Consider the following 288,358-nt stretch of genomic DNA (forward strand, 5'->3'; position numbering starts at 1 on the left):
GGACTCTAAATTACTAAAAATCAGGGCTTGCATGTAATTCCATATTTATCCAGTATCATCAAAGAATGAGATGGTCATGAAGTAAGTCTTAGGTAATAGAAATTTATGGACAAAATTATTTGCCTTTTATCAAACAGTGCAGTTACATGATTCTATAACATATGTTTGTTTTGTAAACTGACCTAACAAGGCCATGAATGAAGTAAATCCTAGGCTTTTTGAATAAGTATGAACCATCTCTGGCAGCTAGGGTAGAAGGCTAAATGTTTTTTCCCTCACAACTGTCCTATCAGTTGTTATATCACAATAGAAGGATATCTGGGATGCCTGGGTAGCTCAGTGGTTGAGCATCTCTCTTTGGCTCAGGGCATGATCCTGGGGTCCTGAGATCAAGTGCCGCATCGGGCTCCCCTCAGGGAGTCTGCTTCTCCCTCTGCCCGTGTCTCTGCCTCTCTCTCTCTGTGTCTCTCATGAATAAATAAATAAAATTAAAAAAAAACAATAGAAGCATCTATGCCAAACAGATAGATGTTATTAGCAAACTAGTATAAAGCAAATAGCCAGTTATTAAAGCTGCTCTGAGGACAATCTAATTCTGCTCAGATACTTCAACCTTGTATGGCAGACTTACTCTGAGGTGAACACAGTTGTATCCTGGCAGTAGGACTCGTCGGCTTTGTACTAGATCAGGAGACAAGGAACTCTGTGAAGCAGGAGAATATAGGTCCCATGGGGTCTAGTCAAGACTGCACTCTGCACCAGATATTCAACTGATGACTTTGCTGAATTCTTATACCTCATTCATTCAAGAAGGGAGTCTGAGCAGTATTTCCTACCAACCACATATATATAGGACACTATTCATGTCACTAATGAAAAATAATTTCTAGTATTGCTTATACAAAGTAACAAAATCTTCATGTGTATATTTGGATAAAGATATGTGGGCATCAAGCATTCAAATTATGTAATGCTGATTTCTGAGACAGATTGTTTTTACAAATGCTAACCAACTATTGCTTTGGTTTAAATTGGAGTTAAAACTTATATACACATACATGTATGTACAATGTTAATGTTTGATTTTTAAAAGTAAATTTCCATTATATTGGCAATGTAAAACTTTACCATATTAAATAGAATATAGCCAAATGAGTTTAAATGTATTTATAATAATTAAGCACCATTATTCTATTTCTTAATTCATGGAACATCCCATTGATATGTAGGAGCTCCAAAGAGATAAATCAGGATGTTTGCAAGCATATTCAATAACCACAAACTCCATACTGAATTTTACATTCTTTTGTTTGTACATCTTTAAAAAATCCCCTCTCATTCCCAATTTTACCATATTAATCTTCATGTTCCACCCTCCAGTCTGCTGCTTAATAGAGAAACCTCGTATTTGATCCAATTAAAATTATATACAGGGGCTCCTGGGTGGCTCAGTAGATTGAGCATCTGCCTTAAGCTCAGGTCATGATCTCAGGGTCCTGAGATCAAGTCCCATGTCAGGCTCCCTTCTCAGTGGGGAGTCTGCTTCTCCCTCTACCCTTCTCCCCCACTTGTGCTCTCTCTCTCTCAAATAAATAAAACCTTTTAAAATGTTTAAAATTATGTACAAAGTAAGACCAAGCTAGCTCTGAATTAGGCCCTAAATCTTTCCCACAAAGTGAAGTACACAGACTTTCCAGAATGATTTTAGGAATACCTAGTTTGGCTTTTCAGAGACTGCCTCTCAGTTTTATTATAGTGGCTTCAAGTTGCTGAATAACTTATTTTCAAAACAACGTGAAAAATAAGTTTTTTTTTTTTTTTAAGATTTTATTTATTTATTCTTGAGAGATAGAAGGAGAGACAGAGCCAGAGACACAGGCAGAGACACAGGCAGAGGGAGAAGCAGGCTCCATGCACCGGGAGCCCGACGTGGGATTCGATCCCGGGTCTCCAGGATCGCGCCCTGGGGCAAAGGCAGGCGCCAAACCGCTGCGCCACCCAGGGATCCCTGAAAAATAAGTTACACCAGATTTTATTAGCCTTAATGTTTTCATATTTTCTGCAGTTATGTTTGGCTTCCAAAGTGAATTCAACAACTTTTCAAGCCTAGTAAAATTAATATTGTCCTAGAAAAAATGATTATACCAACTTTAATGAATTAGAGAAATATATATGCATGGTCATCACACTATTCAAGATGTTGGTCAAATTAATACAATTCATTTGCATATGTTTTATTCTTAATGTAACACCAACCTGGATATGCCTTAGGACCATATTAAGAATGCTGCTGTGTTTCATGGGGGTCTAGACACACTCCTAATAAGAAAAACATTTGAAAATGACCTGAAATAGAACTATTAAAAATTCCCAGCTTGTGCTGCATATGATAGGATTATTGTTCAAAAACTAAATAATCTTGAGGGAGATATAACCACAAGAGTACAACATCCTACAGTTGGGGAAAAAACTTCTAAGGCCTTTCAAAACTTCTCCTTAGTGAAATAACTTTATTTTTAATGTTCCTGTTGTTTACACAGACCCCACATTAATGCTTTTAGTAAATTAAACAACTACTTCTCTCCTAAGATATAATAATTCACTCTATTTTTAGACAGGTCAAATTAGTTTTTGTTTTGTTTTGTTTTTGGTTTTGGTTTTTTTTTTGCATTTTTTAAACATGCTATTAATTGGAATGTCCCTAGTTCTACAAAGCAGGGATTATTTATTTATTCTTCCATATAATAGGTCTTCAAGTACATACAGATAATCTCTGTGTCTCTCTGCACCCTTCACCTCTACCCCTGCTCTCCCTCCATTCCTATTCTCACACTTTTATCTTCATAATCATTAGGACAGGGTCCCTGCACAAATACTTTGCTATTCCTGTGGCTTCATCCGTCCTTATGCACATTAGTTTTTCTACATTTATATATGGTGCACAGGCAGATTTTAAAGCCAAGTCGTTTAAGGAACTATAAATTGGACAGATTTTTTAATTTGCCTTTGTTCCCTTGAAATGACCTGCTTCTTTCCTATGGTCTCCCACATCCTTTCTTTGTCACACTTTTATCATCCTTGACCTTGTCCAGCCCATTGGTGAGATTGCATCTCATTGATTTGCTGCATTAAGTCAACAAGATTGCTGATTCCTTCGAACTCTCCTCAGAGGTCTGGAGTTTCACCTCAGCCAACTCTGAAACAGAAAGGGCCAATAAAACACTTGAACTACTGGTGGCTTTTCATAGCTTTCACAGTAGCCTCGGCTCAAAGGTGAAAAATGCAATCGTGAAACACGTCATTGCCTTACAAAGATGCGACATTCGGTTATACTTCAGGGTCATTTCAGGATTCTTTAGTTAATCAGAATAAAATATTGAAAAAAATATTTGTAAAATTATGCTGATAAGTGATAGTGAATAGTGTCAAAACATGGTCAAAACAGTCTCACCTTGGTTGAAGTTTAAAGTTTTCAAATGAGGGACTCTTCATGGCTTTACTCAGGAAACAACTTCCTTGTGGTCTCCAAAGGAAAAAAAAATCAGAGAGAAAAATCAGAATCAGTGCCTCATGATTTATTTCCACCACAGGTTAACTTATTAAAAGTAAGCTGTAGGGGTGCTTGGGTGGCTCACTCAGTAAGTGCCAAACTTTTGATTTTGTCTCAGGTCATGATCTCAGGGTCCTGGGATCTCTTGAGCATGGAGTCCACCTGAGATTCTCTTTCTCTCTGTGTCCTTGCCCTGCTCACATGCTTTCTCTCTCTCAAAATAAATAATAATAATAATAATAATAATGAATAAACTTTTTAATTCATTTTATGCAACACTTTCAGTACTTTTTTCTCTTCCATAGTGCAATGTTGCTTTCTTTAATAGAAAAGATATAACGAGGGATGTCAAAAAAGATAACCAAGATTTTAGAACGCAAAAGATGGCCTCGGCCTCAAATCCTCAAAAGCAACTCCCTAATAGAGGGGAATCACACATCCACATGGTGAAATTAGTTGGCTAAGAAAAGGTGATCATTATTAAGGGTTAAATATTCATTCAGGTTTTAAATACTGTCATTAATAAATTCAAAATGGGCTCAAAGGAAAAGAATAAATGTACAATATGGAATCCCAAGGGACATAAATATGGGGAAATACTTTCTTGATTGAACTAAAATTCTCACTCAAGGAAAGGGACCTGAATACCAATTTTTTGCTCAAGCAATGGCAAGGTATGAGAAGAACTCAAAATATGACAGTTCACTGGATATAAGCCCACCTTATAAAGAGAAAAGTGCAGCATTCTAAAGGAGACTGGCAGACATCCCAGATCAATTACATAAGTATTTCTGCAAAATATGCAACATACTCATCTTGGAAACCTTAAATTTAGACAATGCAGCTCAGGAATAGAAAAATGGAAATAAAACATATAACTAAGCTCAAGAAAAATTATAGATGTAGGGATTCTTTTCCATGATAGTCATATAACTCAATGACTCACTCTATTAAGCTGAATCACTGGTTAATTCAATGAAGTAAAAGAAAACTAATGCTTGACAGAACAAAATACTTGATTGACTTGGATCTGTTCATTGTCAAAAAGTCAAGCTGATAGTCTCACCACAACCAGTTCTTAAAGATCAAATCTGGAAGTTAGTGTTCAAAATATGTCAGGACATAGCTGGATAAATTGTATCTGACATTGCTATGTAGGAATCTAGACAATACTTGCTGATTGTCTATACATGTTATGGGGGGATCCCTGGGTGGCTCAGCGGTTGAGCGCTTGCCTTTGGCCCAGGGCAGGATGCTGGAGTCCTGGGATCGAGTCACGAGTCGGGCTCCCTGCAGGGGGCCTGCTTCTCTTTCTGCCTGTGTCTCTGTGTCTCTGCCTCTCTCTCTCTCTCTCTCTCCCTGTGTCTATCATGAATAAATAAATAAAATCTTAAAAAAAAAACATAAACATAATACATGTTATGGACAGAGTAGAGTATAGTGTAAATTGAACACACCAGGGCTTATGATTTTATTACTACATATTATAATTTTCTTCAGGTTAGGACCCAGAAAATAGAAATAGGCTTGGATATGAGCCTGTCACGTAGATATCAAGTAAAACCTATCAACTGTATTGTGCTTTTTTGCTATACATCTAATATGTGCCATTGCAAGTATAATTTTAAAGAAAAGTGCTTAACAAGAAGGGATTTAGTGCCATGCATGGTCTGTTGAGGAAGGGCAATGCTCAGCATGGGCTCCCTCACCAATAATTAAAAAGAGGAATAAATAATAGTATTTTGAAAGACACTAAATAAATCAGTAAGTTTTAGCCCTCCTAACAGCCATAATTTCAGTCATTTCCTCTCTTCTTAAACACAGAGAATATAACACTTTTAGGAAAAGGTGCTTAAAAAGGCTTTCTACATTATTTTTTACTGGTAATAATAATAATGGAGACATAAGGATAAAATATGATACATGTAGCAAATGAGTCAGTTAAAAACATGATAATTTAATAAATGGAAAATTTAATTGTTAAAAAGACAGTAATTCAATGGGTTAAAAAATGATGTGCTTCTTGTCGATGAGTCAACATAATTTAATGACATATTTTGCACATCCTTGATATAAAATATTCTGTAAACATGTCGGTATTCTAGGTCTTTCAAATCATTTGGAACTATTTAAAAAATTCACCATGGTTTGTCATCTTATGAATATTTAATTTCATTTTTTGGCACCAAATATTCAAACATTATCTTTCATTCAATTACAAAAATCAACAGAGTTTAATCCAGTTTTTCTGAGCCAAATTATAGGTCAAAATCATGTTGCTGTTTTAAAGCACTGGAGTTTATTTTGTCTCCTTTCTGAATGTGTCATAATATTAATCAACTGTAGTTCATTTCCTCAGTTATCCCCATCACTAAAACATATTCCTGCTCTCTATGTTTTTATACATTAGAATCACTGATCTCCTTAAAGAAAATATAATTCTGAAAACAAAAGTAACTATTAATATTAGATGATAAGCCAAACTTTGAGTTAGTTTGTTACAGTAGTTATTCCTCGTTATCCACAAGGGATACGTGCCAAGAACCCCAGCGGGTGCCTGGAGCTACAGACAGCCCTAAACCCTATGAATACCATGTTCTTCCTATACGTACATATCTACCATAAAGTTTAATTATAAATGAGGCACAGTGAGAGATTAACGACAATGATAATAAAATAGAAGTATCATAATCATATACTGTAATAAAAGTTATGAGAATGTAGTCTCTCTCTCTCTTTCTCTCTCTCTCTCTCAAAGTATCTTACTGGACTCACCTTTCTTCTTGTGAGTATATGAGATGCTAAAGTACCTACGTGATGAGGTCATGGGAGGTGAGGTGCATGAGTGACGCAGGAACTGTGATGTAAAACTAGGGATACTACTGGCCTTCCAAAGAGTCATCAGAATAACCACTTGTAGGCTTCAGACCTTGGTTGTCCACTGGTAACTGAAAAAGCCAATGGTGAAATCACAGTTAAGCATGGGAATACTGCATATGTTAGTTATCAAAATTTCAAATATCAGCTCATTAAAGTTTGTAGAAAACTTTTATTTGTGTATATACTCAAAATTTCTAACAACTATTTAAAATGCATTTGACCTTGATAAAGCTATATATATAGACCAGGGTTAAGAGAGAGAGAGGGAGGGAAGGAGGGAGATAGCGAGATTTTACAAATCAAACAAAATAGATTTCCAAAAGAAATCTTGAAGGTCATCTAGTGTAACACTCCCATTTTACAGAAACAGATCTATGTCCCATAGAAGTGCAATACTTCCAAAGATCAGTAGTCCATCAGCAGAGCAAAATTAGGATTTTATGTCAGAGTGTTCTGCTTTTTCTGAGATCAGTGAGTTGAAGATGACTAATCCAGGGATGTCCTCTTTGAAGAGAGCAGGCTTCATAATCTAAATACTATACTCAAGAGAGAGTTCCTGCACTGAGTTAGAAGTTAAAACTGGTAGAAGTCTAGTTTAAAAAAATAAAATTGGTATGAGCCACTTGCAGAAATGAGACATGCCCTGTTTCATTTCTTTTCCACTGTGGCTTTTATGAGTTTGTGAAAGAAGCCAAGCATATTTGAAAATGTAGTGGAAAACACCATTCTTGTGTTCTATTTATGTAAGGAAGAGAGTATATGAAAAAAATGGTGTCACATCCTAACCTACCCTTTCAGCAAATCATCACTGCTAAGAATATGTGTTTGAGATAAATGCCACTTTGCATGGATCTATTATAAATTACTCTCATATTTAAATTTTTTTCTAAACAGTAGAAATATCAATTATATGAATGTCACGGAACAATGGCTAAATATAGAATAGTTAATTTATTTTATCCTGAATATTAATAAATATTTATAAATCTGATTCATTGTGTTGGCTCATGTTCTTTTAACTGGCTTATCAGCATTTAAAAACATAGTGTCAAATTCTATGTTTTGCTAAGTTAGTTTAAGATACAGGTAAAAAGTAAATTGAATCATCTTTTCTTTTATCTTGATACCAGACCTTTCTCAGACTCTCAATATACCTTTATTAAGGGCCTATTCTGTGTAAAATGATACATTAGTTGGTGTAACCAACTTAATTTGTAAGAATTAATTATTAAGTAATACTGAAAACCAGATTCGGAAGAGTTGATGAGGCACAGCACCCTAGTTTTTTGGTTTTATCGTTGATTTTGGTATTTACTGACATTAAAAATCAAGAAAATGCAGATTCCATGTGACATCCTTTACTATTCTCAGCTAAAATTTTGGCATTATGAATTTACAATGCCTTTACACAGTATACAGTGTTAGTATCTTGGGCAACACTATTCTGACTGCTTTAAATTCAATATTTTATATATTGAGATAAATAATCCTCTTTAGCATTTTGATGCTGGTCACAACATACACCACTTGTACACTTTTTTTTTCATTTTTTCATATATCCTCATTTCAGGAGCTAGGTCTGAAATTTAATAAGCGTTTTCAACCACTTTTTTAAAATGGTATATTTTAATTAGTAACTCATTCCTACCTCATCAGTTTCTGACTCTTTTCTCATATACAACATATATCTACATATACGTTATCTATCTATTCATCAGTGTATCCTTACTTGTTTATGATCTCCTTTTCATCAGAATGTAAGCTCCAAGGGATTAGATACCTTTCTCTCATGTTCAGTATATTATCCCCTGGGGTTTTAGACTAGGGCATGGCAAAGGGAAAATCTATTGCTTAATTAAAACCTGTTGAACAAGTAAATGATTGAATGCAAACCCAAGTTTTACGCCTCTCCTTCATGCCTCTTAAAGGGATTGATTATATTTTGAGACAAGGCGATCAGCCTTTTGGGACACCTAGGTGGCTCAGCAGTTGAGCCTGAGCCTTTGGCTCAGGGCATGATCCCAGAGTGCTGGGATAGAGTCCCACATTGGGCTCTCTGCATGGAGCCTGCTTCTCCCTCTGTCTGTGTCTCTGCCTCTCTGTGTCTCTCATGAATAAATATTAAATTCTTTAGAAAAAAAAAAAAAGGTGATCAGCCTTCTTTCTAGTGACTTTCAAACTTTTTTGATCATGCTCCATAGAAATATCTTTTATGTCCCTACGGATGTGTGTTTAAAACAAAATATTTATAAAACAATGTTAGTATCTGCCATGAACTTTGATAGTTAAATCTCAAAGCTAGTGTATTCCATTCTATTTATGGAAAAAATAAAGCTGGAGAAACAGGATTTTTAGAGCAGTAAAAGTCCATATGACATCATACTGATGAATATGTGTGATTACATATTTTTCCAAACCATAGAATGTACAACACTAAGAATGAACCATAATGCAGTCCTTACGTGTAACATATGTAACCAACTGTGTACCATAATGTAAGCTTTGGGTGATTATGATGTGTCACTGTATGTTCATCAATTATAACAAATACACCACTGTAGTAGGCCCTGGTTGATAATGGTAGAGGCTGTGTTGGGGCAAGTGCAAATGGGAAATCTTTGTACTTTCCACTCAATTTTGCTGTGAAACTAAAACTTCTCTGAAAAAAATAAAGTCTTAATAGAAAAGGTGATCATGCTGGTCTTGAAATTTGCAGTTTGTGAGACCGTATTTCAGACAGAATATCAGGAGATGAACCACATGAATCTCGGCATATGTGGAAAGAACCCAGTTACCCTAGTCGGTGTTGGAGGTCTCCCTCCCTGAACTTCCTACTCTTCTCAGCTGCTTCCAGCTCTCTTCAGGATATCACTTACTTCTCACACCCCAGACTTTCAGGGGGGTGGAAAGGCCTAAAGGAGACCAGTAAACGCCTCTTCTAGGTCTCATCAATGAGCCGCTGAGAGATTGTGTAAATTTGGATTTTAATTCAGCTACAAAGTTAAATACTAAAATTATTTCATATAATTCTCTCCACAACCATACAAACTAAATATGCGGCCCCCCCCCCCCCCTTTTCTAAGTAAAGACACTGAGGTTCTAGAGGTCAGGTGCTTAACTCAAGGTGACAAGGCTAGTAAGCAACAGAGCCCGAGGCCTACTCCTGTTCCAAATATAGTTCTTACCGGGGCAGACAGATGCATGACGCAGAACTTCCTAGAATCCAGTCAGTTCCTCTGGACCTCTGAGCTCCCAGATATAGAGAGAAGGGAGGCCCGAGGACCTGGTGCCCTGTCTCCTGCTACGGACCTTGAAGTGACAGAGTGTAACGTGTGCTCCTGTCCAACCTCACCCTGACCTCTAGCCCCCTCTACTGTGCAGGGCTGGGTGGGCATTCAGGAGCACCCTCGACCATTTCTAGCGCACTTCACCACACGGGGGCTCTGGAAGGAGGACCTGCTGTTCCCCCCTCCCCCCATCCCCGGGAAATAACCTTGACTTGGCTAAGGTCACACTCACCGGAGCTCCCGTGCAGCTCAGAGTCCAGCACTGCCTGGCTTGCTCACCTGGTGACATCCTGTGAAAGCAGAATCGGATCGTGGTTCCTGCTAACTTCCAACTCCAGGCCCCATCCCTAACCGCCCCCCAACCACGGCGGGAGCTCTGCCCGCCACTTGGGGAAAAGTGCTGGGATTCCAGCTTCCCGGTTTCCTGGTTCCCCCGCTGGGGACCGAGCAGGGCTGACCCCGGGGCAGGTGGGGAGGGCCAGGTGCCCCTCCCCGCGCCCGCCCTGCACCCACACCCCGGGCCTGCGCACCCGCACCCCTCACCCCCCCGCCCCCCCGCACACACCCCCACCCCCGGGCCTGCACCCCCCGCCCCCCCCGCCCTGCACCCACACCCCGGGCCTGCGCACCCGCACCCCTCACCCCCCGCCCCCCCCCGCACACACCCCCACCCCCGGGCCTGCGCGGGGCGGGGCCGAGCGCGCCTTCTCCGCTGGGGGACCCGGGGTCGGGCCGGGAGCGCGGCCGCTCGGCTCCCCCCACCGCGGTCGGCGCGCCGCCCCCGCCTCCTGAGCGGCCGGTGTAGCCGCGGGAGGGACGGACCGCGTGGACCCGGCCCGTCCCGCCGCTGCTCGCCCCCGCCGCACCGGGGAGGCGGCGCCCACACGGCCCGGCCGTCGGGCAGGAAGTGCGGCCCCCCCTCCGCTGGGCACAGGCGGCGTCCGGCCGCGGCCCCTGCTCTTCCCGCGCAGACCCTGGGGTCCCCGGGTCGCCGACCCAATGCGCCCGCTCGGCCTCGTCTACACTCTGGTCTGCGCCAACTTTTGCAGCTATCGGGGCTCCGCCGCGGCCCCGCAGAGCGCATCCGTCAGAGCCCTGCGCAACGCCAACCTCCGGCGAGATGGTGAGACACGGACGCGCGTGCTTCGGCTAGAAGTCGGGGGTTGTTTGCTGTCATCTCGGCTTCTGTCTGTTAGAAAACTTTTTCATAGGGACCCGGTGAAGGGGGGACGGGGACGGGGGTGTCGTGCCGGCCCCACTCCAGGTCCGGGCTGCGGGCGGCGGGAGCAGGTGGCGGGTGGCCGAGGGCGGCCCCGCCAGGTCACCCCGCCAGGTCACCCCGCCAGGTCACCCGCGTGTCCCCTGCAGGTCCGGGGCTCCCAGAGGTGCCGCCCGCGCGCCCCGCGGGGGCTCTCGACCTGCAGGGCTGCGAGCTCGGGTAGGGGGGCGCTGATGGGAGGCGGAGAGCCTCGAGACTGGCTCTCCCTGGTGATCTGTAGCCTTGTGTCAGCGGGGGTCAGGGAAGGATGCCCTGCAGCGTGTCTGGAATGCACGGAGAACTTCGTAATATGTCGCGGAGATGGCGGTGCGGGGTCTGCCCTCACGGCCCACAAAAGGGATTTCCCACGGGGGCGGGGGCGGGGGCGGGAGCGGGGGCTCGCGGGGTCAGAGCCCGGAGCCTGGGACACGGGGGTTCCTGGGCTCCCAGTTCCGATGCGCAGGGCGCAGGAGGCTTCCCAGCTGTTGAAGCGACGGAGCCGTTTGGACCTAAGCAACTTCCCAGGCAGGCTTGCTTGTTTTCCTTGACTCGGGAGGACACCTGGGCCAGCGGGCCCAGAGACTTAAATGGAGCTTATCTACTTTCCGGGCTTCGGTCAAGGTCTGAAGTTGGGGATCCCTGGGTGGCGCAGCGGTTTGGCGCCTGCCTTTGGCCCGGGGCGCGATCCTGGAGACCCGGGATCGAATCCCACGTCGGGCTCCCGGTGCATGGAGCCTGCTTCTCCCTCTGCCTGTGCCTCTGCCTCTCTCTCTCTCTCTCTCTCTCTACCATAAATAAATAAAAAAATTTAAAAAAATATTTTAAAGATCTGAAGTTGATCCCCTTTATTCTCCACGACAACGAATATTGCCAGTCGTGGGAAGCTGTTTCTGCCATCTGCTTGGGCTGACCCATAGATTTCTGTTTTTTCCTTCATTAGTGATGTCTTTCTGTCTTTCTGTCTTTCTGTCTGCTGAAAGTTCTAATACAGCCTCTAAGGAGTTCGCCAAGCTCTTCCTAATGGCTTCACTGTTTGAGTTGGCAATCCGTGTTCTCCCATAAATTCATACTGTACATTTTATTCCCTTATCAGTTTCTCTCTTGGTTTGCCCTTTATTCAGACTTTACTGAAAGACTTTTGAACTATGAAACAACAACAAAAAACTGTATTTTCTGGTGTCAAGGACACTACAGATCTCAGTGTGTTCCAGTCATAGGAAGAGGTGTGGTTGTGTGGAGGGGACACGGAGAAGCCTTAGAGTTACCTCCTGGCCAAAAGATGCCCCTACATTTCCAGAATTACTCTTTCACAGTGTTTTTATGTAAAATATTCCAGCAGTGGATTGCCCTACATCTTAGTTAAAACATAGAATTTCCTTACTAAAGCTTAAAAAAAGGTGTAGGCTCAAGACCAAACTTTTATAGTTTTGCTTCCCTCATTAATGTTTCTACCAGAGACCATCTTCTCCTGGTTGAGTTTTTACATTTGTTAACGTTTGCACTTTATATGCCCTCTTAGCTATGTAGAGTAAAATGCCATGTGTAATTTGCATGACTTCATAGCCATAATTTTGTAATCCTTAGCCTCCCAAGTATCAGTTACAAGATGTCAAGGACAGAAAACGAAAAGTATGTAACCATTGCCTGGTAACCCAAGATTCCAACTAAAACCAAGTCATGCAGCTCATTTTTTTTTTTTTTTTAAAAAGGACACTCTCCTTTTAGTTTTCATTGTTAAAACTCTATACATCTATCTAGTCTATATGATAAATGCTTTATTTTATCAAAATTTTGAAAACTACCCTGGATCAATTTATACATATTTTAGTTAAAGCTGTTTTGCAATTACTAACAGCACACACATGCACACACATTTTGATTAATTTGGATTGCTCAACACTTTCCTAAATGTCAGTCTCATTTTGCAAACAAAAATAGAAGGGGTAAAGGTTAGACTAAGAAAAATTGTTATATACAGAGTAAAGAAAGTTAATGCTCATAGTGGATTATTAGTTTGGGAAATTTTCAAAAGGCATCTTATTCTCAAGTGTGACATAGCATTCATTCTCAAAGAGAGACAAAATTGCCCCAAAGCAGCAAAATCAGATCTTAGAGGGTGAAAAGGATCTTAAATACTACAATGGTTTGTGGTTGTCCAAAGGGTCAGTATATATAAAGAGATAGATAGTGTATCTGCAGTGTTAACATTTCATAGGGTGGGGATATGATTAGGAAAGAAAGTCTAGGGATGCCTGGGTGGCTCAGCCATTGATCCTGGGGTTCCAGGATCAAGTCCCACATCAGGCTCCCTACATGGAGCCTGCTTCTCCCTCTGCCTGTATCTCTGCCACACTCTCTCTCTCTGTCTGTCACGAATAAATAACTAAAATCTTTTTTTTTTTTTAAAGGAGGGGCAGCCTGGGTGGCTCAGCGGTTTATTACCACCTTCATTCAGCCCAGGGCCTGATCCTGGAGACCCAGGATCGAGTCCCACATCAGGCTCCCTGCATGGAGCCTGCTTCTCCCTCTGCCTGTGTCTCTGCCTCTTTTGCTCTCTCTGTGTCTCTCATGAATAAATAAATAAAATCTTTTTTTAAAAAAAAAAAAAGGAAAGAAAGTCTAAACAGGCTCTTGAAGGGAGGATTGATGACAATGAAAAGAAAAAAGGTGAGAAATACTGCCATAGAGTTTTGGTGAGGAAGTAAGAATAAAGGATCTTTGAAAAAGTCTAAACATCATTTGGAAAATCTTAATCACAACAGTTGGGCTGATGAGAGAAAGTAATAACAAATTAAAATCCTTGTTCTGATTCCAGACATTTTGAACTGTTCCCCCAAAGTTCCTTTGTTAAGGAAGATAATAGTCTTGCTCTTTTGACTATCAGGGTAAGACTGCAAGTAAGTCTGGGGAGGACCTGGGCATGGAATGTACTAAGGGGAAATAGAGAAGGGGAAAGTTTCCAAACATTAATTTAGGGGCCTTCAAAGACCTGGCCCTCAGATTACAAGTGGTAGGAAGTCACAACAAAGAATTAGCCATGACCCTTGAATGGTGGTTTTAGAAACAGATATCTAATGATGGAACTGTCTTCATTCACAGATGAGGGCCAGCGACGTGTTCCCGCTAATGCAGTTAGCTGCTACCTAATGCTGGAGTCAGGATGGGAACAGACAGGGCAGGCATCCTTTCTTGGGCATGAGATGTGTTGGATCTTGTCCAGCCTGACACACACAGAAGCTTTCTATTTGTACCTGATAGCTCCAGATAGCTGGAGTACTAGACAGGATATGGAAGTGTTAGAGTTGATAAATGATAACCTCCTTCTACTCAGTGTGGGAGGCTGGTCTGCCACTGTCTCCTGGCCTTTCAGAACTCTCCATCACAACGTGTTCTCATTGTAAAGGGGGTACGTGCAGACCCCATCCCAGCAGAATGGCTAAAGGTCATCCAGTGAATGGTAGAATTTGGTCCCTGTCTGTAGGAGGAAACCAGAGTCTACAGCTAATAAGGGATTAAAGTATAATAGTTTGCAAAACTTAATTGAATATTTACACTTCCTTATATCATATTTGTTATCCTTAAACTGATTTCCTTTTGATGCCCATTCCTGATCTGCCTCTTAGCACAGAGAAAGTCTTAATTTAGCAGCAGAGTCAACATATTCTTATTTTAGTGCCTGCAAAGTTGGTGCTTTTGTAATAAATGGTCACAACTGGTGTTGCTCAGAGTGTGGATCAAGAAGTAGAAAGGTACCAATTAACTGACAGTATTCCTTACTTATTTTAGAATATAACTAGATAGAACTTCCCATTGGAGGGAGTGGTTAAGGATAGAGATGCACTCTTCACTGCCTTGACCTTTTGTTGTTTTTTCTGTTGCTTTCAGGTGCTGTTGGGAAATGATTCTGAATTTAATGGAGTTTGTTTGTTTAACATGCCAAACTTGAATTGTCTGTTACATCATCACTCTCTAGTGATAGAACAGCAGTTTTACTAATTGTGGTCTTAGATCTTTAAGGAGTCTACTTGTTTCTTAGACCCTGGGTTTCTGTTGTCATCAATGATGGCAGCATATTGGGCAGCCCGGGTGACTCAGCGGTTTAGTACTGCCTTCAGCCCAGGGCCTTATCCTGGAGTCCCGGGATCGAGTCCCACATCAGGCTCCCTGCGTGGAGCCTGCTTCTCCCTCTGCCTGTGTCTCTGCCTCTCTCTCTCTCTCTCTCTCTCTCTGTGTGTGTATCTCTCATGAATAAATAAATAAAATCTTTTAAAAAAATGATAGCAGCATATTGATTTCAATACAAAGATTAGATCTTTTAGGGAAGGCAACAAAACAGAAGACAATGTAAACAAATTACTAGGTTTTATTTACTTTTTTGTTGTTTTTTTAATACTTTTTTAAAGATTTTATTTATTTATTCATGAGAGGCACAGAGAGAGAAAGGTAGAGACAAGCAGAGGGAGAAGCAGGCTCCCTGTGGGGAGCCTCATAGGGGACTCAGTCCCAGGACCCCGGGATCACACCCTGAGCTGAGGGCAGAGGCTCAACCACTGAGCCATCCAGGTGCCCCATTTGCTTTTTTTTTTTCTTAAGATTTTATTTATTTATTCATGAGAGACACAGAGAGAGAGAGAGGCAGAGGGAGAAGCAGGCTCCATGCAGGAAGTCAGATGTGGGACCCGATCCTGGGACTCCTGGATCATCCCTACCTTTTTTTGAAGTAGCACTGACATACGATATCCTTTATATGCACTTATATATATTGGATATATATTCTCTAAATTGCAGCATTATTTGCAATAAATAAATAATTTTTAAAGTGTCTGAAAGCTAAGAATCAGTTTAGTGTCAGATCTTATTTTCTGTGTTTATATTTTCTGTTCGACTCAAAGGATATTAAAGTTTCATAATCTCATAGAGCATAGTGATGACTAAATATTTTAAACGTAACGTGGCTTTGACTTGTTGCCATAGGTTATAGTATTTTATATAGGTTCTTCTAGAGAGGCGAGTTTACACAGGTGGACATACTCTCTAGGAGGAAATGCCACTAGATTGTGAGTTACAATAATGACATTGATTTTTTGTCTATGGGATTTTCCCTTTCAGGGGATGAGAGCAAAACTTTATTGTTTGGGAATGATAGGGTCAACCAGTGGGGCAGCGTCCCCAGAGTCACAGATCTCTAATGAGCAGTGATAAGTATGCTGTCACACAGGTCTCAGCCCATCATTCTGAGTCTGGACGGATGTGTATATTTATCTCCCTGTCCTTGAGAGCTGAGTCATAATGCACATCGTCTCCTTCTGGAACTACTCTTCAATTTTCCTGGCTGAATTGATCTGATTAGCCTAAAAAGATACTTCCTGAGCATCTTAATAAAATTCTTCCTTCTATTAAAATAAGAACATCTTTTAGGCGAGACATGTGGCTGCGTCTAGCTCATCCATGCCATGTCGTTCGGGTCCTGATTTGGTCTCTCACAAACGAGTCTGATGGCTGCAGGTGGAAGGGAATCACGTCAGTGCTCCCACTTCTTTTTAACATCTCATTTAATTTGCCCCTCACCTGATGTGGACTGTTCTCTAAACATGAAAGGTTGAAGACGAATGTACAAATAGTCCTTTGTCCTGAGCTCTGCTGCTGCCCCCACTGTAACTTATTCATTTTTTGGCAATTATTGTCTCTCTAATCTTTGCCAGTTATCTATCTTTGCTATGCTGTGTTCAGTTATCTAGCACATCATGAATAAGACGTGCACGGTTCCTGCCTTCTTACAGCCTGTCATCTCCTGGACAATATGGACAAATACATATCAGTGCCAGTGTATTACAGCTGTCTTTCAGAGGTAGTCCAGTAAGTCCCAGGATGCACCAGAAGGACCATCGTGGTCATAACACATGGAACGGGGAAGCCAAATACACTTTACCCAGGCCCTCCATCCCTTCCTCAGCAGAATAACTGTTCCATGTTCATCTCTACATTTCTACTTCACATATTTGAATCCATCAGAAGATGTCTATTTAAAAAGGATTATTTTGTGGTTAGAAAAGTGTGAAGGCACAGTGCCATGAGATTGTTGCTTTCATGGAGGAAATGCACAGGGGTGTGGGAATTCACAGGGGGCACATAATCTCAATTTGAAGGATTGGGGAAGGCTTCCTGGAGAAGGTGATGTCTAACCTTGGGAAAGAAGGATGAGTAGGAGTTAGAAGCTGTGCACAATGAGGAAAGAGGGTAGAGTTTGCCAGTGGGAGACAGCCCTTGCCAAGGTTAGGAGATGAGAACATAGCCATCACATGTCCACTAATTAAAGCTCTGGGAAGGAATGTTAGGGAGTCTGGCCATTATTCATAGGACAGTGAGAAGCCACTGAAAGAATTAGTTTGGAGAAAGACGGGGCCTGTGCTGTGTTTGAATACTGGGTGCCAGTGTTCCTGAGCAGTCAGCTAGGCCAGTGCTGTGATCAGGAGCCTGTGGGACAAACACTGGACCATTTGGTTTTCAAATTGATGGTGGCGGATGTGACTGATTTTCCTAGCTCGAAATCTCCAGATGTAAGGGGCCAGTGCCCTGGGACCTCACTGAAATCCCCTCTCCCTGGCTGAACCCCTGTAGCTCCGCACCCCAGATACTAGATTGTGCTCACTGAACCTGACGTCACATTAAGATCATGTAACTAGGGATAGCAACCTGTTTGGTGTGTTTACAACATTTTAAGGTATTTTAAACTTCTCTATTTCAGAATTAAAGCGATTTAAAAGGGAACATTTTTACAATAACTTCTATGTGAAGAACAGTTTTGGCAAAAAGGTACAGGGGGATAATACATAATAGCAAAAAAGAAAGAATCCAAGACAAATACTGCGGCAAAAAATGTTCTCTCTCCTCACACAGTTTTCCAGAACCAAACGTAAGTCATAAATAAAGGAATAAGCCCACGAGACACTAAAGTGCACAAGTGCAGGTACAGGAAGAAATATTTTCTTCCAATGATTTTTTCAACATAAAAATGAAGTATGCCTTATTTATACAAGCACTGATGATGCATATAATAATGTATCTTTGCTCTGCACCATGGATGGTATGCAGACATCAATATATTAGCTTTAATATTGATGGATTAATACTGTGCTTTTTTTGTGTTTTGTGCTGTGTGCAGGTTAGTGGTTTTTGTATAATTGGGAGATGGGGTGTCTGTGGAAGCACACGGTACAAGCAGAAGAGTCTTTCATACGAGGAATGATGAGTAATGCTTTTAGATTTTTTATTTGAGCACTGTTTTTTGTAGAGTGTTTATGAAGACAGGTTTTTAGCACTTTGCCTGTACACGTGAGCCAGGAATGATTTAGAATCTTGTATCTTAGGATTCCTGATTTCTGGAATTTGGAGGCCAGCATGCCTTCTTGGGGCTGAAGGAGCTTCATGAAAGCTGCTGGGCCTGCTGAATCACACACTGTTAGTTTCAAACAAGTCATTTCAGACCCAATAAGTTCCTCATCTCACTGAGACATTCAGTAAGCGATGTAGCCACAGCCCACTTTGAGTTTTTAATGATTAATTTCTTTATTTTAGAGAGAGAATTCATGAGTGGGGTGGGGGAGAGAAAAGAGGGAGAGAGGAAATCTCAAACCAGATCTCCACTGAGTGTGGAGCCGACGTAGGGACCCTGAGATCATGACCTGAGCAGAAATCAAGAGTTGGAGGCTCAACTTACTGAGCCCCCAGGCGCCCCAGCAACAGTCCGCTTTTACAGACGTTAACTATTCAACCTCTGCTGTGTAAAATGCAACTGAATGAACCAGTAAGTATGCAAGAAGCCCACTTCAAAGCCAAAGTCATTGTTGCAGAGTTTATAAATGAGTTCATAAGTTCATGGGATAGAACTGAAAGACCATTTACTTCTATATTCCATGTAAGTTCCAGCCCCTGTTTGTGTGGTTTTCACACCCACAGCGGAATAGGAGTATGATAGTAGAATAGAGAACAGGATGGGTTAGAACTATGCATGCTGTTGGTACAGAGATCTGACAGCTAATAGTTTTTCTGCCTCTTTGTCTTCCTGTGCCTTGGAAAGCATCCATAAGACCTAAGCAAGTGTCGCTGGCTTGGGCTTCTTATTGAATAAGACCAGAATGTTCCAACCTGCAAAGGACTGTGTGCCCCCAGAGTTCATACATTGAAATCCTACCTCCCAATGAGATGCTATTATAGGTGGAGCCTTTGGGAGGTTGCTAATGGCATTAGCGCCCTTATACAAAGGACACCACGGCTGTCCATCACCCTTTCTGCCACATGAGGACACAGCAGAAAGATACTGGATCTGCTGAGGCCTTGATCTTGGACTTCTCAGCCTCTAGAACTGTGAGGAATAAACCTCTGTTGTGTAAAAGCCATTCAGTCTATGGTATTTGGTAACATATCATTAGGAGATTACTATACTAGCCCAGTAACATTGCTGATTCTTAAAATTATGTCCTCAATAAAGGCACCTGAGTGGCTCAGTCGGTTGGGTATCCGGATCTCAATTTCTGCTCAGGTCATGATCTCAGGATCATGAAGTCGAGCCCTGAAACAGGCTCCATGCCCAGCAGGGAGTCTACTTGGGATTCTCTCTCTCCCTCTCCCTCTGCCTCTCCCACCACTTCCTCTCTCAAGCACGCTACCTCGCTCTCTCTTTCTTTCTTTCTAAGAAATAAATAAATGGAATAAAAGTATGTCCTTGAATCATAAAGGAAAGTTTAGATTATGTGTTTAGTGGGTCTGTCGGTACCCTAAACTGAAAGTGGTACGACCTTAAGTATATATGAATCTTAACCAGAAAATTGGCATTTCTATGAAAAAAACCTTGTGGAACACAATGTTTATAGCCTGTATAATAATAAACATGTTGTCATTATTTTGGTGGTAACTAATAGATTTGTGTTTGTCAAGAGGGAGGTGAAGAGGGATTTTGTGGACACTTTGGATTAGACCATATTGGGGTCAGGATTCTTAGGTGGAAATGATGGGCTGATCCTAGTGCAAAATCTAGTTCATTTGCAAGAAAATAAAAGCAACTACATAATTACAGAATTGGAATTACTTAGATTAACATCAGTTCATGCCATGTTGGATAGATGGATGGATAGATGGACAGATGGGTGGGTGGATGGGTAGGTGGGTGGGTGGATGAATCTGTAGGTGGATGGATAGATATAGATGGATAGGTAGATGGATGGATGGATAGGTAAATGGATGTATATGTCTATATCTGTGTCTGCATCATCTAACTGGTTTAAATGAACACAGCTTATGCTCTAATAAGTGGTGTAGTTGCTAAACAACAGTCACTGTTTAAACCTGCTATCAGGACCAGGGAAGCGACAGTGCTCTTACAAGTCAGATTCTGTTCCGGTCCATCGTGTTTGTGGTCAGGGTATCTCTCCTGTGCACTAATCCACGACTCCTTCAGTGCCATGACCTAAACCCACAGTTTACTACTCTTTTGTCCTTAAATATTCCCTTTTTATTGGTTCTACCTTCTCAGCCAACATGGTCAGGTTTCCTTGAACCCTCCCACAATGTACACAGGCCATTTTACTATTTTTCTATTTTATCATCGTATAAGCATGTGTGATCTCACCACAGCTCACTGCCTTATCCACTGTGACATGAAGTCACTCCAAGCCTCCACTAAACTGCTCTGGGTGACGTCATTGTGCTTCCTCACCTTCTCTGAGATGGGCTAGTCTTGTCTTCCCTCTGCTTGACCCCGCCTCTCCTGTGCCTTAACTGCTCCTAAATGCCAGGTTTGAAATGGTGATAGAAATAAAACCAGAACTACCACAGTACTTGTTTTAGGTTCTTTGGAGAAGCAAGATTAGAGAAGGCCTTAAAAGTGTATTTTATGTGCTATTCCCCCTGTAGCCACTATGAATAATGAAAGAAGCAGCAAAGATATTAGAATGTAGTAGATTTTGATAATACAGAAAGAGCATCCAAAGATAAAAAATATAAAAAATATATTATGACCTAGTAAGTTCTACAATTACAATATTTTGGGGAAGATATGTATAAATACATTATATATATATATATATACATATATATATAAACTTAAAATGTTTTAAATAGAAGGGTATATATGGCTATGGAAATATGACATTGAACACAGACATAGATTTTTTTTTTTTTTTAATCATTGAGCACTCATATCTTTCTTTTTGTCTCCTTGGCTAGGTCTTCACTCTACTATCTGCCCTGTAAATACAGGTATATTTTTTAAGACTCTGACTTCAGCCTTATTGTCTCACGTTTCTCACTGTTAATCTCTGGAAGATCTTAGCTTTGTCCATACTGTCAACTGCTACTTACGTATTGAAGACCTATAAAATATACGTTTACCTTTTCACTGAACCCTGAGGTCTCCATTGGCCGATCCCACTGGTGCTTAAAGTACAGTCTCCAGTTTAGAGGCCTGAGAGTGAAATAATTAGTTTTTTAAAAAATATTAGCTTATTCATCCTGTGATGAATGCCTTGAGTATTAATCCTTGTTAATTCATTTGGATGCAGTGCAGTTGTGTTCCCATGGAAGGTGGGTGAGTTCTGTCCTATAAAATATACATTTACCTCTTCACTGAACCCTGAGGTCTCCATTGGCCGATCCCACTGGTGCTTAAAGTACAGCCTCCAATTTAGAGGCCTGAGAGTGAAATAATTAGTTTTTTAAAAAATATTAGCTTATTCATCCTGTGGTGAATGCCTTGAGTCTTAATCCTTGTTAATTCATTTGGATGCAGTGCAGTTGTGTTCCCATGGAAGGTGGGTGAGTTCTGTCAGGGGGCCTGCATCACTCTTTGCAGACTTTCCTGACTCCAACCCTCCCTGGGGAGAATTGGCTACTCCTTTATTTATATCACATTTCCATCACAAAGCCTGTAATGGTACTCATTTATTTACATATCTGAAATTGTCTGATATGAGCATACTTGCTGTATTTAATACAGCCAAGCATCCTCATTGTCTGGCACATAGGAGAAGCTCAGTAAAGTTTGAGGAATCAGGGCAGCCTGGATGGCTCAGCAGTTTAGCGCTGCCTTCAGCCCAGGGCGTGATCCTGGAGACATAGGATGGAGTCCCACGTCAGGCTCCTTGCATGGAGCCTGCTTCTCCCTCTGCCTGTCTCTCTGCCTCTCTCCCTCTCTGTGTCTCTTATGAATAAATAAATAAATAAATAAATAAATAAATAATAAATAAATAAATAATCTTTAAAAAAAAAGTTTGAGGAATCAGTAAATCAACCACAAAAGTGTCTCTTTGTGCCCCTCATTGAACCACATGGGCCCTCCCATAGCACACTGTGAAGGGATGGGGGAAAGGGTATTTAAATTCGGAATCAAGGTGACAGGTTTCTGTTCATTTTCTGGGGGGCTCTTATATCATAGAACAGGATAGGCAATAGAAGGAGGGAAGGCCATGGAGAATGAGCCTGTGCAGCACCCACGCAGATGGAATCTAGATGCCGGAAGGTGGGAGAGACACACTATTCACATGAAATACATACACAGTGAACATGATGAGTCAACATTATATTATCATCCTTTTCAAGTACATGATTTCAGGGTTGCGGGTGTATGATAATAAAACCTGGTATTTCTGGAGTACTGGCCACATGGCAAAGAGCTCTCCAAACCTCAACGACAGTGGTTGGTGTGAAGAGTTACGTTTCAGTAAGACTTTGTGGATAATGCCAAGATTACACAGATTTTTAGACTGCTGCCTAGCCATAAGCATGACATTTGGGAGTTCACTTTGGACCAAGATCAATGAAGTGTGTGAATTTATCTCCCGCCCCAAAAAAACCTCAACATATATGCTTGACTACAGTGACTCCTTTTAGGGATACATTTCTTTTCCAGTATTAATATTTGAGTACTTTTGCATGAAATTCCTACTACTTAATAAAAGTTCAAAAGAAAGAGGTAAAAACAAATTAAGGATCAGGAAACAAGTCTTCAGGTTCAATGTGGATGATTAACGAACATTAAGAAAGATTAATCCATCTCTATTCTGTGTATAGAGAGAGAGCATGTGTAACCCACATGTTATTTTACTGAGGATTAAACAAGACAGTTGCCATCAAATGGAATAAAAAATATATGTATTTCCTATAAAAACAAAAGGTTCATGGATGAATAAGTATGGAATTAAAGGATTTTTATAGAGTTGTTAATTAAAAAAAAAAAGAATGAAGCAAGAGCTATTTGGAATTCACTTTGAATACAGCATATGGGGGATTATTTAAATACCCTGAGAAGAACTACTGTGGCTTTGTATTGTTTTGATTCAATTCTGTAGATTAATGCTTTTCACCAAACCCAATTCTAATAAACATGAACACTACTCATTCACTCAGCAGATGTTTGAGAGCTGCCTGCATGCAACGCTCTGGATGACCTACTGAGGTAGAAACAGGTGAGCTCCAGGCACAGTCTCTACTCTCTCAAAGCTTATACTTTGGCTAAACAGATACAGTATGTCTGTGAATAAGCACAAGACAAGGCAGTGTCCATCTGAGTGCCACCGTTATGTGTCCTAGGCTTTTTGTCTGAAGACTCAGTCCTGTTGACCAAATTGTAACCATAAATCATCTCCTATATTTAGTTCAGAAAAAATGATACTGGTAAAGCTGTAATGGAGCACAGTATTCTTCAAAGGTTGAAAAACAACTCCCTCATTGGTTATCACTATTCTATTAATTAAAATTCAAGCAGAAAAGTAACTTTTCATTGTAGAACTGGGAGTCATACGTTATTGATTTTCTCTTTTACGTATTTAGATGTTAGCCTAAATATTCCTGAACCACAAAAGCAAAAAGTGTGGGCTCATTTAGCATTAACTTTTTAATGCTTAATTAACTTTTTACTATGTAATATGTAATGTGATTACTTGACCACTGGATGGCAGTAGAAAAAAGACAGCTTTCTGTGTCATATTTTTTTTACTCCCTCTCCTGGGAATGTGGGTTAAACTAAGGAAATTTCATATTTTTCAAACACAGTGAAAAAAAAAAAAGGACAATAATGGTAATCTGTCATTAATATACAACCATTCTAGTCTATGTGATATCAATTAATTGTGGATATAATTAAAATAGTTGAATCAGTTATATGGCTGTTGTATTGCTCTGTGCTATTTACATATCCAGTTTGCATGCATGCCTAAAATTCATGAAAATAGAATTTAGAAACATTGATTAGTTGAAAATTATTTTCTGAATGACATTTGTATGTGCACAGCCGTTAGCTGACCAGTTTCTTTTGAGCACAAAACCAGCTAGTTGGCCACTTCAGACTTGCAGAAAGTCCCTGGAGACTCCTCATCACTTGCCAGGTGTTTATCAAAAGTAAGATATTTAGGGGGACAAAGTATTAGTATCGCATTGGAAGTGAAAAGTCATCCTCTCGGGTTACTATTGTTTATGGGACCTTGAGGAGACACAGGAAGAGCGGTGAGCCTGTGGAAGCACAGAGACATGAAACCTGCAGCTTGCTCCCAAGGTGAGGGCAGTAGGTGGTTAAGGGTGTGTAATAGTACAGAATTGCTGTATAAAAACTTTTGGTTACATCCATCCAGCTTTAATAAAGATTGCAGAGTGGCATATGAAAATGACCATTTTTAGTGAATGCATTAGGGCAGATTGGAAAACTATGTGTTGGAGTTTGTCTTCTGCTGATGACTTGCAACCTCAATTAGGTTGCATGTCCTAAATCTGGCATCTCTAAATGATGCTTTCTATGGCAAAGACTTTGTAGGTGTGATTTAGCTAAGGATTTTGAGATGCAGGGATCATCCTGGATTTCCTGAGTGGGCCCTAATGCGATTGCAAGTGTCTTTATAGGAGAGAGACTGAGGGAGTTGTGACATAGGCAGAGAAGGGCATTGTGACCACAGAGGCAGAGAGCAGAATCATGTGGCCAGGAACCGCCAGAAGACAGGAGAGACAGACGATGGATTCTTCCGTAGAGCATCCAGAGAGGGAGCATGACCCTGCCAACACCTTGATTTTGGGTTGTGGCACTGATCTCAGATGTCTGGCCTCTAGAACTGTAAGAGAATAAATGTGTGTTGTTTTAGGCCAGCCAGCCTGCGGCAATTTGTTACAGTACCTACGGGAAACTAGTAGAGAGTATGACAGAGCTTTCAATGTGAAAGATGAATAGTTGAACTATTTGTTGAGCTCAGTTTTCTAATCACTTATACATTTCACTAGCCAGGAAATCTGTATTGTCAATTTAATGGTGCATTTAGATCTCTGCCTATGGGAATTCTCTAGTACAACAAGCCTTACTTTTGCCCTTGTTCCATATCAATATTTTAGAAAATCCTGGCTTCAACTCTCATCTGTTTTTCCAGCTCAAGATTAAGCCCTGACATGATCAAAAGGACAATGTTCCTCGTTCATTATAGTTTCATTAATTCTTAAAATTCTGCCTTAACCCATATTGTGTCATTCGTAGTTTTGTTGGCTCATGTGTATTTGTTTGTACATTCCTCAAACATTTGTTGTGAGCTCAGTGTATGTTAGTTTCTAGGTTAGATTCTAGGGCAACAGCATTGAAATGATAAGATGATAATTACTTTATTAATTAGCTATGTGATAATGGTTGTCATCCATGGAGTACTTGCTTGTACGAAGATTATGTTGATGTGACATACTTTGTGTTAGTGCAGTGGCGATATTTTATGATAGGTGGTGGAACATTGAAGAGATATATCTCGATGAGATATTTGCAGATGTTAAGGTTCTTGGGAATTTGGAACTTAAGAGAGAATGAGAGAATTCTTGTTGAATTTCTGAGCCCAGTTCCATTAGCTTAAATTGAACCCAGCCCTTGCCAATCTAGAGCATCATTGTCCAACAGAAATCTAATGCAGGCCTATGTCACAAAGAGTTTTTTGCAGCCAGGTAAAAAAGTTAAAAAGAAATACATGAAACTGATTTTAATAATGTATTTTATTTAACCCAATCTATATCCAGATATTGTCATTCAGTGTTCAATGCATATTTTAAAATACTGACATATCTCTTCATATTCTTTTTATCATGAATATTGAGCCCTCAAAATAGGATATGCATTTTACACATTACAACAACATCCTATTTCAGATTAGACACATTTCAGATACTCAGTACTAATATGTGGCTAGTCATTAATAGTTTTAACAGCACCATTCTGAGACCTTAATATCATTTATCATTTATTTTATCATTGGTCTTTTTCCAATATAAAAGTTAATTTATGAAAGCTCTTTATCTAGCTCTTTTTTGCAATGTGTTAAAATTGACTTAATCACTTTTTAGGGGAACTAATAATCTAATATAGGCAAGTTTTATGCGGTTTCTATTTTGCTTTCTTATAATATCAACGTGGATGCATTTAATGTTTCTGATTGCTTTTATATATTTTTTAAAAAGACACAAAAAACCTTATAGTCATCTAATAGATATGCAGTCAGCCAGGCTACTGAGTTTTTCTGCCAGGTGCAAAGTTTTCTGCTATTTGAGAAGCTTCTTATGCAAACAGCAGCTGGCACTTCATTTCTCTGTCATGGATGAAAAAATCTGTGTTTAACCAGCTTTGGCATTCTTTTCATTTACAACTTAATTTGACATAGGTACTGATAACATTCTTTTTTATCACTTGATCGTTTTTGAAAATTGCTCTTTCTGGCTGATCAGTAAAAGATTTGTGAAAAACAAAGGCTTGCCATGTGTTGAGGGAGGCTTTAATCTATTAGAAATTTGAAATGGCTTTTTATTAAATAACCTATATCTCCCTAGATTTAGAGGCCTTGAGCAGCATATGTTTGGAGCATGCCCTTTTAAAGGAAAATTAAATGTTAGGAGTGCAGATGTTTTGTATTTACAAAATATCAGATCTACCAGTTACTCTATGGGCTGTGATGAAGAGATGATCAATAAAAATTATTACAGAAATATAATCATTCTTCCTTTTCGTTCAGTGACACATTTTTTTAAAAGATTTCATTTATTTATTTGTTATTTATTCATTCATTCATGAGAGACACAAAGAGGAGAGACACAGGCAGAGGGAGAAGGAGACTCCCTCCAGGGAGCCCAATGTGGGACTCGATTCCAGGACCTCAGGATCACACCCTGAGCCAAAGGCAGATGCTCAACACTAAGCCACCCAGGCGCCCACAGTGACACATTTCTATCAAACTTTTTGTTGGGTATTTGTCAGCATGGTCTTTTAATTTGTTAATAATTTGGGCAAGCAAAAGCATTCTGTCAAACAAATGCGGCTCGTAAGAGTGTCCTGTTTTTCTGTAGCTGACTCTCAAACCATGTCCCCCGATTACATTCCTGTGAGAAGCTCATCTGTAGTGAGTGGGTAACACATAACGACGCCTGATTTCCATTGCTGCTAGATGTGTTCCATCTTTGGGTGGCAGGCTGAAGCTGCACTGCCCGAGGTCTCAGGTGGAGGGCCCATGAAGGACCTCAGTACGGTGCCCTTACCATTGGGGACAAACACCCAGGATGGCAAAGGTTTACTCTAAGAAAGGAACTCCTTCATGAGCTGAGAATTTCTTCAACAGCTCTGTACGTGTTAGGATACAGCATGACTCGACTTCTGGGAACATATTTTGTTCATCAGACACTTTTCAGAGAAGTGGTTTTAAAAGCAATTCTGTCTTTACTCTGCCTGCTGTGCACCATCCTCACTCACCTCTACCTGAAGTTATATCTCTATATCTGTCCTGTCTTCTCCCAAGACTCTGAGATGTTAGGATGGAGACTTGGTCTCTTTGATTCCCTACTATATCCCTGACTCTTGGAATAGTACCTGGTGTGTCAGAGGTGCTCAGTAAATATTAGCTGAATGACTGCATGAACATCAGCAGAGTGAACAGTCCAGGTGAAGCTCAGACTTGCAGCAGGAGGAAAGTCTATGTAGGCAGCAGCCGTGGACTGACTTTGAAACTAAGGAAGCTTAGGCTGCAGGTCTCTCCCTCACTGGTCCCTTCCAAGACACTGTTACATAAATTGATATCTATCATTTGTTTTTCCTTTTTCTTAAAGACAGCATCTCAAATTGTTTAAGCATCACACTCCACAAAATCTGGGTCATTCTCTGGCATTAAAGTATATTTATCTTGTCATAGGAGATTTGCTCTGCAGAAGTATGAAAATATCCTCCATCAGGTGAGCAAATTAATACAGCAGGAGGTTGTTTACCTCAAGAGGTGGATTAACCAAGTCATCTCCTGCTAATGTAAAACATTTGACTGCCTGATCCTCACTGTTGGAGTGCACCTGTCACTTCCCTGACTGCATTTCTGCTTCCACCATGGAGATGTGCATACCCCAAGGGTCTATTGAATGTGTTCCCAAACTTGTGTCTATAATTACACAATTCAGTTAAATATTGTGTGGAACAATGAAACCTGAGTGTCGTAAAGAGGGTGTGTTATTTATTACAATGAATATTTAATCGAAAATCCAAACTTTAATGGTGAATTGCTTTAAAAAATGTTAAGTGAGACAACTCAACTATTTTACAAAGAGTAAATATAAATAAATCTAAAAAGCCTGAAGGGTTCCATGTATAAATTGCTTCACATGTGTCTTTAAGTGTTTCTGACTTTTGAGACAGAGAAATTGGAAATTATGGATAAGATATGGACAAGAAAGATCACAGAATTTTATCAGTACCAGACACACTCAAAAGTAAAGATTTTGTACTTCATCTGGACTTGGTCACAGGGATGCACGTTTATATTGTAAGCTAAAATAAAATGTGAAACTCCCCATTTTAACACACATTTTACATTGGTCAGTCTAGTGCTGTTTCAGCTGTGTTGGGTAGGGTGGTTTCCAACATGTGCACAGAAAAGAGCCATGTCTGAAAGGGACACATGTATAACTGAGCATCCAGTTTATGCCAACAGAGGTTAATGAATTTATGTTAATGATGAAAATAAGGAAATCTGCTTATGGGAGGCTATGTAGAAAAATGATTAAGAGTAACAGGACCTCAGCTGAAATCCTGCTTTGACCACTTGCTAGCTGAGTAGTCTTGGGAAAGTACTCAATCCCTCTGGAGCCTCAGAGATTAAAAGCAAAATGCAACAAACAGTAGAAAAACACTCTATAATAGGGTGAATGTGAAAAGTAGATAATTACCTTATGTAAAGCTCTTAACATAATGTAGGGGAAACACAACCTAATGAAAAATGGGACATTTAGTTATCTGCATTCAGTTGTTTTTCAGAGTTTTTTTTTCGGGGTTTTTTTTCAGGTTTTTATCTTGCAGGGTTCAACATTTGCTTCAGAGGTTACCTCCAATGATAAAAGTTGTACCTCATACTAGTCATACTCATAATGGCTACATCTGCAGTACATTTCTATGATGACTTTGAAGACTCACAAAATTTTAGTGCCAGAGGCTTCTTTAGTCTAGGCCCTCTTCTTGCCATACAGTTGAGGAAACCATGGCAGAGAGGTGTGGCAACCTGCCTAAAGTCACACAGTGGATCCTGCCAGGGTCAAGATTCAAGTACACGTCTTCTGACTACTCATCTGTTGTTTTCTGCAGCAGTGCAGATGCCTCCTGTCCTTAGGTATGGCAAGTGCCAGTCTCAGTAAGATGATGGCAAAATGAGAGGACTCCATCAACACCTCACTGGTTGTATCATCAATATGCCTACGTTTTACTCCTCCATAAGTGTCTTCAGTCTGGGCTTCTTTATGGCAAATATAATGGCTGTATTTAATGTTTTGAACTAAGGAGTAGTGATAAGAATTGAGAACTTGTGACTCTATCTTTTTCATTGTTGATTTTATTTATAATCTTAACCTTCAGCGTTCAGTTTACTGGGATGTATTCAAAGACAAAGCTGTAGATCAAGCCAGTATGCAACCTCTTTAAGAGAGGCTTGACTTTTTAGCAATCTGCTTTGTATATAGAAGAATGTGAATCTAAATAATTTCATCCTGTAAGTCAGGATGAAATCTGTTTCTCAGTACATTTTCTTTAACGTCTCAAAGCAATATGTATGCAAATACAAGCTGGTCTTAAGGGAAAGGACAGAAATTTAAGCTGCTTTTAAATAATCTTCACTGGATTTGAAAAGTAGACAAATCAGTTCTATAATGTAGCCAAGGAAAATAATGTAAATCCAACGCTTTGGGTGTTGATTTTGTTTGATTCAGTAGTCATTTGATGAGTACCTACTCTGTGCCGAGCACTGAGCTGCTACGGATATCATAGGAAAAGAAATATGCTCCGCACCTATGTAGCCTGTTTGGTGAGGAGACTCTTGAGGCCAGTAGATTCCTATACCAGAGTAAAGGCTGTGAGCTCAGCATGCCGAAGAGTTACCGAGGAGGCAGCTCTATTCTAGAACCACGGCAAGGGTGGTCCCCCAAGATCTCTTCCCTAGAGAGCCTTGAGTTTCCATAAAATATAAATGATGCCTCCAAGGGTAAAACTAGATGGGTTCAACTAAACCTGTACCATCCAATCAGTTGCCAGATTTTGTGTTTTTATGGCAGCTGGAACCAATAATAATTCCAAGAACATAGAGTTTCTCCTCTATTCAACAAGCATTGATCCAAGAATTCTTTCTAACCCATGTTTGCTCCTCTCTAGCATGTTCAGAAATGTGGAGGCTACACACAGATATTGGTTTTAGTATAAATCTTCTTATCTAATCAATAGCTTTCTAAAATAGCCCCAGTGAACGCTCTTACACTGTTGGTGGGAATGTGAAATGGTGCAGCCACTCTGGAAAACTGTGTGGAGGTTCCTCAAAGAGTTAAAAATAGACCTGCCCTACGACCCAGCAATTGCACTGCTGGGGATTTACTCCAAAGATGCAGATGCAATGAAATGCCGGGACACCTGCACCCCGATGTTTCTAGCAGCAATGTCCACAATAGCCAAACTGTGGAAGGAGCCTCGGTGTCCATTGAAAGATGAATGGATAAAGAAGATGTGGTTTATGTATACAATGGAATATTACTCAGCCATTAGAAACGACAAATACCCACCATTTGCTTCAATGTGGATGGAACTGGAGGGTATTATGCTGAGTGAAATGAGTCAATCGGAGAAGGACAAACATTATATGTTCTCATTCATTTGGGGAATATAAATAATAGTGAAAGGGAATAGAAGGGAAGGGAGAAGAAATGGGTAGGAAATATCAGAAAGGGAGTCAGAACATGAAGACTCCTAACTCTGGGAAACGAAGTAGGGGTGGTGGAAGGGGAGGAGGGTGGGGGGTGGGGGTGAATGGGTGACGGGCACTGAGGGGGGGCACTTGACGGGATGAGCACTGGGTGTTATTCTGTATGTTGGCAAATTGAACACCAATAAAAATAAATTTATTATTTAAAAAAATAAAAATAAATAAAATAAAAAATAAATAAAATAGCCCCAGCAAACAATTCCTGATCGGTGGTGTTCCTCATACCAAAGAGGAAGTTACAATTTTCTATTTTATATATATATATATATATATATATATATATATATATATATAATTATATATACATGTATAATATATATGTATATGTATATAATATATATCTGATATATATGTATATGTATATAATATATATGATATATGTGTGTATATATCTGATATATATATTATATATATATAATATATATATATCAGACTTTTGGGGACACCCAGATGCCTAAGTCAGTGAAGTGTCTGCCTTGGGCTCAGGTCATGATCTCAGGGTCCTGGGATGGAGCCCCATGTTGGGCTCCCTGCTCAGTGGAGCATCTGCTTCTCCCATTCCCTCTGTCCCTTCCCCTGCTCATGCTTTCTCTCTCTCTCTCTCTCTCTCTCCTCTCAAATAAATAAGATATTTAAAGATATATAGCAGAACTTTAAAAACTGTACATTTAACAAAGAAAACTTCATTTTCCTTATAAAATATTACTCATGATAAAACCCTATGAAACCCTATTTTTGAAATGAGCTTGATAAGGAAAATGTCCACAGCTCCCTAAAAACAAAGTCATCAACTTTCAGGAGCTGTGAGAGCAGTGTGAGCTCTGTGCCACAGAGGAAGCCCGAGGCATACACTTTCACAGAACAGCTGTCTTTCCTGGAACATTTGCTGTAGTTCTAGGAGCGACCTCCTGGCCTCACTCAGGGCACCCTGAGAACAGGTGGTTTGAAGCCAATGTGGACATGCAGTAGCAAGGCTCATATTGCTGCTCCTTGACACATCGTAATGTTGAATCCCACAGACGGCACTGGCCAAGACAGGGTGACTTATGAACAGTCTGCATTTTCTGGAGGATTTTAGCAGAACTGTCACCTCTTCCTAACCATGACCAGTCATATTGCAAACTCTCATGTAACTATGTCAAAAATTTGGAGACTTCTCTCTTTAAAAAAAAAAAAAAAGATTTTGGACATCCGGGGTGGCTCAGTGGTTTAGCGCCTGCCTTCAACCCAGGGCATGATCCTGGAGACCTGGAATCAAGTCCCATGTTGGGCTCCCTGGATGGAGCCTGCTTCTCCCTCTGCCTGTGTCTCTGCCTTTCTCTGTGTGTGTGTGTCTCATGAATAAATAAATAAAAACTTTAAAAAAGATTTTAATTATTTATTTGAGGGAGACAGAGATAGTGACAGAGATAGCAAGAAACAGGAGAGAAGAGGAAGAAGTAGACTCCACACTGAGCAGGGAGGCTGATGCAGAACTCAATCCCAGGACCCTGAGATCATGACCTGAGCCGAAGGCAGATGCTTAACAAACTAAGCCACCCTGGAGACTTTTCTTTTTAGAAAAGCCACAGGAGACTTGAAAACTCATTGATTTATTTGTGAATGTGTACTGGGCATCTGTGGTCAGTAAAATACTATGCTAGGTAAATAAGTTGGAGATTTAAAAATTGACTTTCTTATGTTTCATACAATAATTATACATACCCATATATCCAGAGGCATGATAATGTTTTACATATATGTATGTACGTATAGGCGTGGTGGCTTAAAACAACAGAAATGTATTTTTTTTTTAGTATCCAAAATTTATTTATTTATTTATAAATTTATTTTTTATTGGTGTTCAATTTGCCAACATATAGAATAACACCCAATGCTCATCCCATCAAGTGCCCCCCTCAGTGCTCATCACCCAGTCACCCCCACCCCCCGCCCACCTCCCCGCCCACCACCCCTAGTTCATTTCCCAGAGTTAGGAGTCTCTCCTGTTCTGTCTCCCTTTCTGATACAGAAATGTATTGTTTCACAGTTCTGGAGATCAGAAGTCCAAAATGAGGTGTTAGCAGGGTTATATCCACTACACAGGCTCCAGGGGAAAATCTGTCCCTCACCTTATTTCAGCTGTTGGCTTTCCTTAGCTTTGGCCTTGTCACTCCTGTCTCTCCTCCTTTTCTGTGTGTCCGCTGTCCCTTGGCTTAAGGTTACTTGAAATTGTGTATTATTGAGGACTCACATGCATTATTAAGGAAAGCTCTTCTCAAGATTCTGAAGTTACATCTTTTGCCATGTAAAGTAATATTCACAGTTTTTGGAAATAAGAGTGTAAACATGTCTTTTGGGGCGTCCCTTTCAACCCACTATAGGTGAGAACATTTTCAAAAGCTGAATTTGGGCAGAGTACTACAGATGGGGAAACTAGACCAAGCAAAGATGTAGGGGCATCTCTTCTTTGGGGGGAGAGCATGTCGAGTAACAAAGCGGAGCATCAGGGAGCAGCAGTGTCAATGGAGACAATGGAGAGAAGCGAGCGAGGTTCAGGTGGGGCCAAGCCATGGAAGCCCTTTGCTTCTGGGCAGCCACGTTCAAATGTATGTGGGAAAAAGAATGAGGACCAGATAGGAAGCTATTAACGTAGCCCAGGTGAGACATCGCCAAAGCCTGCAAGTAGCTATTAGCTATGGAAATAGAAAGGAAAGGAAGTATTTCTGCAGTACCATCAGTGGATATAGTTTAGAACAGATTGGGTTCAGTTCCACAAAAGAGAATTCCAAATGCTTGGATAACCAGGAAAAGGCGAGGATGAACAACAGTAGGGAAATTAGAGGCTAGGGATGATTGAGTTTGGATGTGTTTTGTCAGTGGTCAGCACCATATGCAGAGGGGAATGCAGTTAGAAATTGTGGAGTTGGTCTCCAGAGAACATCCAGCATTGGAGTTCTCTGCACCCAAGGGCAAGGCTCCCATGGGAAGAAAGAGAAGGAGAAGAGAATGTGTCCAAGGTTACAATTTTGGAGGACTCCTTTTATAGAGGTTAGGAAAGAAAAAGAGGACTAACTTTCTGGTGTTTCCTTGCGTTTCGACAGGGAATTATTGAGTTTAGGTATGCTCACTGGTTGTAAATGAGCTCAATCTCTTTATGTCATCTCTACTGAAATACTGACATACGAATCTTGCTGTGAGTCTTTGCATTTTTTGCTAGTGTAATTTAGCCTAATTATGACCTTATTGAAATAACATGGTTATATTTGCTCTTTGTTTTATGGTAATGACTGATAAACAAAATGCTAATTGGCATTACAACTTGGTGCTATATTTGTTCCGATATTCAGATGGTTTAATTAGGATCTAACTTGCACACTAGCCTGAGCAGTTGTCTATGCTGGTATTCCTTTTGTTTTTTTGGTTCAGGGACTGTTATTTATTAAGACATGGCAAGGGCCCAAGGCTTCATCACTGTGTGCAGTGCTAATGCTGGTTTTCAGGCAAGAGAGTTTTCTTTAGGAACCAAAGTTCATAGTTGATTCTAATTATGTTATTGTATGTGAAGTTGTCTCAGGTGGAGACCACCTGATTATCCTTTGTCCATGTGAAAGGAGTGGCTTCTCCACATAGCTTTGCTGTCAGTGTTGAGTCCCTGGTGTCTGTGATTGGATTGTTGTCTCAGCAGCTTACTTCTGTGTCAGGTCAGACCATACGTGTTTGTTCTGTTTCAGCTTAGCAGGTAGTAATTTCTCCTGAGGCATCTGATGCTCCCTTCTCCCCTTTACTGCCCCATTTTACTTCTTAGCTACTTGCATCTCCAGTTATCTTTCTTGTGTTCTCACTGTATGCCGAGCTCCGAGGATGGGATGGGGTACATCAGATCCCTGCATTAGGAAGTAGCGCTCACACGCTTCATCACCAGTTCTGGGTCCTCTGCCTCATGGGAAGAATATGATCCTCCAGTGTTGTTAAAACAGGTAATGGAGGAATGAATGGGGACTCTGTGTCTTCTGAAAAACTTCAAAGTGCTATAAAATACATGGTGTAATGTACTGTATGTTTCATACTATAGCTATTTAGTTATTTTATTTCAAAGCAATGCACCCAGAGCCAGACAAAAAAAGGCACATGAGCCAAAGTCGTGCTTCTCAGAGTGGATTGTGCATATGAATACCTGTGGATCATGCTGACATGCAGATGCTACAGATTCAGGGTGTCTGTGGTGAGCCTGCGATCTGCTTCTGACCCTGTGTTTTGTAGCAGGAACTAACGGACTTAAGCTTCGCTAGTGCCGGTTGTGCTCTAATCAAATAGTAGAAGAATTTAAAAGTACATAAATGTAAGTTTATATCCTTCATAGACCAAGATGCATTCTTGATAATACACATGGGGCTGAGAGAAAACCTAAAAACTTTTCTAACCTAATGATAGAATCAATGCATTTTAAAAATTGCAAAACAAAATTAGTTTAACCAGGGGTTTTGCTTCTTAGAAGAGCTTTAACACGATACTTCATGTCATGCAAATCTGTATCTAAAATAACTGTTGTAAATGTGGATTTCCTCATTGAGTTTTCTTAAAAGTAGATTTATTTTTAATGAAAAAAGAGGTAAGGTATAAACTGGATCTATTGTCAGATTTTTCCTGATTCTGTAAATAGCATTTTTGGGGTAATGTACAGCATTTCACTGTTTTCCTTTAACACATAAAATTATTATAGAACATTAGCTATCACACTTAGGGATTTGAACAATTCATTTTCAATAAGAAAAAGTTCACCTCCATAATGTAGGCCAGCTTGTGGGATGCCTACAGTCTAGGAAGAATTGGCTAAATGTAGAGGATGCGAGATGAGAGGGCATGGCTTCTACTTTCAGGAGCTCAGTTTCTTCTGGGGAAATAGGCTTATGATAAGCAGTGGCAAAACTCCAGGATTTGCAGAGGGGAAGCTCTGGGCTCTGGATGGAGTAGGTGTGGAGAGGGAGGCTGGGGTTTGACAGAGGCAGTAGAAGGCAGCAGGAGCCCCCGGGTAAGGGCAGAATTGCAGACAGAATTCCAGACATACGGTAAGTGAGAAGGCACAAAGAGGTGATGTTCATCGCTAGCAGAATAATTTTAGGCGCAATGGAGGTTCACGATCTTTCATCAGGGAATCTGTGATGTGAAGTCAGCCAGCACCGTCTGTGAGTGACCCCACCAGCCAGCCAAGGTGTCTCCAGCAACAAAGTGACATATCCCAAATGGACTGTAACTTTATAAAGCTACGGAATACTCAGAGGGTTCGGTACTTCTGGGAGCATGGTAACTTTGTCTTGTACTAATGATAAAATTTACCAAGTAAGCTCTACTTTGACTCTATAGAAAGAATGCTGTAGACTCTGCATCTGTAGGCATATTTGTGATTTGAGGGTTTTGCAGAATGTTCGAGTTCCCATGGAGTGTTTTTCGTGCCCATCACCATACTTTATTACACTTTTTATCTAACTCCCCCTTCTCCTGCTACAGTGGATGTGGACAAGCTGCAGGGGGCAAGAGTCGAATCTTCCTTATTCATGGCTGTGTCATAAGGAGAGTTCTGGAGCATTCCGTGCATTGAGGATGTGATTCTGTGTTGGTCCCGTGTTCAAAGATCCCTTTTAGTTACTGAAATTCTGAGCAACAGACAAACTTTAAAATAAACTTAGTATTGATAGTAGTGTTACTATGTTGTGCAGACCATTTGGTATGTTGAGCCTAGGGTTCAGTAGACCAGAGCTTCAGAAAGTCAGTGGAATGCAGAATGGAAAGGCGGGGCTCTGGATCCTTGTCTTGAGTGCAGCCACCACGGAGCTATCTGTCCTCTAGCAGATCCTCTCGTGCGGCTACTTCTCCAGATGCAAAATCAGGACGTTGGTTGGCTCCACTCAAAGCCCCTTCTAGTTCTAAAATTGTATGATGTTTGTAAGTGAAATATGAGTATAAAGTCTTTTAGGGAGTTAACCCGAATGCTTTTGAGTGTTTCTTAAAAGTACTTAGTCTGACAGGCAGGATAATTTTATTTTATCTGCAATAAAGTATAGAAGTGATGATAGATAAGCATTGGTGTGGGGTGAATGCACCTGGCAGAGAACAGGTTGACGTAGATTTAGTAAGGCATGAGCACACTTTTCATGTTATTTATTGCTGGGAAAGGTGTATTTGTGAAAAGTTACATGCAACCTGAATCTCATTCTCACATTATTGATGTTGTAATTCATAAAATGTTTATTTTTGCCAGAGTAGTATGTATCTGTAGTTGAAAAACCAAAAAGACATCTCTCTGGGTTTATAATAATGAATGAACTGGGGTCCTTCCAGCCCTAATTCCCAGAGGACTCCACTGTTTTTGCCTTACTTGCCATTTGTTTTGTTATTTCTTTGCATATACTTCTATTTCTGGATCTGTCGATTTCAGGCATTACTTACTTTTTACACTGGAAGTGATGTTTCATGGGCTTTTTGAGGAGGGGAAGGTAACCTGCTTATTCAGTCTGTCATGCTTACCTAGTAGCCTGCAAACGTGATTTTAGAGATGTTCTACTTCTGTTTGTATAGAATAGTTGTAGGACAGTAGCTCGATCACTAAGTCATGTATAACCTTAGCTCTCTTGGTTATCCATTCTCTAAAGACTGAGTCATGGAGAAAATTGTAGGTCTTGCCCTATGTATGGAGGAGCTCAGTGGTGCCTGATATCTTCTTTTCTCAGATTCCAAAGACGAGGCTCACATGTACCTCATCTTGGGGTAGATTCCTCTGCATTTACACTCCCCTTCTTGTGGATGCTCCTCTTTCTCTCCACACCCCATTGCCGAGGGCTGCCTAGAGACCCCCCCTTCTGCTCCTTCCAACTCAAATCCAGTGTTACTTGACTTTCTGCTGAGAAGCCTTCCCAGTTCCCAAGAGCACATGCTTCTCATCTGTGATTTGCCACAATTCTTGGTGCATGGAGTTTCAATGTTTTCTCATTGCCCTCCACCCACTTCCTAGACCTCTCTCTTGAGCACTGACCCTTACTTTCATTTCCCTATAGACACCTCAGAACTGTCTTTCAGGTGCCTCAAATTCATGGAGCCCAGACCTGTACTCATCCCAGCCTTTTCCAAAGTCACTCTCTCTTGGGTTTTCTGTATGAATGGTTGGCTGAGATCCCCACTTCCACCCTTGGCTCAACTAACCCTCAGTCCTCACACTGCACAGAGCAGGTGGATTCTTTAGTGCCTTCTGAGTCAGACTCGATTTCTGGCTTCAGAACTCATTTCACCCTGCCTTTACACGCACATGTGCTTGGGGCTTTTGGCATACTAGACCCCTGGGAATTTCTGGACAAGAGTGTGTGGTCTCTCTGGGATTTTATATATGCTGTAGTATTCTTGGGTATGCCTGTCCCTGGCGTGTGACACACACTCTGTCACTAGCTGTGTGAGTCCTCTTCCTTCTCCAGCTCAGCTCACAAGCCCTTGTGGGGTCCTCACAGCTGAGGTGGGAGGAGCTCCACTGGGCTGCCCCAGGTCCCCCCAACACTATGAGACACAAAAACACAGAAAAGTGTCACTGCTGTTTAGTTAGAACATATTTGTTCCAGGGATTACGCTAAGTGTTTTATGGATATTATGCCACATAAGTGTGATTGTCTAATTATTAATATGAGGTATAATGGTTAGTTTTCATCTTTACTCATGGCTCTTCTCTGAGAGATTAGCCACAGTCCCTGCCCTGTCCTGCCTCACTGGCCTCAGGACATCGGGCATGGACAGACGCTTGATTCAGCTTGGGTCAACCAGACTCCCCCTTGCAGAAAGCTTGAATTTGGGCTCAGAGACTATAAAGAGATAGGAGGTCATTGAATGCTTAGCTGGGGCATGACTGCTGCCATTCTGCATGTAAAGGAGCACAGAAAGCTAATCGTTAACAGAGGAAGGGGCTGTGGAGGAGTGAACAGGCTGTTTCTGACTTGACTTACAGGGTTCAGCCCCTCCCCTGAGGCCTGGGTAAACATGCTGCTTTGGGTTGCAGGAGACTTTTTGTGTCTCCTCCAAGTTCTTTTTTACCCAAGGTGAGTTGCTACTTAAAACCAAAGGACTCCTAATTAAGCTACTGGTCTTAATCAAAATCCTGACTGTGAGCTTCTTAAAGACACAGAGCGAGAGTTCTTGGGACTTGGCATATGGCCTAGTGCCCCGGGTGCTTCCTAAATGGATAGACCAGTCTGTCCTGGGGGCTGGCTGCCCTCAGGTCAAGGCCTTGGCGTGACTCCATAGCCAGGGTTCGGAGTTGTATCACTTGAATTAATTGGGCTTTTTACGAGGCTTATTACCCAGTTTAAAATTCCATTTCATGTGTGTGATAAATTTTCTAATCCAACATAGTAATTTAATAATATACTTAAGATGTTCTAACTATGGGCAGCCCGGGTGGCTCAGCGGTTTAGCACCGGCTTCAGCCCAGGGCGTGATCCTGGAGACCCGGGATCAAGTCCCACATCGGGCTCCCTGCATGGAGCCTGCTTCTCCCTCTGCCTGTGTCTCTGCCTCTGTGTGTGTGTGTCTCTCTCATGAATAAAAAAATAAAATCTTTAAAGGAAAAAAAATTTTAAAAAAAGATGTTCTAACTATGATAAATGGGATGTATTTCCTTAGATATACTTAGCATCTGAAAACAAAACTAAGGGGGCACCTGGGTGGCTCAGTGTTGAGTGTCTGACTTCAGCTCAAGTTGTGATCTCGGAGTCCTGGGATCAAGCCCCATGTCTGGCTCCCCACTCAGTGCAGAGTCCGCTAGGGATTCTCTCTCTTCCTCTGCCCCTCCCCATGCTTGTACTCGCTTACGCTCTCTCTCTCTCTCTCAAATAAATATTTTTTAAAAAAGAAAACTAAACTAAGGCTAGTGTTTAATGTCTGTAATCATTGTGGATTTGGCAGCAGTTACCTGGTATGTAGTACTCCAAAGACAACACTGCATGCATAGGAATTCTGCATAATTCCTCTGAACAACCATTCAGATACACACAGCTGGGTTTGTATTTGCAAAGCGTCAGGAAAACAAAACTCTGAAGAAATGTAATTGCTTCTTAGATATTTCCTGTATATTTCATTTGTGGGTGATAGGAATGATGAATGTCACAGAAATGCCTGTGGTTGTCAGAGATTTATTAGGTGAAACAAGGAGTAAGCATGGGAGTGATCTTTGCAGATCCTATCCTAACATGGGGCCATATTAGTAGGAGGTACCATTCTGGTGTCTCCTAAGTATCTTCAGTTTGACCACATCATGTCTCTAAAGGTGATATGCTTAGACAGGGGATGCAGGATACACCAAAGCTTTGCACTCCGCCACACAAGAGGTCACACAGTCTCTTTGAGCCTCAGTTTTCCTGTTGTTTTGGTTTGTTTTTTAATTAATAGAATGTAACTCCCAAGCCCGATCTTGCATTTATGCTTTGTAGGACGAGTTTATATAGTGTCTTATCTAGTGCATTATATTACATAGTAGATCCCAGTAGATATTAGTGATTATTATTACTACTTATCTCAAAGAGAAATACTTAGTTCCTATGAATTAAAAATAGGATGCCCATAGTGAAACATGTTGGTAGGGTCCTAAATGAAGATAGACTTTGCAGAGAGCTAGAGCAGATAACACCACCACACTTGAATATGCTAGAGCATCTCCATCCATTATACTAGAAAGCACCAACTGTGTACATATGTTTGGGCATCTTTGCTGTATTCTTTTCAGCATGGAAGCTGGAAGTGTAACAGGAACTTTGAAACTTCACTTATCATTATGACTTTTAAGAAACAGCTCCAAAGAAGTTCCATTACAGAAGTTTCTACTGCTTTTAGAAACTCCCTTAGTTTTAAAATCCTGCTAAAATCTTGTTCCAATTATTTAAAATTCCTATTTCATTATTCATGATTTAGAGGATCCAGCATATTAGTCAAAACAAAGACAAAGTTATCTTTGGTGCCATTTTGTTGGATTCTGACAACCACTAAATCTTTCATCTGTTCAACAAACATTATTGAGTGCTTACCATAGTGCCAGGCTCCGTTCCAGGTCTGGGTGTACAGTAATGGCCAGGGAAGGCAAAGTCCCTATTCTGATGGAACTAGCTTCCTAGGGTCGGGGGTGGGATGCAGAGAGATAAAGGACACTAATAAATAATCAGAATGGTCTCCAAAAATAAGTGAAATAAAACAGAGAGCTGTAAAAGCGAGTCGGGTGGATAGGTAGTGATATTAGGTGGGATTGTAGGGAAATAAACTCTCAGGGCATTTGAAGTGAGACCTGAATGAGAGCAAGGAATAGACTTTGTGAAGGTTGGGAGAAGGAGCTTCCCAGGCAGTGGGAACAAAATGCAAACACCTGTGGACAGGAGAACAGAAAGATAAGCCGATGTCCACCAAAGGTACCAGGTCTTAACCTGGAAGGTTTTTGCAGATGTGATTATGTTATGGAACTTGAGCTAAGGAGATTATTTTGGACTGTCAGAGTGGAATCTCAATGCTGTCACAGGTGTTCTTATAAGAGAGAGGCAGATAGAGAGGAGACACAGACAGAAGAGAGGAAGTAGTGTGAAGAAGGAGCTGGAGACGAAGAGTAAGAGTGATGGGGAGAATAAATACCTCCTCAGGGAGATGTTGAGGAAGTGTGTTAGAGAATAGTGCAGAATGTACCAATCTGTATGCTCCTCCCTGGAAATTTTAGCACAACTCCTCATTTTGAGGTTCTTGAAAAGTCTATAGCCAAGCATGACACCAAGTATGTGTATTACAGACTTTACAAAGACAGTTAAAGTAAAATTTCATTTTCACATTTCATCTGTATTTGATGGTAGCTCGAGCATTGCGATGAAAATGACTAATAAAAAAATGTTCTTTATAAGCACTTTTTCCCTGGTGTAATTCACTAATAAATGGTAAAGCTGGAGAACTTACATGTTTTGTTCATTATTCAATTATGGCATGTTCTTGATTTCAAGAAAATTCCTGTGTATGTTACTCAAGTTTTTATCATGGGAAAATATGAAATGACCAGAATTCAAAAATTAATCCATGATGATAGTAATAATAATTGAGATGGTGATAAAAGTAATCACATGCTAGTATTTAGATATTCTGTTACTATAATAACAGTGAATCAAAACGGGTCACATTTAGATATAATAATAATATAGTAATGAAACCTCCCTGAGTGTTACTACTATAAGGGAGGCATTGCATTATGAGCTCTTTCTTTACTGAGTATTCAGAACTAATTCCAGTTTGTGGGCAGTAGTGAAGTGACTTTTATACATTCTGGGTGGAGGCAGAAGCATCTGTGTGTTTTCCATCACGTTCTTCCCCTATTACAATGACCTTGGAGTTACAAATGGTGGAGCTACAAGAGGGTCACTCAGACTGCTTTGGGTTTTATGTGAATGAGAAACAGACTTTGAGTTAGGCTGCTGAGATATCAAGGTGGTTGTGTTATGGTAGCAACAGTCTTACCTTGACTAGTATACTTGCTGTGTGATATAGTTTATGCACTTGCATTGTTCACTTGGTTTATTTTCAGGTCATCTTGTAAAGGTGGCTTTTGTATTTAGGGAAGTATGTTTTATTTTGACACATCAGCTAATTTTTCTCTTCTAAATCTCTGTGTACAAGAAGACAGTGGCCTCAAAGCATGCATGCTCAGCATAAAGAATTATTTAATGCTTGCAGGAGTATATAATCTGTAGTAACTAGCTCAATAGACTCCTTTTCTTATAGGATGGTTGTATGAGGCTGCCTTACTCATGTTAGAGTATAAGGGGACAGGAGAATTGAAAAGATGGCACAGCTGGGCACTTGACAGGATGAGCACTGGGTGTTACACTATATGTTGGCAAATCAAACTCCAAGAAAAAAATATACAAAAAAATTAAAAAGTTAAAAAATTTTTTAAAAAGATAGCACAGCTAGTAGATGCCAGGGAGAAATCACCATAGGAGAGGGGCCCCCTGTGAAAAGAGGTTTCAGAAGAGGCTACAGGGAACCTAAACTGTGCACAGTGAACATTTTTTGTTCAGCTGGAAGAAAATAGCTCAGAATATTGTTTCATCTTTGTACAAAGTAGAGAAAAAGAAACAGGACATTCTTACAGCAACACCTTAGGTTCATCTGGGTATGCCATGTCCAGATTATGTTACTTGTGCAGAATTTTTGAAAAAGAGGTGCATGTTTTTTATTGAATCTTATTAGAGCCCTGATCTGTTCGGCTGAGCAAACTACAAAGAGAGAAAATCAAGGAAATAAGGAGAAGTTGACATAAGAATAAGTGATTTGGGGGCACTGGGGTGGCTTAGTGGTTGAGCGTCCGCCTTTGGGTCAGGCCGTGATCCCAGGATCCTGGGATTGAGTCCTGCATCGAACTCCCTGCAGGGAGCCTGCTTTTCCCTCTGCTTATGTCTCTGCCTCTCTTTCTGTGTCTCTCATGAATAAATTAGTAAAATCTTTAAAAAAAAAAGAAGTGATGTGAATTAAATCATGCAATTGGATAAAAGGATGAGAGTTTTATTGAACCCTGCCCTGATGTTTGATACTTTCCTGTCCTTTTGCATGCTTGCCGTGGCAGGTGATATTTAAATCTCTAGATTTCTTGAACCTGAAGGTGATGGTATGTTTTTAAAGGGGCCTCAGTGGTATGTATATCCAGAGACTCATCCTGGTACCACTACTTACAAGTTTCATCTCTGGTTTTCCTGGCTTCTGCAAAGGAGAATTTCAACCTAGAGGTTACCTCATCAGAGAGTCAATCAAGATGTTTTTACTGTTCATTGCCCTCTAGGACACTTAGAGGAAAACACTATGACAGCGTCCCTGTCTCAGGAGATTAGATGGCATTTCTTCTCACTGGTGGCAGCAAATGTTTAAGGCACAATTACTAAACCAGACCCCAAATTCTGGTTGTTGTGAAGTTGACAGAGAAATTGCATTTATAGCTATTACCACACATGGTATCATCATTCTGGATGGTAAAGTGTTAGCTTGGAGAGAGAACACATCTCATTATTTGAATTAATTTGTTATTTGTTTTGAGTGCCTCCCGTGTTCTAGGCTGTGGGGATATATAGGCAAGATTCTTGCTCTTATAGATGTTATGCTTTCAAGATGATACATAACCAGTGAGCTTATTGTGCTAATTCTAAGATACACATTCTGTTTCACATCTTAGCAATTTTAAAGTCACGTGTGTTTAAAGGTGTGTTTCCTACCTCAGACCAGACAGCAGTCTGATGGAGCTCTCATTTCCTGCTTATGCCCAAACTTGTTAAAAATGGCTGGATTCTGGCAGTTGAGTTGCATGATGGATCCACACATTGAGTTTAGTTGCCATTTAAAAAGCTTTTTGAGAAGATCACAGTATAATTTGATATTAGAGCAAAAGTTATTATTGCTGCAGGAAGGCCAGAAACAGAGCACAGAAATTGATAATAATGAAGCTAACATTCATTTTTGGCAGAATGACTATAACTTATAATTAACCTCAAAACAATGAACAGCCTATCTCATTTATATCTTCCTATTTATGTTTGTAAAAGACTGATATATGATAAGAATCAGTGTCTCAGTAGTTCAAATATATCATCAGAGTTCAAAATGTTAAGAAAAATCTGTGTCTTAGTGTAGTTGGGTACATTTTGCTTTGTTAGGAAAACATCGAATAATAGTACATCTTGTCATTGATGGTCTCTTGGATTCAAGGAAATGTAGTTAATAAACCATATCAGGTGGTTTTAAGGTCTATGAAAATTAAGAAAACAGGATGAAGTGGTTGAAAATGGCTGGATTCAAGGCAGGGAAGGTGCTTTAGAGACGTCTGAGGACACGTGAGTCCAACTGAGATTCGATGACAAAAATGAGCCACTGTCCAGGAAGAACATTCCAGGGAGAGGGACCCACCCAGGGTCAGAGGCCCTGAAGGTGAACCACTGGCTTATCCAGCCAGCAGCACGGCCAATGGCAGGTGAATGTCAGGAAGGCTGGATATTTTCATCTCCTGTTACTTGTTTCAGCAGCCAGCGATGCTAATAACTTAGGTAGGTCAGACACTGCTCTTCCTCTAGAAGCTGAGCTCACCTCTCTGGGCATTTGGAGAGAAGTGGCCTGATCTCATACCCACCTTGAGTCTGTTCTGCTGCCTCTGAGTGCTCCTCCCAGTACAGCTGTGGCGTTTATTCCTCCCTTTGAGGCAGGTCACCACCTAGAGACCCAAACAGAGGCCCATCCTCAACAGCTGCAGCAGCTGTTTGTTGGGAAAGCTGTCTTCCATCCAGCCCCAGCTTGCAGGGATGCACAGTTGCCTTAGATCTCACTCAGAGTTTGGGTAGAGAAGGGGGAGGGAATTGAGGAAGCCCTTAGAATATTGAGGTCTTTCTGCCTCCTCCTACTCCCTCCATGAGCCTCCGTGCACATGAATTTCTGCAGACCACAGCATCCGTTGTGCTGTTCAGGCCCGCCCCGTTCTGTCTTCTGTGCCATGGCCTCACCAGCAACCCCCTGCTATGTTCTATGGCAAGCACATTAGCTGTTTCTTCCGTTTATTGGTTTATTGTCTCCTTTCAACTCCTGCCTTCATGTCTCACTTTCCACCTTTGAGAAACTGATCAAGATTAACTTGAAGTTTCTTCTCCAAGGGGAATTCCACGGTGCCAACTCCTAAAATGGTAAATTTCCTTGTGGCTTCAAGGAAGCATCTGATGCAAGGCTCCCTGCAACCATGATAGCAAGTATTTATTCTACTCTTTTTCCCCCTCTCTCCTCTTTGTTAGTAAGTAAAAAAGAAAAATAACATGTTCCTAGAGACATGACTGGAAAGGCATGCACTGATTTCCATGAGTCTGCTCATGATTCAGGAAGATCGCAGGAGGAAATGCTGCAGGTTAAGGGAATGCCATCAAATCTCCCTGCCACATTGTTTTCAGGGATTGGAAGGGACATGTCCTCTTTATTAAACCACTCCCAAGGGTGCCCAGATCACCACCAGGCAGTGCTACCTGGGAAGGTTTGAAAAACAAGAATCTTTTTTGATGTTGCTAAAGGAGAAAGGAAAAAACAACAGCAACAAAAGGAACTGGCAGGCACAGAGAGACCTTCATTGTTGGAAAAATTGGGAACTCAGATTGGAGATGCTCTCTGCGTGTGGTCCACCCGGTTCCTTGCCATTGGCTGTATCTTTTATGTTTTTAAGATTCACGCAGATTTCCAGTTTATTCCAGAACTTTCAAGATATACCTGCAGAACATTTGTGGTGTTAGTGGTAAAATGTGGGTGGCCACAGCATTTATTTGGAGACTGCCGAATCATGGGATGTTCAGACGTTGCATTTCTAGGACACCTTGAGGATAATTTCTGAATGCAGTATTATAGTTAAGAATCATGAGGAACTGTACTAGCAACAGTAAAAGGAACAATCAGCAGCATTCATTGAGCATATCTCAGCGTGCTGGCAAAATGCCAAGAGCTTCGTGCACCTTATCTGTGTGCAGTATCTCATTTGATCCTCACTGGAAACCTCCCAAGCACATATGATTTTTGCTCTCATTTTATAGTTCAATAAATTAGATTTCTTAAGCCAAAATTGCAGAACACATTTTTCTCATTGCAAAACAATTCTATACTGCCCCTTCTGAATCAGCACTTTTTTTGTAGTAAATGACTCTTATTTATTCTTTATGGCAGGCTTACAAAAGAAAAAAGAAACACATTATTGCGCATGGAGTCATGCATTTGTGCCAGCCTTTTCACATACCCAGTGGGTGTCAACTGCAGGTGTCAGTGCTGCCCTCGAGGTGTTTAGAAACACCAGGGTGTTTTGGTGGCCATGGTGAGTGGAGGGTACCACCGGTGTTTAGTGGACATGTGCCAAGGAGAAGGGTATCTGCTCTCTGCGTTAGAGCTGCGCTTGGGTGCTTGAGAATTCCTGGGATGGTGGTTATTGTCTCTGCAGGAAATCACTCAGAAATCACACGGTCCCAACACCACTGGCCAGCTAAGGGAGAAGCAAACCATGAATCAGGCTTTGTTCATTAGAGGGAGGGTAGATGCTGAAGGGACCATTGCATGATACTGGGGTGCACACAAATTTTTAAATTACATTCTGCAGCACTTTTTGATAGATTAATCCATTTATTTGTAGACCACCATTTATCTCTCTCTCTCCCCTGTACTCAGAATGTCACAGCCACTACCGAGGTGTGATCAACCTAGACCAGGGCTTATCCCTAGGACACAGTCCCACATCTCCTACCCTCTCCTCCGCTTCTCACGTGCAGCGGTGTAGACCACACACCCCACACATGGGGGAGGTCAGAACCTGGAGGTGTTGGGAGACTGGAGGGCGGGGTCCAAGCATCATGTGTTCCAGAGATGCCCAGGCAGTTCCAGCATGCAGAGAGATTGAACGGCCCTCACCCACAGGACAGCAGGCCGCCTTGTCTAGTTTCCACCTCCTGCCCCAACCTCCACACCTGCCACCTCTTATCTCACATGGAAATTCTGACATTCTTCAGCCGTTTTCATTTTCAGAGGAACTACTTCATGAAATCACAGAAAATGGGAAAAAGCTGAGCAAGTGTGGTGGTGGGCCTGGGGTGCGTGCTGCTAGAGGCCCAGGGCTACTGATGGTCTGTAACAATCGCCCCCACCCTGAGCACCACCACCAAGCCCACAGGGAGCAGAGTTGAAGCTCTACTGCTGTAGCACTCTCATTGGCTTCCTGTGCAGTCGGAGAATTGATGTAGTCTTTACTCCAGGGGTACTAGAATTTGCAAATCATCTTCAGAGTTAGAGTTCTTTCATAGATATCACTGCTCCTTTCATTGCATGGTAGCATGCGTTGCTGTGGGGGGGGGGGGGGGTGGACGAGGGCTAGAGTTGTCTCTGACCCTGTGCATGAGCTTCTCTCACAGCCTCTGTCAGCTGGGATCTGCACACGTGATTGATGTGAGTATCACATGTAGAGCACTTGCCACGTTGCCGTGCCATGTCTATGTCCCTCTCTTACCAGACCTTAATCCTCTAAAGTGCAGGCATTACATTTTAATTATTTCTTCCTTGTTTAGCATAATGCCTGGCACATAGCAGGTGCTCAACCAAAGTTGTTTTTCTCCTTAGAAATCAACTGAATAACATTGGACTTGCTTGAGTTTAAAGAGACCTGATGAGTAGTATGTGCCTTCCCCACCTGGTTTTTGAAACCACTGTGAAGTAAGCAAGAGGACAGGGCAGATGATTCTAGGAAAAGTGGGATTGGAGAATTTCATTTTAAGTGTGCATCTTCTAACTGCTGATGGAATCCCAGCCTTAGATCCCAGGACTGTTGGGCTGGGAGAGGACTTCCCAATGTCCTACTGTACAAAATTAAGGCAGGACAGTGAGGATTATGCATCTTCCGGTTTTCATTCCAAACTCACTATGTGTCAACCTGGTTATTATTCTTGAAGAATAAGTGAGGATGTGGTGAGAGACTAGAGACATGTTCATGGAGCTTTCGCCACATGGAAGGAACCACCAGGAGTTGTGGGAATGGATTCTCCCCTGAACCCCCTCCCACTATAGTGAGCATACCTTGGTCACTCTGTGCTGCTGTGCCCTCAGAGTTTGAGTTTTGGTCTTCATCATATGATGTGTATGAGATTATGAACATCTGCTCTGTGTGATGGTGCCACTGTTATTCTGGGTCCTGAAATGAACACCCTGCACCTTGTCACTCTTAGTCATAGTATGAACAACTTTACTAGCAACATCACTTCAGCATGGGGAGTACTCATGCCGTCCAATTGCTCAAAGAATTATAGGCAGCTTTATATTTTTGCAAATGAAATATGAGAATTTTTCATGCTCTCATGAAAAGAGACATTGATAAATATGCAATAATATAATAACACACACTTGCATTTTTAACGTTCGTAAGAGTGGGATATTTTTCAAAATCTATAAGCAGGAAACATTTCATGTGGGATAATTTCATGTGGCTTTATTCACCTTAGTTCTGAAAATTTATACGTCTATCATGAGGTGTATTTTGGGCCCTATTATCAGATAAGGAAATTTAGAGAGGTTAATTAACTTGGTCAAGGTCAAATATCTGGTAAGCAGGAAATGCAGACTCCGGATCACATGCTTCTTGACTTCTAAGTCATTCTGTGAAAGAAGCATGTTTTCTGACCATCCCTGAGGCTCCTAGCTCACCCACCATGTTTATAGCTATCGTTCTCCCCCATTACTACCTGCAACTTCTGGTTCTTCCTGAAACTGAGCAGAGCTGCCCATAGATGAAGCTGGAATTGTTCAGTCAAGACAAAGAGCTTGGTAATGAAGATGAGCATTATTGGAGAACTTCTTTGTTGTAGCAATTTTAATAGTAAAAGGCAATGATAAGTCTAAAAATTAGCATTTCTGACTTATCTGATTTAAAAGAGATGCTACTGAATGGGATGAGCTCTGGGTGTTATTCTATATGTTGGCAAATTGAACACCAATAAAAAATAAATTTATAAAAAAATAAAATAAAAAATAAAAATGCCAGTTATGTGATTGTTTAAAAACATTGCTACTTGAAGATGTATAAAAAATTACTGATTCATCTGGATTCTTTAAGATCCTTTATTTTAAATTCTTAAACAGTTTATGTGAACAAAAAAGCCCAAATGTAGAGTGCAGCTTTTCTGGGGAAGGGAAGTTTTATTTTCATAGGGCTTTTGGGAAAGGGTATGGTTTGGACTGGTACCAATATGGAGAAAGATTCAATCATCATTAAAACACTTACATTTGCTTTTCAAAACTTTGCTCCACTATAAACTGGTAAAAGTCATCTAAACTTTTTCTAGCCACTTTGATAAAATGAATTTTATGTGTCTATTCTGAATGAATGAGAAACAAATGAATGCGAATGAACAGAGCCGATTTAATGGGCATAAGCATTTATAATAATTATCCATAGCAAGGATGAGGGCCTTACAAATTGTCTGCTGTTCTTCTTCTCACAGACATCTCCCCTGTGATGTTGTTACAGGGCTTCTGGTGAAGGGGACTCACCACTGTACCAGACAGCCCCCTCACAGCTGTAGTCAGAAAGTTCTTTCATGCCTTAAAGTGGAATCTGCCTCCTAGAAATGTCCACATGTTACATTGACTTAACAGATGAATGTGCAAAATGACCCTTTCCTCCGTTCTGAGAGTTCTTTACATATTTTGGTATTTATTTTGTTCTTTGCCCTTTATACTTTCTGTGTTTGTGCTGGAGGAGATGGACTGGCACAGAGGGTCTCTGTTGCTGAGATGGGAGGAGAGGAGGACGGGGAGGATGTTGGTTGGCTCAAACCTACAAACAACATGCCTGGGTGCACGCAGAATTTGGAGCCTGGCATAGTCCACTTGAGAAAGGTTTGATAAGTGCAATGTCAGTGTCATCCAGGATTCTGTTTGAGTCCTGTTCTCTCCCCACTCTTCAATTTCCTTAGGAGTGATCTCATTCATGCTCATCCCAGTAGTCGCCATGTTTGCTGCTGATTCATAGGTGTTCTTCCTTGGCCCGACTTTTACATCTAACTGTTCACTGGGCATCTCTTCTTGCATATTTTGCCAATACTATGGAAATGTTACCATGTTATATCAATTCCACAGGACAAAAAAGCAATCATTTTTTTTACTGTCAAATATATTCTTTCTCCTATGTTTTTATATCTTATTGAGCAACCCTCCCATTTAACTACTAGAGCCAGATACTTGAGAGCCCTGCTGGATTCTTCCTTCTCTGTATCTTGAATAACTTTAAGCTCTGTTTCTCCTCCTTAATGGCTTCCCTAGTTTCTATCTCCACCCCTATTCAACCATTTTGTCTGTGCCCCTATGACATGTGACTTGCAGGACAGTGGGTCCTGCAGCATCCAGCTCCAGGCTATGTTCTTTGGTACCTTCATACCAATTTCTGATGAGGGCTTCCAACTCCATGAATATCCCCTCTTCATTTCTGACTTAGATCTTTCATGCACACTTCCTTCTGCAGGAGACCTCTGTCTTGCATTGGCTGTCTTTATAGGAGACTCTTAACCCCTTCCAGAATTGTAGTTGCTTCTTAGAAATCAAACAAACAAACAAAACTGTCAATTCCATGAGTAAAGGACAACCTTTTCACCATTGTTTCCCCAGCAAGGAGCTTGATATAGAGGAGACAGACCATCAGTGACTCTTGGTGATCAACCTCTGAACTAAGCCTCGCTGCATTGGGTTGGTCTTATCCACACAAAGGGGAAAAGACCACAAAGCCTGGTACAGTGATTAGCTATAGAAGGACTTGAGAAGTGTGGGCTTGTGGGGCCTTTGCTAATTAGAGGCAAATTTTTAATTGATTTTTATCAACTTTTCTTGCTTGTCTGGAGTGAGCACCCAAAGACCATAGTAGATACTAAAACAGATAGAAGAGAAGGAACAGTCATATTAGAGAAATACCAAAACCCTAGGAAGGACGAGATCACACAGGCATACAGGTGTGTACAAAACAAAGGGCATTTGAAAAATCTTTCAGAGTCTGCATTAAAATTGCAAGCTTTGCTAACAAGTTATTTATTTTTCCTTTGAATTCATGAATTCAAAATAAAGACAAATGAATGCCACTTTAAACATATTTAATTAGTTGAATTCATGGCTTCAGGATATTATTGACTCATAGTTTACTAGGTTTAAAAATTGATAGAATGCTTATTAATAATAAATGCTTGTACTCATTATTTAACATTCACTAAGCAATGCTAGTTTTCTTCTTCACAGGCAAATAAAGCAGTGGTTTGAGGCCATTGACTAGACATTTCAAGAACTTTTTACTTGAATTGTCTAGATAATTGCCCCGGTGCCCTGTTTGCTTTTCATATTCAGACAAAGAAGTAGAATGTAAAGTTTTCTTTCTTTATTAAAGGCCATTTTACAGAAGAGAAAGAGCGCCTTGTACGAGAGCACCTGGGCTGATCATTAAAATCTGGGCATGACTTCACAGGGATCAAGTAATCACTTTTATGGTCAAAAGTTTTAAAAATGCAATGCTGCTAGTATTTTACTTGTTTTATGTCTGTATTTGTTTATGTTTCTGGTTTTTTGGAAGAAATAGTGAATTATTTCCCAAATAGTATACCATATTTAATAGGTAAGATACTCACTACTATGGGAAGTTCCCAGGAAAACATTCTTTAGAAAAAAGAGAAAAATAGCAAAACTCCCTAAACTCCCCAGTGTTTTAATTTGTTGGGATTAACATTAGTAGGGAAAAAAATGTAAACACAGCTGTTTACAGTGTGTAGGAGATCCAGGGTCCTGTGTCAACAACTGTTGTCATTACGTACCTAGGCTTGAACTAATAGTTCTTCATTTTCCTATCAGGTTTTTCTCCACCTAATATTTTGTTCCATGTCTGCTTATACACACAAAATCAGCAAGATCAAGGTACAATTGCAAGCTGTAAAAATTCCAACATTGGCACTCTAAAAATGGAAATGAAGGACACACATTTCATTTCATGAGTTTTTGATTTGCTGAAGAAAGGAACAAGAATTTAAGGAAGATTGTGTTTCAAGTATTAGGTAGGACCAGGAGAAAGATACTTAGCTGTCCCTGGGTTTGGAACTATGTTTTCAGATGTGTCATATTTATGTACATCAGCTTTTTCAAGTGTAAAATGAGTGTACAGTCTGTCAAAAAGAATTTTTTGAAGATTAAATAAAATAGATGATGTGATGAATCTAGAGCAATGCTTGGCACATAACTAGTGCTCAGGAAAACTAGAAGTTATCATGATTCTCACACTGCTTTTCTATAAACTAAGAAGACTTTATCAGAGCCACTCCAAGTGTGGTTTGGGAACCAGTAATGACCAATGAATCCACTCATGTATTGTGAGATAAGTACAGAAATTGAAAGTATGTATACAGATTATACATGATTTGCCAGAATTTTACATCTGCTGAATTTATAATTAATCAAATGTAAATTTTTCCTTTTTCTTATTTTATTTTCTAATAATTCATTTTATTTGTGTTTTACAAAATCATTAGTCAAAGACAGATTGAACATTAAAAAATTAAACAAAGCTGTCCTTCAGCACAGGTGGTTTGAGTAGCACTAGACCAAATGATCTCCGACATACTCTTTCTCTCAGTTTCTGTAATTCTAGATAAACTATACACTTTTCTTCAGAGAACTGTGAAATGTACTCACACCAGATACAGATGTTTTAAAAACATTTCATTTAGTGAAAATTGCTTCACTAAATTAAAATTCCAAATATGTATCCTGTATCCCGTAATATTTATTCACATTGTCACCTGCATTAAAACGGGTGTTGTAGGTGCCTGAAGAAAAGAATGATGGGTCTGCATTGTTGATGGTCCAATTAAACATCCTATTTGTCCTTTAAAATCTAATCTATTTAGATTCAGAGTTCTGTTTTTAATGAAAAGCAGCAGGAGATTACAAAAGATGGTGATGTGTGCTGTAACTTTGTATCATCAATTGTTTTTTTAGATTAAAAAGGAAATCTTTCACTTCTCACAAATACTGCTTCCTAGAATTTAAATACTCTGCTTTGGGAGGTATTAAGCTAGTTTGGAATTAAGGTTGCTAATTGGCTGTCTTTGAGACAGAGGGAGATTTTTCTGGAGAACCTGATGGCCCCAGTGTGATTGTATGGGTCCTCAGCAGTGGAGGAGGAGTCAGAAGGGTGAGAACCAGAGACATAACAGCATAGGGGGAATCCAGCCTCACGTCCAAGTTGCAGGAAGGGGACCAGGACCCAGGGAACCTAGGCAGCATCCAGGAGTTGGAAGAGGTTCCTCCACAGTCTCCTAAAGAATGTAACTTGGCAACACCCTGATCTTAGCCCAGTGAGGCTCATTTTGGACTTCTAACCTCTACAACTGTGAGATAATAAACCTAAATTAACTTAAGGCTCGGGGCAGTTTGTTGTAGCAGTCATGGAAACTGATGGAGACAGGTGTGTGCTGTGGCTTCGTCCTCCCTGGCCCCCAGCATGGCCACACCAGACCAGCACCACCTGGAGACAGACCCCCAACCCCAGGTTCAGAAATGATGCTGTCTTCCCAGAGTGTTCCTTACTGATCTGTCATGGAACGGAGAGCATCAGAAAGGTGCCAAACTCTCCGTCTCACACTCCTCTACATCTATGTAGGAATTAAAATTTTTTCTTTAAATTACCTGTCAGATTTTTTTCATATGAAGTCATCGAGAGAGATGGACCATGAATTGACCTGAGGGCAAGGAATCATCTAAGTTTTGTATGGGTTTAATCTTATACAACTTTTGGGAAATGGGAAAATAGAAATTCAGGTATGACAGTGCAAATATAGTTAGAATGAGAAGAATGAATAACAGCAGATTACATACAAAAAATGCTAATAAGTACCACTGAGATCCAAAAACTAGAAAAGTTTGTATATATATATATATATACATATACATATTGTATGTATATATATAATATTTAATATTAAATTATGGCTGACATTGCTTTATAATGCTCTTCTGTATTTTTTGACCATGTACTCTTGGACTATTTCTTCATATGACCATGACTGTTGTCATTTCATTTTCTGTAATGAGAATATAAAATTCATGCAAGCTTTCTTCTAGCATGGCTAATCAGTTTTTTTCTTTCTTTTGTTAGTAGTTTGGAAAAGTTTCTCTCAGCATCACAACTTGTTACTAGTGATTCCAGTATTTTCCTGAGATTGTCGCAAATCTTCAAGTGTCTTTTATATATGAGCTAGAGGATTTATTTATTTTTATTTTATTTTTTTAAAGATTTTATTTATTTATTCATGATAGACACAGAGAGAGAGAGAGAGAGGCAGAGACACAGGCAGAGGGAGAAACAGGCTCCATGCAGGGAGCCTGATATGGGACTCCATCCCAGGTCTCCAGGATCACGCCCCCGGTCAAAGGCAGGTGCCAAACTGCTGCGCCACCCAGGGATCCCCTGCGCTAGAGGATTTAAAAGGTTTTTCCATAGTCACTGACTACATACATTTCAAACCTTGCTCCTCCTCCACTACTTCTGTTCTTCTGGTAGCAGGCTCCAGAGGACCTACTCTGGTCTCTAACAGAATCTTTACCTTTACAATTCCATGTCCTGACAACAGGGGCATGGGGAATCAGCACGGGAGGTGGTAGGATGTTTCTGGAAGCCATTTGTACACTAAGACAGTATCAAATTGCCTATACAAGGACATGGCCACGGACTGTATAAATGTAGCCCATTAAATGCAAACTAAACTCAGCTTTCCTTAGCAGGACTTGCAGTACCTCCTCCACACACTCCATCATCACCTAACACTGAGGAGGACCTGATGGAGCATATAAAGAATGGAAGGAGGCAGCGGTCTTAGTTGATTGCATTCACAGTATCTTTTGCAAAATTTACTAAAACATATGATATGGTAACCACATTGCTAGGGCCTCTCCCAGAACCTTGCAAGGAGGAACCTTAAAGCTTAGTCAGTTTCTCAATAAAAACATCTCTGATAGGACATTATTTCATACGCTGGCAGGATTTTGTAATTCTTTTGTTTTTGCAGTTTTCCAACCCATGATTTTGAAATTCCAAATATGGAAGTCACCGAAAAACATGGATCATATGCTATGGTCAAAACATTTATTCCCATAGGCTGCCCTCCTTGACCTTGAAAGCCCTAGCTTTTTAGTAGGATAAAGTTTGCAGACCTGTTTTGTTCTGCTTTGCTTGTTTTTTTCTGAAGAAGCTCTCTTGCACACTCTCTCTGGATTTGACCAAGATAGAACTCCTTAAAGCATGTGTCTTTCTTTGCTTTTTGGGGTGGGTTTTTTTTTGATCCATTTTATTGTAGTCATGGTTTGTTTAAAAAAGGGTTATTTTGCACATCTGCCATTTAGCTAAACTTAAGCATCAGAACTTTCTTCAAATATGTAGAGAACATTGTTATCTGGAATGGAAAGCAAAATCATGCAGCTGTATTACCAGTGAAAGCAGAAGGAATGGGTCAGAGCCTTCTTTTAGCCACAGGTGGAAAGTTTCATGGAACGGGTGACTCACTTAGCTGGGTGGTATGTTCAAGAACACCAGAAATGGCCCCTGCCTCACCGCTAAGGAGGATGAGGCCCAGAGAAAGAAAATGTTCCATCATTTCCAAATGGGTATTTTTCTTCTGGGTTTATATAGAGCTTTATTCAGTATTTGTACTGAATAAATATCAGATATATTTATCTGTTTATAGTATGTATAAGCCATTAATGAATTGTAGTTTTAATTCTTGCAGATAGGATTTCCCAAATTTGGTGACAAACCTTGGAAAGTTTTTTACTGGTGGAAGGGTGATGTGGGGCATAGGGAAACCGCAGGAACATTTGGCAGTCTTTAGGGTACAAAATGTTGGAAACCTCAATATGTTGAGTTATCACTTAGAAATGATTTTTCTAAACTGTGTGTTGTAGCTTCATTGCAAAACAGATTGGTTCTGTTCATGTCAAAGATTCACCTGTCCTCCTTCAGTGGACAAAGTAGCATGTGTTCTGAAATATGCTTTGTGAGGAACATGTCTTAAATATGTATGTGATACCACATTGAGTTGAGAACTTATTGTGCCTTGGTAGACTCGTGAGAGAACCAGGAGCGTCTCTGGGTTAGAGTTCTCAACCTCAATCTCAGGTGACACAGGTGGCCCTGAAGGCCTCCATGGCACATTCTCCCCGTCTGCATATACGATGGTCTCTTCACTCATAGCCGACTACTGGCTCCTTCTTGGGTGGGAGCTGCTCTTTCTTTTCTCTGTCCTTTGAAACATCTGTTGTTTTGTGTGTAATTCCTGTTAAAGTCAAAATTGCTTGGTCAACAAGTGTCTTTGATGTAGCCTTTGTCATTCCTCCAAACTTTTCTAGTTCCACAGCCTACAGAAACGTTACTTCCTTCTCAAAGTCATTCCTCTTTTCCTCATTGGAATCAATCCATGGCTCTTCTTTGTTCCCTCTCTCTTCCTTTCTCACTGTGCTTGCAAAGAACTATTCTTACTGTGTTCTGCCATGTTTTATAAATGCTCAGCTTCTCCTGATTGGAGAAGCTGTTACTTATACAGGGATGGAAGGGATGGTTTCCTGTACTTTTTTTTTTTTTTGCCTTATCCTTGGTGCTTTTTATAAATAGGGGATATTCAGGTTTTTTTGTGTGTGTTGTGTTCATTCAATAAATATTCAACTAATATGGAACCCCTGCTTACTGGGCATGGTTCTAAGCACTGGGGACATAGTAGTGACCCAAACAGACAAAAACTTCTGCTCTAATAAAATGTATATTAATTGAGTTGAATTGTACTTCTATATTCTTCTTTTCAAGAAACTATTTGTTTATTTTAGAAAGAGAGAGAGAGATTGAGGGGGAGGCGGGGACTGGCAGTTGGGGAGAAACTTAAGGAAACTTTGCACTGAACGTGGAGCTCAATCTTGCAACCCTGAGATCATGACCTGAGCTGAAACCAAGACTTGAAAGCTTGCTCAATAGACTGCACCCCCCAAGGGACCCACTTTTATTTTATTCTTAAATCTCTGGTTTACACCACGATTTATAAAGAGTTAGTTTAAAATCAGTTTTATCCTCTGGTCTGACAACCTGTCACATTGTTGTTGATTATTGCCAACTAACATTAATAGGTCTAGTACTGCAAGATTCACCTTAACCAGTTTGGCAAAATAATTTTGTAGAATCATTTTGTTTTTTACTTATTAATTTATTAATTTTTTAAATATTTTATTTATATATTCATGAGAGACACAGAGAAAGAGGCAGAGACATAGGCAGAGGGAGAAGCAGGCTCCTTGCAGGGAGCCAGATATAGGACTCAATCCCAGACCCTGGGATTGCTAGGCAGACACTCAAGCACGGAGTCACCCAGGAACCCCTGTAGAATCATTTTAAATTACACTCAAAATTAAATCACGTGCTGGTTTAGTTGACTGATCAGTAAGATTGTTTAATATCTCCTTGGGCAGGTCTTGCCCAACCACTGTTTTCCTTTTCAGCTCCTTCCCGGTCACCCTTCACAACTCAAACTCAGATCTGGTGTATTTTCCCATATTACATAACTTAATATATTATCAGGACTCCTAGTAAAGTGAGGCTTCATGTGGGCAGAAGCTTGGCTTGGACATGGCTGCATCCCCAGTGCCCGTTACAGTATCAAACAAAAAAGAGGTGTTCCGTCAATGTTTTTTAAATGATTGAAAATGAATCAATAATACCTTCTTGATTTCTGAGGAACTTATAACCTTTGATGTAGACAGTTCCCCTCCTACAAAATTAATTTTTAAAGTTGCTCTTACTAAACAATGATGGCAAGGCCAGCCACACATTCCCACTGAGTAGAGACCTCTTTTAATTACGTCTGATTCTTAATTTTTAAAAATGCGTCATGGGTTCTCATCTTACTAATTCTGCTTTATAGTTTCTTTCATCATTTGAAATAGTTATAAAATGTAATAAACAACTTTGCATTTCTGATTTTTGAAATGACAGACATCATGGAGATCCAAAAATTGGAAAGTCACATTGGTCTTACATTCTTATTTGAGATTGATGTGTAAGTAGAATATGAATGAAATTCTTAACCTGAAGACCTAAAATTTATGGAAGCATATTTCTGTAACATGTTGTACAGGTTACAAGCTACCTCTTGGAGTAGGTTTAGATGTAGTAATAATAGATGTTTAAACTTCTGAGTTATTTTGCATGACTTATAACCATACTTAATTTTTAAATTCCCAGTTAATTATGGGTCTTAGAGTTTCAGATCCATATTGGATCTGTATATTTTACGAGGTTACTTACTATTTACTCTTCTTCTCTGTGTCTCCTAAAATGGATAATCCATCTAAACTGTAGAGTAGAAGTTGTCTAAAATTTTCCCTGCACTCTCCATTATCAGCATTTCTTAGATTTTCCCAGCCTTAGTTTCTTTCAATAGAATATTGCCAGAGATATCCAGAACCAAGAATGGTGGAGAGTGGGAGTGAATTGTTCGAGAAGAAATAATCAATAAATAGGTCCTATTAAAGGATGGTTTTGTTACGAATGCTGTTTGTGTATATAATTTTCGTTTTCCTGAGTGGGAATTTTAAGACCTGGAGAATAGTAGGAAATAAACATTCAATCTATTAGGAATCATGTTGTTTATGTGGTTATAGCCATTGTTTTTGTTATATTAATAAATACCTCAAATTCTTGTACTTTTAGTAATAAACACCCTGGGAACATTTCCTCCTGTAGAATTTCACTCAAAAAACATAAGTGTTATTTTTCTTGAGTTAAAACTCTTTGCACTAGGATAAAAAAGCATTTTTTGGTGATAGACATAATGGTTGCCACCCCTCAGCCATGATCAGAGTTTTGTTACATCACTGCAGTGAATTCTATTTTATTTTTTCAGCTTTTTTGTTATATATTTGACATAAAGCATTGTGTAAATTTAAGGTATACAATGTGTTGATTTGATAAATATATACACTGTAAAATGATTGCCACCATAGCATTCACTTACATTTCTGTCACATCACATATTTACTGTTTCTTTTTTGGGATGAGAATATTTAAGATTTATTGTTTTAGCAAGTATTATGTGAATATATGATACATACTTTTCAAGTATGTAATACAGTATTATTAATTATAATCATCATGAAGTATTTTGGAGCCTCAGAATTTATTCATCTTATAGATAGAAGTCTGTACTCTTTGACCAACATCTCCTTACATCCCCTACACCCCAGCCTCTGGCAACCACCATTCTCTGAGTTTGACTATTTCAGATCCTACATATAGATGATATGTGCAGTATTGTCTTTCTCTGACTTATTTCACTTAGTATTAATTCCCCCAAGGACCATGTTGTTACAAATGCTAGGATTTTCTTCTTTCTCATGGCTGAATATTTATATATATATAATATATTTAATTTATTAAAAGTAAATATATTTAAATATATATAATGTGTATGTCCATTGACAGATGAATGAATAAAGAAACTGTGATATATATACATATATATGTGTGTATATATATTTATATATGATGTATGTTTGTATATGTACATATGTGTGCACATATGTGTGTATACATATGTATATATATATATATCGCTTTCTTTATTCATCTGTCAATGCTCTTAGGTTGTTTCCATATCTTGGCTATTCTGAATAATGCTGAGTGCATTATGAGAAACATGAGAGTGCAGATATCTTCTTGAGGTCCTGTTTTCACTCCCTTTGGATGTAGATCCAGAGGTGGGATTGCTGGATCATATGGTGGTTGTATTTTTAATTTTTAGAGAAGCCTCCATATTATTTCCATAGTGACTGTACTAGTTTTCATTTCCACCAACAGTGCACAAGAATCCCTTTATCTCCACATGCTTACCAGTACTTGTTACCTCTTACCTTTTTTTGTCAAAAAAAGATCTGCTGATAGTCTTATTGTGGGGGGAGGGGGAGGTGTTTCCCTTGTATGTAACAGGCTTTTTTTCTCTTGTTACTCTTTATATTCTCTCCTTTTCTTTAATTTTTGTCAGTCTAATTACAATGTGTCTACGTGTGAGTTTCCTTGGATTCATTTTACTTGGAATTCTGAGTTTCCTCTAGATATCAGTTTCTTTACCCAGGTTAAAGTTTTCAAACACTATTTCCTTGAATAAGCTTTCTGCTCCTTTCTCTCTCTCTTTTCCTTCTGGGACCCCTATAGTGTGTATATTGGTCCACTTTATTGTGTTCCATAAGGTGATATTCACTTATTTTTTCTTTTTGCCCCTCATATAAATTCCGTTGCCCCATCTTATACTTCACTCCTTTTTTTAATCTGTTTGATCTAGTCTGCTATTAAACCCTTCTGCTGACTTATTTTGGTTTAATTATTATATTCTTTGGTTCTTGATTTGTTTGGTACTTTTAAAATATTCTCTTTGTTGAAATTCTCACTTGGCTTATGCATGTTTTTCTGACTTCAGTGAGCATTACTTTATGAGCATCTTTATGAGCATTACTTTGAGCTTGCTATCAGATACATCACTTAACCTCTGTTTTGCTGGGTTCTTTGTCTAGAGTTTTATCTCTTTCTCATGTTTGAAACATATTCCTGTTTCTTCAGTTTCCTTGACTTTCATGTCAGTTTCTGTGCATTAGATAAATATGCACAACCACCTCTCCCAGTCTTGACAGAGTGGACTTGGGTGAAAGATAGACCTTATCAGTTAACCCAGCCTGTGTTCCAAGCTGTCCCTTATACTTTGTGTTGTCCAAACTCACTTCTTTGTTCCTAGTGGCTCCTGGTAGTTGAGTGTGTGCCAAGACCCAGCAGTGTACTAAATGCAAGAGGGGATTGCATTTAGTACCTTGATGCAGCCTGATTGGATGCTGAACCCTCAGGCCACAGTAGGGAAGGTATGCAGTTAGGCCCCATCTAGGGCGATGATCATTTTTGCATTCTCCTCCCCAGTTTTGTCTACCCTAGGCCCAGGTGTATAGCTGTGCAAGAGTGCTCTTTAGACTGTTGAGAACTTCTTTGTTTGCTCCAGTCCTGTGGGCCTCCTGAATATAAGCCTTGTTCACAGAGCCAGGAGACTGAGGGTTCATTGCTCAGGTAGCAGCTGCACAAGCTGGGGCACCAGACACATGTACAATCTCCTTCCAAGGAGATCCAGATGACTTGGACTGGGCTAGGGTGAGGGCAAGGGAGTGTTGTCCAGCTTCCCTGGTCCCTCGGTAGGATCACAGTCACCCCTAAATTCATGCTGAGAAGCCTGACCTTCACACATCAGCTTTTCAAGTAACACAGAGACTTTAGGGAGCAGCACCTTAGGGCTTGCAGAAGAGACGTGGCAGGGGCCTGTGGTTCATGGTTTCCTGTGCCCATTGAAACCATGACCCAGCTGTTGCAGAGTCCTCACAAACCATCACAGGCTTTCTTAGGCTTCCTGTCTCAGCCTAGTCTCTAATTCCAGTGCCATGTGTGTTTCATCTCAAGCACTGACAGTTCTCCCTGAGTAGTATTTGCCCTGGGCACTGTGATGAAAATGATTCAGAAAGGCTAAATAATTTTGTTTCAATGAATAAATGATTAAAACATATTGCTGTCAAATTCACAGTCATCTGCAGTTGCCATGGAGCCCTTCCAGAATTCACTCATATATTCATCCATTCATACTTTTCAGCATGGGCTAGGCATCAGATGTGTAGTGGATGACCAAGACATGTTTGCTATAATCACATTGATAATGCTGGTGATAATAATTATAGCAGTAACAGTAGAAATCATAGTACTTTATGGAGAGCTTACTATTTGACAGGAGCTGGGTTTAGAATTAGACATGTGACATTAGACATCTCTTACTGAACCCTCAAAAACTCTGTGTATTATCACCATTTTCTAGGTGAAGAAACTAGAGATATAGAGGTTGAATAACTTGCCAGAGGTCATATAGCTATTTAGTGACTCCAGAGTGCCTGACTGTAAGTCTAGTGAATTTTATGATTGGGTGTTTTTTCATTCTGAAATTCATAAGACTTTATCTTTTCTAGGGCATTTTTAATTTATACTGATTTACATATTCATTTTGTATCTCTGCAGAATAACCTCCAATTTAGCAAGGTTAAAGCAACACATATTAGTAATCCAAAAGCATTGGTAGCTCAAGAATCTGAACATGTTTTAGCTGGGTCCTCTGCTCAAATGAAGATTAAGATGTCAGCTAGAGCTACAATCTCCTCTGAGATCTGGGGTTCTCTTCCAGGCTCACTGGTAGTCAGCAGAATTTGTTCTGTGGTTGTCAGATTCAGGTCTTCAGCAATCAGAGGCCACCCACCATTGTAGCCATATGACCTTCTCCTTAAAATAGCAGTTTGCTTCTTCAAGACCAATAAGGAAATGCCCCTGCTGCTTCTCATCTCTTAACTTTTTTTTATAAAGGGCTCACTTGATTTCGTCTTTTTAGGGATAATCTAAAGTCAACTGGTTAAGGACCTTCATTACATCTGTAAAATTATTTAGCTTTTATCATATTTTGTAGCCTAATCATGGGAGTCATATCCCCTCATCTTTACTAGCCCTGCCTCCACTCAAGGGAGAGGGTCATACTAAGGCATGGGTCCTAAGGAGTCACCTTTGAATTCTGGCTACCCCAAATTATAACGAGGAGGAGTTGTTTCATCTCTACCATTATATCTTAAACTTGAGAAAGACCTAGAACTAATAGTCTTTGGGCTTTTTTTCTTTTTTTTAAGTTTTAGTAATCTACATGGGGCTTTTAGTAAGCCCACATGGGGCTTGAACTCATGATCCTAGGATCAAGAGTTGCATGCTGTACCAAGTGAGGCAGCTAGGCACCCCAGTACCCTCTTCGTTTTACCTTGCAGCATGCAACAAAATCCCTTGCAAAGAATAGCCAATCAATATTAGCTGAATGGCTGAGTATGTGGGATTTTTATCTTTTGTGTGTCAATTCCAGCATTTCACCCAGACTCCTCTTTAGCATGTGCTCTACATTAATATAAATTATGCCTATTTTTAGAAACAAAAACAGTGGTCTCTGCTATCATGGTTTGGAACATATGCTAATGTGGAGATAGTGATTTTGTCCCTCAAACAAAAAAAAAAGAAACAGCGTGTGCTATGATATATAAGTCTGGCTGTGTTCCTTGGTGGTATGATAACATTCCTCAGAGATGAAAAATTAAAGCATATGCTATCAATTAGTGGGTTCATGAAGAACTTTGCGAACAAACAGTGCCAAAGTGTTGAAAAATTGGAATTACTTCATCTTGTTTACAACTGGACTGCATGGAAATTTGAGATTACACAGTTTACTAAGGCATTACTAAGCTGCTCTCAAGTCAGCTCACAAGGATTTTTCTGCTCCTCAGTACAAAAATGTACATTTCTGATGTATATGTGATTTATAATACCCTGTGGTCTTGGTTTGATTTTTTAAATGGAGACTGAATAATACTTCTAAAGTTCCCGTGTTATGAATATTATATTTTTTCCCTCCCACCATCACTGTATCAGGAATTTCTGGCCACCATACTTACCATTCTGGACTTTGGTGTAGTCCAGTCTCAAATTTAAGTTCTTTTCCCTAATTCCTGATACCACAAACATGTCACAGGTAACACACTTAGAAATTTCACTTTTCTTCAAAGAAGTTTGAATTCTCCATCAAAACACAGCAAGAATTTCCAGGAATACTTTTACATGACAACTCTGTACTTCATCCACTCATACTGTCCCTCAGCTTTATTTCCTTGTGACATTAGGGTTGTTTGCAAGCAATGTGCTTGTGCAGTTGAATTCTATGAGCCATCACCTCTCTCTAGACGATTGCTGAGTGCACATACAGAAAATGGCCTGCAAAGCTGAATGAGCATTTGGAAAGTATGAGAACATTTACAAGACAGTTTGAATAATTGGAGATGCAAACAACATGTTTCTTTTACAACAATAGTCTTATGTGGGTTAGTGAAATAACTGACCAAATACTTTCATTTACCCATATAAACATGGTAGATGTTTTCTTCTCCTCATGGTTTGTTCTGAACTCCGAACTCCTAGTCTTAAGCGGAGCAACTTTATCCAGCAGTCATTTTGTCAATGCCTGTAATTTGGTAGTTAGCTCAGGTAACTTGAGAAAACTAGTTGCTAACAAACATACTATAATGGACAGTGGGTCATAATGAGAACTAAAGTTTATAAGCATAGGTTCTGCTTTTCTTTCTTGTTGTAGTTTCCCTGTCTTACAAGATGATCACCATGGAGTCCCCTTGTGGGCTTGCTGTATGGCTTACCTGAGTGACACACATTAAGTGCTTACTTAACACACAAACAGGCACATAATACATACATCTCATTACAAGTTAACTCCTTTAAAAAAAAAATATTTTATTTATTTATTTATGAAAGACACAGAGAGAGGCAGAGACATAGGCAGAGTGAGAAACAGGCTCCCTGTGGGGAACCTGATGCGGGACTTGATCCTAGGACCCCAGGATCATGACCTGAGCCAAAGGCAGACGCTCAACCACTGAGCCACCCAGGTGCCCCTACATATTAACTCTTACTGTGATTAAATTTTACCTTTTGTGATACTGATGTATATGGCGAAAAACAAGAAGGAAGTCCTTACTAGTGAAAAATAAGTTTCTCTGTGTAATGTTCCTGTAGATATATGTAAATTTGCATCTGGTATAAGTGTTTGAGGTAACAAACAGCTGTTTTACATGTTCCTTTTGAATATGACCATCTGTTTCCAATGATGCATAGCATTTAGAGACTAAGCGTACTTCTTTGGGGAAGTTCTATGGAGATGTGTGGTAAATAATGAAATATTTTCATTATATTGGATAGATTCTTTCATATAGAGACACAATTTTCTATTTTTATTTGGAGATTTTGCTTATTGAGAAAGGGAGAGAAATCTGTTCAGGTGAAAGGTTTTATTTTTTTTTTTAAGATTTTATTTATTTGAGAGAGAGAGAGAGAAGGAGATAAAGAGAGAAGTAGGCTCCTTGTTGAGCCAGGAGCCCAACATGCAGCTCCAACCCAGGACCTTGAGATCATAACCTGACCCCAAGGCAGATACTTAATCTACTGAGCCACCCAGGTGCCCCTAGGTGAAAGGTTTAAATACAAATGGATTCTTACAAATAGGACTTAATCAGATTTACAGATCAGACTTAAAATTTTATGAAGTAAAAGGGATAACATTTATACAGCCATTAAAATCTGCCCGTGCTCATATGAGCACCTCCCATGTATTTGTTCATTTATTCTTCATCAAACAGCTCTGGGAGGTGGACACTATTCATATTGCCATTTTACAAACAAGGAGACTAAGGCACAGAATACATTGAATTGTTTGTGGTCATATGACCAGTAAGTGGAGACCTGGGATTTGAAGTCCTGTCGTGTGGCTCCAGAACTTTGCTTTTAACCAGTATGTTAGTTCAAAATAAAAGGTCATTTCATAGAAATCATGATAGTACGTACAACCTGAAATCCAAGCCAGAGAAACCCCTACCCTAGTACCTGTGTGTCAGTGGGTTCTGCTATCAAACACACATATACATGGAGAAAAGCATGAGAAGCAGAACAGGAGCACCATCCTTCAGGATGCTCTGCTCCGTGCTGCCCTATGACTGCTTCTGGGCATTTCTTGTCCTGAGTCCCCAGCAAGGCGTCTGCATCTGAATGTCACCAACGTGAGGGCCACAGGTGGTGGAGAGACTCTGTTCTGAGGTTTAAGGGGTGGAAGTCCTTAAGGGAGGGAGACGATTAATTCACCTGTCAAATCCTTCTGCTCAGGCAGCATACATGGGCTAGATTTTTTTTTTGTATATTTTTTTTATTGGAGTTCGATTTGCCAACATATAGCATATCACCTAGTGCTCATCTGGTCAAGTGCCCCCCTCAGTGCCCATCACCCAGTCATCCTAACCCCCCCCCCCCACCTCCCCTTCTACCACCCCTTGTTCATTTCCCAGAGTTAGGAGTCTCTCATGCTCTGTCTCCCTCTCTGATATTTCCTACTCATCTTCTTTCCTTTTCCCTTTAATCCCTTTCACTATTTTTTATATTCCCCAAATGAATGAGACCATATAATGTTTGTCCTTCTCCGATTGAGTTACTTCACTCAGCATAATACCCTCCAGTTCTATCCACGTTGAAGCAAATGGTGGGTATTCGTTGTTTCTAATGGCTGAGTAAATATCCCATTTATCCCAAAGATACAGATAAAGTGAAGAATTGAGACACCTGCACCCTAGTGTTTATAGCAGCAATGTCCACAATAGCCAAATGGTGGAAGGAGCCTTGGTGTCCATCGAAAGATGCATGCAGTAGATTTTTGCATTGATAAAATGTTTGCTCTCTACTTGTGAGCATCCATTTTCTTGATTCCCTTCATGCTCCCAACTTGTGGTTTGAAAGATATTAACAGTCTAGTGTGGTATTCAACACACGCTAACTAGCATTTTGCAAACTAACACAGTTCATGTCATTCTTAAAAATGTATGTGCAAGTGCAGGTATGACATATGTGAGGCAGGACATGTACCTGGACAGCTAGATGGACACAAGATACTAGATTTATAAATAGTTTGTTTTTATAATAATTATGAAGATTTAATGAGTCAATTAATTTTTCAAAATATCAATAAAGCAATTTAAGCTGTGTTTTCAAGTTAGATTTTTTTTTTAATTTTTATTTATTTATGATAGTCACAGAGAGAGAGAGAGAGAGAGAGAGAGAGAGAGAGAGGCAGAGACATAGGCAGAGGGAGAAGCAGGCTCCATGCACCGGGAGCCTGATGTGGGTTTCGATCCCGGGTCTCCAGGATCGCGCCCTGGGCCAAAGGCAAGCGCCAAACCACTGCGCCACCCAGGGATCCCCATGTGTTTTCAAGTTAGAAAGATAGGTTTCATTAAACAATGCATTTGCTTAATATAGAACTTAAATATTTAGACATACTGTGTGTCAACCTCCATTTATAGTCTTGCTGTGGGCTAAGGATGGGGCTGTTTCAGGTTTCTAAATATTTGACAGAGGTTGATTGAGCTTGAGCATCCACATGATTTTCCTATTTTGTCCTTTTTTTTTTCTTTTTGGTAATTTGTTTCTTTATGACAGAACTTGGAAAGAACATTCAAAAGGAAAATTTGAGACCTTATAAAATCCATATTTCACTTTCTCTCCCCAGATGGTACCAATAGTTATATATATTTTTTGTCTGTATGGTTATTTATTCGTGTTTTTCAAGATTATGTAGGTTAAGAAGCAAGATGTCATTCAGCAGCTCGGCCAAGAATGCAGGTAGGGATTGCCTGAGCAGCCTTGCGGTATGGTGCCCATCTGTATAGCCAAGCGCCTCTGGGTTTGTTCTGCGCCATACCCATGCTCACGCATCCATCTCCTGGCATTATTGGGAGAAATAGCTCAGAGAAAGCCCCCGATGGAAGTTAGGTGCTATTATTTTACTTAATTTTCAGTGTCTTCAGCTGCTTTTATTAAGAATATTATTTTAAGAAATCACTCCGTAATTTATATGAGGGATTTCACCTGCTCTCTCAAAACTAAGACAAAGATCTCCTACACATTTTCTAATTTTTTTGTGTGGCTTGCCCTTATCTGTGTCACATCCTACTTTTCCCTTCTTTTTCATATTTGGTGGATAAAATGAAGAAAAATAGAAGAAAAGACTTTCCCCTTAACATATATGTTTTGCAGCCCTTTAGACTGCTTGGAATTGGAAAATACTTCTGGGAGAAGGTAAAAGTATAAACTAAAGAGAACAGCCTCCTCTACCATGGCCTCTCTCCACCCCCACCTCTTCTGGAAGGTCCAGATTCCTTGGCATCTCAGAGAGCTCAAGCCTGGCAAAGAGGCAGACAGTTAAACAGGAATAGCCACCATGTCTAAATCTTTGCTTTTCTCTCACCAAACAAAAGCCTTGCCCAAAGCCAGCTGTGTAGTAGACACCAGTTGGGTTTTGTATAGTGACAAGTTCAAACAAATCACCTATTTTCAAGTCTAAGCTGGTGACCAATCTCCATGATGATGAAAATAGGTTCATGCAAAGTAGATTTGTGGTGGCATTTTAACAGGCAGATTCTCTTTTCTTATGTGATTTTTATGTAGGAAGAAGGTGTTTCGGCTTTCAGAGTGCAAGATTGGAGTTCTCAGGCGATGAATCCACTGTTAAGTATCTGAAACTTGCTGTAGACTTTCAGGTCTTTCTAAATTTATGATTAAGTTTTATAGTAAGAACAAGGGAGTCTGACCTGGGGTAGGTGAGAGGCCAGTTGCTTGTCTCTTGAGAGATTGTTTGGTGTCCAAAGCTTCAGTTTCTTCATTTGTCAAAGAAGGAGAATGACAGTAATCCACAGAGAGTTGGCGAGGCTGTTCTTAGAAAAATCAGCCTCAGGCACTTAGTGCAATGGAGGGACACTGAGTACTCTACTTGTAGTCATCAGTGTTAATGTTGTTACCAAAGTGTCAAAGCAGTTTCTCTATAGTCTAACATTAACTTCTATGGGATCCCAGCCATTTGCTAATTACCTCGTATGTACCATGCATTGTTCCAGATGCTTCATGTTCTTCTCCCAGCAACACTGACTGGTACATGTTGTATCCTTGTCACAGGAGAGCTAGAGGAGGAGAAGAACTTAGCCTTTTAGTTTCTCATTAGTATGAAAATGTTCCCGGGGATCCCTGGGTGGCGCAGGGGTTTAGCGCCTGGCCCAGGGCACAATCCTGGAGACCCGGGATCGAATCCTACGTTGGGCTCCCGGTGCATAGAGCCTGCTTCTCCCTCTGCCTATGTCTCTGCCTCTCTCTCTCTCTGACTATCATAAATAAAATTTTTAAAAAAATGTTCCCATATGACTGCTGTATTTTAAAGGTTTGGAAATGCCTGTAGAAATGACAGATTATGTTTCTTGCAAGAATACAATACAGTTTTCTTTGCAATTGCTCTGACACAAACACTTTGCTGTACTAACACCCTGATAAATGCCTTGATATACATGGCGTATCTGGTGGAGGTACACAGCCGGGTGTCCTCACCACCGGTCCGGAACTGTGTGAGTTCATCACATCAACATTGCACAAAGAACAACAGCTCCCTTCAGCGTGCCTCTCTTGCTGAGGTCTGGGGAAAACGTCCTGACTTCATTTACCTTTTCCTTCAAAGAGCAGAGGCGCAATGCTTTCCAGAAGTATTGTAGGGTCTGACATACTGAGGAACAAAACTCTTTAGTAGGAAAAGCAGTGGTAAGATAAGAGGACATAAATAGTGCCTTCACTTAAGTCAATTTGTGGTTATTCAAGACCTAATCACCTAATTCCTCTCCTTTTAGCCAGTCCCATCACAGCCACCCCTTAGAGCAACTGGGGTTTTACACCTGTTGGAAAAGGAGCTTTAAACCGCTGGACATAATTGTACCATGAGCGCCTCCTCTCATCTTTACATCCTGTCCTCGTCCCATGTACAGGTGAGCCTAGTGGGCCTAGTTTCTGACACTGGTCTGAACTGTTGTCCAGGTTGTTAAATATTGGCCATGTGTGGATGAGACAACTTAGTGATCCCAGAAACCTCTACATAAGATAGTTGGAAGAAAGGGGATTTTACCCACTTCTCTCTTTTTTTAACTAAAGTAGAGTTGATACACAATGTTAGAGTAGCTTCAGGTGTACAATATAGAGATTCAGCATCTCTACACGTCATTCTGTGCCCACCACAAGCGTCTCTGCCATGTGTCCTCATGGAGCGCGATTACACTGACACTGACCATGATTCCTGTGCTGTATCTTTCATCCTTGTGACGTACTCATCCCACAGCTGGAAGCCTGGACCTCCCAGAGATGCTTTTTGAATGTCTGCATGCATGATGAGTATTGAATGAAAGGATCTGTGTATCTTCTATTCAAATTTTCTCACTACAAGCAGAGTAGAATCTAAAAATAATTGCTGAATGAAAAAATGGAGCCTGGGGACTCCTGGTGACTGTCATTTGTCCATTACTTCTTCTTCCCCTCATTCTAGGATGAAATAAAGAGTTGAATAGATACACTATTCACATCTCTTACTCGTCACTAACATTTGACTTTAAATTGCACAGTAAATGCAGTGCTCTCCAAGGCTGTTGATATTCCTGATATTTTGAACAATACCCATATTACAATAACTATAGATAAGAGAGCTTTTTTTCCTTTGGCTTTTTTATATATATATAGGAAAAAGACAATTATTAGACATCTGAATTCCTGAACAAGTGCTTAGAGAAATTTCAAACTGTGGCTCCTTTTATAAACTTCAATTTGTATTTTTAGATTGAAATTATTAGCTTTTCAGGGAATTTAACTGTAATAACAGGAAACAGAATTTAATGTCACATTCTCCAAGTGCCTAGGTGATTCTCTTGGGAATATGTGTAGGCAGATCTGCAGATTGTATTAATTCTTTCATGCCACTAGGGGAGTATTGAATGAATTATTATTTCAAAGTACGGGCTGTGAAATAGTCTGCTCCAGAACTAATAGAGCTAACTCATGTGTTTATTTCCTGGTGTATCAGTAAGAGGGATTTCATTTCCAGTGTGAAAGATATGAAGAGATAAATATGATATTAGAATTTGTAGGATGCTCCCTTCTAAAGATGGAAGCTGTATATTTGGCCTTTCCAAATGTTAGCAGTAATGGGTATTGCATGTGCAAGTGTTCATTACAGAGATGATAGGCTATTCTGTGGAGCATGTTTTATAGACCAAATCTGATAGGAAAATGGTGAGAATATTTCTTACATATCCATATTTTGCTTCAACTGCAAAACTCAAATCTTTTCCTCCTTCTCTCTTTCTCCTGTTCTCTGATTTGTTTTTTGTCTTTTTAAACTTTATCTCTGATGCAGTTAGTGATGCAGCAACAGGAAATAGATGTTGTAATGGGGATTTCAGGCATGGATGGCAGAGCATGACTGTAGATGGAAACAGGAGCTTATCAGCTGCCTCCCCACCCCGACCTCATACTTCTAGGGCCCGTAGTAGGATGGAGTGGGCGGCTTTGTTCAATGGGAGGAATGGTTTTTAATAGCCAAAATATTTTTTAAAGATTTTATTTATTATTCATGAGAGACACAGAGAGAAAGAGGCAGAGACATAGGCAGAGAGAGAGGCAGGCTCCATGCAGGAAGCCCAATGTGGGACTCCATCCTGGGACTCCGGGATCACACCCTGCCCAAAGGCAGATGCTCAACTGCTAATGCCACTGAGGCGTCCCTCAAAATATTTTCTGGTTATTAGTTGACACATAATCCTTGAGCACCTCCTGTGTGCACTGTTAGGAGAAATAAAGATTTCATTCTTGCCATCATGGAAATTATGAGTGCGTGCTCACAGTCTGCTGCTCCAGTAGATCTGGAGCCTTAGAACTTTGTCGCAGGGAGCTGTAGGTCTTGGAACAGGTCAAAATCAAGGTGAGTTATATAATGGCCGTCATTATTTGTTACATCAACAGCGATAGCTCTGCTCTGTGCGCATAAAACCTCACCCCTAAGGGTAAGTCTGAGCTTGCTCCTTCTTGGAGGGCCTGGTCGGGGAGCCCTGAAAATGAACTGAGTGGAGCAAGCTTCTCCTCCTTACACGTGAACTGAGGACCATATGATATTTGTCCTGTAGAATCAAAGGCTGTTTCATAGTTGGTTCTGCAGTACTAAGCATTTCTTTATAAGAAAGGAAAAATAAATGATCACCATGATTTTCATACTTAAATATGTTCAATTTAAAAAGTACTTATAAAATTGTTTCTACTGCTCATAGGCACATAAGCAAATGTGGTTTTGGCTGGAGACGGTCAGAGACCCTAACTTGTGATGCTCTTAAGACATTGGCTGCAAATCTGTGTAAATCTCCCTGTTCTGCTTGGCCTAAGATCCCAGGGAGTGTTTGGGATTTAAGTTTTGACCCTTGTTTGCCTCAGGGGCTTCTGCAAGAGGAGTTACTGGCCCGGTACTACATGTGTTCTCATACAAACCGCATCCTGGGCAGAGTGAGGGCTACAGCTCCCGAGAGAGCCGCTCCGGAGACAGACCCAGGAGATGGATAGTGCAGCCAGATCGGTTCAGCAGAGTCGGGGGAAGCACGTTCTTAGCTGCTGGTCCAGCCTGAGACCTGGGACGAAAACAGAAAACCTGAGTCATTTATTCCATTTTGCTGTCTTTCTCCATCACAGGCAAATGCTTCTTAAGAAACAACTTTCGTAAAAATAGTGTTGTGAATGTTTTTTCTTTTCCGTGAATGCAGATTTTCCCACAGTGCCTTGCTCAGCGGGACCTGGGTTCTTCCCATTGACCAAGCACAGAGATTGATCCCAGAGATGCAGAATTGCACTGGGAAATTTTGTGCAGACGTGGAAGCCACAAACCTAAATGTTAAAAATGGCAAATCGATTTCTCTAAGATTCATAGCTTTTAATTCCTGTTGATGTCATTTTATGGTTCTAAGCAAGTGTTTTGAGCGAAAAAAGAGAAGAAATATAATTAAAATTTCTTCTTTTCCTTCTGCCTTCCACTGCTGTCTTCGAAGGAAGAGATGACACTCCAATCAGTGTTTCATTTATTTTCTTTAGGATTTAAAGAAACATGACAGACACAGAGAGAGAGGCAGAGACATATGCGGAAGGAGAAGCAGGCTCCCTGTGGGGAGCCCGATGCAGGACTCAATTCCAGGACCCCGGGATCACGACCTAAGCTGAAGGCAGACACTCCACTGTTGAGCCACCCAGGCAGCCCCAATCAGTGTTTAAAAACCATATTAGAGATTTGATCGATAGGGACATTGATAGTTTTTCATTGTGGATCTTAGTTAACTTGGGGGTGAGGAGTTAGATGCTCTGTTCTCTGCTATCTGGGTCTGAAGCAGGCCAACCAAGTCCTCAATCTCTGCCTCTAGACAGAGTGGGCAACTCCAGGAGAATCTACAATCTCTGCCTCCTTGGCTAGATTATGATAGGTATGTGACTGGTAAGTTCATTTTACTATGACAAATGGATGGTCCCTCACATGGATCAGGGAGGCTTTTATTTAAAGTATTCTTTGAAAAAAATTTTAAAAAGTATTCTTTGGTCATGTCTTTCTTAAAGTCAAGAAGTCTGCATCTTGGGGCAGCCCGGGTGGCTCAGTGGTTTAGCACTGCCTCCAGCCCAGGGCCTGATCCCGGAGACCCGGGATGGAGTCCCACATCGGGCTCCCTGCATGGAGCCTGCTTCTCCCTCTGCCTGTGTCTCTGCACCTCTCTCTCTCTCTCTCTCTCTCTCTCATGAATAAATAAATAAAAATCTTAAAAAAGAAAAAGAAGTCTGCATCTTAGGAGAGACTGCAAATTCAAGTCTCAGTGCTCTCCTTGGCTGGCCAACCACACACTTCCTAACCTTGCCAACACCCATTTCCTCACCTATCAAGTAGAGGTGATCATTTACCATGAGGGTTGATGAAAATTGATGTCATTCTTGTAGTAGTACTTAGTAATCTCTAAAGTCTGAGCGATGTGATTAAAGTTCCGTGTGATATGATTTTATTCTTAGAGTTGAATTTTTACTTTCTGCAAACTAGGGATTTTCAATATAAAACCCATATAGAAAGGGCATCATCCTCTGTACCTAGAAAATAAAAAATATTGGAGTCACCTGTTATTTATTGCTTTACAGTATTGCTTTTAATCATCCTGGCTTTGGCATTTGTCATGCCTGCCTCCTAGGGGCTCAAGCTCTGTGTGCCCCTTGGTGGAGAGAAAATGCTCTCTAGATTCTTTTTCCTAATTCCTATGCTTCCAAATCCAGTGTGAATTAATTTCATGACCCCCACATGAGCCCTAATTTTTATCCTCTATTCACCTGTTCCTATTGTGCAGGGTCCTTTTCCAAACCTCATGTCTCATGAAATATTCTCTGATGACTCCACAGCCTATTTCCTATGTCTTGTTTGAAGATAGTCTTTGATTCTCAGTTTACCAGTTTGCCATTTATAGACTTGTATATTTAGGGCTTTCAGATGGCCTGATTTGTTCTTTCCTTTCTGACTTGAGCTCTTGGACCTCCTTAAAGACAGAGGTATCTTATCATTCTTTTGTTTCTCTTCCCGACGGATTTTTTTCTCTATAGTTTTTATTCCCCTTTGATGCTCATACTTATATGAAGGAACCAATAGACAGTTGCACCCTTTCAACTTTTCTGGATGCAGAGGGGAGAATCTGGGATCAGTGAGTTTGAAGAGTGCGTACCCAGCTGAGAGAGGCCGCTGGATGCTGTGGTACTTTCCAGCCCCACTTACCCTCTTGAGACTGACCCGCCTGCCTGGCCATTGGTCCAGGGAGGTCTCACTGCTCCCCATCCCTGCTTCTCACGAGCCCTTCCCAACATTTCATGCCTTGTTGGAGAAGTCGGGCTCTCCTTCTCCCAGAGAAGAGGTGTCTGTTATTCAGGCAGAGCTTCTCCCACGTTGTAGCATCCCAACAAGGAATCCAGGCTCAACCATTTTCATTTTCAAGTGTCATATTTAAAAACCATGGTGTCCCTTATATTTCAGAAATCTTTTATGTAGTGCTTCTGTATATCCATGCATTTGCCCTTTGTGGTGTTCTATGTAACAAAGTTTCTCAGGATGAAGAAATGAATTGAGGGCTTAGAAGCAAATTATGAAGCAGTCAATAAATAAGTGAGATACTGAACCCCATGGGGTATGTGTAGACATGGTTTCTGTGATTCTTACTTTTGAAGAACATTCAATAAAGGCAGAATAAACAGATAAACTTGTAATATTTAACTGTAACTGAAGCTCTGCAAAATTTCCTCTGTGTGTGCGTGTTTTAGTTGAAAATGTCCTGAGTACCCATCATGCACAAGAGCTTGTGTTGGCAGCAGGTGGCACAGAGATAATAGACACAGGGCCAGCCAGGGAGGAATTTGCTCTACTCACCATACTCAGTACAGTCAAGAGACAGTAATTAGTATGATGCCATGAGAGCACAGAAAAAAAAAACAAGGTTAATTCTATGGAGACATCTTCACAAGGAATGTGAAGCTTCAGTTTCCTTTAGATGGACAGATAAGATTTCATCAAGCAGGTGCATGGTGTGATTTTCAGCATGATTGGACCATTGAATGGAAAGAACTTTGTTGTACATTATCCAGGTCTCTCTACCCATTACTCCAAATTAAAACAGTGTAGGTCGGAAAAAAAAAAACAAAAAAAAAAAAAAACAAAAAACAGTGTAGGTCGGGATCCCTGTGTGGCGCAGCAGTTTGGCGCCTGTCTTTGGCCCAGGGCGCGATCCTGGAGACCCAGGATTGAGTCCCACATCGGGCTCCCAGTGCATGGAGCCTGCTTCTCCCTCTGCCTGTGTCTCTGCCTCTCTCTGTGTGTCTCTCATGAATAAATAAATAAAATCTTTAAAAAATAAAAAATAAAAAAATAAATAAAACAGTGTAGGTCTTTTTCTCCAGAGGCTATTAATACCTGCCTGCCTGGGGCACAGCACTAATGTATGACCCAAACCCTGAGTGGAAGCCAGGTTTCTTTGTGTTGGGGGTAAAATGTTTCAGAAGTTGCCCTTGGGTGCTCTGACCCTAAGATTGTATGGAACAGTTGTTCAGGAGGAGACAGGAAGCCGTGTGCAGTGAGTCATCTGTGGGCAGGTGGCTTGCCTTTGGAGTCTCTGTGACTATAAGATAACTGAGGAAAAGACCTTTTCTTTTTCAATGGTATGTGTTAGTGACAGTGAAAAGATGAGGGCAGAAAAGGAACTGTAAGGGCTGAGAAACAAGAGGAGCTTCTCTCTCTGTCTGAATCAACAACATATGGGTGCTGCATTATAAACTAAAGACCACTAATTCTAACCTTGTATTTATCATTTATTCCTGAAGGATTTCAACACTTCTTCTCCCGTGACTTGGAATCTTTTATAAGAAAATTACTTGGCACAGAGGGGACACTCTCATTATCTGTTGCTGGTACTGAGGAATCTCTATTTACATTTGAGTCTAAACATATGCCTCAGTTTTCACTTGAATAGAATAATTTTGTTTATAGTGTATCCTCTAAAATCATTGAGCAAGATGAGTATCTGGGGAAAAAAAGTGAGTATTATTACAGTGTTTGGGTGATATGTTTGCCTCACGTTAATATCCTCTGCTCTGAACTCTGCTATATTTATTTCTTTTTTGTTGTTGTTTTGTTTTGTTTTGTTTTTGCTGTGTTTACTTCTAATTAAGGTTCTAACAACAGGGAGAGGCAAATGGAATCATTAAACATTTGTGCATTCTTAGTTATAAAAGTTGTTATAGAACTGCCTGTAAAATCTCTACTGAGTTCTAATCTGTGTTTAGACAATAGTGGAATATAGAACTATAGTCCTTTAAATATAAGATGTCACTGATTATAAGATGCACCATCCGTACAATAGCATCTTGGGAAGAAGAAGAAATAAAACAGAGAAGGAAAGGATGGAGGAAGGAAGGATATGCCCCATTAAATGCATATTTTTCTCTTTTGCCCAATTCACCCTAAAATGTACTGCTCCTCCAGACACATCCATATAGTAGTGCAGGTGCAGAATGCAGGGAGGCCCCTGTGTCCTCTCCTGCCCTTGTTTCCCCATCTGCTTTCTCACCACAACCTGTAGATTTCGCTTAGCATGGGTTCACTGCTGGCCCTCTGGTTCCAGCCACCCCAGTGTCCTGTGGTGGAAGCTCCAGTAGCCTCCTGGGCCATGCCCCCACTGTCGCTTGGGCCTCCTGCCCCATTCTGGGTCACCACCAGCCACCTGAGACATTCATTATGCTCGTCAAAGCCAGAGGAGTGATTTTTCAAGAAGGTATAAATCAAATTATGTCACTCTTTTTTGCTTAAAATTCTACAGTGAACTTCCTTCTCTTAAAATCCAATCTCTTTATCATCCAAGACACTCACTCAGTGGTTCTTTCATGGTTCAGGAAATCCTGGGAGCCCCGGAGATCTTTTCAGGAAGTCTGCAAGGCCAAATGCTTTTCATCATCATGTTAAGATGCTAATTACTTTCTCTCCCTCTTTCTCTCATGAATGTTTAGAGAAGGGTCTCAGAGGTCACATGACATGTGAGGTCACAGCACAATGAATGCAGAAGCAGGTGCGTGAACCTACCCATCTTCTGTAAAGACAGATATTAAACACATCTGCAAAAATTCAGAACAGTGCCACTCTTCAGACTTTCTTTTCTTTTAAAAAATGCATTTATTTCTCATAAAAATAGGTTATTTCTATGAACATATAACGGGTTTGCTATTGCTAGTTTTAAGTAAATTAATAAATGAGTATTTTTTAAATGCTTCCAATTGAATTTCCAACATGGCACATCTTCCATATATATATATATATGACACTTATAAACAAAGGCTGTTTGGAGTCTTCAGTAATCTTTCGGGTTGTAAAGGTAACGCGAATGTCCTTCAGTGAGCAAATGGGTAAACAAACTGGTGCATCCATACAGAGTCACTCCTCAGTGACTTGAAACATGCAGCCGTTTAGGTGAATTCAAGGACATTATGCTGAGTGAGATAAAAAAGCCAATTTATAGAAAATTTATGTAATATTCTCAGGGTGATAACATATCAGTGGCTGCCAGGAGTTAAGGTTGCAGAAAGTATGGTAATCAAGGGGTAAACAAGCAACTATCTTTGTGGCAATGGGACAGTTGTGTAATGGTGGTGCTTGTGGTTACACAAATCTATACATGTGATGAAACTTAATAGAGATATATACCATAAAAAATGCAAACTGGTGGAATATGAATAAGGTCTGTACCTGAGTGAACAGTATTCACCAGTAACAGTTTCCTTGTTTTGAAATATATGCTGGCTGTGTAAGGTATGGTCATTGATAGAAGCTGGGAGAGGGGGACCATATGTATATGTAATATGTATGTATATATACATACATATACCGTATGTATATGTATATATGTGTATGTATGATGTTATTATATATTATGTCAGTATTATAGATTACTTTAATCTGTTATGATTTCTATATTATTAATATATAATATGAAATACATTATTCACATATTTTATTATATATTATATAATTCATTTTTTCAGATGCATGGGGTTTAAGAACAAAATGTTTGAGCAGCTTTGCCATAAATAAATCTGCCCCCAGCCTGCCTTTCAGACCTTTCCTCTCTCTGCTTGTCACATCCCCCCTGCACCACTCCTCATCCTGTCCCTTCATTGTACTGGGCTCAGGGCCCTGGTACCACCACTCTGTTCTTCCTGCAACTCATACCTCCAGATCTCTTCCCATCATCCAGTCTTGCTGAAGCATCATTTTCCCAGAGAGATCTTCCCTGGCCATGCAGTGTGAAACAGTTTCGTGGTCAGATTCTGTTCTCTACTCCTTGGTCTTTACCCCAATAGCTGCCACCACCTGACCTGTCTTGCTTACAGATTTGTTTGTTGCCTATGAGCTCGGCTGTGAGCCCTGTGAGTCCAGGCGTCTTCTCTGTGCATCCACTGCTGCTCTTCCCCGGTGCACAGAATAGTATTTAGACCAAAGGCACACTTGTGGAGTGTATGTGCCAACACAGGTGTGTTCTTCACTATCATCTCAGAGTTGAGGTCATGCTTTCTTCATGTGGAGCTTTACATCAACAGGGGTCAGCAGATCAGCTCACCGTCACCCAGTGGCTTGTTGTAACCCAAGTGTGGGATCTTGACTGTCGGAATTCATAGTGTACTTTGGAAGCACGTTAAATAATTCTGAAGGCTTAACAGCATTTTCTCCCCTATAAAAGTAAGAACTGCAAATCCAAATGCCCTGAGACCCGGGCATTCTGTAACTCCAGAGGACTTTTCAGGGCTGGGTTACAGAAAAGCCAGACTAGAATCCCATGCAGAAGTGATCTGTAATGGCCTAATCACACATGAGGGCCAAGAATCTAGAATTCTGTTGAAATCTGTCAATTATCTGCATATTGTCAATTAATTTAAAATTTTAGAAAAGATTATGCAAAGGGAGATAACATGTATCTGTGGGTTAGATTCCATGGGTGTCCAGATTAGGCTCCCTGATTAAATTTGTGGGTTTTGTTGTCTGTATTGTAACTGTAATTATATATACCTGGCAGAAAACACAATTAATTTGAAAATGATCTGTAAAGTTTTGATAAAAAAAAGGTCTGGTGATTGAATAATATATCTTTTCTTTGATCTATAAATTATTCAGATCTATTCCTTCTAGTTTTCAGATTCTCCTAATTCTGAGAGATTTGGCATATTCTGTTGCTTTTAATGGGCTTGTCTTTTATTCCTGTGCTAGATTACAAAGTAATTTATTTGAATATGTTATACTGTAATTAAAGATCTTAATTTAAGTTATATGATACTCCAAGTGGAAATAATTGAACATTCTCTGTGCAACAATAAATTCACACAGCTAGGTTCACACCTGTCCATCTCAGCCAGATCACAACTCACACTTACCCCTGGTGTCACACAACTTTCTTCCAATACTGATTATTAAAATACCACAACATTGGAAACATTAAATTATGAGACAAAGTACATTTTAAAATTGTTTCAGGGGCAGCCCAGAGGGCTCAGTGGTTTAGCGCCACCTTCTGCCCAGGGCCTGATCCTGGAGACCCAGGATCGAGTCCCACGTTGGCTCCCATCGTGGAGCCTGCTTCTCCCTCTGTCTATGTCTCTGCCTCTCTCTCTCTCCTGTTTGTCTCTCATGAATAAATAAATAAAATCTTTAAAAAAATAATAAAATTAAATTAAATTGTTTCAGTATAGTCATTGTTAATTGAGTCATGCAAACCCCAGAGGTAAGGCTGCAAGATTTAGCAAATAAAAATACAGACAATATTAGGGTTCTGCAGAGAAATAGAACCAACAGATTATCTATACACATATAGAGATTTATTACAGGAAATTGGCTCACATGATTATGCAGTCTGAGTCCCAAGATCTGCAGGCAGGAAGCTTTAAGACCTAGGAGAGCCAGTGGTTTAATTCCCATCTGAATCCAAAGGCCTGAAGTCCAGGAAGAGTCTTAGGTTTCAGTTTGAGTCTGAGGCAAGAAAAGGCCAAGGCCTTCAGCAGGAAGACAGTTGGGCGGGAGAAGCTCCCCCTTACCAACTGGAATGTCAACCTTTTTGTTCTACGCAAGCCTTCTACTGATTGGATGAGGGCCTCCCATGTTAGGGAAGAAAATCTGCTTTGCTCAAGCAACAGATTCAATTGTAATCTCATCCAAAAACACCCTCACAGACATACTTAGAATGGGCCTGGTCAAGTTGACACATACAATCAACCATGACACAGACTAATTTAAATTTCACATAAACAATGAGTAATTTTTAGTGTAAATATGTCCCATGCAATATTTGGGACATACTTAAACTAATTGGTTATTGCTTATCTGAAGATAAAATTTAACTGTCCTGTATTTTATGTAACAGCACTACCCAGAGGACAGATTACTTTATGCTCATTCTTCTTCAAGTGAGATGGACCAGCATGCTGAAAGGTGGGCAGTCTGAAGCTCAGAATGATATGACACGTCTTCCTGCACTGTCAGCGCTTTATTAGAAGTTTGAGCATATGTTTTTGTTTTCTTTGTTTCAAGTTTTTATTTAAATTCTAGTTAACATACAGTGTAAGATTGGTTTCAGGAGTAAAATTTGGTGATTCATCATTTACACACAATGCCCAGGGCTCATCCCACCAAGCAGTCTTCCAAGATTTTGTCATGTGTGTGCTCTAATTAAATAAACATTTCTGTGCCCAAGATAGCGAATCCGAGAAACCACCAAGGAGCCGACACCGACGCAAACAACGAGGGTTTATTTACAAGCTCGAGCTTGAGTCCAAGTGTACCCGACACAGCGGAGCAGGGACTTAGACCCCGAGACTAAGAGGCGTAGCAGCTTTATAGGGGCCAGTGGCCCATGGGATACGCAGAAAGTTGCACAGTCATGTCAGTCCACACGCAGGTGGCCAATTGAATTACATCTTACCCTCTAGTATCCATTTGAGCTGGCCTATTAATATGGTCAGAATTGGAGTGCAGTTTTGGCGGGCACAAAGCAGGGTTACATTGTTATGAGCCAATTTCCCATTCAGGTGTGCCCAGCAGCTTGACTAGGGTGGGGCAGCGCCTTAAGCAATAAGCAGGTCATGTGGGGGTCACACGGGAGGTGGCGGGTGTAGCACAAAATGGAATCAGTCCTGCTCTGCTGGTCCAGGGGTAGGGGATTTTTGTAAATTTCCTGGGTCCCACAAACATAATCCAGTTTTTCTCTGTTGGGATGATGTCTTGTTTTATTTTATTTAATTTATTTTATTTTGTTTAAAAACCTAGAGAATAGACAAATTTTCTGTGTAGTGATTGGAAAAGTTGATAGTTTTGTGTTATCAGGTAATCTAGTGGTATTAACACAAGCTATAGAATGAAAGCAGGGAAAATAAAAGACAGGGCTTGGGAAAACTTGGGAAAAATAAAAGACAATGGGACTTCTGTTCATTATGAAATGCTCCATTTCTTAAAATATGCTCAGAAACCTTCACAGACAGCTTTTCAATTATGTTACTGATCTTATAAGCCAGGTATTCAAATTCTTCAAACTTTCTGTTAAAAATATTGCTCCCACACATCATTCCAGCTTTTCCCCACCTTTGGCTACATCAAATATTTTGTAGGAAAACCATCATCTATTTGTTCCACTTTTCCCAGTAGTTAACAAATGGCCAAAATACCAAGATATTTTTTAAAATTCTTTGTCTTAAAAATTTAATGGATTTCATTTTCTACTAGATTATAAATATGAAGCAAATATATAATGAAACCAGCACATTATATGGGCAACTTATATCAACGGGAAATATACAGGGTCATGTATATTAACAAGAAGAGGACACTGAAGATGTTTGCAATTGGTCACAACTAGAATATAGATAAAGAGAAAATGGTAGGATGTTCTTAAGAAACTTTTATTTTATGTTTTAATTAGCTGTGGTTAATACCAGTAAGCCTAAACATTAGTTTTGAACTAGAGATCTTTAAAGTAAATGAACCAAAAATTTAAGCACACAAATTTTGAATAATAGTCACTAGTGTTTTTGGTAACTAAAATGAAAAAAAAAATCATAACTAGAATCTATATGCTAAAAAAGTACAACCAGACCCAGAAAATATTATTTTTCTTGGAATTTCCTTCAAGACTAGTTAAAGGAAGATCTTTGAAAGTGGGATTTACATAACAGAGAAATTTTATGAAAGCTTGCCATGGATAGGATTGAAATTTTTCTGGGTCCAAATGAGGTAACCACTCAGAAAGACGTCTTTCTCTGACACCATCAGAGAATGTATCCCTAAACAACTATTTGAGAGTTTGAGTTCTTGGCCACATATTGATATAAGTTTACACCTATTAAAATTAACACTTTAATGGATTTTGTTTATATAGATAATGTCATCAGTAAAGATACATTAAATTTTATATTGCCTGATCGGCAAGCAACTGGGACAAAGTTTAGTAACAATTGACATTTCTGTGAAAAACAAAATTTTAGGAACTCAGGAAGCTCTGTAAAGGCCATTGTTATATTTATTTAGAATTGACTGCCTTACTGACTTTGGCCTGTGGTTGTCTTTGTGTTTTCAATGTGATCATTAAAAAATATTATTTTAGAAAATCAAGTGCTTCAAATAGCTATGATTTTAGAAAAATTTATGGTGAATTGCAAGATGAATTCAAAAGCTTATTCTATGAATATATATTTCAGGTGAGAAAGGTTATTAAAGTGCTCAGACTGGGGTTTCAGTGGTGGCTTTTTTTTTAGAAGGGAAAATATGGAATATCAAAGCAAAAGACAAAGATCATAACTAGAATCTATATGCTAAAGCTTGCCATGGATAGGATTGAAATTTTTCAATGGCTGATCTTATCAATTAATGGCTGATCTTATTGTTCTCATAAATTTGGTTTATTTTGCATATTTTTGTAGCTGAATATTATTATCAACAGCTGCAACTGCAGAACTGAACAGTTGTGTTTTTTCAGTTGTGTTTTTTTCTTACCATTTCTATCAACATTGGTATAATAAAAGTGATATTAAATTTGATAGTTGGATGAAGAAAGTTGATCATATGGACGACGTGTTCTTTGTGGCTCTTCATTTGGATTTGACAGAAATTACAGGTTTTGTAGTGAAAGAAAAATGGCTTTTGATTTATTTTTCCACGACATTAAAAAACAAACTGAATAGTGATTCAGCGACTATTTTGATGTGTCACATAAAAGGAGCAACGTCACCTCTTTCCAAGAAGATTAATTCAGTGAACTTTCTGTCAAGAGTAGCTTGAAAATAGAACCCTACCAGCTTATTGTGGGGCTGTATACACTTCTTTTCGGGTAATGCCTTTACATAGTGTCATGAAGAAATAAAATAATTTGCCATCTGTAGCCACTTGTGTATTTAACTGTTGTACATAACAAAATATCCCAAAACTTGGTGGCTTAAAAAAAATTAAAAATATGTATTATCTCCTGGAGTTTTTGTAAGTCAAGATTTTGGAATGGCTTGGGAACACTTGGGTGCCTCAGTGGGTTAGGCATCCAGCTCTTGATTTTGGCTCAGGTCCTGATCTCAGGGTGGTGGGATCAAGTCCCACATTGGGCTTCGCACTGAGCATGGAGCCTGCTTGGGATTCTCTCTCTCCTCACCTCCCCTTGCTCACACATGTGTGTTTGCTCTCTCTCACTCTCTCATAAAATAATGGTTTTTGGAATGGCTTAGCTGGGCATTTCTAACTCCGATTCTTTTATGAGATTACAGTTAAGACATTACTCAGGGCATAGTCGTCTAAAGAACCCGAGGCTGTTCTCTCATGGACTGACTCATGTGACTGGCAAATTGGTGCTGGTTAGTGAATGGAAACCTTAGTTTTTCCCCACATAAGCTTCTCCATGGGGATGTGTAAGTGTCCTCTTGACATGGCAGTTGGCTTCACCCAGAGCAATCCAGGAGGCCAGCATGGAAGCTGCAGTGTCTCTTATGGCATATTCTCAGAAATCGCATGTCACTTCCTCAGCATGTGTTGGTCATACAGGAAACCCTTATTCAGTGTGTACGATACCACATGAGAGGTAAGCAAGAATCATGGTGGAGGGGCATCTCAGAGGCTTTAACACAGGTCCAAGTACGTTCAGGAAATATTGTGATACCAATAAGGCGACTAGATATCATCGAGGTGCTGAAAGTAATGTGCAGTAAACACCAGATCTCTTCAGTTCAGCCAGTGTCCAGACCCTTTTAACTCAGTGCAAAGTATATCTTGCATATTAACCAAAATGATGTCACAATGCCTATTTCCTTTCCGGAAGGTATTGAAGCCATGACTTTATTTTATTTTTTTTAAGATTTTATTTATTCACGAGAGACACACACAGAGAGAGAGAGGCAGAGACACACGGAGAAGCAGGCTCCATGCAGGGAGCCCGATGTGGGACTCGATCCCGGGTCTCCGGAATCAGGCCCTGGACTGAAGGCGGCGCTAAACCGCTGAGCCATCCAGGCTGCCCGAAGCCATGACTTTAATATTAAGACATACTTGATATATTATGGAATCAAATTTAAATTTTAAGTGAGATTTCCAGGAGATTTTGAGAAGGCCGGGCTGCCTGGACATCTATTCTCCTCTCACTTCCACTGTTCTTGGTAGGGAAGTTTGAGAAAAACTTTCCTTTGGGAAACTTCCCTTAGACAGTTTGGCTACATAACTAGTCTTAAAGGTCAGAGTCCTAAAAAGTGCAGAGTCAGATCATTCTTTGTTAATGCTCCCGTCCTGCACATGTTCTCTCTGCATCGTAAGATTTGGGGATTTGGGTGCCTCTGATGTGCCCGGCTTCCTAGCATTCACTTCTGTCTACCTGTGGTCAGAAACTTCCATATTTCTAAACAATAATTAAAAGGGTTATAAGAGGGAAGGAGGTGGGTGATTAGTTAGAAGTAACGACCGGCTTGTCTGACACCCATCCTGTAGCTCTCCTGTTGCTCCTTCACGTGTGTGCCTTACACCCACCTTGTGATGTCGCAGGCACTCAGGGGAGGCTCCAGAACAGTTTGTCGAATGAATGCAGTGACGGTAAACCAGTGCTCAGTAACTAACTTCCTGCTGGTTGTTACCCTCCTGGTGAGTGATCCTGATAGGAGAGTAAGGCATTTCATGTCCGTGCTTTTCTTATTCTCTCTGAAGAAAAAAAAACTCACAAATTAAAAAGTTCAACTCCACAGTTTGTCATTCATTGATCTTAGTTTAGAGTGTAATTGGTTTTAATACATTTAAGATTTGCTGCCCTGGTTCTTCATTCTCCTATGAACCTTGGCATTATTGCTTTCATTGACAGAAATATTAGTCATAGTGTTGTCCTTATTATGAACAAAGAACTACAGTGATCACTCTTTGTTATTTGTTGTAGAATTTCTGCTTTTACCACCCATTTAACAGTTAAATTGAATATATGCCTCAAATAATTCTTGGTTTCCTAATTAAACAATAAAATATTATGAGACTAAGTTATTCTTTAAACTCCGTGAAGCAGCAAATACTGTACATTTTTGCTGATTAATTTGATTGCATAAGTTTTGAACTACCAAAATAGTGTCCTTCCCTTGCTAGAGGCTTGTTTCTGTTTTGTTTAAATGGCTTTATTCAGATGCACTCCTCTCCCTGCGTCTCCCTTCCTCCTCCTCCCTTCCTCTCCCTCCCTCCTCATGGAAGGCAAACAATTTAGGGTCACCACTGGCCCTTGGTGGTGTAGAACTTGCTTCAGTTTTGGAAACACATGAGTGTGTAAGCTTCTTGAGGACAAGCGCTGTACTTAGTTCAATATATATTCCTGACATCTAATATAGGCCCTGAATAAAGCAGATGTTTATAGATATTTGTTCAATGAATGAATGAATTTGATGGATCATACATAATAATTGAATTACTGAATGTCACTGTAATTTTATTATTATTTTGTCATGTGTGATTTTATTTTATATATTTTTAAAGATTTTATTTATTTATTCATGAGAGACCAGAGAGAGAGGCAGAGATACAGGCAGAGGGAGAAGCAGGCTCCCTGCAGGGAACCTGATGTAGGACTCAATCCCAGGACCCTGGGATTATACCCTGAGTGGAGGGCAGACGTTCAGTCACTGAGCTACCAGGTTCCCCTATCATGTGTGATTTTAAAGTACTTGAATTTCTGACCTATAGTTCAAGTCTGGTGATAGTTGATATAACTTGAAGGTTTTGGGTTTTTTTTTGCCTAAGCATTAGTTATTTACTGTTGATAAGCACATATATTATTTATTCCCTTGTTAACAGCAAAAGGTTACAGTGTTCAAAGATCAAAGATGTAATGAATCTCAGTCTTTGGAAATTTGGTAGAGGACACACTGTACCAATCCTCTTTTCACTTCATTTAATCCCAGTTACTGTAGAATTAGTGGGGAAAATGAAGAGTAACTCATCGGGCTTTTCAGCCACATTCATATGCATAGACACTGCTACTGTCAGCACCATTATCTTTTAATTCAGAGTATGACATATACTTCAAAGCATGTACAAAATGTATAAATTTTTAGAGGTTCATTGCTCTCCTCAGAAATGTGCATTTATACTATGCATAAATGCCATTAAATCATATTTTCAGCCTTTTTCTCCGTATCCTTGCAATTAATAATTCATTCATGGACATGGTAATATATAGGTATTATATGAAGATTAATTTTTCAGATTACAGCTGCTCTACTACCATCCGTGTGTTGGATAACCTACACAGAGCACTCATAAAGAGAATTGCCAAAAGAGTTTTAAGTGGCCTTTAGTCTAGAATTAGCATATCTGTTCAAGAATTCAGGGTACCAACCTGATAATTTTAGAAGAGTGAGGTGACAAATAGGCTTATCCCAATGCCATAGATATTTCCTGAGTAAATACTATCGCCTACACGTTGTACTAAGGTAATTAAAGATAGGAAGATACTAAGGCAGACTACTTACTCTGTCTGGATAGTGAAACCTGAATTATGCAGCTCACACATCTACATTATTTTTGATTCAGTGGGTGAGTTTTTTTCAGATTTTCGGTCTCTGATTGATATTGTCAGAATTGAGATAAAATGTAATGCTACCTACTAAAGTGACAATAACAATATAACCAGTTATTTTTAAGCAATATGCAAAGTAGACCTTAAGAAGCATCACATGGAAAAACATTTCTTAGTATGCCAATTGCTAAGTGAAAGCTTTCTTAGAGTACAGACAAGCCCAGATAATGTTAAATCTCACACTTATTTAGTAAACATAAAGCATATAAAGTGATTAAATAATATGACTTCTGGTAGTATTTCTACTCTTGTTGGTAAATGGCTGATTGCCTAAATATTAAATATTTTATACCATGATCATAATTATTTTAAAGGCCTTTTTTGGTCAAAATATAATCAACTTAGTAAAATGAAATAATATTTTGGTGGCCTGTGGCTGAAATCAACATGGATTATATTGACTAGTCCACATGAACACACTCAAAAGCATTTTGGATGAGATTTTATTGAACTTTCAGGTTGAGGAGCTAAACCACATGGAATGTGTGGTAAGTTACCCAAAAAAAGAGATAAGAGATAAGAAACAGGTACTTCCAAACCAGAAAGTAGTAGTTCAGAGAGAGAGCAGGTGTTCACTAAAATGCTAGGGCCATGAGGACATGGAGCATCCCCATCGTGTGTGGGCAGCACATAGCTGTGAAAGGATAGGCCACATGCTGTGAGCAGGGCCTGTGGGAGCTGCCATGTCTCCCTGTGTGTGTAGAGACCTGTGGAGCTAGAGGGACTCCAAGAGCTGTGCCGTCCCTCTGTGGCCCCCTGGACGCCACTGGAGGTGGTGGGAATATATCACTCTTGAAACCTACCACACCTGCCTTTCTTTCTGACACTTCTGCTCTGCCTACGTGGGGAGGCCCTTCATCATATTGTGTCTCACGTTCTTCCTCTGTCCGCTGACAATTAAAATACATACCTTATGAAGTTGTGGCGAGGATGATAATGATGTTTTATGTTGAAATACCTCCCAGGCTGTCTCCCTCAGTGGGCACGCTTGTTTGTCCACCATACCTCGTGCACAGTAGGGCCCCAGCAAGAGAGGAGGAGGCACAGATGGATGGGGAGCCCCTAGAAGACAGCCAGAGGAGGTGACAGAACGTCTAAGTCAGGGAGAGGGGGAGAAAGGGATGGGGTGAGGGCAGGAGTGAGAAAGACAAGGTTAGGGAGTGCATCAGCTTATAAGCCACCAGCATAGGGAAGGAGGAATCTGAGAACTTGGTACTCAGCATTGGAGTGTGTCAGCCTTTTGAGGGCCCCCATGTGTTCTCAGAAGCAATAGTGAAGCACTCATGGAAGAGGATATCCAGAAAACTAGCTTGAGTTGGTGCTGCTGGTGAGATGGAGCCAACGCATTGTACATTTGAAGAGGTTCCGCGTCGCACAGCCATAGCTCATTTCTGAGCTATGGACACGAGAACCCGCTCAGCTTGGCTCCCTGGGATGGGAGGGCAGGACCCTGAGAACCAGAGACACATGATGCCAAGGTGCAAATCCACAGCAACAGATGCGAACTTGTGTGCAATGGGCTGAGCGCAACACATTCCCTGTAGCTGGGGCTCAGAGACAAGGGGACCCCAGGACAGACAGCACAGAGCATCTCCCTCCCGCTCCTACCCACCAGCTTCCCCTTCACTCACATGCCATGTTCAAGGAGAGGAGAATGGTGAAAAAACACAAACAAAACAGAACAAAAAAGTCATTGTTAGGGGACCTGAACTTTGAATTGTTCCAACGTGTACCTGTAATTGATTGGTTAGAATAGAATGATGCTCTTACTGCAAATGCTGAAATGCTGGTAGCTAGCCCAGGGATTATTGCCCTGCTATCCTGTGGATGGAGGATCACGAAAAAACCTAGATGTGTCACAGACAAGGAAAGCAGCTCTAATGGTTTGTAGGATCACGAACACTGGAAATCAAGTTTCATTGTTCAGGCTAATCTCTCCTGGGCCTGTACACCAGGGTGTCCTGTAGGCATGCCAAAAACCCTGCAGGCAGTTCTGAACTCATTTCTCATGTCCTTCCTTCCAGATCCCCGCTGACTCTGCTGCTCTTTTGGGGGGGAAATGTCCCCACCAATTGCCCAAACCAGAGTCCTTCTAACTCTGTTTCCTTAACTCCTTCACATCTCTCTCCTAATTTACTGTCTGTTCCCATTGACACTGCCTTCAACTAGCACACCTTGCCTCCCGCCTCATGGTCCTTGGACCCACCTCCCTCACCCCCTGCCTCCAGGCTTGTCACCAGCAACCCATCATCCACAAAGCTACTAGGAATGCCTTTTTCTTTTCTTTTTTTTTAATATTTTGTATTTATTTGAGAGAGAGAGAGAACAAGAGTGGGGAGGGGTAGGGAGGTACAGAAGGAGAGGGAGAAGCAGACCCCACTAAGCAGGGAGCCACATACGGGACTGGATCCTAGGACCCTGAGATCATGACCTGAGATGAACAGACAGATGCCTCACCACTTGATCACCCAGGTGTCCCAGGAATGCCTTTTCAAATGTCTTTGTTATGCCCCTTCCTTAAAAATCTTCTAAGATAATCCATCACCTAGAGAATATATCTTCCCAATTCCTAAACTTAACACATCCCTTTTTTCCAGAACAACTCAGAATACATGTAGGTTTAAGGAGTCAATCCCATTTACAATTGCACCCAAAAGCAAAAGATACCTAGGAATAAACCTAACCAAAGAGGTAAAGGATCTATACCCTAAAAACTATAGAACACTTCTGAAAGAAATTGAGGAAGACACAAAGAGATGGAAAAATATGCCATGCTCATGGATTGGCAGAATTAATATTGTGAAAATGTCAATGTTACCCAGGGCAATTTACACGTTTAATGCAATCCCTATCAAAATACCCTGGACTTTTCTTCAGAGAGTTAGAACAAATTATTTTAAGATTTGTGTGGAATCAGAAAAGACCCCGAAGCCAGGGGAATTTTAAAAAAGAAAACCATAGCTGGGGGCATCACAACGCCAGATTTCAGGTTGTACTACAAAGCTGTGGTCATCAAGACAGTGTGGTACTGGCACAAAAACAGACACATAGATCAATGGAACAGAATAGAGAATCCAGAAGTGGACCCTCAACGTTATGGTCAACTAATATTCGATAAAGGAGGAAAGACTATCCACTGAAAGAAAGACAGTCTCTTCAATAAATGGTGCTGGGAAAATTGGGCATCCACATGCAGAAGAATGAAACTAGACCACTCTCTTTCACCAGACACAAAGATAAACTCAAAATGGATGAAAGATCTAAATGTGAGACAAGATTCCATCAAAATCCTAGAGAACAACACAGGCAACACCCTTTTGGAACTTGGCCACAGTAACTTCTTGCAAGATACATCCACGAAGGCAAAAGAAACAAAAGCAAAAATGAACTATTGGGACTTCATCAAGATAAGAAGCTTTTGCACAGCAAAGGATACAGTCAACAAAACTAAAAGACAACCTACAGAATGGGAGAAGATAGTTGCAAATGACCTATCAGATAAAGGGCTATTTTCCAAGATCTATAAAGAACTTATTAAACTCAACAGCAAAGAAACAAACAATCCAATCATGAAATGGGCAAAAAAAGACATGAACAGAAATCTCACAGAGGAAGACATGGACATGGCCAACAAGCACATGAGAAAATGCTCTGCATCACTTGCCATCAGGGAAATACAAATCAAAACTACAATGAGATACCACCTCACACCAGTGAGAATGGGGAAAATTAACAAGGCAGGAAACCACAAATGTTGGAGAGGATGCAGAGAAAAGGGAACCCTCTTGCACTGTTGGCGGGAATGTGAACTGGTGCAGCCACTCTGGAAAACTTTGTGGAGTTTCCTCAAAGAGTTAAAAATAGATCTGCCCTATGACCCAGGAATTGCACTGCTGGGGATTTACCCAAAAGTTACAGATGCAATGAAACGCCGGGACACCTGCATCCCGATGTTTCTAGCAGCAATGTCCACAATAGCCAAACTGTGGAAGGAGCCTCGGTGTCCATCGAAAGATGAATGGATAAAGAAGATGTGGTCTATGTATACAATGGAATATTCCTCAGCCATTAGAAATGACAAATACCCACCATTTGCTTCCACGTGGATGGAACTGGAGGGTATTATGCTGAGTGAAGTAAGTCAATCGGAGAAGGACAAACATTATATGGTCTCATTCATTTGGGGAATATAAATAATAGTGAAAGGTAATAAAGGGGAAAGGAGAAAAAATGAGTGGGAAATATCAGAAAGGGAGACAGAACATGAAAGACTCCTAACTCTGGGAAACGAACTAGGGGTGGTGGAAGGGGAGGAGGGCAGGGGTTGGGGGTGACTGGTTGGTGGGCACTGAGGTGGGTACTTGATGGGATGAGCACTGTTGAATACAGACTGTGTTATTGAACACAGTTTGTTGAACACACTGTGTTATTCTGTATGTTGGCAAATTGAACACCAATAAAAAATAAATTTATTATTTAAAAAAAGAATACATGTAGGTATAAATATCCATGGATTGATATTTTTTCAAAGCCTCCTTGGAGATTCCAGTATGATGCAAGGTTTAAAAATTATCTAGATAATTCAGAATAAGACTGTATTTTTTTCAAATATGAACCTCAAATCAAAATGCAAAATTTTAAAATTCTTATATAGAACTTGCAGACCCCTGAGACTTGTTCATGCAAGAAGCTGGAGAAACACGTTCTGTCCCCTCATGAGAGACATTTGAAGGTTTTAAGCTGAAGAGTGATGTGATCACACTAAATAATAATAATACTTAATAATACTAATAATAAATAGTAACTCTGGGAATAGCTATAATCATGGATACAGAGAGCACAGAGCCATTAGGAGGAAGTTCTCTGCTAAGAGGCTTTTGCAATAATCTAGGTGTTAATGCTACTGATAAAAAGATAGATGAGGCATGGAGAAGTCATCATAGAGCTAGTCTAGGAGAAAAGAGAGACAATCCCAGTACCTGGCAATTAGTGGGGGAGAGAAATGTTCTCAGGTATGATGGCAGTGTGCCAGAGAGGAGCAGCTGGCAGACAGCTCAGCTTGGGCACACATACCAAGGCTTTCCCAAACCATCAAAATTATTCTACCATATAAGCACATCTCTTATTAGGTAACAACTGGGAAGAGAGAAAATCTGTCCCTCAGACACAGTGTGGATTTTAAAAAGTAGCTGAAAAATTGAATGGTGAATTCAAATAGACTTAGTGTACCTTGCCAGAGGTTTATAGAGCTAAATACAGATAATGGTTCCTTAGAACAATGAGCTTTGCAAATTTATCAATAGCACCCTCCATTTGATTATTTGTTTGTGAGAAGTAAATGACTAAGATATACGGACTCCCTTTAAAAAGTGCAAATGATGGTACCTGCAGTGATCAGTGACATTTTACCCCAGCCATATTCACAACCATATTTTCATGTTTTATGTAATGTAACTATATTGCAAAATGATGATCCTCGGGCATTAAAGACAAGGCTAGATATTGAACATTGTGGCACGTTTTCCAGCTTTCCTACAGAAGAGCATTTTGGGTCTGTGTGTGGACTTACTTTTGACTGTGTTTAAATTAGTTTATTTAAACTAGTTGAAATTAGTTTATCTAGGTTTTAAGGGGTGTAATAAGAATTTATGAACCCACCACACAAAACAAAGGCTAGAAGGGCACCTGGGTGGCTCTCTAAGCATCCAACTCTTGGTTTCCATTCAGGTCATGATATTAGGGTCGTGAGTTCAAGCCCTCATCAGGCTTTGCACCCAGCATGGAGCCAGCTTAAGATTCTGTCTCCCTCTGCCCCTCCCCCTGCCTGGGCTCCTGTGCCTCATGTGTACTACCTCTCTCTCTCTCTCTCTCTCTCTCTCTCTCAAACAAAACAAAACAAAATCAATAGCGAAAGTAGAAGTTTTGCAATGACCTACTTGTAATCATGTGATTTTTCCCTCCACCTGCTTCCTCCAACCAAGACAATTGGCATTCTCCACCTCCTGCTCATTATTGCCTTGCTTTTCTTTGTATATAATATTATTGTAAATCACTTATATAAAATAGGTATCACATTGTGGATAATCTTTCTGGACTTACTTTTTCACGTAGTGTGATTTTGCTAAGATTCAACCCGCTGCTTTAATTCATTCTAAACAAAGCTACAACCTACTTTTCTGCTCTTCCTTGCTTAGTTATGTGTACCTAGGTTAGGACCACACTTCATCATAATCAGCCTTGACACCTGCTTTTCAGAGGTATTTGTGATTCCTTAGTTACATATTTAAATTTTATAATCATATTATCAAGTTTCATTTTTAAAAACCCTATTAGAAAATAGTGCAGCATTTATGAGATCTTGACACTGAGAAACATTTAAAATGCCCTTTTTTTTTAAAAAAGGATTTTATTTATTTATTCATGAGAGACACAGAGATAGAGAGAGAGGCAGAGACACAGGCAGAGGGAGAAGCAGGCCCCATGCAGGGAGCCTGATGTGGGACTCGATCCCAGGTCTCCAGGATCACGCCCTGGGCCGAAGGCGGCACTAAACCGCTGAGCCACCCGGGCTGCCCAAAATGCCCTTTTTAAAGGACATTTTAGGCACTTTGTATCAGTTGTCTATTGCCCCAATAATATGGTAAAACAAATTACCATTTATTGTTGTAAAACAACCATTTCTTGTTCTCACAAGATCACAGGTCAGCTGGGTGCTTCTGCTCATCTCCACTGGATTGACCATTCTCAGCTGGGCTCAGGCTGGTGTCTGTGACCAAACTGATGGGTTATGTGGAACCGAGTGGTCTAGGACCTAGTGGACTTACTGACTTCTCTTCCCTCCATGGATCACCCAATTTTGCTGTCATAGTGATAGGAACCAGAAGAGGAAATGGGCAAGCACTTGTCATGCCTCTGCCTTGGCTTTTGCTGTTGACCTATTGGCTGAAACAAGAGCCCGTGGGGTTGAGGCATACTCACTCGAAGCATGGATTTGAGGTTGCAGCCACTAAGGCAATTAGTCTGCCACATTTTCTTTTAAATCAGGCATTCATTGTCATTTACCTTATGAAATTACTTTCTCTTCATTCTGTGACTGAGCAAAATACAGAAACAAGAAAAGAGAACAAACCTTGTGTTTGGGATCTGTATTTCAGGTATCATGTGAACTAATGGATTGTGTTAATAGATAGTTGTGTACGTCTGTTTCCTAGCTCTGTTCTCTGAGGATGTCTGGAACCCATGACACTATACTAGGAATGAGCACACTTAGTACCTAGCTCTTGCTCTCTACCTACCATTCTCCATGAAGAGGATCAAGGCTCCTTGGAGAAATAGCTGATCCAGGGCCAGGCAGAGAAGGTCCAAGATGAGCCAGGAAAATCTTCTGTGCCAAATGGTAAGGAAGTGTCACAGAATGATGAGGACACAGGGATCAACATGAAGGACTTCCCACTGGCTAAACCTGGGATTTGGATGTCAAATTTATGATATTGGAGGGCTACAACTATTAAATAAAGTTAGGGTCTGTGATATTGCCGGTGATATTAAACTGAAGAGTGGGATTTCAGTTGGACCCAAGTTGGGTAGCACTGCACATCTTGGCCTTTTGGAGTGAAGAGACCTGGTATATGTAGATAAGGTTGATCTTTCTCCAGATCCTATGTTTGCTGAAGCCATATGGAGTTTTTTGTTGTTGGTTTGTTTTTTGTTTTTTAAGTTTTGGGGTTGTTTTTGTTTTCTTCTTTTGCCAGACACATCCACTGGGCATTAGCTGCTGTCTCCCTTTGATAAGTCATCACTAGACTACAAACAGAAGATTTTTAAAGTCCCTACATTTTAGTAAATTATAATCTGAGTATAGTTCATGATGCCTTATCTGTAAATATCCTAAGAAGTTTATGTTATTGTTGTATTGGGAACTTAAGAGGGATATTTAAATTGTGCTCTGGAACCATCCTCACTTTGGAAATAATGAGCATAGCTAATACACAATGAAGTCCTGAAACATTTTTTTAATCCGAAGTTACAGAAGCTACATGAGGAGAGATAGTCAGAGCCGAAGAAGAAAATAATCATTAGCATTTGATTATACTTTGATGAAAAATCCCCTCCTTTGGGGTTAAGTGTGTGTCCACTGCCTGCTCAAAGTAATCAGAAACAAAACAGGCTGGTGATTGGTTACAAACCTCTGGAGCCAGACAGATCTGGGTTCAAATCCTAATTCCATACTTGCCTCTGCAATGCAGACTATGATCTTTACCATGTGAGGCGTGGGTGCGCTTTAGCAAGGACACCTGCACAAGCACAGTGCTGCCATTTCCCTTACCCTGCAGTTTTCTAGGTGGAAAGGTGGTACAGTCAAACATGTGCTTTCTGATCTCACATGTTAAAAACAATTACACTGAAAAGAAACTTATTCTTTTATGCGTTACCCTTTAAGTGTGTGATAGCACCCAGTTCTCTCTCACTTAACTGGAATTTTCTTGGCAGTTCCACATATCTAATTCTCTCTCCCCTGAAATCTTATTAGCATTATTCCCATGAAACAACCAGAGAAATAAAGCAAAAGCATTTTAATTAACTCAGGTTTAATACGTTTTCCTTATCTGCCATAGCTGCAGATACCAGATGAGTAGAACTGCTCTGTGTATTCAGAATCTCTTAGTTGATCAAAGAAGGAGACTACAGGAAATTCAAAGCTAGAAATTCATTACTTCTACTTAGGCCACAGGCATGAGCAAAGGCCATTTATCCTTCAAAAAATCTGAAAATTTCTGTTTTTCTACTTAAATCTAATGTTCTTTGGGATTAACCTGACTTACTAAAGGGGTGTTGTACCTGGCTGACCTCTGTGTTTTTGCAATCTCACTCATTACCAGTGGGAAGTAGTAGATGTTGTATGGTGCATGGGTAGTACTTTGAATAGAACGGAAAGGTGCATGCCTATATGTGTGTGTGTCTAATTTGATTAAATTCCAATAAGAAATATTTTTAAAAATTTTTAAGATTATTTATTTATTTATTCATAGAGATGCAGAGAGAGAGAGAGAGAGAGAGAGAGAGAGGCAGAGACACAGGCAGAAGGAGAAGCAGACTCCATGCAGAGAGCCTGACGTGGGACTCCATCCAGGGTCTCCAGGATCACGCCCTGGGCTACAGGCAGGGCTAAACCTCTGCGCCACCAGGGCTGCCCGAAATATTTTAAATTTTGAAGTACCTTTGCTTCTTAATTCCATGTGAAAAAAGAAAAATTGCCTGGTACCCTTTTCAACTAGCTGTTTTAATATTGTGAGAATAATTATTTAAGCCATTAAGAAGAATTTAGCAGGTATCTCCTATGTGAAGAGAAATTATTTTCAAGTGTAATTGAGAATACCATAAGTCTTTTTTGATCCTTCCTCATCTCAAAAAAAAAATCTATGACACTCCCTAGAATGTCAACGTGTAGAAATATCTCCTTTATCTTAAGATACTTTTTTAATCTCTGAAGAAATGTTTGAATGTGTGTTTCTAATCACAGGAGCTGACATGACACTAATGCACACATTTCATTTACAATACAAATATATATTCAGCATATATTCTTGCCCACTAGAACCTAGCATGATGCCTGGCCTTTATTTTGTCCTCAAAAACTATGCAAAAAAATTAGAACATACAACTTAAGGTCAAGACTACATATTTGAAGACAGAGAAACCAGACTCTCTTGGAATTTGGTAGTTTGGGTACTTTCACTTCAAAATTTCAAGAAAGGGGAATATTGAAGCAAATCCTCAAAGAGTGAGTGGGATTTGATCATAAGAGCTGTGTAAATACCATCTAGGATCGATCAGCAATGCAGATGTATAGTCTTAAATATTTTAGAGTTTTATAGAGTGACACCAGAGGTTTTATATCACTTCCTCCTGAGATATGCTTAAAACTGTGCACCAGATACCCTCAATATCCCTTTGCAAACTGAAGAATATAGCAGGTGCGACTATACTCAAATACATTCTTTATACTGTGTTACCTCCGTTAGTTTGAAGAGCTTATCGACTACTGTGTGCTGACATATTTCTTTCTTCTTGTCTGAGAGCTGCTCTCCAGTGTTTGCATCATCTCGCTTAGAGATTTTACTGAGTGCTTGCTCTTCAGATTTTACAGGAATAAGACCTGGCCCAGCATAGATTCCTGAAAGAAATACGTTGTTAGCGCTTTTTTATTCACAGAAGTATCTGATCATTCATAAACTCTAGGACTATATATGACAAAACATATTATCCAGTTTAGTTCAATGGGATTCTTTTATTTTCAATGTTTTTAAAATATCTTTTATGGCTGTGTTAGCCCTGGAGAAAGGATTTTTGGTGATTTTAACAAAACATGGCTTACATTCCTGTCAGGATGTATCAGAATCTCTAGAAGATGGGGAAGGTATAATGTTCTTATACAAAAGTCAGGCATCCCTCCCATTTTAAACTAGGCATGCTGCTATTGCTTCTTTATGTTTCAGTAATAAACACAGTTCCAATTTATATATGTAAAAATTAATATATAGGATAAATATATTAAATATTAAATTTATAATTATAAATTATAAATATATATAATATATAAATATATAATATATGAATATATAATATATAAATATATAATATATAATATATATAAATATATAATATATAAATATATAATATATATAAATATATAAATATATATAAAATATATAATTTCAAATATAAATAAATATATATATTTATATATATAAATTAAATTAAATATTTATATAATATATATTATATATAATATATATGATATATAAATATATAATATATAATATATAAATATATAATATATATAAATATATATAATAATTATAAATATAATTAATATATAGGATATATACATTAATATTAAATTTTTAGGATATATATAAATATTAAATTTATATATATATATGAATTAAATTAAATATATATAATATATATTGAATATATTATATATAAATATATAATATATAATATATATATTTAATATATAATATATTAAATATATAATATATTAAATATATAATATATAATATATATTTAATATATACAATATATTATATATAAATATATAATATATAATATATAAATATATATAATTATAAATATAATTAATATATAGGATATATATATTAACATTAAATTTTAATTAACCCACCAGATATCTTATTTAGGATGTTTGGAACAATTCAAGTTGTTTAGATTTTGACACTTTATTTACTGGTCAAAGTGACTTATTTTTCCCATCTCTCCAGTATTTATTAAATATATGTTGTCGATCCTTCAGGACAGAATAAAAAGTCTCTTGTGCTTTACAAAATTTTGCTTTAGCAAATATACAAGGTACAAAAAATATATAGAGGAGTCAATGCTTTATGTTTTCAAATAAGTTGAGGATAGTTCTCATTACCTTGATAAAGAAGTTAGAACAAAGAATCACCAAACATTAGGCTTTACTATTGCATTTTGAATATCTTCTATTGTGCTGGATTTGATTAAGCAACGAATAGCAATGAGGGATTTTTCAATGCCAGTTAATTTTTGAGACCTTTTTTTTAAAAGCCAATTCTAAGTTTTGCTATTCTTGTTTTATTTATGTTTCTTTGCCAATTCTTAGACCAGTACTTTATAAGAAATAAATGTTTATAAGTAATTTAAAAGCCTTTTCCCCATAATGAGAATTTTTCAATGCTAAGCACTTTCTTAAAATCTAAACCTTTACTGGGGTTGGAATGATAGTTTGTTATAGCTGAATAAGGTAAATACATACTTGAGATCCAGAAATAGTGCCCTGGTAATTATATTTTATGTCAACTTTAGGTTCTGTTAATTAGCAGCATAAATAAATTGTATATGATAAATCGTATAATATGCCTCAGTTTGAAGTGAAAATCAGAACATGCGAAGTATGAAGAGGCAACATATACAGGAGTAGATGTGAAAGTGTGGAAGACAGAGTTATGGCTGTTGCTCCAGAATGGTGGCCTCGTTCTTCCTCCCTTCCTTTCTTCTACTTTGCTTCAATTTTACCTGTTTTTTTTTCCTTTGCCTCTTTTATTTTATAAATGCAATATTCTAAGCTCATCAAAATCCAAAAATACTTTCTTGCAAATGAAACATCTGTCCACCTTGCATGGTGGCTGGTTCCACCCTTGTTCCCATGTGCTGCTCCAGGGCATTGGGCATCTGTCTATGAAATGCTCAGAAGTATAATTCGTACAGTATGTCCATCAGCACTTCAGCTGGGTGGCTTTGAATCCCATTCAGGGTATTTATTACATGGCGATTTAATGAATACGACACATCAGCATGGTCCATTCTAGGTAGTATCTGTGAGGTGTGCCCAGTGGGAAAGAACATGTAAAGTCAACAGTGTTCTGTCTTCTGAGCACAGCAAACTCACCCAGGAAGGGTAGATTTTGGATGTTAAAATTGTATTGAGCTTATATTCACTGACTTCCTTTTGAAAATCCCAAAGTCGAGGGGCGCCTGGGTGGCTCAGCCCGTTAAGTGTCTGACTTTGCCCTCCAACACCCGCCCTCCTCCCCTTCCACCACCCCTAGTTCGTTTCCCCGAGTTAGGAGTCTTTATGTTCTGTCTCCCTTCCTGATATTTCCCAACATGACGGGCACTGAGGTAGACACTTGACGGGATGAGCACTGGGTGTTTTTCAGTATGTTGGTAAATTGAACACCAATAAAAATTAATTAAAAAAAAAAAGTGTCTGACTTTGGCTCAGGTCGTGATCTTGTGATCCTGGGATCGAGCCCCGTGTCAGGCTCCTCACTCAGTGTGGAGTCTGCTTCTCCCTCTCCTTCTCTCTCTGCCTCTTCCCCCATTTGTGCTCTCTCACTACCTCTCAAATAAATAAGTAAAATCTCTTAAAAAAGAAAAAAAAAGAAAAGAAAATCCCAAAGTCATGGCATGCATGGGGTAGGTTCAGAGTGAAGGCTTTGAAGCCCAGAAGCCTGTACCCCAAATCTAGGCTCTACTACTTACCATGAAGCTCTGAGCAAATGACCTACCTGTGCTGAACTAACTGACATGCTTCTTTCTCCATTCCTCTCCATCCTCAATTTTGTCCTCTCCTGTCTTCCTTCTCTGCCCTTTGAGACAACAGAACTTGTGATGGGGCCAGATTTAGCAATTTATATATATATATATTTTTTAAAGATTTTATTTATTTATTCATAGACACAGAGAGAGAGGCAGAGACACAGGCAGAGGGAGAGGGAGAAGCAGGCTCCATGCGGGGAGCCTGATGTGGGACTCAATCCCAGGTCTCCAGGATCACACCCCAGACTGCAGGCAGCACCAAACCGCTGTGCCACCGGGGCTGCCCAAATATATATATATTTAAAAAAAAAATATATATATATATATATATAATTTACCCCTTCCCTCTCCCTCTCCCTCCTACCCCCATCACACGTATGCACACACACGTGCACACAAACACACCTACACACACCACATCTGAAACAGCATGACTTAACGACAGGTCATTAAAGGACCTGTTGAGAACTGTCCTGTCTCAGTGTTGATGATGATGATGGAGTCTGTCCCGAGTGCATGTATTTATAGAAAGGCTTCAAGATCTTTTGCTGTAGGACAGAACTACTTTCCTTGACCAACAGCCCAGCCCCGACACCCCACTCTCATTCTCTCATATTTAACAGCATAATTGAATGGATGTCTGTTAGTCCTTTTCAAAACTTGGAGCCTGGGGCAACTGCCCTAGTTTGCTGCATCTCTGGGGAAACTCCTCATAATGAATTTACATAACCCAAATACACAAAGGTTTGAAATGAGAGGGGTTTTGTCTTTTTTGTTGTCGTTGTTGTTGTTCAAGGATGATGGATGTTCACAAAGTTTTGTAAGAATATGTGGGAGAGCAAATTAATAGCACTGCCAGATACTCTATATTTGTATCTCTAGAGAAGACTGCATATCTGATGAGCAAATTCATTAGCATATCTGTTGTGGATAATGATAATTAATCTGATTGAAGACATTTTTGGTTTTTCCTCTTAATATGAATTTTTAAATATGCCCTTTTGTGCCCAGGAAGTAGGTTTGAATTTACCTTTTTTTGTTGTACTACTTAGAGGATGTTTGTAGTGACAGAATAATGTATTCATATGTTGATTCTCAGCTTGGTAGTGCTGCAGTAATTTGAGGATTTAGGTAAGTAGATAAGCATATTTAATTAAATAGTTAATTATTTCTAAGATATTTCAAGGTGTTGAGCTGCCACCTGAATATTTTTGCAATCTAACCAATAATAATAATAATAATAATTTAATCCAAAACTCAAATGGGCCTTTTCATAGTAAATTGATACATCGATTATGCTGTTTCTCACACTTCATTTGAAGTCAGAAAAGTCTTCTTTATTAGATGGAGTCAGGGAGGAAGGATGCACAGAGTCAGATTGGATGACAAATGAGGCAAGAACAGATGAAGGCATTTGTCTTTTCCGTAGCCAAGAAGAGCCGGGGTGAGAAACACCCGTGAAAGAATTGGCCAAGGCTCTCACAGCAATGTTGGTTGAAGGATGTGGTTTCTGGATGACAGAGCAGCACTGGGAGGTGTTGGGGAGCTAGTAGGCCGGCACTGCTAAGGACCCACCCAGCAGGTGCCAGCCATTATTCCCCAGGTCCAAGCAGAATGTCACGGAAGAGCTTCTCATTTCCCCCTCTCTGGCTTTAGAAGAGCTTAGTTTCGATTAGAGGGGATGGTATCTCAATTAGGAGTCTTTTATAAAACGTGGCAAAGAGTGAGAACAGAGAATAAAGGGATTAACAACCCTAAATCATATGAACATAGGAGAGGTCTGGATCTACCTGAACTCAGGCATGTTGATTTTCAGGTTGTAACTACTTGAAGCAAGAAAATACCAGAAACACTTCATTTAAAACCTATCAAAAATACCCACCTGAGAATGTGAAATGGTGCAGCCACTCTGGAAAACTGTGTGGAGGTTCCTCAAAGAGTTAAAAATAGACCTGCCCTACGACCCAGCAATTGCACTGCTGGGGATTTACCCCAAAGATACAGATGCAATGAAATGCCGGGACACCTGCACCCCGATGTTTCTAGCAGCAATGTCCACAATAGCCAAACTGTGGAAGGAGCCTCGGTGTCCATCGAAAGATGAATGGATAAAGAAGCTGTGGTTTATGTATACAATGGAATATTCCTCAGCCATTAGAAATGACAAATACCCGCCATTTGCTTTGACATGGATGGAACTGGAGGGTATTATGCTGAGTGAAATAAGTCAATTGGAGAAGGACAAACATTATATGGTCTCATTCATTTGGGGAATATAAATAATAGTGAAAGGGAATAAAGGGGAAAGGAGAAAAAATGAGTGGGAAATATCAGAAAGGGAGACAGAATATGAAAGACTCTTAACTCTGGGAAACGAACTAGGGGTGGTGGAAGGGGAGGTGGGCGGGGGGTGGGGGTGACTGGGTAGCGGGCACTGAGGTGAGCACTTGATGGGATGAGCACTGGGTGTTATTCTGTATGTTGGCAAATTGAACACCAATAAAAAATAAATTTATAAAAAAAAATACCCACCTGAATATACCATACGGGAAATGTGATTCCTAAAACAGGCCTGGCACATAGTAGGTTTATTGATTCATCTAGTAAGTATTATGTATTTATTTATCTGCTAATAAGCTGGATTTGCAGGAACGTATATAAGACTCCCTGCTAGGAGCCATCAGAATTCTGCTTGGCTATGGACCTTTGCAGACTTTGAGCATGAGCAATGTATATAGGTCTGAATTAGCATCCCATAGGCAGTCTTTCAACCCTTCTCTGCCCTGCCCTGCCCTGGGAGGGCATAGTGATACTTACTTTATGCTCCTACTACCCACATGGGTACCCACACCCAGTATAAACAGGACTGTGTTTGTCCAGACTTCTGGGCCAGCCATCTGCCCAGAGAACCATGCTTACCTGGTCTACAAGAGATAAGTTCTGGCTCAGGGAGGAAGAAGCCACATGGGTCAGAATACAGTCAACCTGCATATGTGAGATCTGCAAGGTATAGTTGACCCCAGCACACCTGGACACCTAGAACCTATGTGGGTTACTGATCTGGGCAAGAAGGGAAGATTGGTCTAAAACACAGTCAAAATGTGATTTATAACATAGTGAATCTGTACAGTTTTTGCAGCTTGAACGTTGCACATTTCTGATGCAAGACTCCCAGTAGTACGTCATTGGGGATGACACAGTGCCTTATGAAAATACACAAATGGCAGGCAAGTGAAACCAAGCTAAGATTTTGTCTACTGTCCTTCAAATGCCATTTCATTCTGAAGCCTCTCTTGGGGATACCTACTATCCATTTAGGCCAGTTGGTTGCAGGGGCTAAATCTTCCATTCAGAGAAATGACAGCTGCTGTTGGAAATGATTTATTTTCATAGCATTCTTCTATTTAACACCATACACTTGGCTAAGAGTTGGGCAAGTAATGATATATAAACTAAAATCCCTGTTCGCATTGTAGTTGGAGATAAATGTATGTCAGAGGGGTGCTATCCTGGAAATGAATTAGTTGCCCTGGAGCACAAAGGAGAAATTGGTGAATTAACATGCCACAGCCCCAGAGTTTTGAGGGAAGAAGGCTTCCAGCAGTCCTGAAAAACTAGTTGTGGTTCCTTAGGCAGACAAGGTCTCAGAGGGGAAAAAATGTGTATCATATGGGAACTTGCTATAAAGTGATCATCTTTACAATATAAATTGGAAAATCTCAGTAAATTAGAGAACTAGATTTGAATTAACTGATCTTAGGATAGTAATGATATTGAAACATTGTAGAGCTAAAACTGTATGGGCTCTTTTCACCTGTGAGAGCGAGAGGGGTGTTTCACTTGTAAAGAAGTTCTTTTGTGCTTAGTTTATCAAAACAATGGACAATGAAGGATGTTTCTAAATCATGTGGTAATGATAGTACTGATGTTTAGAAAGTGTTTGTTTGGGGTGAGGGGCACCTGGGTGGCTCAGTTGGATAAGTGTCTGACTCTTGGTTTCAGTTCAGGTCATGTCAGGGTGGTGGGGTTGAGCCCCCTGTCGGCTCCCTGCTCAGCATGGAGTCTGCTAGAGATTCTATTTCCCTCTGCCCCAACCCCCGCCACGCACCTGCACACTCTGCTCTCTCTCTCTCCCTCTCTCTCAACTAAATAAAGAAATCATTTATAAACATTTTTTAAATTATTTCTGATTTTAAATGATTTGGGGGGCACCTGGGTGGCTCAGTAGTTGAGCTCAGGGTGTGATCCTGGGTCCTAGGATCAAGTCTCACATCAGTCTCCCCACAAGGAGCCTGTTTCTCCCTCTACCTGTGTCTCTGCCTCTCTCTCTCTCTCTCTCTGCATCTCTCATGAATAAATACAATCTTTTTAAAAAATTAAGTGCTTATTTTTGAGTAGAAGATACATATAAAAATTATATTTGTTTAGGGATGGTTAGGATTTATATTTGCTTGGTAATGTCAGACTTTTTAGAGAACACATCTGGGTTAATGAAACAGAAGGACAAATACTATTTTGCAGCTACTCTGAATCTCCCTACCTCCGTTTTACTATTAATTTTTTTTGAGGCAGATATCTTGAGGTATAACTGGCACCTCGTAAAATTCACCATTTTTCGGTGTACAGGACATGTTTGGACAAATGTCAACAGTTGTATGCATCGCCACAAGTGCAATCAAGATAGGGAATGTTTTTGTCACCTGAAAATGTACCCTGGAGCCCTCTGTAGTTGGTCCTCTCTCCCGCTTCTGTGTTCTGGCGATCTTGATATGTCTTCTGTCTTTGTAGTTTTGCCTTTTAAGAAATACCATACAGAGGAGATGATGCAGTGTGTAGCCTGTGTGTCTGGACTCTTTGACTCAGCACCTGCTTTGCAGACCTATCTGTGTTGTTGCATGTGTCTCCCATTTATTCATTCTTACTGCTGAGCGGTCTTCCATGGCATGGAAATTCTATAATTTACTTATCCTTTCAAATGCCCATGGGCATTTGGGTGGCTATGATGGATTAAACTGCTGTGAACTATGAATAGTTGTGTGCAGGTCTGTGATGTCATCCCCTCAGTGCAATAATTATCACACATGTGATAAGTATCTATTTATATGAAACTTCCAAACCACCATTTTCCAAGACAGCCCTTCCTTTGTGCCTACCTTCCAGCAGTGCATGAGTTCTAGATGTCTCATGTCTTTACCAGCACTCGGTGTTGTCAGTTGCTCATGTTTTATCATTTTAGCTCATTACTCTAGTATTTGTGTCTTGAAATCTTACCGTGGTTTTATCTCCATTTCCCTAAAGACTAATAATGTTGAGCATTTTTTTCTTGTGCTTATGTACCACTCATAACTCCTCTTTAGATAACTGTCTCTTCACATCTTTGTCCACCTTGTTTTCGGTTTTTGTTAAATTATCATTAAATTGTAAAAGATTTATATATATATTTATATTTATATATAAGATTACTACATGTATGTATATTTATCACATGCGCATTGTGTAAATAATTTCTCTGTGTCTAAAGTTTGTCTTTTCTGTTTCTTGAAATGTTTTCTGAGAGTTTTTAATTTTGATGAGGTCCAATTTATCAGTTTTTTTTTCTTTTATGATTCATGCCTTTTGTATTCTATCTAAGAAGTCTTTACCTAATCTTCATCATGAAAATTTTCTCCTGTGTTTTCTTCTAGAAGTTTAATAGGCTTCACATTTAGGCCTACGATCTATTTGAGTCATTTTTTTTTTTTTTTAATGTATGGATGCCTTTTGGTTCCAGTACCACTTGTTAAAAAGACAGAACTTTATCATTAGATTATTTTGACCATATGTGAATGGATTCAAAATCAACTGACCATATGTATGGGTCTATTTCTGTACTCTGAATTGTATTCCACAGATATATATAGCTGTTGATATACTAATACCAAAGTATCTTAATTACTGCAGATTGGTCTTGAAATCAGATGTTATGAAATTTCCAACTTTTTTTTTCCTAAATTATTTTAGATTTTCTAAGCCCTTTATTTATAAATTATAAAATCATACTGTGAGATTTAAAAAAAAATTTACTTATTTGAGAGAGAGAAAGAGAAGAGGACAGGTGAGTGGCAGAGGGAGAGGGAGAGAATCCTCAAGGAGACTCCCCAATGAGCACAGAGCCCAACACAGGGCTCAATGCCATCACTCTGAGATCATGACCTGAGTTGGACACTTGATGGACAGAGCCATCCAGGTGCCCCATATTGTCCATTTTAATTTAAAAAACGCTGCTGAATTTTGATTGGGATTACTTTGATTCTACATATAAAATTGGGAGGAATTGACAACAAGATTGAGTTCTTTATTTTTTCTTTTCAGTGATTAGTAGTTTACTGCATATAAATTTTGTACATATTTTGTTAGATTCATTTGTAAGAACTTTATGTTCTTTGATGCTGAAAATTTTAAAATGTAATTTTCAAATATTAATGCTAATCCTTTAAAAATGTGGTTGATTTTTTATGAGATAATTGTTTTAAACTTCGTATACGAAAATACAAATATAGAAAGAAAATATTGTCTTAAAATGCAACTTTTGATGAGTTTACTTAGAAGTGACTGTCGTGATATTGACAAACATGCTTATTAAAAAGCATGTCATGGTTACAACACCCCACAACCAAAAGATCTTTCATTTTAATCCATAATTAATCAGAACTAGTATTCTCTTAGGTTCTAAGAGTGGGGATGATGTTGGAGAACATACCTTCTCTCATCCTGAAGTTCTTCCCCCGTCAAAGGGGGGATTTCCCCCAAGATTCAGTGAGAGTAAATGTGGTTAAACACAGAGCACTTGGAGCTCCACAAAGTTCCCTTTCCTTCACCTCCCTTTCCTGGTGAATGCTGTGTTGTTAGCTCCCTGGGTCTGCTGTAACAAATCACCACAAACTGGGTGGTTTAAAACAACAGAAATGTGTGCACTTACGGTTGTGAGGCTGGCAGTTCAAAAATCTGTATCAACAAGACGGCTTCCTCTCAGTGTCTCCAGCTCCTGGGGCTCCCAACCACCCTGGGTGTTCACCCACCCACCCCCACCTCCCCACCTCCCCCACACCTCCACCCCAGTGCTGGCTTGGAGCCACACTGCTCCAGGTGGGCCTGCTCTTCACCTGGCCTTCCTCTCTGCACCTCTGAGTACCAGGTCTTTCACTCCTTTCTCTTATATGGACACCCCAAATCCAGGATGACCTAATCCCAAGACCTTTAACTTAATTACATATGCAAAGACCCTCTTTCTGAATAAAGCCACATTCCCAGCTACCCAGTGTAAGGACTTGAATGTACCTCTCCCTGGACCCTCCACAACCCACTATGAACATCCAAAGACCTGTGCAGAGAAGAGCACTGCTTCGTGTTAACTAGTCATATACAACACCAGGAAGGAGTATACAAAAGACACAATTTAGACTGACGGTTTTAGAATTGTAGATGAATCTGACGTGTATGGGTAACTCTGTCTTTTCTATTCCATGCTTTTAAAACCTTATTATTATTATTTTTAAAACTGTATTATTGAATAGATTTTATACAAGGAAAACTCATGATCAGCTTTAGGGTAACAGGATTTTTACCAATTTTATATCCATGTCATCAGATTAATTTTTTAACTTTGAGGTGGGGATGAATATTTAGCTTCTGTTTGTTGAGTCTGTGTTTTATTAGGCATGTTATTTTAAAAGGCCAAAAAAAAAAAAGAAAAATTTAAATGAGAAAGAGAAATTGCTTTCACTGTTTTTATTTGTGTGAGTGTTCTTTCTTACTTTCCTATGAAGGAAACACATCCAAATGAAGAGAGCAAAGTGGAGAAATACTGTTTCTATGGCAACAGTTCTATTATGATTGTGCTTCAGGAGTTGTTTCTGCAGCACATTGGACATGGTAGTTGGCACCTTCAGAGAACTCACACTGGGGAAGGAACACATAAGTGTCTATTATGTCACTTCAGTAAAAATTCTGGAAACATTTCTCCAAGTAAAAACTATCTTAAACTGATCCCACTCAGGGTGATTTTCAGATTTTAAGAAAAATTAAGTTCTGATTTATTTAACCTTTCTCTTAAGTCTTCAAATAGTTTTTTTTTTTTTACTTTTACTATGAAAGATATTTACCACATAGTTCCAAATAAGTGCCAGACACTGTATTACCACATTAATATGTTATTTCTATTCCTTGTAATGTACTTGAGATAGGAGGTTTATTAGTTCCATTTACAGATAAGGGTCCCAAATCTCAAGTCAAAAAACTTGATTCATTTATTCTTTCTGCAAATATTTATTAAGCCAGACACTATAATGTTAAACATACAGCAATGGATAAGAATGAGGTAGAAACTGGGGCGCCTGGGTGGTTCAGTTGGTAAAGTGTCCGATCCTTGATTTTGGCTCAGGTCATGATCTCAGGGTCATGGGATGGAGCCCCACATCAGGCTCTGCACTCAGCAAGGAATCTGCATGAGATTATCTCTCTCTCACCCTCTGCCCCTCCCTGCTACCATTCATGTTCCCACATGCATGCAATCTCTCTTTCTCACTCTAAAAAAATTAATTTAAAAAATTAAAACAAAACAAAAAGAATGAGCTAGAAACTAAGAAGGGCAGGGATTCAAACCCATGTCTCTGTTGATGCTTAAAATCTACATTCTTTCTGATAAATACCTGCTGCCGAATCTGACTTTACTTGCCAGACTGAGGGTGTGTGGGGGGAGGAGAGATGTTTCAAACTTGAATGTATAAGTGTATGTTCTTTATATGTTAAATAGTATGTAATATATATATTAACTCCTCTTTGGAATGAATTGCTGTGCTGGGTTACAGTGAAGTGGGGCATCCTTTTTCCTGATGGAGAATTTGCTTTTGAACAGGCATGACATTTGCATGAAATCCAATAGTAGTAGCAGGTAGTGTTTGTGTTAAAAATTTTAAATTAAAATAAAACTTTTAGATGCCACATGCTATTTGCATAACATTTTCTAAGAAGTTTCTGTTGTTCTTAGTTTAAGGGTGACACATGGGCCATGGGAATAATCAGGATCTTGCTGCACCCAAGGCACCGTCCTCCTCTTGCCTCTATCTGGGCCTCCTCTGACACCTGCTCCTCTCCTGGCCCTGGTGCCATGTCTTTCATGTCAGTCTCTAACTTCTAGTGGTGACTTCATTCACATATGAATGTCTTCAAGTATCTCCCAGGTGAAGCCTTAGGAGTGTACACTGTTCCTCTGTCCTTCTGCCACCCCCCAACCCCCAGCTAGCATGGTATGTCTCTTCCTCTGAAAGGAAGTGATTTAAAGAGGATCTCCACACTCCTTGTCTTTGCTTTTTCCTCTCCTGTGTATTCATCACCACCTGAATCCCCTTCTCTCCATTTCTACTCTGAGCACTTCATCCAGAGACGTGGCTGGGCCCATTACCAGCAGTACTTCATGTGTTTATTTTGTTTCTAATGAGACTGAACATTAGTTCACTTTTCTTAGTCATTTCTCGTATGTCTTTCTGTGACCTGCTCAGGAATTTTGCCTGCTTTCTTGTTATGATTGACCTGTTTCTTTTAAATTATTTAATGGGGAAAGTAGATTATGTCCTCACTCTTTGACCAACATCCGGTATAATTAAGAAGTTAAAACACTGCCACTGCTGAAGGTCAACAGTGAACTTGCGGGTGAGAGCACTGAAGCAAACTACGAAGGACGCCATTTTGCCAAAACCATATTTCCCACAAACAAGGAAATCTTCTTCGTTCGTTGCAGTAATCATTTCCCCCTCATCCATGTGTGGTGGTGTTTGCTGCTGTAGTGTATGATGTGAGCTCCCTGAGGACCACCTGTCTGCTCCCACTGTTGGAATGGTGGGTCTTGTGGGCTCCTGGTGAGTTGAGCACGTGGAGAGCATCATGCCTCCTTCTCTGCTGGCCTTTTGCTTCCTCTGTAATTCATTAATCTTCTTCCTTTGTAAATGTCTCTGTTCCACCTCTTGCTGCAAGTCTCTTTTACCTCTGTTATGTGGCTGAGTGGCTTCACAACCAAGATTGCCCTGCAGTTTGGAGACCTCAGGAATTTGGGGCCATTGTTTCATCCATTTGCATGGATTCATCAAATTTTAGACCAAGCATGTGTTGTTTTGTGTCTTGGCATCATATCTAGTTCCATTTCTCTGGATTATGCAAGTTTTTATAAAATCCTACCTTGTTGAATACATGTATTTCTCATTCTGTACCATCTATTACAAACTATATGCCAATTAATTGATTTGTGCAAAAAAAAAAGTTTATTTTTATGTGGCTACAATTTAGTTTTATAGAAGACTACAGTTGTGTTGAAAGATATAAATAATTTATCTTCAATTTATAGCTATTACAGCTATTTAGTACATTTTAGTAGGAATGATATACCCATCTGGAGCATTTTTGTAATAAGCTAAAGTGCATTCTAAAAGCTCTTTGGGCAGTGATTAGTTTCTGCAAGAATGAGTTAAGTGAGTAAATAAAATGACCACAAACTTTAAAATACACATATATGAAAAACGGACACAGCAAAAAGTTAAATTTCAATTATTTTGCATAGTGTTTTTACTCAACTATCCAAAATACAAGAGAGAACAAAATAATCTCTCCTTGGAGGAAAATTTATACATTGTAAATGGACTCTTAGCTTCTTACTATTCTTTCTGAAAACTCTTGCAATATAAAAAAGGCCTATTTCTTCCCTCAAAGGTATCGTTAGGAAATCAAGTTAGATTGCTATCCCACTTCAGTTGAATACACTGAGATTCTTAAGAGAAGCTCACCTTCCAGGTTTCATAATAAGAAAGTATCTGGTCAATTAAATCATAAGCATATAAACCAAATAATAGAAGAAAGTATGACTTAAAAATCATAGCCTGGAAAATTACAGTTAAGACCCATATTCTGTTTCATAAATTACTTCACTGTGTTTCTGTCAGTGAATAAAAACAGAAATTCTGTGCCAGACATAGTTAGAATAAAGATCCCACAGAGTGGAGATGTAGATTAAAACAGGAAAAAAAGATCTTTTCTGACTTTCTCTACACATCCATAAAGACAAAACAAGGATTGGTGGTTGCCAGCAGCTAATACGGTGGTGGGGAGGGTGGGGCACAGGGCAAGTGCCTAGTGTGTACACAGTTTTCTTTTGGGGTGATGACAATGTTTTGGAACTAGATGGAGGTGATGATTGCACCACATTGTGACTGGATTGATTGCCACTGAACTGTTCACTTTAAAAAGATTATTTTCATGTTATGTGACTTTTACCCCAATTAAAGATGTATATCAAAAATTTGTTTTAATTTTTTGAAAAAGGAAAAAAAAGTATATGGCTATTTATATACTTGTAGTATATTTGATTATATTCTGTAGACACAACAGTAGTGTTTATAATAGCTGGCAGGCATTTTCATTCAAATACATGTCAGTAATAAAACTATTTGGGAATTGTGTAATATTGGGTTTTTTTTACCCCTCAGGAATCACCATTGTAGGGGAGGAAACTTTTCCCATTTACCCTTCTAGGTTCTTTGAGCTAATAATTAGACATAGGACAGATTAATGAGAAAAACAAATTTCATTTGTCATGTATGGGAAGCCATAAAGATATGAGATTCAAAGTAGTGACTGAAGTAGGCAGCTTTTATACCTTTTTGACAAGAAAACAATAAATCTGTGAAGATATGGCAAGATAAAGCAGTTTGGGCTTGGGGTAGCAAATTAGTAAAAAAGTAGCAAGGCTTATTTTTACTTAGTTCTCAGCCCTATCTCTGGTGATAGGGATGCCTTCTACCCTGCTTGCAGGAGGGAGGGTACCTTGTGCATGGGAAATTTAGTTCCTGCTCTGTGGGGTGAAGGAAGGCCAAAGGTTTTTTCCTATTCTGGCTCTTTCTTAAGTAACTTTAACTCAAAATAATCAATATGTCAAAGTAGCAGATTCAGGGGTGGGATAGTCTGCTACCTTGCATCATCCTACTTTTTAAGATTTTCACTTAGAACTTTACCCGTCTGTGTTATCTCACTGTATAATTGCCTGTCTTGAATTTTAAATCTTCCCAAGAACCTTTGTATTCATTTCTACTCAAGTTATTACTGTGATGTTGAAGGCTTGCATTTGGAATAACTCTTATGGTAGAATCATTTCTGAAAGTCCATTCGCATGCTGGCTCTCCTCTTACACATCATTAATGAAGGTGTCAACTAGAAAGGTCACTCACAGCAGTGCCTGTGGCACCCCACTGATCATTTGAGTAGAATTTGATATATTGCCTTTAATAATTGCCCTGTCCTTGTCAACTAATTCTCAGTTCATGTTGGAGGCCTTACGGTCAATACAATTAAAATTAATTCTTCTCATTTTATGGTAGTGAGATGCTATTTAATACCATGCCGGCAATACCTAAATACCACTTTTTTTTTTTTTTTTTTTTTTTTTGCTACTACTGGGCATGCACTTCTGCTCAATTATTATGTTCATTAATGATGATGGTTTCCATAATAATGGCGAGCTGGTTTTTCACTTCTGGATCACCCTGTGCTGTCTATTCCTTTTCCTGGCTTTAATCTGTTCCCTGATTATTAGTACCTCTAAGGACTGAGGAAATAGCAAGGACAGACCCAGCTTCATTTTCTCTGGCTCACAGCCTATTTTCAGCCTAGAAACTGCTTTGAGGGTTGAGAGTGAGGATTGGTGGTGGTGGATTAAGTGGACATACCGTTTACCCATCTGAGAAAGCTTCCGCTAATATATTGACACCTCAAGCTACAGTGAGGGTTTCAGAGTTGGGAGCACTCTGGGGTGATCCTCCACCCTTGTTTCCCCACTGAGGGTGGGCACTGTGGAGATTTGGAAGGGGCGGTTGTTGGCTTTTCAATACTCTTCCATATACTAGGAGATGTGGAGCATGCCCAGAGCTAGCGTTCTAGATGCCCATAGTCACTGGGACAACCCAGAGAGCCGCACACAACTCTGATACATCTGAGTAGTACAGACCTACAACCTTTTCATTTTACCAAAGAACAGACTGAGGCCCAAAGAGGTTTGGCCTTGGGCCTAGCTAGAGGCTCATGTCTTAAAAGCTACAAAATCAGTACTAGAACCAGAATATCCGCTTTCATTGTCTAGTGTTCCTTCTATTAGCCTAGCTATTTTTGTGTGTTTTGGGATATTTTAAGAGAAGGAGAGAGAAGCAGAGGCTGAGAGAGAACCCAAGCAGACTCCCCACTGAGCACGGAGCCAGACGGGACTCAATCTCACCACCCTGAGATCATGACCTGAGCTGAAATCAAGAGTCAGATGCTTCCCCAGCTGTGCCAGCCACTGCCCCAGCAGAGGTAGTTTTACTTAAAATACTGAAACTGGGATCTTAAGCGGGACTTCAGGACCATCTGAAGTTCAGTTACCTTTCTTACACAGTCTAGTCCTTCTTACTCCAAAATCAGTCTCCTTTTCTTCCATCTTTGGGCACTACCTGCCCTCCACTCATGCTCGGCTGGTGTCTTGCTCCCTGTTGTCCCTGGGAGAACAGAAGGTAGAGCACAGCTAGCTGTCGGCACATCAGTTCTTCCAGCCTGCCTGCATTCGCACCTGGATATCCTGCCTGACACCCCGCCACCGCCTGGGATGCTGGCTCCCAGGGCCCCACTGCCTCCTTGCACACAAGGACTGTGCTTCCAGAGCTACCCCTGTTCTTGCCAGCCTCTTCATTTTCTTCCTCCCATCAACGTGTACGTATACTCAGCTACTTCCATAGTAAGACAGGCCTCCTCATCTACGAGAGTGTTTTTCACCTTCCCTGGAAGCAGTCTGTCTTGGAGAGCTGGTGGTCCTGGCCCTCCCAACTCCTGCCCACCAGCAGATCCTTGGTCTCGTCAGACTCACCTGTCTCCAATGCACCCACAGTGTCATTCCTGCCAAAGCTACCCATCCTGCCAAATCAAGCCAGAAATTCTTAGCCCTCTTCCTGACCAATCCACAGCATGGGACCCCCCGTCATTCAGGAAACCTGCCCGATGTCTTCTAAAGCTAAACTTGATTTCTTTATTTGCCTTCCTTCAAGACCCATCAGTTTTCATTGAGTACTCCTCTGCTTATGGAGTCCAAGAAGCTGGAGTCTTCTCAAAGATGTGACCTAGATTTTATTCATTTGTATTTTAGGAGACTGAAATAAGTCCGTGCTTCTTAATCACTACCAAAGATACAGCAGATTTACCTTAGCTACATACTAGTACATTGTTTGGGCTACCTGTTAATGAACATGATGCATTTCCTCTGGCCGGTCACCTACACTGAGTCCCTCATGGCATTTCAACGAAGGATGCCGAATCATTCACCTATTCTCTGAACCTTCTACAGGACTGTTTAGCTGGTTGCCAGGTTTTTTAGACCTTCACAGAGCCATAGAAAGTTACAGTGCAAATGGGAATTTGAAACTTCCACATGTACCTTTATAGTATGAGCTATAACTTAAAATATGTTTAGAATGCTTTTCAAAAAATAAAGCATTTAACAGTATATTCTCATTGTTCTTTTGAAATTTTTATGAAATGGCTTGTTAAAAGCAATTTGATTTAATCACTGGAGAGTTGGGCACATGGAAGGGTTTTGGCATTTTTCATAAAGCTTGGTTATTGAACACTTAGAGAAGAAGAGCAAGCACTGTTTTAGTTTCTTGTATTAATGATGAGACTTTGAGTCCAGACACTGAAGAGTCATTCCATAATGAGGCCTTGACAGGGGAGACTTCACCATATGGGATGTAAATCCCAGTATCTTTATGGAATATCAGTGAGGTGGCTTTCTGCCAATTATTGCTCTGGATACCAAGTGATGGCAGTTGGCAGTGTTCGAACAGAGAATATCTTTGCTTCTGTTATATACTAATTGCTCATCTGTTGCTTTGACATTATGCAGTTGTTTCTGATTGAATAATGCAGCACTGGCTTCAGTATATTTATATAAAATTGTTCTTAATATCATTTCATTCTAAATTTTTGAGGAGATAGGCTGGAAGAGACATTAATAAACAGTGAATTGAAGAACTGGTTCAATGGATAAAAAAGCTGCCTTGTGTGTATGTTTCTGGTTCCACCAAAGTCTTCCACTTCCTTCCCACAATCATGTGAAAGCCACACTCGCTGCAAGCTTCATCGTCCTCCTGCTGGCAAAGGTAAAGGTCTCACTTTGCCATTTTGCTTTTCTTCAAGTTATTCGGTACACAGCACATTAACGACTGACCTGTTTTCCTCAGAACCTTCTCAGACCTCTGCTTCCATGGCAATGTTATTGTCTGTTCATGCTCGCTCTCCTGTGCTCCTGGCCCCCCACTCTGTACAGCTTTCTATGGACCCGGGGGTCCTCCCCTGTTTCTTCCCCTCCTCAGCCAGATACTCCACACAGCTGCTGCTTGCAGGGATCACCTGCAGTCAGTAGGCACAGCTGTTCATCAACAGCCCTCTTGTCTCCTGCTGCCTCCCATTGCTCAGTCCCACCTTGTGTCCTGCTCACTGCATCCTGCCCTCCTGACAGCTCCATGGCAACTTCAGATAAATGCGGGGGTGACATCATTATTCATTTGTGTTCCTTTCTGAAGTATCTGCTTCTTTGTTCAAAGAGCTTAAAATTCAAAACCTGGGATTTACTTTGAGACTTACATTCAATCTAAGTGTAAAACTGGTATAATTTTGTTTTATTGGTGCTTTTGGGGGGATAATCCAAGTTCAGTTATTTGAAATATTTATTTTGAATACCCCATGCTGCCATTTTCTGACATCAACTTCCACTCATTTCATTTTCATATTACATAGTACAGATGCACACCACTTCTAAGAAGTCTTGCCAATCAAAACAGCTTTGTCAACTTTAGTTGTATTGTGGATTTTCTTGAAAAAAATGTATAGGATTCTTTTGTTAAATTCTTTTAATACTGGGCAGCCCGGGTGGCTCAGTGGTTTAGTGCCACCTCAGCCCAGGGCGTGATCCTGGAGACCCAGGATCGAGTCCCACGTCGGGCTCCCTGCATGGAGCCTGCTTCTCCCTCTGCCTGTGTCTCTGCCTCTCTCTCTCTCTCTCTCTGTGTGTCTCTCATGAATAAATAAATAAAACCTTTAAAAAAATTCTTTTAATACTTCTTTTAAGTATGGTTTTCTTACAATTTTTAAAGTAGTTAACTCTCCAGTCCAGAAATATTTGAGGAATGCGTTTAAATAAAGTTATTTCTCCTATGTGAATCCAGCGTATTTTTGGACATATACTGGCAACACGGGGCTCGACTCTGCAGGCCTATCAAATCTGCAGCTCGTGTGGAGGTGCCCACACACAGTATGCTCATGTGCTTTCAATTGAAAACCCACTTCCAGAACTTGTAGGGTGACCAACTCTTGTGGTTTGCCTGGAACTGAGAGAATTGCCAGGAGCCAAATGGTGGGTTGTCAAACTGCAGTGATTCAGCTGTTGCATACATTGGTTAAATTGTCCTTAAAGTAGAGCAGTTGGAAATTTTACCAGATTGAAAGGACCTAAAGAAATTATTTCTTGGATCACTTATATTTAAATCCATACATGTAAATATCAACCATGTTATTAGCCCAGAAGGTATTTATTCTAATTATACAAAAATAATCTGTCTATATATAATTAAGTTATATCTTACATATTTTTATATAAAAATTTTAAAAATCACACTTTCTCTACATCAGCTTATTAATAAATGTGGGACTTCTGCATTTATTCATTCATTAAATCTATATTTATTAAGCAGGTACTATTTGCCTCACACAAAATACCAAGGACTAAAGATTATTGTCACATCAGAAGATCCCAGCACTTCCTAGAGTTTTGTTAGTAATTTGGGCCCCATTCCAGGTTTTCAAAATCCCCAGACATTGATGGAATTGCCATCTGGTTGGTATCTCATTGTCCATGAGAAGCCCATTTCTAATTCTCTGGAGCTTAAGTATGTGACCAATGTTCCATTAAATTAACTCATCTCAATAGTTAATTTTTTTCTGCCTGTGTTGTGGTTTGTTCATCCATTGTGTGAGCCCTAAGCCTTTTCATTAGTTTTGTGAGAGAAGTATCTGTTTACACTTGTCAAACCCTGCTCCCAGGACTGAGCCCATAATAGGAAGAAGTTGAGCCAAGTGCCACTGTGGGTCCAGGCTTAAACAGACCACGGGCTTCACCCTGAAGTTCACCCTAAGAATCTGCCACATGCCAGCTGGCTCAGTTAGCTGGGTGACCTCAAAGCAACCCTGCATGACCCATCTTTGAGGAACTGACATTCTTTTATTTGCCTGGCTGCAGCTCAGAGCCAGCTGAGCACCAGAAAATTGTTGCTACACATCCAGCCCCTGAGTAGTGCTGGCATACAGTAGGTGCTCAGTAAAATTTTGTCCAAGAGATCCTGCCATGTTGTAGTTAGCATCTCAGGATGCAGATCATCCCCTGAACTCATAGTCTATATTTCATGATTCAGCATTGTGTTCAATATTATTTTGGAACCATTTACTTGGCATTTCTTTTCTAGCTCTTCTAACTTCGGACTTTTAAAGGCTAAGACTAAAACTTATTTTTCCTTGTTGCTCTGCATGACATAGGACAGTGATTGAACTCTTGAAAAAGTATACTGAATTTTAGTGATGTCAATGAATGCAAAACATTGGTACTTTCTGATTAATTAAATCCCTAGACACGACATGGGTTTAAAGGGAGACTATGTGAACTAATGTAATTTGAAATTAATTTCCTTCTTCATGTCAAGGTCCTTGTAGTGAAATGCTAGTAAAGTTAGATTTTAGAATCATGATTCATGTTGTAGGGTGAGTATTTGATGACTTTCAGTGATTATTTTACCTGGAATATGCTTCTTTGGTTAATCGATATCTATTTTATTGGGACACACCATTGATAACAGTAGGAAAATAGACCCTTCTCTCCACCTGGAGCACAGCCCATGTTGTCTCGTATGGGCTTTAACAGAGGAGGAAATTATGATTTAGAATTGAATGAATTAGAATTAGAATTTCATGATTTTTCTAATGAATTAGAATTTCATGATTTTTCTAATGATGTTCTTAAAATAAGCCTTACGGATTAGAAATAAAAAAGCTGGGTTCATACAAGTCTTTCTTAAAAAAAAAAAAAAAAAGGTGGGGAGGAAGAAGAAAACAACCATCAGAAAACATTCAGTGTGGTAATTAGAGACAAAGGTATGCTTATCTCCACAGCCTTTTAAATGGATCCATGAAAAAAGCACAGCAGGACTGCAGACCCTTAGAAATTCTGGGATTCAAAGGGGGGAGGGGGACTCTGACATGCAAAAAAGCCAGGGTTCAAAAGCGTGTTTGACTCAGGCTGGAATGTGAGAACATTTTCATTTTAGAGAGCTTGCCAAAGATGGATGAAGTATTGTGGCCTTCATGGTGAATCCTTAATCTCACCCCAGTCCCCACCCACCTTGTGAAACAGCAGTTCAACCAAGAGAGAATTAGTTTTAAAAGCAACACAGGTTTTTTTTTTGGGGGGGGGGCGGATTTCCCTCCGCCTCTTCCTTCTCTGACCTTTACCTTGGTTCCTCTTTGGTTTCCAGGCTCTTGTTAACCTCTGTGAATGTTAGCACTCATTAATATCTTCCCCAGCCTTCTAACCCTGGTGAGAATCCCAGAGCACTCTCAGACCATTCACTCACTCACATTTTTCTTAATGGAGTGTTGGATGTCAGCAAGGATCCTCTGAAAGAAGTGTACTGTTCCCCTGAAAAGGCAACGTTTAGGGGCACCTGGGTGGCTCAGTCAGTGAAGAGTCTGCCTTAAGCTCAGGTCATGATCTCTGGGTCCTGAGATCCAGCCCTGGGTCAGGCTCCCTGCTCAGAGGGCATCTGCCTCCACCTGCTGCCGCCCCTCTGCCCCCTGCTTCCCCACTGCTCCTGTTCTGTCTCTTGCTTTCTATGGCTCTTCAATAAATAAAAGGAAAAAAAAGGGCCACATTTAGTGTCTGTAGTGAAGGTGAATTCATACATGCATACATCCATTTCTTTCTCTTTTGGGGGAGTGGGTTTTCCCTTAGGAACATGAGAAATTCTATGACCTGGTACTGTAAGAAAGAAGTTGAGGCTGTTAAGTTCTACAAATCTCGGACATCAGTCTTCTGCTTTAAGTCTAGTAGAATGCATTACTACAGTCTTGAAATGCATGCTTATCAACAATAGTGATTGCCTTTTAGGTAAGATGGGCATTTAAATGGACATTAGGAGAAACCAAGGGATTAATGGAATTTTTTAAAGAGTTTGTTATCTTTAACAGTGTTAGGCCAGTTTCATCATGTCTTGTGCTTTACCCCAATTTCTAAATGAAGATTTGCTCAACGTTTTCCAGGTAGTAAATTCCCAATAGTGGATAATCTCCAACAGTAAATATTGTAAGTTGTATATTAGCAACCTAAACTTTAGGAGGAGAGTGTGTTTGTTTCGTTGTCCAGCATCAGTGATGGTCATTTTAGACATATTGAAAGTGCATTTTACTGGCTTGTTTTTTATTTTAAAAATAACCCCAAAATAAAATTCCTTCCTTCATTTGCACCAGCATATTATTAATTCCATGGGCACCTTTCCCCTGCCCTGCCAGGTTATGTTCACCTTTGGGTCTGTGACTGTAAATCATTTCCATGCTTGTACCAACTTGGCTCAGTGCTTATTTCATGGTGTTCAGTAAATAATTGGTGAGTGTGCTCTGCTGGCTGCTACTCTGTTGTCCTTTTGATTGGTGGTGTTTAGGCTTTGGGTTTTGTTTTACTTATAGAGCAGGGGGCATTTATTGGCAAATAGGAAAGCATTTGTTTCTGCAAGGGAGGGGCCCTGTATAGTTGAGTCTCACCCATTTTATGAAAACTCAAGGCGAAACTCTCCATCTTCTGTACACAGTTTAGTCATGTACAGTAGCAAGAATCCAAGTTAGTGACATTTTGTAACAATTTTTACTGGTAGCTAGGACTCAAATGTGAGACATAAAGAATATGTTGAATAGTGGGAGGAACTTGGCATTTGAAATCAGAAATCAGAACTCAGCAATCTGGTAGGTGATTCAGGTTTTTTCCCAAATTATGGGTCAGGATACTTTGGTGGGATAAAATTAGTGGGACATGTCTAGCATATTTTCTCAAATAATAAAAATATAATTTTTCAAAGTAATAGACCAAGGAAGGATAAAACATTTCATATTATTTAAAGAATCTTTTTGTTTCAGAGGTAGAGACTGGTTGTGTGTGTGTGTGTGTGTGCATATGTGTGCACGTATGCATGTGTGTGCATGTGTATGTGAAACTGGGTCACAAACTAAAATGTAGATAGTCAAGAAAAAGTTTTAAAAACACAAAGCTTTGGGTATTTGAATGTTTCATCATTCTGAGCCTTGAATTTCTCATCTCCTCAATAAGATTAATGGTGACTATTTTGAGGGTTTATTCTGAGGATTAATGGCAGTAATACATGCAAGGTATGTTGCATAGCACCTAATTTACATGATAGACATGCAAAAGATGATATCTTTTACTAAAATTAATCCACTTAAAATTTAATTGATTAGGATCTATTCAAGTGTACACAGGATTGAGTCAAGATTTCAATCCAAGAAACTAATTTTTAAAATATTTTCTTATTTGAAAGACAGAGATGTTAAAAATTAATCAGGAAGGACATTGCTTAATTAATTCACTGTGTTTATTGATTTTTCTTTGAGATCATTGCTTTTCAGTTCAATAAAAGTATTTTTAATTTTTCAACCCATTTACTCAAGTAATATTTTTAGAAGCTGGAGTATGTGCAAAGGAACTTGACAGATATGTTTAGGTGACTCCAAACTAATGCTATGAGAAATAGCTAAATATCTGGTGAAAGCTTACAAAAGAGAATACTTAAATGACATTGATTTCAAATATTAAAAGGACTATTTATTTCATGGCAAAGAAATTACATTAATTAAATATGTTCTGGAAGAAGGAATAGTGAAGACAAATTTATTGGAAGTTATGAAATAATAGAGTTCAGCTCCAAATGAGAAAAAAAGAATTATTGTTGAGACTGGTCCTGAACCATCGTAGCTACTTTAGAAGGGATGTTCCTCTGAGAAGGGAAGATGGGTATGTTCAGATTTGATACAATGCAAACCTCTTTTAGATTAAAGATCTGATGATTTTTAGATTGGCTTTTATGGGTTAAATATCTCGATAGGCTATATATCAAACTCTTACACTGAGCATTTCCATATGATGTACACACATCAGACATGTGTTTTACATAAATGTACCTGGAAACAGAGTCTGGGGGAAACTGCTGAGGAACAGGCATATTTTTATCTGTGAAGGAATCCTTGTATTTATCGGGTCAGTTTTCATCTAGTAACAGGCATTGAATTGCTTATGCTCATTTTTAGTGGTTTAGTGGGTATAAGCCTTGTAACAAGGTTGGGGCTTGTGAGCATGGCAACACCTATAAAGAACATGTGAGGGGAAGTAACAGCACCTGGAGGGGCAGAGGTGACTCTACAGAAATAAGATGGTTACTTTCACCAAGAAGCAGACCCAGAAAGGCATATGCTGATGGCAGGGAAGGATTTTTTTTTTACCGTAGTCTTTAAGGAATGCTTTGAATGGCTTTAGATTTTGTTGGAAAAGAGAATAACTTTTAAAGGATGCCCTAGATCATGATGTAGTCTCAGTACCTGGAAATGGCTCTCCCCTCCAGAGTAATTTATAGACAAGAAATCAGAGTTGTATAAAATGGAAATGCCCAGTACAGAGCTGGAATCAGAACATGTATTTCTTGACTTTGAATCCATCATTCTTTCTAATATCAGCCCTGATGGATTACTGCCCTGAAACATTTCCCCTTAGTCTGGTGGTCTCAGGCAGCTGAATCTGTTGTGTCAGGTGTGTCAGCCATGGATCATAATGGGTCCAGGATCTTTCAGTAGTCATGCACAGCAGCTTTATTTGCATGTATCATAGAATTAAATGAGGACTCAGACATCTCCTTCGGAGGTTTTCAAATGTTACTTTAACACTGAAACCCTTTGTTCAAACAATATTTCTGTAGCAGCTTAATATATAAAGCAGACTTAAAAAAAAAAGCTGATTTAGTTGAAATGAATATTAGGGGATCTGGACCACTGCCTGATCCTACCGCCCACTGGCCCCACAGTTACAACCACTAGGCTTCCAAGATGCACCATAGTTAGAAAGAAAGAAAAAAAGTCTACTTGCTGGCCTTTGTTTTATCACCAGGGTTTCTTTGAATGCAGGGGAAAGAGGACATTATTTTAGACTTCGTAGGAGAAAAATCCATTTTCTCAAATGTGGCAAAAATTGCCTGTAGGGACATATTGCAGCGAGCATGAGTCCACAGGAGTCCAATGAAAGGGAAGACATAAAATATAAGGAAACTGGCCTTTATAAGTGTCCAAAACAGACATTTGTATGTATTAATCAACTTGAGCATAACTGACTCACCATTTCTAAGAACTTTCCCAAAGAAAACAAAATCTGGGAAAAATTTCTCTTACTATAAATAATTGTGAGTGCTGATTTGAAATCATTGTATAGATGTTTTATAGGGTCTGTAGTGATGGCTTTTTCTAGAGCATCTGCAAAATAGCATCTGCTTTGGACAAGGCACCCTGTAATCTGATGGGACAGCGTCTCTAAAGGAAGAGACTGGTTTCATTTCATGGATTATCTGGAAATTACTTGGAGCCTCCAGAGCCTTCCTGGGAATCGGTTCAGTGATCTTTGTATAAGGGAAATGAAGGAGGGCCCACGATCAAGCAATCACAATTTACACAGTGACGGATCTCAGAAGGTAGTCCCAAAGCCAGGTTTGGTTGTTACTGATGTTTTTAATGATTACACTGCCAGTGAGCTCATGTCTTAGAATCTCCCAGGACCTAAGGCTCCCTCGAGATGGTGGTGTACTCATAATCCATTTCAATGTTTTCTCCATCCTAAATCCATGACTGAATGCTTAATAGTATCTGCTCCTTCTTTGTCTGGAGATTCTTGTTGCCCAGCACTACTTACCAGCTTGGCACACAGGGGTAATTCTCCCTCGGGAAGAAAGGGAGTCTGTGTACCAGTGGTGCCAATCACCAGCACATTCTTCTTCAAGTCGATGGAACACTGGTGTCTCCTGAGCATATCCAGCCCCAGAAGCATGTCCATGGGCTGCTCCTCCAGGATGGAGAAAGAGCACTGTAGGAAGTCGCCTTCAATCTGAATCTGAGCTAGATGGACTCGGCCAATAATCTTCTGCGTGCCCACCCCTTTGGCAATGCCAGCCCACCGGCGGTCCACCAGCCGCATTATATTACATCTCTCGGCACAGGCTTGGCTCATGATAGTCATCTGGGCTCCAGAGTCCACGAAGGCCTTCAGAGGATGTCCATTCACTTTGCAGTTGATATAGAGCATGGCCACTTGTCCGAAACTCTCTGGAGCCTCCTCCATCGCTATGTTCATATTTTCCTCGATGTTCTGCTGCCGGATTTCTTCTTCTATTTTGGCCTGAGCTTCCAAGTCGAATGGGTCGGCAGTGTAGAGGCGCAGCCGCTCCTGCTCTCTCAGGGCCCTTTCTCTCTGCTGCTCCATGAGGACATGAGAAAATGTGTCGAGGTTCCCGCTGAGCAGGGCTTCGGCCAAGGGCGGGTTGCGCTCCTTGAGCAGTGACAGGTCGTGGGGGTTGGACAGTAGCATGCTCCGGATCAACGCGGGGCTGTCCAGTCCCTGTGTGGGTGTCATCTTCTCTCCGGAGTCCAGGCCGTGGGACCGCTGCGCTGAGGGGGCCCGGTGCTGCTGCTGCTGCTGCTGGCGGGAGCTGGACGTGCCCGGCACGGCTATCCCGTTGCAATCTATCTGCAGCAGGCCGGATGCTCGTCCGTGCGGCCGCGGCCCCGCGCTCTCCCTCTGCAGCAGCACCACCACATCACCGTCTCTGAGGCCGTAGGCACCCAGGGAGCAGCGGTCGTCGGTGAGGAGCCGCTCCATGAAGATGATCTGGATCTCGTCCACAGGGATGCCAGACTCGAGCTCACAAAGGAGGCGGAAGTTGTGCAGTTCGAAGTCAGGGTTGACCTGGAGGGAGAAGGTTGCCTCGGACAGGTCCCTCCGCACACAGTACACGGTGACCAGCATGACATTGGCCCAGGCAGGCCAGACGGGCACAGGGCATCGGGGTGTCCTCTGGCTCCCTGGAGCTAGGTCTCGTTGGTGGTGTCTGGGCTTCGGTCTGTTCACTCCTGCACGAGGCCCAGCTGCTCACCAGTGCAGTGCCGGCTGCTTGGCGGCTCGGAACCCTGAGGAGGCCCGGGTGTTCCAGGGCTCACTTGTATGGCACTGCTTGGAACTTGGAATGCCTGTTCCCACAGAGGTGCCCAGCTCCGCCCACTGGTTCCCAGGCCAGCCCTTCCCACCCTGCCTCACCCACAATTTGGAAGATTATCTCAGCTCTTCCTAAACAACATCATCTTGGTCACTTGAGAGTGGTATTCTACATGCTTCTCCTTAGACCCATACAGGGATGCTTGGTCCCTGCATGGCGAGCATCACGCTATGTGCTTGGGATGAAAGACGGGTCAGACTTGGTGCCCTACTGTGATGACCTCACATTCTCCGGAGGGGGGATTGATGATAAATGAGGGAATCATAATACAGGAGGTAAGTGAGACACCCCAGACAAGACTTAACAGAAGCCAGAATTCACAATAAGGCCTGTTGTTTTCCAGGAAAATGGAGGACGTCCAACGTCGTAGGAGAAATTTGTATATGATTTTGGATGGCCTGATGTGAAGCTGGAAAGAAAACAATTAGAACCAGTTTTTAGAGTTATACGTGAATCCAAGGAATGTAGATAGTATTAATACACAAGAATCCTCCATCCAAAAACGTAAAAAAAGGAGGGAAAGAAAAGAGAAAAAAAAAAGGAAATGGGAAAGATTTGAAGGAAGTGTTTATGATTTTTTTCTATTTAATTGATTTAAGGAAGAGGTTTCTCATGACCTATGAAGGACACATGGTGGCAGGAGGGCCAGGTAGATGCCTTCTTGTTGGTTTAGAGAGGGCACTGTTGCTAGAAGATGAAAATATAAGGATGACCAAAGCGAATGCAGTGGGGAATAAGAGAAATCATTGAGTAGAATGGATAGGACATCTTGAGACATTGGATGTGGGCTGCATGAAAGAACAGAATGTGTGGACGACATAGAGGGTCATCGCCATCACCCTACCTTCAATGGATGTGTGAGATGAACCTTTGAGGAGACCAGTTTGACGTTGGTTTTGGAGTAAAATGGATCATGAATGCCCCTCTTAGGGCCGTGAATGGCTCCCTCTCTGACGTAGGGCACAGGACCCTCCCACACACAGCAGAGTGGAGGCATTAAGAACATTGGCAGAGAAGTCCTTCTGGGCAGATGGTGGCTGGGTAGAATCCTTGAGTGCCACTTCCTTTTCTCTGTATCTCACAGTGTGTGTGAGGAGCTCCTGCTTCCAGGGTGTGGTCTCCCCAGGTGTGTTTAATTACAAACCAAAAGATAGTTAACATCTTCTGCCTTGCCCCACCTCCCTCTTTATTTCAAGGTTTGTCAGGAGACCTGCACCATTAGAGGTTATATCAACTTAAAGAACTGTTTTAGTTTCCATTTCTCATGTGTTTGTCTCAGGTAAAGGACTGTATCTTATTCATTGCTCTAATTATCATTATATTTCCATCCTCATATTGATTTATATTGGAAATGTTGACTAAATGCCTAGCGTATGTTCTGGGGAGGCATGCATAAATAATGTTAAGTGCAGGCTATGCTTGTAGAGGAGCCAGTCTAAAAGAGGATGCATGCACACATATGCTTATGCATGCACACACACATGTATACACAAATGCACATGTGCACGCAAATACACATGCATGCATGCATGCACACATACACTGACATGTGTGCATGTACACACATGTACGTGCATGTGCACATGCAGACACATATACATACAGATACAAAACATGTATACACATACACAGGCATACACACGTGCATATGCATGCACACATAGATGGGTATACTTATGTACATGCACACATATACACACGCACATGCATATACACATACATACACACATGCACCCACATACATAGATAGGCATAACATATGTGCTTATGCATGCACCCATATAGACATACATGTACACACAAGCATACACACGTACATGCATATGCACACACACTTCCATATATACATATACACACATAATACCAGAGAGGTCAGTACAACAGGAGAGAAATGAATACTATCCAGAGAACAAATGCAGAATGTGAAAAGGGAGTCAGGCAGGGACGCTTCCTGAACATGCTGGGTTTAGAGACATGGCAAGAAGTCGGCCACAGGGGGGCTGGATGCGGTGGAGACCCAGGGCCAAGAAGTGCATGGTCCCAACTTCATACCTTCAACCAGAAAGGCAGCAGCCCTTCAGGATGAGGAGGATTTTATAAACTTTCAGGGGGAAATAATCTAGCATTATAATTTTCCTGTAGAAAATTCTGAATTATTTAGAGCCAATCTTCACTATTTGTAGAGGTGGATGGCCCTTTGACTCCCAATATTAAGTTAATAAATTTCTTCTGTAGTTCTTTCTTCGTGTCTCAGTAAGTTCCTCAGGGATCAGCCGTGGTCGTGCTGAGCTTGTGGGGTGACACCCGCCATGGACAAACAATTCTGCCAGAAGTCAGCAAGGCTCAGGTTCCATGTCCTGTTTTACTTCCCACCAACCAGCTTTCAACAGTTTGTTTTTTAAATTTTAATAAGTTAGGGACATAATTCTGGGGGTTTGTTTTCTTAAACAGTGGACAAAATTATTTTTTGTAGAATAGGCTTTTCCTATTTTTTTGGCAAAGCGAAAATCCGGGGTTCACATCAAAAGAAACGAACATCTCTTTTTTTTCGTATTACCATTGCTTTTATACTGAACATAATTAAGCTTTGTGCAGTATGTTTTATTAGCTCGCTGTAATTCTTTTGTTGGCATTTTGCATTTATGTGCCTTGTACTATTTTATCCTTTTCTGAGAACACACCATGGAAAGCAGAAAGCCTCAAGGTCTGGCCAATTAAGTGTCATCATCCCCTAGAATATGACTCAGGATATCAGGATTAGTGTCCTCTGGTCCAGCCATCATGCAGGCCGAAAATATCTGTTGCAAAACAGCTTGGAATCTTGTAACGCCAAACATAGCCTTCTGAGGCTATATATATATATATATATATATATATATATATATATATATAGTATGGTTCTTTCATTTTACTCGGTACTGTGGGTGATTCAGATACCACCATATGTGTAATTATCTTACCTCAAAATTGTAATTAAAAACTTACTCTGATTATGCAATAAACTCAGGGATCATTGGGAGTGTATATAAATACCCCTAAATATAAAATGTTCCCATACTATAAATTCCTGCTGCACAGACTCTTGAGAAATGGGCTGTCTGAATTATCTAGATGTACAAATCCGAGTAACTGGAAGTTATTATAACTTCTCCTGAGGAGTTGCTGTGAAGTATATTCTCTTGCTTTTTCTTCCGTGGTAAGCACAATATGGGAACATAATCGAACCTTTCTTTGGTAAGTGAGACTTCTGCAAGGTCTCGGGGCTATCGCTCAGAAAATCAATTCTCATTGTACAGCCTAAATACCCAGAAAATAGAAAAGATGACACTGATTTCATGCCGGCCAAGTTAACAGCCCTGAGTTACTTTTTTTTTTTTGGAATAAATCCACAATAATGCCCTTTATAATTTGCCTCTTTATAAAACCTTAATGCCACCAAAAATCCAGGTAATTGATGGTTTCATCTAGTACAGTCAGTTGACGGTTTAAAAAGTTGCACATCTTGCTTTAAAAAAAAAAGATTTTATTTATTTATTCATGAGAGACGGAGAGAGAGAGAGAGGCAGAGACACAGGCAGAGGGAGAAGCAGACTCCATGCAAGGAATCCAATGTGGGACTTGATCCCGGAACCCTGGGATCACGACCTGAGACAAAGGCAGATGCTCAACCACTGAGTCACCCAAGTGTCCCTCGCATCTTGCTTTGCAGAGCAAATAAATGTCCTTTCTGTGAAAAAGGGGTAGCTGCATAAATATGCATATAATATGTAGCATATATAATAATTAAACAACATTAAGCAAATATATTAGCTTATTGTGTTTGGATTCCTTCCTTGAAATATGTGCCTATTACTTTAAAAATGTAATCAAGACTTATTAAGACAGGGCAATCATTACTTGAAGTTCCTTGAAGTTGAACTAGCAACTTAGGAAAGATGCAGAATTTTCAAAGCTGATATAGAAGGTAAACCACTAATTTTCCTCCTGTTCTTCCATTCCCTTTACAATAATACAGTAATTGTGCCTCCACTGTTGCAAATGAATAGCATTTATTTCTTCAGATAATTAATTAATAGACACATTGACAGTACTTTGATGAAAATACAAGCTTTTATTTGTATGTTTGAAGATTTCCCATTGGAGAGGTTTAGTATTGCCCATTTTTGAGGCTTAAACACCATGATAAAACCTCTTCAATAAATGTATACACAGTATGTAATTGAAGAAATTCTTGAGACCTGACAATTTAGTCTGTATCAACCTGCTGGCAACACAACTGGTGGTTTTTCTCTATTATAAGGAGACAAAAATGGACAGAAAACACACGTAAATAAATCTACATGTTGCAAAGACAGCGTCAGCAAGTGCGAACTCTGGCTGGACATGTGTTCATTCACTTTGAGTATGCAATTAAAAGATTATGTCATTTTCCAGCAGGAAGCAATTTTAGGGTGCATTGTATTTATAACTTTAGTTTATAGGTTTTACAGATTACCGTTTTAAGATTTTTTTCATGAAAAGGGATGCATTTTAGTTATATATTGTATGCTGAAAATAATATAGTATCTCTTGATAACTTTTGGCTTTATATAACTTTTGGCTTTGGCTTTACTTTCCAAGTCTAAATATACATGTGTGTGTGTTTACTTATTTTTAAGAAAGTTTGCTGCTATGCTTTTGTGCCTTGTGGTCCCTTTCAAGGTCTTAACCATATAAGAATTATTCAGATGTGTAGGGCACATACTTTATTACTAAAGGTTTGTAGATTGCTTATAATTTGTGAAAGAAACATTTATAGATTCAATAAATTTAGTGTAATAAATTAAAAACAGGTTAAAAGCAACTTATGGAGGCCCCTGGGTGGCTCAGTGGGTTGACTCATGGTTTTGGCTCAGGTCATGATCCCAGGGTCATGCGATTCAGTCCTACCTACATCAGGCTCCCTGCTCAGTTTCACCTTCTCCTTCTGCCACTCCCCCCTGCTTGTGCTCTCTCATTCCCAAATAAATAAAATCTTCAAAAAGTTATGACATAACGGGTTGGTGCTTACTTGTTTCTTAACTTTCAATGTACTTTAGAAAAAGAATGTTTCCATTTTTTAAAATTTTTGTTCAATGGAGAATGACCATGTAACAAAATAGTAGCAGTAATGATAATTAGAGCTTTAAGATGTTTTGAATTCAGCTGTGATTGAGGAAAAACATTCAAACCATATTTAATGTTTACTTTTTAATAGTAAACTTGTAATCATCGGCACATTTCAAAAAGTCACTGTAGTTTAGAAATACCAACATGACCTGTTGTACACTTAAATAACTTCAATATAAATTCTCTTTGTCAGAATATTAACACTAATATCATCATTAATTCCTCATTACATTTAGGTAATTATATGTTATCCTGAAAATGAGAAAATTAGCTGGTTCCCTCTCATGTGGTGTTAATATTCAATCACCAAAGTATTCCTTTTTAAGCATTCTCTAGATGTCTTTCTTTTCTAGGTAGTTGATAGAAAAGACGTGTTTCTGAGCATATTCCTTAACCTCCAAGAACAATAATGTACGTTCGGCTAAAAAATGGCTAGAGGACAATGCAAAGGGTATTGCAAGTTAGCACCTCCACTTAGTCTTTATTACATTTTTATTTTAAAAAATTTATCTTTATTTCATTAAAACTACTGTGTGGGATGTTTCCTACATCATTTTAAAAATATGTATCTTATTCAAACTTGAACCCAACAAAGTTCCTAACAAAGGGCATTGATCATGATGTACAAGCAGAAGTATTGGAGTGAATGGGAAACTAGCCACAGACCTACACATGGGACAGGATTCCTCATCAGAGTGGCTTTCACATCCTAGGTCCTCACGAGTCCTCTCTTACTGCCGTGATGATGCTGTTGCTAAGGTCTGAAACCACTGTTTTTGTTTTTTATTTAGTTCTAATTTACTTGTGATTTCTCTGCTCTTCCTCTTTGTTCTTCCTGTATCATCATTCCTGGCAGGAAAACTGGTGGAGGGCAATGCAGTTCTTTAAAATGTCTTGAATCGGTCCCATTAATTGCTCACAAGTATATGTATTTGGAAAATTATAGACTTGTTTATTATTTACATAATTAGTTAAGCTTTTGTTCCATTTGGAGATGAACTCAGAAATATGTTAATTATTTCTCATACTAAAAATTTAATGACTGTGCCCTGTAAGCAAGTCATTGGACTAGTGGCTTCCAGGGAGGCTCCTTTAGTGAAGCGTCTGCCTTCAGCTCAAGTCATGTTATCGGGGTCTTGGGATTGAGTCCCACATCTGGCTCCCTGCTCTGCTTCTCCCTCTGCCTCTGCCTCTGTCCCCCCACCCCCCACTCATTCTCTCTCTCTTACTCTGTCTCAAATGAATAAATAAAATCTTTTTTAAAAAAAAGAAATTAATAAAAGTCATGATAGGCATGTAAATAAAATGCTGAGCTTGCTTAGAAGAGACAAGGGTTCTTTGGCAGGGCATGCAGGTTGTAGATAGCACCAAGCAGAAGGGTAAATCGCTGCTGTGTTGGGCCAGCCGAAGGATTTGGTCATGGTGCCCTTTGACCTGCTTGCGTTTGGAGGAACCACCCTTTCCTGGATTGGAGAACTCACTTGACTCCTTTCTCCTCACACAAGCAGACTCACTTTGACTCCTTTCTCCTCACGCAAGCAGATATCTCACTGTTCACTGTTGTCCTTATTGCTGCTGTAACCGAATAGATATGGTAGGATGGGGGGTGGGTGCAGGGGAGGAACAGGGTTCCCCACCCCCTGTCCACACAGGCACACATGCAGACACACGTGGGAGGACGCCCAAGTCTCCTCCTGGTCTGAGGCCTATCCCTGGGTAAGGGATAATCAGCTCTGCAAGAGGGCTGTGTGGGGTGTATAGTCAGAGAGAGATCCTCCCAGACGGTGATGGGACATGGCCTGCCAATCTTAGCTTGTGTTCCTCTCCAGCCTGTGCAGATATTTTATTAGAAAATGGGTCGAGGCGGGCAGCCCAGGTAGCTCAGCAGTTTAGCACCGCCTTCAGCCCAGGGCCTGATCCTGGAGACCAGGGATCCAATCGAGTCCCACTCAGGCTCTCTGCAGGGAGCCTGCTTCTCCCTCTGCCTGTGTCTCTGTCTCTGTCTCTCTGTCTCTGTCTCTCTCTCTGTGTCTCTCATAAATAAATAAATAAATAAATAAATAAATAAATAAATAAATAATTGTTTAAAAAAATCATTTAAAAAAAAGAAAAGAAAATGGGTCGAGGCTACTTCAGGAATATCCAAAAGTCCCTGTGGCTGTTTTTAGTATGAATGTAGAGAATGAGTGGATATCACACTTTAAAAGTGTTGAAGGAACAACATACAAATCTAGGAGATGATGCAAAACTTCCTGAGAGGAGCACATTCACCTCTGACCCACGACACTTCTGACTCCACGGCACAACGTAACAGCAGGCAGCCTGCCCGGGCACTAGCCACCAGCCCTGCCACCCCAAAAGCTTGTCTTGTGGCAAGTCACTTTATTTAAGCTGATACTTTGGGTCCAACTGTCTTTGCAGCATGGATGTATGCTTGTTTTCCGACAGGACAAAATAGAGCAAAAAGGTCTCAAATAAATACCAGGGCCCCCTGTGCCATGATGACATGGTCAGTCAGATATTTCATGAATTATATGCATGATAGGTGATGTTTCTACAATGGTCTTATAAACGACAGAATTTCCAGATTGTTGTTTATGTAGCTTTCTCTATTCTAAACAGCAGCTGAGTTAATTGATCGCCATGGTAATTAGCATGGCTAAAGCCCATCTGTCAATAGGATTTAATTGTATTCCAACCATGAAAATGAGAAACAAAGCCTGATAAACAAGAGCTCCATTTAAAAAAAAAAAGGAAATAAAAAAGAAATCACTCACTTTCTGTTTTTCTCAGAAAAATTAAATTTAGCATCCCAAATACAAGGATTCTTTCTTGGACCATCTAAATAGCATCTGGGACAGAGCGTTTTCCTTCCTTTTATTAGAAAGGTATGGATGTGGTATTGTCTCTGCAGGATACTCCAAGGCCCATCCTGTCCCATTATCATTCCCATCCCACTTACAAACATTCTGTTTCACTCATCTCATAAAATGTGCTTAACTGCTGATATGCGCTTATTTACTCATGTATTGGTGAAATATTTCAGTACTGCTTATGCACAGAACATGCGGGTCTCTTTCTAGAGACCTCCGGGGGACAAGACTCATCAGAGTAACTGTGTACCCTGGCTTCAACATAGAGACCCGATTTCTGACGCTGAAGGGAAAGGAGATAGGATCATTGATTTTTTTTTCTCTTTACAAAATGTAAATGAAATGGAACAGAAAGGTCTCAGACAACCCTAACAAAACTGTTTGAGTCTTTTATTTTTCTGCATGTCCTTGTTTTTCTTCAAAACCACTCAAGACACTCTCAATTTTGAACAAAGTCTTGGTTTTATTTTGTGTTCTTACTGCAGTGTTTTTCATCCAGAATGGAGAGTTGTGCTGGACCTTTCGTGCCTGTGGCTATGAGACACGGGACCAAATGTTCTAAAGATAACTCGTAAATTACCGCTTATGCAACATGAAATAAACTGGCATTCAGTTAAAATTAAAATGTGGAGCCCTGCTGTAGTCATGGTTTCTGATATTAAAGTGGAGCTCTTAGATTGTTTCTTTATAGAAAAGTTTAAAACAAATAGGCTCATCAGCTCTTAAGTTTGCACTAGACCAACTGAGAAACAACAGCAATGAAAACCAATGACAACTTTGTATGGGAGAGGCGATTTTTGTGGTTGGGATGGATGTAGCACATGTGTCCAGCCACTAGCCTCAGGTCTCATAGCCCAAGGTGAGATCATGCCTTTATGGTATGGAATCATTCATCTGAAATAAGCAGGACCATCCTAAACACAAGATACCTCAGTTAGAGGGGGCAAAGTTCATGCTGTACTTTTAATAAAATGGTGTCTAAGTGAATCACTTTTTAAAAAGAAAGCTGTGAGTTCTGTTCTTTGAAACTGTTGACTTATTCTGCCTCTAGAACCAAAACGAAGGTCAACAACAGGGGCATCTTCAGAGATGAGTATCAAAAATTTAATCACGATGTGTCGTTCTATCCTTACTTAAAACCACAGTGTTCTGCAACTGCAGTTCTGGAGAAGCAGTCTCTCTGCCCATCTCTCTCTATCTCTGTCTCCTTGTCTCTCTGTGTCACTCTTGCTTTCTCACGCTCGTGCGCACACACGCACACACACACACACACACACACACACACACACGAAGTAGTTCAGATAGACCAGCAAGATAGGAAGCCTGTTGTAGCTTTGAAGTTGTAAAAATAGGGTATAAGTTCCCTGGATTTGTCACTTATGATCTGAATGCCCTTGGACAAAGCATTAATTTCTCTGAGCTTCATTATCCTCCTATGTAAAATGGGGATGATGACAATAATCTCTTTTCCATAGGATTTTCATGTGGACTTAATGGATAATTTGAATTTGTCTTGTAAACAGAAAAATGCGCTACCAAAGTAAATTACTGTTTCCTCCTATGGGTAGAAACCATAATTAGCGAGCTGGAGAAGTAAGAAGAGAGGATGGAATTTATAAACCCTGAAGGAAATATGTAGATAAATTTTAACCACTTCTTGACTTGGATTGGATGCTGTTGCATCTTTAGCGCCTTCCCTGCTCCCTTCAGCCTTGCACTCTTGGCTGCCCAAAATAGTAGGAAGACCTTGCGCCCCAGGACTGCCTGCACCCCCATCCCGTCTCGGGGCTGCCCCCACAGAGAAACCAGGAATGGGGTGGGAAGACGGAGAGCTGCATGTTGATTACTGTACTGTGGGTGCTTCTCTCAAGCGACTTCATCTGGAGGCTCAAATAACTCATGTCGATTCTACAAAAAGATAGTACTGGACACTTCCCACCATCCGGTCAGAATCTTGGCACCAGTTCAGGGTCCAGTGTGTGCCCGTTTACGCGTCCTGCACATTCCGTAACAGGGTTCCCGACTGCTGCTCTGGATCAGCTAATTGAGATTCCAAAGGGCCGTGTCAGTAAATCTCCCAGATTTTTATAGATTTGCTAATTACAACATACAATAAAATGTATCTGGCAGACACTTTCAAGGCATGGGCTTCGGATATTCCAAGGTTGCATTCCCTACTTCGAAATTTTTCTGTGCATCAATTTCTTCAAGTTTAAATACGGCTCTCAGTGTTGATACCCTGTTGACTCCTGAGAAATCCACGTGGTGTTGACTTGGAGCTTATTTTAATGCATCAATCACGTTATGATCCTCGGAAAGGATGTGTTCCACATTCTGCCCACAACTTAATGAGATCATTTCTTCAGTAGAAATTATACAGATTTGACACTTATTATGTGCAAATAGGTAATTTGTATGCACATTTTTTGACAGGGGCCTTCTGTGTATCTCTCATTGTTTTGACAATATTAGCAAAACATAAGAGACTGACTTTAGTATCACTTATTTGTATGCAGTTCAGTCGATCTATTGTGTGGTTCTTTGAAAAAAATTTGTATTTTGTGACCAATTTGTCTTACATGTGAAATATGAATAGAAGAGCAACATGAAAAGTCACTGTGTGTTCCATTTTTCTTTGTATGCTATTTGCCATGTAGAAATGTATTCTTAGGCGTATACTTGGAGATTTTAATTCTTTTGATTCACCTGTTTTTACCATACAAATTTATATCCCAATATGAAACCTACTTCTTGACACTAAATAACAAACTGGGTATTTTGTGAGAACTTTTTGTTTACTAGAGTCCCAAAGGAAAGCTCCTCTTCACTCATATGTGGTATGTTTTCCCCTCACAGCCTTAGTTCATATGACATGTATGATGTATGTTCAAGTTTCTAAGAGGTGGTCAAGAGCAAAGATTTTGGAGATGTGTTTGAAATCATGTTAACACTAGCCAAAGTGCCCTAGATTTGTGGACCTTTTTTCCTTAGGTTATCAATGTTTGCATGTTAAAATCTGGCTAATGCTAAAGATACAGTTGTGGGAATTTCACTGTGAATTTAACTTCTGGATGTAATACATAAATAGTTTATAAGGGAATGTCTGCAGAAAATATGAAAGTTGTAATAGGCATTTTGCCAATGTATGAAATTCCACTTGACAGTTCACAGAGGCCATAATACTAGATAGTTGTTGGAAGAGAAATGCAAAACATCTGTGTAGCAAATCTCCAGGCCACATTTACCTTACCTTTATTCTATGGCTACATAATTTGTCTCCTGGAAAAAAAATAGGTGACTTTACATGATATTCAGATTAGACATTAGGAGAAATTGTGAAGAATTTCCAAGAATTTCTAAATTACTAAGAATGGATCAATACCGTGCCTTTTTTATGAAAAAAACAAGAACTATTGATAAAAGAATAGTCAATGCCATCTTTTCCCCCTTTGTACTCAAAATCAACACTTCCTAAATGCTGCTCAGTAGGTAGGAGCATTTCTAGAATGATTATGGGAGTCTGTCTTTGGTGAATTGAGTGAGGTGAAAGAAACTTTGCCTTAATTGCAAAAGGAAGATTGACTCTTTTGAGACCAGGAGCTTCCTGAAAAGACAGAATTGCTGACATTCTATCTGAAATGCTCTGGAGCAAAGTTTGCAGTTCAGAAAGATGTGAATAAAACACTGCTTGGAAGACATATTTTTGTTGCTCATTTTGCAGCTGTTATTTACTAGAGATTCTGGTTATTTAATTATACCTTATTCCAGAAGATATTCAAGGTCATACTTGCAGCAGATTTTTGATTATATACAAAGCTATACAAAGTGGAACATTTCACCCTGGGGAGCCCTCCGAAAATGGCCATTGTCACTTTATTAAGTGAGCTGCTGTGGAGCTTGGCTCTGGTTGTTAAATCAAAGGTTTTTGTGTATGTTTTGTTTCTTCAGGCTTTAGTTGTTCCATAGTTTTCATTTTTGACTAACTGGAAGTACACACCAATGGACCTTTGAAAAAATAAAAACATTTTTCACATTTTTGTATAGTCATTACCCAAATAGTATCCAGGAAACTTTGACCAAACAACCAGATGTCCTGTAAACTCATGTGTGTGTACATACCTAAATTTAACTAAATGTTTGTTGAGGCACACTGCATTTTGTCTTGACACTGTGAAAACAGAAACCAGGATAAAATATTGTTTCATTTTTATTGTTGTAAATGTTAAGGTCACATTTTTTCCTTCTTCATCACGTCTTGGGAATTGGAGGTGGAGAGAAGTATTTTGAATGTTGACCTAGGAAGTTGGAGGGTGAGCGTCATTCTTTTGTCAGTGCCATAGCAAGTATATGCCATTGTAATGTCACACTCTGAACAATAATATGAAAGCATTATTCTGTGCATTTTGTTGAGTCTGCTCACAGAAGCTATATCCATTAATGAAGTTGTCTCTCTGAGATGTTGAGTCCAAATACCTGTCTTGAACACTATCCAGATGCAATGCATTAAGTTAGTACTTGAGAGAAAAATAGAGAGTGGTAGGAAATCAGTTGGGTTCACACTCTGGAATAAGAACTCTACTTTGACTGTGGCCTGACTCTTTGAAAAAGACAAATGAAGAGTACAGTTTCATTCCTACCAGCCTATGTGCACTCTCTGATTAGTGTAAAATTCCTCCTCTTTTGTAAATGCTTAATATCTGTTCTGTCTGATGGAAACATTTCTCTTTCACTAACAAATTTCTGGGTTTGTGTATTACATTCTGTTTTTTGGTTTTTGGTATACTAACTGGAGAAGAAAATAAAGAAGGATGGTCTTTCCCTTGTATCAGAGCCCTGGTTGGGGCTCTCTGCACTTTGTCCTTGCACTACTCCTACACCTAGTTATGGATGCCTTTTCCACCATGCCCAGAGCCAGGGTGTGAGTATAGCTTCTCCAGCACTATTGCTCTTGGCAGCCATCCTCACCTTGACTCTTGGAAGTTTCCCTACATACATGTATTAGTTAGCTAGTTGAAGAATAAGCTGTGTAACAACCATCCCAAAATGAAGTGGCTTAACGCAAGAATTACTTATTCTGACTTGTGTGTCTGGGATCAGATGGAGTTTGGTAGGCCTAGACTAGGCTTGTATGGTGTTGCCTTCTGCATTTGGATGAATCCATAGCTGCTGCATGGATCTCTCATTGTTGTTCTAAAAGGCCATCCAGTACATGTGCTTCTCATGGCAGTTGCAGAAGCACAAAAGGGTTAAATAAAAACATAGGATGAATCTAAGGTCTAGGCTCATAATTGGTACATCAGCTCTTCTGCCTGCATTCTGTTGTCTCAACCAAGTCTTAGTCCCAAGCCCAGCATTGATGGGGCATGAAAAGGAAGTGGTTGACTCCAGAGGGATTCCTAGAAAGTCATATGGCAAATAATGATGCTGTAGGAGGATGAGTAAGAGGAACAAGAGGAATAATAATTAAGTCAACTGTGGTGTGCACTCAAGAATTGATCCCAGTGCCCTTTTATCTCCCAGAGCAATGTCATGCAAGAATTCTATAGAATACAGCTACATGAAATGCTAACGTTTAGGAAAGCTGGGTAAAGAGTATACATGAACTCTGTTATTATTTTTGCAACATTTTTGTAAAGGTAAAATTATTTCAAAGTAAAATGGAAGAAAGGATATGCAGGGGGAAAAAAGATTTAAAAAATGAAAGAAACCAGTGTAGGATGGGCTAAGCTTTGAAGGATTAATAGGAGTTAGTTTTGGACATACTGAGTTTTGATTCAGTGTATCACTAAAGAGGGAAAGACTAGAAAGCAGTTGCATATGTGACATCAGGAATAAAGACACATTAAAGAGTTCTTGAACTCCTAGGAGATAGTAGACACCGAAGAGTAAAACAATCAACCAGGAAGAATGCAGGCAAGGAGTAGGGAAAATGGAGTCCTAGAGAATATGGAGAATAAATAACAAGAAAAAAGTTAAGAAAACTGAAAGGTGGCTTCAAAATGCAGACTTTAAAGAAAGAGGAAGTCACCTGCTTGCCATAAGTTTCAGTGGAGAAGAGAAAAAAAGGAAGAGGAAGAAAGAATGAGGAAACATGCACTTAGATATATATACTGTGATTAAATTTCTGAATTTCAAGGATAGTCAGAAATTTTTACAAGCATCCCAATGGAAACACTTTTTAAAAAGCCCATTTAAGCTTTAAAATTTCTATCTGCTGCAGGGATGTGAAGATACTGGGTTAGTAACTACATATTATTGAGACCTAAGGATTGTGTTTTAAGAAACCTATATCCAGCTGAGATATAATTTATCTGTCAAACAAAAGAGGAACATTTCACTCATGAAAGAATTTAGCAGGTCTACCAGCAAAACTACTTACCTGAGAAAATGTTCCAGGCAGCATTCTAACAATGAAAAATTAAACACAGATCTCACAATAGGAAGGAAGACAGATAATGAAATATGTGAAAGAGTGTTAGAACTTTTTTGCAGTTCATTTCTGAATGGATTATAATGTTAATAGGATTCTTTAATACATGTGTTAATTATTTGTGTAATTGGAAAATAGGTAGAAGGAACAATATAATAATCATATAGAACTAAAACTTTCTTACTGTTTCTGGAAAGTGAGAGATTTGAATAAGAGTGAGGAGATTGGGAAATAGAAGCTTTCCTTGTAGGAATGAGGCACATGCATGGGAGGAATAACACATGCAGGCAGTATCTTGAGGGCATTGCTATTTTCAATTTACATAATAACATGTTATTTGTAAAATACAACAGTTTTAAAAATGTTTGGATGCCAGTGATGGGAAAATAAACTTTGTATAACAGAAAAAAATTCTGTAGAATACTTTTCTAGCATAAATAAGTCCCATGATTCCATAGGTTAGACTGAGGAGAATCAGTCCATTTCTAGTTTTTCCTAGATGACGGCCACTCATATGTCATCCATGGATCTGCTGTCAGTCCCAGAAATCCTTTGTTATGAGTCCACAGTAAGATGAGGAATTTGCACCAAATGTAGATTAACTATTACTCTACATGCACTATTAGTTTACTAAAGTTATTTATTGTAACAAGACATTTTTGATGAAGGAAGCAGCATTTTGATTTTCAACCTGGCCCATACTCCTCATTACGTGGCAGACAGGTACTTTAAGTATCATCACCCTAGAACTTGTCTAGAAGAATGGATCCCTTCATTCAGTATTTCAATCCTTTCACTAATTCTAGGTTATACAATAAATCCTCAGAGCTGAAGTTAAAACATAATGAATTCAATACCTTTATATTGACATTAATGGTCCTGTCTGTTTGAAAAGGTTCCATTAGTACAGGTTCATGCAAGGAATAATGTAATATTAGGATAGATATGAAACTTTGGCACTAGGAAAAATGGAGTATAAAATATGACCATATAATTCCCAGGACTCTTAAAATAGAGTCAATTCCTTAGATTTAAATAGAAAAATATGTTTCCCGTTGCCTTTTCAACATACTTTGAAAACAATTTATTGCATTCCTCTGATGTCTACAAGTACCTATCAAATCACAGCTGTGAGAGAATAAAGTAATTACTTCTGTTATTAATACTTATCTGCTTTCGCATTTATATTATCTCATTCTTGGTTGATTGGAACATTTTTTTCCATTTTTATTTAATTTAGGGGCTTTCAATAAATTATTTGTGATGTCTTTGGCACATTGAATGGATAAAATCAGGTCACACAAGTTACAGGGTTTATGTTTTCAAGGTATTATGTCGACAGTCACAGTGATATCAAACTTATTAGAAATAAATTAATGAAATAGCTCCAGGGCCTAACATTTCTAGAAATAGTCAAGGAAAGCCAAATATAAAATATTAAGTGTATGCCTCTATATCTACATTTTATTACATATGTTATTTCTTCTCTCTGAAGCAATAGATCGGGCCAAGAAACTACCCTCATTCTCTGAACTCCTAAAATGTTTGCTGCTAGAATTCATTGTTCATTTACCCCTTTGTGTTATTTTTCTGCATGTCTACTTAATTAAGTGGCATTCCTCTTACTTCTGCTTTAGATTTTGTACAGCATTTCCACTTTTTTCTGAGGTGGGGGCCCTTCCAAGTGTCCCACAGGAGACTCAGTGTTATCCCTATTTTGCAGATGAAAAAAATACCTTCTACTTTATGTGATTTTTCCCAAAGACACACGTTAGGAAGTAATACCAAACACTCCATTCAAATGGACCTTCTTTTGTAAAGCTCATGTGTGTTAGCACTCTTACAGTAGGAGTGGTGGATAGAATATGTGTATATGGCCGAATATCCCTGTCGCATGCTCAGGATTGATAATAATCACTCCTGGGCTCTTTCCCCAGAGCATATAAGCAGTCTTGGAAATGGTCTCACTGCATTACTCCAGGGGAAGTCATATACTTTTTGGAGCTGGCATTTAGTATTAACTGTGTTTGCTTTTCCATCTCTGTACCTTGCTTTCTTAGGATTTATGTTTTGTTTTGTTTTGATTTTTATATCTATGCCCCATGGCATCTATCAGTGTACTTTGTTCAAAATAATAAACACTAAATAAATGTTAAAGGTTTATGTTTAAATGGGTACAAGTCATAATGTGGTAGAATTTGGTTAATTATAAGGGAGAGTTTTACTTTCATTATCATTGAATCTCTTATCTTTTATGTATTTCTGGGCCTCCTCCCGTGCTACACATTGCAGACCCAAGATCGAATTCATTCACGGGGGGCAGACAAGGGAGGCAGAGAAGGTCCTAGCAGAGCACATGGACATACAAGGGCTGGGGCCCCATGGTATGATACAGATGTTGCTGTCTGTATGTCACCCTTGAGGGACGGGAGCCTCCAGGCACCCCCTGCATTGCAATTCACAGAGAATGGGGCATCATGCGAGTGTGGCAGACCCCCCCCCCCCCAGGAGACAGTTCACAGAAGCAGCCCAGCAGGAGAACATGTCAGGGATTTGACTGCAGGGTTTGTGAATCCTGGCTTCAAACTGCTAATGAGGAGTGCCTGGGGGGCCCTGTGTGCTGAATGTCCAGCTCTTGGTCTCAGCTCAAGTCTTGATCTCAGGGCAATGAGTTCAAGCCCTCCATTGGGCTCCATGTTGGGTATGGAGCCTACTTAAAAAAAGAAAAAAAAAAACTACAAATGAAGCAACTCATTGAACAAATACACTAATTGCATCACCTCCCCTGTACTGCCTCCTTGTATGTAAACACAGAAGGGATGCCTGGGTGGCTCAGTGGTTTAGCACCTGCCTTCGAGCCAGGGCATGATCCTGGAATCCTGGGATGGAGTCCCACATCAGGCTCCCTACATGGAGCCTGCTTTTCCCTCTGCAAAATCTTTTTAAAAGTAAAAAAAAAAATGCACAGAAGCATCTTATGTTGAGAATATTCTGAATTTCATTCCTTTATTCAATGTATATCGAAAGCCTTTTTATTATCTCCCACTGAGTCCTGATACTGCAGTGAATGATACCTAGTCCTCATTTTCCAGTAGCTTCCAGTCTGGAAAATAGAGGACAGGAAGAGAGTGAGTGTTTCAGGCAAAGTCCATAAAAATGCTCATGTTAAGTTTTCTGTCACAATGTTGACCCAAGAAATGCTGTTTTCCTCCTAACACCCCCATTTACTGTGTATCATCATAAGAGACTCTGGATAATTTTTTAGTTAAAAAGTCCTTCTGCACCACGATTACTCACCTGGTGAAAACAGCAGTAGTCACTGTACTCATCTTCAAGTCTTTCTAGGAGTATAAATGGCTGTGACACACTTTCACAAGAGGGCCTGTGTAGCAAACACCAAGGATCCTAGCACTAACACCTACAACATAGTGCACTACCGTATTGGGAGGCTCTCTTGGGTGTAGATTTATAAGCCATATCAGCCTTCAGCTTTTCCTCATGAGAGTCAGCATTCTGGTCTATGTAACAAGATAAAGACGTAGTGGTGTACCTGGGCAGTGTTTGTAAGACCCACATCAGGAGCCCATGGAGAACCCTGCATGTGATAAAAAGTATCCAGACTCCCACAGTTTGCTGTTGATGGAACACATCCATGTGAAAGCATGGGGGGGTGGTGTGAAGATCACTAATCATCATGGAGGCGGGTGAGGGGTTGTGCCATCAGGCTTGTGTAGTGATACACATGTGCTGAGCTCCACACTGGAACCTGAAAATGGAGAAGACAGGAACTGAGGATGGTTTGACCATGTGGACTGAGCATGTGCCACAAGTAGCGGTCAGGTATGCCTATCTGGGTTCCCATGTGCTGGATGGTGGGCAGGAAAAACACCCAGGAGATGTTAGCAGGTGGTTCCCAGGACACAGAGATGACTGGGGGCTCAAAAAAACATTCCTTCACAAATTTCTAATATGACCCATTTTTCTTTTACTTTCTTAAGATTTTATTTATTTATTCATGAGAGACAGAGAGAGAGAGAGGCTGAGACATAGGCAGAGGGAGAAGCAGGCTCCCCATTGAGCAGAGAGCCCAATGCAGAACTCGATCCCAGAACCCCGGGATCATGACCTGAGCCAAAGGCAGATGCTCAACCTCTGAGCAACCCAGGTGGCCCCCATATTTCTTAAGTGCTATTACACGTCAGGTGGGGAAGACAGATTTTCCTGCCCATCTATCCTTCACCCCAAACAGCTAGTACACATCCTTTTCAGATTAAGAATCAAGTCACATCCACTTTTTTTTTTCTTACAGTGGTCACAGTGTCCTGTCCGTGTTGAGGTAGGATGCACTCAGGAAACGTTGGCTGGATGTGTATTTCGAGTGGCCTTTTTAAGCCTCAATAAAAACACAGACACACTTGCTGTTAAATCGCTGCCATTAGATGCCACACCACTTGCTGCCCTGCCCTTTCTCCTTCTTCATAGAACCCTGGTGGGTGGACATGAGCTTCAGGGGAGCCCAGCCACCCCAGCCCAGGGAGTATGCTGTGTGCAGTGAGCAAGTCATGGTGACTTGGTTCCCCTTGCCCACATGGCAAGCAGCAGGCCTAGGCATGCGCCTGGATTCTGTCCCCGACACAGAGGGAGAGCCTGCCTACCAGATGGTGGGAGGGTTCCAGAGGGGTTTCTGCTTTTTAAAAAAGAGATTCACATAGAAGAAAGCCATTTCAGGGATGCCTGGGTGGTTCAGCGGTTAAGAGTCTGTGTTTGGCTCAGGGCATGATCCCGGGGTCCTAGGATCAAGTCCTACATCAGGCTTCCTGCAGGCAGCCTTGTTCCCCCTCTATGTCTCTACCTCTCTCTCTGTCTCTCATGAATAAATAAATAAAATAAAATCCTAAAAAAAAAAAAAAAAGAAAGAAAGCCATTTCATGGTCTCTGTATCCAGCCCTGTGAGGAGGAAGTAGCTGGAGCTCTCTCATAGCCACCTATTAGATTATGAGAAGAGCCCACATGGCCTGGCCAGCAGAACAGACAGGTAGAGGATGGGATGACACCTCAAAGTCTTGAACTAACCCAACCCTAAAAATGTTCTACCTCCAGACTTCCAGTCCGAGATGACACATTTTCTTTATTGTCAAGTCATTTTGTGTTTGTTCATCTGTTATTCATAGCCTGAATTAGCTTATGGGACCCATGCCTTGTTACAATGTGTGGTGGTGTACAAATAAAGCAAAGGGCCTCTCCCTTTGTGCAGAATTCAGAAGGCTTCTGTTAGCAAATATTTTTTGAGAGCTCTCTAATCTTCAAAAATGGATAAATGGAAAGAGAATGTATTTTGGTGGAGATTTCTGTATTCTGTAGGACACACACAAAGCTGGTTTTCAGTGTAGTTTCCATGTGAGCTCTTTATATGCATGAAAGCATGGTCTTTGGGTCCCTGTGTTTAACCAGAAGTGAATCTAGAAATAAAATCTCTGAGTAGCTAAATTGGCCAATCATGCAAAACATACATGATATAATTTGGTGAAACATGACATTCTGAATAATCTAATGCATGTTAATAGTGGCACTTAAAAAAAAAAGCTTTTATTTATTTATTTGAGGAGAGAGAGAGGGGTAGAGGGAGAGAAAGAATCTAAAGCAGACTCCCCGCAGAGCATGGATCCCAACGTGGGGGCTCATGACCCCGAGATCATAACCTGAGCTGAAATCAAGAGTCGGACACATACCCTACTGAGCTACCCAGATGCCCCCAGTACACTGGTACTTTTAAATTTATTCACATGACTCACTTCCCAAAACCCTCTTTTGTTCTACATATATTTTTAGGTCTAATGTAGAGACATACACATTAGGAAACTGTGCTTTTTGTACTGTTTTATTTAAGGAAAATGTTAAATATATCATTTTCCTTCATGCACAGGTGCTTTAAAATGCTTTTTTAAAACTATTCCAGATACAAAGGCAATGCTATCTTTTCTTTTTTATTTTGAAGTACCAAGAGAGATGACTTATAGTTCCTCTTGCCTCTGAAACTAGTCTTTTTCTAAGATTAACTTTAAAATAAATGTAGCTTTGTTCACAGTTGAACCCCTTGAGAATAAACAAAATCTGCATTTCTTTTTCAAGCAGTAGTCTGTCAGTCTAAGAAACAACATTTTTTCAGTGGTTGGCTTCTCATAGCATGGTCTCTGTAGCAGTCTCACATCACTGTAGCTCAATTTAAAAGTTAGAATTTTATGGAGTGTGTTTCTGAAGAAAATCTAATAAAGTTTAAAAGCAATTACTCACAGTTTTGAATAAAGTAAGAAATGTCATCATAAGAGTTTGGAGCAATAGATACAGTGGCAATGGCAATATTCTTGAAGCCTTAATATGATGGGAATGGAGAGTATTGTCTTCTCCTTTGTAAAAAAAAAAAAAATTGTAACAGGAGAATCTGAAACTTATGCCTCCTACCATGCAGCATCATGTCAGGGTAAAAACATAAATCTGGTGCACAGTCTAAAGTAACTCCTGATTCCTAGCAGGTGTGCCCTGAGATCTGGGTAAATGCTTAAGTAGTGATGGGCCCCTTTGGTTCTTGTCCTGGAAAATAGCTTCATATTCTTTTCTGCTAGTCATGAAAGAAACTATATTATTAATATATGTGCTTCCAGGGAAGCCACCAGACAGATGCCAGTATATCATTAGTCATTTTTTCCATATAGCTGTTCAGTTTTCTACTGTGAAGCCTGGTGGGCTCTGCAGATGCCTATCTGAGTTCACATGTAGATTCCTTTTAACAATGTATGTACACACCATTATCATTCTCAATACTCATTAAGTGCCAATATGAATTTTCCTTTCTTAAAGGCCAGACCCTTTTTTCTATGTCATCTGAAAAAATGATTCTAGTTGACCACAGGAGTGGTCCAGCAAGAAAGCGAGCTTGCCTTACATTGATGTATGTTTCATATGGCATGGGTCTATCACAAATGTCTTAGTCATCTCCAAAGGACACTACGTGTTAGGATACTTACAGGTTTCTCGTTTGATAGTCTGACTTTATCATAAGAAGATAGATATACTCCAAATATACAACCGTGTCTCAATCATTTCACTTAGTTTTTCCTATCAAAGATAATGTTATTTGCTATTATTTGTTTTAAAATGTTTCTGAATGCGTGGTGATAATGAGGACCAACATGTAAGGTTCCTTTGCGCTCTAAATAGACCTATAAATATTAAGCATTTACTGTAGCACTTGAGACATATTTAGTAAATATTAGCTTTTTGTGAAAATTATTTTCATCTAACATTTACAGATTATTCTGAAGAACACGTAAATAACATGCCACAGAAATGTAATTTGCCCAGAGATTTCTTTAACCTAGACAGGAAAACCACCCAATTTTTCTCCCAAGAGAAAGTTGAGGGAGTATTTGCTGGGCGCCCACTGTGAATAACACTGCTACCCAGCAGTTTGCACTCTTGAACAGGTAAGAGGAAACTGAAATGTGGACTAAGGAGGAGACCTAATGTGAGTGATGCAAACAAGGTTGCTTCTGCCTCTGTTTCCAGGCCTGTGACAGACATTGCTGATGCTCTTTTACATTTTCCCCACTTAAAATAGATGCAGGCTTGGAATCCTACCTTAGTATTGCAGGAGGTGGGATCCCTGGGTGGCGCAGCAGTTTGGCGCCTGCCTTTGGCCCAGGGCGCGATCCTGGAGATCCGGGATCGAATCCCACGTCGGGCTCCCTGCAGGGAGCCTGCTTCTCCCTCTGCCTGTGTCTCTGCCTCTCTCTCTCTCTCTGTGTGACTATCATAAATAAATAAAAATTTAAAAAAAAATTATAAAAAAAAAAAGTATTGCAGGAGGTGATCACCATTCAAGTTTACCTACCAGGTAAATCCTGTTCGCCATTTCTAACAAGACGAGTTCTAAAGAAGGTCAAGGTCCCTTCCTTGAATGTATTTTTCTGGCAACTCAGCAACTTTTCCTTCCTCTGTAGTCCTCAAGGTTCCTGCATGAATTCTCAGTCCATCTCTATTTCTCTCCCAACCATCAGTCCCCCCACCACCCAGTGACTCATCATAAAACAAAATATTATTCAGCATATGGATAGTTTCTGCTACTGATTGGAAAACAAAGAAATGAGTCAAACTTTGGCTTCAGTGTGGGAGAAGCAAGCAGACCCTTGAGGGCGTCACAAGGGCTGCTCATCACTTTCAGGAGGCTGCCTGCTGGATGTCATGTCTGCACATGGGATTAGACTCAGCCAGTAATATGTAAACAGAGGCATTTAGAAAACCAGCAAGTAGCTCTTCGCCCGCTTGAGTCCCCCTGCCATTACTGTTAGTGCTACAATCATGATGCTGCATTAACCCGGGTCCCTGAGGAGAAAGCATGAAGATGAACCCCACCAACCCAAAGTTGGATGGATGTGCTGTATGAACAAGAAATAAAATGCTGTTGTTAAAACCAGGGAGATTTAGGCTGGTGTAATCCAACCTCTCCTGACTAACACCACATTGTGACCATGCATAGATAGGACCAGAGGAGAATCCTTGGAGAGGGCTCATCAGATCCGGCAGCGATCCTAAAGAGAACTAACTGTTGGCATGAGATCTGACAAGCAGACAGAAGGCTGGCTTCCTTTAAAGCACCGTCCACTGAAAAACCCAACATTGCTTTAGTAATAGTTTCTGTGGGGAAAGCACCATCTGCTTTGAAGGCACACAAAACTCTTTTTTAATAAAATGGTAATAGTATGAATTGATCCAAAAACATAAGTTCTTTTATTTCATTATCCCTGTGGAAGTCCAAGTTCAAACCTTTTTTGAATTGAGTCTCAAAAGTCTTCAAAGTTTTTTCTGTCTTTCAGTATGGAGACATAGCGCCATGACCTTTTTCATAACCTGTGTGTGTGTGTGTGTGTGTGTGTGTGTGTGTGTGTGTGTGTTCTTAACTTAATTTGCCAAGCTTAGCACTTTTTGGCCTCACAAAAATTTTAGGAAAGATTAAGGAGTACTTGGAATCCATCTGCACTTTCTGTTTAATTAATTTTTGTATCATGTTTGGCTTATGGGAGTTACAAATTGCTAAAGCAGGTGATTCTCTTGAATGCTACCAGCTTTTGACGGATAGATGTTCATCCCCATCACAGTGTATGAATTGTTTGCATTAATATCTCATAGCTTTGAGAATTCTTTGACCTATTCTGAGATATAATTTCTGCTGTACTTAATTTTATTATCTAGGTAAAAGGGGAATTTGTTTTCTTAAACCTCAATGACAAGTCAAAATTCAGCTTCATATACTTGTATATATCTTCTCAGCTCTGGTCCTATGGAGCACTTGAGTATTTCTTTACAAGAGAATCTGGATGAGATAAAATTTCTCCATATTTTATTGTATGTATATTTTCATCTCTTTTTCTATACTAATTTATTTGCACAAAAACATTTTAATTTTAGTGCTCCATTTTAATGCAGACTTTATAAAGGCATTTTAAGTAACAATTAGATATTCAAATATAAATTATAATTCATCCATATATGGTGTTACCAATGAAAGTACCAAGTTTGAAAGCAGATGAATAGTTATCTCTTAAGGATAACTAAATTTAGACACACAAAATGCTGCCCAAACTTGCTCCATTTTCTAACAACTGGACATTTACCTTTAACAGTCATCATAAAATATTTCTGTACTTTGAAATATTAATATAATATGAAAAAAGTATTCTTGAGTGACTTTCAGTATTGAAAAATGTCTCCACTCTGGCCATGTAGTTTAGTAAACATGTAGATATAATTATCATTATACATAATGTGGTCATGTCTATTACATGGGAGGTAATTAATGTACATATCAAATCCAGAGATAGGTATATACCAGTCACAGATAACGGGCCATGTGATCCTTCTATTAACTGCCAGCTAGTTTTCTCTTTAGTCAGATGTGATTAGGAAAATGCTTTATCTTCATCACATGGATTACGTTTTTAATCATTAGGATAGGGCAGCCCATGTGGCTCAGCAGTTTAGCGCCTCCTTTGGCCCAGGTCGTGATCCTGGAGACCCGGGATCGAGTCCTGTGTCGGGCTCCCTGCATGGAGCCTGCTTCTCCCTCTGCCTGTGTCTCTGCCTCTCTCTCTCTCTCTCTCTCTCTGTGTGTGTGTGTGTGTGTCTCTCATGAATGAATAAATAAAATCTTAAAAAAATAATTAGGATATTTCAGAATCATCTTCTTTGCTCCATACCTCAAATTCCAGGGCAGTATTGTTGACTGCTAATTCTTCCTGAAACTTACCCTGTAAAATAACCTCAGAAAATCCTCACTCTCTGAAAACTCGAAGTTCATACTTTAGTCTTCCTAGACAGTGTTTGTAAGAATACTAGTTTTAGGGGCACCTGGGTGGCTCAGTGACTGAGCGTCTGCCTTTGGTTCAGGGTATGATCCCAGGTCCCACATTGGGCTCCCCGAAGGGAGCCTGCTTCTCCCTCTGCCTATGTCTCTGCCTCTCTTTCTGTGTCTCATGAATAAATAAAATCTTTTATTAAAAAAAAGAATATTAGTTTCTATATAATCAGTGTTTCCTTTTTAAAAAAATTACTTGAGAATGAGAGAGAGAGAGAGAGAGAGAGAACGAGGAGGGGCAGAGGGAGAGGGAGAAGGAGAAACAGACTACCCCCTGAGCAGGGAACCTGACAAGGGCTCGATCCCAGGACCCTGGAATCATGACCTGAGCCAAAGGCAGACGCTTCCGCAACTGAACCACCCAAGTGCTCTCTGATCAGTGTTTCCTAGAAAAAAGGTGAAACCTGGTTTTTCCTAGGTATGACTTTTCCATCTATTTTGCCTATTATCTGTCTTTATCTTTGAATTCTATTTGCAGTGATTAAAGCAGATCTTTCTGTCATTATGATTATCTTGCTTTCTAGGTGTTAAGTTAATGTAATTGAAAAAATCTCTGATTCTATAATTCTTTCTGTCATGCCACTCCACATTGCCCTTCCCCATCTGCCACAGTTCTGAATGTTATTGATTCATTATTCACATTTTTCACATGTAAACAACATCACAACACAAAATGACTACAGTAGAAGGAAAGAGAATTATTAGAGAGTTAATTAATAAAATTATGTTTATGTGGTAAAATACAGCATGGATATTTTCAGGCAACCTTTGTTTTCACTTATTTTAATTTTCTAAATCTAAACCAAAAATAATTTTCATTTTAATATAATTTCAGTCATTTCTGTAATATACCTATAAAATAGAAACTTTTTTAAGGAAAGAGTACACAGTAGTCCCCCACCCCTTATTTGAGATTTTGCTTTCCTGGCTCTGTTACCCTAGGTCATCTGCTATCAGGAAGCAGATGATCCTCCTTCTTATGGATAGTTGAAAGGTAAGGAGTAGCCTCACACTACTTCACAGCACCCACATCATCTACCTGCCACGTCACAGCACCCACATCGTGTACCTGCCATGTCGCAGCACCCCCATCACACACCTGCCATGTCACAGCATCCTCATCATTCACCTGCTACATCACAGCACCCGTATCATACACTTCACTGCATTTAATCACCTCATATCATTACAAGAAGTGTGAGTACAGTAAGATATTTTGAGAGAGAGCCCACATTCACATAACTTTCATCACAGTACATTGTTATAGTTGTTCTATGTTATTAGTTATTGTTGCTGAACTCTTTTTGTGCCAAATTTATAAATGAAACTTTATCAGAGGTATGCATGTTTAGGGAAAACGTCAAGCATCCATGGGGGTTTTGGAACATATGTCCCCTGGAAAGGAGGAGGTCCTATAATTGCTTGGTGTCGTGTAATAACACAACAAAACGTTGTACATTAAAAGATCTGGGGAGTTGAGGAATAGTGTGATACTTTGGGCATCACTACATTCCTGGTAACTATTTCTGACCAATGTTCAAAGAGAATTTATGGTACTTTTTATTTCTCTATTTTGATAGACAAATTCTTAAAGAAGAGTAATTGTGAGCTCAGGGAATTATCAAATGATTACTCTCCAAAAACACTCTAAATTGTTACTCTGAGAAAGTTTGTTTATAAAACATTAACACTTTGGTTTGTGCCAAAAGGAACTGTAATTTAAAGAAAATACATAATCGACAGACAACCAACCCCCTCCTCCCTGAATCTTTGTAAATAGATGTTGTTGTATTAGAACTGGAATTCTTAGAAAAATCTGTGCTGGAAAATTCTAAATAAATGTCTGATGTTTAATCAGCTTTGCTCTTGAGTTGCTTGCAAGCAGAATGAGCACAGGTGACTTGTTTGAGAGCTGATAGGGGATTTGGGAAGACTATTTTCATTAGGAATGTGTGCCAGTTGTCAACCAGAATCTCATTAATGAAGATGGCCCCACCAACAGTCCCAGGAAGAATTTAGTTCATTGGTTGGAAGCTTTGGTGCCTTAGGAAACACTGAGGGGAAAAAAAAAGTTGAAAATGCTCTCACACTGATTTTTAAACTAACATTTTTAAAGAAGTCTAATTTTCACCTTTAGCAGTTCACATGGTGAGACTCCAACCTTGTGCTTTTTAAGTTATATAATTTCCCATAAATTATCTCCTCATTAAATTCAATTTCATCCCAATTGTGTGTTTTAGGATCTGTTCTACAAATTGACCTATTCATCATAAAATTAGGGACTCCCTGCCCTATCTTCTCTTATATTCTCCACTTCTCCCCTGCTTCTGTGCATTGTCAACAATGCACTGCCCTAGGCCTTACTAATGAAGGTACTATTTTGCATCCTAGGATGCTTTTCTGTTCTGTGTTGTTAGCCACGGAGGGAGAATGCAAGACTAATTTGAGCTTTGTAGTAATACTAAGTAATAACACAATAGATAAGGCGTAGACCTGACCCTTGATGAATCTTGCTGAGCTTACTCTTCTCAATTAGATGCTTGCTCCCGATGGGAACCTCTGTGGTCCATTCAGTTATCTGACTTATATGGTGCTCAATGGATCTGAGCATGGCCCCTATTCACACCAACAAACTCCCCTGATTTTATTTGAGGGTTCTTTTCTTTCTTGGTCCTGGGTTTTCTGAGTGTGGTACAGCCTGGCTATAGTGAACCTGGTGATGTAAGTAGTACAGACTAGGAGAAAGGACCAGTTCAGTGGAACACTCCCCAAAATAATCCTTTAATATTGATGCCAAATGTATGCCCCACAATGTCAAGCCCACTGGCTACCTCAAAATTGAATTTGTTAGAACTAAAATATTTGAAGGGGTGCCTGGGTGGCTGGGTCTGTTAAGCGTCTGATTCTTGATTTCAGCTCAGGTCATGATCTTGGGATCGAGCCCCACATTGGGCTCCGTGCTAAGTGGGGAGTCTGTTGCAGATTCTCTCTCTCTCTCTCTCTGCCCCTCCCCTCCCAATAAATAAATAAATCTTAAAGAAATAAAATATTTGGGCATTTTTCAACTTTATTTCTGATAAAGCTCTCTTTTATTTATTGTTGTTGTTGTTTAAAGATGCTAATCAAAGAGATGCTTTCCATTTGTAGGAACTCTGAATAATCATTATTTGCAGTAACCATCCATCCATGTATGTATTAACAGATGCATTTTGAAGGTCTCCATTTGCCAAGGCTGACAAGGCACTAGAGTTGCAAGGCATAGTCCTTTTCTACAAGGAATGTAATATTCTGTGTATGATTTTTTTTCTTTTCACTTTCCTGTGAGACTTTTTCGAAGAAACAATAAAGCACCTCCGAATATCTTCAGTTTTTATCTCCTGTACCTAACCAGACTCACATAGCTTTAAAAAGTGTTAAACAAGGACGCCTGGGTGGCTCAGCAGTTTAGCGCCTGCCTTCGGCCCAGGGTGTGATCCTGGAGTCCCGGGATTGAGTTCCACATTGGGCTCCCTGCGTGGAGCCTACTTCTCCCTCTGCCTATGTCTCTGCCTCTCTCTGTATGTCGCTCATGAATAAATAAATAAAATATTTTTAAAAAGTGCTAAACATAGAATGCATTGTTCCCATATTAAAGGATTTATTTAAATTCTTCCATAATGTGTTCAGCACAAACCTATGTGCAAAGTAGCTAGCTGTGTGCCTAGGATACGTTTCTAGTTTATAAGAAGGAAAGATTCTCATAAATGTGTGCTTGAAAAACTTTTTCCACTTATTCCTTTGTTCTCTTATTTTAGACAACAGAATACAAATAGGTATAAAATCATTGTTAGATGGAAAAGTGTTTATCTCATTGAAGATTTTGGATTTCAGATTGGATTGTCTCATTTTTGCCTCACCCTTGACCACTGAGTCATGGTCAACCCACTGGCAGCTCCATCCCCTTATGAGAAAATTGGTGAAGTGTCATGTCACTTGGACCTGAGAGGAATCTTGATACCCCATTATGCAGCCCCGAAAGTATCAGTTTCAGAAACAGAAGCAGAAAGATGACAGGGTGAGTCTCATGCTGTTGTTTGTTGTCATGGAGGAAAGCCACCGGGAGCAGAGCATGGTGGTGCTGAATTGAAGACTCCACTCTTATTCATGCAGCTCCATTCCTTTGGTTTGCAACAAATCACTTTAACTTCTCTGTGTTGGTTTCATTACCTGTTAAAGTAACAAAACAAAATTAAATTTAAAAGAAAAAAAATGAAATGAGAGTAATGATATTTACTACCTCTTTTTTTGTTACATAAATGTATATTTATGATGGACTTACGAAATTGGATTCTTATAAACTATATTGCTTCTTACAAAAATCAAGTAGTCTTATTGTGGTTGTTTAGCAACAGAAGTGGGGCTGCTTGGATTATATATCATTCAACTAGAGTCTGGGCAAATGTTGTTTCTATGATATATTGTATAATTATGGAACAGCCATTTTGCAAATGAAATTTTAATAATATATCCCTTTGCACATTAGACATTTTCTGACTCCAGTGACCATTCTTTGCTTTTGTCACTGTCAGTCATGATGCTGGCTCCTGGATGTCTTATGGGGATAGTGGGGCAAATGTGTATGGCTGTACTGTCCGACCGACTTTGTGTGAGCTGGCATAGCCTGTAATTATATCATTGTTTGTTCCTGTGGATCAAGTATCTTAATCCTATTTAACCACTCAGCATTTAGGCTTCACATTTTATGTTATCATAGGTAATATTATGATGTGAGAAGAAATAAAAGTATTACCATTTTTCATTATTTCATTCATTAAACATGATGTGATGTGATAGTGGATTACTACATGGATGTATTGGGACCAGGAATGACCCTATTCCATGAAACAGGGAAAGCTAGATAAATGGTGACACTCAGGTGCCCCGTGTCAAAGTCAGTAAGGTAGATAGCTTCTCACAGTAGGGTCACTTTGCACCAGAAATGATGAATTGGATGAGGTTTCAAGGTCAAAGACAGGAAAGTGAGCCCAAGACAGGTCATCAGCTGGGGAGGTAAGATGAAAAATTGAACTTGAGGTGTAGTCATAGCAAGGAGGTAGGACAAAATCAGAGAGGGAGACAAACCATGAGAGACTCTTAACCATAGGAAATAAACTGAGGGTCCCTGGAGAGGAGAGGGGTGGGGGATGGGGTCACTGGGGGCTGGGCATAAAGGAGGCATGTGATGGGATGAGCATGGGTATCGTATGAAAGTGGCGAATCACTGACTTCTTCCTCTGAAACTAATAATACTCTATATTTTAATTAATTAAATTTAAATTTTAAGAAAGGAAAAAGTAATTCTCTGAAAAATGACATATTTCATATTTTGTCGTTGAGCAGCTAGAACCATGCTCTAGTGAAATGTGCAGGCTCTGAAGACCTACTCCCTGGGTCAAATCATGATTCCACCCTAGCTTTGTGCCCTGAGGTCCAAAGTTCTTTAAATTCTCTGACCTTCCTTTGTAAAGTGGGGATACTTTATTTATAACCCTAATTATATAGGGTTCTTGTGAAGATTCAGTGAAGTGTAGTGTATTAGAGTGCCGGGCACATAGTAATTGCTCCATACCCATACATGTTAGCTACTGTTGGACACCAAAGTGAATGCTTTCATTCAGAAGTATGACTTTATATATGATACTTGGTCTTGATCTCAGCTTAAACCTGATACGTTGCTGTCTGTACTGTACTTCATTATAACTCTCCTAAGAACAGCTCTGAGTCAGCATGGAGTTATGAATTTTACATAAACAGTGTAACTCAAAAGTCAGAGCGGATTAGAGGACACATAGCAAAGAATCTAAACTTGCCTGTGATGAATCACCAAACTCTACCTCTGAAACTACTAATATAGTATACATTAGTTAATTGGCTTTAAGTTTAAAAAAAAACAGATTAAATAATTAAATAAATAAAATTACTTCTAGCACATTTCAGAGAAGGAAGAACAGGTTCTAGAGCATGGTGGTTCTCATGGCACCAAGTCTGCCACCCGATTGCCTGAGTCTGTCTTCTGACACCACCTTTACCAGCTCCATGACTTTAGATAAGTACTTGACCTCTCTGTGCCTGAGAACCTTCTTCTGTGGAATGGTAATAACAGTATCCATCTCAGGGAGTTGTAAATGTACCTCAGCACACGCGAGGTCCTGCATGTGACGAGTTTATCCTGTAAATGAACCATGAAGAGTGCTTGGAGCAATGCCTGGCACAGCATCAGCACTATAAAAGTGATGGCTAGTATTCATATTTGTGTAGATGTGTATTTTGGCAGGATTTTTAACAGAAAATAAATTATGAAACTTGAGAAAAACATTTTTTTTAATTTTGCCTATTAGTCAATATATTTCCATACGATGCAGTATAGGTCTGTGGTTAATTTCTGAAACCCGAGTCCAGCTTTGTCCTCAGCAACCTATCCTGTAAGAAGGACCTCCCACTGCCACTTGCTTAAAAAAAATAACAGGCATTTCCTGTGTAACCTGTTAGTTCATGAGGAGGTCTAGCCTTTAATGATGTTCTAGTGAAAAGAAGTCCCTTCCTTGCAGAAATCTGTCCAGTGCGTCAGGCCGAGCGCTGCAGTCTCCCTGGCATCGTCCCACCATCCTGCTCCTGCATCGGGCGCTGCCACCCGCTTACCTGCCGCTTGCACCTGCTCTGTACCAGGGCAGGGTGCGCATGACCTGGCACCTTCATGGGCCTGTTCCCCTGCAGTTGTCACTGCTCTGATTTCCCCGTCCTGGAGGGCTCCTCGGTGTTCCCAGTGCTCCCCTTCCCCTGCAGGACCCCGGTCACATTTCCGCTATCCCAGCTCAGGTCTAGGTGATGTCCCCCAGAGCTCGCTGACGTGTGCGTGGAAATTCTGGTCACTGCATGGAAACTGGGCTCCCAGAGTGTCAGTGTGTCACCAGGCAGGGCCCAGGCTCTGATTCAATCCTTGGCCTTGGCCTTCCGTGTGGGCCCCTCCCCCTCCAATGTGAACTCACTGTCCCTGCCCTCCTAGATCAGAACCTTATTTCCACCTCTGAGCAGATGCTCTTCCTCCTGGTCGCCTTCTTCAGACCCACGGGCCTTCACCCTTGCAGGGCTTTCCTCTTTCCACTTCTGTCAAATGCAAGTACTTTCCCTGGCTTTCCGAAGTGCCTGGAGTTCCCCTTTCAAGCCCCCTACCCTGCCCTGGGGCTCACATGGGCCCATGTAGACTCTGCTCTAGATCCAGCTTTCTGCAGACGTCTTAGCGCATCCCTGACCCATGCCTTGCATTCACCGCCCCACAGGCCCTGGGGCCCTCCCTGTGCCCCATCACCACACATCACATTCCGCGCTTCACATTCCTTTGTGTGTTGCTTGTGTGTTGCTACATGTGTGAAGTGTGAGTGGGCTTGGTGTCTCAGGGCCACAAACACAGATGCTCTTTAAGCATTCTTAAATTAGACCTACATGTAACATAGCACCTGGAATCTTAAAAACACACAAGCAGTGAATGCTACCCCTGAAAGAGACTACACAGAACACATGGTGCTCAAATGCCTTATGTTATAAATGAGTAATGTGAGCACCTCAGATACGTGGTTTTAAATTTAGTAGTTGTGCATTTAGATTTACGGTTACCTTCTATTCGTGGCAAGTAGTATCTTTGAGAGAAAGTTTTGATAGAAACTTTGATAGATTGTTTTATTGATAGATAAATTGAAAGTTTTATTTTACAATAGATTTGCTTTTGATTAAAAATATTGATACATTGACAGAAAGTTTTATTTTACAATAGATTTGCTTTTGATTAAAAATATTAATTTAGGGTGGCTCAGTCCGTTAAGTGTTCAACTCCTGATTTTGGCTCTTGATTTCTTTACCTCAAAGGTGTGAGATTGAGCCCCCCATCGGGCTCCGCTCATCAGGGAGTTGGCTTGGGATTCTCTTTCCTTCTCTGTCTGTCCCTCCCCTGGACGCACTTGTGTGTGTACCCAGGCTTTCTCTTAAAAAATTTAACTTTTTAAAGAAATATTAAGCAAATAATAGTAACCAAGTTAAGGAAATATTAAGCAAATAATAGTAACTAAGGTAAGGAAATAAGGTCCAAATTGTAAAGGTAAACCTGCAGTGATGGAAGTGTTGAAAACACTGCAAAACATTATGTTTAGAGTCTGCACTTAATAAATAATTGTTGATTGGCTGATAGTTCTTATCTGCCTTCCCAGCAAACAGCCCTCATTCATTTCCTAGAAGCCCCACACAATAGAATAAGGAGATAAGTAATTTTCGTGACCACATCTTCAGCATAAGGTCAAGGGAAAAGAAGAGGGCAAGGTCAGCTGGGAAAAACATTTGTTGGCACCTGGAGGATGTCTGGGCTGGGTTCACTGCAGGTGGCTGCAGAGCCAGAGCTCTCAGGTCCTGGTTTCCCAACCTCTCACTCCCACACAGAATCTAGCTGGGCAAACAGGTGAACACTGAATGAGTAAAACCTAATCTATATATTGTAATTCCTATAGCACAAGGACATTTGTGAAAGGGAAAGAAGCTTTTGCATTTCACATACTTCTTCCCTCTTCCTTCCTCTGTTATTTGGGAAGCTTTGCCAGCCACTCTTGGCAGCCCAGCCTTCCAGTGGTTTCCATCAGCAATTTAAGCGTCCCTGAGCAGGCTCAGTGAATTACAGGCCTCAAAGAAAACTCTCTGTGGGAAAACACAAATAGACTGTGGCAGGAGGCCCACTAATGGCAGGGTCTAAACAGCCAAAATCTAAAATGCAAAGAACTCTTATATTGGGAAAGACCTAAAACCAAGACCTACCCAGAGCTAGGTCAGAGTACAGAGGTTAAGGGCACAGCCCCTGCCGGGCTACACTTCAGATGCCAGCTGCGGATCTGGGGGTTGCAGCCAACCCCAGACAACTTCTAACCAACTGGCTATCGATTCAGGATCTGCCATAAACCCATCAGGTTGATCATTTGCTAGAACAGCTTACAGAACTCAAGAAAGCGCTGTCATTACAATTATAGTTATACTATTAAGTTTTACTGTAAAGAGTACAAATCAGGACCAGCCAAATAGGTCTGGGAGGGTCCCAAGAGTGAAGCTCTCATGTTCTCAGGACATGTCACTCTCCTAACACACCCGTATGTAACCAACCAGGAGGTTTCCCCAAGCTTCTAGGGCCAGAGTTTCTAAGGGGCCTTCATTCTACAAGGGTGAGTGCTGGAATCACTGATGATGCAGCTGGATCCGGTCCCCGAGGTCCTTCCTGCCGGGAGGCTGAGAGGTCAGGCTGATGTCAGGGCTCAGAGTCCTCACCTCTAGCCACGTGGTTGGTCCTGCCACAAAGCCTGCCATAATCCTGACACCGTCCGGGGATCCATGGTTCATCAGCTCATGGGTACACTCAGGAGTGGCCCCCAGGGCCCACCATGTATGACAAAGGCCCTTCTGTCACCTGGGGAATTCCAGGGGTCAGGAGTCCCCTGTTAGGAACCCGAACAAAGACCAGGCAAGGTTTTTATTATACAACACAGAAAACAGAGTAAAAATTCGCTCTCAAAGTCACCAAAAACTACTGCAAAGAGATAGTGATTTTTCTGATGGAGAAACCACTGGAAAATGTTTGAATAAAAAAATCAGTAGTCACGAAGCACTGTTACATTCTTTTATGTGTTGCACTCATTCATTCATGCAGCAGGATTTATTGACTTCCATCTGTGCTCATCACTGGAGCTACACTGTCACACTGTGAGGGCACAGAATAAAAGGAAGAAAAGGAGATTTTTTTATTCTTATTATTACCTGGAAGAAGGGAAGGAGGAATTATTTTAAAGTATTTACGTATTTTAATATCAATCGAAATGAACCCGAGTTCTGAGATAATTGTTCATTTTCCTTGTCAAAAATTATATGAAAAGAGCTCTCATAGTGTGAAACACACCAGAGCCGGTGTAGACCTGCCGGGAACCTGAGGAGGTGGGGGATCGAGGAGGGAATGTAGGCGTTATTCGTGTGACCGGAAGGCTGCCATTTGGGCTTCTGTGGTTAGACAGAGTCAAGATGTGCTTTACAATCTGATGTTTTTAAACTGTTCTGTTTTTGCTTTCTTGTAATTGGAGCAACATACTAATTTCTACAAGTTGTGACTAGTAACAGAGAGCAATCACCTCACAGACTTATACCGAAGAGACGAGACCGTCTGGGTGACAGGAACCGGCCACGTGCAGAGCCCCCGCTTCCCCAGCAGCTACCCCAGGAACCTGCTGCTGACCTGGCGGCTGCACTCCCAGGAGAGAACGAGGATCCAGCTGGCCTTTGACCCTCAGTTTGGATTAGAGGAGGCAGAGAACGATATCTGTCGGTGAGTGGCGGTGTCCTTGCAGGGGTGCATCTCCATGGCCGAGGAAAGATGACTTGAAAACATCACACTTCCCCTTTGGGGCCCTTGGTCCCACCCAAGGAAGGTCTCCCTTCTTTAACAAAAGCCCCTGTGTCCATCCTGGCAGATCACGCCCCAGGGCACGACCGCCTGGTGCTTCTCACAGAGCCCAGGCCCATGGCCGCCAGACCCGGGCCGCACGACCCACCTTCCCTGGCCGGGCCTCCGCCAGGTAGACGCGCCTGAGAGCAGGTAGCTGCATCCGGCGACCCCGCGCTGTGGCTCTGGTGCCGCCTGCCACGGGCTTAGGTGCAGAGCACCCGGCCCAGCGCAGCTCCAGGAACCCACAGGGCTGTTGTGACCAAACGAGGTACCGTCCTGACGCCTCCCCGTGCCCCCCACACTGGGAGAGGGGGATGGCGAGGACCCTGTCAGGGCCTTTCCCTGGAATCATAGGCCTCAGGTCTGAGTAAGAAAGAGCTGTCAAGTCCAGGGTCTGTGAGCTCCTCCGATGGTCTGTTTCACGTCCTTTCTGGGTCAGCGGTAGACGGAAACTCTGCTTGATGACCTTCTCCCTTCTGAGCATGTTTATCCAAGAAAGCCCTGGCTGCTCCTTGAATTGTCTGCTCATGGCATCATAGTCACTTAATTAGCACGTATGAGGCTGGGGAGGATGTTTTTTTTCTCTCTCTCCTTTACTGCAGGCACTTGTTCTGCATTGCCAATGCACTGCTCAACTGCTTATTCTTTCAGCAGGTTTATTTCCCTTTGAATAATAAAAAGAGGGTGCCTCAAATTTGATTACCCTTTGTTGCATGTTTATTATGCTGACAGCTTTTATTATGTTGCTGTTTTTTCAAGAATAACAGCAGTGAGGACTACTTTCCAGGACCACAGAGAGTAAGGGATGCCGAGAGCAGAGAGAGATACATGCAGAAAGAGCAGGTTAATATTTACAGACAACAAACTCCAGCAGATCTTGTGTCTTTTCAACCTTGAAAAGAGAACTAATTTTCTGTGCTGGAAAAAGAGATGATGGGGAAAAAAATTTTTTTGAAGATTGTAGAAGGTGACGATGACCCAGAAGGAAAGGCAGGTCTCTGCAGCTGAGCTAGGATTTTGATCCCATAGGGAGTGAGCTCTTGCAGCATCCAGGCCTTAAAGATAGAAGACGCCACGGTGGTTTCCATTGTCGACCCTTCATCAAATCCAGTTGCTTCTCCAAATTTTTGGCGGCTGGTGGAGGAGTCAGAGGTGGGACAGGGGAGAGGAAGACAGGAAAGAACAGGGCCTCTGACCCTTCGGAAGAATTAAAGTGATGGTCTCTTAACTTCATCCAGAGTAAAAATTACACTAATGTATTTCAAAGTAAAGAAAGAAAGAAAGAAGGAAAGAAAGAAAGAAAGTGACCTATCGCATTATTAACAAAGTTGCAAGTGTACTCATGCTTTGTGCAGTAACTATGATTTACACATATTATATATAAAATGAAATGCAATTGATTTCCTACCATCTGTTCCAAAGCCTCCTTGATGTTTATACTATAGTATTTTATTGCTTGAATAATGATTCTTTGTGAGTGCTTTTCACCTTCCAAGCACCATATAAACATTAAGTAATTAATTTACACAGCACCCAAAAGATATCCAGCCAGTAAATTTGTGTAAACCTCTTATTTTGCTGATAAGGAAACTGAGGCAGAAGACTTAAGAGCCTATAAGTCACCATCAGTGAACAGAGGTCACAATGCCAATATTGGATAGTTGGGCAAGGGGTGATAAGCTCACATGCTCCGTAGATTACCTTGCCCGATCTGCTAAGAGCTCTGTTGTGCCTAGTGGATTCTCTCCACGTTCACCTGTGAGGTCTCGCAGGCTGATTCCTTTTGGAAGTCGTCACAGAAAATACAGAGTGCCTCAAGGCTGTGGCCATGGCTCGCCCTGCATGCTCATCCTCTGCTCTGTGACTTTAACATCCTGAGTCATTTGGGGAGAGGTACACACAGATGCCCAGAGACGAGAGGCAGGGAGGGAGTTCAGCTTACCAGGTAGAACGTCCCAAGATTTGGGGTGTCTGAAAATAAGGTAGATGATCCCTAGGAGATGCTCTATTGTGCGATGGAAAGGTTATATGGAACATTCCAAGAGAGACCTCCCCATGTCCTCAACCTTGGCATTCCATGTTCCTCTGACCAACGTCAAAGCTGAACCTGGGGTCTTCAGCTCATTCACACCCTGGCTTAAGCAGCCCAGATGTTTCCAGTAATGGTTATTGGCACATCCCTCCCCAAAGTCATAATGCTTTTCATTATGATAACTGTTATATTTTATGATATGATTCTTCCATAAGACAGCTTCCAAAAAGAGAAAATAATGATTAATTTTATTTCTGTAATGAGATGATGTAACATAATGCTAATTCCGTATGCTGTATAGGTACAGATCATTTCTTAAGGAAGCACTGAATGTGGTGAATTAATTCAAAGTGGGAATTTGTTTGAAAAACTTTATATAGTAAATAATTGGACATACAATCAGAGCTTTATCTCCAAAAATAAGATAATAGATAACAATAGGTTAGAGTTATTATAATCTATACTAGTAGGTTACTAGTATAGTTACTAGTTTTCCTAGGAAACCCTTAAAAGCAACATACTCAGAAAGTGGCCCATTTTGATTATTGATGACTTCAAAATACTCATAGCTAAATGTGCATAAGGGTTCTTTCAGATTATTGAAGTTTGAATTTGAAAAACTTAACCCAAAAAACTAGCTTTCCTTTAAAAATTTAGGTGGGCTTTAATTTTCCTTTTAGCTGGTAGGTCATGAGAAATCACATATGTTAGTTTTAATTTCTCAGTGGAAGTATGCATTTCAAAGTCTACTGTAATCAAAATGTGTTTATGTCACACTGAAACTAGGTATGATTTTGTGGAAGTTGAAGATGTATCTGAAACCAGTACCATAATTAGAGGACGGTGGTGTGGACACAAGGAAGTTCCCCCAAGGATAACATCAAGAACAAACCAAATTAAAATAACATTCAAGTCTGATGACTACTTTGTGGCTAAACCTGGATTCAAGATTTATTATTCTTTTGTGGTAAGTAGCCTAAATCCTGTGATTCAAAGCAGACACTGGTTTCATGAAGTAGAGAGATACTTTCTGTGATTAAATGTGGTAGTGGGAGGGTGAACTTTATTAATTCTGGGTATGGTTTGTTCCTACCTTACACCAATAAGGTGAAGCTTTCTTCAGTGAATACCATGTGGAGCTATTAAGTCTACCCTTGGGTCCACCTTTTGCTTTGTTTTCTGTTTTTTTTTTTTTTTTTTTAAGAATTATTTATTTATTTACTGAGAGAGAGAGAGGCAGAGACACAGGCAGAGGAAGAAGCAGGCTCCATGCAGGAAGCCCGACGTGGCACTTGATCTCTGGTCTCCAGGATCACACCCCGGGCTGCAGGCGGCGCTAAACCGCTGCGCCACCAGGGCTGCCCTGGGTCCACCTTTTGAAAGGAAGCACAGTAAATAGGAAAAGTAAAGTAGTTGATAGTAAAGCAGTGTTACCTTTGATTCGCTGAAGTAGGATAAATGTACAGCAAAAAAAAAAAAAAAAAAAAAAGGCACTTGAGAGTTGACCATCTTTGGTTCAAAAATTTGTCTATTTAATTCCAACCACAGAGAAGGGTCTGAATGATTCTAGTTTAAGTGATGACCCAAATTTGGGAAGGGTCTATGTTATGATCATAGAGCCTCAGAGTTAACAAGTGTCTTAAAAATCCTAAAGCCTAAGTCCAGACCCAGGAGTTTTCATACTGTTTGTTACACTCACGCTTGCATGTGATCTCACCTCTCCTCAACCACGCCAGCCACCATTCCCAACTCTAAATGGTTCTATTAGAAGTTGCTCAACCTCATATTGCATCAAAATCTACATTGTAGTTAATTCTAGTTGTTGGGTTAAACGCCACCAGGTGTCTGCTTTACTCAATCAGTCATTAACAAGACACTGTCAAGTTCCTGCTCATTGTCAGACACTCTGACAGGTATAGTAGAAACAAAGGTGAGCAGGACAGACAGGCTCTTGAATCCCCCAGAGTTTATAATCTGGTCAGGATGACAATTACAAAGCAGTGGTGAGTGAGAACAATGAGCAATGAGGCAGAAGTACTGGGCTCTATGGGTTAAGCTCAGGGAGACATTGGGATAATTTTACCTATATGTTATCTTAGAAATCCCTGAATCCTTCATGTGTTCCTAGCGTATTGCCTTTTGTTTTCCGACAAACACATTATATTCCCATTCAGGTGGGCTACATCCCTTTTCAATGTGTGGATGTCAACATAGAACACAGTGCTATGATGGGGGTCAGTTAGTGTTTTTGCTCTCCTTCTGTGAGTTAAATTTAGAAAGGAAGAAAATCTTACTTTTTATATCTAATGTGGGTGGTTGGTTGTTGTTTTTTTTTTAAATTTTTGCATTATAGTGAGTTATTAAACACTAAGTGAATTCTACCTCAGAATAGATGAAAAAATATCATGAAGTGACACTGGTTCCGGTTTTAATTTGAAAATAATCCATCAAGCAAGATTTACATTATCAGAAACACACAGTGCTGCTCCACATTCAATTTGAAGTGTGAACTGTTATTTCCTACATTTCTTCTTTTTAATGTATCCATTGATACATCTATCCTCTGCTGTTCGTGGACAAAGCAGGCTTGGCATGTTGGAATGATGATGGATGGGCTTAGTGGAGGACCTCTTTTCCCTTAAAATATCAAGCATTCTTTTTGCTAATGGAAATACTTTTTTGTAAAATTTTGGTTATGACTAAATTGGATGGTCCATAAGTCAGGTAGAAACGCCTTAACTCTTTTTTTTTTTTTTTTAGAAAAGGAATACAGGTAGGATTTGGGAAAGAGTGGATTCTCCTGTTGGAGCATTTGGAGTTATGGTGCAGGCTCATCACTCATTCACTAGCCAGTAGTAGTTGGCCTATTGAACAGCCTCTGTGGTCTGCATAGAGACTGGCATCACTCTACTCTCTTACTTGTTCACCTCCACCAGGACATTCAGTCGTGGGTTTTAAGAATGAGGATAATTATAACTTCTTTGTGTATTTCCCTACTGTCCACTTGGTCTGCATTCATTGGGAAGAGCTCCAGGCTCCTTTACTGCTCCTAGAAGCTTCTGGCACCAGATATGATCACCTACAGCCAAAGTGCTTTGGTGGCTGAATCCCAAGAGGTAGAATGAGCTTACCCTTTGGGTGTGTATAGACTGTACATCTGTGTGGCTTTGGATAAAACTATTCCATTTGGTTCTTATTCAACAGGGACAGATCACTATGGCTTGAGGAGTGTATTGGGAAGATCATTTTACTTGTGTTTATGTTGTACTTGCAGAGACTTTAAAGAGGTGTTTATAAAGTCATATGCTACAGAGACTGGGCTTAAAACCTAAAGTTGACCAACTATAAGCTAATACAGAGACAAGGAGATTAAAAATGGCAAACCCTCTTTAGGTGTATCTAAATTATTATTCTTATAATGTTACTCAGACCCACAAAACTTCGAAGGCTTGAGTGCAGCTGCTTTGCAATCCCTACCTTAAGGCATGATAAGTTCTAGGAAAATTTGAGCTTGAGAATAGATCCTGAGGAGACAGAGTGGTCTCAGAAGATGGCAGGTAGCCATCTGGTTAGGTCCCTACCACCTCCTTCTCATCTCTACCTTTTCATCTCTCTTCTTCCCATGGAACCTCTTTCTTCCTCATACCTCCATGACATTCCAGGTGTAAAGGACTTTCCCTGAGGCTATTAATGTCAAGTGTCCAGGACCATTAGAGCCCTGTGCAATGGAAGCAAATTTACATGGTCTGTGCTCATAATGTGTTTGGAATACCAAGTCCAGGATACATCTGTAGTCAATTTTTCATTCCAGCAAAAGGTAGGAAAGTAATGGTTAAGATCAAGATCACTTATTTTTAGCTAGGAGTAGTTCATGTGTTATAATTTTGTTTGAAACATGATTTTATATTTTAAATAATTATTTCAAATAGAAGAAGAAAAGGATGAAGGGAAAAAAGAAGAGGAGGAAGAGAAGAAAAAGGAGGAATAAAACCAAGGAGTTGAATAAGATTCTCAATTATAACAACTTTTGCAGATTCCAATTTTGTTCATCTAAAACTTAACCCATTGGTTGAACAAAAACAAACTAATGGTGTGGGGAGTTCATTTCCTGATTACCCAAAGTTGAAATCTCAGACAAAGCTGGAGAGTGAAGAACCCTATTCACTTTATTTGTAAAATGTGTGGAAATTATGTCTTAATTTTCACAGTCATAAACATTGCTGGACATTCTGAACATCTATTGGTGCTCTGGCCATACAGCCAGGACTGTGTGTGAAGCCAAGGACAGTCAAGGTCAGGGTGGTGATCACAGAGGAGCTGTCTCCATCAGTTTCTTCCTTAGGAATATACCGTCCTGGAGGTTTGGTGCTATAAAAGCTGTGATGTTCATTAAATGCCTACTGTGAGCTAGACCTGGCTCAGCCCAGTGCCCTGGGGACACAGTAGTGAAAAATACAGGCAGAGTCTCTGCCCTCAGGATCTCACATGGCAGCAGAAAGAACAGACAATAAACACATAAGTAAATAGGGAAATCAGTATATATTTACAAACAAATTACTTGAAGTTCAGTAAAAGCAGGAAAGAAGATAAGTGAGTAGTATAATGGAGAGTGATGAGGGGAGGAGCCCAGTCCGGCTAGCATGTCAAGGAAGGTCTGTGGGTGTGAAATTTGCACTGTGCCTGGAAGGTTTGCAGGAGGTACCCACAAGAAGCCATGGCAGAAGTACTTTGAGCAAAAGAACAGCAAATAATAAGACCCTGAAACAGTAAAGAGAAGACCTCTTTCCTTTGACAGTAATAATTCTCTTGGTGTCTTGGAATTCAGGCTGCTGGAAGGGAGCAGACATAAGAGAGGGAATGAGGACAGCACCTACCTCCTCTCAGGATAAGAAAGGAGATTTTTTATCTTCATCTCAGCTTATCTCATTGTGTATCTCTCTCAAATGTTCCAGCATTTAGAGAGTCAGCTAAGTCTAGATAACAAAGAAAGTCCCAACAAGACTTCAAACAAAAAGTGGTTCAGAGAGAAAACCAGGGGCATGGTCAGTGTCAAACAGGGGGATCAGGGGTCCCTGGGTGGCTCAGTCAGCTGAGTGTCAGACTCTTGATTTTGACTCAGGTCATAATCTCAGGGCTGTGGATCACTGGGCTCCGCACTCAGTGGGGAGTCTGCTTGAGATTCTCTCACTCTCCTGCTGCTCCCCACTCCATGTGCAGTTGAGGGCTCTCTCTCTCTCTCTCTCTCTCTCAAATAAACAAATAAATCTTAAAGAAAAAATAAAAAAGAAAACCAAACAGGAGGGGAGCTGAGCAGGTGAGACAAATCCGTGCTCTGAAAGCCCTAGGTAAGTGTCGGTGTAGTAGGCTGCCAAGTTTGCAAGCAAGCCTAGTAGGAACTTGAGTGGATGTGGGTCGAAATGCACATTGTTAAGGACAGAGTCTCATTGTTGCATCACTTTGTAGGCAAGGATAGATAAATGTTACTTGATATTTTACAAATGCCCTAAAATTTCACTAATTACGTAGAGCATTTTGAAGTGAATTCATCATTTTAATCAGATTGCTTTTCTAAAACCTGAACACATAATGAGGACTTTAATCGAGTTCATGACTGAAGAGCAAAATTTAATGTAATCTTAGAACAATGGATAATTTCTCAAAGGGTACGGATAGATCCAGAAGCAAACTGTGGATGAAGGGAATCTGGGGGAAGTTGAGGTCCTGCCGGAGGTGGGTATAGGGAGCAGAAGAGGAGCCCATAGATTAAAAAAAAAAAGGATTAAGGAAACAGAAGACAAAGAAGTGAGGTGGAATGAAATCTCACAATCATGATATCTGGCCCTAATGCCTAATCCTGATCATTTTTGCTAGTCATGCATTGGCCTCAGTGCATGTTTCAGCAGCTTTTTATTGAACACTTGTTATGTGCCGTGCACTGTGACACATACGGAGTAGAGTAGTGAATAAAACAGACAGTTCCTGCCCTCATAGAACTTAAAATTTGGCCCAGTCCTGATGATGAGGAGTAGGTAACAGCATCCAACCCTGTGGGTCACTGTGAGGATTAAACATATGAAGTGTTCCATTTAGGCCCTGCCACATCGTAATTAATCAGTCTGTTGCTATGAAACCATGCATTGCACGAAGGCTGGTTTCAAGAATAGAGCTGCAGTATCCTTGAGATCTAGTACTTAGGTCACCCCTCTTATTTTACAAGGGAGGCAAGGAACATAGATTATGTAACTCTACAAATGTGACAGTAAACATGGACAGGTTATGGGTTTCCCTGTGGTCAGAGAGCTCACACTTGGGTGCTCTCCAGGAGGTATGAAAGCTGTAACCCTCCACAGAAAAAATGTATCTAAAATCGTACATAAACTCCCCTCACGTCTCCTCTATGGTGTCCTCTGGTCCATAGAGGCAGCTTAGAGCCCCACACATATTGTCCATGGGTGTTTTCTGATTTCGGGAAAGTTTTCTTCCATGTTGACTAGTCATTTCTAACATAGTATTTGAATCAATCCTTGACTATTGTAATTAATTTTCCTCATAAACCCCATGTGCTAATCACATGAGCAGATGACTCCTTGTGTGCTGAGTAAACACATTTCCAGCTTTGAGAGGGAGGCAGGCAGCCTAATGACACTTGAAGAGTCCAGCATCCTGTTTATCTAGGGTTTAATTCTGCGAGCAGACTACAAAGTAAACTTTTGTCCTTGAGAACATGAAAGTTGTAGTAACTTTAAAGGACTGTGCCTCTTTATATACCTATAACTTTTGCTGTATAACCGTGCTCTTTGATGCACTAATATTTTGGTAGCTGGAGAAAAAGAGAAAAAAATGAAAAAGCTATTCAACAATATTAGAAAAGGCTTGCATATTTAAGATAGGCTTAAAACAGAGCACTATTTCTTTCTTAAAAAGCTATGAAGCGAACCTCAGTAAAAAATATCTCTACCTAATGTTCACTTATAAATTCAACAAATATTTCTGAGAACTTACTGTGGATAATAAGAAGAAAGTGATATTTCTGTGAAGGAGGAAGGCACATGATTATAAAGCAGTGGGCATAGGTGACGAAATGTGTGTGGGACATCCAGGGTCCACAGGGAGGAGGGGTGCTTAACTTCATGCTCTTGGGGGTTGCTGGTGAAAGAGAAGAAGAGAAATATTTAACCCTCTGACCTCCCAGGTTCTCTGCAGAGTAGACACACAGAAGACAGAACAGCAAGAGAAAAACGAGTTTATGAACACATGCATCTTACGTACCTAGGGGAGCACTCAATGATAAGTAACTAAGGAGGGGTGGCTGTAACTGGGGTTTAGATGACATCTTATGAACAGTGCATTTTCAGAGAGGTGACAAGATGAAGGAAAAGGACTTTGAGTTTGCAAGGCAGCCGACAGTGGGAAGGCAAATACATGGTGGGTCTACTGGAAGCCAGGGCCAGGCAGTCAGTTTGCTCTGTACACTGGCATCCGTCTAGGCTGGTGAGGGTCCAGAGTTGTCCCTGGTGATTAACTTCTGTCCCTCCTGGTAGAGAATGGCATGGGGACCCCTTCACAGATGTGTATCCTGCTTCTAGGCACAGAGCAGGGAGCTTGCCTGTGTCTCAACTGCCTTCAGCTCAAAAAACTCTTTATGCCAAAGTGACATATCCTGGAATCACATTCATATATTCTGTTCCCCTCCATTGGACCGAGACAGGGGAATCACCCTGGAAGAGGGGATTGCCTAAATGCAAGACATTTCAGAATAACCTGATGAGTTCATTCAAAGCATTGGAGGTTACAGTTGCTGACCACCTATTATACTTTCTTTATTCTAGCCAGTAGAAAAGAGAGACAAGAAGCCAAAAAATGACCAAAATAGCGGCTTTATTAATGGTGGTCCAAGAAATGCCAAAGCTCAAGACGTTTTTGTAAAACTAGAATAGAGAACTTGCCAGGGACCTAAAGCCAGAGTCAGTGTGCTACTCCTACAATGTAAATTCACAGCCAGGGGCTATTTTGAGGAGTCTGGAGTCTGTAGAAGAGCTTGGGGTATGCTTACATGCCCCTCCTACTGCATGGAAGATCATAGGTCTGGTCACAAATAGTCACAAACAGGCAGGACAGCCAGTATGGATGGCAGACTGCAAGCCCACTTTGCATAGCAGATGTGCCAGGAAGTGGAGGGAGCTGAGACCTTTCCGGATGGTTGGAGGCAAAGGCAGGCAGCCCAAGAGAGAAATGGGGGAAGGGAATGTGGTGGAGGAAAAACAGGAGGATAGAAGTGATAAAAGGAAGAAATGTGTGATGATAGAGACCGAAAATGTTTGTTGATGCCCCCATATCTGTGAAGTGAGGCAGGAATACCGACAGAAGGATTTCCCCACAGAAGAGCTAGCAGAGAGAGCTGTGTGCTCCAAGAAGCGGCCAAACCCACATGATTTATGCTTTTGTCATTTTGGTAACAGTCCTTGGGAACTCAGTCCCAGCCAGCTCCTGGTTCTGAGGAGAGCTGGTTGAGCTGCTCCCTCTCTGTAGGATCAGCCACTTTGGGAAGGTGAAGATTTCTGGATCTTTAGGGAAACTCAGTCTCCTCTCCCAGCTGAACAAAGGAATTAGAAATTAATCATACAGACAGGACTCATCTAGTCTTGAAAACACCTACCTTTAATGTTCCCTTTATCAGTTAAGGCTGGCCTCCATTCAATATTGCCTCTGTCACCTGTGAAAATATTGAGCTACAGATTCAAAATGACTCTTTCCTTATTTTGCCATTGAAAATGGAGTCAGGCCGGCAGGCAAAAAAATAAAAAAATAAAAAAGCGAGATTAAAAAGGCATAGAACCACCTCTGAAAGAAAGAGATACATGAATAAATAATCAAGTAATCATCGCTTCCTGACTGGGTCCTGCTGATCACTTTCAGATTGGTCTGTCTCCCTTACCTTCAATCTGTCCTGAACATATTTGCCTGCTAAAGGGAGAGCTGTGACCACATCATTTTCTGGCTGAAAACTAGTGAATGACTTCTTATTTCCTATGAATCTCAGGTCCATTCTCACCCCATTCTGATACTGAGAGCCTTCTATGTTCTGCTCCCAAGCTAATATTCCATCCAGTTCTCTCTTCTCCCTACATGTTTTTCATTCCAGACAAACAGTGTTATTCCCTGGTGAACAAGATACCTCAGGATTTTCCACCTCTAACCCCTGGTATTTTATTTGCATATTTGTAGCTCTACCTGTCTTCAAAAATCCAAGCTTTCCTCTCCTCTGTCAAAGCATTCAATGTCAAAGCTACAGCCTGTCCTTACTCCTCAACCACATATGCATTTTCCCTCCCATCAGGCACCCAGATTGTTGGTCTTTATTAACATTATGGTTTTTCAAACAAAAAATAATGTAGACACATTCCAGATACTTTGGGAAATATAAGAATAGTAAAAAAAAAGGGGAAAAAAACCAGTTCCCATCACTCAAATATAACCTCTATTTAATATTTTGATGCCTTTCTTTCCAGTCTTTTTTTTTAATCAATAAAAACCTCATCACATATCTCACTCTCCTTGAAGGTAGGGAGTGGCTTATTCCTGAAGGTCTATCACAGGGTATTGTTCTAAGTGGGACTCAGGATGTTTAATTGAGCCAAGCCAACATATATTCATTAAGCTCCTATGATGCATCTGAGAGTTTGGAGTAAAAACAATAAAAGGCAATCCCCAGAGATGCATAAAGAGAAGATGTGCTAACAACCCATTTCCTGTGTTTTGCCAGACTTAAGACCCTAGAGATTTGCAGTCATACCAGCACACCAATGGACCTTAGCTGCTTTGGTGCACGATTCAGTGGGCATTGGAGGGGCAGATGTGGTGGATGCATGGGGGCCATTGTTGGGGTCAGACGTCAGGGGAACTGTAGAAGCTGGTGTTCTGATTCTGAATTCTGTCTTTTTAGCCCCAAGGAGCACCTTATTGCATCAGTAACAGCCCAACCTCAGCAGTTCTTACCTTGGACCCTGTAACTGTGATATCGTGGCAGACAAGGATTTGGGTCCTCTGTTTCTCACAAAGAAATTAAATAACCTGGAAAGGCTTGGGGCTTCTTACTGATGGCAAAAAGGTCTTTGGGGTCCTATTATTCTATCACTCTCAGGCTCTTTGCCCAGCCTCAGGAGCTTTCTAGGCTCTTAAGACATGCCAAAGCCATTCGTTTGATTCTTTTGAGGTTTCTTTACAGGACAAAGGATATATGAATCAGAAACACTCCAGTTCACATCTGTGTATTGTCTGTGAGACCTAGGACACACATTTAAATTGCCCAAGGTGCTGCTGCTTCATTTGCTAACTGGGAAGAATCCACCTGTATCATAAAGCTGCTGCATGATTACCTGTAAGGTGTATGGGTTTGGTGTACACCTTATGTACAACACATGGAGCTGTTATTAGTACTGTTACCATCAAAATATCTTTGGAGGTTTAGAATAAAATAAATATTCCAAGGTTAAGATGTCTTGTGTCTTAACCCATCTGAATTGCTGTAACAGAATACCATAGCCTGGATGGCTTCAAAAAACAAAGTTAATTTTCAGAGTTTTGGGGGCTGGGAAGTCAGGTTCATGGCACTGGCAGATTTGTTGTCTGATGAGGGCTTACTTCCTGGCTCATAGTTAGCTGTCTTTTTGCTATCACATCACAGGACCAAAGGGGTGAGGGAACTCTCCAGAGCTGCTTTGATTAAAGCACTAATCCCATTCATGATTGAATCACCACCCAGTGGCCCCAGTGCCATCACACTGGGGATTAGGCTACAACATATGAATTTGGGGGGGGGGGGGGGGAGGTGAGGAACACAACAGTAAGTGTACAGCATGTTAAACCAGGTGAACTCTGGGGAGATTACTGGACTCACAGTGAGGTCAGGCCTAGGAGCAGTTATGTAGTGTGATTCTGGTGCCTCACTGGAAACCTGCATATACGCTGAGCCAGATTTGGAATAGTAAGTCAAAAACCCCTAATGGGTCTTTTCCATTATGCTATCTGAGATACACACCTTCATCCGTTTTGAAATGTTCATGAAAATATCTTGAAATATACCTTCAATATGAAAATTCTAATTTTCATAGGATATTTTGATTTGTAAAGTTCCTGGTATCACTGCCATAAGAAGACATTCGTTCCTCACCTAATTCTACAAAACACTGTGCAAATAGCTCCTAAAGTACTCCTTTGTCTCAAAGATAAGCCAGATCTCTGAAGCATATAGATGTTCAAGACCAGGAATACTCAGTGTGATCTTCTAGAACTTTTTTCCCCATGAAATGTTAAAACTGGCTATTTTTACAAGGAGAAAAAGACACTGAGCCACCTAGAATTTTAATCTCTATGATAGATATCTCTAGAACAGACAAGAAAGAAATACAAATTTGTAATAGAAACTTATTTCATATAGCCATGAGGATAACCTAGATAGGAAAGGTTTTTTTTTAATTGTTACAAATAATTTACAAATGCAGAGCCATAACCAAAAAAATCATTTCTGAAGTAAAATCACAGGTATAAAGAAAGAGCTCTAAATTCAAATTTCAGAACAGTACCTATTTTTTTGTTAGATATAATGAACAACTGTAAATGATCCATTTTCTTCTGTGTCTTTTGTAAGAGCTTCCCTTATGTAACAAAAATATAAATATATACATATATGCTACCATCAATATGAAAATAAAATGGTTGTTTCTAAAGGCCAGTTGTAAAAAAATAAATTAAAAAAATTTAAAAATTTAAATAAAAAAAAAAAAGCCAATTGTAGGCAGAATGTCAAAGTCTTGTTTTTGTGTTCCATTTCATCTACAACCCTATCTTCCACCTCATCTCACCTCTGCCCAAAAGGTTCTTTCCTCACAAATCAAAACCACTAGCAGATCTTTCCTGAAGGCCAGGTTTAAATGAATTCTCTAATTAATTTGGTCACTCACTTATTCTACATGTTTTCTTGTGTATCTAAATCACTGTCAGGTTTCAAGCTAGGTCCTGGGGATTCAAATAAGATGGTAGATCTGTCCTCAAAACAGTAAAGTTAAGCAAGAGGTGATGTAATAAGCAATAACTGAAATGCAAAAGAAGAGGTTGTGGGAGGGAAGAACAGAGAAAGTAACCATGTCTGATGGAAAGAAAACGTGATCAGCAAATGAGTCACAGAGGGAGCGGTAGCCTACCCAAGGAAGAGGTGGGGAATCCTTCAGGCCGAGCAGAGAGTATGAAATGAGTCACTGAGTGATTAACACCTGAAAGCCTTACCCATCCCCGGTTATTTGCATTTAAAAGTGATAAATCCTAAAGCTAAAAGGAAGAAAATGTACCAAAGGCATTATAGGCTTCAGTTTTAGAGTGGAATTTAAACAGCGTGAAGCATCCCAGTTCTAAGAAAATGACTCTTCAAGAGTTTGGATTAGAACCACCTAAGGCTTGCTTTTTTTTTTTTTTTTTTTTTTTTTTTTTGGTATAGGTGCTCAGAACTTACTCTAGACTTACTGAATCAGGATCTCAGGGAAAGGATGTTCAAAAGTCTGATTTATACAAGCTCCTCAGTTGATTCTAATGTGGTACCCCATTACCAGCTATTTCCTTTGATAAGACTGGTCAGTCTGTAAGCGGAGCTCCAGACTTCATACTCTTCCTCTGATGATGCCATCCCTAACTTCGTGTTTGCTGCTCATCTCACCACTTTCATAGCATTGACTTCACAGTAGCTGTTCTACAACACTTAGGTTGTATGTTGACATTTCTTGTCCCGAGACTAGAAGCACTTCAGGGGCAACAACGAGCCTTCATTCCGTCGTGTCTGTTATCCCGCCTCACCATTTGCTGAAGCTGCATGTGTTTGTGAAAGTTCCTAAATGAACGAGTGTTCAGTATGTTTCTGGAACATACCATGAACACCCACTACGTACCCAGTACACAGTAGCATGACGTGAGATAAGATGTGGGAAAGTACTTTGTAAAATGGAAATACACCATGTAGTTTTGAGATATTGTAACAACCTGCAGAGTGTGCTGCCCAATACCACCAAACAGCTCTAGTGTTCCTGTTATTTAATTCACACTTTGCATCAATGTGAATCTGTGTCAGCCCCATACAAAGAGACCTCTTAATTAATTAGTTCTCTTCATTCCACACTATCTTCAAATCAAACAGCATGCTTGGTTCATACCTTCCATAGTTAACTTTCCTTGTGGAGGCATTAGGAGAGGAGGCACTTTAAGAGACAGTATTTGTGTTGTGAGACAATCACGGGAAAGACAACAAAGCATCTCTGTTACCTTATAAAGGCCATCCCCATTCACTGCCAGTCTTCTGTCAGTAAACCAGATTTTTTTAAAAAGATTTTATTAATTTATTCATGAGAGACCCACAGAGAGAGGCAGAGACATAGGCAGAGTGGGGAGCAGGCTACCTGCAGGGAGCCCAATGTGGGACACCATCCCAGGACCCCAGGATCACTCCCTGAGCTGAAGGCAGATGCTCAACCACTGAGCCACGCAGGCGTCCCAGTAAATCGGATTTCCTTTTGAAGATACCATTGTCCTGACCTTCAGTCAGGAGAACATCTCTCCTGTTTTGCTGTTTAAAACATTTTTGTAATGACAAAGAAGATAGACTTAAGAGTGCCTGTTTGTTTGCTGGGTGTTAGCCTTTAGAATACCACACATTATGGTAATGTTTTGGGAGCCTGCAACAGGGCCATCCCCCAGCATCTCCTGTGTGAGTTTGTCTTGTTCGTGTATACTATTGGCCTTATTATTTTTTTTTTCTCTATTCTCATGATTGGATAAACCCTGCTTCTGGACACACTTCAGGTTTGAATGACTCCTTTCTCGTCGTCTTTAGACTGGTGGTCTCAGCAATCACATGTTCAAAGGAAAAGAAAAATCTTTATATAGAATGTATCCCATTATCCTCAAATACATAATAAGTGATAATTGGTTCTTCCAGTCTTGCCCTGATTTTCTGGGTGGAGACGTCTGCCACCAAGCTTCATTTCTAGATTCAAGCAGGGATCATGAGCTGAGCTGAAGGCAGATGCTTCATCGACAGAGCCCCACGCGCCCCTAGATGTGGTATATTTGAATATACCACAAATATCATATTTGATATTTGATATACATCAAATATATGTATATCAATATTTGATATACAAATATCAAAATGGAGCTAAGGAATACATGCATTATTTGATGCATCTGTGTAGACTCAGATGCTGTAACTACCAGGAGGGGTTGGAAGTAGTAGATCCTGCAAAGAATTAAGGGGACCTGCTGTGTGCTTGGGACTTTGGGGGACTCAGGGGACCTGGTCAGCTTTTGAAGAGAAATTCAGACAACAGTTAACAGCATCATCAGCAAGGGTGGAACAGAGATGATGGAGGACATGCAGAGGAGTGTGGTGTAGTCCCTCTTGGGGAGGCCACATTCCCTCTGTGGGTGGCGGTGGCAGCACCTTGGGGAGGGGAGGCCCCCCCCCCAGCTGGCTCCTCTCCCACCAAGGTCATACCCTGTTTTGTCCCCGCGTGGTTGGGCAGCAGAGGAAAACATTGAGAGTGAGAGTATAGACATCATCTTTTCTCTTTGTATTTTGAAAAGTGCAGCTCCCTTTTTAACTCCCTAACTCTTTCTCTGTGAGCCACTTTATCTCTCTTTATCCCATCACTCTGCCTATGTCGTGACTGTCGTCTCTTCCTTGAGCAGCACCCAAGGATCTCTTTTCTTCCTTGTTCCTTTGCCTGTTGGGTTGGCACTGAGCCCCTCCTTTCTCTCCACATCAGCCTAAGAGATCTGAGTCTCAAATCCAAACAAATGGGCCACTCCTTTACTTTAGACCTTTCAGAGGTTCCCCTTGCCTATGACAGCCTCCAAACTCTAGCATAGCAGCAGACCATTTTCCATTCCTTAGCATTAGCCTGGCTTATCTCTCCCTGGGTCTCCAGCCACACTGAGCACTACAGATTTCTAAGAAGAGTTGTGGCATGTCCACAGCCTCTGTGAGTAAACCTACACTTCTTTTGCTTAAGGAATGCTCTGGAAAGGCTCTGAGATTTGAATGCAGACTCGCTACTACTCAGTGCTGGGCTGTCAGGGAAACTTCCCGACTCCCAGCTTGAGCCTTCTCATAAAGTGTTACCTTGTAAAGACTGCAGGTAGTAAGTGCTGGGGCAGACGCTGACTCACAGTGGGTGGGCAGGATTTTCGCCTACTTTGGATCCATCAGCACTCTTCTCCAAGCACCCTCTTCAGATAGGCCTCTTCTCCCTCCCCCATCAGGAGTCACCACTTCCTCCTGCCTACACAGGACTTATCTTCTTCCAGTTAGCACCTAAGACCATTTGTGACACTTGTGTACGTGTTAATCTAACACTCAAGTTGCACAGAGGCAAGGAGCCTGTTTTACTGATTTCTGTATGCCAACCCTTTGGCAAAGCTCCTGGCATGTTGTTGACACTCAGTGTCTATTCTAATGAATGAATTGCTATGCCAGACTTTCATAACCGTTTCTTTTGACACTAGCCAGTTCACTGAAGCTTCACAGACAGAAATTGGAAGCAACCTTTACAATTCTCCATACAGCGTCCCCATGTCGCATGTAGTCCCTGAAATAAATGGAAGAATATGCACGTTTATACTCCTAGATAGTGGGCTTCTCACTCTAAGTGTGTATGTCTTAAGCCATCTTGTTTTACCTGCTATCATTGGTCCATAGAATTAGATGTAAACCTGTACCTAGGACATTCTCAGAAAGAGGTATAGAGTGCCTCTTAGGAGGCTGTACATTAGCCTGCTATACCTATTGTTGAGTTTTCACAAAACAGAGCTTCAGAATCTCATTCCCTAATGCCACATGGCCCTGGATCTTGACGGTTTGTTTTCGGTAACCACTTCCAGCCCCGTCTTCTTGCAACAGCCTTCTCCATAGAACCCTGAAGGTGTAAAAGAAGAAGAACCAAAAGGCAAGTTCGACCATTGGCCCCTCGCACCTTTGCCCACCTTGCTCTAGCAGTGGTTTTCAACCAGGGGTGGTCTCTTCCCCTCTGAACCCCAAGATATTAGACAATATCTGGAAATATTAGACAAATATCTTGGTTGTCACAACTAGCAGAGGTCGTGGGAGGAATCCACTGGAATCTAGTAAGTAGAGACCAGCAGTTCTGGTCAATATTCTACAATGTACAGGTCCTTGGAGGAAGCTGGAAAATTATCCAGCTACAATATTCTACAATGTACAGGTCCTTGGAGGAAGCTGGAAAATTATCCAGCTCAAAGTGTCAGTAGTGCTGAGTTTGAGAAATTCTACTCTGAGCCTTTCTATGCATTTTACTGCCCAAAGCTACCTTCATGATTTCCTGGAGTATTTTAGAGACAGGGCTTTGAGGATAAATGGAAGAAGCAGAGGACCTATTAGGATGTAAAAGGCAGGAAGGGGAGGGGTTAGGTGATGTAAGAGAAAGTTGGGGAGATTCACACAAACCACAACCTCCTTTCACCATTTCTTCACTTCTGTGACCCTCTTCACTGTGAGCATACTTTATGCCATATATTCACCCCGCAAGTATTCCCAAAATAGGCAGTCTGAAACTGATATAAAAAAGAACCTGGAATTGTGGTAAGCATTACTTTAGTGCCATAATATCTGTGACATAAGAAATAGCTTTACTGTGAGAGAATTCCTTAATAAATTCCAATGGACCTCACACATGAGATGCAGTATTGACACAAAGATAACGTACTTGTTTCTCATTTCTTTGGCATATGTTTGAAATGTACAGTGTATTTTTACATAGTCAAGAGTTTTAGGAGATATAAATATATGCATAACTGAGATTAACATAAATGATTAAGTAGCTATTTTCAATGTGTGAAAGGTACCAAATATCTCTTCTTTTTAAGTCTATCCATTTTCCATAAATTGTCATATGAATTAGTTAATAAATTCCAATAAGCAAAAGGATTGAGGTTTTATAAAGCATGCAAAAGTGACTTAATCATAAAAGATTCTACTCCAAGATTGACATCAATAGATAAAATAAGAAAACTATAAGAAAACTCCTTTCTGCTCTCTCATCAGCTTTCAAAGACAATGAGTTTATGACTAGATGTATACACTTCCAAGTAATGACTAGAGGTATACACTTCCAAGTATAAAATTGTAACTGGTAATTGGTTTATCCTCCAAATGGTTTCCTTATAGAGAGCTCAGGATGTTAACTTCTAAGTGTGATTTTCATAAAATATAATCCAGGCAAACCAAATGGTTTACAAATGAGAGGCCTTTTAAAACAATAAAATCAAAAGATATTGAAATAATAAACATAAAACTAAAGCTGGGATAGGAGTATATTCACGATAGAAGGCAGATGCCCAGTGAAAAACACATAACACTTCTAAAAGCACAAATGGAAAGCCGGAGTGGGTCATTCATTATTCTAGCTGTCAATCACAGCAATCAGAGAGATTTCTTTCCAAAGGTATATCTTTGAATACTTTGTCCACTCTGGTGTGAAATGACTTAGGGCATTCCTTTTCCACCACGTCCACTGTGAGGCCATTCCACAATTTAATAGATCTAGCTATTGGGAAAACTGTAGATCTGGAGCTTACATTTTCTGTGATTCAATTTCACACCCAGACTCATGGTTACTGCCCCCAGGGAGTATTGTAAACAATTCTTCCCCTTTGTGGCAATGCATTTTGAATTCTGGAAATGTGTATCATATCCTCCTAAATAACTCTCTGAAAAATTTTATATGTAGTCTACATTGAGTACCTAATTCCTTTGTCAATGAACAGTATATTTAGTTTTTATAATCTGGTCTCACAAATCATTTTCCTTAGTCTGTTAATCAATCAGCTCTTTTCTGAATTCCCACTAGCTTGTCAACCTCTTATATTAAAGCACTCAAAAAATGGTTTGGTAATCCAATTCCCATCTTATCAGTGCACCACATGGACCAACAGTGATTCCTAGTTTCAAACCCTGGCACTCTTGTGTTTTGACGCCTTTGAAATATCTCAGCAGTTTCCACCATAGCTTCTTACCCCTTGCTGTATTTCGCAGTGGAACGCCCTCCTTTAAAATTTCAAGGAGCGGGATCCCTGGGTGGCGCAGTGGTTTAGCGCCTGCCTTTGGCCCAGGGCGCGATCCTGGAGACCCGGGATCGAATCCCACGTCGGGCTCCCGGTTCATGGAGCCTGCTTCTCCCTCTGCCTGTGTCTCTGCCTCTCTCTCTCTCTCTCTCTCTCACTGTGTGCCTATCATAAATAAATAAAATAATAGAAAAAAATAAAATAAAATAAAATAAAATTTCAAGGAGAATAATTACAATCTTAGACTCAGTGATGCCAAAGAAGTCATACCGACTTTTCATAAAGACTTATTCATTCCATGTTACATATGATATAATAGGAACTTGGTGTCAATGATTGATATTTAGAGTTGATTTCACTAATGTCTGTGTTCTTCCAAGTTTGAGATGTTCTATATCTAACACAATATTACCATTTCTGTATAAAGAATATCTGATATACACTGCTAACTCTTCCCCCCACAAGAACCCTATTGATGTACATTATGCAAGGTAGCCAAGTTACTGAAGGACCTTTGTCAGGTAGATAATTTAATTCCTCTGAAATGTATAGTGTCTATAATTAGCACAGCTATTTTTCTTCTCTTTCAGATTGATCAAGCATGATCATCAATGTCAATGTCAGGGAAACTCTCCTTTTAAATTCTTAAGACTTTTTTTTTTTTACTTTTTAATGTCAATGTTTCCTGTTTTTTGAGATAATCTTGCCTTTTCACATTTCAATTTTAGAGTTCTCAAGTTCCAGAATTAACATTATTTTGAAAACTGGTTCTTGTTTTGTCTTACTATTTTATTGCTACCTAAATCTATATATTTTTTGCCTTAAAATAAACCAGTTATATGTAGTGAATAAATTTTTTAAAAGACCTTTACCTTGTTAGCAGAGTTAAATCTGTAAGAACCTTTGCAATATCTTGAATTTCAATACTAAAAATCTCCTGAAGGAGTAGCTCTGCTGTCAAAGGACAGAAGTATAGAGAAAATAGTCCTTTCACATGGCCTTAAATTAATTAGTCACCTGCTACCCCACCTTCAGAAGCATTCATGTTAAGGGCAGTGCGTCAATAGTTTGCTAAGAAGAAAAACACTTTTGGAGATAAATCTAAATGTCAGCTGCTGTCTTGCTGCCAAGAAAGTGACTTTATAAAAACCTTTAGTTGTCATACATTTAGAATTGTTTACGAACAGAAACAATCATTAACCCCTAAGCTGACATTTAATGTTAAGCCACCTTTATGAATAAAAACAGCTTAAAAATTAGTTGGCCACTTGAAAATATGATCTCTAAACTTACTAACCAAATTCCCATTTCATAGATAATGGATCTTCATTAAGAATGTGAGAAGGACAAGTGTCACATCATGCCTTTGGAACTCATTTTTCAAGTCTTGATGGAGATTCTGATGTGTTCCAGGCACTAGATTAGCTCCTGTGGACACATGAAAGTCCATTAAAAGTACATTGTAAGTCTCTCTGTACTCTGGGAACACAGAGGAGGCAGCATCTACATCAGACTTGATCGTGCTTCTCAAAGGAAGTGATTTTATTTGTGTGCTAGATGACAATGCAAAGTTAGCTAAAGGGAAAGAGTTGGGGGAGCTTTCCAAGCAAAGAGAGTCATCTCTGCACATGTAAAAGGGCTGGTAAAGCATGAAATAATTCTGAGGCCCCAAAGAAATATGAGTGACTAGCTGGAAATCATGTTGCAGAGGAAGAAGAACCAGACACTGAGGGTTGTGATGTGCTCATCAAGGGTGACAGGCTATTGAGAACCTTTGAGGAATTTGGACTTGGGAGTTGCATGGGTGGTGTAGCACTTTTTGTTTTGATTTTACTTTTAACAACTGATATGACAGGCTAGCAGAGGTTAGACTGCAGGTGGATATGAATAAAGAAAAACTAGTTAGGGAGATATCATAGAAATCCACAAGAGATGTGATAAACTTCTAACTTAGAGTAGAAGACATGACTTTAAAGGATTAATAAATTATGATCTGAAGAATTAGTCCAATTAGTCCAATTAGTGACTAATTGGACAATATTTCAGCATAACGCTGAGGTATATGAAATACATGGTTAGGTGAAGATGGTTGTATTTTTCTAGAAAGGGATACAGGACAATGAGCAGGTTTTGTGGGAATATTGATGAGTAGTACCATTTTGGACATGATGAGTTTGAAGAGCTTATGGAGATCCATTGAGGGGTGGTGGGCAGGGGCAGAGAGAATGTGATCTAATTCTCAGCATAGGTTTCTTGGCCTGGCATATGGAGTCAGGCATCATTCATGTATAAATTATTGTGGAAGCCAGAAAATTCAATGAGTTTTCTCAGGTGCCAGTATTAAGTATCAGAGGCCTGGAAAACACTAGTATTTTAAAAGACATGAAAATATAGGAATCCAGAAAAGAAATACATGGTGAAGTAAAAGGTAGACACCAGAGCATGGTATCACAGAAGCCAAGGGAAGAAATGATTATGGAGGGCATCATCAACAACGTTAAATGTTAGAAAGGTGGCAGGTAAAGCAAAGGCTTTTCATTGGCCTGATGGAAGAAGAACCAGGCCACGGGATGAAGAGTGGACCAACACTGTAGTCAACACCAAGTGTAAACTATTATTTCAAAAAGCTTGAGTGTGAAGGGAGGCAAATTTAAATAAATGATATCTAGAGAGGAGGTTTGAGTCAAAAAATAGTTTTAAGATGACAAAGAGACCCAAAAGTTGTTTATTGGTTGCACGGACAGATAACTAGGGGAAAGGGGTGCCAAGACAGAAGAAAGAAAGCCAACATGGTGTGCTGGGCCAGCCGTTTTCCTGCAGCAGAAATCCAGATGAAGAGATCTAGGTGTTGAAGAAGAATGGGATTGCTCGAGAACAGGGCTCTGCAGTCTGGGTGCCATGGGACAGGGGTGTGGGGAAGGAGTACTGATCACAGAGGCCTGACAGCCACCAAAGTCCATAGAGGCTGGTAATGTGGGGGGATCAAGCGTCTAGAGGGCTCACTGAGGTTAAAGACAGGGCAGCTGAGATTCTGGAGGTCATGGCCACAGAGCACACCAGGCCTTTAAGATTTTGGATGAAGAAGGAGCTGATAGAGCCGAGGGCACAGAAGAGAGGAGACAGGGGCCACAGATCGTGGTGTTCACTGTGCTGTGCATCTACATGGACACTGGTGTCATCTGGGGTGATAGCAATAGGAGGCTAGGACAGATGCCACTGACCTCGAGAATGTGGCAAAGTGACTGGCACTTCAGTAGAAGTGGCAATGTAGCAAAAGCCAAGAAGAAAAGGAATTATATTGTTAATAATAGCTGAGTGTCTTCGGTTTCAGAGGAGGTGACTACGTACATGTCCCTGTATATGCCCACAGTATTTCTGGGAATGTGCAAGAAGCCAGGAATGGGGATCGCCTCTGCTGGGCATCCTTCCTCAGACTTGTAGATCTAGGACCATGCACCCACGTTTCTCAGCCGGGCAGGGAGTGCAGAGTGGCTGCTGGGCTGAGGCGGAGCCAGGGAGGGTGAACAGGGGGCCGAGGAAGGCCCTGGGGTGTCCGGGTGCAGCCTGCAGAAACAGCCACTTCTCAGCGGTATCGTGCTTCTGCTGCCCCGGTTTGGAATTAATCTACTCAGTAGTTTTTAGGCTGAAAACACTCAGCCAGTGTCAGAAATCCAATTTAAGGTTTCCTTTTTGTTTCTGCAGAGAATACAGAACCCAGGTGAAAACAGCTCCAAAAGCAATGTTCTTTACTGTGCACCGTAAATCATCAGCTTCCCCTCCCATCGGGAAACTTCATAGGAAGTTGGCAGATGATAATGTAGTGTTTTCTTGAGAGCGGAGATTCTTGTTAATGTATATTCTGATTTCCTATAAAAGTTTATGGCTTTGTTGGTGTTGTTGCTATTGCTTTTAAAAGAATGGTAACTTCCATTTAACACAGGAGAGTGAAGGCTTTTGGTATCGTTTATTGTGATGAAGAGTAATGTGTGTGCATCGGCTGAGTCGCTGAGCCGTAGGGTCATGGTCGCCAAGCCCTAGAGGTGAGCGCAGAGCAGACACCTGCTTCCTCAGCCAGCTTTACAGACACCATGGTCAAACAGGCCATCACTGTGCCTTGAAGGACCTTTCTTCCCGCCCCTCCCCCCCACCCTGTGCCCCATAACTCAGGAGGAAGTGTCCTCCACACAGCTGAGCGTGAACTGATTCTATGGGATGGGTTTTGCAGGCCCCAAACCTTGTTTGGCTTCTGTATGTTACATACTAGGGCACTGTTCTCCCTCACGTCATGGGGAAATAGGCCAAAGCTCCCCTGCTTTCCTGTTCAGTCCAAGGACAGCCAGGTGCTACCAGCAGGAGCATCAGTGTTGTCAACGCGCCCAGCAGGTTCTGAGAGCCTCCCCAGAGCAGCCAGGCTCTGCTAAGTTCCTGCAGGTTCCTCTTTGATCTGCGGGGGGGGGGGACAAGGGGGGAACGGAGGCGGGGGTGGGGGGGGGCCGCAGGGAGGAGGAGGACAGGGACGCATTTCTTTCTTCCCTTCTGGATATCAAAAAGTGTCAGGGTTTTCGTTTTCTCCCTGCTGCTGGGGGGCCTCCTATAAATCTGTCAGGATGACAGGCATGCACCAAAGACTTCTTGAAAGGGCGTGAATGTCATGTTAGGGTTGAGACTACTGTGCTCAGCATTTGAACACAGCAATGGTGTGAGCTGGATCCTTAACTCTCCCCAGTTCCCGGTCTGCCACCTGCTCCCTGCTGTAGGTACCGGGTTCTTCTCTACCCATAGACCAGGACTTTGGATTTCAATTGTATTATTTCTACCCATGAGTATTCCATTAACGTAGCAGTACACACAACGTTCTGCAAAACTTTGCATCCAGTTCCAGTGAAATCAAAGGGGGATATTGAAATGGTTGAATTTATTTTATTTTATTCTATTTTTTAAGATTTATTTTATTTTATTTATTCATGAGAGACAGAGAGAGAGAGAGTGAGGCAGAGACACAGGCAGAGGGAGAAGCAGGCTCTCTCCAGGGAGCCTGAGGCAGGATTCTATCCCAGGACCCCGGGATCATGTCCTGAGCTGAAGACAGATGCTCAACCACTGAGCGACCCAGGCACCCCTTTGGATTTATTTTAAAACAGAACTTCCATAGCTAGAAATAAAGACTACTGGTTTACCGTTTCTGAGAATAAAAACAATTGATGCATTTTGCAGGGCTGGGAACTACATGACCTCTCAATGTCCCTTCTAACTTAATGCTTTACATGAAAGGAAAGATAATATGGTTATATAGTATGTGTTTATTGTCTCTTCAAAAGATCACTTTAATAGATGGCTGTTAAAGAGTCATCCTAGATGATACGACGTTTCTTCTGGCTTCTCACATGTCAAATGCAGAGAGAGCAGAGTAAATGCAGTTTGGTGTCTGTGTATCAAGGCTTGTGTATCATTTCATATAAAATAAGGTTTTCCTTTACAGATTATTTATTTTAAATGCCAGTGATTTTCCTAGGGGAACTGATACTGGAAGAAGAAATAGTGTTTTGCAAATACATCTAGTATGAGATTACCTTCCTCTTCATTGTACCACTCTGCAGACTATCTCTGCTTTCTTGTAATATAAATACAAATACTGCCTGAGATAACATCAGGGGACATGTTAGGAGATGTGAGCACTGTACTGCACTATCTTTTGGATCAGAACTCAGGCTGGATAAATTTTGAAGTAGCACTTGGATTTGGGGGAATGCATAGCTCACTCCCACCCTGGACCAGAATCCCACTGCCTCTGGCTGTCTTCTGCACAGGCCTCACCTCTTCCTTATGTGCATCACAGAGGACATCCACCGACCCTCCCAGTATGATCAGTTGCCCCTGAAACCAAGATGATTTTCCTCCTCCTCTTCATCGCAGATAGAATTGGGCCAGAGTTGAGTGGATATTGGAAGGGTGCTCTACAGGGGTCAGGGGTAATGGTTTGCCACCAGTGGACTTGGGGAAGACAGTCAGTGGCCAGAAATCACTCTGGAGGTCTGCAGAACTGTTTAGAGAAGGTCTCTCCTTTCTTTTTTTTTTTTTTTAATTTTATTGATTTATAATAGTCACACCAGAGAGAGAGAGAGAGAGAGAGAGAGAGAGAGAGAGAGGCAGAGACATAGGCAGAGGGAGAAGCAGGCGCCATGCACCGGGAGCCCGACGTGGGACTCGATCCCGGGTCTCCGGGATCACGCCCTGGGCCAAAGGCAGGTGCTAAACCGGTGTGCCACCCAGGGATCCCAGGTCTCTCCTTTCTTAAAGCAGGTGCTAGGAGAGGAAGACAGCTTTGAGGAGGCATCAGGAGATGCGGAGTCCCATTCTGGCTTTCTCATGAGTTAGATGTGCCCCCCGCCTTAGAAAATAATAGCTTTGGACACTTACTCCTGAGATAGTCATGGTTTGCTAAGTTATACTGCAATAACAAACAACCGTGAAATTTTAGGTGCTTGCAGAAGCCAAGTTTGGCTCCCCAGTCACGTGACATGTAGGTTCCTCACACGTGGCAGTAGTGTCCCCTGTAGCTCTTCATTTGGGAGTCTATGCCAAAGGAACAGGCCGCATCGGGACCCACAGCAGAGGGAGAAGACCAATGACAGAACCATACAATGTGTTTTAAAGCTTTTCTCACATTTAGTTGGTTAGAGGAGGTCATGTGGCCAAGCCTGCCTTCCAGGGAGCAAGAAGCACGGTCCTCCCGTACGTAAGGAGAAGCCCTGGGAAGATAGACCCAGTGGACAGGGCAGCCCTGTGGCCTAGAAGCTAAAGGCACTGGTCAGTGATTTATAGAGTCCCCCTGGGCTCCAGATTACAAGGTTTGATTCATAAATTGGAAATAGATCAATAATCAGGTTGGATATAAAGAAGTTTTACCAAAAGATGGGAGACAACATGAGCTAGAGATTTGCACAGGCATCCATAGTTTTTGTCTTTAAGTTCCTTCAACTGATTATTTTTTTTAATAATAAATTTATTTTTTATTGGTGTTCAATTAGCCAACATACAGAATAACACCCAGTACTCATCCCATCAAGTGCCCCCCTCAGTGCCCGTCACCCATTCACCCCCAACCCCCGCCCTTGTCCCCTTCCACCACCCCTAGTTCATTTCCCAGAGTTAAGAGTCTCTCATGTTTTGTCTCCCTTTCTGATATTTCCTACCCATTTCTTCTCCCTTCCCCTCTATTACCTTTCACTATTATTTATATTCCCCAAATGAATGAGACCACATAATGTTTGTCCTTCTCTGATTGACTTATTTCACTAAGCATAATACCCTCCGGTTCCATCCACGTTGAAGCAAATGGTGGGTATTTGTCATTTCTAATGGCTGAGTAATATTCCATTGGATACATAAACCACATCTTCTTTATCCATTCATCTTTCGATGGACACCGAGGCTCCTTCCACGGTTTGGCTATTGTGGACATTGCTGCTAGAAACATCGGGGTGCAGGTGTCCCGGCGTTTCATCGCATCTGCATCTTTAGAGTAAATCCCCAACAGTGCAATTGCTGGGTCGTAGGGCAGGTCTATCTTTAACTCTTTGAGGAACCTCCACACAGTTTTCCAGAGTGACTGCACCAGTTCACATTCCCACCAACAGTGTTAGAGGGTTCCCTTTTCTCTGCATCCTCTCCAACATTTGTGGTTTCCTGCCTTGTTAATGTTCCCCATTCTCCCTGTTGTGAGGTGGTATCTCATTGTGGTTTTGATTTGTATTTCCCTGATGGCAAGTGATGCAGAGCATTTTCTCATGTGCCTGTTGGCCATGTCTATGTCTTCCTCTGTGATATTTCTGTTCAAGTCTTTGGCCCATTTCATGATTGGATTGTTTGTTTCTTTGCTGTTGAGTTTAGTAAGTTCTTAATAGATCTTGGAAACTAGCCCTTTATCTGATACATCACTTGCAAATCTCTTCTCCCATTCTGTAGGTTGTCTTTTAGTTTTGTTGACTGTTTCCTTTCCTGTGCAAAAGCTTCTTATCTTGATGAAGTCCCAATAGTTCATTTTTGCTTTTGTTTCTTTTGCCTTCGTGGATGTATCTTGCAAGAAGTTACTGTCGCTGAGTTCAAAAAGGGTGTTGCCTGTGTTCTTCTCTAGGATTTTGATTGAATCTTGTCTCACATTTAGATCTTTCATCCATTTTGAGTTTATCTTTGTGTCTGGTGAAAGAGAGTGGTCTAGTTTCATTCTTCTGCATGTGGATGTCCAATTTTCCCAGCACCATTTATTGAAGAGACTGTCTTTCTTCCAGTGGATAGTCTTTCCTCCTTTGTCGAATATTAGTTGACCATAAAGTTGAGGGTCCACTTCTGGGTTCTCTATTCTGTTCCATTGATCTATATGTCTGTTTTTGTGCCAATACCACACTGTCTTGATGACCACAGCTTTGTAGTGCAACCTGAAATCTGGCATTGTGATGCTCCCAGCTATGGTTTTCTTTTTTAAAATTCCCCTGGCTATTCGGGGTCTTTTCTGATTCCACACAAATCTTTAAATAATTTGTTCTAACTCTCTGAAGAAAGTCCATGGTATTTTGATAGGGATTGCATTAAACATGTAAATTGCCCTAGGTAACATTGACATTTTCACAATATTAATTCTGCCAATCCATGAGCATGGCATATTTTTCCATCTCTTTGTGTCTTCCTCAATTTCTTTCAGAAGTGTTCTATAGTTTGTAGGGTATAGATCCTTTACCTCTTTGGTTAGGTTTATTCCTAGGTATCTTATGCTTTTGGGTGCAATTGTAAATGGGATTGACTCCTTAATTTCTCTTTCTTCAGTCTCATTGTTAGTGTATAGAAATACCACTGACTTCTGGGCATTGATTTTGTATCCTGCCACAATGCTGAATTGCTGTATGAGTTCTAGCAATCTTGGGGTGGAGTCTTTTGGGTTTTCTATATAGAGTATAATGTCATCGGCCAAGAGGGAGAATTTGACTTCTTCTTTGCCAATTTGAATGCCTTTAATGTCTTTTTGTTGTCTGATTGCTGAGGCTAGGACTTCCAGTACTATGTTGAATAACAGTGGTGAGAGTGGACATCCCTGTCTTGTTCCTGATCTTAGGGGAAAGGCTCCCAGTGCTTCCTCATTGAGAATGATATTTGCTGTGGGCTTTTCGTAGATGGCTTTTAAGATGTCGAGGAATGTTCCCTCTATCCCTACACTCTGAAGAGTTTTGATCAGGAATGGATGCTGTATTTTGTCAAATGCTTTCTCTGCATCTAATGAGAGGATCATATGGTTCTTGATTTTTCTCTTGCTGATATGATGAATCACATTGATGGTTTTACGAGTGTTGAACCAGCCTTGCATCCCAGGGATAAATCCTACCTGGTCATGGTGAATAATTTTCTTAATGTACTGTTGGATCCTATTGGCTAGTATCTTGTTGAGAATTTTTGCATCCATGTTCATCAAGGATATTAGTCTGTAATTCTCCTTTTTGGTGGGGTCTTTGTCTGGTTTTGGAATTAAGGTGATGCTGGCCTCATAGAAGGAATTTGGAAGTACTCCACCTCTTTTTATCTTTTGAAACAGCTTTAGTAGAATAGGTATGGTTTCTTCTTTAAACGTTTGATAGAATTCCCCTGGGAAGCCATCTGGCCCTGGACTTTTGTGTCTTGGGAGGATTTTGATGACTGCTTCAATTTCCTCCCTGGTTTGGCCTGTTCAGGTTTTCTATTTCTTCCTGATCCAGTTTTGGTAATTTGTGGCTTTCCAGAAATGCGTCCATTTCTTCTAGATTGCCTAATTTATTGGTGTATATCTGTTCATAATATGTTTTTAAAATCGTTTGTATTTCCTTGGTGTTGGTAGTGATCTCTCCTTTCTCATTCATGATTTTATTAATTTGAGTCTTCTCTATCTTCTTTTTAATAAGGCTGGCTAATGGTTTATCTGTCTTATTAATTCTTTCAAAGAACCACCTCCTGGTTTTGTTGATCTGTTCCACAGTTCTACTGGTCTCGATTTCATTGAGTTCTGCTCGAATCTTTATTAATTCTCTTCTTCTGCTGGGTGTAGGATCTATTTGCTGTTTTTTCTCTAGCTCCTTTAGGTGTAAGGTTAGCTTTTGTATTTGAGTTCTTTCTAGTTTTGGATGGATGCTTGTATTGCAATGTATTTCCCCCTCAGGACTGCTTTTGCTGCATCCCAAAGATTTTGAACGGTTGTATCTTCATTCTCATTAGTTTCCATGAATCTTTTTAATTCTTCCTTAATTTCCTCGTTGACCCTTTCATCTTTTAGCAAGATGGTCCTTAATATCCACGTTTTTGAAGTCCTTCCAAACTTTTTCTTGTGATTTAGTTCTAATTTCAAGGCATTATGGTCTGAGAATATGCAGGGGACGATCCCAATCTTTTGGTATTGGTTCAGACCCGATTTGTGACCCAGTATGTGGTCTATTCTGGAGAAAGTTCCATGTGCACTTGAGAAGAATGTGTATTCAGTTGAGTTTGGACGTAAAGTTCTGTAGATATCTGTGAAATCCATCTGGTCCAGTGTATCATTTAAAGCTCTCATTTCTTTGGAGATGTTGTGTTTAGAAGACCTATTGAGTGTAGAAAGCGCTAGATTGAAGTCCCCAAGTATAAGTGTATTATTATCTAAGTATGTCTTCACTTTGGTTATTAATTGATTGATATGTTTGGCAGCTCCCACATTTGGGGCATATATATTGAGGATTGTTAAGTCCTCTTGTTGGATAGATCCTTTAAGTATGATATAGTGTCCCTCTTCATGTCTCACTACAGTCCTTGGGATAAATTTTAGTTTATCTGATATAAGGATGGCTACCCCTGCTTTCTTTTGACGACCTTTGAATGGTAAATGGTTCTCCAACCTTTTATTTTCATGCTGTAGGTGTCCTTCTGTCTAAAATGAGTCTCTTGTAGACAGCAAATAGACAGCAAAAACAAGTTGTATTGGGAAAAGGAGAAAAAGAGAGGAGAGAAAGAAGGAAAGAAAAGAGAAAAAGAAAAAATAAAAAAGAGAAAGAAAAAGAAAGAAAGGGAAAAAAGGGGTGGGGGAAGCAAACAAATCAAAAAGCAAAACAAAACAAAACAAAAAAAACACGGGGGGGTATCTTCTGATTCTGTACACTGTAAGTCCCTTGACTTCCCCTGGAACTTGTCCGTCTAGCTGGCCTTCTGGGGGAGGGGCCTGCTGTGCTGATTCTCAGGTGTTAGCACTTGGGGGAGCTGCTCTGCCCCCTGCCTGGTGCAGGGCTCAGTGGGGGTTGTTCACCCCGTGAGGCCCCAGGAGGAACAGCCGCAGTGGCGGCGGCAGCTCTGGAGCCCTGGAGTCAGCTCCCGCAGTAGCTCCAGGGCTCTCCGTCTGCAGGGCCTGGATGTTCCGGGGCGGGGCCGCTGATCTGCTCAGCTCCCGGCAGGAGCGTCCTCGCTGTCCTGGGCCCTCCCGGCCTCTGCCTGTCCCGGGGGGAGGCCGGATCCTGGGCTGTGTCCCGGCGCCCTGTGCTCCGGGGCCTGCGCTGTTGGATTCGCTCCCGCCCCACAGCCCCCTCCGCGGAGCCGCCGCCCGAGCCCCTCCGAGCTGCTCCGGGTCCCGCCGTGCGCGCTGCAGCCCTTAGGGAGCTCGGCGCACTCTCCCCGGGGCGCAGGTGCCTGTTAGTGTCCCAGGGAGCCCGAGGGCATCCCCGCCCTCCTGGGTCCTGCTCCAACTCCCTGTGAGCCCCTTTCTGCCCGGGAAGGTTGGTGCAGCTCCTGCTCCTCCGGGACGGGGCTCTCCTGTCCTGGGACACTCCCCCCGGCCTCAGCCCGGCTCCTCGCGGGGCCCCTCCTCCTTGGAGGCCTTTTGTTTCTTTATTTCTTTTTCCCCGTCTTCCTACCTTGATAGAAGCGCGAACTCTTCTCACTGTAGCATTCCAGCTGGTCTCTCTTTAAATCTCAGGCCGAATTCTTAGATTTTCAGGATGATTTGAAGGTTTTCTAGGTAATTTGGTGGGGACAGGTGACTTGGGGACCCTCCTCTTCCGCCATCTGGCCCCACTACCCCCCTTCAACTGATTTAAAGTAAGTTCTTGCCCTTTTCAAATGTTTTGTTTGCTAATGTGAAGAATGCAGGATTACCAGTCCTTTGAATATGTGTAATGATTTCTAGCAGGCAAAATACTTTGATATACATCTGTTTGTGTGTCATTTGGTTCTCACCTGACCCAATTGACCATGTTTCGATTGTTGACTCTGTTTTTCCAATGCCTAGAACTGTGTCTACAAAGGAGGAAGTGCTCAGTAACTCCCTGGAGGGCGGGGTAGAACTCCTTTTGTAGGGAGTGAATTGGAGATAGTTAAAGGTGAAGGAGTACATGCCACCCCCAAGGAAAAGGTCCAAGATGATACATCCCTTTGCCTGATGGATGCAGAAAGGACCAGTCAGAAACTCTCCCCTCTGAGAAGATGCAAACTATTACATTATGCAACGTATCTGTGCCCATACCAGGTTCACGTGGTGGTGGACAGAGATTAAAATGAGATGAGGAATATTAAAGCTTCCTGAAATTTTCAAAATCCCAGTGCTCATATTAGGTGAAGAAAGGCCAGGCCATCATGGGCTGGATGGACCAATCAGCATTTTTTTCTAAGGAAAGAAATGTGCACGTGTGAAGTCTAAGCCTTTCTATGCATCCATCACTTCCCTAATAGCTTTCCATCTAAGTATCTAGTAAATATCCAAAACATCCCCTTGAGGTGGGAAGTATTGCTGCCTCCATGTCCAGAGAAGAATATTGAGGCACAGAGAAGCTAAGTACTTGGTGCCAGAACTCCAGTTTGCTCAGTGGGGTGGGGCCTGAATCCAGACAGCCTGACTCTGGAACTTGTAACAGGTGGTTCCCACCTTTGCAGAAGTGTTCAATTAATGTAGCCATCTTTTCAATAGAAAGATAACATATTGGAAAGACCATACTAGTTTTGGAAAGAATGGGCCAGTTAGTTTCACATGAGTTATTTAATTTAATCCTCAACTACCCCTGTGGGGGATAAAGAAGTATTTTTTTTTCCCATTTTACAAACCAGGACTCTCAAACATAGAGAATTTACCTTGCCCAAGGTCACACAGCCAATGTTCCATGTGGAATTCAATTCCAAGTGTTATGCCTACAAAGCCACATTTTAAAAATACTTTAGCACACTGATTGTTAAATCTCTTCTACCAGCCAAAAAATGCTGCTTATTCGACAAGGTGAATAGCAAAGGAGTCTCACAATACCCTGCTCTTCATTAAAAGGCGCTGGGTCTGCTTTTATTTTGTTTGTTCTTAGAGATCCTCTGATGAGCAGCATTGTGGGCCACGTGTATCCTCGAATTTTCAAGATCCCTGCTAGGTGGAGAGATAGTTTTTAGTAATCCCACCAAATCAGCCCCTGCAGACCAACCCCAGGGGTCATCATAAAGTACCTACAGGATTCTCATCTGTTGAGTCTTCTCATCAGGCAAACATTCTAACTTTTCTTTGAAGAAGAAGATAATTTTGTAACCTGCTGAGAAATGAGATAGAACTAAATTATATTTGAGAATGTTATTATCATTTTAGAGACTTGATTATCAAAATAAGGAGGGACTCTTAATTCTGAGGTTGCCTTAGAAGATTATGGACATTCCAGAAAGGTTTTCCAAACGAACAGCACTGAATTTTTTGGTCCCTATTTTTTCAACTGCTCTCATCTCTCAGAATAGTGATCTGTTCATTGTTTATTATATGTTTTCTAGGAACTCCATTATGTTGCTTAAGATCACAGAATGATCTTTTTTCTTGTTTTCATACACACAGAAAGGAAGGCATGTGAGCGGGGGGCAAGAGAGAGGTGGCTGGATTAAAAACCAGCCTCCTAAGGGTTAGCGCAAATATAGTCCACGATATCCAGAGACCCAGGCTCCAGGCAGCAGATGTGCCAGTGATGCTGATGCTTGACATTTTGGGACTTTGGTATCCTTGTAGGTAGACAAAGGGTGGTCAGAATGAAATCTCCCTGAGAGTGGTGGCCTGGATGTTCTTTTCTGTATCTCCAGCACTTTGAACCATGTAATCAGAAAATAGAGAAATAGAAATAAAGGAGGTTTTTAAATGCCTGGTGAATGAAGGATTAAATGCAGCACCAAAAAAAAAAAAAAAAAAAAAAAAAAGGTGCTCAGTGTGGCATCCAAGACCGTCTGATCTGTCCTGATCCTTCCTCTTCAGCCTCATTTTCTGCCTGGTGCTTTGGGCACATCCTCATAATAGGTCCAAGATCATGCCACGCTCTGCCTTTGTACATGCTCTCCTCTCCCTGTCTGCTCCTCTGACCAGCAAAGCCCTGATTATCATTTAGGTTCAACTCCAAAGCTACTTCTTCTAAGACTTTCTCCAGTCCTCCAGATGGACTTAAATCATCCCTTCCTCTGTATACCTACAGGACTTTGCTTATGGCCCTAATAGAGCATTTATTTCTACAGGTCTTGTATTTATTCATTTATTTATTCCACAGATGCTTATTCACCCTTAACCACATGTACCAGCCAGTGCACTAGGGCTTCATTGTGAAGCATGCCCCTTGCTCCTCACATGATCCAGTAGCTATTTGAGCTTTCATTTAACTAGTGCTTATTCAATGCACATTAACAGGGCTATCATATTGGGCAGAAATAAACTAGACAACTTCCCATCATGGTAAGCCACTAAGAAAAAGTAAATAAGGTTAATATAAATTGCTGACAGGAAAGGGAATGGTGAGATTGGGGAGTTAGGATTAATCTGGATGAGGTTCCTCTAGGGCATTGGGACATCTTTCATATCTCTGCATTACCCAGGGTTTAGCACACTGAGTTACCCATTGTGGTCATTCAAAAATCTTAGATAGTGAAGAGAACTTTGAACTTAGTGATTTGTAAGCATTCGTCCATCTCCAAACCGTACGGCTGAGAATTAAGGAAATGGGTATAAGGTGTGACATATTAGGTATGCTAAACACATGCAGGGAATACCTCAGCCAGTCTTTGGGCCTGAGTAGCAATTCAGTTACCTCTGACTTTTCCCAGTACAGTAGAGCAGGAGCAATAGTTTACCCAACCCCTAGGGTATTTTCCCTTTGACTTTGGAATGCATTGTTCTTTTAATTTTTTGGCAGTAAAAATAACCTTTATAATTATATTTGGCTTAGATGAATACAGCAGTGAATTTGCATTCTCTAAGTACACAGCATGTGATAATGCAAAAAAAAAAAAAAAGTACAGCAAGAAGCAAAAGAGAGCCAATCTAGGATTAAAACTTTGCTGTGCAAAGCCTAATGTTTTCACTCACTAAAACCACTGATGAATACTGGTAATGTAATCGCAGGCAAAAGTAAAAAATGCTGCTGTGAACTGATGATAACCAAAAGTACAAAGGAATTGTAAAAGCCCGTAAACATACGACCAGGACTCAGATTGCAGGATCTCTCATTTAAACACCATTTGCCCTGTTGAGAAGTGATTTTCCCAACCACAAGAAGACTGTGGGCTGTTTACTGCAGAGTAATGATAAGCTTCAGTAGGCAGAGCAGAGCATCTGTTCCCTGGAGGCCTCTCTCCCTGGCTTTAACCCCAGGGCCAGGCCATCGGATTGAGTTTCTCTTTGAGCGAAGTTTGACCAGCCCTTATCAGAATGAATTGCACGCCCTGTAGACATGGGATTTGGTTCTAGCACACTCAGCTAATGGACCTAGACAGCAGGCCTGCTTTGGGGATCTGAAACCTGCAAGCCACTTTGATTAGTTGCTAGTTGAGTGGAAAGAACTACTGCAAGGTCAAGAATGTGCTAATCTCACCTTTGTCAAGAGTGATTTGCAGGGCTGTGGGTATGCTTTTGTTTCAGACTTTACATTCACCAACTTGCCGGTTTAACCACATAATTGTGCCCGGAAATCCCTTTACAGTGAGGCCAAGAAAAAGATGGTGCTTTGAATTAACAGTTAGTTCATTTCCATAGTTGTACAATATTAACTTGGCTATTAAATATTTTACATTCCGGGGACCTCGTAGTGCCAACAGATAGTTAGGATGGGCAGCGGCTCTGCTGAGCTTGTCCTGGTCCAGTGTAGGGCTAAGGTTGATGGTATACGGGGAAAGTGTGTCTCCAAAACACAAAGCCGCCTCCCTAGGCAATAGTCATATGTTTTAAAAGAATGAAGTTTTCTGAATGCTTTGCAACTGACTTCTCCCTGGTTCTTCCCTAAGATGTTCCTCTTTATTTTATAAACCTATCACTTGCTGAGTAATGTTTCATGAGCACTTCTCCCTGGCAGTCTGACAACTTGTACCGACTATGGCTTTGTCTCTTTGACTTCAAATGGTATTTTCTCCTTAAAGTTAGGTTTTAGAAGTTTTAATTAGCAGTGGAATAATTTGAGTTAATAAAGGAAATGATTTTAGCTATGGGATTTTGGTGACATGGCCTTTATCTTCATGGTGTATATAATTCTCATGTGTTCTAATATTTGTTTTAATAAATATAACTAGCTTTTGGCCAGGATGGAAGTAATCCATGTATATAACACCATCCAAATACAAAGAAGCTCAGCAGTTCTTAGGAGTGTGAATTTCAGCACAGTCATCCAATCAAAATGAAATGGTTTGTTGAATTTTGAGTGTGAGACAGTGTTTCCTCCCTCAGCAATAGAAACTAAACAGAAAGCAAAGAGTGCTCACTATGTACCGAGAAGTATGCTAAGTGCATGGAAATGAAAATGTGAATAATTCAGGTCAACACCTGTCCTTTCCATTTCACCCTTGTAATTTTTCTAAGGTAGCAAAATCATCTCCTCAGCCATGCATTTTGGCCGGGGAGTGCAAATATCTTTAAGATTTGATTAGCAATATCCAAAGTACCATCTTTAATAATATCCAGGCTACTGGTGAACAGAACCAAATGTTCTTTGAGATGCATTTAAGGAATGTCTGAAAACCTATACTAAGCACAAGTCACAGGTTTGTTTGTCCTATAAAAGGACTCTTCATAAATGAAAGGATGAGCCTTCGAGCAAAGAGGAAAGAGCTTGGAGAGTCAGCCTCAAGTTCAGTTTCTGTAGAGCTCACTTCCAGGGGCAAATTCCTCAGGTATTCTCGAAGCTGCAGAAATGATGAATGGGATAATGTACCATTATCCCATTATATGAAGGGTTTCATGTAGTGCCTGGCATGTCCTCTGTGCTCCATGAAAGGCAGCTGTTTCTACACAATAATTAAGCATAGAGCTTTCTTAATACTGAACAACTTTGTTGTGTTTATAAGAGTTCCTAACAAAATTTAAATTGGCACCTAGGTTTCCAGCAACACAATGAAGAAAGACTGCTGGCAGTATCTTTCTAGATTAAAATGAAATGTTAATTTATGGGTCTCTATTAGGCACAGTGAAAGCTACTAGCAGACTTGTATTTTGCAATTTGTGATTTTCTGTGCAGCCCGGTGCTAAGATGTCCTTGTTGAGCCAACACAGAGTTAATTCAGTCAGCCTTCCTGGGCAGCCTTCTCTCCTCTCCAGCATCATTGTGTTTTCTGCAGGCTGTAGGACACACACAATAATGACAGGTTGTCCATCCTTTTTCTGTCTAACTAGACTCACCCTCTCTGTCTGCAAACACACCTTAACCCTCTCTAGCTCTGTGCGGGGCCTCCTGATGCCCTCTTGGAGTCGAGGACCTCTTCTCTGTCTGCCAAAGGAACTGTCTTCCTTTACCCTGTAGACCAGTGTATGCTCTAATCATTGCTTATCTGCTATCAACTTCCCAGACTAAGTTTGGGCTAAAGAAATCAGCAGTTAATAAGTATAAAAAGTTTCTTATCTTACAACATAAGAGGGAAAATGAGCTTTTAAAAAACATTTTGACCTTACTATCAAGATTTCACAGGTGATTCACTGATGAATCTAGATTTAAATTAAAACATTGTACTTCATTGTCAACAATGGTTTAAAAAGCTGTGAGACTAATTCTTAAACCAGTAGAAATCTGTAAGTAGATCTTATCTGTGGGGGATATTTACTATTAGAGATATATTTATTTTATTAAAATTTTATTTCCAGTAGTAGATGACTCACATCCAGGGCTTCTTAGCACTCTGGGAATATATGTTTTTAATTTCACAAAGTCTGTAACTTTGAAGGACGCTCTCTGATTCTTGTTAATTATTGATTCTTGAACTCTTGATATCCTTGTACTAAATGTTGTTGCCAATAAAAGTTGGCCTCCTGCCATGGTCTTTCCCATTTTACTTGTAAAAGAAGTGATTTGATGATGAGCATGTAATGAAATATATTTGTAAAGGTTTGGTTGGATCACAGAGTGTGATAGAATCTAAGGGTTTTCAATTTTTGGTTTGTTCTAGTCCCATAGATGTTAAGTCATCGTTGTGTCATTATTTGCATGTACATGGATTGGAGTACATGCCAGAAGGTCATGCACTAAAGTGTCTGAAGTCTTTGTTCTAAAGGATTTTGTTCTAAAGGACCCTTTGCTCTAAAGGAGCTCCCCTGTAGAGTGATCTCAGGGTGCAGGCCTCCACATCTAACATTACTTGAATTTTCCCCAGTGGGTCATGAATGGAGTGTCATGAACAAATGAAGATTCACTTAAGGGATAAATATTGATAGTGCATTTATTTGTTGTTGTTTTATGAATCCAGACAAATCCCTCTGTTTCTTTCACATTTCAAAACGAAACAACTCTAAGCACTAACTTAATCGAGAAGCACAGATGGAATTAGGAGAGTACTTTATGAATTTATTATCTGCCTCCGAGGAATGAATATAAAACATCAAACAGAGGAACCATTTTCAAAATTAAGGAAAATACTCTGACAAATGTTCTTCAAAACTTTCCCCAAATAAGTCATCCTTGGTAAGTTAAACACTGAAAGATTTTTAAAATCTCTAAGTAAGTGCGTATTTTTGTTGGAAGAGATGGAAGAATCCATCCCTGTGAGCAGTGAACAGCTTATGGCTCATCTGCGCACACCCTGCATGACCACCCCGGGTAACAATGAACAGCCATCCTCTGTGGGATCCAGGAACAGGTGGTTTAAGTAATCACCCTAAATGTTTGGAATATCGGCCCGGCAACAGTCGCCACCAAAGACTCAAAAGACAGTTGTTCTGAGCTCTTCAGGTTTAGGACCATCAAGGTTTCAGACAGGGATTCAGTTGGACATCCAACTGCAGGCATTCAGTGACTGGTGCTTGCCTGGGAAGAGGGATGAGTGGATTATTTCACTTGTTAGCATGTAATATACGACCTCCCTCTGGAATGGCCGCAGGTGACTGATGGCAAGGAAGGGTTATCTGGCCATATCCTGTCTGCAAATGAAATCCCCAATCATATCTGTCTTTAATAGTGAAGATTATTATTGAGAATACTCATTACCTATAGCATTATTGTATCCCTGGCTGGATTCGCTTTAGCCTGGGAGTCCACCGTCCTCACACACAGGCACACAAATGCCTTCTGACCCTGAGCTGATTGCTAACCATGTGCTCTCATGGCTGTTTGTAAGACGTCAAACATTTGCGTTGCATTCGCCATGTTTTAGGTCGAGCCAAATGTGATGATCTGGAACAATTCTTTATTGTCCCATCTTTGAACAATTCTCTCTAGTAATTGGTAAGAATTATTTTTCCAAAAAAACGCTTTTAGTTTCCACCAGGGAATACACGGGTGACACTGTTCAACCTGATAATATAACATAAGGCTTTAGGAGAAAGTGCTTATGCACACTCCAGTCCATTTTTCTTTTCTATTGTTGTTTTAGAAATTTATCAATTTCTTATTAAAACTTGGTATGTATTATAAAAAATTTAGGACATATAATATATAGACAAAGGAACATTCAGTACCAACAATGTCAATATTGTTGTGAATATATCTGTACATTTTTCTAGCAGAATTATGTGATATGAAACATACTCTTATAACCTTTTCATGTATAAAAGTTTGTTTTACTTTAAGGATGTTAACTGTTAATTATAATTATATTTGTACCTTTATATTTATCCTTTTAATTTTGCTATTTTTTTATTTCTGCAATACTTAGTATGTGTGAGGCATATCGATTTTTATGCTTCCTGACTTTAGCGTGTCTGCTTAGGGAATATTTCTGCCACACTTCAATTACACAAATATCTATGTATGTTTTCGTGTGCTCTAAGATGTATATTTCCATACTACCTCAACTTCCTAGTATCTCTTCTCTCCCACAAATCAACCTTCCAGAACTGAGCTATTTAAAAAGTTCAGATCTCAGAATCACATCTGTGTTTTCAAAATTGCCCCAAAAAGAATGTAAGGGACTGAGTTTCATTTCAAAATGCCAAATAATGCATTTCACTGCCAAAATATTATTTTGAAGTATTATAACATGGGGACATAAACTGAGAATAAATTATTTTTAATGATGTAAATGAATTCTTATTAGATTAAGGCAGTGCCAACGATGATGCCTGTAATTAGAGGATGATGTGTGCCATGATTTCATGAGTTGGAAACTGTGTGACTGAGAGAGAACAATAGCTCCTTACACTGTAGTCCTGACTGCAGACATAATGAGCTGGGAGATGCTGGGCAGCCCTCTGGCTCTGGGCACCATGGCTTGCTCCTCTCTGGAGGATGGCTTGGATCCCTAGATATGATCTTAGTGAGTTACCCCGAGCACCAACCAGCCATCCCGCCAGGACTGAGGGAACGAAGTAGCCAAAGGAGCAGCTTCGTTCTTTTAGGATGAAGCAGGCCGCAGCGTAGACAAAGAAGATGAGGAAATGGAGTGCTGATTGGTACCTCCTTCTAGGAGCTCACAGGTGGTTCTCTATCCTTGGAAGAATGGGACATGGCTTCTAAAGCATATATTGGAGTTTACCAGAACACAGACAGAAAAGCGTTTCCATAAGCTAAACTGTTTCAATACATTTTAAGTGATTCTTCACTGTTGGTTCCATTTTAGCATTAAATTAATGCTAAGGGCACTACTCTGCTAAGAGGACCCACACTAGAGGAGTCTGTCTTTCATTAGCCTGGAGCTTGAAAAAGCAAGCTGTCTACCCAGGATGATTCTAAAAATATGTAGCTAACATTGTGACATGTTCAGGACCGACTGATCAGAACAGGCTCTGGCTCTAAACCATGCTTTGCCACCATGGAGGGAAGTGGATGAACATTATTGCTGAATGTGCCCTGGGAACCAGTGAAATTGGAGGTTGTACCCAAAACTCAGTTAAGAATTCGGGATAGAACAGGAAAGAATTAAGCAAACTCCTTGCCGTTCCAGAGCATGCATTCTCCTTGGGGAAAGAGATCATAAACAATAAAACAAAGGTAAAACTATTTCAGATCAATATAAATGCTTTAAAGAAAATTAAGGAAATTAAGTAGGTAGAGTGACCAAGAGTGGGAATATTTTAAATAACATGTTCAAGGAGCGGTTGTCTACTGATGTGATGTTTGAGCATAGAACTAAATAATGAGGAGCCTGTCACTGGAAGACTTGGAGACAGTGTATTGCGGGCATAGGGAACAGCCACAGGCTTAGGCGGGAGGGGAGATGCTTGGAGTGTTATTTGAAAGACTGTGAGAACAGCCAGTGTAGTGGGAGTGCAGTTTGTGAGAAAGGTAAAACATCAAATCAGAGAAAGATGCTGAGGAGGAAAGAAGCAGGGGTCAGAACATGTAAGAACAGATCCTACATACAGTGAAAAGCTCTTGGGTGGATTTAAGCAGAGGACAGAAGTGATTGATTTACACTTTAAAAAGCTACCAATAAAATAAAGTAGCCAAGGGGCGCCTGGGTGTTTTTGTGGGTGAGTGTCTGCCTTCAGCTCAGGTCAGGATCTCAGGGTCCTGGGATCCAGCCCTGCATCAGGCTCCCTCCTCATGGGGGGAGGGGTCTGCTTCCCCTTCTTCCTCTGCCCCTCCCCCTGCTTGTGCTCTCTCTCTCTCTCTCTCTCTCTCTGTCAAACGAATGACTAAAATCTTTTTTTTTTAAAGAATAAAGTAGCTGAAACATAAACTCGTGCATATACAGTTAACTAATTTTTGACAAGAGAGCCAATAATACTTCATGGGGAAAGATAGTCTGTTTAATAAATGGTGTTGGGAAAACTAGATTTCAAATATAAAAAAATGAAATTGGAGCCATATCTTGACACCACTCACAAACACTAACCTGATATAGAGTCGACTTAAATATAAGACCTAAAACTGTAAAAGACTTACAAAAAGACTTGGGGGAAAGCTCCTGGACCTTGGTTTCAGCAGTGATTTGTTTGGATATGACATCAAAAGCAAAGACAGAGGGACTACATCAAAGTATAAAAGCTTCTACAGAACAGAACAGCAGAATGAAAAGGCAGCCTATGGAATGGGAGGAAATATTAGCAAACCACGTACCTGAAAACAGATCAACACCCAAAATATATAAAAAAGTCATACAACTCAATAGCAAAACAAAACAAAACACCAAATAATCTGAATTAAAAATGGGCAGAGGATCTGAATAGATATTTTGCCAAAGAAGACATATAAGTGCTCCACACGTCTGTCTAGTCAGCAGGGAAACACATCACAAGCACAGTGAATATCACCTTATACCTACTATAATGACTAGTATCAAAAAGATAAGAGATAACAAGTGGTGGCAAGGGAGTGGAGAAGAGGGATCATTAATGCACTGTTCGTGGGAATGCACATGAGTACAGCCGCTGTAGCAGACAGCAAGCATGGAGGTTACTCAAGAAATTTAGGGCAGCCCCGGTGGTGCAGTGGTTTAGCACTGCCTGCAGCCCAGGGTGTGATCTGGGAGACCCAGGATCGAGTCCCATGTCGGGCTCCCTGCATGGAGCCTGCTTCTCCCTCTGCCTGGGTCTCTGCCTCTCTCTCTCTCTCTCTCTCTGTGTCTTGCATGAATAAATAAAATCTTTTTTAAAAAAAAGGAATTTAAAAAACTAGCATACAACCCAGCAATCTCACTTCTGGTTATGTAACTGAAAGAAGACAGGTCACTGCAGATCACTGTGGTGAGGAGACATGTGCGCCCCATGTTCACTGCAGCATCACTCACAGCAACCAAGACATGGAAGCACCCTAAGTTCCCACTGACAGATGAATGAATGAATAACAAAAATGTGAGAGATGGATATTCAGCCTGAGGAAGAAGGAAATCCTGCATTTGTGACAACATGGATGGACCTTGAGGAAATTAGACATTATACTAAGTAAAATAAGTCAGATAGGGAAAAAACAAATATTGTATCATCTCACCTATATGCCTACTCTAAAAAAGAAGGAAAAAAAAGCCAAACTCACAGAAACATAGAGTATGATCATTGCCAGGGGCAAGAAAGTACAAAAATGGGGAATTGTTGATTGAAGAGTACAGACTTAGAGTAATAAGATCAGTAAGTTCTGGGGATCTAATGCACAACACCATGACTATAATTAAGTGTTGTATTATACACTTGAAAGTTGTTAAGAAAGAATAGCTCTTAGATATTCTCACCGCAGACACACACACGACTGTAATTATGTGAGGGGATTGATTCATTAACTAACCTTATTGTAGTAACCACTTAGCAACATAGACACGCCTCTGATTATCATGTTGTACCCCTTAAATTTACACAATGTTGTATGTGAGTTATTTTTTGTAAAGCCAGGAAAGAAAAGACCATTGCGGCTGCCATGTGGTGTGGACTCTAGACACAGTAGTCTCAGGTTCAAAGCTAGCAACTGGGAGGCCCGCCAGGATCTTGGGCTTGAGAGACTGCAGTGGAGGAGATGAGAAACACATGTGAAGGACAGATTTAGAAAGCAAATGGCCACGTTCCTTCGCATGCCAAGATTGTTCTTTTGGATCTAAAACTCAGAGGTTCAAAAAAAAATAAAAAAGAAAACTCAGAGGTTCTGCACTTTATTCTTAGAAGGGGCATTTTCCCCCTTTTTAAAAGCTCATTTTAAATGTGTCATTTATAAATAATAGCAAATTTTGAAATAAACTAAAAGAAGGTTGGTTTCTTTTAAATGACTAATATATTGCTAAGAGAAGATAAATTTATTTTTTCTGGAACTTAATGAAATCTTCTGTCATGTGCGTCTATTATAAAGTTTTTAAGTGGAATCCTATAGCTCTGACAGTGAAGAAGCTAACATTTTTTGTGTAACATTTATCTAGGCACATGTGCATGAAGGTGCTTTATATTAAAATGCTTAACAAAATATTTTTACCATATTTCTATGCAAGGCAATGAAGTAAATCAAAGTTATAGAATTTATTTATTTTATTTTTTTCCAAGGTGCCAGGACATTTTAAAAAGAAAAATTTTATTGGAGTTCAATTTGCTGACATTTAGCATAATACCCAGTGCTCATCCTGCCAAGTGCCCCCCTCAGTGCCCATCACCCAGTCACCCCAACCCCCCCACTTCCCTTTCCACTATCCCTTGTTCATTTCCCAGAGTTAGGTGTCTCTCATGTTTTGTCACCCTCACTGATCTTTTCACTCATTTTCTCTCCTTTCCCTTTATTCCCTTTCACTAATTTTTTATATTCCCCAAATGAATGAGACCATATGATGTTTGTCCTTCTCCGACTGACTTATTTCACTCAGCATAGTACCCTGCAGTTCCATCCACGTTGAAGCAAATGGTGGGTATTTGTCATTTCTAATGGCTGAGTAATATTCCATTGTATACATAGACCACATCTTCTTTATCCATTCATCTTTCAATGGGCACCAAGGCTCCTTCCACAGTTTGGCTATTGTGGACATTGCTGCTTATAAACATCGGGGTGCAGGTGTCCCGGCGTTTCACTGCATCTAGTTACAGAATTTAGGAAATATAGATGTACAATCTAAATAACTAAGACTATTTCAAAGGATATCCTCATAGAACCTTCCACCAATACTCTGCTTTAGGTCTTTTCTGCTTTTCTGTGGACTTCCCTTTGGACACTGTTCCATCCAAGCCTGTTACAATGATGTGAAAGATCGCCACACAGTGTGTACTTAGAAATGCACTCTTGTGGTCCTGCTTTGCATGAAGTTGGCCACGTGATAAAGAGCACACCATTTATCTCTGAGAATTGGTTTTTCAATAATTAAAGTGAAGAGATTGCATTAGTTAATACTAAGTTCTTTGTAGCTCCAAGATTTTAAGATTTTCCCTCTTCTGATTTTCACATATGGTCAACATAATCCACACTCACTTCATAGCCATTATTGTGCTGGGGATTCTCAGATCTGTGTCCCACATTTGGGTTTCTCTCATGTGGTCCACTCTCATATAGCAAACAGCCTCCTGGACCCTGCTAGCTGGATATTGCGTGGGCACCTCAAAGATGCAACACCCAACATAACTCATTAACTCTCCTCAATAACACATTTTCCTGTATACATTCCCACGTGTGTCTAGACATCTGTCTCTCTTCGAGTCTTCCACCCCACCTCTCTTGCAAGTAGCCATCTACTTACTCATCTACTTACCTGAGTCTTCAAGACTCAGGTCAAGAGTTACCTTCTTGGGTGAAATTTTTCTAACCCAACTTCCTCTTGGGTAAATTTCCTACTACCTTCCTTAGTGACCTGATTAAACTAGTATTATAACACCCACATGAGTTTATTGCCTGAGCCATTGACCTGTTTATTAATGCTTACATTTTGAACTCCTTGAAGGAAGGTAGAGTTTCTCAGTTCCTCATGACTCTACCCTCAGTTTAGAATGAATCACACAGTTGGTGAGGAGCAAATAATAAATGAGTGAAAATTAAAAATTCTATGATGTGCGGATTGCACATGTTATAATCCTACCTGGCAAGTGTCCTCTCACCAATAGTCCCTTCACGACATGAAGAAGCCATTGGCTGTCTTGCCCAATTTCACCTGCTCACCTTTTTATGAAGACTCATATCAATACCAACCTCCACTTGCAAGCACCCATCCTTTTGCTGTGGGAATTTGTTGTCTTTTTTATGTGGATCCTGTCCCGCAGAGGGCAGAGACCAATTTGCTGTTTCTTTCTATCTTTCCTGAGATTGAGACTAGAATAATGATGCCTTAGCCAGTTTTTGATAGATGTTCATTCCTTGAACCCCATATTTGACTTAGTTCTTTCTTGGTAAACAACTAAATTTTTTTAACACAGACATTTATATATAGATCAGTCTCATCATGAACAATTAACAAATGCACTAGCACCTTCTCAAAATGTTAATGAAATTTAGACCTGATACTTAGCTTCATTCAGTAAGTATACTTGGGTAAATAAGCTGCCAGATTTGAGTATCTGAATTTTTCTCAGCATCATCTTAAAATAACGTCGTACTCCCTGGTCTGGCTGGAAGACATTAACCAGGTTGATTGATTTAAGCAGGGTCAGGAACCATCTGTGACATGTATAAATGATAGATCAGCTTTTCTTCCCATTATATTTTTTAAAGTTACTGGTGCTGGAGTAATTGACAGAAAGTCACATACAATTTGGAGGCACATTTGCCTTTTAAGAGAAGTTTCTTTCTCTGAAATCCATGGCTGTCACAAACCCTTCAAAGTCTTCTCTGAGATGACTTTCTCGGGTCCGCCCTTTGGCTCCTTTCTCTGAGTGAGTGGTACTGTGTCATTCCACCGCTGGTCCCCTGCCCCCGCTATCCTTCCTGCCATCGCAAGAGAGTCAGGAGTAGCCCTTTGTCTGTTAATTTATCTTTGAAAAGATCACTGATATTGCCGACCAGCTCTGTAGGCAGGACAGAACATGATGCAGAACCTACCTCAAACCAAATAAACATCAATATGGATAAGAGCTATTATTATTCTTTATTAGCCACCTTATTAAGTGCTAGTTATAATTACATAATTGGTGCATTCAGTTCTCCAAACTCCCTTCTAATTTAAGGATCCCATACCAGCCTTTTACAGACAGGAAGAGAAGGATTGCCAAGGTGAGGTAGATTGCTTGAGGTCACACAGCCAGCAGATGGTCGAATTAAAATCTGAACTCCTGTCTACACTTTTTCCCTTTCACCAGTACTCCTAAGTAAATGTGAATATATCCCTCTGTCCAAAAATGTCCGTGTCTTGGATGAGAAGGGTTCTTGTGGAGAAGAGCTTAAGACAGAGGGTGACCTGTCCAGCAAAAATGTAGCCCTTATATCTGTTGTCACTTAGTTGGGAGAAGATTCTGATGGTTAAGATAATGAAACTGTGCATGTGATGAATTGAACAGAGGTTTGCTTGACTCACATGGATGTTTCTTGCCTTCTAGGAAGATTTCCAACCCGCAGCAGCCTCAGAGACCAACTGGGAGTCAGTCACAAGCTCTATCTCAGTAAGTACTTTGTTTTTCTGTTGTCAATGAAAAAAGCTGATGAAGAAGCTAAGGTCAACCCCAGAACGGCTTCAGCTGCATGAAGGACCCAGGGTTTCACTAGAAGCCATGTTGTAATCAGGATGTGTCCTTGCATTTCATTTATGGGGAGAGCAGGCTGGGTCACATGTCCTTTCCTGTCTCTTCAGAAAGGTCCTCAGGAAATGCCAGTACCCATTGTAGGAATGTGGGGTAGACGATGACTTCAGTATTTATCGGTTTCAAAGTAGAATGTTCCAACTGGACGACTGTCCAGACATATCAAGCATATCAAACTGGTCCATGGCCCACGCTCAAGTGGGGAACTTTGAAACAGTGTTTTGAATATTCCAAAGGAGGCTGTTAACCTCTACATTCTCAAGAATCTTTTCAGACATGAAAAATCCCAGTGTTTACAGTAAGATAATTTAAGTGCAAACCACACATATGTTCTATTTGACTTAGAAATAAAACATAACTCACCCTGAAACTGCAAAATGGTTCATGGTCCAATTTTTTTCCTCCAAATTTAGTCACTTCTTAGTGTTCTGCTTCTCTTGTTCAGAAAGAACAGACCTTGTTTTTACCAGTCCTATGAGGAGCATGTATGTAGCAATAAAATGTGAGATAATAAATGCAGGTGTTCGTTTAGAAGGTCAAGAGCATGGAGAAAGCTGGCCCATGGGTGTGAGTCCATGTCGCTGAATCAGACTTGATTTTTTTTTCAAGTGATATGCTATCCTTTGTTCTCTAGAGGATTTTTAAAAGAAACTCCTTCAGATACCAAGGTTTCCTTAGCTGTGGATTTTGCTATTTAATTCCCCCGGTGTGGCCACTGGACTAGAGCAACGTGACCTAATCAAGAGGTCAGTGAGGTTTCTAATGGTGATGTTAAGAACGTTTTGTTTGCTTTGACAGCCCAGAATGACACTCTGAATCTGGCTAAGTGCAGGCAGTCACTGTCGGGAAGACAAGCCCTTTGCTCTGGGAGACCAGGCGGAGATTTGCCCCGGTTAGCAACCAGAGACCAACGATCAGGGGAGGTGTGGCAGCTTCTGGCCCCAGGCCTGAGCTTGCTGTTCTGTCAAATCCTCTGGCTTTCTCAGGCATCTTACAGGTGACAGCTCGGAATGGCCGAGTCATCCCTGGCCCAGGAGCACAAAGCATGAGCTTAAGGGACCCTTAGCGAATTCAGGACAATGCAGGTCCTCATAAAGAGGTGGAGTGACCCGTCCATTTGGATCAACTGCAGGCGCTCGGCACTGTGTCCGCTTCCACTGGACACTTGAGCTCCAAGGCCATGTTCTGCTTCATTCTCTGGAAATAGCAGGAAAACAATCTCTTTCTTCAGCATTTTTTTTTTTTTTTTTTTTTTTTTAGCATTTTGGTTTTCAAAAGCCCTCTGGAATAGGAGTAAGGACCCTTGGGCCCACCATTAACACTGTATAAACCATATTTTGTTTTTGTGGAGTGTGGCTTTTAATTTTCTGAGCATTTTTTAAATTGTTATTTTTAAAGCCATTCAGTTAGATTTTGAATGGATTATAAATATGAAACCAAAGCTGAGTGCGGTCAGATCTACAGTGCCATGGAAGAAGTACACCCAGCTGTTCTGTCTCACGAAAATAGTTTTAAAATAATTACTCAAGAAATAAACATTTTCTAGCAGGTTTATTAGGTGATCTAGTCATCTCTAAGTCTTTTCTTAGCTCTCACCGGTGTTCCTGTCACCTGCCCTCACATAAGGACAGTTTCACATTTTACCTGTGGGTTGTTTGGATTTGCCCTTCAGGCCCATGTCAGAAGATGGAGAGCCCCCTCCCTTGGGGATGGACAGCCCTCCACAGCTTTCTCCTGGAGGGATGTGCAGGTACACACTATGCTCTAGGGACCCTTAGGAGCTCCCCGGGGAAACTTTGCACCAGGAGTTCCCAGAGCCATTGTGAGAGGCTTCTCCTTTCTTGAAAGTGGCTTCATTGATGTTCCCGCTTCTGTTTCAAACACAGGGAAGCATTTTAATTTCAAAACTTTTATACAGATGCCATGCACCTGACTTGGGCCAGCTTTTTTTGAATTTCTGGATCTTAGACCCACATTATTGGGATACAGTTGTCAATCACCTGTGACGGTGAGCCACGTAGACAGTAGATTATCCAGATAATACAAAGTTGAATTGGAATTTGAAATTTTGATACTGAATCATCATATCCAACTCTAGCATGTGATGCCAGGAGGGATGTGAAAGACAGAAATGATGTGCTTCAGTCAGAGTTCAGTTTATATCGGCCACACACATGCATACACACAAGCACACACATGCATGTACACAAGCACCCACACATGCACACAAGTATATGTGCATGCACACATGCTCACATGTGTGTGCCCAACTGCATCCCTGGATTAAAGAACTGGCCTACTGTCTTCACTGGTCCAGCTCGTATTTCCCCATCTCTTTCCCCTGCCAGGTATATTTGAAAACTGCTCTTAAGGTACACCAGGATAGGTTAATACTTTTACAAAACCCCTTTGCTTTGCTGAAGAGGGACCGCTGTTCCTCTGAAAGCAGGTGGGCATCCATCCTATTGTTTACAGACCTTTGGACCTTAATTGGTTAAAACGAGAAAATCAAACCTGAAAGTGAAAATATGAATTGTGGGCCTTGCTGTCTGAAACCCTGTGGCACATAGTATTTCTAGTTTCAGGAATGCAAGTGCCTGTTAATTCCCACTTTCCCTGCCTGGTAGGAGGTATTTGCTCTTGAGGGATCTTGTTTGTTTGGCGGCTTCTTGAAAGACGTTTTGAAACCATTTGAGACTCTGTGCTTTCTATTTCCTTGTTAATGGGTCATGAATTTTTACAGAGATGTTTAAATCATGGTTCATTTGCCTCTAGATTATCCAAGGGTTGGTGAAGTAAGTGCTTGGGAACTTATGTGGGGACCTAGTCCATGGCAATATACTAATCCCTCCCAGATTTGCAATGATGTTGTATTCCTCATTTAAAGAGTATTTCTGAGAATATTTTCATGACAGCTGGGATTGCTAGCAAGCAACAGTGCTTTAAAAATACATACATATGTTTCCCATGGGCATCTTCTAGTCTGGGGTGAAGGAGCAAGTTTCATGACTAATTATCCTTGTTGACAGTTAATAAGCTGGTGAAATTGTCAAATTTGATCAAGTCCTCTCCAGAGGAGGTTCGAAGCCTGCTCACACAACACCTGCAATGTAAGATGACCTGTGAGGAGAGATGGAGGCTAAACGTGGGAGGAAGGGATGGATTCTGCAAAAACTGTATGAAAGCAGCTCAGAATTCAAATTCTAATCATTACTTGTTGATGTGGTTGTGGATGATTTGGAACCATGAACCAAGAAATGGGATGATGTGATTTTGATATTGCCATTTAGTCAGTATCTTCTTTAATGATTATATTTCAGATGAACTAGACATTTTATGACCTGCCTGGTTTTGACTTGCAAACATGAGAATGACTATAATTTACCAATTAATTGTTCTCATTTAAGAATATGGCAGGATGATGGCAGAGGACTCTAGCTTGATATTTATGCATATATTGTCTTACAGTCAGAAGCTTGTTTATGTTCCTTCCATACAGATGTATGACTATTGTATTTCATAGCAATAAACTTTTTTTCTGAGTACACTGAGCTGTATGTCACTCTTAGGGGGTATCCTATCACTCTCCATCAGTAACGGACCCCACTCTCACTGCGGATGCTCTGGACAAAACAGTAGCTGAATTTGATACCGTGGAAGATCTGCTCAAGCACTTCAATCCAGAATCATGGCAAGAAGATCTTGAGAATCTATATTTGGACACCCCCCATTATCGAGGCAGGTCCTACCATGACAGGAAGTCAAAAGGTAAGAAAAACAGCCTTGAAGGTTCTTTGTGAGCAGATAAGACCACTAATTCTCAGTGAGGACTAAAAATGCAATATATTTGGCTTGCTAAAATCAAAGGCTTACTGCCAGTCTTACCACATATCTCTCCCACTGCACCTTCAGATGAAGTTCTGTGCTTATCACAGACTGCATTGTTTGTACAAGACTAAGCAAGATTTTGTTCAGCCAAAGATGTGTCATGGCTAGGAGCTAGAAGAAACCTTGTGAAATCATCTGGACCAGCTTCTTGCTTCTTGGCAAGTAAAGTATTATTAGCCTCACTGTGAGGGGAAGCAAATAACTTGGTACAAGCTGTGTGGCCAGTGGCAGTAGAGAGGAAATGAGAGTCATGGTCTCTTGCCTCCAGGGGCAGAGCCCATATCATGGCCCACTGTGCTTCTCTGGTAGATGTGAATGTTGATTTAGCTCAGGACTCAGTGCTGGCAGAAGAGGCTCCTGGTAAAGTGGTGGTCAGAACTCTTCAGAAGATTTCATCTCTACCTGTCAGTGTCTATACTAGAAAGGTTTTATGGTGGTCTACTATGTGCTTGGTGTCCGAGATACTTCATAGGACGTACATGTCCCTGAGAAGAAACATAGAAGGCCTGGGATAATTTGGAGAGGTGGGGGTGAGGCACATTCAACTGGAGGTTTCAGGAAAATACACTGAAGGGAGGAGAGAGGACCTTTCACGAGAAAACATCTTGAGTTAAAACAATACTGAAAGTCGCAAAAAACAAATGTCTTATTCGTACATCTGAGCGATATAATCTGAGACGTTTCTTTGCATGTTTAATTCAAATTAATAGAGAAATCTCTTATAATTACCTTTTAATGAATAAAACTAATTTCTAGCCTGTGCTTGCTTTGTTTGCTGAAGTTTACCGTTAAAATCTTCTCTAATTGTCTTGTAAGGTTCATTTGCATCATAGATGTGAAGGTATTTAGTTAAAATATAGCTTGTTGCCTACATTTTATAATATCACTTTGAAGAGCTGTGAAGCTCAGGAAGGTCCTACTTGTGTCAGTAAGCACAACCTATTAGGACATTTGGGCTAGAAGGACTAAGAGTTAACTCCTGCCTGGGCTGCTTATGGCTCAGGTCTGAAGTCTTCTGTACTTAAGACATACAGCCAAGGGGTGGATAAGAGAGTCCCTGGTGCCCTGGTGGTGTGGAGATGTGCTGTAGCCAGATCCCTGGACTCTCAAACAGAGTCTTCCCAGGGCCACAGGCTGCATTCAACTCAGAGGAGAAATTGCTTTTCTGTGGTGGTGTTGTCTTTGGATTTCTACTTAGTCAACTTGAAGGAAAGTAAAAATTCACGGTGTTTTGAAAACCCCAGAAAAATGGTAAAAAAATTAAGTTGTACAAAGAAATGATAAAATCTGACTCTGTCTTCAAGTATCTTCACTGCTAGAGGTTTTGAGGGGCAGTTCTTGGCATCTAGTTTTTGGAATTGTAAAATTTTAAAATCCCCTAAATCTATTACTTTCTTTCCCCCAGATATGTTGAGTTGGAAGCAGAGTGTCTGGGTTCAAATCCTAACTCTGCCGTGTACACGTTTTGTGATCTTTCAGCAAGTCACTGTTACTGTGCCTCAGTTTCCTCTGGCAACGTGTGTGTGACTATACCTACCTTTGATCATTGTAGTGATGCTATCAAGAGAGCCTGGCCTAGTACTTGTTCAAGAAGTGTTAGCTAGCTCTGGCTACTTGGAATTCTGACGTGTGTTTGCCTTACTCCATTGGGGGAACCTTTCTCATCCCGTGTCCTCTCCCTGTGAAGCCTGCCACCCCAGACAAAATTTGGAGGACTTGAGATGCCATAGCATTAGGACATCCTCCTACTGCACTTTTGCTGTGTCTTGGCATTTCCTCTAAGGCCATGTGAGGTCCTAGGACATAAGGGCCTGGTCTCAACTCTGGCTGCATAGTCAGTCAGCTGGGGAGTTGTACAAAGCTGCAGACACTTACTCCCAAACACCTACTCCCACTGACTCAGAACCTCTCAGGGTTGGGCTGAGCTATCAAGGTTATTTGATGGCTCATCGGAGATGGAGATCGATCCTGAGAAGCAGCCAGGGTTGAGAGCTGCTGCGTTAGGAATCATTCATCTGTATCTCGGGCACTCGGCACAGCCTCTGACACATTGTAGGTGCTCAATTAATGTTCATGAAATTGAAGATATTAAAAACTAGCATTAGTGTATTTCCAAAGTTTACAGAAACCGCCCCACAGACATCATAGATGTGAAGGTATTTAGTTAAAATATAGCATCAAAGAGGAACGTAGCTTTATGAAGCATGAATGCCTCTGATTCCTAATAGAACCTTCCAAGAACATTCAAGGTGACGTTCTTCTTATTTTTGACAGAGTGAACATTTCTTCCCCTCGTTGGCTCGAGTTCCACTTCTTAATCTCTTGTTTAAAATGGCCTGAAGGTGGATCTGTACTGTTTCATTTAACACTGGCAAGTCAACACTGTCTCTGTACTTATATAAATGTGCTAATTTAATTGTTTATCATTCTCCTGCTGCTGAACTACCTGCATGTGACTTGCACACGCAAAAGGAAGCCAATTTCATATCTCAGCTGCCATTTTCAGCTTTTAGAACTTAAAAAGTACAAACTCATGGTTTATATCATGAGTTGTAGGAGAAAGGGAGCAGTGAATGAAGAGTTACAGATGATGGAGGTCCATTGGATGTCCAACAAAGAGTGAACTTTATAGGATCCCTGAAGAAATTTCCTCTTGTCAGTATGATAATTTTATAATGATGTGCAAAAATAGAGACCAGTTATGGATTGCTATGGACTATCCATTCTTCTGATTTCCCAGACTGATCAGAGTGGTATTTTTCTTGATAGCAAAGAGCAGTATTCTAAGATGGCCCTTAAATATGAATATGCAAACACGTAGTTTTAAAGACTCTAAAATAAAACACAAACACACTAAGTAAAGAATGTGTGTTAATAACATAGAAATAGTACATATTTAAAATTAAATTATGCGCCTCATTTCTACTGTTTACTTGAAGGCAGATTTGGTGACAGTGAGATTCAGGGTCAGTCTAAGAAAGACTTGTAAATGAGAAGCAAGAGGCCGATACAGGTTAGAGGAGAAGAAAGAGAGAAGAGGGAGAAGAGCACTGCCAAATATTGGAGCCAGAGCTTCAGCACACAAGGCCTACTTTTTTAAAACTCACAAGTAATAGATAAGCTTGGACTTGTCTATAGAACAGGTGAATATATCCAACATTCAGTTTCTTAGGGAATGTGGAGGAAAAAGTAACATGGATAATCAAAATCTGTACATAACTGCACCTCCAAAACCTATTTTTTGCCATTAATTTCAACCTCAGAGTTGCCTAAATTTTTTTTTAAAAAAAGGTGTTTCAAGTTGCATTACTTTGTCTCTTGAGTACACTAATGACATAGCACACTTGCCTATATGTAAAAAAGTTACATGGATCTTCTACAAACTGTATAGTCATGATATGACTATTGAAGCCTCACTGAAAGCATTTCTTTAATGCAGAGTCCTTTGAGTTTAAGGACAGTGCATCTTTATTCAAGTTTGTAGCATGACATTGGGCTTCTTTAAATTAAGAAATGATCAGCCTTAACCTTTACCAGATTGGGCATTCATTGAGAGGCCGTTTACAGAGATGAACAATGTAGAAGAGATCTGCTTCTTTATTCCAAAAGAACTTGCCTTTTGTAAACCATAGTGTGTTTGTCACAGAAAAAGTCCAACACGTTATAGCAAGGGGGAAGCCTGTTTTCACAGCATAAGTGTTGTCATTAACATATGGGTATAATTGACGGGACATTCTAACTTAATAGTTGTGAACTACAGTTTTACTTACCAGTAGTAAATTCTTCCCCAAAGGGTTGCCCTTTTTTTAATGTGCCAAAATTCACATGCCCTCCTCTTTTAAAAAAATCCATATTTCTACATTGCGTGGAGCAAATATATTGGTATTAAATTGATTTCAAGTGACAGGATTTAACATATGTGATTTTTATAGATGCTAAATAGTTTGATGCTCTGAGACAGTTATTAACCCATTTCAGAGGCTCTGATACCAGTTCTGTGATTTCTTACATGACATTGCTTTGCTCTAAAATCTAAACCACTTGACTTTTTAATTTGAAAATGATTTATAGGTAAATAACCATTATAGAGGCTGAGAATTAATTGAAATTAGTATGTGTAATATCAAAATGTTTGAATTGGTTCTGAATTATCCTAAGTCAAAATAATTTTTATTTTTTAATTAGTCATTCATCGCTGTTTCTTTGCCATGCCCTTGTTTACTAACTAGGAAAATACAAGTTTTGCTCTTCCAAAGATGATTTAGAATGAGGGAAATAACTTCATAGTATATTAAGACATGAACATAGTTTAGAATAAGCTGAAGCATCACAAGATGAATGCTGGCAACTTTGCCTATTTGCTATCTGGGTAGAACTTGCAGCAGGCCTTTGACTGATGCTAGCAATGAATCAGAGAAGTCACTCTGGAGATATCACCCCCCTGTAACTACCTGTCTGTGAAGTAAACAAAGGTACCAGGGACATTAAATCAAAATGGATTTATTTTTCTAATTCCTGACATTGAAAAAGGGTCGCCTTTATTGAACTTCCTGAACCATGTGGTGTGAGCCAAGTAAAAGCTGTCTTTATCAGTGTTAGAATTGTCTTCCACAGCTTTGATAAAAATGGAGGGAAAGGAGGGATGCTGTAGTGGGAAGAGCATGGGCTTTGTCATCAACTAAACTTGGGATAAAATTCCAACTCATATCCAAAGAGCGGTGGCCTCAGCGGAGTCACGTATAGACCTGGAGCCTCTGTGCTCTGCACTCTGCAAAATGGCTCTAATTGTAACCCCTTTGCGGAGTTGTGTTAGGATTAGTAAGAGCAGAGGAGCACCGAGTTGGCTGTCAGTCAATGATAGCTATACTATTACATCAGTAAAACTCACAGAACTGAGATATTTCTGTGAACTCTTGTGCTTTCTTTCCTGTAGGGCTGTAAGATAATCATCACTAATCTAGAGAGCCTCCTACAGAGGATCCAAATATTGTCAAATTTAAGTATCTGTAAAATCAAGACACTCATTAAAAGTTTACAAAATAATCGGCAAGTACTAAACTTCTCTATGATACTGTTTACCCAAAACTTTTCTGGCACCGTTTTGCTCATTGGATGTTTCCTTTGAAAAGCACTTTTTTTTTTTTTTTTTTTTTAGATGGTAGCCACTGTTTATGACACATAGGAGCTGTTAAGTATCCAGACTCCCGATTCAATTTGCCAGGGAGCACTAACAAAAGCCACACTGTTGTTGATCACATTGCATGTGTCTGTGTGGGCGCACACTACATGTTTCATCACCAGTCACTCCCCCATCAAGGCACATGGATTGGAAGACACCACCTCATGGCAACTTCCCACGTCTGGCTGGGTCTGTGTGCCTTTCTCACAGCAGTTACTTTGGCTCATGATGAATGTCTTGGCATCGTAGTTCCCTTGCCCACATTTTCTGTGAAGCATTGCCCCCCCCCCCAGACCCGAGACATCCTTTTGCTCTGTGCACCTATGGACTTAGGGAGAAAGTACCCCCTTCCTAGAGCACACGCTCCTTTCAAAACTGCCGGTGCTGGGAAAACCAGCTCATTGAGTCTTAATTTGTAAAGACTGTGCTAAGTCCCAGGCAATTAAACTGAACACGCAAGATCATGCCTTCTGACATTAAGATCATGGGGGGCATGAAGTTCCTTTCCTTGTTGATCCCCCACGTGCGGCATCCTGGCTGTTTGGGTCATTCTGTGCTTAAACCGTACTTGTTGATCAGTTTTACTCACTTCAGTCTACTGAGAACTAGGATTTGGTTCTGTGCTTCAAACACTGTTAACTCAATCTTTTTTTTTTTAAGATTTTTTTTTTATTTGAGAGAGAGAGATGCATGCATGTGAGTAGCAGGAGGGGCTGAGGGTAAGAGAAAGAGAATCTCAAGCAAACACCCCACTGAGCACTGAGCCTGACCTGGGGCTTGATCCCACGACTCTGAGATTATGACCTGAGCCAGAACAAAGTCGGATGCTTAACCAACTGCACCACCCAGGTGCCCCTTAACTCATTTAATCTTAATACATTTCTTGGCAGGGGAGTACTGTTACTCCCACTTATATACTAAAAGAAAATCAGAAGCATGCAGAGGAGAGAGCCATGCCATAAATCTGGGTTTGTTCCCTGCACAGGCCTGCTGGGGGAACCTCAGTGGTGTTTCAAGCTCAGAGACCCAGACTCCATATGTTGGAGTAAGATGTTTAAAGATCTTCTTGATTCGTATTCACCTCCTAGCTTGTTTTCCTATTGTTCATTTTGTAGACCTATTTCACACATCCACCAGGTCACAGTTCTTAGAGTTCGGAGCATTGCCTCATGATGATGCCAGCTGCTTTCATGCCTGACTCAGCACCCCGCAGATGGCCATGCATGGACTCATTTTGTGGCATGTGTTTGTCAAACACTTGCTATGCATCCAGTGACTTTGGACAGCTCACTTGGCTCCTTTGCCCTCAGGTCCCACACCTATCAGACAAGGATGGTCGTGTCTGCAATTAGAATTTATTACCAGAAAACAATGAGAGTTGCACTTATGACAACATCTCACACAACAACATCTTGGCAATGTTTTTAAACCCCAAAAATTAGGTGTTATCTCATTGGGAACCTGGTGACTTAGGTTAATCACTATAAATGCAAGTGGTAAGTATGTCCATTCTTTAGAAATTAAACCAGCAAATGGAATTATGAGAATTCATGATTTTAAGTTTAAAGTATCCTGGTATTTTCTCATTAAAGGTTATAAAATAATTGTTCTCTACGATGATTTGCACCTCCAAATTGGGGTTGAGGAATGGAAACAGTTTTCATAATTATGTGCTGATTCATAGAAGAGGGCATCTGAAAACCACAATAAGGTTGTAATGTCCATAAAGATGAATAGACTCCTCCTGGGGAATTTATGAACCTTGAAAAAAGCTGAGAAACCCTAGTTACTTGGTGTAAAATACTACAAGTATTCATATATCCCCCTAACCTCCCACCCTGACTCAAAGCCTCGTAAATTTAGTGTTGTAAAATCCAAGTCACATTCTTAGTGCTTTACATAACAGATTGTGGCACTTTTTCCCCATTGGACAAGGGATGTATTTCTGAGCTCGTTGGGGCATGCATCAGAGCACAAGCCTTCTTGGTGCTATCCTCTCCCCCATGGCACTGCTTCTAGATTGTGTGGATCTTGGTACCAATTATCTTCAGGCATCACCGTGCATCCTTGATGGAGCTGGTTCTAGAAGGCTGGTGTCTCAGTCTTGACCTATACCATTAGGAGTTTAGTCCTTCAGATAGTCATTATATACCAAATCCTTGCAAAGGAAATCTGGATTGATGAGTAAGGCTATAAATGCTGTAAACGTTTTCTGATCTTGACTTTAAGTTTATGGGTATCCATTCAAAGTCAGAACAGATTTAGAGAGAATTAGAAACACCTGTCTGGAGGTACCAAAGGGACTTAATTGTTCTTTATTGGACTTAGTTATTTCATATATCCTAAATGGCGCATGTGCTCAGGCTACAGAGATGCCGTATTTCTTTCAGCTGTACCTTGCTGAAACCAAATGGTTTTAGGAGAGCAGGACTTAAATGACCTACATTTGGGCTCTCCACTATGGGCAGGGCACTAGAGGAGGGGTGAAAAGATGATTAACTCTCTGCTTCCAAGATCCTTATATTTTAATGGGAGAGAAACACCTAAATAAAATGACAAAGCAAGGCCCGAGAAGTAAGTGCTGTAACAGAAGGCAGAGGATGTGTGGCGAGTATATAGCAGAAGGGTCAAAGGAGATGTAGACTGAATCTAGCTTTTGACTTGAGCTCTGGAAGATTAAAATGACATAGTAGACTGAGTGCTAGAGAAAATGAAATAGAATGATAGAACCATGGTACTAAAAATTAAAAAAATATATATACATATGGCCCTACTTCAAGTAAACATGCACTAATACATATATATATTATATGTATTATATGTATTGTATATATGTATGTATATATGCAACTGGTGTGTGTCTGCTGGAAGAGTTAATAAGGATTTTTAGCACTATAAAGGGTAAAGGCTTGGTCTGGTTAGAAAATTATTCCTGGCTCTTTCTAGGAACTTGTGGAAGTTTAATTGGAGACACCAGTGGACTCAGGGAAATGAAGATAAAGCTAGCGACACACATAGCAACAGAAAGATTGCTCAAAGACCAGCACGGTACAACCTGGCCAATAAACTTGACACCCAGACACTGACCCATGGGAGTTGTCCTCCTGTTTAAGCAAAACAAGCCATGAATTAAACATGCATGGGGAGGGGGGATAAAAGTTCTTTCCTACAGTCAAAGGGAGGACATTATTTTGTTTCACAATGAATTTTTATGTTCACAGAAAACTAGACATAATCAACTTACAAAAGACTTAGATTTTAATCATGAGCTGATCACCACCCACACCATGCTTGCCAAGCACCTGAGACATAACGGAGGCAAACATTGGAGATACTGCAGGTTCAGTTCCAGGCCCATTATTCCATAGCAATAAAGCAAATATCGCTATAGAGCCAGGCAAATGAATATTTCGGTTTCTTGGTGTATATAAAAGTGATGTTTACGCTATGCTGTACTGTCAAGCGTGCAATAGCATTACATCTTTTAAAAAAATGTAGCTTAATTTAAAAATACTCTAATACTAAAAAATACTTAACACATCACCTGAACTTTCAGTGAGTCATAATCACTGATCACGGATTGCTATAAGAGCATAATAATAATGAAAAAGTTTGAAATATTGTGAAATTTATTAAAATGCGACAAAGTGAACAAATGCTGCCAAAAAACAAGTCACCAGCAGACTTGTACACCTCAGGGTTGCCGCAAACCTCCAATCTGTGAAAACATGCAGTATCTAAAATATCTGCAAAGCACGGTAAAGCAAGACACAAAAACAAGGTGTGCCTGGACTTCATCTGCCTCTACAAAGAACCTCTCTGAGTCTAGCACTGGTTCCCTCTGAAGACGAAGTTTTGTAATCGAGCCATTCAGCTCTTTGTGTGGCTTCCAACTGGTTTTCCTGAGTCAAGACCACAGGCAGGTGAGGGCAAGAAGGTGTCTGAGAAGAAATGAGGGCAAAACGAAGGTCATGCAAAGACAGGAGCGCCCTCAGATCAGGGAAAAAGATGAAACTCATCCAGTTTTTCAATGCCAAGGATGGACGTAGGCTCTAAGTGGTTCGCCAGAACCTGCTGTGCTTTCCCGGCAGAACCTGACAAATGAGTGTGCATGCCCCAGAGCACATGCTGGGGTGTAGGCCATCAGCAATATGTTGAAGGTGACAGGTTGGGGTCTGTCACACACCGGGGAAGCCTAGTCCATGGGCAGTGAGTGGTCCCCTGGTGGCAGCTCCAGCATGGCTCCTGGAAGCTGCTCTTTGCACCTCCCTCCAGACCTCCAGACCTCCAGACCACGACTGTAAGCACAGTTGCATGAGAAAGCCTGGATTCGGGGTCCACCGTTGACAGCATGTGTGGCTGTGGACAAGGGTTCTTCTTCATCTCCCAAAGGCTCAGTTTCCTGCCAGATGAGAGGGAGAGCGGTGATGGTATGGAACTCACAGCACTGGGTGCTGGTTCTTGCAGGTGAGGATGAGAAGAGCTTCTCACTTTTCTCAGAGCCTTCGGGCTGGCTGGTGGCTGGGACCAAACTGGGCTGACTCTAGGTACTCCCCAACCTGAGCCTCAGCGGGTTGCAGACAGGATGCTGCCTGACTCGTCCCCACCTGCTACTCAGACCACAGGACTCAGCACAGCACGAGAAACTTCTGCAAGTGGCCTGCTCTCTGAGCAGGGGTGCAGGAAGAGGGCCTCCAGCTGCCTCGTGCAGGGCCCCACCCTGGACAGTGGGTCCAGGGAACACCCTTGAGGACAGACTGTCAATGCACAGCCCCGAAGACCAAACTGATTTCGAAGATCCATGAAAGGACAAGACAAAATCAAAAGGACAGCAAGAGAGGGATTACAACATATGTACACTGGGGTGAAATAAGGGAAAACTGATGACATATGCAGGCCTTTGAATCCAGTCTGGGACAGCCTAGCTGTGCTGTTGTGTTCCTCTGTGGAGACCGCCACCGGCATGGAAGGTGCAGCCCCCTCCCTGGGAAGCCCTCCCAGGGACCCCCCCCCCCCTCTAGAGGTGCCAGGAGCCTACTGGCCACCAGCCCCCTGCCCGGCCCCTGCTCTGCTGGAGCCTCACCAGCCTCCTGACTAGGAATCCATGTGCCCTCAGAATACCTGCAATCCCCCTCCCCTTTACTCGCATCCACTCAGAGAAAGTTTTGAGGTCTATTCTGAATCACGTGCCTCAGTGGTTTCAATCCCCCAGGAAGCAGGGCGGCCCCCTTGGGCCACTGCACTCCGTTCTATCAGCGAACTGATGCATGAAACTGGCACCATCGTGTTGTCCTCCTGGTGGTTGGGGAATGGAAGTGACTGGTGCTGGTGGGTGAAACAGTTGAAGGGTGAAGAGCCCTGGTGCATACGAGTGAGGAGCATGTGGGTTTTCCTGGGTTGCTGAGCACACCCTCGGGTGTAGCTAATGCCGAGGAAAGGCATGTGGCAGGGAGCCTGGCTGGGGGGCTTCCTGGAGGTAAGGCTGTGCTGCTGGCCGCCCTGGGCCCAGGTCAGCACCAGGGAGCTGCATCATCTTCCTTAGGCTTGTGGGTACTTGTCATGCCCCCACACTGCCAGATGTGCCAGAAACAGTAGCAAGAGGGGGAAGAGCCCCAGATCCTTGTTTCCTGCTTACCGGTCACCTTGGAAGGGTGGGGAACCGTGAAGTGAAGTGCGGTGACAGGAAGGAGGTGCCCAGCAGGGGACTGAGCTAGAGACCCCAGCACCATGCCTCCTGCCAGCCCTCTCTGCCTTCCTGCACCCCACCAGCTCTCCTTGCTAATAGCACCTCCTGATTCCTCTGCGCTAGGCCGGACAGACACCTATTACCACGCACAGCAAACCCAGCCCCCTGCCTCAGCCTCTCCGCAGCGCAGAATGCACGGCCAGCATCACCATGCACCTCAAGGTGACACTTGTAATGGATGATTGTTGCACTTCCTAATCCATTTATGTAACCCTTCCTGCTTTGCTTGCAGTTATTTCCAGGGCTTTAGCAGCAATAAAATGGTTCCTTTCCCAAGACACAGTTCATTCAATTTACATCTGGATTGATTATAGCTAAACTTAGGACATGTCTTTACAAAGGAAGGGAAAAACAGCAATAAATCATGCACAGAAATTATTCAGCATTTATTCCCCCTCCACCGCCCTAGTGTCGCAAGCTCAGCATATAGCATTTGGGGGAAAAAATCCTTGCCCTTGAGAATCAGAGCCTAGTTGCGCATATGGAAATGCTCTCAGGGCAGGGCATCAGTCCAGTTGCCACTAATTCCTTATTCAAGGGTTCACCGGCCACATGGCCAGACTTCCCACTAACTTCCTGGTGTTAAGGGGGCTCTTCATCCACTTGTGGCTTCTTTGCTTTTGGTATCCCTCTCATGCATTCTTGTGACAGCATCCTTAGTCTCTGGCCTCTACCCCAAAAGAGCACTCTCACTGCTCCTCAAACGGTTTTGGTTTAAGACCAAAACCCCCCACTTATGGGGGCTAGAGTCCAGAGTAAGCCGGGGGATGTGGGATTCCTCCAAGCTCGCCAGGCAGGTGACAAGGGACACACTCTAGGACTTGGTGTGGCACCTGTGCATCCTCTTGAGAATGTAGCCATGGCCGTGCCCACCAGCCAGAGGGTTCAGGTGCCAAGTGCGTGGAGGATTGGCTTTTTGAGAACATTAAATGTAACTTATGTAAATACAAGAATATAAATTTAATTCAAGTAAATGTTTGTGACTAAAATTTGAAAATTTAGGTGATGCTCTTAATTCACAGAAGTCCCCATAGCCATCCCCCCTTGACAATCACTGACTTGGAGTAATGACCAAAAGAGAGAAATAAAGGAGAAAGGCCTGAATTTTTATTTTTAAAAAATTTTTGTTGACTTTGGCCATTTGACATTAAAGGGAAATATGGAGGAAAAATCAAAATGAATCAAGATGAATAATAATCATCAGCATTAGTTGAGTGCCAGGCACACTAGATTCAATCCTTCAGTTATTGTTGAGAAGTAGATAAAGTTCTACTGTTCACATTTTATAGGTGAGGAAGCAGTCGGGTGACACAGGAGGCAGGCCCATGATGTGCAGGCAGCTATGGCTTTGCTGCAGAACCCGAACCCAGCCCTTAACCATTACACCTACTGCCATCTAGGACGCAGTGCACAAAGTTGCATCATGTGCACTGTCCCAAAATACCATTTTCTTAATGTTTTGGTTGACCTTAGAGTTAAAATGAAGCTAAAACCTTTTTCTTCTCTACACTTCTCTGTAAAATTTCATTACCAGCTAACCATAATAGACCTGTTGTCCCTAATGTGTCCCTGATATAATTCAAATGATATTTAAATATTGGTTTAGAGCTTAGGTTTTATTTAGAATCAAGGGGAGATTTATTTTTTTAAGATAAATGCAGTTATTTAAAATTGCTGAACATTTCATTTTCTTTCCTCAGAATTCTTTTTTTACATTAAAAAAGAATAGAAGGAAATTTGAACCAAGATAAAGATTTAGCCAAGTTTTGTAGAGTGTTTTGTTTTTTCTTTGTTGTTGCTGATTATGTAATTTATTATTATTTTTGAAGGGCAGATGAGATCCAAAGTGAGTCAGATTTTCCACCTTCCATGTTAGGTTAATAATTGCTATCCCAAGGGCAGGTTCCATCCCTGAAGTAAGATCATCCTTGCAGCATCTTCCCACCCCATCCCCAAGACACCTGCCGGGATGCTTTGCTCAGGGTCCTGTGCTGTCACACCTGTGTGTTTCTTACAGTGGACCTGGACCGGCTCAATGATGATGTCAAGCGCTATAGCTGCACTCCTAGGAATTACTCCGTCAACCTAAGAGAGGAGCTGAAGCTGACCCACGTGGTCTTCTTTCCCCGTTGCCTCCTCGTGCAGCGCTGTGGAGGTAACTGTGGCTGTGGAACCATCAACTGGAAATCCTGTACCTGCACTTCGGGGAAAACTGTAAAAAAATATCATGAGGTATGTCCTCCTCAGCTGCAAATGTTATGTCATCTGTAGGGTGCTGGATGACCAGCCCATTACATACAGTTGTCCAGGTTGTTCACTACACAAAGGCCCCCGGCCAGATAGATAATTGGGAGATGAAATTATACATGAGCTAAACTTGCCAAGCCAAATGCCCTAGAGGGGCTAAGTCCTTCCTGAAGGATGGACTCTTCTTTCTGATCTGTAGGACAATAATATCCCTGTTAGATTACATAATCAGATGTACAATGCAGTGCTTCAGTGTTTACATCGCCTCTTGGTAGGAATGTGATGGAATTCATAATGGCTGTCACTCCAAAATCTAGGTTCCTCTCAACAAATTCTAAAGGCCAAACTTGAATTCAGTCAAGTCATGAAGATATTAAGCAGAAATGAAGACAGCAAAATGTAAATTGACAGAAGGCATATATAGAGACTTTTTAATTCTCTAAATATGATAATATTTTTCTTCTAAAAATACCAGTTTTTCCTAAATACTGCTGAGTGCCACCTGGGGAATCAGCTTGGAAAGTATGCAAAAATAAGCAAACATAATTATGAAGATAAAAGAGGAACAGTTACCTAAGGAGGGCAGAGTTGTTCAGAGACCAGGACTCCATGTTCTTATCACGAGTAACACTGTGCTTTTTCCCTTTTAAACACATAGCACTTTATTGGCAGCAGCTCTGTTACTTCCCAATCATGGGAACCTATGGAGGCGCAAAATTTAGAGACTCAGTTTTCACGTATGTGAAATGGGACTAAGAAATTATAGCAGATAATCATGTATGCAGTGGTTCTGGGGACGGAATAAAATAGTGCATATGGACTGCATTTTGTAAGATGTGAAACATCATATGGAAATGTGTTCAAGAGCATAATGTAAACAATGAAGCAGACATAATGCTCAATTGTTTACATAATGTAAACAATGAAGCAGACATTATCGTTAGCAATTATTGTTTGAGTTGCTTTTCCTCTGTATCCACCAAACAAAGGAATAGAGAGTGCTCCCCAAATAAAACCTTCAGCTTTGTAAAGCTGGGGGTTTTTTTTAATCCTGAAAACAATAAAACAATACTAACAAGTTTAAGGAGGTGACTTTGGGAGCTAAATGAAAATGCATGTTATAACTGGTATTTTCAACTCGAGAAGTGCAGGAAATCACATGCCACCATGACCGTGCTTACCTTACACAGGGGAAATGCATTATTTTGAACCTACGTAGAACTTATTTTCTTAGTCCTAACAATTTCTTACTCCGCCCTGCCGTTTTCAAGGGAAAAACATGTTCTCATATCCAGAGAATGCTATAGTCTGTGTTCATTGTGTTGTATTTTTGTTTGACCTGATTACCTCTAGATTGGATGTTGTCCTTTGCATCTAAGAACTGGATTTTGTAACGTTTAGTCATCTCCGAGGATCAATGCAGAATGCATTCATCAGGGTCAAGTTAAAATAATCTGGCAAGTGACAAGATCTCTACGTAGGCGTGACATTGAGGAAACACATTCGAGTGCAGCCCGTTGATCTATGTGTAGAGCACTCGATTTTCCTCTGGACTCTGCTCAGATACAAGTTACAGCTTCATCATTTAAATTGTTTATTGCGGAAATGGTCAAACTAAACATATACGCCAGCCCTTAAAATCCCCTCACCTCCTAGACAGTTAACTCTACAGAATTCTGAAGGGCCCTTTTCTTAGTTCTTTCTTCTCTCTGTACACCTGGGCAGTTACCTGTCATTTCTGTTCACAATTAGTGTCTAGAAAGGCAAGTTCTTGATCTCAGGTCATCACAGGAGCAGGTCTAAGATGTCAGCATCTTTTTGAAGCTGCTCTCTGAAGCATCTCTTTGAAACATTGCCTCGTAGTATTTTTACTTCTGGGTCTGCAGAGCTCTACACAAAATCACTCTGCCACACTCTGGACGAAGGGACGAAACAGCATCAATCACCCTCGGCCGCCACGCACCTGGAACAAACATGCCTGGCTTGTTGCCCTGCGACTCCTGAAACACCTTGCAACCTGTCACCGTGATCACTCTGTTGAGTGCCCCGTGAAGATGAGTAGAAGGCTTGTTCCATTTCCAGAAGCAGGGGTTGCTTGAATGAGGCTCATTAGGGGAAGAATCCTCATTCTTTGTTCTATTCTGTGTCTGTGTTCTTACCCCAGAGAAATGAGAAACCGGTTTCCCTAGCTTCTGGTTGTAACTGATGAGATGTGAAATGAGTTTCCATGGGGCATGAGCACCCTTAGGAGGGTAACTGGAATTTGACACATAAGCGGGCCTGCGTGACTCTGCGTGGGTATTTCTGCTCCACGTTTAAGGCATAAAACTTGAAAAATTATAAAGCTCTTAATGAAGTTTATATAAATGCTCCCGTAGGAGGTGAGCGTTTTTCACGGTGCGATACAGTTACCTTCTGTATGGTTTTCTGTTCTCCAAAGTTAGTAGGCATCCTGTTAAGGTGTTTTCCTGTTTGTGCCTCTTGGAATATATAGGATACAAGAGATACTTGGGGTAGTGATCTTTCGAAAGGAAGGTTCCAGAAAACATACTGTGTAGACAATTAAAGGATGCAGTTATTTCAGTTCTCGTCCTTCCTTGATAATGCACCACAGAGGAACAGAATCTTCCCTAGAAATATGGTGACCTTGTAAATTAATACTGAAATGTTTTTCCTCTGGTCCCCTGTCCATGTCCACTCAGGCAACAGCCAAAAACTCAGGAAGCAGCAGAAAGAAAGATTGAAGTTCATTTCTCTCCTTCCTCTTGTGATTCTGTGGCGATGCTGCTTACAATCCCCTCTCCTGTTGAGTAGAACTTTCTGCAGTAATGGAAATGTTCCTTTCGGCAGCATCCAGTATGGTAGTCACAGCAATGCATGATTATGGGCCACTTGACATGTATAGAACAGGAAACCGGACTTTAAATTTTATATGATTTTAACTAATTTAAATGTAAATAGCTACACACAACTAGCAGCTCCCATACTGAAGAGCACAGTCTGGACCTATCTCTATTTCTGGCACAGTCATTCCTGGTCTCTGGACAAAATGGGGGAAAAATGACTTTAGAGGATTATTTTTATTTCACTTTAGAATTTTATATTATAAATTTGTTTCCTATTATAGTTTAAGAGTTAGGAAATGTAAACAGATATTTATATATGAACAAAAAGATTAATTAGAGGTTTTAAACTGTTGAGCTTCAGACTTGAGATTAAAGAATAGTACTTTTAGTTTTGTACATGTTTTAAGCATCTGCCATAGAAACAAATTTAGCTAAAATTGGAAATTGAGATGAAGGAGACAGAATTTTTTTTTTCTAAGAAGTTTCTACTTTCCGGCAAAAGCAGTGAGATTTGGGGTTATGATGATAGCCCACCATAACGAAAGTCAATAATATTTCTTGTTCTAGAAATCACATTTCTAGAGCTAGTGTAGAGTCTCCCTGTTGCCTCCTCTTTCTCTCTCTTTGGGTGAGACTTGAGACCACACTCCCATGGGCTCGTCCTGCTTTCCTAAGGGACAGGGCAATAGAACAAAACATTGCATGACTGGAAAGGAAGACGTGGTGTGTGGTTCCAGCTTTGCCACTTGGGAGGCAGCCAAGGCCCCGTCCAACCTGCTGGGCCTGGGGACTCCTCACTGCATCCCCACCATACCCCACGATTTCGGGTTCCCAGACGGGCCTGAAATGATATGGCATCCATGACTGGTCAGCTATCCTATCCCACATCCCATCTTCCTGAAACTCTGTAAGGAACACAAGCAAACTGGTGGTAAAAGTGCTAAGTCAGTGGAAGAGAATGAACAGTTAATGTTGCTAGAAGAGTTCACTCGCTCATCAGTAATAACACAACACTCACTTCATGCGGATGCTGGATAATCGCAAGGATCTCAAGACTGGAAAGTTCACAACAGATGTGGGTGGACTCCTCTGAGAGGAGGTCTGGCTGTCCCTGCTCCGGCTCCCTCACAGCCCCGATGACTCACAGAGGGAATGGACTCTGCATTTAAGAACAAAATGTGCACATTCCTTCCTTTCTAGGCCGAGCTTCCTACATCGTTTTTGCAAAGCTGCCTCGGGGTGTGCTACCCCTCAGGTGGACAAGACCATCTGTGACGTGAACGATCCTCTGGGCTAATTCCATGCTCTGACTTCAGAGCCTGCTGAGCCTTCCATTACGTTCTTTGCAGCGGGAGGCTGAACACACAGTTAACAACCCCGGAAGGTGCTGTGAAAATTGGGTAACTGCTTAGTTCTTTAAAGGCTGGACTGTAGGATGCCTGGGTGGCTCAGTGGTTGACCATCTGCCTTTGGCTCAGGGCATGATCCCAGGATCCTGGGATCGAGACCTGCACTGCGCTCCCTGCATGGAGCCTGCTTCTCCCTCTGCCTATGTTTCTGCCTCTCTCCCTGTGTCTCTAATGAATAAATAAAATCTTTAAAAAAATTTAAATAAAAAATAAAGGTTGGACTGTAGCATTCACCCCACAGTAACCCCCAGGGTGCTCACAGAAAAGTTGTCTACAGATAGTGAGGTTGCTCTTTGAGTATTTGTGAGTCTATTTACCCAGACTCTAATCCCAGCCTTCAATCACCGGCAGACTTCCTTTGCCAGGAGTCATCGCTAAACTCTGTCAGCGGTGTCTTTCTTACAAGTATTTATCTTAAGACGTGGAGTGAGTCCTTCTGCTATGGTGCCCCACGTCTGCTGGGACCACTGCTGGCAGCTTTGTCCATTACCCAGGCAGAAAATAATGTTATCCCTTCTCCAGATATTTGTCCATTTCAGAAAAATGGACTACCAGCCCTTAAAAATCTCAAGTCTCTGCACATTTTTCATAAAGTCTAGAAGCATGGAAAAGCACAGGATGGAAGCAAAAATATGAAGCTTTTTTTTTTTTAAGATCAGAAACCATCTGTATATGGAACACCACCTGCCTTAGAAGTTGGGTAGGATCTAAAACTCTTAAGGATTCCTGCTTATACAGTGCATTTGTCCTGAAATATGTTTATGTTTCTATGTCAGCCATTAATTTGAGAACTATTACAAGGCCTTAACAACCTTTTATATATATATATATATATATATATATATATATATATATATTCCCAATAAAGAAGAACCCAACTCAGCAGATAGCTTTTCTGCCAAGTATTGTTTTATTAGTGTAATAGCTTTATGGCCATGATTCATTTGGTGGTTTATTGGCAACAAGGCAAGTAACCGAGGTGAAATATCTTTCATGATGTGGTAATTTGCAAACTGAACATCTTTGACTTTGTGCAGCGTTGTGAAAGCCACCAATTGTCTCTCTCATTCTCCGGTTAGTAAGAGTAAACTTTGCCTGGCTTCATGTGGCTCTCCAGATCGTGGAGAGAGGTCAGGATGTCCATTTCCACCCACAGGTGATGAGAAATGGCTGGCTGCTCCTAGATGGGTTCTTAGTTCAGGGCATGCTTGCAGCTGTGAACCACAGCTCGGAAATAGGAAAGCATTTGGGGACGCTCCTATTCCTAAGTATCCTTCAGCAGCTGTAATTAATTCAATGGTTCCTTCCATTTAGTAGTGACCAGATAACCTATAACCAGCCAGTTTGCCTTCACAGATAAAGGCTTTTCATTTCTCTTTTAACTTTCCATGCTCTCTCAAGTCAGCTTTGCTTTCTTCCTCCTTTCAATGCTGTGTACCTGAATTGAAGACTGTTACATGGTATGAAAGCTTTGAACATCAGTGCTGTGATCAGCCAGGAAACAGTCCAATTTCCACTTTGTTCAAACAGTGCTTTCCTGTCTTGTCTGAGAAAGTGTCAGCCAATTCATTTTTCTCTTCTTATCAGCAAAACACATATATACAGTGCCTACATTGCTTAATATAAAACTTAGGGAAAATCCCCACACATTCGGGAGACCAGTTAGAAAAACTGCCAGGGCTCTGCACTCATCCCGCAGCACACACTTTTGTTTGCCATCCAGTGAGAAAGCAAATCGACAGAGCCCTGATGATGTGGTGCCAGTCATCACAGCCCATGAGGCTATTGTCACGGCCTTAACTTATCAGATGCTCCTCCTGCACATCTGCAGACATCTGGATTGTGTGGAGCCTTGAACAATAGTGACTAATTCATATTGGAGAAATTCTCCGTGATGCTGTGGGACTCAAATGCCCAATGCCTTCCACGGCAATCTGACCAAATACAGCCTAGCTGGACTTGCTTACCCATCGTGACAGGGTGTTCAATATCCCAACATGTAACACATTCTTCAACCGTTGTTGTTGGGTTTTTACTTTTTTTTTAATGGAGAAGCTACATCTTTTTTTTTTTTTAAATGAAGAAGCAACATCTTTTTTTTTTTTTTTTTTTCTTTCTTTTCTGTAGTTCCCAGCAGGAGAAAGCATGGGAGCCATAAACAGAAAGCAAACGTCACTGTAATTCTGCTCTTGATACTTTAAATCTTCTTCCAAAATTGTGAAAGCATTAGAAGTGGTGCAAAGCATGGGGCACATTCTTTGGCCTCTGCTCTATTTCCTGGGTTGTTGGTGTGCCAGCTGTTTGCTAGAGGTGGGAGAGAAGATGCAGATGCAGGGGGGAGGTAAAAAGGAGAGCACAGGAGCAAAGGCTTCTGGTTGGTGCCCCGCCCACCCAGGTGTGTTTCTTTAGCAGCTACTAGGTTCTCAACGTGCTACTGAGCCATGCAAACCAAAGTCCCTGTTTCACAGGTGAGCTAACCCACATGGAGTCAAATTCTGGTGCACCAATCACCAGCTCTGTAATTTTGGGCAAGTAACTAATCTCTATTCCCTTATCTATGAAAAATTAGAAATGAACCTAACAGTTTTGCAGTGAGATCCAAATAATTTAGTATTTGCAAAGTCACTCAAAACAGCGTGTGGCATCTAGTAAGTACTCAATAATGTTGGTAATAGTTTCTGCTATCCTTGCCCTCCAAGCGTTTATAATCCAGCAGACAGAGGGTGATGGATTATATGGATTATATGGATGGATTATCACACATGATAAATGGTGTGAAATTATATGGGACACACTGAGTGTAATCCAATGGCAGGAGGAATAGGGAGCTATGTCATCAGCCATCACACATATCGTTCAGACCAGCTTCACCAATACTTTCAGCCTCTGTGCCTCAGGCATGAAGTCTCATAGGGTCTCATCTCCCCCTCACTGTGGACTCATATATGTTGTTCTGAAGCTCTGCTCCATGTAGGACTCCACGTTCCACTCTGGTAGCAGAGCCCAGGCTCCATGGCTTGATTGCAGGTTGAACAGATGAAGGGGTTTAGTCTCCTCCTCCCTGGAGCCCCCATGGCACAGTAGAGTTGGACCAGGGGTGGTACAGAGAGCTGAGGACTCGGAACCCACTCTCCTGGTAGATGGTTTTGGTTTGCTCAGGACTTGAAACAAATAATTGTGTGAGGATGAGCAGATTGCTGGGAAGAGAATCCATGGTAAAGAAGCAGAGGAATGCCATGGAAAGTCCTGCAGATTCTAAGGCAAGATTTTGCCACACATTACCTTCAGCCTGGACCACGGTGTGCCCGCCGAAGCACATCAGGTCCCCAGTCTGCTCACCTGTGCTGCCCGACACCCCTGCGAGACACAAAAGGGAATCACAGGCACACAGAAAAGGCGCCAGTCCCAGTGTGCTAGGACCCTAGCAGACGGAACCCTGTGCCCAGGTCCAAGGGGCCAGAGGACCCTACACCCGGCACAGGGCCTCCTGGAGAGGCTCAGTCTTCCAATATAGACAGCGGACATAGGGTATGTCATCTGCTATGTGACAGGGTTTGCCGGAGGGCAAAAGAAATAATGTGTCTGTGCAAATCCTTTGAAAACTGCAAAATACAGCATAATTGTATGGTAGTGCCCACTGGAGTTTAGAGTCTGACAGGAAAACAGAACAAAAAATTGAAAGTAAAGACTAACAGGAACCTAAGAACATGAAGCAGAGAAGCAATTAAACTAACCAGATCATTTATGTGAACGTGTGCACATGATTTTACAAGTAATTGTGTCTGCAGTGAGCAATGTGTGATTCCAGTGAAGGCCACTGCGGGGGAGAAGTTAGCTTCCACATAAACTTACTAGAATCATGTTTCAGCTTTGTTTTTAAAAAAATTTTTATTTAAGTTCCAGTGAGTTAACATACAGTATAATATTAATTTCGGGTGACTCAGCACTTCCCTTCATCACTCAGTGCTCATTATGACAGGTGCACTCCTTCATCCTCATCACCTGTCTCCCCCCCTCCCATGACTTCAGTGTGTTGTCTGTAGTTAAAGAGTCTGTCTCTTAAAAAAAAATTAAAAATTAAAAAAAGGTCTGTTTCTTGGTTTGTGTCTTTCTTGTTTTGCTTCTGAAATTCCACATATGGGTGAGATCATTTGTTATTTGTCTTTCTCTGATTTCCCCTTAGCATTGTACCCTCTAGTTCCATCCATGTTATCACAATCAACTTACTAATTTTAAAAGGATATATTTATGAAGAAATGCTATATTGATAGGTATTAATGTCTAAAGATTATAGTGGAGCCTGATCTGTTTTGACTTATAAAAGATGTTGTGTATTAACAAATATATAAGAACATAAGCACATTTCACTTTATTATGGCCACTAATCACCTTCATCAGGGCAAGATATTTTACCCCAATGAAACATTTAGCCACAGCAGCATATTAGGTTCATGACTTTATTCACTTTCTGTCTATAAAGTAATAAGTGCTCAGTATTGTATTTATCCATAACATATGCTTTGTTCAAAAGAATCTTTATGACAGTATTTGGAGCAGCACTTGGCATGAAACCGGCCCTTAGAAAGCTATCAATATATGCCAGGACCCCTGAGCTTATCTAGGTCTGTAGGTTGGTGATGCAGGAGGCTGCTCTGTGATGAGCAGAACACTCCACGTCATGAAGCTGATGATTTAAGAATATTTACATGAGAGCATCATAATAGCAAAAATCATAGCTTCTATTGGCTTCTCAAAAGGTTGAGAACCAGTCATCATAAAGAGAATAAGGGTTATCTAGTTGTGTTGACTCTCAGAGTTTTCTAACAGGAAATATACTTCTTGTCCTAGGTATTGAAGTTTGAGCCTGGCCATTTCAAGAGGAGGGGCAGAGCGAAGCATATGGCTCTCGTTGACATCCAGCTGGATCACCATGAGCGGTGTGATTGCATCTGTAGCTCCCGACCACCTCGATAAAAGAATGTGTGCCTACTTACCCTGAACACGAGTGAATCTTTAGTTTAAGGAGGGTGTAGTAAGAGATCCTTTTCCTGCCAGCAACCGAACTTAATGACCAGCCTGCAAAGCAGTGAGTGCAAGTGGCTGATGAGGTTCAACCTTGCTTTGTTAGCCATGGCAAGTAGAAAGCTATATCACTGACTTTTTATCCAAGAATATAGGATTGCATTTAAGAATAGTATCGGAGAATATATGCACATATATACACACACATATATATATTCTCCATATCTGTGTGTAAATACATAAAATGGTTTATTCAGTGTGTATGGCCAGGTACACCAGAGCTTACATATGCTTGAGTTATTTAGAGCCTTAAAATCTTTTAACAAATTAAGGGACATATTAAATACATGAAACATGGCCCTGGAAGATTCAGAAGATTATTTTGTTTATTTTTTAAATTTGAATCACAAAACAATCTTGGATCTTGCTCTTTTAAAGAAAACACCTTGTATATTAAAAACCAATAAATGAGTTTTTCTTACATATACATCTTAATTATAAAAAAAGAAAAAAAGGCAAACTGTGGTTTCTGGGGGAAAAGGCACAGTCCTACCTATTTTTCCCGTGGGACACACTACATGCATACCTATGTAGACAATAATTACCTATCTCCAGAAGCGTGCCATAATAATCTAGATGCTTTAGAAATTAAGTCATGAAGTCCTCTTTTTATGCATCTTGCTGAGGCATGCAAATTCATTTAACATCTGTCTCAAAAAAACTTCTCAGGTTTTATTATTATAATCCTCCCAGAGACAATTTATGAAGTGTAGCAGAATTTTGAATTGTTTCTTTCTGAAAGCCCCTCCACAAAAGTAATCCCTTTGGGAAATGGCATGAGGACTGTATGAGCCTTTAAAAAAATAGTGCTCATTGAAAGATTTGGGTAGTTTAAAGTAAAAATAGTGAACATAGAAATATTAACAGAACTGGAAATTGGGTGGAATATTTGAGTGGATCCATATTTAATAACAGATCCAAACTCTCCTAACTATGCCAATTCATTTAATGTATCTTGCTTTTATGATCCCGTCTCTCTGAAATGCACACGTGGATTTATGATGGCATTTTATATTTGGTGAGCATCATGAATTATGTATACCTTAAAAGCCTTCGTGTATTAAAACAACCCAATTTTATTGATGTAGATTCCTAATCGTATCTTCACTCACCATTCTGAATTCCTGTTTCTGAACTACATGATATCAGACTTGGGGTCTCTAGTGTTCTCCAGATCTGTGGAGCTGGTTCTAAGAAACTACCCTGAAAGTTACAGCAACACAAATTTGGCCTCACGCCACCACTAGAAATCTTGGGTTTGCACCTGTGGTCATTATTGGTATTTAGAATGATTTTCCCTCCCTGGCTCCCCACTGTCTATTTGAAGAATGGACTCCCAGAGTAGGAAGTTCATCATTGAGGGCAATGCTGAAATCAGAGAGAGCTCTGGTTTTCTTGCTGCCTTGAAACAAAAAAGGGAGAGCCAATTTCTTCCGTGAGTCTTGGGCCCTACTGACCAGAACTAGTTTGGGGGTGCATGATGGGGCCTGGGTAAGCCCTGGGTCAGGTGAGCAGCCTAAATATACCTGGACTGAAAGCATGGGCTAAGTTCTCCACCATCTGCAATCGTAGGGCCCTCCCCTTTCAGTTCTTTGAGGCCAAAGGTCTTTGGTTATTAAAGATGCACCTGTGAGATTTCCCTGGAAGCACCCAGTGGGTGCTTCTACCACAAGGGATGAGTGGTGAAATCACTGCATTGCTGGGTTGCCCAGAACTTCAGAAACAGCCAAAGCAGATGCACTCACAGTCAGGACTCCTCGACCCCTCACGGCCACCTGCCACTTACCCTGTTGGTTTATGTGCCCAAAGCAAAATGTGTCACATCACTTCGGGGTGTAGCGCTCATGTCACAGCTTTAAGTAAGAAAAAGAGTGTTCTATCCAATTTCCAATAAAGCTTCCAGTCTGCAATCACCAGGATGGTTTTCAGTTAAAGGCCCCTCTGTACTTTTTATTTATTAGCTGAAATGTAAGCAGGCATAGTCATTCGCTTTTGTTTCTTCTTTTCTGAGTGTTTTATTAAAATGTCTCCCTTGGTTATCTGTTATCTATTGCACTTCCAACACGTAGCCAATAAATCTGTTTCATTGCCATCAAAGGAACAAAAAAGCTTGCCGTACAAATTACATTTCAAAACAAACCCTAATCAATCTGCATTTCTGCATGGCTCACTCACCTGCAGTAATGCCTCTCATTCAAGATGTTCTTAGAGAGCAGAATGCTTTCATAAGGAGAATTTTTTATGTTTTTTGTTATAACGGTAACAGGCAGCTTTTTCTCTTGCAGCATTTCTCTGTAGCAAAAGTAAAATTCCTTTTACCTTTATGAAAAAGATATATATTGCTTTTGAACGAAATTACTCCATTGTTTAGTTCCCAGTGGCAGTTTTAAAAGATGTACAATGTTAGAAACTTACTTTCGCCAATGTATGCAGCTCCGCGGCGGGGCACCAGACAGCGAGCTGTCTGCTGGCCGGGCGCTTGGGTTCCGGGAGGTCCGGGGCCGCAGGGCGGGACCTGAGGTTTTGCTGTTTTGTTGATGCTGTTCTTTCGTTTCTGTTTCCCCACAGGGGCCTTTTAATAAAATATAGTCTCCTCTGACATTCGTCACCTAAGAGTTCACAGCCTGTCTCTTCCTTAGGGGCCTGACATTAGTAACATCCAGACTCATTTCCCCTTTGCCTGCCCTGGCGGCTTTTCCATCCAGGCCCCAGCCGGGGTGTGAGTATGAACAGCTCTCGGGGGCCCATCCGTGGAGGGGCTGCGCTCCCCAGGACTTCAGTGCATGGTGTGGAGGGGGGGGCCGCGGGGAGGCCGAGCGAGGGGACAGCTCTCCTCTCTGCGAGGTTAGCTCTTGCTTTCAGCCTAGTCTCTATCTTCATCCTCCTGGAGGCACGACGACAGCTGCTCAGTGTTGGGTGAGACTCAGCCACTGTATTTAGCTGAGCAATTTCAGGTTATTTGGGGAAAGGAAGTAGAGACGAGTATTCTGTGCCAAGAATCAATTTTACCATAGGAAATACCAGCTCATGTGTGAGTCAAGTGTGGGGGACAAAAGGAAGGAATCCAACAATGCTGTGCATGGCAGTTAACTCAGATAACTGGGATTTTTATGTAAAAATCATGCTAGCTATATACGTATATCAACGGCATCTTAATGCACATACCTTAATAATCCTCTGTTATTTCCTGAAGTATATACGTGTCCAGTTTTACTCTGAGAATGACTTAACAGATGTCCAAATTGTTGATATCCTCCCAGGGTCCTCTGAAAGAGTATTAAATTAAAATTCATAGATTATTATTCATGCCTGAAATCCCAGGAAATACAGTTGTGTTTATCGACAACTCTGATCAAATATGCTGGAAGAGAGAATATTTATAATCCACTGGTTTTTATTGACAACCACTTAAATTTTGTTGTTTTTAAAGATCGAGTTAAAGACGATGAAGGCCTGCAAGACTTAACATACAGCACGAGGGCGGGGTGTCTCCAGAGTATGAGGGCATCACCAGTGGGAATGGATGAGCAGCTAACAGCTCTATTCAGGACTTCATGCTTGCTCTTCCCGTTACAGTCCAGAATTTGCAAGTTAACATGTATCTCTTTAAAATAAATTTCTTTTCTGTAGAGCTCTGTAAACATCCGTTAGCAGGACACATTGGCCTAGAGGAGGGCAGAGTCCCTAACAAAGCTTAATGTACTTAGCGTGGCACATTATGGGCCAAGAAATCTTCATTTTCCAATAAAACCATTTGGCTCTCTAATTATTTTAAACTGTTGGATACTGGCTACCAGGTTTAGTGGCCAGGAACCAAATATTAAAATAACTCTTGAATTCAGTGTATATTTTGCATAATTCCTATAATAGAGATTCCCTTTTAAGAATATATCGTGGGGGGATCCCTGGGTGGCGCAGCGGTTTGGCACCTGCCTTTGGTCCAGGGCGCGATCCTGGAGACCCGGGATCGAATCCCACGTCGGGCTCCCGGTGCATGGAGCCTGCTTCTCCCTCTGCCTATGTCTCTGCCTCTCTCTCTCTCTCTCTCTCTCTCTCTGTGACTATCATAAATAAAAATTTTAAAAAATAAAAATAAAAGAATATATCGTGGGTCATGTTCTCTAGCCTATGTCCTCTCGCCTGAAGCCTTATTACAAATTCATCCTCTTCTGGTATCTTCTGGCCTTTTTTTCTCTCCCTATGACTCCCACATTCCTTCTCGGCAGGCTCTGCCCACCAATCTTTGGGTCAGAGGGAATCAGGATTGATGCCTGTTTTGAGGAGGCCCAGGACAGTGGGCTGCTCAAAGTGACCAGGAGAGTAAAGCTCCCAAGTGAGCTCTTCATAGGCTTAGATCACCAACTCTTAAGGAATCACTGCTTTTCAAGAGCTGAACACATCAAGTGAATGTTTCCTATTATTGTCCATTTTGGCACAGACTTCAGAATGTGGTGGTGGATATATACAGACTTCTATCACAGGAAATCTAGACACCATCAATATGGGGAAAACTGACTACTAAATGTTTCATTAGTTCATTCAACAATAAAATGTATTAAAACACCCTGTGTATCAAGTATGATTTGGGGTCAAAACATAAAGTCCACAACAGAGGATAAAAGTAGAGGGAGAGATTCTAGGTGGGATAAACAAGAAGCACAAAGATCTCCCAGCAAAAATGCATAAGGTATGTGGCCTTTCAAAGAATGAAAAGTAGTAGAAAGGAATCTGCAGACACATAGTTGGTGGAAAGCGGGAGAAGGCAGGAAAGCATTGGGTTATGCAACGTCTTGTGTGGATGGCTACCGAAATTTTGTCATTTGCATGTTAGAGAGGAAGCCATGGGGGTTCTTGAGCAGAGCGGGGCTGCCAGGGTCTCGGGCTGTCAGAGAGTGTCAGACCTTAGGTGCCATGACCCACTGGCCACTTTCTGGACCTCTTTCCTCATTTACAAAATCATAAGGGTAAGATGGAGCCTTTCTAACAGGACCATTCTGCATCTTGAGAAACGGCAATCTGCAGGAAAGATGGGGTAGGAACATGAACTAGAGAGCTCCTCGGAATTATGGGGATGAGGTGTCAGAGACAGAGTGGTGTCAGCCCCTGTGGTTGTGCAGGGTTTACACGGCCAGCTCCAGAAAGTGCTATTTGCAAGGAGAGCGAACAGGGGGCTTCAGAGGCCTTAATGACTCAATGAGAACAATGCGGGCTCAGCACATGTCCTGGAGGACATGTGAGCTGGACTTTTGAGAGTACTCTCTCCTCAGAGTGCTAGTGAGGCAGGAAGGAGAGGCTGGCTTTGAGAGAAGAGCTCACAACTGTCTGAAGAGCCAGGGCTTGTGACATTGGCTGGGATTCCTAATGAGAACGGCGAAGCTGAGCCCATGAGAAAGAAGATGAGTAACAGAACCTGAAGGACACCCATAACCACAGAGAAGACGAAAAAGGTTCCAAAGTGTGGTGAATACCTAACAGGACTGGTAAAGTGTCCAGCACTGTGCCAGACAGGACAGATGTGGAGAACAATAAAATAGCCATGGTTCTGTCCTTATCATAAAGAAGGGATGGTAGATACCAGCAATCCACTGTATCTGTGAAAAGCAAAAGCATGATGTGAGATGACATACATTAAAAGGTAGAATTTCAATCAGGGCAGGAATTGGTCATTTCCTTGAGACATTGGAGCAGGGACAGAAATTTGAATAAGTGTTAGCCAACAGGAAAGTGAAGGAGACTCTGGTACTAGAAATGAATATAAAGTTGTGACTCAAAGTATTTTGAATTTTTAATTGACTACCGTTGCTATGGACTGGGTGTTGAGAAGGAGGTGAAGGAGGATGTCAGGGATTTTTCTGGGGCTTCTCACATAACAAACTGGGCAGACAGAGATGCCATTTATTGAGATGGGAGATTGGGAAAAAGAAGAGATTTGTGGTAGATCAAGAACCATGATGAGGTGTTAATGTCACATGGTCTTTGACAGGCACAGTTGGAGATATTAAGTAGGCATTAGGTCATTGGGTCTGGAGCTCAGGAGAGGGTCTGGGAATGAGACATAAGGGATGGGAGCCGTCATCATGTTGCAATTGAAAGTCACAGGAATGGTGGAATCAGAGGAGGGTGAAGAGCAAGAGGGAGAGCGATGACAGGACAATCATAAGAGTGTAAAAATAGCCTGAATGCCAGAGGTAGAGATTGTTTCAAGGGGACAGGGCCCATTTCATCAAGTATGGCAGACAAGATGTAGCTGACACCTATCGATTTATGTTCCCAGAAACTCCCCTGCTGACCCCTACATCCATTCTTTTTCTGGGAAAAGCTGCTTGGTCTATTGTGGCACCGTGCAGCCAGAGCTTCTGCTGTGATGGAAGTGTTGTGGACACTGGTGACCAGTGGCTACTGCATCAGATGGTTCAGCTCTAGACTCTAGGCATCACCTGCAGACCTGCAGCTGCAATAATGTGTCAGTACAACGCACACACATGCACACATGCATGCATCTCAGCTTAACATCCAGGGTAACCATCCTTGCCCAAACTAGGACCTAAGTCTTTCCCAGGAGAGATTCAGATAGTCTCTCTGGTTATTTGGATGCTAAGATATAAACATCAGTGGCTTTGGGCAGCATGCTCCTTCTACATCGACCCGGAAGCCCAGAGGTCAAAGGACAAAGGAAGGGGAAGAATGATACAGATGTGCAGAAAGTAGCGGGGCATCTTGAGGGGTCCCTTGTGCCCCTGGTTCCTGACGCCTGGCCACATCCCACTCCTGGGTTTTCAGGAAATGTCACGTGGTAGATGTATGAATCAGAAGGTAATGTTGTGGAGGGAAGAACTGTGTTGAAATCGAGGTTTAGAGTGAAAAGCACTTGCTAGAGAAGCTGATAAGTGAGTGGAAGGAGAGATGGTCAATTCCTGTTATGGTGTGAGATGCTCTCATGTCACCCCAAACACTGAATTAGCGAGCCCCAAGTCACCACTCCCAGCCAATGGAAACATGGGGTTAGCTTCTGGGAGCATCTGGTCCCAGCACTCTCCCCAAATGATAGATACATAACCTTTTCTTATGTGTGTATCTGGTTAGGGACACCTTATTTAATATGCATCATTGATTCACTAACATGGAACTCATGGCCAAAGAGCTATAATCAGTGCCTTACTTAACACATGTATTTTTACCATAAGGCATGTCACAGCCTTCTCACACTTAAAAGCACCACATAGCTCTCTGCCGCCATGCCTGGGGGCCATTGCAAATGGCAAAATGCACCTGCAAAAAGCACAACGTGCATTGATTGTGCAGTTACATATGAATTTTCTGCAAATACAGAAGCTGCAAATAATATTGACTAATAATAGTATCTATTTATTGAGTGCTCACGGTATCCCAAATTTTTCTGAAGCTTACATATTTTTACTTAATTTTCATACTAACCCAATGATAAATGAGTTTTCTGAAATTGAAAAATGAATATGCATAAGCTTTTATTATACAACGTTATTATAGTTATTATGTTCCATGAAGAGGAAACATGAAGCACAGAGAGTTTAAGCACCCAAGGTCAACAGCAGTTGGCTCCAGGCAGTTCTTCCACAGCCCATATCCTGCATCACGCTGGAACACCACCTGCCTGAGTCATTGGACGGGGTACAGAGCTAAAGAATTTCTTCATCAAGACCCCTCACCTGTAATCTCAAGCAAGGATCCTTAGGTCGTCAGTGAGTATTCTTGTCAAGCTTCACCCACTCACTTAATAACTGGACATCTACTCTAGGACAGGCACAATTTTAGACACCAGGGCCAGTGAACAAGATAACAAACAACATATTGCTCTAGCTTTTGCAGAATTTGTAGCAAGGTAGAAACAAAGTAATCACATTTGTAATTTAATATACTGATTAGTGTTATTTAAAAAAAAAAAGCTAGAGAGACAAAGGAAGGTCTCTCCTAAGGAGGTGAGATTTTTGCTGAGATCTAAAGGAAGTGAAAAGTAGTAGGTGGAAATATCTTGAGAAGGAGCATTCCAGGCAAAGGGAACAGCAAGTGCAAAGGTCCTGAGGTAGAGACAAGCTAGGGATGTTGTGAGGAGCAGCAAGAAGGCTAGGGCACTGTGGACAAGGAACTCAATGGCAAGAAAACAGAAGTGAAAGAACTAGGGCTAATTTGTATGGCTCTTCTAGGTCATGGCAAAGACTTTGGATTCTTAGTGTGTTGGGAAGTCCTCAAGGAGTTTTGACCAAAGGAGCAAAATGTTAGAACAAGTGGTTAAAAGGTCCCTCAATGTGTATAGACTTGACTGTAGGAAACCAGACCATGGAGGACCATAGGCCCACGGGTGGAAAGGGGGGCTGCTCCATGGAGGAATGGGGTTTCTCGAGCCCAGATGCACTGAACCTAGGGCTGGACAATTCTGTTACGGGGTGTCCTGTGCATTGCAGACTGTGGGGCCACACCCCTGGCCTCCACACATGAGGAACCCCTGGCTTCCACACAGGAACGTTCTTCCCCCAATTTGTGATAAAACACACCTTTAGATAATGCCAGATACCCCCAGGGAAAACTATTCATCCTCCTGTGACAGTCCCTGACCTCAGAGCATGACCTTAGCAACAAGACTCTAGCTTTCTCTGGGGTCTCCCCTCATCCTGCAAAGCTGCCTGAGCCAAACGATGTTGTCCAGAGAGGAGATCAAAGACCAGGATAACTAGCCCCAATGGGCCAGACCACACTGAGAATGCAGGAGAACCCCTCTGTCGGCTTTTGAAATAGACAATTGCCATTTCTGATGAATAAACTGTTAACTTCCAGGATAGTCATTCATTTATTCAACAGCAACAAAATCACTAAATGGCTTCTCTCATATATGCCAGGCACCATTATAGGGACTGGGGGCAGGAGACAAAACAGGCCAAAATCCCTGTCCCTGAAGACTTATAGTGACAGGCGGCAGGTAAATAGGTAAAATGTACATGCTGTGTGAGAGAGAAGTAAGCACTATGGCTATAGGTAAATAAAGTCGGGGAAAGGGGATCAGTAGTGGAGGGGAATTCAATTTTTGATAAGGTATTCATCTAAAGTAAAGGGCCAAGGATATAAGGGAGAAAGCCATGGATATCTGACAGAAGAGGATTCTCAGCAGAATGGAGAGTAAGTGCAAAAGCCCCGAGGTAAAAGTTTGTTCGGTGTGGGGCTGCAAGGGCATAAGCTAGATTGAGTGGCAGGAGATAAAGTTAGGAAGCTAATAGAAGCTGGATTTTATTGAATTTTTTAGGTGTTTATAAGGACTCAGGTTATAATTACTAAGGATCATTAGTGGTGTTCAACAAACATTTCAAATTGCCCTTCCAGGCCCCCAGGAGATTGTATTTCCCTGCTCCCATAAAGTTAGGCATGTGATAGATCACGTTATTTGCCCAATTCCTCACTCATGTGTGTCCATGCACCTGTCCTGGCTTCACCCTATGCAGCGAGGACTTCTTTAGCCCCTAACGGTGGTTTTGACCACATGACTCACTTCAGACAACAGGATGAGAAGACACGATGTAAGAAGGACTTGAGATGTGCTTCCACATGGGGCTCACCCTCCTGAGCTTCTGCCATCACCGTGAACCAAACAAATCCCGAAGATGTGCCTCGCTGGTCCGCTGACTCGGCGAGGATAAGAAATGCCAGAGAGGGCTCCCCAGCACGGCCTGCAGCTGGGAGCAGGCAGCGGGGAGCCTGGTGTTGGCCAGCCGACCGCCTGCCGGCCAAAGCCAGGACAGATGAAGTCTCCTTGTCACGGCCGGAGGCCCCGCGGCCCCGCGGCCCCCTGCTGCAGCCAGTGAGGGGCAGCGCGATGCGTCCCGGAGACGCTGCAGGGTGATGGAAGCCGCCCTCTCCTGGCTCCCAGGGCCTGTGTGGGGCGGGGTCCCTAAGGACTCATCCCAGGTTATAGCCTGAGAAAGACATAAAGCTCGAAAGTAGCAGGTTTCTGAGTCTGCAGCATAACGTGGCTCGGCAGGTGCACAAAGCCCCTATGGGGTTGGAGGTGGGGAATCAGGCGGCTTGACTCCTGTGTAAAGGGCTCTGGCTCTGTTGGGAACAGACTGAAGGCGTGCAGCCGAGGCCCGAGACAGAGCAGGATGCGGCTAATGCCATGGTCACACAGGCGGCAGGTGAGTCGGCCCAGGCACCACGCGGCCATGGGGAAGCAGATGCTCCGATCCTGGGACATTTGGGAACTCCGGGACTTGTGGGTGGCTAGGACGGGTGTGTTAGAGGAAGGGTTTGGGGTGGGGCAGGGGGGAGGGAGCTGCATGGCCTGAGTTCGAGAACCTTGGGGCAGGGGAGGCTCGAGGGGGGCTGACTGTGACGCGCTGCACGCAGCCGGAGTTGGCACCCCGTGGAAGGCAGGCATGCAGGAGGACAGCCAGGCCAGGGTGCGAGGACGTCAGGCATGATGCACGCATGAGCTGGCATGGAGAACCAGGAGGCCGGATGACATCACCGGGGAGGTGACAGTAAATACAGGCGGGTTCAGGCCCCAGGGTGTCCTTGGTTGTCGGAGACGTGAGCAAGCATCAGGAAGAGCCGGGGAAGTAAGACGAAGTTCTGACGCGGGTGCGGCTGCACCAAACATCTCCCCCGTCTCCCCTGTGCCCCTTCAGCGCCACTCTGCCAACCCTCCACCTGCGTCTCCGTCCCAGGAGGCACCTCTATTTTGTTTTCTGTTATTCTTTTTTTATTTCACATTTGAAATATTTTTATCTGTGCAGGAGCGTACAGTAGTAAATGGTTTCACGTGTTTCCAATTTGATTCAAAATAGTAACCTCACTAACTGATATTCTTCAAAGTAAAGATAATGTGATATACCCTGGTGAAGTCAACTGAAGAGTGCAAGAAAGAAACAGAACGAAAGATGAATGGATAAAGAAGATGTGGTCTATGTATACAATGGAATATTCCTCAGCCATTAGAAACGACAAATACCCACCATTTGCTTCAACGTGGATGGAACTGGAGGGTATTATGCTGAGTGAAGTAAGTCAATCGGAGAAGGACAAACATTATATGGTCTCATTCATTTGGGGAATGTAAATAATAGTGAAAGGGAATAAAGGGGAAAGGAGAAAAAATGAGTGGGAAACATCAGAAAGGGAGACAGAACATGAAGACTCCTAACTCTGGGAAAGGAACCGGGGGTGGTGGAAGGGGAGAAGGGCGGGGGGTGGGGGGTGAATGGGTGACGGGCACTGAGGGAGGCACTTGACGGGATGAGAACTGGGTGTTATTCTGTATGTTGGCAAATTGAACACCAATAAAAAATAAATTTATTAAAAAAAGAAAGAAACAGGAAATTTCGTAAACATAAGCGAGTGCGGCCAGTGAGGAGTATGTTACTTGGCTCCACCCTCCTGGTGCTTCGTGTATTTGTGTGTCGACTGCTGAAGTGTGCTCGGCACATGGTGTGCCATCACTTGCACGTGTACAGCACGGTGAGTGGACCTGTGTGTGGTTGCGCCGTGCCCTCCGCACCCCGCCCCGTCCCCAGTGAGGTCGCCATCTGCCCTGCACAGCGCTCTTAGGATACCACAACTGTGTTCCTGTGCTGGACCTGCCATGCCTGGGACCTGCTCAGTCCCAGGAAGCTGATCTTGATGGAACAGATCCTCACGCCCTCCCATGTGGGGTCGGGCTGTCTCCCGGGAAGGAGCTCTCACGGAGATGAAGAAGAGAATAAGATGATATCAGTGGCTCTCTGCTTTAAAAAATGTCTCAGAATCACTTCCAAGGACTAGTAAGCAGAGTGCTGGACCCCATTGTCAGCAGGTCTGATTCTTCACAGGTCCACGGGTGCAAAAAGGTGTTGCATTTGTCAGTTCCCCGGAGACACTGGGTGCTGCTCGGCAGGGACTGCGTGTTCAGAGCCGCTGGGCTGGGGCTCCAGTTCCCTGCTTTCATCCTGGTGAGATCGCGTCAGTGTGGCTGTGACCCTCATGTGGCCTGCACTGCATGATTCTGTTTCCTCTGGAATTCCAGTAACTTCCTCTTGCCCTCAGATTCTCAGAGGTGCTGGCACTTCCCCCCCGATGGCCCCAAGTATCTTCTCTACCACCAGCTCCTCCCCTGTGCCCTACTCATACTTGGTCATTAGTTTCTTTGGAAATGCACCCTTTTTTAATCACCCCAATTTGAGTGAGCCATCAGGGCCACTGATATAAGAGTCCTGGATATAAGAGTCCTGGATAAGCAATTTTGAAAGGCACAGGTAGCCACTAGTGTTGAATGCTGAAGGGACAAACAGGATGAGGATGTAGAAGCACCATTGCATTCTGCACTTGGAGGTGCATATTGGAGACAAACGCCAAGCAGGGTGCATTTGAGAAAGAGAGGCAGGAGGTATATACCTGCAAAGGAATCCAGTCCTCTTAAAGATCTAAGTAACAGGAGGCCAATGACTACGGGGTCTCATGCCATCGGTGGGTCAGCCTCCTAGCGCCTGAACCAGGCACACCTGGGAGGCATCCTACCACCTGTCCCTCTAACCTCAACACAATCCACATCCCGTATCCAGCTACAGCAGTGGGTCCTCCAGCGTCAGGACACTTCGGAACACCAAGACGGGCCTGTTAACCCAGAATGATGGGCCCTCTCTCCAAATGGCGATTCCATGGGTCTGGGATGAAAGCCAATTGGTGACACTTGAGCAAGTTCCCAGGTGATGCGGACGTTGCTGATCATGGGACCACGCTTTAGAAATCACTACTCCATCAGGGATTTCTCCCACACCACCTTCCCATTTTGTCCCTGGCCCATCTGGGCTCTTGTGACATTCACTCGAATTACCACCACACCCTCCAGACCATCATATCACAAGCAGGGAGGTCAAAAAAGTCAAGTTGTTGTGGCTCTGGGGGCTATTGTACAGGAGTTCTTTGGTTTTCCTTGAAGTGTGTGTGTGTGAATGTGACCTCTGACCTCAAAGGCTATAGGGAGGCTCATCACCTGCTTAAGAAAGGGATGAGAGTTAGGTCACCATTAGGAAAAGAACAACACTGAACTTTGAAGTTGTTTGTTTGTCTCACAAAACATGGTTTCAATCTCTCTTGAGAACCATCAGACTTAACGAGTTTTTGAAATTATTTTTAAGCACTTAGGTCATTTTTCTTACCAGTTACATGATTCATTCCTGTTTCAGATTTGTTCCTTCAAAATCCATCTTGTACAAACAGTGCAATTTTTCTGTGAGCTAGTACTCAGCATTTTCAGGAAAATAAACTGGTAAACCGTCTGTAAAGCACAAAGCAAGGTTCTCTCTCCACATCACCTCCATAGAATTACCACGTACTTCTGTGTTGCCGGTGGCACACAGTTGTGTTATTTTCATGGTTAACCAATCTCATGTAAATGTGGCTTAAAATCCTCTGAAAGGATAAGTATTTGATCTTCAAATATTAGATATTGATTTAGTATCATTTCCCCAAATGGCTGAGACCAAGCATTGAATTTGTAGAGAAGCTAACAGTCCTGTTAAATCCACATGAGAAAAGCCAACAGCCAGGGACCAAGGTGTTGGGGGATTTGGCAATCCATTAAGGGCATTGGGTCATCAGGCTATCTGATGTCCTGCCCAGAGAAGGACATTTTCATTGATAAGAAAGTAAATTTTATTTCCTTTAGGAGATAATTTGTACTCCTTTTGTTATAGATTGGTTTATGAAAAACTTAAAAATTAAGGACAAATAGGGGCACCTGGGTGGCTCAGTTGGTTGCACATCCAACTCTTAGTTTCCATTCAGGTCATGTTCTCAGGGTCATAAGATTGAGCTCCATCTTGGGCTCCATGCTCAGTCAGGAGTCTACTGGGGATTCTCTGCCTACCTCTGTCTGCCCCTCCTGCTTGTGCTTGCAATTGCTCTCTAAAATAAATCTTTTTTTAAAAAATTAAGAACAGGTAGTTCTATCTAAAGTAAATGATGTGATACAGGGAGATTACAGTCAGTATAATTTTTGTAGAATGTGTCTTTGGTCAAGTGTGAGTTGGCACACGGATGGTGACGCTGGGAGGAAGGAGAGAGAAGGAGCCCTGAGGAAGGGGACTGGGATGGGGGCCGAGTTAGGAACTCTGTGCCCACACGAGGCTGATCTAGGGGGCAGGGACTCTAGGGAGGCTCTGGGTGGCCCCTGATGACTATAGTCCTGCAGCCAAGAAGGAATCCAGGGTTCTGACCAACTAATGGAAATCATATTACTTTTTGTGGTCCAAAAAATTATAGGAGGTAGGATAAGAGTACCACAGAGCAAACCAAACCAAAGCTTACTTGGAAGGGCTTGAGAGAACCGGGAGCACGGGAGCCTCATCACCGCCTTCTGCTGAGCAGAGCTGATGGTACCTGAGGCCTGTCATCGACCCAAGTTCCTTTCGGAGGGCACCAGGCTGCTCACGAATCTTAGAGGAATAGATGTTGGTAAGAAGAGTGAGCTAAAATGGCAATGGGGTGGGGAAAAACACCCCCCCAACCCCCTGACCTCATCCCAGGCGGTGGCAGCAGCAGTGTTTCCAAGGACAAGAAACATTCTATCCGTTCCCCCCTTAGGGAGCCTGGGCTGACCCGTGATCCCCAGGCCAGGGCCCCCTCCTGCAGGCTTCCGGGAGCAGGACCTGCCCTCTATGCGAGGAGCACACACTGTGGTGATGCTCCCCCATCCAGGCAATACTTGCTGTCACATGCACGCAGTACATGCTATGGACACTTCTAACTGCTTCACGTCATTCACTCACGCGACTTTTACAAAACCTTATTCTCCTGTGCACATCTTAAAGAGAAGAAAAGTAAGAGAGAGAACATTTTAGGTCACAAAGCTAAAACAGTTCAAGGCCAGAAGTTCACTGAGGAAGTCTGGTTTCAGGGTCTGTGCTCTTAAGCACAAAGTGTTGACCTCCAGACGTCGGAGAAGATGCTGTGCCTCTGGTCCCCCTTCCTCACCTGGGAACATGCACAGTTGGATTTACGACAGTAGAATTAGGACCAACACTGAGAGCTGTGAACACACTGTACGCATCTGTAGTTTGCTCACGCTGCTTATTTTGGCTAGAAATTCAGCTCGTGCGCATTCCCCCTCCTCTGTTTGGTGCACATCCTTCGGAGGGCCCTGAATGCCACCTCACAGAGTCCCACACGTCCTCCTGCCCCCACCTCCTGAACCGTGATGTCACCCACAGTGTCAGACCATCTCCATAGTGTTCATGGCATTTCGCCCTGGTATCCCTGCATCCCCATGACCATCCCCTGCGGTGCCTCGGAGCCCAGGGTCTCTACAGATCCCATCTCTCTTGCCTTCACCTTCCTAATGCTGAAGACACTGTGTGGCAAAGAAAAGGTGTCAAGTAAACTGGATTAACTAATCAATTAAATGTCCTGAAAACCATTGTCTTTCTTGGCATGAGCTTTGCTTGGACTGTATTTCACCAACTAGATACTTTGTCTAGATGTCCATAAGAAAAATAAAGGAAGAATGTTCCCTTCCTTACGGGGAAGTTAGAGGATTTAAAAGATAAATCAGTTCATTTGAATTGTGCTAATATTCTTCACCCCGTTTGTCATTACTTGTGAGCAATGTCTGTGTTTGCTGCTGGGGATGAAGTCTCTGAAAGCAGAACTCTATTCTCTTTCATGGTCACCTGTCTACCCCCAGTGCTGGGCAGTGACTGGCACGTGGTTAAGTGCTTGTGACCACTTTGTATGAGTGCAGAATGAGCTATGAGCTAAGAATCGGAGACCTAGGTTTGTCTCTCGAGTCTGCTGCCAACATTCTAAAACCTTGGGGAAGCCCTACCCATCATGATTTCAGCTTGCTTCCCCTTAGAGTAACAATCGAGATCAAGAAAAGTATAGGTTTTATTTGGGTGGATGTGGATATATATGAGATTTTAAACAGACGGTGGTGGTAAGATGGTGAAAAATACCTCGAGTCACTGAGCCAATTGTCTGTGAGGGATAGCCCAGCTGACTGACTCCAGCTGTCACCCAAGGCAGAGATCAACAGGACCCTTCAGGGATCAACTGCTCCCTTCATGGGGAGCAGAGCCAGCAGCAGTAATGGCTGAGTGATCTAGCAGAGATGATGATCCAGTGACCAGAGTGCCCCTGCATAGACCATCACTTCCTTTCCAGGGCTTGATATCTCTGAATCTATGATACACGCAGCTGGAATGAGATAAAAAAAAACTGTTTGGAAGTACCTAGAATCCAAGCACTCAAAGGTTACTTCAAAGAAGTGATGAGTGGACATATTACCATTTCTACTTAGTCCAAGCTCTTCCTTTTTCATTTGAACTCACACCAAGTTTGGGGCAAAGGGAAAACTTGCTCTTTCTCTTATTTGCATATCAGAGGTTTAATGTGCACAAGACTGGAAAAGCACAGGGGCCCTTCAACCTTTCCTTTATTCTGCCTGTAACAGCAAACTCTAGAGGAGCTGAGGCTGGAAATGCATTCTGGGACTGATATGCAAATGAGAACACCCAGCTTCACACTTGGCAGCTTCACATTCCTGTGAAGTTGAAATTTTTTGCTTTGAAAGCAATGTCGAAAAATTGCAAGAGATGTAAGCGTGATGTCAACTATTTGTATTCCACTAGTGTTTTTTCAAAAGATGAGGGACCTAAAGACCCATAACATGTTGAATAACCACAGTCAGAATTTTCAGCAGCTTCATTTCCAGCTGCTCAGCATGGCCACAGCTGATAGGCAACCTCTGGATGCAGCAGCTGTCCCTCGAGGTAGAGCAGCTGCAGTCCTCCCCACCTCCCACACTCCCAGGACGGGGAAAGAGCCAAAGAGAAGGGACAAGCCAGTCACAGGCTGTTGAACACAAACACACAGTTACAAATTCTGCAACTTGAGCAGCATTTGGCATCCTCTTCCCGAGGAGGTGGCTGTTTCCATAAAAAAAATACAGCTTCCCAGAGGTCAGTGACAGAAATGTAGGTAAGAAACTGAGCAACCACATTCTGTGTAAAGCATGTTCATTAAATCTCCAGTCTTCGTCACTACAGGGTAAAGTTTAAAACACACAACAGCCTCCCCAAAGAGGCTGATGTATTCATGGAGAAATAGAGCAGTGACCGGGGGCATTACTGAATGCTAATTTGTCTGTTGGCCGTGGGGAACCTGAGACGCCCCCTAGCCTTCCAGGCAGCCAGGGTGCATGTGTGGCCTGTGAGCTGGGGAAATGGGGGAGGGAACGTGGCACCTGCTGGGCTGGACTGCAGGTATTCGGAGGCCAGGGGCTCTTGCGCTCCCACACCAGGGCGCGGCAGCCCAGTGCTGGAGGACCCCCTGGGCCATGAGACTGTGGCACAACACAGGCTGGATTTCTTAGTAAAATGGATGGTCTTAGGAGAATTTCATTGTATAAAGCTGTGTTGCACAGTGGTGGCATTCCCCCCAAAACTCCTCAGGGATACTGCTTTTGCGAGAGGAAGACCCCTAGACTCACCACAAATGAATCTAGTTACCAGGAAGAGCCCGTCCAGGACCAGATGGTAAACATGGAAACTGTTTAGAGCCCTGTGATGGAGCAGCCATAGAACAAGACAACAGAAGTCATACAAAGAGACACGTTCAAGATGTAAGGGCCTTCCACGGAGAAAAGACACACTTCCAAAACACCTGGATCTCATCTGCTTGAAGAGTTTCCATCGTGGGTCCCAGATGTAGAAGACCCCATTCTTATGGGGAACATGCATGTAGGCTCTTCTTGATGGCGATCACCCTAGGGAAGGAGATTCACCTTCTCCACCAGGAGAAGGAAGGTGGTGACCAGGAGGGTTGGGGTCCCAGAACCCAGGGCAGATGTCATGGATGTGAATGGAACAGCCTCACACGTTCCTGGAGGGAGAAGATGTGAAGCAGTGGAAGTGTAAGAATGATGTGGAGACAAGCTGAGTCTTTTTTTTTTTTTATGTGATTGAAAGAGATATTTCAAAACAGACACAACCTCAGAAGGTATGTAAATATTGCTAGTGAATCCTATGCCTATAATATCTAATACACACATAAAGAATATTTAAGGATTTCATCAATAATACATGAAAACGCCTGGTGTGGGGTTTGGATGTGAGAAGTCTCCCCTCACCTGGGAGACTACTCACAATTGTGAGACTACTCACAATACAGTAGTTGCTCCAGAAATTTTGTTGAATTGGAGAGGGGACAGCCCTTACATCTGTATTTTTGGAGCTCCTCGGGAAGTTCTAGTGCAGAAACCACTGGTCTTCCTCATCTCTTAATTAGTCTCCAGGCTACAAGTTCCCCGGTACTTTGCCATCACAATTACATCAAAGCTTCTTGTTGAAAATATGAAATAGTTTCTCATGGCATGATAAAATGAATTTAAATTCTAACCTGGCATTCAAGAGCCTTAGAAATCTACTTTCAACCTGTCTTTCCAGTTCTATATTTTACCATATTCTGTAGAGCTGTACCATTCAATTCAAATACTTCTTCTGTTCTCCCCTAAAGCAGATGCATTTCCACAAGTCAACAATGACCCCACTCGATCCCCTGTGACATGTCCTTCGTCTATTCGGCTCCTCTGGAAAGGCATCCCCAGCTTTCAAGGCTCAGCTGGCATGCCCTTTTCCCCAGGCTCCCAGCACATTTCAGTGATAGCGGTCCTCTGGGCCCAGCCCTGCCCCCATAACACCATGTGCTCGTGACCCCCGGAACCCTGCTCTATGAGGGGATCACATGGCAGAGACAGTGATCACAAGGCATGGTGACAAGGCAGCCAGTACTTTCTGTCCCATCTTGCTTCTGCACACACAGGAAGAACACACTTCCTGCTTATTCTCTTACCATACTGGGGTTATGATGTGCCGGCTCCCCACCAAATGGGAGCTGTGCCCAGACATGGCCCCTGAGGCCATCCCGGTGAGCCCCCCATGTTTCTTTCCTTGGCCATGACAACCCAAGGGCACTTGTACATTCCTCAAGCTCACGGGCTGTGCCTTTGTCATCTTTGCATTCCGAAGAACTAGTGAGATGTCTAACACATATAGTAGGTGCTCAATATTTATAAATCGACTCCAATATACAGTAAAAGAAAAATAAGTGGAATTAGAAGCTTACAAACAAAGCTGAGAGCTGATTACTGCTTGCCAGGCAGGGCACAGGCTGATAAATAGGGAATGGAACAGACTGAGACATAGGAAACAGTTTCGGAAAGGTCAGAGCATCCTTCGGGAAAGTAGCTTGGCACATATGGAGGTCAGTGTGGCACTTGTCTCCCAAGCAGGCTACAGACTACAGAATGGGTTTATGGTGATGGTGATGGTGATGATCAACATCGAGATTCCTTGTGATTTCTTAATATGCTGTGTGTTCCCTAAAATATATTATACCTCTTTTGATGCAGATTTTATTTTTATTTATTAATTTTTTTATTTAAAGATTTTATTTATTTATTCATAAGAGACACACAGAGAGAGAAGCAGAGGGAGAAGCAGGCTCCATGCAAGAAGCCTGATGCGGGACTCGATCCTGGGACTCCAGGATCATGCCCTGGGCCAGAGGCAGGCGCTAAACCGCTGAGCCACCCAGGATCCTATTACCTCTTTTTAATCTGATCCAGTAAACAGTCCCAAGACAACTGAGGCAGGCTTCATCATTTCCATTTCAAACAATGAACTTGAAGTCCAGTGAAATTAAATATTTGCTCGGGGCCTCACCTTTACCTGTGGTAGGATCAGGAACCCCTCTCCCATGAGCAGGAGGGCTGTTATTCGGCTCCTCCTCATGACTTATACCTGTCATCCCTCTGTCATCTGTGTGTCACTTGAGATTCTCAATTATCTACTGGAAAAGGTGAAGACAGGAAAGGAGGCTGATTCCTGTTGTTCCTAGAATGCCACCGCCTCCCCCCTACTCTTGAGGTCTAGGAGACTTGGCTAGGTTAATAGAAAACTAAGAAAGCCAGATTTAGAATTCTGAGCAACAGACATAAGGTAAGACTAGAAACATTCAAGCCTCTAGGACTCCCAGAGTCGGGACAAGCAGAAACCAAGGGGTTATTTATATGAGAGTATCAGTAAGCTGAAAGTTCCAGGAGGCTATGTAGGGCATGTGGATGTCGCATCTCCAGCAACCCAGTGGATGAGATGAGCTTCTATGGAGGGTGAATGAGACAAGGTTAGGGGGTCAGGACCTGCATCTCACAAGTGATCAGGAATGGCCACCTCATGAAGATGGGGGGTTCTGGTCAACCCAGGCCCCTAACACAGGACCAGCTGAGAGCCTGGTCCTAACCAGGCAGACTCTGTGGTTTGAAGAGGCCGCTCAGCACGAGCGAGGTCAGCAGAGTGGGCCTCTGTGACAGCGAGGCAATATGCATCTTCTTTCCAAGGGGACTCCCTTTGCTCCTTTCCAAGGCTGCCTACACATGGGTTTAGTACCTACCACACGAAACTTAAAGAAATACTACTGCCGGGAGGCTGCCCGCCTGTGAACATGCCCAGGTCTGTAAATTCCTGGACAATATGGTAGGAAAAGCATCGCCGTACTAACGTCAGCTGCTATGTACTAAAGGCTAGTACGTGCCCGCGACTGTTATTTACTACAACCTGCCACAAGGAGGAAGGATCAGCAGCAAAAAGGTAACTGGGATCTCTCAAGTAGAAAGGGGAGATTTCAAACTCTCTTTTCTTTCAGGGGAAGAAAATACCATGGACAGGCAGGAAAGGAGAAGGGATGGGAGACTCCTTTCTGTCATGAAAATGTAAGCATGTGTTTTATGCAAGAGAAGTCGCTTTCCTTTTACCAGGTCCTCCTCCTGCTGCTTCAACCTGCAGCTCTCTCTGTACCTGTTCTCCTGCTGCCTTGACATCTCACAGAGGGACCCTTGGCCAGCATCTAATCTTGTCCTTAGGGCCCAGAGGCTGGTGCCAAGTGTTGGCCCCAGACAGCAAAGCTAGCTGTAGGGCTACCCAAGGCTTGGGTTTTTATTTATTTACTAACGAATGTGTCTTTTTTTAAAGATTTTATTTATTAATTTGAGAAAGAGAGCAAATGAACAAGCAGGGGGAGGGTGAGAAGGAGAAGCAGCCTCCCCGCTGAGCAGGGAGCCCAAGCCAGGACTCAATCCCAGGACTCCGATATCATGACCTGAGCCAGGTAGACACTTTACCGACAGAGCCACCCAGGTGCCCAAGGTTTAAGAGTTTTTAATCTGCCTGATTTCACATGGGCTGGCCCAGGCCCTGAACTACTGTGGGTTACACCCTTCCTATAGGGAAATAGTTCTAAATTCCAAGGAAGTGACTCACAAGTAAATCTGGGGGCTCTTCCATTCATAAATTTGGGACAGACTATATAGATATAACAAGAGCCTATATATTTTTCTACCTAAATGAAAAGTAAGGGTATGATCACTGTATGATCACTACATGAATACTGCTTAGAGTTAGGAAATTTAAAAATTCTGTGGATTTTTATCACTCATATGAGGGTGATGTGCTTTTCCTAAGACCCATAAAACTGTAGTATTATTAAAGAGCTTTACCACAGGCAGCACTTCCATAAACCACTCTCTCCTTAGTAAGCTCTCCGCCATGGAGTTGAACTGGGTGAGCCTTCCATTCTCTTTTCTGGCTTCGGAATGAGGAACGTGAGTGCAAATGTCCCCGTCCCTGCAGAGCACGCAGGAAACGCTCCCACCTGGCGTGGCCCTGAGTGCCTGAAGCTCTGTGCAGCATTGCCATGGCCACGTGGGGGGAGGGGGGCCTCCGCTGTAGTCAGGTGCCTGATGGGGCACCTGATGGGGACATGGGGCACAGAGGAGACATTGGGCAAAAGCCTGATTTCTGAAAATGCAACGGTGACACTAATGAATTTAATCACAAGCATTTACTGAGTACGTGCTATGTGATCTTCACGCTGCTTCGGAGAAAAGAGTGGCCATGTGTCTGTGCAGTGTGATGCGTGGGCAGAGCTTGCCATTCCTGACAGTGGGTGAATTTATGAATCAGGCCTGCTCCTCCCAAGGCCAGGTTCGTTTCTCCTGTGCCTTCATAATCTGAGTGTCTTGCTGAGCTGAATAGTACTAGTCATCTAAAGTTACAATTCTCTTCTATAACATGTGTCCTAAACTCAAGCCAACTACTTCATCTAGTTTCCAATTAAAAAAAAAAAAAGGAAAACTGATCATGACTAACATAAGAAAGGATTGTATCATGTGTCTGTCCAACGTTTCCTAAGGAATATTTGGCATAGTTTCCACCTTCCTGCTAGTCTCCATGTAAAATGTGCCTCTGCTCTGCTTGGTGGGAGGATTTGATTTGTGAGCCAAGTATCAGTTTGGACTTTTCCTAATTGAATTATCAGGAAATTCATATTCATAAAATATCTGTCACTTTTTGTTCTTTTGTGCTCTTGTCACATTGTCCTCTTCTATGATGGTTTGTAATCACTTTCATCTCTGCATCGTGCATGATACACACACAGCTGCCATTGAGTACACAGTCCAAAATGTCAACGTCTTAGTGGATTTGGGCAGCTGTCACAAAAATACCATAAGCTGAGGGGCGTATGAACAACAGCAAGGTACTCACAGTTCTGGAGGCTGGAAGTCCAAGGCCACAGCACCAACAGATTTGAGTATCTGACTAGGGTTCATGCCCTCATAAACTGCCATCTTTCCACCTGTGTCCTCAATGGCAGAAGGGGCAGCAGAACCCTCTGGAGTCTCTCTTAGAAGTACTGTCATCCCATTCATGAGGGCTCCACCCTCACAATCTGATCACCTCCCAAAGGCTCCACCTCCTACACCATCACACTGGGGATTACGTTTCAACATAAAATACTGCAAGGATACAAATGCTCAGCCTATAGCAATCAGGAATTCAGATCCAAGTGAAGGGGAAATGCAGGATCCTTTTGGAAATGGAGGGCCAGGACAAGTAAGAGTATACAGATTCACTTATTTGGAACAGCAAAATTTATGGTAGGAAACAATATAGAAGGGGTTGGCAAAGCTTGACTGGTGAACAGCAAAACAGAATTGATCTTCGATTTTAACAATGAAACTGAGCAATTAGAAATGTGATGCTAGAATGGGCAGTGGGTATGCTGTACTTCAAGATGGGGAGCAAAATGATGAAAAGGGGGTTCACCCAATGAGCATGTTTTTATGAAGCATGAGCCATTTATACAAAAGCAGCAAAAGGTTTTATGTGATTTATAATCCAATGGTATCAAAATAAGTTGCACGCATGTTCAAACTGGTGAACCAGATGATAGCAAATGAAGAGCTGAGCCATGCACAGAGGACTGTGACTAGAACAAGGAGTCATGGAGGGACACTAGTCTGGGTGGGATGTACTGAGTAGATTAAAACAGGGAGAGTATTAGATGCTGGTGGCTGTGTCTAGGTGAGGTAAAAAAAAAAATTTAAGATTTTATTTATTCATGAGAAACACAGAAAGAGAGGCAGAGACATAGACAGAGGGAAAAGCAGGCTCCATGCAGGGAGCCCAATGCAGGACTCAATCCCAGAACTCTGGAATGACAGCCTGAGCCAAAGGCGATGCTCAACAACTGAGTCACCCAAGTGCCCTAGTAAAAAGAAATTCAGTTAAGATGGCAGCTTTGGCAAAAGACAGAAGGAACATTATTGGGAAAAAAATCATGATTTAAGGATGAATTGGAAGTGGGGCAACAAAGAAACTCCTTGTGCATGAGCCTCATGGAAATCAGATATATCATGAGAAAAGAAATGTTGTAGAAAGTTTAGGAAGTCATTAATCAACATTTTGTCAAGTAACTTGATGCCATCCAGACAGAGATGGTTTGTGGGCAGTGAGGCTTGGTTGGCAAGATGCACCCCAAGAGGGGTCTACAATGAGATCAAGCCTCTCTAAGCTGAACCCAGCCATCTGCACAGAGAGCGTTTCCAGAGTTCACAGTAAGGAAAAGCCATCAGAGGTCAGGGACATCACAAAAGGATGTGGGATGATGTGTGGCTTTCAAGGATGAATGAGAATTTAATATGTAGAAGTTGGAAAAACATTTCACATGCAGGTGTTATTATGAGAACTGTGGTCCAGAGTTGGGAAGGAAAAAAAACAAGAGCGGTCCAAAATGAATCTGCAGACTGCTTTGTCCAGTGAAAAGTCTCTAAGAAAGAGAAAAGGAAAACAGGCTTTCTGAGATGCTTCAGCCCCAGGTTTTTTTTTTTTTTATTGTTGTTGTTTATTTTTAAAAGATTTTATTTATTTATTCATGAGAGACACACACACAGAGAGGCAGAGACCAGACAGAGGGAGAAGCAGGCTCCCTGCAGGGAGCCCGATGTGGGCCTCGATCCCAGGACCCCGGGATCATGACCTGAGCTGAAGACCGATGCTCAACCACTGAACCCCCAGGCATCCCATAGTCCCCAGGTTCTGTGAATGGTGACAGAACCTGCAATGCTCAGCCTCTGAAGATTTTGGAGTGCGCTGTGAGAACCAGCGCATTGTTGCAGCAGGTCAGGGAGGAAGTCACGTGGAAGGACCACAGTTGGATGTGGAGGAAACCTCAATCCAAGGTCAGATTCGGACCTGCTGAGTATCAGCTATGTGACTTTGAGTTTTCTGCACAATCAATCACCCTCTCTGGGCCTTACTATTTTTGTCAGTTAAATGGGGATCTCTGCATAGGAGGGGAAATGCCTGGCATGAAGCTGAGCGGCGTGGTGAGTTCAACGAGTGGATTGGAGGGGGAGAGTCTTAAATGAGGGATTCATCAGGCAGTTGACTTTAATAAGCTAGGTATGATTCTAGATTATCGCTTTGCTAGAAAAGGAAAAATAGGGAGAGATGTTGCAAAAGGAGAAATGTTGACGGGCCGCGGGCCACTGCGTCCTGGCCATGTGGAGATGGAGCCCCGGTGACGGAGGCGCCCTCAGGGGTGATCGTCAACATTGTCAGAAATCGGGGTGGGGGGGGGTGGATAGGCTGATTCCATGGCAGATGTGGGAGAAGCTTGAAATAGCATGATTTTGCATATTTCTAAAGTCAGTTTAACCTCATTTATAAAAAATGACAGCCTTTTGTTTGGCTTCTCACCATCGGCGATCTGGACTCCATCACCCCCTCTCCTTGAGGAGCACGTGCGGAGTGGAGGCGAGCAGAGCGCCACACTCGCTGCTGCACGAAAGCAATGGCAACTGTTTTAGGACCTTTGCTAAGAGTTGCTATGCCCCCTGGGAACCAAGACTGATTTTCCACATCAGCATAGGGGGAAGCCAGGCAGCCAAGAGCTAACAGTGATGGTCTATCAAAATGCAGTAGGTTCTCTGGAGGAAGTCTGTGGCCGGGTGTCCTGGGTGCTAATAAGATGGTTGCTTACTCTCTTCCCCGGGGAGTGCAGAGCTGTTCCCTCTGCGCACACCGGAGAGTAATAATGAAACTTCATATCCCTGCTGCAGCTTCCTACCAAAGAGGTCCTCACGTTGATGAAAAACGGCTCCTTGCTGCATATCCTGTCTACCACGCTATAGAAAGGGACAATTTTCTTGTGGAGAGGCAATGAGTTAGTTGTATTATCAAAGACGGGTTGACCATTCTTGGTGTGTTTCTGTTTTGTCTGAAGCAATTGTGGCGTCACAATGTGAAGAGTTCTCTGGGGTTCACAGATTGTATTCACATGCGTGCCCTTAGAGTTCAGAGTGGGCCTTTGGTACTACACGACCCAAACCAGGAAGTGTGACTGGAAAGTCCTATTCATCCTCCCCTGAATTTATTCCATCTGACGTGCCATCCTTCCAAGGCAGGAAGAGCTATAGCTCAGGTTGGATCTTCACAGAAAAACAGTATACAAGGTTGCACTTCCTTTCAGGTACTCCATGAAATTCTATGTGGATTTGATTAGTGAGTCTAATTAAATAAACTTAAAACTTAATATCTTTGAAGTAGCACAGCATTCTGGTCATTGGTGTAAGGCCACATCCTGTTTAGTCTTGGAACTCAAATCCACCAGTCCTCCTCCATAGTCTTGTAGAGGATGAAGCTGGGATAAGGCAGAGCTTATTCTCAGGACTAACAAGGCTATGGAGCCAGAGGTACAAATTATAATGTCCTCAGGAGCAAAATGAGCAAATGGCTTACCCCAGGCCAACCTCACCACCCAGAGCCACAGGGAGGTCCAGCTCCAGGCAGGCAGCGACACCCAGGGAGGCACATCTCCACATGGAGGCTCTGGTGACCTGTTGGTCTGGAGCATAGGCTGCAGAGAGCCAGGCCGTGAGTAAGTGGACACAGCTCAGGGCAGAGCTCCACTCCCAAGGAGGACAGTGGAGGGCAAGCCTCCACCCGCAAGCCAAGGCTTCAGGTAAGGATGAGGACAAAGGACCAGATCTGGTCAGGAAAGCTGTCCCTGGGGCTCTGCCTAGGGACATTGGCATCAAGACCAGCTTGTTTTTTTTTTTTTTTTTTAATTTTTACTTTCTAATTCTGCTGCCTTTTGGCAATGTAATCATCATCTGATATGACAATCCTAGAACCCTAGTTGGCTAATACTTCCTGTTATGCGGGTCTTTTTCCTACTGAAGGCATTAACTTCATGAACTCAGAAGTCATGTTTTATACGGTTTTTGGTTTTGGTTTTGTTTTAAGGAAAACCAACTATGACGGTGGGTCTGAGCCTTTAGATTTTCACTTAGACCAGATTAGCTTGAAAGGCAAGGCAGGAAAATTACAGGGAAGAGACAAAAGACAAATCCATTCATCACATACTGCACAGAGTTACTGGTATTGGTGTGGGCTGGGGTTGCTACCAGAGCCTGAGTCTCACTGCTCTCCTGGGATGCAGAAACAGCCGGTCCTTTTGAATAAACTAGTGAAAAAAAGACCACGAGGAACTTACTTTTATCTGGAGCCAAGGAATCTGGGAGCAAACTCACTCTGTAATGAGAGAATCGAGGCACTGGGTTCTGCCCTTTCACAAACTGTAACGGGGTTGGACAGCGGGTAGACATTCTGTCTCAGCATAGTTTGTGCCCCTTGGATTTGTCTCCATCCTGGCTCTTCAGAATTTGTGTTCGAGGGAGGTAAATTCTAAAATTCAAGGATGGTTTCACTGACTATCCTGTAAGACATCAAAGCAGATGAAACATGACTTTATGCCATGAATATGTCATTAAATGACATCCAAGTGAGGAGGAGATGGTCGGTGAGCCTGATGCTTTGTCTGCAGAAAAGGCTCTGCTCCCCTGGTCTCCGAAGGGCCGACACGCATGAGCAGAGCTCGCTCATGCCTGGGAATGAGCACTGAGCAAGCACAGCTGGCTGCCTCACTCCCTCCTCATTTCACCCTCCCCCTGCCAGTTATCCTTCTAGAACAGTGCTTCTCAAAGTGTGGTCTCTGGAATACCTGCAGGGGAATCATTAGATGCTTATTAAAAATCTACTCAATGGCAAGGCCTCAAACAGGGCCTACAGATTCATTAAAACAAGGCAAATGTCTTGAGAATTGGCATTTTTATCAACTAGTAAGTGATTCTTGTTTGCACTCAGGTTTGAGAACCATTATTCTAGAACTGACATTTTACCCTGGTGCTCTCATGCCCATTTTTAAATGGTTTTCTCTTGTTTGTAAAACAAATTCTACCTGGTAAATATGTCCTTCAGGGTCACTCACAATAGGTCCTGCCGGGCAGGCTCCTGGCCTCCTCTCCCCTGCCCAGAGACCACACTGCTCGGACACATTGAGAAATTGCTTCTTCCCAGAGCGCACTTTCTTTGTCATGACTCTGTGGGCTAGTGGCTCCTTCTGACAGCAATTTTTTACTTTCCTTGTTTTCTTAGAGAACAAACTTCTACTACTCCTTAAAGACTGAATCTTATATATCACCCTCTCTATGAGTTTTTATAACCACCCCCTGCAAAATTAGTCACTATTCTTTCCTGCTACGATGATTAATTTTACGTGTCCACTTGGCTAGGCTATGATATGATGTCCAAATGTTTGGCCCAATACTAGTCTAGACGTTGCTGTGAAGGTATCCGTGGATGTGAATCACATTTATAACCAGTTGACTTTAAGTAAAGCAGATTATCCCCTACGGTGTGGGTGGGCCTCGTCTAATCAGTTGAAGGTTTGTGAGCCCAAGATCCGGGTTCCCCGAAGAAGGAATTCTGCCTCACGGTTTCAGCATAAAAATCCTACCTGAGTGTCCAGGTTGCAGGCTCACGCTGCAGATTGCAGACTTAAAGCTGTGATATCAACTCTTCCCTGAATTTGCAGCTTGCTGGCCTGCTGTATGGATTTCAGACTTGCCAGCACCCATAATGCATGAGCCAGTTCCTTCCTGTCTCCTTTCTCCATCCCCCGTGTCCTCCCTATGGGCCCTGTGTCTCTGGATAACTCCGGTTAACACATCTGACCGATATACCACCACTTTTATTTAGCTTAATGTTAAGATGATGAACAACTCACTGGAATGGAAGCGTTCCACGTTCGTCAAGGCATCTGACTTATTCCTGGGGCAAATAGTGGGGAGCTACTGCTCCCAGCCCCTGGAGCCCCAGGATAGAGGGGACAGAGATCTTAGATGGCAAGGCAGAGGTCTCCTCCCTCATTCAGTCCTCAAATACCTTTTGGTTCAAAGGAGAAGGTGGCTTTTTCTGCAAATACCAGCAACCCCACTGATTTCTCCTGGCTCTTGTGTGAAGCCTGTTGGCCCCACACGGTTAGCGCTAAGCTCCCCTGACCTCGCCCCTCACAGGTACATTTCTGTGAACAGTTCCGGCGTGTGATGTTTCCTTCTGTTGACCACCACGACTGCAGAGCCCAGCTCGGGGACCTGAGGTGTGGTGGCGCTCTGTAACGGCTGAGAGACTACGCCCCATGCCTCCCCAGGACCCCCATATTGTCCCCGAGTGGCTTTCTGCCCCTTATACTGTGGGGACAGTTCAGCTCTGCCAGAGACTTCACAGTGTTGGTTTCCAGTGTTCTGCAGAGAAGTTTCCCAGGAACAAGGTGAACTTCGCTCCAGAGCGCTGTCAGTTTGCTCTCTCTCTTCCTCATAAATACAGGCTGACAGATTGATCTTACCTTTGATCGCAAAGTCAGAATGGTGACTTGCTATTTAACCTTTTGTTTGGAACGGGGACCACTTCAGAACGAAAGATCTACACTTCCCAAGCGGCATTTTAATCAGGTGGTTGCGAAATGAATGTGAATCTCATTGTTCTGTGGAAGCCCTCTACCCAGCAGCTGCTGTGTGTGGCATCTTCCTCCTCGTAGCGCTTGATATTATGGGAAGGCCTTTCAGACACAGTCATGAGGCTTCAGTAAATGTTAGCTGCTCCAGTTCTTTAATCCTGACAACAAAGCTGGGAGGTGGCTATTAATGTCAAATTGTAGAGGCAGCTCAGAGAGGTTACAGGGATGACGCGAGGTTACAGAGCTAGTAATGCAAGGGTATGGGTGTATACGTGTGTGCGTAACCCAAGCTGCTGCGTGTTACTGTTTGTTATACGCGGAGCCATAACTAAGAGCTTTGCATGCATTCTATCTTCTAATTCTTGCAACAACCCCATGAAATAGGTACTATCATTATTCTCACTTGATAGCTGAAGAAATTAACATGAAGGAAGTGAGTAACTTGCACACATAGCACAGCTAGGAAGCGGTAGAATCAGATGCCAACCGCACGTACATCTGAATCTGGAGCCCGCGTGCCCCACTGCAACCCTCTGCTGCTCTGCCACCTATGTCAGCACGCGTGTGTGCAGGCCTGTGAATGTCTATGTGTGCGCACTACACTTCACCGTGTTTCTAAAAGCAGTGAAACGACTCATGCAGCTGGTCAGAGGCGGGCGCATGAGACACCAGAAGCTGAATCAGGTGTCGTGTTCTTGGGGAGCCTGTGCTGCCTTCCTGAGCACCTGCGGCTGCCACTGAAGCAGGCTGTGAGTCCCACCAGCTTTCAATTTGCCCTAATGCTCGTGGGCCAGGGAGAATACAGGTCACTGAAATGCAGAAATAATCCAAGGGTGCATTTTATGCAATGTCCTGTGCTAAAATATACTGCCGGGACTATTTATGATAGCCCTGGCAATGTGTCTGGATTCTTCATTTCCCTTCCTTTCCTTCCTGGAACAGAGGTTCAGACCCGCTCCCAGATGACCAGGCTGGACGGCAGGGGAGGAACTGAGATCAGAGCCACAAGACGGTGCGTAACTGGGGAGTTCTGGCTCTCTTACATACATTTTTCAGAGTCTAAGAGCAGAAGTGAGAGGAAGGAGGGAGACGGGCAGGTGTGTGCAGGAACAGGTGCCAGCGAGCTTACCTAATCAGGACAGGATGTGGTGTTCAGTCCATGCTGACTGCTTGTTCGCTGAGCAGCTGATTGACTGCGTGAGTGTATGAAGGATTTGAAACTGTTTTGCCTCGACTGATCTTTGTCTGTGTACCATATCTTCCAGTCCCCTGAAAGTGGGGACAGTGGATGAGAACTGTTGGAAGACCTTCGTCATTCATTGCCTGTCTAGCATCTGATCCCTAGTTCTTTTTTTTTTTAATTAATTTTTATTCAATTACCAACATACAGAAAAACACCCAGTGCTCAATTTACCAACATGAGCACCCAGTGCTCATCCCGTCAAGTGTCCACCTCAGTGCCTGTCACCCATTCCCCTCCAACACCCGCCCTCCTCCCCTTCCACCACCCCTAATTCGTCTCCCCGAGTTAGGAGTCTTTATGTTCTGTCTCCCTTCCTGATATTTCCCAACATTTCTTTTCCCTTCCTTTATATTCCCTTTCACTATTATTCATATTCCCCAAATGAATGAGAACATACACTGTTTGTCCTTCTCCGATTGACTTATTTCACTCAGCATAATACCCTCTAGTTCCATCCACGTTGAAGCAAATGGTGGGTATTTGTCGTTTCTAATGGCTGAGTAATATTCCATTGTATACATAGACCACATCTTCTTTATCCATTCATCTTTCGATGGACACCGAGGCTCCTTCCACAGTTTGGCTATTGTGGACATTGCTGATAGAAACATCGGGGTGCAGGTGTCCCGACGTTTCATTGCATCTGAATCTTTGGGGTAAATCCCCAACAGTGCAATTGCTGGGTCGTAGGGCAGGTCTATTTTTAACTCTTTGAGGAACCTCCACACAGTTTTCCAGAGTGGCTGCACCAGTTCACATTCCCACCAACAGTGTAAGAGGGTTCCCCTTTCTCCACATCCTCTCCAACATTTGTTGTTTCCTGCTTTGTTAATTTTCCCCATTCTCACTGGTGTGAGGTGGTATCTCATTGTGGTTTTGATTTGTATTTCCCTGATGGCAAGTGATGCAGAGCATTTTCTCATGTGCATGTTGGCCATATCCATGTCTTCCTCTGTGAGATTTCTCTTCATGTCTTTTGCCCATTTCATGATTGGATTGTTTGTTTCTTTGGTATTGAGTTTAATAAGTTCTTTATAGATTTTGGAAACTAGCCCTTTATCTGATATGTCATTTGCAAATATCCTCTCCCATTCTGTAGGTTGTCTTTTAGTTTTGTTGACTGTATCCTTTGCTGTGCAAAAGCTTCTTATCTTGATGAAGTCCCAATAGTTCATTTTTGCTTTTGTTTCTTTTGCCTTTGTGGATGTATCTTGCAAGAAGTTACTGTGGCCGAGTTCAAAGAGGGTGTTGCCTGTGTTCTCTTCTATGATTTTGATGGACTCTTGTCTCACATTTAGATCTCTCATCCATTTTGAGTTTATCTTTGTGTATGGTGCAAGAGAGTGGTCCAGTTTCATTCTTCTGCATGTGGATGTCCAATTTTCCCAGCACCATTTACTGAAGAGACTGTCTTTCTTCCAATGGATAGTCTTTCCTCCTTTATCGAATATTAGATGACCATACATTTCAGGGTCCACTTCTGGGTTCTCTATTCTGTTCCATTGATCTATGTGTCTGTTTTTGTGCCAGTACCACACTGTCTTGATGACCACAGCTTTGTAGTACAACCTGAAATCTGGCATTGTGATGCCCCCAGCTATGGTTTTCTTTTTTAAAATTCCCCTGGCTATTCGGGGTCTTTTCTGATTCCACACAAATCTTAAAATAATTTTTTCTAACTCTCTGAAGAAAGTCCATGGTATTTTGATAGGGATTGCATTAAGCGTGTAAATTGCCCTGGGTAACATTGACATTTTTACAATATTAATTCTGCCAATCCATGAGCATGGAATATTTTTCCATCTCTTTGTGTCTTCCTCAATTTCTTTCAGAAGTGTTCTATAGTTTTTAGGGTATAGATCTTTTACCTCTTTGGTTAGGTTTATTCCTAGGTATCTTATGCTTTTGGGTGCAATTGTAAATGGGATTGACTCCTTAATTTCTCTTTCTTCAGTCTCATTGTTAGTGTATAGAAATGCCACTGCCTTCTGGGCATTAATTTTGTATCCTGCCACAATGCTGAATTGCTGTATGAGTTCTAGCAATCTTGGGGTGGAGGCTTTTGGGTTTTCTATGTAGAGTATCATGTCATCGGCGAAGAGGGGGAGTTTGACTTCTTCTTTGCCAATTTGAATGCCTTTAATGTCTTTTTGTTGTCTGATTGCTGAGGCGAGGACTTCCAGTACTATGTTGAACAGCAGTGGTGAGAGTGGACATCCCTGTCTTGTTCCTGATCTTAGGGGAAAGGCTCCCAGTGCTTCCCCATTGAGAATGATATTTGCTGTGGGCTTTTCGTAAATGGCTTTTAAGATGTCGAGGAAAGTTCCCTCTATCCCAACACTCTGAAGGGTTTTGATCAGGAATGGATGCTGTATTTTGTCAAATGCTTTCTCTGCATCTAATGAGAGTATCATATGGTTCTTGGTTTTTCTCTTGCTGATATGATGAATCACAATGATTGTTTACGAGTGTTGAACCAGCCTTGTGTCCCAGGGATAAATCCTACTTGGTCATGGTGAATAATTTTCTTAATGTGTTGTTGGATCCTATTGGCTAGTATCTTGTTGAGAATTTTTGCATCCATGTTCATCAGGGATATTGGTCTGTAATTCTCCTTTTTGGTGGGGTCTTTGTCTGGTTTCGGAATTAAGGTGGTGCTGGCCTCATAGAACGAATTTGGAAATACTCCATCTCTTTCTATCTTTCCAAACAGCTTTAGTAGAATAGGTATGATTTCTTCTTTAAACGTTTGATAGAATTCCCCTGGGAAGCCATCTGGCCCTGGACTCTTGTGTCTTGGGAGGTTTTTGATGACTGCTTCAATTTCCTCCCTGGTTATTGGCCTGTTCAGGTTTTCTATTTCTTCCTGCTCCAGTTTTGGTAGTTTGTGGCTTTCCAGGAATGCGTCCATTTCTTCTAGATTTCCTAATTTATTGGCGTACAGCTATTCATAATATGTTTTTAAAATCGTTTGTATTTCCTTGGTGTTGGTAGTGATCTCTCCTTTCTCATTCATGATTTTATTAATTTGAGTCTTCTCTCTCTTCTTTTTAATAAGGTTGGCTAATGGTTTATCTATCTTATTAATTCTTTCAAAGAACCAACTCCTGGTTCTGTTGATCTGTTCCACAGTTCTTTTGGTCTCGATATCATTGAGTTCTGCTCGAATTTTAATTAACTGTCTTCTTCTGCTGGGGGTGGGGTCTATTTGTTGCTTTTTCTCTAGTTCCTTTATGTGTAAGGTGAGCTTTTGAATTTGAGATCTTTCCAGTTTTTGAATGGATGCTTGTATTGCGATGTATTTCCCCCTCAGGACTGCTTTTGCTGCATCCCAAAGATTTTGAACGGTTGTATCTTCATTCTCATTAGTTTCCATGAATCTTTTTAATTCTTCCTTAATTTCCTGGTTGACCTTTTCATCTTTTAGCAGGATGGTCCTTAACCTCCACGTGTTTGTGGTCCTTCCAAACTTCTTGTTGTGATTAAGTTCTAATTTCAAGGCATTATGGTCTGAGAATATACAGGGGACTATCCCGATCTTTTGGTATCGGTTCAGACCCGATTTGTGACCCAGTATGTGGTCTATTCTGGAGAAAGTTCCATGTGCACTTGAGAAGAATGTGTATTCAGTTGAGTTTGGATGTAAAGTTCTGTAGATATCTGTGAAATCCATCTGGTCCAGTGTATCATTTAAAGCTCTCGTTTCTTTGGAGATTTTGTGCTTAGAAGACCTATCTAGTATAGAGAGAGCTAGATTGAAGTCACCAAGTATAAGTGTATTATTATCAAAGTATTTCTTCAGTTTGGTTATTCATTGGTTTAAATATTTGGCAGCTCCCACATTCGGGGCATATATATTGAGGATTGTTAAGTCCTCTTGTTGGATAGATCCTTTGAGTATGAGATAGTGTCCCTCTTCATCTCTCACTGTAGTCTTCGGGGTAAATTTTAATTTATCTGATATAAGGATGGCAACCCCTGCTTTCTTTTGAGGACCATTTGAATGGTAAATGGTTCTCCAACCTTTTATTTTCAGGTTGTAGGTGTCCTTCTGTCTAAAATGAGTCTCTTGTAGACAACAAATAGATGGCTTCTGCTTTTTTATCCAGTCTGACACCCTGTGCCTTTTGATGGGGTCATTAAGCCCGTTCACGTTCAGAGTTACTATTGATAGATATGAGTTTAGTGTCATCATATCTATTCAGTCCTTGTTTTTGTGGATTGTTCCACTGAACTTCTTCTTAAAGGGGAATTTTAAGAGTCCCCCTTAAAATTTCTTGCAGAGCTGGTTTGGAGGTTACATATTCTTTCAGTTCCTGCCTGTCTTGGAAGCTCTTTATCTCTCCTTCCATTTTGAATGAAAGCCTTGCTGGATAAAGTATTCTTGGTTGCATGTTCTTTTCATTTAGAACCCTGAATATATCCTGCCAGCCCTTTCTGGCCTGCCAGGTCTCTGTGGAGAGGTCTGCTGTTACCCTAATATTCCTCCCCATAAAAGTCAGGGACTTTTTTTCTCTTGCTGCTTTAAGGATCTCTCCTTATCTTTGGAATTTGCAAGCTTCACTATTAAATGTCTAGGTGTTGAACGGTTTTTGTTGATTTTAGGGGGGGATCTCTCTATTTCCTGGATCTGAATGCCTGTTTCCCTTCCCAGATTAGGAAAGTTTTCAGCTAGGATTTGTTCAAATACATATTCTGGCCCTCTGTCCCTTTCTGCGCCCTCAGGAACCCCAATTAAACGTAGGTTTTTCTTCCTCAGGCTGTCATTTATTTCCCTTAATCTATCCTCATGATCTTTTAATTGCTTGTTTCTTTTTTCCTCAGTTTCCCTCTTTGCCATCAACTTGTCTTCTATGTCACTCACTCGTTCTTCCACCTCATTAAGCCTTGTCGTTAGGACTTCTAGCTTGGATTGCATCTCATTTAATTGATTTTTAATTTCTGCCTGATTGGATCTAAATTCTGCAGTCATGAAGTCTCTTGAGTCCTTTATGGTTTTTTCTAGAGCCACCAGTAGCTGTAAAATAGTGCTTCTGAATTGGCTTTCTGACATTGATTTGTAATCCAGATTTTGTAACTCTGTGGGAGAGAGGGCTGTTTCTGATTCTTTTTTTTGAAGCGAGGTTTTCCTTCTAGTCATTTTGCTCAGTGCAGAGTGGCCAAAAACAAGTTGTATTGGGAAAAGGAGAAAAAGAGAGAGAAGGAAAGAAAAGAGAAAAAGAAAAAAGAGAAAGAAGAAAAAAAGGGGGGAAAAAGAGAAGAAAAAGAAAGAAAAAGAAAGGAGAAAAAAGAAAAAACAAGGGGGGGTGGGGGAAGCAATCAAAAATCAAGAAGAAAGAAAGAAAGAAAAAGCACAAAACAAAACAAAAACAAAAACAAAAAACAAAAACAAAAACAAACAAACAAACAAAAAAACCACGGGGGAGTATCTTCCGATTCTGTATACTTTAAGTCCTTTGACTTCCCCTGGAACTGGTCCGTGTCGCTGGTCTTCTGGGGGAGGGGCCTGCTGTGCTGATTCTCAGGTGTTAGCACTTGGGGGAGCTGCTCTGCCCCTGCCTGGTGCAGGGCTCAGTGGGGGCTGTTCACCCCGTGAGGCCCCGGGAGGAAGCCACAGCGGCGGGGGCAGCTCTGGGACCCTGGAGTCAGCTCCCGCAGTAGCTCCGGGGCTCTCCGTCTGCAGGGCCTGGGGCCTCCCGGGCGGGGCCGCTGATCTGCTCAGCTCGGGGCAGGAGCGTCCTCGCTGTCCTGGGCCCTCCCGGCCTCTGCCTGTCCCGGGGGGAGGCCGGATCCTGGGCTGTGTCCCGGCGCCCTGTGCTCCGGGGCCTGCGCTGTTGGATTCGCGCTCCCGCCCCGCAGCCCCCTCCGCGGAGCCGCCGCCCGAGCCCCTCCGAGCTGCTCCGGGTCCCGCCGTGCGCGCTGCAGCCCTTAGGGAGCTCGGCGCACTCTCCCCGGGTCACAGGTGTCTGTTAGTGTCCCAGGGAGCCCGAGGGCATCCCCGACCTCCTGGGTCCTGCTCTAACTCCCTCGAGCCCCTTTCCGCGGGGAAGGTTGGTGCAGCTCCTGCTCCTCCGGGACGGGGCTCTCCTGTCCTGGGGACACTCGCCCCGGCCTCAGCCCGGCTCCTCGCGGGGCCCCTCCCCCTTGGAGGCCTTTTGTTTCTTTATTTCTTTTTTCCCCATCTTCCTACCTTGATAGGAGCGCGAACTCTTCTCACTGTAGCCTTCCAGCTGGTCTCTCTTTAAATCTCAGGCCGAATTCGTAGATTTTCAGGATGATTGGATGGTTTTCTAGGTAATTTGTTGAGGACAGGTGACTTGGAGACCCTGCTCTTCTGGCATCTTGCCCCTCCCCCCGATCCCTAGTTCTTATTAACCCTTGAATGTCTTAGTAATCCTTTGCTTTGCGCAATTTCAGAGTGAACAAGTCCCCTCTCTCCTTAGGCAGCCAGAGTCCTTTGCTCTTTGCTTCCCAGGAGGCAGCAATATGCGTGTGCCCTGAGTTCAGCCAGACCTCCTCTCCTGTGACCGTGAGTGTGATGGGAGTGACATGGAGTCACCCAGCTGGCCGAAGGTCACCTCCTCAGTGGCAGATCAGCTGGTGTCTGCTACCAGCCACTAGCACCCCTGTGGTACCCACCTGTGTTCTCAGAGTTTCCAGTCTCCTCTTAGCTCCCTGAGCCCCCGTGACCCTCCCAACACACTCCTTTTGGGCTTAAGATGGCCAGACCTCTTCTGTAGACTGCAGTCAAGAACTCTGATACAGATTATGTGAGTCACTCGAAATGAAAGAGCAGCGGAACCAAGTGGCTCTGTGGTTAACCCTGGGGTTGCCCTGGCCCTGAGAGCAGCGGGCCCGGAGGCCCATGTTATTCTACGCACCTGCTACAGCAGCTCATCGGACACCACCCACCGTCATCAGCACAGTGCTTTCTATGGGATTCCCTCCTGTGGAAATTGCAGGGATTTCCCGGCAGAGTCCAAGACAGAAGTTTCTGTCTCTGCAAAACCATATTGTTTATTGACTCAGAAACTGGAAAATGTGTATCTGTAGTTAAAAGTGAACACAGGTTAATAGGAAAGACGTGTCACAGAAGTCTTCTGTAAAGTCTTCTCCTGATAACCTCCCACAAGCAATTCCTGGAAGGTTTAATCAGGAATTTGCGTCAGGGTAAGTTCGAATGCATTTTTGGAGCCAGCATACCCCGGCCCCCAAACACCGGCAGCCAGTATCGATGTCCCTCTTGTTAGATTGATGATGCTCCCACAGGAACTCTGGGAACCACCAACTAGACCAGTGTTTCTCCACTAATGTCCATTCGCTTCTGCAAATCAGGAGAAATGGGGAGGATGTCTTCAAGTTTCCACGCCTGGGTGATCTGTGGGATGGGATGGGGTGGGACAGGGCGGGAGAAGGCAGACAGACAAGTAAGGTCACAACTGCATCCTTACCACTGGACGGAGTCTCCGCATCACTCATGAGGTTCTATACTGAAGATGTGTGGGGCCTCCCTCCCCACCCCGGGGCCTTTCCTATCAGGGGTCAGGTCTGGGGACTCGGAGAGGCAGAGAGCGTCTGTCTGTTGTGTGCATGGCTGGATTCAGGCCCCTGCAGAGAAGCGGAGCAAGGAAATAAGGGGGTATGAGACGTAGGTCCAAGCAGGAAAGAGGGCTCAATGACAGGGGTCCATGCCAGGCGTCAGAGGGTTAGCACTCAGCCCTAAACCACCATCCACTGCCTGTTTCTGGGATGATGGATGTGCACCTGAGTCAGGCATTTGTTTCTGCAGGAAAGGGATGCAGACTTTGTAAGCAGAGTGCCCTGGAGGTGGGAAGGCATTTCAGGAGGAAGGACCTCTCATCTGGTCCTGGAGAGCTACCGTTTGGTTTCTTTCTTGCTCCTGTCACATGGTCACAGCCACAGGCATCAGGAAAATCTGGTGGTGAGCTTCTCCAGCCCCTTCCCTGGAGCGCTCAGACCCCCATCGTTGGTAGCTCCAACCCCGACCCTGGCTGGGTGATCACGTTTCCCTGGACTGTGCAGGCAGCCCTTGTGTGGCCCTGCTGGTGGGTGGCTGGCCGCCCTTGACTCTGAGTATGCTCATTGCCAGCATCATCCATACCCCAGATGGTCATCTCCGGCTTGCCGGCTCCTGCAGCAACCCAGGGGATGTCTGTCCATCCAGAGGCTTGAAACTGGGTCTTCAATGAGGGCTAACCCCCAGCTTTGCTCAGGGGCTTCCGTTCTAACTTTGTTCCTTCTTTAGGTATCATTTCTGGGCCCTAGAGAATTCTTTAGAGTTACTCCCCTGTTACAATGATGTTTGATTTGAACTTTCCTTGTGTGGGGCACCTGAGTGGCTCAGTCAAGCATCTGCCTTTGGCTCGGGTCATGATCCCCGGGTCCTGGGATGGAGTCCACATCAGGCTCCCTGGTGAGCGGGGAGTTGGCTTCTCCTTCTCCCTTTGCCTCTCTCCCCGATCATGCTTTCTTTCTCTTAAATAAAATCCTTAAAAAATAAAATCAATTAAAAAAAAAAAAACTCCTTGTGTGTTTTCTTTCTCCTAACTGGAACCTGACTGAAAAAGGATTGGTAGGGGTGGTCATCCCTCAAAGACGGGATTAGGGAATTGATTGGGTCATGCCCCTGGGCTGAAGAGCTAAGCTCCTAGACAGTGGGGGATGGGACACTAGTAGCCCATGGTGCACAGTGGTATTGTCATTAATCAAGCTAGAACCTGTGTTTGATTCTGATGAAGTGCCAAGTGAATTAAGTGCTTTGGGAACCCAAGTGGTTGCTGCACTTGACTTGTATGGCAGTAACGAAGACTACAAGGACTGTGATTTGGGATTGATTTTTTTTCAATTCACTTGAGCATTTATAAAAAGAAAATGACACATTCAGTCTCTCTAACTTCCAGCATAAGTTGCAGAGAGCTTCCATGACAGCCTCAAAAGTTTCTCCTTTTGCTTATAGCTATGAAGCTAACATTGCTGGAAATAAAATACGACATTTACTTGTGTGGGTTGCTGAGTTACAGTTATACTTAAATTTATAGTCTTGTCAAGTTTCTCATGGGACACTTAGGACATTGGTTAGGAAAGCATGCAGTCCTGGACCTCGAATGGAAACAATTGCTTGGACCCAAATAAAGTTGACAGCTGAATTCCCATGTCATTCTAAGCCTCCCTTAGCTAAAAGCATTATCTTCTCCTCCAGTAGCAGAGGGAGTTAGACTATGTTTGCTTGGAAGCCCTGTGATAACTCACCTTGGGGGAGCCACAGAAATGGTTTCTCATTTTCCTCAAGACACACCTCAAATATACTCTGATGCTGCTAAACCCAGGATCAAATCTCACCATGTGCTATGAGGTCAAGACAGACTCTAACCCAAGAGAAAATAGGTCACATACTAAAAGAATTATAAGACTTTGCCTTTACATGTGGACAGCAACCCTGGGCAAGATGTGCAGCAGTGAATTCTAAGGGTGTTGGGACCAAGTGCAGCACTCAGCTGTGAAGATAAAATAGAAATATTAATCACAAAGTATAGCATAAATGTACCAGCAACCAACATGCTTTAACTATAAGGATATCACACAGGAGGCAAAGTGATCATAGGGGCTCTAGGAATTAAATAGCCTGGTGACCTACTAGCAACTATTGTGACTAATGTAATAAACTCTAGGTCCAGAGCCAGAACCCTGACTTGAGTCACCACAGAGAGGAATCGTGGCCTCTGAGTTTCCAGACTGTAGTCGGTTCACAGACCCACAGAGGCCAAGTAACTTGAGGAAGGATGCTGTGCCAATGTTGCAAACACGCACCACAAGGAGAATCCTGTAGTCCTTTATGGGAGTGAGAGGGTATAACCCAATGATTTTTAAGGGATTGTGAAGCTGTAGTTCCTAATAGTTGCTAACTGATGCCTCTATGACTTAGCAGTCCAAGGGGTGCTAGCAGCAATGAAATAATAGAGTCTTACTTCCAGTCTGACTCACCATGAGCTTAGTTTCCTCCCATATTAACTCTCTAACCTTAGGCTGTGTGTCATTATGGCAGCAATGATGAAGGGAAAGGCCCTGGCCTGGCCTCTCCTATTCAAGATTGTGAACCAGAGGCAATACCTCCTCTCTAGAAAAACTTCAGAGACTAATGTCACCACCAAAGATTTGAAAATGTCAGGGGTGATATATCTCTCACAAACCCATCTAACTCACCATTAAAACTGAGATAAAATCAGGTGGATCTTGGAGAATAAGCAGGGACTATTGCAAACTTCCTTAGACAGTGACTCCAGCTGCTGCTGTTGTTTCAGGTGTAATATCTTTACTAGAACAAATCAGCAGGAACTCTGACACTTAGCAGGAAGCCAGTGACCCCACCAATGCCTTCATTTCAATGCAAATTTGGAAAGAACACAAAAGGAACTTGGCTTTTACTTGACAAGGTAAATAGTATACCTTGCAATCCCGCATCAGGGTACTGTCAGGTCTGCTGAAAGAGTAGTAACTTCAGGCATCAAGGGATGGGGATGGCTCTCCTCACTGTGATGCTTAATAACCCATTCACAGAATTTCTGCTTATTGACTGAGAAACTTTGAGCTCTGTGAGTTTGGATGTCTTTGTACGTAATGTGAGGATGCTTCCACACACAGGACACAATGGTGCTTCCACTGACCTGGAGGTTGAGACTGCTACCTAACCATTTTGGGCTCCTTATGTCACTTGAACAAACAGGTAGAAGAGTTCCTCTATTTTTTGGAGTCACTGATCTTGAATACCAAAAGGAACCTGGGTTGCTGCTGCACAGAGGCCACAGAGGGTTTTGTGTGCAATCCAGTGGACTCGCTGAAGTGCCTCTTGATACTTCCATACCCAGTAGAAAAAGTTAATGAAAATTACGATGTCAAAAAGAAATATGCCAGGTTGATAACCTAGGCCATTCGGGAATTAATTTTTAGGATATTCCACCTGGTAAATAACCCAGATCAGCTGAGATTTTGGCTGAGGATGGGGGAAATACAAAAATCATAGTGAAAAAAAAGAATAATTAAATATCCACTAGAGTCTTGTAATAATCAATTTACAGGAACAAGAACTGTAGCAGCTTCACATATTTTTTCTTTGCCTGTTATATGTGTTCCCTTGTATAGATTAATTATATTCTTCTTTCTCCTTTCCCCATTTTCTATTTTACATACAAGTTGTTCTGGGTTAATTTTCAAGTGTATGCATTAGCTAATAGAATATTCAGTGGAAATATGAGGGAATTTGGGAGCCATTAATATAGCCAGACATGGATGAGCTTTGGTGCACTTCCTGACATTTGGGAAAGGGTGAGAATGCTTCACTTGAAGGGATAACTATATCTGAGGAGGGCAGAAATGCAGAACTATTGAAATGTTGCATGAAATGTTGCATGAAATATGTGTAGCATGTATGCAGGAGGATGCATATGGAATCTGAGTCACTAAAGCATGGACTGTAACATCAATTTATTGCTTTTCATCTCCAAATCTGTCATGTATTACCTGCTCTGTGTTAATGGTGCTGGACTCCAAGCATTTCGCCTCTGTGGTAAGTTTAATGGGAGCAGAGGGTGATGGTATACTGCAGGATGGACATGTTTCTTCTTGGTTCCGGGATGTGGCCATGTTGTATTTTCCCTGTTTGTCTACATGGCCTCCAGCAGTACATGTCGGAAGACTTGGAGCATGCTCCAGCCCCACTGCTTGTTCAGAACATGCAGGTCCTTGCAAGCTCTCATGTCTGGCCCTAGCCCAGTAACCACCTCAATAAGGCCTTCCCTACAGACACTACACAGCATAGTTCTCACATCATCCTACTGGACGGTGGGGGCTCCCAATACTCTGGCTCAATAAATTGCATATTGCTTAGATAAAAGGAGAGTCCTCTGAACCCCTCTGAGGAATGTACCCAGCTGATAAGTTTTCCAGCTTTACATAGTAGATCTACTCTAGCATGTGTTCTTCTCTGAGGCTTTTGTTCATTTATTCTGTAATCAGCTACATAAGCTCTGACATTTCTACTTCATTCAGTGCATGCAGTTACCTTTTCCAAGCATTCAAGGGCCATTCTAGGAGTGTGTTAACACATTTCATAGGGGCCTGGCTAAGGTGTTACATCTTATATATACATAGGCTCCACACCCAGCAAGGAGCCTGTGCGAGGCTTGAACTCACAACCCTGAGATCAATACCAGAGCTGAGATCAAGAGTTGGATGCAGAAGCTCAACTGACTCATTCATCAGGTGCACTGGTGTTATGTCCTATGTTAAAAGTGCTCCATATCAATAAACTCTACTGTAGCCAGCCTCATATCATGTGCTCCTTGACCTAGAGCACTCAAGATCCAGTTCTGTATGTGTTCTTTCCAGTTGCTACCAGAGCATATTATCCAAATGCTACAGCTCCCTCAGTGGATAGATCCTCTCTTCTTCCCACAGGTCCAGCATGCGCCCCATTCCAGATCCTTGTTATTGCTCTGGTTTCCAGGAGTGCACAAATGGACCTTATCTTATAAGGCACCTGCCTCATTTGAGGCCTCTATATTGTCTGCAAATGAAGAGTTGGTCATCTCTTTATGCCCAGAACACTCAGAGGAATCTGGGAATTCAAGGTTCCCAAATTCATCTACCTAGTTGTCCCTGTTCTGAGTCTCAGGGTCCCACTCCTTCCCTATTGGAGTCGTAACTGCCACAGGAAGCTTGCTGCAGGACAGAGTTCAGTTTTCCCTTCAGTACTGCTACGTTCATGACTAAGTCCTTAGCCTGGTCTGGGCCCTGATCCTCCAGCCACAGGATTACCTTAAATGTTGCCATGGAGTCCCCTCTTGCCTTCATATTCCATCTTGAATTGGTGATTTCTCACCTGCGCCTATTATATCTGTCGAGTTTATCTCTGGTACCAAGCATCAACCACCCATTCCATGGTTCTTATGGCTATTGTTACCCTTACACTGCACGAACACAAGAAATATCACATAGGCCAACACATCTTTTTAGACCAAACTGTTACCCCATATTGCTACAGTGAGCGTTTGAACAACCACAATGCATTCCAGGGGCTGTTCATTCTTGACCCACTAATGATGGGGTCCTCCTTACCAATCAGACAGTAGATAATCTATTTTCAAAATGCTAGAACCGTGATAGTAACCCTGAATTCCATGAGAACAGATACCAAGACATCGCTGAGCTGGATAGTTGGGTGGCGTAGATGGAGGACATCACTCTGGAGATAAAATTTTAAGGAAGTGAGGGAGGCAGGAGTGGGCAGAAGGAGAAGCTAATATTCAACTGAGGCCTCAGCAGATCCAATTCAGTGTTTTGAAACTGAGCTGTCTTTCCTAGTGTCCCAAATTGAGTGCCATGGGGGCTGGGTCTTTTGTGTCCCTGCTTCACATATTTTTGGTTGTGGGATGCCTTTCTGGAGGCAGTGTAACTTTGGATAAAAGGCAGAGCCTGGGGACTTTGGGCAATTCCAGTGAGAGCCGCAGCAGGGGGAGCACCACGGCATTTACTGCTCCCATAGCTGTTGAGTCATGTCCTACCAAATATGCCACCAGTTTGGATCAGTTTGTTGTACAGCAAGCAAATAGGTTCAGCATTCTTGGTGCCTACAGGTGAGCTTAGCTGGGTGAAGGAGCCTGCATCAATTCTAAAATAAAAACTTACTGAGCATCATCAATTTCATTTAATTAAATTATAATTTTTTTAAGCACAGCTTTTGTATTCTACCGTCTGTTCCTGCAGTTTAACATGAAAGAGGAATGAAAAGAAGGAAGATAGGAAATAAGGTTGTTGGTTTATTGAACACTCTGGTGTCAGGCCCCATCCTCGGCAGCTCTGTCCTTTTGTAGATAAAATTACAGGTAGGGGAGTGCTCCAGACCTGCAGAGAGAATTACCTCCCTCTCATCACCATTCAATGATTAATCAGCCATGACAGGAGAAGAAAATGGAATGTAACTCTGGGTACACATGACACTCACATTAAATCAAGTTAGTTCATCCTGATTAACATGGGTTCACACAGAAGCAAATAAATGAGTAATCACCTCTGGTTGAAACTGCTCATGAGGAGAGAAGTCTTTTGACCACTTCTGAAAGTATTGGCTAAATCCTTGAAATTGAAAAAGTATCTTCTGACTTTGCAATTCAACAAATCTTCTATCCTGACCACCCAGAGCTGAGGGCTGTCTGAGGTATGGGTGCATATGGACCTGATGCGAGGTCGTTCTAGTTGGCTCTGTGCCATGTGGAGGAAGTGAGAGCCGTCCACACCCACTTCCAGAATGGCTGTCCTGCTGTCTTCAGAGCCCGCAGTGCTGTTAAGCTAACTGCTCTGGAAGTCTCTTCTCTCTCCCCCATGGGAATGGCTTCTCAAAGGCCAGAATTAGGCTCTGCAAGTGAGGCCTTCATTCCAGCCACAAAATTTAGGGGATCAACAAAATCCTCAATAATAACAACAAGTATTCTCAAAAATCAAAACGAAGGCCAAAAATGTATGGTGGACAAAATATCTAAATTTTAAATAAAGACAGAATTGATTTATTGACTTAAACTTTTGCCTTAAGCTCCAGCACAGCTCATCATCGCACTGCTGAAGGGGAAGGCTGTCATTTCCAGGGATTAGATTAAGTAGAGCTCCTGTCTGAAGTGTGTGGCCTCCTGAGCATGCAGTGGCTCACTGTCACACCAGCATCAGAATCACCTCCAGGGCTTGTGGAAATACAGAGTACTCCAGCCCAAACCAACCCAGAATTTCAGAGTTAGCAGATGTGAGATAAGGACCAAGAATTTGCATGTCTGACCAGTTCCGGGTAATGGGGTTTCTCCTGATGTAGGGACCACATTTTTAGAATCACTATACGTAATAAGCCACTACATCATAAGTCAATAGTATCCACAGTAGGAGCTCATTTAAAGGAAAATGCTTTTGATTACCAAGCAAGTAAATGAAATGCCATAGTGCCAAGTTCAGCTAGAAAATGTGCTCTGAGGGGGAATACTGAAGATGAATTTCTTACCCTTTGTCTTTTTGAGAGCACATCATTAGTCACATTGGGTGGTCACAGCTCTCTACTGCCCAGTACAAGATGACATATCTTAGACAGACACTGGTGACCATGGGACTCTGATGCCTACCCCATGCTCTAGGGCAGGGTACAACCATGAGGAGGTTGAATTTCAGTTTGGCTCCAGAGGCCTCTATCTTGTAAAGCTCCCCTCCACCGCTCCCTTACCACTCTTGACGTCCTTCCCTGGAAGGCTTCCCAACCCCTTCTCATAGTGATGCCACCAGACCTGGCCTCCTCAGACCCCTCAGAGTTGCATGGGGCCGGAGGTGGTAGACCAGGGATGGAGGAGACAATCCACTTCAGGTCGGGGAAGGCAAAAGGACGTTTGGAAAACTAGCCAGAGGTTAAGTACTAAATTTCCCGACTCCATTAGGCTGTCATTGCTCCCAATTGAAACTCCATTCTGCTGGCTTTATTGATAGCCACCTCAAAGTTGCGTTGTGCGGGGGACCCAGGAGGGGTTATTTACACTGTGTGCACTTTAAATAATGTCCTTCTTTTGATTCAGTCTGACAGTCCATGATTTTATGACATGATTTGGTACAAGCTAAAAACCTAACGGATTGATTAAATTAAGTAGAAAGGTCAAAGCATAAATTAGGAAACGTGAGAAAATATTATTGGATTGCCTTGGCTGGCTCAGTCAGTTAAGTGTCTGCCTTCGGCTCAGGTCATGATCTCAGGGTCTTGATGGAGTCCTGTGTCATCGTCAGCTCCCCGCTCAGCGGGCAGGTCTGCTTCTCCCTCTCCCTTTGCCCCTCCCCCCTGCTTGTGCGCCCTCCCTCCCTCCTCTCTCTCTTTCAAATAAATAAAATCTTTTTTTTTTTAAATATTAACATCATTTTATTTTAAAAGTTTTATTCTATCTACTTATATGACTACCTGCAAATCAGTTAGGCAGTGCGTTTATGTTATGGTTACATTTTCTATGGTAGCACTGTGGAAAATGGATGGAAACCCTGTGCTGGCAGCAAGAAATGAATTCAAAAGAAGTCAGTAAAAATACAGAAAAATGCTCAGATCTTTTTTTTCCCATTATCTTTTTTTCCACCCTCACCCCCACCTACACCCCCAATTAGAGGAAGGGAAAACATCTCTGACACCCGAGTCTGAGTCCTTCTCTGGACCCAGGAGTTCCAGAAGGAGAGAACAGACATCCAGGGAGTCATATGTGACTAAGCTTGTTCAAGCATAGGCTGCAGGTGTTAATGAAGGCACTAGGTTGACATAATGAATGTGCCATCAAGGAATGGAACCAGTGAATGCAAAGTGATGGAGACCCAGGAAGTACTCTCTTCTCCATGTCCCGACTCCATCCCCTGCTGCACATCGGCCTCATCTTTCCAGTTTTGCAGACTGGCTCACAGAGGAAGGTAGATGTACACTCACTTCCAATATGATCAACTCCATACAAGAAAACAGTCCAGGCTGAGACTGTAGTAGCTTCATTGTCATTTTGACTGTGGGGTGGGCCATCTGATTGGCCTGTCTTACTGCAGGTGTCTAACATTAACATTGGGGGGAAAGTCATCAGTAGGGTGTACTCACCTCACGCTACTTGGGGTTCTACTGAGCTGGCTAAAATGTATAGATAGATGGGCAATTCTTGGGCTTTAGGCTTGGAAGACACTCCAAAATTCTCCCCCACACTCGATGAGTGCCTGGTAAGAATGCTAGAATCAAGCATCAGATGTGATTTTCAAGTAAATGACCTTGCAGTTCTCCTCCGATGCCACTGTAACAACATGACTGACAAGGAAAAATGAAGGGAATGCAAGAGGAGGGACAGCGTTAGGATTGTGCCTACCTTCGTGACATTTTGAAGATTAATTCGATGTTTTAGTAAGAGTTTTAAAGATGAAAGGGCTGGAAACAGCATTACATCTTTACTACCAATTCCTGGGAAAGTAGCTTGAGAGATGAATTGGTTTCAGGGCTGTAATTTGTAATGACATTCACTGAAGAATTGCCTTCACTGTGTTTTACAGGGTATCTTTCACCTCATGGGAGACTTATATAAAGCCCAAGAAACTGGAGCTCTGAAAGGAGAGGAAACTAGGATTTTAGGGTTGCCAAACAGCTCTCAGATAAGCTCACCATACTCATTCTATGTAATCAATCCTTTGCAAATGAGGTGTTGGGGCTGGAATAGCCTCTGGAGGTGACCTGGTCTCACTCCCTCATTTTACAGAGAAGGAACTGAAAGCCTGGAGCGAGGTGCCATCATTTGGGTCTCCTCAGCTTATCGCAATCACAAAAAGCATAGGAAAGTTCTCTACATGGTATGGTTTGGGGATTCTGGGAAGCTCTTTTCCAGCAACTTGAAAGTATTTTAGAGATTAGCCCATTATTCATGGTAAGAGCCACACCAGTTGTAATTAGCTTTCCATTAAGCACAACTTTCTATGGCCCGTCCTCTTTTAACGTGGAAGTATCTCAAGGACAGACTCTAGACTGATTTAGCTACCCGTTGTGACATTTATTGGAATAATAAAGGAAATGGACTCAGGAGTCACACAAATAGGAGACTGAGTCTCAGCTCTACCCCTTGCCAGCTGTGGGGTGTGTGACAAAGTATCTCCTTCTGGGAGTGTCAGTTTTATCATCTGTAAGATGGGCAAAGTATCTGTCTCATAGGGCAGGTAGGATTACACCAAATGGTTTAAAGCTTGACCTGATCATCACTGAGCAAATAACATGAATGGTGAGCACCCAATAAAAGAAAGGCACTGTCCTTGTCATCACTGCCACATCCTCCTCATCATTTCTGGGCATTCATTAACGCAAATGATGTCTTTCTAGTGGAGGACAGGTCTGCAGTAAGAAGGAAGGAAAGTTAGTACAGAGAAAGAGACTGGGGACATCAGAGAAAAACTGCATACTTCATAGTTTGGTAGATGATCAGTTCTGGCTTATGTTGACCAAACCAAGACTCTCAGGGATTCAGGGCTTAAGATTCAAAAAATACATCCCTTGAGTTCAAGAAATTCTCAGTGATGGTTAGGTTGATATCAAAGGTGTCACGAATCCTGTTTCAATCATTTGATTCTTATAAAGTCTTTCAAAGGGCAAATAATACATAGTCAATGGAAGCAAATGTGGTCGTATATCCTTTCCCTGTGTGTTTCACATGCAAAGTGTGTTTTGGGCTTGTTTTTCATTTTGAGCATAGAAAATTTTGAGGATCTCTTGGTTTCACTTTTAGCCAGGGGTCTAAGGGCCTTATGCAGCAAAAGTAATTGTGCAACAACTCACTTAAAAATGTTGAGGCTTGGGGTGCCTGGGTGGCTCAGGTGGTTGAGCATCTGACTCTTGATTTTGGGTCAGGTCATGATCTCAGGGTTGTGGGATCGAGCGCCACATCAGGCTCCACACTCGCTGGGAGTTTGCTTGGGCCCTCAGGCAATGCCCTCTGACTTCAGGAACTCCAGATAACACCTGAGGTCTGCCCAAGGCTAGTTCCTCAACCTGCCATGAAACCCAACTGCCCAACTCTGGTGACGCTGGGAATCAGGCAAAGAGAAGCAGAAGCCAATGCATTTTTTTTTATTTGATATGTTTTGACTCATTTAGTACACATGAAGATGGCCCATTTAATTTTAGCTGTAGAAACCAGAAGGCTCCAACTGGCAACTACTCCAAGATTCATTAGTGGCATAGTTGGTTGGATCCTCCAGTAGAGAAGACATTTCCTATCTATCATGCCAACAAGAAACCTGAATTTTTACATCAGGATAATCCATGGTGAGGTAGAAAGTGTACTGGATCCAGGGAAGTCTGAGGTTAAGTCCTAGCTTTACTATTTATTCCTTGTGTGATTGAGATTAAATCACTTAGAATTCCTGGGCCTCAGGTGCCCATCTGCAAAGTGAAGATTAAACCTTCCCTATCACCCTTGACTGTTGTGTGAATAAGTGAGATAATCAAGTGAAAATACTTAATCATTGATGTATAGACGGAGGCATGTGTGTGTCAGCTGTGACTTCTGGCTCATTACTTTATCAGCTAAATCAAATAGCCTTTCATTCAGTTTTCCATGGATTCTCTGGACTGATTTCTTTCTGTGTGAGGTTTATAGAAGTTTCATGAAGCAGTTCTCAGCAAAAGAAGTCGGTAGCTCCTTAATCACTGTACTCTTGATTCCTCTACAGTGCACATTTCCCACTGTTCCCCCCATATTCCATCCCCCTCCCAATCCTTTAGTAATGACTGTTCTAACCACATGACTCAAGTAGGATCTGTTATACAGATGGAACAGGTGTGCACGCATGACAAACACTGGGTCTCCGAGTCATTGCCTGTGATGTGTTAAATGTGAACAGAGGAGAAGGAGTACCTTCCTTCTGGATGGCATTGGCCGGTGCTAGGGGTATTGTGAAGACAGTGGTCACAGTGCATGACAAGTAGCCCACATGCAGAGAGATGGATGTGGTTTAAGGATAAAGCTCTGACAGTGGTACCTGGTTATCACTCTTGATGAAAGCCAGATTCATTCTGTCTTTCCTATGATCTGCTTTACAAACCTATAAACTCCTTTAGTCTTGACCTCAGTAGCATTGTTTCTGTCATTTGCAAATAAAAAGACTCCTTTACTATATACATACACCCTGAGTTGCAATCAGAGATTTTATTGTTTCCAATAAATTTTAGTGGGCTCTTACTGGCTGTTTTTGAGTAAATATGGTAGTTTAAAAATATAACCCTGAGACAATCTGACAATGTTTTTATCAAAAGGTGAAGTTTATGTCCCCTTCTTTGATATCTTGGTGGGCTTCTGGTTGCTCCATCCAAAAGGGTATGGCAGGAGTGATGCTATGTAACTCCTGAAGCTGGACATAGGGGTCATGTAGCTTGTACGTGGTCCTGTGGAACAGATTATGGGGGAAACCAGAAATCCTGTAAGGAGACTGGTCATCCAGGAACCACCATACTGCCTGGAGAGGTTACCTGTGGGTGCTCCCAGTGCACAGCTAACACCCAGCAGCATCTGCTGGTCCTCTGAGTGAGCCATCCTGAAAGCCCAGCCCAGTCTAGCCTTTCAAGTACGGAAGCCCCAGTGATATTTGGCTTCTACCACCCAAAGACTGGATAAGAACTGCCCAGCCAAGCTTCTTCCAAATTCCTGGCCAATATATCTTGAGAAAGAGAGAGAGAGAAAAAAAAAGGTTGTTTTAAACTCTTTCGTTTTGGGATAAGTTCTTATGCAGCAAAAGTAATTGTGCAACAACTCACTTAAAAATGTTGAGGCTTGGGGTGCCTGGGTGGCTCAGGTGGTTGAGCATCTGACTCTTGATTTTGGGTCAGGTCATGATCTCAGGGTTGTGGGATCGAGCGCCACATCAGGCTCCACGCTCAGCTGGGAGTTTGCTTGGGATTCTCTCTCTCCCTCTGTCCCTCCCCCACCCACTGACTCATGCACATGCTCTCTCTCTCTCTCTCCCTAAATAAATAAATAAATCTTTAAAAAATTCTGTTTGAGGCTCTGGGAGATTATCTATAAAACCTAGGTAACACTTCTCCTTACTGGATTGATGTGAGACATTAACAATGTGGTGTCTGAAAAGTGGCTGATAACAGGTCTGCATCAATGACTTATTAAATGTCCTTCCCTCTGCCATCCTTCTGTTCAGTGATAGGATCTTGGTTTAAAAAAGATTTTAGAGGCTATATATATCTTGCTAATATTATTTTTTCTTTTGGCCCCACTATCTCAGAGATAGTGGGTTCCCAGAGAACTTCCAGTTGATCATGAGTCTGAGGCACACTTAGAATTTTAATTTGTTCAGGTTGTTTGTTCAGAGCTTCTTCAGTGTTCACAAGTTCTTATTGATGGTCATGTTCACATTAGTTTTCTGTCCCCTTTAATTCTTTAATGAGTTATTTAACAACAGGGACACTCTTTGGTAAACTATTATTTTAGTTCCATAAGTAGATCAACAAGTCTTAAATGCTTCTTGAAGTTCAAGATCAGATATTTGAATTTTCAATGGTAAGAGAAAAATCATGTGCTTCATGAGAATCAAGAACATAAGGTTTTACTCCTTGTATACTTATTCTACTAATTCATAGATTATTATTATTTTGTTGTCTGAGTGATAGCAGATGAAGCTATCATTATTTCTCTTTGCTTTCAAGTTTTAAAAAAAAGTGTTCAGGATTTTCAGACAGGAAACCACCTTAACCAGACAGTAATCAGAGTACCAATACCTCTTTCTCAAGTCAATAGCCCCAGATATAAAAAAGAGAAAGGAAAAAATTATATAGAAGTAGACTAAGGTAATGATACATCTCCTGGCTCCCTCTGACTCTTGGACATTTTAAGAAGTTTGAGCTATTTCATGATGGGCAAGGGTTTTAGGACGCTATTTGTTGAATTTATTTTTCATGGTTCAATGACGAAAATAACAACAAGTTCCACAAATAGATTTCAAGTGGGTCAAGCATTTTCAGTTTGGAAAGTTAATCTCCTGAGCAGTGAGCTTTGTACATGCCTGGAAAGGTTCAGTATGGCAATAACATGTGAGAGCAAAGCATCCAAGTCCTGCGCAATTGTGGTCCTCGCATCACCAATCCATCATTTGGATTTGGGGGCAAGGGGAGAGGACCATAGTGATTTGTGTTGTTTTTCTATGACAGCCCTTCTGTCTGTAACTGCTGCCAGAGGCTCTGCTGGCAGAACAGCCACTGTTCTGGTGTCTACTGAACACCATGGGTCTTAATGGAGGAGTCCTGACTCCACCTATTTTTCCTCACAGACCCAATTGGGTGTTGTCATGGATCCTAGGGAGAGAACTGATCCAGTAGGTGTGTGGCCCCCGTAGACACAGAGTTGCAGTACAGGAAGGAGTGATAGGACAGGACACCTAGTGTCCCCTTTGGGAGATGAGCTCTATCCTTCCCTCCAGATCGTCCTGTAACCATGTGCTCTAGTTTAAGTGGCTTCTCCTCCCTTGCCCCCACGGATTTGAAGCCAAGCATGATTTCACAGATAGTCATCAGGTCATCATTAAGTCACCCCTTGGACCATAGGTTCAGAAGCCTTCATCCCTTAACTTTTCCAGGTGCCCTGATCCATGAGGTTGTGTTTTATCCACATCCTACTTCTGTGGAATGCCTCACCATGCAATATGGAATCCCTATTGACTAGAAGTATTTTCCCCATCTGGACAGTCTACTTCATTTATGCCTCATAGCAAAAAACAATAGCAATTGCTTAATGGGCAGAGTTCTAAGAAGGCTGCTGAGATTCCTGGCCCCATATGTGCCTGTATCATCTCTTTCCCCCAAGAGCAGGCAGGCCTGTGAATGTGATGGGGTTTCATTCCTGTGCTCATGTCAGCTCATCAGTCGACTCTGCACTAACCAAATGAAGATGATTCTGGTGGTGCTGACTTTGTTGGCAAGCCCATTCTGAAGTCACAGATATTGAAAGTATGAGAGAGATTAAGTGGGAGGGAGCTTTGACTATGAGGGGGGCCTCTAGTGAGTGAGAGCAAGCCCCCCACTGATGCTAGCAAGGAATTGAATCCTGCGGAGAGCTCAGGTGAGCCTGGAAAGGAACCCTCCACTTGTCAAGTCTCTGGAGGGGAATGCAGCAGAAAAATCAGCCACATACTGCCTGGACTGTGGTCGGACAGGTGAGATTATAAATGTCTGTTGTTTTAAAAAACTAAATTTATGGTAATTTGTTGGACATCCTAGAAAGTAAATACAAGCATTCATCCACATGCACAACATTGTAGTAAAGACCTGCCCTGTGTTGTCTCATTTAATTCCTGCAGCAACCCTCGACGGCATCACTGCGTCCATTGTTAGAACAAAACTGGAGCCTCCAAAGA

General features: G+C 41.5%; 2 protein-coding genes and 1 long non-coding RNA gene across 6 annotated transcripts; 1 reads left to right on the top strand and 2 right to left on the bottom strand.

Annotated features, from left to right (window-relative positions):
- Nucleotides 1–2,016: 2,016 nt before the first annotated feature.
- On the bottom strand, nt 2,017–11,466 carry LOC112925943 (uncharacterized). 2 transcript variants are annotated; one of them, XR_011995849.1, is made up of 4 exons: nt 10,828–11,466; nt 9,950–10,007; nt 3,452–6,498; nt 2,017–3,196 (listed from the first exon to the last, which is right to left on the bottom strand). It is a non-coding gene; the product is annotated as an uncharacterized lncRNA (long non-coding RNA). The 2 variants fall into 2 exon arrangements; XR_011995850.1 differs by lacking the exon at nt 10,828–11,466 and adding an exon at nt 10,540–10,617.
- Nucleotides 10,615–237,594, top strand: PDGFD (platelet derived growth factor D). 3 transcript variants are annotated; one of them, XM_026006760.2, is made up of 7 exons: nt 10,615–10,840; nt 160,618–160,804; nt 163,743–163,923; nt 208,384–208,446; nt 212,154–212,352; nt 225,415–225,629; nt 234,748–237,594. In XM_026006760.2, the coding sequence occupies exons 1-7, from the start codon at nt 10,717–10,719 to the stop codon at nt 234,871–234,873; spliced, it is 1,095 nt and encodes a 364-aa protein (XP_025862545.1). In that variant the 5' UTR covers nt 10,615–10,716; the 3' UTR covers nt 234,874–237,594. The 3 variants fall into 3 exon arrangements, with proteins under 3 accessions (XP_025862545.1, XP_072586029.1, XP_025862544.1); XM_072729928.1 differs by having other exon boundaries at nt 10,630–10,840; nt 160,594–160,804; XM_026006759.2 differs by having other exon boundaries at nt 10,689–10,840; nt 160,600–160,804.
- On the bottom strand, nt 122,070–154,669 carry DDI1 (DNA damage inducible 1 homolog 1). Its single transcript, XM_072729927.1, has 3 exons — nt 147,907–154,669; nt 147,654–147,822; nt 122,070–125,976 (listed from the first exon to the last, which is right to left on the bottom strand). The coding sequence occupies exon 3, from the start codon at nt 125,318–125,320 to the stop codon at nt 124,118–124,120; it is 1,203 nt and encodes a 400-aa protein (XP_072586028.1). The 5' UTR covers nt 125,321–125,976; nt 147,654–147,822; nt 147,907–154,669; the 3' UTR covers nt 122,070–124,117.
- Nucleotides 237,595–288,358: the final 50,764 nt, after the last annotated feature.

Source organism: Vulpes vulpes, chromosome 12 (assembly GCF_048418805.1).
Source record: "Vulpes vulpes isolate BD-2025 chromosome 12, VulVul3, whole genome shotgun sequence".
NCBI classification, from domain to species: Eukaryota; Metazoa; Chordata; class Mammalia; order Carnivora; family Canidae; genus Vulpes; species Vulpes vulpes.

Coding starts and splice junctions, on each gene's coding strand:
- DDI1 (XM_072729927.1), bottom strand. CDS start 125,320: ATGCTGGTCACCGTGTACTGTGTGCGGAGGGACCTGTCCGAGGCAACC.
- PDGFD (XM_072729928.1), top strand. CDS start 10,717: ATGCGCCCGCTCGGCCTCGTCTACACTCTGGTCTGCGCCAACTTTTGC. Junction 160,805..163,742: donor GCAGAGAACGATATCTGTCG/GTGAGTGGCGGT, acceptor CACTGAAACTAG/GTATGATTTTGTGGAAGTTG. Junction 163,924..208,383: donor AGATTTATTATTCTTTTGTG/GTAAGTAGCCTA, acceptor CTTGCCTTCTAG/GAAGATTTCCAACCCGCAGC.